At 43.0% G+C, this 254,360-nt stretch overlaps 12 protein-coding genes and 3 long non-coding RNA genes across 25 annotated transcripts; 9 read left to right on the forward strand and 6 right to left on the reverse strand.

The window, feature by feature from the left end:
• Positions 1–4,196: 4,196 nt before the first annotated feature.
• LOC127596094 (uncharacterized) lies at positions 4,197–10,492 on the forward strand. Its single transcript, XR_007961380.1, has 3 exons — positions 4,197–5,587; positions 6,912–7,133; positions 10,348–10,492. It is a non-coding gene; the product is annotated as an uncharacterized LOC127596094 (long non-coding RNA).
• Positions 10,493–19,671: 9,179 nt separating this feature from the next.
• Positions 19,672–48,109, forward strand: LOC127595937 (DNA (cytosine-5)-methyltransferase 3C-like). 4 transcript variants are annotated; one of them, XM_052057974.1, is made up of 27 exons: positions 19,672–19,990; positions 21,790–22,756; positions 23,872–23,999; positions 24,107–24,252; positions 25,633–25,804; positions 25,904–25,974; positions 26,628–26,754; positions 27,009–27,071; positions 27,625–27,677; positions 28,425–28,523; positions 29,262–29,321; positions 29,433–29,582; positions 29,669–29,776; positions 35,742–35,871; positions 35,981–36,103; positions 36,844–36,888; positions 36,977–37,056; positions 37,260–37,372; positions 37,738–37,921; positions 40,125–40,209; positions 41,125–41,270; positions 41,345–41,435; positions 43,177–43,325; positions 43,396–43,481; positions 44,628–44,697; positions 45,066–45,181; positions 45,852–48,109. In XM_052057974.1, exons 2-27 carry the CDS (start codon positions 22,290–22,292, stop codon positions 46,009–46,011), a joined length of 3,222 nt encoding a protein of 1,073 aa, XP_051913934.1. In that variant the 5' UTR covers positions 19,672–19,990; positions 21,790–22,289; the 3' UTR covers positions 46,012–48,109. The 4 variants fall into 4 exon arrangements, with proteins under 4 accessions (XP_051913934.1, XP_051913937.1, XP_051913936.1 ...); XM_052057977.1 differs by having other exon boundaries at positions 19,673–19,990; positions 22,670–22,756; XM_052057978.1 differs by lacking the exons at positions 19,672–19,990; positions 21,790–22,756 and adding an exon at positions 22,954–23,562 and having other exon boundaries at positions 23,605–23,999.
• Positions 29,869–31,817, reverse strand: LOC127596109 (uncharacterized). The gene is made up of 2 exons (XR_007961396.1): positions 31,029–31,817; positions 29,869–30,292 (listed from the first exon to the last, which is right to left on the reverse strand). It is a non-coding gene; the product is annotated as an uncharacterized LOC127596109 (long non-coding RNA).
• On the reverse strand, positions 47,246–51,127 carry LOC127596084 (uncharacterized). The gene is made up of 2 exons (XR_007961368.1): positions 50,866–51,127; positions 47,246–49,298 (listed from the first exon to the last, which is right to left on the reverse strand). It is a non-coding gene; the product is annotated as an uncharacterized LOC127596084 (long non-coding RNA).
• A 785-nt stretch (positions 51,128–51,912) lies between these two features.
• On the forward strand, positions 51,913–57,552 carry letmd1 (LETM1 domain containing 1). The gene is made up of 9 exons (XM_052058159.1): positions 51,913–52,080; positions 52,313–52,452; positions 53,382–53,497; positions 53,653–53,735; positions 53,830–54,016; positions 55,139–55,240; positions 55,564–55,716; positions 55,800–55,896; positions 56,461–57,552. The coding sequence occupies exons 1-9, from the start codon at positions 51,938–51,940 to the stop codon at positions 56,535–56,537; spliced, it is 1,098 nt and encodes a 365-aa protein (XP_051914119.1). The 5' UTR covers positions 51,913–51,937; the 3' UTR covers positions 56,538–57,552.
• cd63 (CD63 molecule) lies at positions 57,342–73,605 on the reverse strand. Its single transcript, XM_052058199.1, has 8 exons — positions 73,441–73,605; positions 72,734–72,828; positions 61,943–62,131; positions 61,768–61,842; positions 60,110–60,208; positions 59,802–59,945; positions 58,587–58,670; positions 57,342–57,686 (listed from the first exon to the last, which is right to left on the reverse strand). The coding sequence occupies exons 2-8, from the start codon at positions 72,797–72,799 to the stop codon at positions 57,621–57,623; spliced, it is 723 nt and encodes a 240-aa protein (XP_051914159.1). The 5' UTR covers positions 72,800–72,828; positions 73,441–73,605; the 3' UTR covers positions 57,342–57,620.
• Positions 73,606–76,239: 2,634 nt separating this feature from the next.
• nemp1 (nuclear envelope integral membrane protein 1) lies at positions 76,240–93,924 on the forward strand. Of its 2 annotated transcripts, XM_052058137.1 has the most exons (10): positions 76,240–76,400; positions 79,845–79,966; positions 80,725–80,941; positions 81,021–81,093; positions 81,179–81,272; positions 81,354–81,468; positions 82,526–82,751; positions 83,785–83,961; positions 84,214–84,409; positions 93,865–93,924. In XM_052058137.1, the coding sequence occupies exons 1-9, from the start codon at positions 76,292–76,294 to the stop codon at positions 84,398–84,400; spliced, it is 1,320 nt and encodes a 439-aa protein (XP_051914097.1). In that variant the 5' UTR covers positions 76,240–76,291; the 3' UTR covers positions 84,401–84,409; positions 93,865–93,924. The 2 variants fall into 2 exon arrangements, with proteins under 2 accessions (XP_051914097.1, XP_051914096.1); XM_052058136.1 differs by lacking the exon at positions 93,865–93,924 and having other exon boundaries at positions 84,214–85,149.
• On the reverse strand, positions 84,615–97,076 carry ormdl2 (ORMDL sphingolipid biosynthesis regulator 2). The gene is made up of 4 exons (XM_052058236.1): positions 96,971–97,076; positions 95,516–95,689; positions 92,951–93,102; positions 84,615–86,324 (listed from the first exon to the last, which is right to left on the reverse strand). Exons 2-4 carry the CDS (start codon positions 95,687–95,689, stop codon positions 86,189–86,191), a joined length of 462 nt encoding a protein of 153 aa, XP_051914196.1. The 5' UTR covers positions 96,971–97,076; the 3' UTR covers positions 84,615–86,188.
• A 3,033-nt stretch (positions 97,077–100,109) lies between these two features.
• hnf4a (hepatocyte nuclear factor 4, alpha) lies at positions 100,110–135,621 on the forward strand. 2 transcript variants are annotated; one of them, XM_052058134.1, is made up of 10 exons: positions 100,110–100,577; positions 124,596–124,770; positions 124,848–124,942; positions 126,699–126,805; positions 126,916–127,071; positions 128,631–128,718; positions 128,837–128,989; positions 131,155–131,391; positions 132,338–132,460; positions 134,762–135,621. In XM_052058134.1, exons 1-10 carry the CDS (start codon positions 100,529–100,531, stop codon positions 134,902–134,904), a joined length of 1,326 nt encoding a protein of 441 aa, XP_051914094.1. In that variant the 5' UTR covers positions 100,110–100,528; the 3' UTR covers positions 134,905–135,621. The 2 variants fall into 2 exon arrangements, with proteins under 2 accessions (XP_051914094.1, XP_051914093.1); XM_052058133.1 differs by lacking the exon at positions 100,110–100,577 and adding an exon at positions 122,634–122,805.
• A 1,398-nt stretch (positions 135,622–137,019) lies between these two features.
• ttpal (tocopherol (alpha) transfer protein-like) lies at positions 137,020–143,659 on the forward strand. Of its 2 annotated transcripts, none has more exons than XM_052058170.1 (7): positions 137,020–137,127; positions 137,231–137,332; positions 137,450–137,658; positions 137,998–138,241; positions 138,806–138,999; positions 139,450–139,560; positions 142,407–143,659. In XM_052058170.1, exons 3-7 carry the CDS (start codon positions 137,467–137,469, stop codon positions 142,683–142,685), a joined length of 1,020 nt encoding a protein of 339 aa, XP_051914130.1. In that variant the 5' UTR covers positions 137,020–137,127; positions 137,231–137,332; positions 137,450–137,466; the 3' UTR covers positions 142,686–143,659. The 2 variants fall into 2 exon arrangements, with proteins under 2 accessions (XP_051914130.1, XP_051914129.1); XM_052058169.1 differs by having other exon boundaries at positions 137,231–137,313.
• Positions 143,660–147,911: 4,252 nt separating this feature from the next.
• Positions 147,912–185,749, forward strand: pkig (protein kinase (cAMP-dependent, catalytic) inhibitor gamma). Its single transcript, XM_052058245.1, has 3 exons — positions 147,912–148,355; positions 183,073–183,254; positions 185,201–185,749. Exons 2-3 carry the CDS (start codon positions 183,101–183,103, stop codon positions 185,278–185,280), a joined length of 234 nt encoding a protein of 77 aa, XP_051914205.1. The 5' UTR covers positions 147,912–148,355; positions 183,073–183,100; the 3' UTR covers positions 185,281–185,749.
• A 452-nt stretch (positions 185,750–186,201) lies between these two features.
• ada (adenosine deaminase) lies at positions 186,202–202,731 on the reverse strand. The gene is made up of 11 exons (XM_052058160.1): positions 202,582–202,731; positions 200,632–200,693; positions 200,046–200,168; positions 197,213–197,356; positions 197,001–197,116; positions 194,715–194,839; positions 192,379–192,450; positions 189,031–189,132; positions 188,466–188,533; positions 188,248–188,377; positions 186,202–186,972 (listed from the first exon to the last, which is right to left on the reverse strand). Exons 1-11 carry the CDS (start codon positions 202,624–202,626, stop codon positions 186,868–186,870), a joined length of 1,092 nt encoding a protein of 363 aa, XP_051914120.1. The 5' UTR covers positions 202,627–202,731; the 3' UTR covers positions 186,202–186,867.
• A 3-nt stretch (positions 202,732–202,734) lies between these two features.
• On the forward strand, positions 202,735–225,708 carry ccn5 (cellular communication network factor 5). 4 transcript variants are annotated; one of them, XM_052058167.1, is made up of 7 exons: positions 202,857–202,918; positions 214,724–214,807; positions 215,426–215,939; positions 218,439–218,655; positions 220,315–220,563; positions 222,849–223,066; positions 223,749–225,708. In XM_052058167.1, the coding sequence occupies exons 3-7, from the start codon at positions 215,874–215,876 to the stop codon at positions 224,037–224,039; spliced, it is 1,041 nt and encodes a 346-aa protein (XP_051914127.1). In that variant the 5' UTR covers positions 202,857–202,918; positions 214,724–214,807; positions 215,426–215,873; the 3' UTR covers positions 224,040–225,708. The 4 variants fall into 4 exon arrangements, with proteins under 4 accessions (XP_051914125.1, XP_051914127.1, XP_051914126.1 ...); XM_052058166.1 differs by lacking the exon at positions 202,857–202,918 and having other exon boundaries at positions 214,227–214,807; XM_052058165.1 differs by lacking the exons at positions 214,724–214,807; positions 215,426–215,939 and having other exon boundaries at positions 202,735–202,863.
• Positions 225,709–227,010: 1,302 nt separating this feature from the next.
• LOC127595969 (UDP-glucuronosyltransferase 2A2-like) lies at positions 227,011–232,986 on the reverse strand. Of its 2 annotated transcripts, none has more exons than XM_052058067.1 (2): positions 232,968–232,986; positions 227,011–229,725 (listed from the first exon to the last, which is right to left on the reverse strand). In XM_052058067.1, the coding sequence occupies exon 2, from the start codon at positions 229,721–229,723 to the stop codon at positions 228,125–228,127; it is 1,599 nt and encodes a 532-aa protein (XP_051914027.1). In that variant the 5' UTR covers positions 229,724–229,725; positions 232,968–232,986; the 3' UTR covers positions 227,011–228,124. The 2 variants fall into 2 exon arrangements, with proteins under 2 accessions (XP_051914027.1, XP_051914026.1); XM_052058066.1 differs by lacking the exon at positions 232,968–232,986 and adding an exon at positions 231,824–232,196.
• A 9,248-nt stretch (positions 232,987–242,234) lies between these two features.
• Positions 242,235–253,971, forward strand: LOC127596002 (6-phosphofructo-2-kinase/fructose-2,6-bisphosphatase-like). The gene is made up of 14 exons (XM_052058132.1): positions 242,235–242,418; positions 246,569–246,694; positions 246,774–246,870; positions 246,944–247,010; positions 248,347–248,421; positions 248,610–248,666; positions 248,864–248,985; positions 249,054–249,261; positions 249,639–249,785; positions 250,405–250,509; positions 251,107–251,236; positions 251,312–251,374; positions 251,442–251,506; positions 253,079–253,971. Exons 1-14 carry the CDS (start codon positions 242,361–242,363, stop codon positions 253,136–253,138), a joined length of 1,380 nt encoding a protein of 459 aa, XP_051914092.1. The 5' UTR covers positions 242,235–242,360; the 3' UTR covers positions 253,139–253,971.
• Positions 253,972–254,360: the final 389 nt, after the last annotated feature.

Below are 254,360 nucleotides of genomic sequence, written 5' to 3' on the forward strand. Positions count from 1 at the left end.
TGGGAAAAGCTCTGTCGGAGGTGGGAGTTGAAACTCCTGACAGGGGATTCCGCCAGACGCTCCCAACAAACCCTCACTATACGCTTGGGTCTGCCAGGACGGACCGGCATCTTCCCCCACCATCGGAGCCTACTCACCACCAGGTGGTGATCAGTTGACAGCTCCGCTCCTCTCTTCACCCGAGTGTCCAGAACATGCGGCCGCAAATCCGATGATACAACTACAAAGTCGATCATCGAACTACGGCCTAGGGTGTCCTGGTGCCAAGTGCACATATGGACACCCTTATGCTTTAACAAGGTGTTCGTTATGGACAATCCGTGACGAGCACAGAAGTCCAATAACAAAACACCACTCGGGTTCTGATCGGGGGGGCCGTTCCTCCCAATCACGCCCCTCCAGGTATCACTGTCATTCCCCACGTGAGCATTGAAGTCCCCCAGCAGAACAAGGGAGTCCCCAGCAGGAGTACTCTCCAGCACACCCTCCAAGGACTCCAAAAAGGGTGGGTATGCTGAGCTGCTGTTTGGTGCATATGCACAAACAACAGTCAGGACCCGTCCAGCCACCCGAAGGCGGAGGGAGGCGACCCTCTCGTCTACCGGTGTGAACCCCAATGTACAGGCACTGAGCCGGGGGGCAATGAGTATGCCCACACCTGCTCTGCGCCTCTCACCGTGAGCAACTCCAGAGTGGAAGAGAGTCCAACCCCTCTCGAGAGAACTGGCACCAGAACCCAGGCTGTGTGTGGAGGCAAGTCCGACTATATCCAGTCGGAAATTCTCTGCCTCACACACCAGCTCGGGCTCCTTCCCTGCCAGAGAGGTGACATTCCATGTCCCAAGAGCTAGCTTCTGCAGCCGAGGATCGGACCGCCAGGGTCCCCGCCTTTGGCTGCCGCCCAGCTCACATTGCACCCGACCCATTTGGCCCCTCTCATTGGCGGTGAGCCCATGGGAAGGGGGACCCACGTTGCCTCTTCGGGCTGTGCCCGGCCGGGCCCCATGGGTGTAGGCCCGGCCACCAGGCGCCTGCCAACGAGCCCCACCTCCAGGCCTGGCTCCAGAAGGGGGCCCCGGTGACCCGCGTCCGGGCAAGGGAAACCTAGATCCATTTATTGTATTCATCATTGGGGTCTTTGAGCCGTGCTTTGTCTGGCCCCTCACCTCGAACCTGTTTGCCATGGGTGACCCTGCCAGGGGCATAAAGCCCCAGACAACTTAGCTTCTAGGATCATTGGGACACACAAACCCCTCCACCACGGTAAGGTGACGACTCACGGAGGGCCCCAGAAAATCCAATTCATTTTATTCTGCTTTGGACATTGAAACTGGAAAATATGACTTGCATTCAATAAGTAAAGAATTCCAATTCCAAGAAACCAAGAAACGATTAAATTCCATATTAGAGTTTGGAATTATGTTGCTTTAAAAACAAATGTAAATTTTTAAGTCAGTTTAAATATACTGTGTGTGCGGTTGTGTTTGTGAACATATATATAATTTTATTTGCTGTAATTATTTTAGGAGTATGTGACATTGGTGATCCTCGTTACTCAAATACTGTATGTAGATGTTGCTCAAAATTTATCATGCTCTCCTTCACATCAGACCTCAAAGTTCACAAAGGCTGTGGGAACTTTGATAATTGACTTAATCATTGGCCAAGAAGAGGAGCGGCTGTTACCTGCTCCAAAACGAAGTTTTTGCAGCACCCCTCCCCCCAGACATGAGTTTGTTTACATTTCATTTAGCAGAGCTGCGCAGAAGCCAGCCACAACGCTTTGCAAGAAAAAAATGAGTTAGGTACTGTATTGCAGAAGTGTCCCCAGCATATCCAATTTATTTCATTCAGCTTTGGACATTGAAACTGGAAAATATGACTTGCATTCAATAAGTAAATAATTGTTTCATCTAAATTCCATATTAGAGTTTGGAATTATGTTGCTTTAAAAACAATTGTAAAATTGTAAGTCAGTTTAAATATACTGTCTGTGCGCGGAGTATGTGACATTGGTGAGCCTAGTTACTCAAATACTGTATGTAGATGTTGCTCAAAATTTATCATGCTCGCCTTCACAGCAGACCTCAAAGTTCAAAAAGGCTATGGCAATTTTGATAATTGACTTAGTCATTGGCCATGAAGAGGAGCGGCTGTTACCTGCTCCAAAACGAAGTTTTTGCTGCACCCCTCCCCCCAGACATGAGTTTGTTTACATTTCAATTAGCAGAGCTGCGCAGAAGCCAGCCACAACGCTTTGCAAGAAAAAATGAATTAGGTACTGTATTGCAGAAGTGTCCCCAGCATATCCAATTTGTTTCATTCTGCTTTGGACATTTCAACTGGATCATTATGATTTGCATCCAATAAGTAACAACAGTAAGTATTCTTTAGTAAGAAATCATGTTTGCGTTGCTCAATCAGTCTTGATAACAGAATTTCCTTATGTGGGACATGACTACGGTACACGTCCTTTATGAACATGCAAGTGTGTTAACAAAATACATGTGTAAGAACACAAGCAGTAAAATGCAAAAATATATGCTCCAACAACACAAATAACACAAAAACGGCAGTATACAGTACAGGTATATGAACAAAATACATTATAACAAGAGTAGTCACAAAATGAGGGCTCTTTGCTCCAAAATGAGACCTATAACAGCTGGTGGCTTTTCTTTCCAATCACTCACTATCTCGAACTTGACCTCCCCTCGATCACCACCCAAGACAGCGTTGCTCAGCTGATGTTGTGCAACAAATGTCTGAAGGCATCCACGGGACCCTTCAAAGTCCTCCATGCCCATAGCGCGATGGAACTCGCCTTCTCTCTGATTAGCGCTCCAGTTAGCGCAAATTGTTTTCAAATCTCTAAATGACCTTTTCAAATCTCTAAATTACCTCGTGCCACCTTACCTCGCTGACCTCATCTGGTCTGCGGACCAGACATTATTAGAAGGACCAAGAACTAAACTGAGGCTCCGAGGGGATGGAGCCTTTTCTGTTGCTGGTCCCTCTCTCTGGAATGACCTCCCACTGAACATTCGGCAAGCCTCCTCGCTGCCCATCTTCAAAACGCGCCTCAAAACTCACTTGTATTCTTTGGCATTTGACTCACCATGACTTAGATTTGTTCTTGGTTTTGCTGTTCGGTGCTTTCTACCGTATTTATTACAGACTGCGTTACTGTTTGTTGTATATGTTAAATTGCTCCATGTAAAGCACTTTGTATGCAGCGATGGCTGTTTGAAAGTGCTCTATAAATAATGTTGAGTTGAGTTAGCATGATAGCAGGTCAAGCATTCCAGGAAACGTTCATTTACTCTACAGTCCGTCGAGCCACAAGTAACTTGCTTTGAGCATCTAATCGGATGCATTCCATGTTCCCTTCCACAGTCATTACCATTCCTTTGTTTGGATGCAACGATCGACAGAACGTAAATGTAAATGAATGGAATAGAAAGTCGTTCACGATTCCAGTAAACTCATGCTAATAGAGAGATTCTGCTGTTTTTGTGCCAAAGAGAGTAAAAAGTGGTGCAGACAGTTATTCCGCGGTATCGAACGGGACTTGCTTGAGTTTGCTCTAATTCGAGCTTCGGTATGGCTTCCAGGTTCCAGGTATCGGAACGTTCGTCCGTTGTTATGAATCGATCACTAATGTAATATCCATCCATCCATATTCCACCGCTTATCCAAGGTCGGGTAACAGGGGCAGCAGCTTTAGCAGGGAAGCCCAGACTTCCCTCTCCCCAGCCACTTCTCCTAGCTCTTCCCGGGGATTCTGAAACGTTCCCAGGCCAGCTGAGTGACACAGTCTCTCCAGCGTGTCTTGGGTTGTCCCCGGGGCCTCCTGCCGGTGGGACATGCCCGGAACACCTTTAAAACTCATTTCGGCCGCTTGTATCTGGGATCTCATTCTTTCGGTCACGACTCATTGCTCATGACAGTAGATGAGGGTTGGAACGTAGATCAACCGGTAAATTGAGAGCTTCGCCCTTTGGCTCAGCTCCTTCTTCACCACGACTGACCGATACAAAGCGCGCAGAGCAAGCAGCAGCCGCTTCACCGCTGCGCCTGTCGATCTCTCATTCCCTCCTGCCCTCACTTGCAAACAAGACCCCAAAATACTTAAACTCCTCCACTTGGGACAAGATCTCCTCCCCGACCCGGAGAGAGAACTCCACCCTTTTCCAACTGATTTTCATCCCAACCACTTCATACTCAGCTGCGAAACGCTCAAGTGAGAGTTGAAGGGCCCTGCTTGAAAGAGCCAACAGTCCCACATCATCTGCAATAAGCAGAGATGTAATACTGAGGCCACCAAAATGGACCCCCATCAACACTTACACTGCGCCTAGAAATTGCCAATGTCCGTAATGTTTATGAACAGAATCGATGACAAAGGGCAGCCTTGGCGGAGTCCAACCCTCACTGGAAACGATTCTGACTTACTGCCGGTAATGTGAACCAAATTCTGACATCTGTGGTGGAGGGACCAAAGTGCCCGCATCAGGGGACTCGGTACCTCATACTCCTGAAGCAATCATATAATGTAATATCGTACTCAAATGTGTAATGCATAGATTTTTATTCTGGGTGAGGGAATTTTCGTTTGACAGAAGTCAATAGATGGCAATACTTACTGTAATTATGTTTCATTGAACAATTATAATATTTAAGTCTGGTTTAAAAAATATGAACAGGTATATACATTTGTGTTATTACAGTTGCTGAAACATATAGATGTTGCTTGAAATTTATCATGCTCCCCTCAAAACAGACCGCAGAGTAAAATAAAAGTTAAAGGCTGAGCAATTTTAGTTTATCGTTGGCCATGAAGGGGGGAGGGGCTGTTCCCAGCTCCAAACCCTCGCAGTTGCACTGTTTGAACCTAGTTTATTCAGCTCCCCTCCCCCACACTAGTTTGAGCACGTGATCAACTAGGAGCGCGGTTCATACAGCAGCAACAAAGCTTTGCAAGAAGAGTTGAGTGTTGCAGTCGTGTCCCCAGAAAATCTAATTCGTTTTTTTCTGCTTTGGACATCGAAACTGTATAATACGAATTGCATCCAATAAGTAAATAATAATGATGTTTCATCACAATTCCATATTAGCATTTGGGAATAATGTTGCTTTCAGAACAATTACAATATTTTAAGTCGTTTTTAAAATATGTGTGTGTGTGTATATACTGTATATATATACAGTATGTATATACACACACATGTATATATGCTGTGCTCATTTTAGGAGTACATGACATTGGTGTAAACAAGAGTTCATAAAATATGTTGATATTGCTTGACATTTACTATGCCCCACTTCAAAACGGACCTCAGAGGAAAAGTGAAGGAGTTTTGGTTATGAAGGGGCGGGGCTGTTTTCACACCCCAAAACGTCACAGTTACGTTGCAGGAAACGAGTTTCTACAGCTACCCTCCCCCACATCACACTCGCTGACCATCAATTAGGAAACGCGCGCTTTGCTACCTGCACAAAAGGAAGGCGTTGAGAAGAGTGAGCGTACGAGTCAGCATCATCGAGAAAACCCCAGAAAGTGACAAATACTTCAGAATTAAAGCAGGTAAGACACTCAAGTTTTGAATATTTTCTTACAAGTTAGTTATTCTAAGTAATTCGGGCAGGCTCAAAGGTTCGTGTTATATCAGCATTAGAGTGAAACCAACTATATGAATAACTCTACTATGCTGTACCTAAGGAGTTGTCACCAAGATTCCTCTCAAACAATAAACTTTCAATAGGCCGTCAGACACACAATACAGCGCCACAGAATAGGCCGTTGGTGTGGTAAAATGAAGTTTTAACACCCCCCCCCCCCCCCCCCGCCGCCGTCGTCTTGCCGTCGTCGTCGTCGCCATTTTAGTTGAGCAGAAAATTAGTTGCAAATGACCCAGCGTCTTTCGCCGCCGCCGCCATCTTAGTTGAGCAGAGAATTAGTTGCAAATGGAACCAGTGTCTTTCCATATACAGAAAGTAACTGCAAAAAGACGATGTAAAATACCAAGCAATTTACAGATAAAGTGGGTTGAACGAAATATTATACTGTGAACCATTATCAACACAAAAGTTAAAATTAAATAATAAATGAATAAAAAACAATAATAAAGGTTAAATGTGTGGATCACCAAAACCTATGCATTTTGGGCTGAAAACCCCCCCACTTATATGAGGAGAGATGCATATTTTCTATGTTTGTTAAGCTTTCTACTATTTTATGGGGACATTTTGATGATTTTTTTTGTGGCAACATACATTGTCACTGTCATCAACCTTTGCGATTTGTAACCACACTCGCTCATCGTTTATTGATCCCAAATATCCTTATTGGCAAAGCCGAATTAGTGGTGATTGAAACTTTGACTTTTCAAACGTCAAACCAGTTATTGGCCCAGGCTTATAAAAACACACTAGTGATGCATTCTCAGCATGAATCTTAACCTTATCATACTCATATCAACTTAGTGATTAGACGTTAATCGGCAAATTAGTGGATGAATGTTGATGTTGATTTTCTGAAATATCGATTGCTGGTATTGGCAGCCTCCACGATAACCTTAAAATAATGCCAGTATCAGCCTGATACCATTATTTGGTTTCGGCACTTACCCATCTTTGCCAAGCACTGGAAATGAGTGATATAGACATTTTTAAAAATTATAAGTCGACTTTTAATTGATTACCCGGTCAGTTTCAAATGCTGTATTTGCCCATATTAAACAAAATAAGTTATTTCTATAAGGTATTTCTGTTTTGCCATGTTAATGTGTTCGATTAATATTTTATCCCACAGAACTATCTTGTCATGTAAGCCTGAATTATCAGTACTATTCTCTAACATCATTAATTGCAATGGTATTTTCTGATCTTTTTTTTTTTTTAAATAACAGATGGACAATCCCACTGAAGATGGTGATTATTCTGACTCAAGTCTTTTTGGATCAGATGAGGAATACAAACCAACTAAGACATCCTCTGAGTCGAGTGATGACGAGGAGATATTCCATCCAAAGGTAGAAAAATTGTTCTTATGATACATCCAGTGAAGACTCTACAAGTCATCAGACATATGAAGCAGAGGAGCACAGTCATGTCTGCAATTCGTAAAGAAGGTAACCCATTAACCTATGTAAAAACAAAAGATGAGCAAAGAAGATCCTTCTTTAACCATAAAAGCATTTACAAAAAGGGAAGGCAAACGAGTTTGGCACAGAAGTCATTATTGCTTCTACTGTGGCCAATCAAATTTAAAGATGGCAAGGCAATTGGAAAGGAAACATAAGGCATCACAAAATAAATTCTGTGGGGGGGTTTGTGAACACATAAAGGAACAAATTACACAATCAACTCTTGAGACGGTGCAGTCTCCTACAAAAGGAAAGATGACAGAAGTACAAACGAGCACGAAAGCAACACATTCTACCCGTATGTAATCAACTCTTTTCACGCGTAGCAAGTCTACTCCTGTAGCGTTCACACGTCCCATTTTATATCGGTGCTGCCCCGCATACTAGCATTTACTCCAGAGTAAATGTTTAAACCACCTCCTGAGCAGGGTTACATTTGCTCCGTTTTAAGCTGTTTTCAGGGGCTACACTGGTGTAACTTTGTACGTGGCAACGCTCGACATGGGGGCAGTCGGCTTTTGGGGTGGGGGGGGGGCAGAACGGATGAATGGACATGTCAAGAGTTCCATAATTTGTTCCGGTCAGTTGTCACGCAGTATGAGGAACATATATAAATTATATTTAATCCTTGTGTATTTTTAGCCGTTATAAATCAAATGTTTCTTGGGGGAAATAATGCGGCGTAAATTCACTCTAGCACCTAAAGCACTATGAAATGACATACAACAAAAATTTCTACTGTACAATATTACACGATCGATTACAGCATTGTTTTGGGTATTTTTGTATTTAGATTCATGTTCTTACCATTTCATTTATCAAATGCATTGCCCACACTGGACAATGTAATCTATCAATATAAAAGATGTTTTTCGAAACCCCTGCTATTCGCGTTCAATAGAGACCAGGCTCGTTCACTGGCTGCCACTGGAATGCACTTGAAGGGGGAAGATAATTTATGGATGATAGCTATTTTGAATCAGGAATCAGTATTTTATTTCTGCCAAATATTTGCATTGGTCTAACAAAATTTAATTATGTCGGTTGGTTCACACTGACTAGCATGAAATCATACAAGATGTTCTTGTAACATACCTTTCAAATGTTATATGTTGCCCAGTAAATCTTCTCTATTCTTAATGGAAGCACGAACTTGTATTTAATACATAATACAATGATTTGCATGTCATGTTCAACCTCTATTTACCGTATTTTCACGACTATTCGACGCATCGTACTAATGGCCGCAGTCTCATTAATGCGTGACATTTCTGTATTTTACACATACACAGGACGCATCGTACGAATAGCCGCAGTTTTACAGTGGTAAAACATACACCAGCTTAAACATACGGCATGCATGCGCGCACTCTAACACGTTAGCTTGAAGCATACGGTAGCATGCCAAGACATACAGATAAGATAAAAACAAGTTTTTAAAAAGGCAACGAAAGCAGAACTGAGTTCGGGTGTATTTTATTTAGCCATCGTACAATGTTCTCACGTTTTCGATCAATCATCACCCAGAAATCCATCAAAGTCCTCATCCTCTGTATCAGAAGCAGAGGACTGCACATCTCAGTTGTCATTGAATGCATCACATGCTAGTGTGAGTTGCTACGCATTGCCGAGCGGAAAGAAGGAGTAGCAACAGCAAAGTCAACATTTCTCTCGTGTGAAGCTTTCCCACATTTGAAAGTAAAGAACAGAGCGAAACATGGTGGCAGCGCGTGTGTGTGTAGAAAGAATTGAACAATTGTGCAAGTACCGTAATCCATCAAAAACGCCGCGTTCCCTCTCGTTGTTGCGTATTGTGGCGTAACTCGCCCAGCGCTGCCTCTCACTCTTTGTAAAGTTGTGTTTGCCATCGATCATTGTTCCCATGCTGTTCGCAACTTTACTTTGAACGTCCGGTTGATGCCAATGTCCAGCGGTTGGAGTTCTTTAGTCAAGCCTCCGGGAATAACGGCAAGCTCAGAGTTCATTTGCTTGACTTGATTTTTCACCGCTGCTGTGAGATGGTCACGCATGCCAAAAGCATAACCGGTGGCTTTAAGTTTTAACTGAGCTTCGTAGGCATGTCTCTTTGTCGAATTTATTTTCAGGGGTTCTTAGAAACCAAAACCGGAGTTGTTTTGCAACAATGCACATTGCCACACGCTATACAAGTGTTGGTACTGGCTTGAGGCGTCCACTTACACGCCCACCCTTCACCATTGGCGGACTAGCTTGTCTGTCCTCTCTCTCCCTCTCTCTCTCTCTCTCCCTCTCCATATATGTATATATACACGCCCACCCTTCTCTGATTGGCCGACTTCTTTCACAGTCACTTCCGCCTTTTCTCTTTATAAACAGCGTGTTGGCTGTCAGTCAGATTTTGGAACTCAGTGCATATAAAGGACGCTCCGCACCATAAGGCGTCCTGTCCATTTTGGAGAAAATTTAAGACTTTTAATGGCGCCTTATAGTCGTGAAAATACGGTAATTGGCTACACTACTATGTTGGAATTGATGGCTGCAACACGTTCCAAACAAGCTGGGACAAGGTTGTTTTGGATGCAGTGCTCTCTGATAGGTCGAAGGTCATGGCCTTTGAATGTTATCTGTTTTTGGCCTTGCCGCTTACATGCACTGATTGGTCCAGATTCTCTGAACCTTTTGATATTATGGACCAAAGATGACGTAATCCCTCAATTCCTTGCAATTATACGTTGTGAAACTCTGTCCTTCAACGATTCAACTTGTGGTGACCCTCACCCAATCTTTGCTTGTGAATTCAGGATAGGTACTTTTTGACCCAATCATGGCACCCACCCATTCACAGTTAGCCTGTTCACCGGTGGGATGTGACAAACAGGGGTTTGATGAGCATTTCTCAACATTATTTTTTTTGCTAGCTGTTCCATCTTTTATGGAACGCATTACAGCCATTAAATTCTAAGTTAAATATTATTGGAAAAAATTAAATGTACCAATTTGAACATTGAATGTTGTCTTGTCTTTGTAATGCTTCACTTAAATATAGGTTGGACATGATTTGCAAATCATTGTATTCTGTTTTGATTGATGAGCATAATGTCCCAATTTCACTGGAATTGGGTGACTAAATGAATGCCTTGATAGCATATTTTTGTTCAACACTGATTTAGTAAAATGTGTCACTTTGTTCTCCTTTTCATGTGGTGGTATCGACCTTTAGCCCCAAAAAGGGAAAAGCATCTCTCCAAAAGAGGGAAGACTGAATTGGATGGTAAGCTTTGGATGAGGAACTATATCTCTTTTTTCATAATTTAACCAGTTAAAATGCATGCAACGTATTTGACAATGAGTGTCAAATCAGGGATGTCCCATTTCATTGCAGATTCGAGTCCAGGCGGGGACCCTGGCGGTCCGATCCTTGGCTGCAGAAGCTAGCTCTTGGGACATGGAATGTCACCTCTCTGGCAGGGAAGGAGCCCGAGCTGGTGTGTGAGGCAGAGAATTTCCGATTGGATATAGTCGGACTTGCCTCCACACACAGCCTGGGTTCTGGTACCAGTTCTCTCGAGAGAGGTTGGACTCTCTTCCACTCTGGAGTTGCTCACGGTGAGAGGCGCAGAGCAGGTGTGGGCATACTCATTGCCCCCCGCCTCAGTGCCTGTACATTGGGGTTCACACCGGTAGACGAGAGGGTTGCCTCCCTCCGCCTTCGGGTGGGTGGACGGGTCCTGACTGTTGTTTGTGCATATGCACCAAACAGCAGCTCAGCATACCCACCCTTTTTGGAGTCCTTGGAGGGTGTGCTGGAGAGTACTCCTGCTGGGGACTCCATTGTTCTGCTGGGGGACTTCAATGCTCACGTGGGCAATGACAGTGATACCTGGAGGTGCGTGATTGGGAGGAACGGCCCCCCCGATCAAAACCCGAGTGGTGTTTTGTTATTGGACTTCTGTGCTCGTCACGGATTGTCCATAACGAACACCTTGTTCAAACATAAGGGTGTCCATATGTGCACTTGGCACCAGGACACCCTAGGCCGCAGTTCGATGATCGACTTTGTAGTTGTATCATCGGATTTGCGGCCGCATGTTCTGGACACTCGGGTGAAGAGAGGGGCGGAGCTGTCAACTGATCACCACCTGGTGGTGAGTAGGCTCCAATGGTGGGGGAAGATGCCGGTCCGTCCTGGCAGACCCAAACGTATAGTGAGGGTTTGTTGGGAGCGTCTGGCGGAATCCCCTGTCAGAAGGAGTTTCAACTCCCACCTCCGACAGAGCTTTTCCCATGTTCCGGGGGAGACGGGGGACATTGAGTCCGAGTGGACCATGTTCCGTGCCTCTATTGTTGAGGCGGCCAATCTGAGTTGTGGCCGTAAGGTGGTTGGTGCCTGTCGTGGCGGCAATCCCCGTACTCGCTGGTGGACACCAGCAGTAAGGGATGCCGTCAAGCTGAAGAAGGAGTCCTATCGAGCCTTTATGGCCTGTGGGACCCCAGAGGCAGCTGACGGGTATCGACTGGCCAAGCGGACCGCGGCTTCGGTGGTCGCCGAGGCAAAAACCAGAGCGTGGGAAGAGTTCGGTGAGGCCATGGAAGCCGACTTCCGGACGGCTTCGAGGAAATTCTGGTCCACCATCCGACGTCTCAGGAGGGGGAAGCAGTGCACCACTAACACTGTGTACAGTGGGGATGGGGCGCTGCTGACTTCGACTCGGGACGTTGTGAACCGGTGGACAGAGTACTTCGAAGACCTCCTCAACTCCACCAACACGCCTTCCTTGGAGGAAGCAGAGCCTGGGGACTCTGAGGTGGGCTCTCCTATCTCTGTGGTTGAAGTCACCGATGTGGTTAAAAAGCTCCTCGGTGGCAAGGCCCCAGGGGTGGATGAGATCCGCCCGGAGTTCCTCAAGGCTCTGGATGTTGTGGGGCTGTCCTGGTTGACACGCCTCTGCAACATCGCGTGGTCAACAGGGAGAGTGCCTCTGGATTGGCAGACCGGGGTGGTAGTCCCTCTTTTTAAAAAGGGGGACCGGAGGGTGTGTTCCAACTACAGAGGGATCACACTCCTCAGCCTCCCTGGTAAGGTCTATTCAGGGGTGCTGGAGAGGAGGGTCCGTCAGGAAGTCGAGCCTCCAATTGAGGAGGAGCAGTGTGGTTTTCGTCCCGGCCGTGGAACAGTGGATCAGCTCTACACCCTTAGCAGGGTCCTTGAGGGTATGTGGGAATTCGCCCAACCAGTCTACATGTGTTTTGTGGACTTGGAGAAGGCGTTTGACCGTGTCCCTCGGGGAGTTCTGTGGGGGGTGCTTCGTGGGTATGGGGTACCGAACCCCCTGATACGGGCTGTTCGGTCACTATACCACCGATGTCAGAGTTTGGTTCGCATTGCCAGCAGTAAGTCGGAATCGTTTCCAGTGGGGGTAGGACTCAGCCAAGGCTGCCCTTTGTCGCAGATTCTGTTCATAACCTTTATGGACAGAATTTCTAGGCGCAGCCGAAGCGTTGAGGGGGTCAGTTTTGGGGGCCTCAGTATTACATCCCTGCTTTTTGCAGATGATGTGGTGCTGTTGGCTCCTTCAAACGGGGCTCTCCAACTCTCACTGGAGCGTTTCGCAGCCGAGTGTGAAGCGGTTGGGATGGAAATCAGCACCTCCAAATCTGAAACCATGGTCCTCGGTCGGAAAAGGGTGGAGTGCCCCCTCCGGGTCGGGGAGGAGATCTTACCCCAAGTGGAGGAGTTCAAGTATCTTGGGGTCTTGTTCACGAGTGGGGGTAGGAGGGAGCGGGAGATCGACAGGCGGATCGGTGCAGCGTCTGCTGTGATGCGGACGTTGTATCGGTCTGTCGTGGTGAAGAAGGAGCTGAGCCAAAGGGCGAAGCTCTCAATTTACCGGTCGATCTACGTCCCAACCCTCACCTATGGCCACGAGCTATGGGTCGTGACCGAAAGAACGAGATCCCGGAGACAAGCGGCTGAAATGAGTTTTCTCCGCAGGGTGTCCGGGCTCTCCCTTAGAGATAAGGTGAGAAGCTCAGTCATCCGGGAGGGGCTCAGAGTCGAGCCGCTTCTCCTCCACATCGAGAGGAGCCAGATGAGGTGGCTTGGGCATCTGATTCGGATGCCTCCTGAGCGCCTCCCCGGTGAGGTGTACCGGTCATATCCCACCGGGAGGAGACCCAGGACACGCTGGAGAGACTATGTCACCCAGCTTGCCTGGGAACGACTCGGGATCCCCCGGGGAGAGCTGGAAGAAGTAGCTAGGGAGAGGGAAGTCTGGGCTTCCCTGCTAAAGCTGTTGCCCCCGCGACCCGGCCCCGGATAAGCGGTAGATGATGGATGGATGGAAAAAACCTTACACCCAAAGAGCAGGCAAAATCTAAATTGGAGAAAAAGACAAGTACTTTTATTTTTTTTACGTATAAAATCCACATTGTAAAGCTATCACAAGGTGGTCTTTGTGAGTATCATTAAATTGCAATTGTCATCATATTTAGGGTCTCCCAGAGCAAATTTGAGGAGACCATGGAATGAAGAAGAAAAGGCTGCTGTGGAAAAACACCTGGGGAGACTTATAAAAGGGTGTCAAGCAAGAACAATGCACTGACTGCAAAATGAAAGAGCCGCAGGCCTTGGGTCAAAGAACCTGTAAAGACGTAAAGAACTTCAAGAAAAGATCTGCTTCTCGAGTTCTTCATTTTTAAATTTAAATTTTCTTGCTGGAGTATTTTTTTTTCAATTCTTTTCTACTCTTCCTGAGCAGTGTTGTTAAAAATGTTCTACTTGAGGTGAGATTTAATGTTGACATGTACTTATAAAGTTTTACAATATATTTGATTTAGTTCCGTAAATTAATTGGCCAAAGCATGGGTCACTTTTATTGTAGTAGTAATTGTACAGCAATCAATCGGTTCAAGTTGTGATTGATATATAATGTATAAATGAGGAACTCTGCTTATCTTAAGTTGAAACTATCAAATTATTCATAAAACAGACTACTCACACTTTTTAAAATTAAAATACAAAATGTCTGCTGTGTAATTGCAGGTTAATAAGAGAGGAAAAACTCTGAAGGCCATACCAAAAGTTGATTTGTATGCTTAACTGCAACAAAACCAAAAAAGATAAGATATTTTAACCAAAGTCACAACAGGAGTGAGGACTTTGAATGTGCCCATTCAGAGTCCTCACTCCTGCTATGATTTCAGTTTCAAGTCTACTTTTTATTGCTCTGTTTTTTAAAGAAGTTGAAGTGGGGAAAGTAGTTGGGGTGACATCTAGTGTACAAATCTAAGACTAGTTCCTCTCTAAACCTATCAGAAAGGGTGGTCCTCACTCCCTATCTGGAGTTACCCGGACCTCACAAATATAGTCTTACAGGAATGCGTGTGTGCGTGTGTGTGTGTGTGCGCGCGCGTGTGTGTGTGTGTGTGTGTGTGTGTGTGTGCGCGTGTGTGTGTGTGTGTGTGTGTGTGTGTGTGTGTGTGTGTGTGTGTGTGTGCGGTAATGGGTAGATAGCGGGAGGTTGGTTGTTCGAAAAGTAGATCTTCGGTCCAAAAGGTTTGGGGACCCCTGATGTAATGTATCTTGTAAATATATAACTATGTGTATATGTAACACAGTTTCTTTTGTTTTTTTTATATAATTATTCATTTGGATGGGGCGGCACGGTGTTCAACTGTATCCCGCCTACTGTCCGAAGACAGATGGGATAGTCTCCAGCACCCCCAAGACCCTCGTGAGGATAAAGCGGATCAGAAAATGGCCGGATGGATGAATGGATGGATACTCATTTGTATGCCCTGTGTTTGTATTTTATTTGATTTTGCTTTGTTTGAAAACTCTGTTATCTGCAGCCAGGTCACCTTTGCGAATGAGAATCAGTTCTTAGTTGTTGTACGTGGTTAAAAAGAGGTTAAAAGAGTCCATTAAAAATAGTTTCGTCCGTCGTTCATCGTTTTTCCAATGTGACCCTACAGATTCGGAAACTCAGGCGCTTCGTATTCCATTTAAATCATGTGCAAATGCATTTTTACTGCCCTCTGTTGGTGAAAGTTATCCAATGTATTTTTACAGTCGTGCCTCAATGCAGCGTTTCCCAATTTGGGTGATCTCATCTAAACGGACAGCATGAATTTAAAAATGGCAAAGGCAGTAGTGTGCACGTAGATTCTACTTCCTACCCACATCAAAAATGCAAAAAGTCACAGAAGGCGTTGAAGCTGCCCTGCACAGAGCCTCTAATTCCCAAGGTGCAAGTGAATTCCAAGCCGAGTATTTTTTTCCTACAACCCTGTCTTCTCTTCTGACCCTTCAAAGGGGCCCAGACAAAGCCAGCATGAACAAGGAATGTGCGCGCGCGTGTGAAACTCCTACTTGTTTAACTGCTGATCAGGTCTTGCCTTATCTTTACCACCATCTGGCGAACAACTGATAGCCAACAAGAAGCGTCAAAATTGAGTGGCTCTCAAACGAGGGTGACCAGCCGTTGCGTTTCTTATGGGGCAATATAACTTTCTGCCCTTGTTCACAACGCATAATACCGCAACTTTTTTTCTCTAATAAAATATGAATTTGTAATCCTAACAATAACCTTTTTGAGACTTGGAAAATTGGCCAATGTTTTATTCCTAACACATTTAAAGGGATACATGTGGTAGTTAGGATTGATTGCCAATCTCTCTTTTTCGTTAATGGATGCTACAGCTTCTATAACTGCTTCAGACAACAAAGTGTATGCAGGAAAGTGGTTAAGAGTGCACGATTGTCTGTGGCTCATGTGTTATTTTGTATTATTTTGTCTTTTTTTTTTTTGTTAACTTTTCTTTGATGGCGGCGCGGCCACCTGCAGCGGCTCCTCTTGTTTTGTGTTGAGAGGGAAGAAATTTCATCTGTGTTGTATGTTTCACATACAGTATATTTGACAATAAAGTTTAATCCAATCCAATTGGCATTTGAATTATGAAGGGCTCCTGAGAAAAACGTCTCCCTCGTAAGGGTTCCCTCTACCTGGGAAGACTGAAACCTCTGCCTGAAATGTTTGACTTGGATACAATCATTAGCCAACATGATTAATGGTCCACTGAATTAGAGATGCATTTGCGTCTCCTTGATTAGGTCATGATACGGTCATGGTCTATGCATAGGTTATTTTTCTACAGGTCTAGCAAATCTGTATTTGGCATGTAACCACTACTTTTATATCCTAACAAAGGTTATTCAGGACTTTCGTTGATAAAAAGGTTTGCAAACCAATTGTTTCAAAGTGAAATTGGGCAAACTTCCATAGCTCATGAGGCCCCCTTGTTTCACGATGCCAATAAAGGGCATAGGGCTGTCGACACGTTACTTTGCTTGAAGACAACAAAATGAATCCAAATTTTTCAAAGTATACAGAATAAGTACCATGAATAGTGGAGTCCGTCCATCCATTTTCTAATCCGTTTATCCACACGAGGGTCGCGGGCGTGCTGCGACCTATCCCAGCTGTCTTCGGGCAGTAGGCGGAGGACACCCTGAAAAGGTTGCCAGCCAATCGCATGGCACACAGAGACAAACAACCATCTGCGCTGACACTCACACCTAGAGACAATTTAGAGTGTTCCTTTAACCTGGCATGCATTTTTTTGAAAACCTACGCATGCACGGGGAGAACGTGACCCTGCGGCTCTGCACTGTTGGGCAGACGTGCTAATCAGTCGAACAGCATGCTGCCGAGTGGAGTCCACTGTATTGCAATGTTTAGATAAGCAGGATAAATAGTTTCTAGTTAGTGACAAGTAAAGCTGTTCCATTCATCTCCGATGTCTTCAATGACACATTTCCGGTCTGGAGTGCAGCCATTTTCACTCATTGACCAATTAGAGGTTTGACAGGTGCAGTAGACTCCTGTGCAATGCAAGAGATAGAACCAAAGTGGGCCGCTACATTCCTACATCATAACTCCCGATCTATAAACGTCATTGCGCACCCTCTGCTAACCTGTAGACTTCCTGGTGCAAGCCACATCTGATTTTCCTCAACAAACACAGAATATTTTTAGGCCAAAACAAGCCATCTCAGGCAGTTGAAAGAGGCTCACTAAAGACTCATGAACACTCCTCGTTTCCCAAACACTCCACTGCTCCCATTCTTCTGTCCTGATGTGCCGCAACGTGCCACTGTGACCACACAGACAGAGGCGGTCCTGACTAAAAATGCGCCCCGGGCAAACCATTCCTTCTCTTGGCCCCCCTTGTCTATGCTCTGAGGCGGTTGCGTTGCATGAAGCTGGAACAACAAGAAGGTCCTCCACAAAGTCACTAACATCCATGGCCTTGGCAACTACAACATGGAGACTCGTCATAAGATACAGTATTTAGTGAGATTTCTAAATGAGGGATTTCTAATCGTGAAAATGGGTCTCTCCTTAAGACGTTCTATAACTCGGTGGTGGCCTCGGCCATTATGGCATTGTCTGCTGGTCAGGCAGCATCTCGGCCCGGGACAGAAAGAGACTGGAGCGACTGGTCAGGAAGGCCAGTTCTGTCCTGGGTTGCTCCCTTGACACTCTGGAGGAGGTGGGCAACAGAAGGATGCTAACTAAGCTAAAAGCTATGATGGCCAGTCCCTCCCACCCCCTCCAGCCCGCCCTGACAGCACTTGGTAGCTCCTTCAGCCAGAGACTGTTACACCCGCGCTGCAAGAAGGAGAGATACCGACGCTCGTTCCTACCGTCTGCTGTCAGGCTGATGAATAAAAAATAACAATCATAATAATAATAATAATTAAATGATGTGAAGGAAAATTGTAAATAGTACTGCGATTTATCCATTTGTGTTCATATTGTGTTTGTTGTTTTTTTTTTCTCGGCGGCCCAGTAGTCCAGTGGTTAGCACGTCGGCTTCACAGTGCAGAGGTACCGGGTTCGATTCCAGCTCCGGCCTCCCTGTGTGGAGTTTGCATGTTCTCCCCGGGCCTGCGTGGGTTTTCTCCGGGTGCTCCGGTTTCCTCCCACATTCCAAAAACATGCGTGGCAGGCTAATTGAACACTCTAAATTGTCCCTAGGTGGGAGTGTGAGCGCGGATGGTTGTTCGTCTCTGTGTGCCCTGTGATTGGCTGGCAACCGATTCAGGGTGTCCCCCGCCTACTGCCCGGAGACAGCTGGGATAGGCTCCAGCACCCCCCGCGACCCTCGTGAGGATCAAGCGGTACGGAAGATGAATGATGAATGTTTTTTTTTCTCTTTCTCCTTTCTTCTTTCTACATACATTCTTGCTGATGGAGGCTGTAAATTTCCCCAGTGTGGGACGAATAAAGGATATCTTATCTTATCTTATCTTATCTTATCTTATCTTATCTTATCTTATGGCATTGTCATTCGTATACATTCACAGCATTTATAGTTGACAAAAGTTTTAAAAAAGGTAAAGACGCACTCACTCACGCACGCACACACACACACACACACACAGAGGCTTGGGGAGTAACGGAACACATGTACCCGCGTTACTATTCAGAATGCAAAAAAAAATGTAATTGGATTCCATTGCAGCTACAGTAAAAAAAAAAAAGCATAATCACGTTACAGGTACATTTATTAAAAATGGGGATTATTTCGCAGGATCACGTGCATCACGTGTTTACGTGTTTATTTGAGCACTCAGAGCAACAAATGGATAAATAGTCACAATTGTGTGGCTCACAGGGGCGCAGTGTTGGCCTGAGCAAAAGGGTGTAAACGTACAGTCAGGGAGGCAGGGGGAACTGGCTATGTCGTGTCCTCCACACGCAGAGGAAAGGAGGAAATGATGACCGCTATTTGGAACGTACTCATCGAAGGAACGATTTATCATCTTTTTCAAAGAAAAGTTTGAGCTAAGAGAGCTGCTACGATGGGGCTCGGCTGCTCGCCTGCTGCACCAATTAAGTTTCACCTTGCGTTGCAAATCACCCACAGATTTACTATGTTGAAACCGTATTAACGTTAAAAATGGCTAAACATGGGACGGTGAATAAAAATTGTACGAATTCTAATTATGGGTACGTCACGAATCGTCGTTAGCTGTGCGTGTACTCACACGCAGCTCACTGTGGGGAGTGAGGTGACTGGGAAGATACTGCTGCAAATGTTGCCTGGACTGGATGGACACACCAAAAATCCGAATTCGTTGATCGTACCAACATAAGCGGACACCTTCTGATTGGTTTTTAACTTAATATGACGTATTTCTGTTTTAATGCCTAAAATTGCAGCGCCCGTTTCTTTGAATTAACACGTTGGGAAGAAATTAATATATTTTGACGATTTTTTTTAAAGATTCATAACTTTGGGTTGCATTCATGACGGGGGTGGTCACAAGCTTAAGAAGTCACACATGAATGGGAGCTATTTGTTTTTTTCATTGAGTACGTCTCACCTTCTTATTATCACATTCATGAAGTTGAAGAATAGCAAATCAGTGCTGTTCTCGACGGAAAATCGAGTCGGGCCAGTTCCAGGTGGAAACAAGACCGATACGCCCAAAATGTTGTCTCGAGACAGGTCTGGTGCGTTACAACACTTCTATCACAGCACTTGCCCTAACAACATCTATCTGACAATGATGGTCTCGTGAAATGTACAGTATATGCACACAAAATTCCTCCAGAGGACACACTTGTGGGTTAGTTTCGACACTGCCGACCTAGCTAAAAAAGAAAAGAGCCAGTCGGTTCCCTTGTCCTGCGTTTTTTTTTATAATTTTGTTTTTGTTCTTCCTCTGCGGGGCTGTATCGCTCAGCGAGGACGTCCCACCGGTGAGCCCTAAGAACTTCCGGCTGGGACTCGTCGGCGAGTGTTAGGGTACAGAGCCACATTGAACCCGGAGAAAGGGGACTAAGGCAACGGTAAGTCTCGCGCCATGATTTCAAGCGACACTTTGATCCAAGCAAGCATTGATGGTGCCTCGCTTCCATTGTCCTGCTTTTTGAGTTCCACGCGAAGCGCATCGAACTGATCGCTTCCATAACAAAGACCGACCAGCGGTACAAAAACACAAGACAACGTTTGCATTTCGATAACAACTCGGAGCGAAATGTACTTTGAATTTCAGAAACGAAATCGAAATTTGCATTGTCCTTTTCATTGTGTTCCGTTCCTGCAAGTCTGTGTAATAACGAGTGCATGCACGTGTAGTTGTGGCCGCTGGTCTTGCGGACTTTGTTTGGCGACCAGTCATTTTATCACTCAACTTCAAGCAAGTAGAGAGAGCCACAAAATAGAACCATTGCACCGTTCGCTTGTACACTTTTTTACAAGGCGCTTTCAACTTCGACTCAAGTTAGTCTTTAGTTCCCTCATTTTCTCTTTCTGATTTTTGGATGGGGTCACCGGCGTTATTACGAATCCCACTTGTGATGTAGGCAGGGTGGCACGAGATGCACGTTGCTAATATGGACATGTTTGTACAGAATCAAAATAATCAAGCTAGTTTGGGTTACCGTTTGGGTAAGGGGGTTTCGATTGGATTCACAATAACGCTGCAACGCTCAAATCGGATTTTTCTTTTCGCGCCAGGAAGCAATTGGTCGTAACTTGGCGAAATGCAACAGCCAATCATATGCAGCGGCATGTGTCCTGCAGCCAATCACACACGTAGAACGCGTAGTGCCTGGAAAAGCAGTGGGATTCATAATAACACTGCACGGAGGTGTGTGTGTGGGGGGGGGGGGGTCAAAACGTATTAAACCTCGCGATACTATGCATTTTTAGTGTGCTGGCACGGTACCATGGTAGGTCAGTGCGTCCGCCATATTCGATGTGGCAGATCTGCTCGTAAATTCACGCAAGTCTGAACTGCAGAAAGAGAAATTCCAACAAAGTGCAAAAGATTCATGCCCTTCGTTCACCCATCCCTCCAGTCCCACAAGAACACACTAACACTCGTGTGGGAAAAAAGATCAGGTATAAGTAGAAATACAGTTTAATCACCTTTACTTACGTTTAAGTTAAAAAAAAACAAATACTGTCACTGATTTATAATATCAGTTTTTATAGTTATAGTTTACACACTATATATATATATATATATATATATATATATATATATATATACGATCACACACACACACACACATATATATATACGCACACACACATATATATATACATACACACACACACACACTTTTTAGAACTTTTCATAATAATAAAATCACTTTACACATAAAATACACACAACATAAAACAATTCCTTTATAATACGGACATGGATGGAAAATATTGTGCTTCTCAGAATTCACGCTGTATTTTAATGTCAGTTGACTTCCTCTCTCTGTATTTGTTTTTTTTTTTTTTTACATTGTGTCATCATTCATGGAGGTTGAAAATAAGTGATAATGAAAGACATTACAGATGTCTTCTTTAATGGATGGGTTAGAATTAAAAAGGTTTTAGTTGGTGTCTCTATTCAGTTGTTAGCCAATATTCAATTAATTTTCCTTTCATCAAAATTTAAGGACACAAAAAAATGTAAGCTTTGAGGTCAATAAAGATTCCTTCTAATAATCATGATCCCCCTCCCCCCCCCCCACAATCATCCAGCCCTATTCTCCATATCACCCTTTTGGGGGTTTCCTATATTGTAAGTGAAAAGGCTCATGCAAAGTTGTCAGTTTTTTTCTCTTTCTCTCTCATTACCATACAGACAGCCTGACAAACAATAGAGGATTTGGAATTATACGGCACCCAGTCGCACCCGTCACACATGCCCGCGCCTAAAGGCAAGGTCAACTTCATGATGAGCACTGTATTTTTGGGACTACAAATCACTCCAGTCGAAAAATGCATCTTGAAGAAGAAAACATAAGTCGTACTGGACTCTAAATCACATTTTTGAGGGAAATTTATTTCCCAAAAACAAGAGACGAAGAACAGTGGAGCTTGGACTGAGACCCAAAATCAATTAATTCAATGATTTTGGGGGGGCAGTGGGGTGAGGATTCAAAGGAAATTTTGATCGCATTTTTTAATAGACAGTTCTTATCATAATTCGAGTCAACCACCGATCTGTGCGCAGCCAAAATTAAAATATATAATTTCACATGCTCATAAATGTTAACTACAAGAATCTCCTACTCCTGTACCACTGAAAGTTAATTTACAGTAAAGATTGCCGGAAAGACAACGGAGAAAGATTGAACACAAATGGGGGCCCAAAGACAATCATATCCTGCAGAATTCAAGCTGCAAGTTGTGAAATACGCAGCCAAAAACGGTAATCGAGCAACAGGAAGAAAGTTTGGAGTGAGTGAGACTAGTGTGAGGTCATGGCGAAAAGCGAAGGTTACTCTTCTTGCAATGAAGAAAACGCAGAAAGCTAACCGCGGGCAAAAAGCAAGATGGCCACAGCTGGAGGAACGAGTGCATAGATGGGCGCTTGAACTACGTGCTGCCGGGAAACGCTTGTCAACCACTAAGTTACGTCTCCAAGCCCTGGTAGTTGCCAAGGAGATGAATTTTAGTGACTTTGCGGGAGGACCTTCTTGGTGTTTCCGCTTCATGCAACGCAAACGCCTCTTTATCAGAGAACAGAAACCGGTGGGCCAAAACCAGCCAACAGACCTCCAAGGCAAGGCCGACAGTTCCCGTGAGATCGGCACAACCATGAAGAAGTAAGCAAACTACATGAGTATGTGGCAAAAGAGCATCATCCACTCTCTAAGTCAAGTCAGAAAAATCCTTTACAAGAATATGTTCAATGCACCTCCACTAGTCCTAACTCATTTTACACATACTGTTTAACACTTGTACTTTTTGCTGGAGCACCATGGGCCCTTGAGGAATGAAATGTCAACACTTTTACGGTATGGCTGACACGCATTAGGTTTGACCTGCAAAATGGCGCTTATTCATGAGATTACACGTACCTGTGACGTCAGTGAATACTATCTATAGTGAAGATAATTGATGAATGAAATGCATTGAGGCATAAAAAAAGAAAATAAATGTTATGAAAGCCATATTTTTTCTGCCAAACATCGGCCTAAAAAAACAAGATCGGTCAGGCCCTAGTATAAAGATGGTATTCTGATTCATCTTGTATTTTTGGAAGACGAGTTAAGCAGCAAAATTCACCTGTTTTTCTCTGTCTCTGGGGGCAGCCATTTTGCCACTTGCTGTTGACTGAACGTGACCTCACAGTTGCTCAGGGTTCAAGTAACAACCGTCACGACTTACCTCTTTTTTGAGTTGGGTCATGTGATGTTTTGAAGCTGAGCTCTGACACTCAGTGATGTCAATTTCAGTCGTCAGCAAGTGGCAAAATGGCCGCCTCCTGGAATGGATAAAACGGATGGATTTTTCTACTTAATTCATATTCCACAAACAATATCTTAATCAGGATACTGTCTTTTGTCTAGTGGGGGTGCATAAAACATATGGTAAAGAACATTTTTCGCCATACTTCCATTTGTTTATTGTTGTCATCAATAAAGATGATTCTGATTCTGATTTGAAGTAGAAGTACAGTTACTAGTTTAAAAAAAGCAGTAAAAAAGACACTGGTAAAAGTAGTTGTGCTAATTCAACTCCCATACTAAAGTAAAAAAAACGGAATATACAATATCTGTTTAGTAGATGTGCTGATTGAACTCCCATACTCAAGTAAAAAACAAAACAAAACAGAATATACAATATCTGTTTAGGTGCGACGAAATAGGGGCTGGGAATGAAACTTCTCAACATCTTTGTTCATTTAGTTGTCATCTTTTCCCTTCCTGACAATCAGCAAGATGAGAAAGCAAGTGATCGTGAGCCCAGACTCGATCCCAGATGAGGCGGATGGGTTAAATTCGCTGATGTGGCTCAATACTCTTCTGAAGACCAAATTCCAGGAGATGCAGCACATTTCTTCAGGTTCGTATCATTTCAGCAGATCAAAATGGCCGCTTTGGACCGCCTTTCCAAAAACGCTTTCATGGTGGACTCACATTGCTGACATTTGTATTACATTTATATTACAGGCGCTTGTCACTGCCAGATCATGGATTGCGTCATCCCAGGTTCCATAGACATGAGCAAGGTGAAGTTTGATGCACAGGCTGAGTATGACTGCAAGCACAACTTCAGTCTCCTTCAAGAAGCCTTCACCAAGAACCACATCACAAGGGTACGGTGTTTGTTTACTTCGTTAAAGATGAGTTGAGGTAACTTGAGTTGAAGAGTTCATACTTGAGGAATTGTTTAGCTGGCCCTTTTTTGGGGGAATTTTGACCAGCTTCACATATTTGTAGCTATTTGTATTATTATTTTTAATTCATTTTTTCCCAGGATTTCTTTTCTCCCCATTTCACCCCGTGCTTTTCGGGGAAATATGCAAAGACAGTTTATCACAGTTTTTTGAAAATTTGCGGTGCGGCGCCTGTGTGTGTGTGTGTGTGGGGGGGGGGGGGGGGTTTGCTGAATTTAAAAAAATCCCCAAATGTAATTCGGTGGCTGTCACTTCCACACGGATTTCCACGGCGGGCATTTGCGGGCGAGGCGGGTCTCTCTCTCCCCCCTGCAAATAGCAAAGATCGACTGCAATGCTTTTACAATAGCTGTTTTCTCTCAACACCCCCTTAATCTCAATGAAGCATTATCCCTGTTCATTATTATAAGAGAAATAATAATCAAGGAAATTTGTTATTATGTGTAAAACTAAAAAACAGGGTTGTCCCAATCATGTGATGTCCATCTGATAGGCACAGTGTGAAAAAGAATGGCTGTTGAAAGTTGTTCCAAATTCGTTCCAAATCTGTTTACCTGATTTGAACCATTGCTGCTTTAAATCTATATCAAAAGGCATCGAGTTGTGATACCTTGTATGTTGTTGCACCTGTTCCTCTATTTTTTGACACTATTTGTACCATTTGTTTTGTGTTATCTCTTGCTTTTTCTCTCTCGTACTTTGAAATTAAATTTGGGATGTCCCAATCCATGTGATTGGAAATCCAAACACATGACTTTCACCCGATCTGGCATCGGGCGAAAAAAATCAGTTTCAATCATTTTATGAACCTATGAAGGCCATAAAGCGACAAAATAGTTCACGTGTGACGTGTAAAAGAAAACACATGCGGACCACCCGAACCCCCAGCATGGCCAAATTCCCCAAAATGGTCAACCATACAAAACTGCGCACCAAAACGAAGATACTTCTGTTTTTACACCAAACACACCTGCGCTCTATGTCCTACGACTCTGACTCAGGTGCCCAAAAAAATGTAATTGGGGCATTTGAAACATATTCATATTGTTTTAAATGTGTGTTTAAAGACCGTACATTTGAAATGATAGAAATGCCATAAAAAATTCCAGAGTGTATTAAAATAGACTATTTCTACGTTTCTGCTTTCCTTGATTATTGGTGCCACTCTGGAGCGTAACCCCACCCGTGATTGTCGGGGGGGATGGATTCCACTTTTTAAGATCGGTGTGCCGATTGTGATATTTCACCTGAGGATGCCAGTCCAAGAGCTAAAACGTGTCACATTTTCTTTTCCTTTAGAGCATTCCATCCGATGAACTCATAAGAGGGGATATTAAAATCAACTTAGAGTTCCTGTTATGGTTTAAAGCCTTCTACACAGCCAACGTGACGGATGAAGAATACGATGCCGTCAACGCTCGGAACAACCGTGACATCAGCCTGTATATGCCATCCAAGCACCGTACAAAAAGTAATTTCATTCTTCGCCATCCTCTGTGACAGTAACACGAGGTTGTGGCTTATACTTTTGATCACAGCATGAAATGGAATCGCATTTTCAATTCCCTAGACAGCACAAGACTGGACTCTGCTGATCTGGACTGTGAACTCAAGAAAGCCGAGCCACTCGACAACATAAAGGTGTCCTTTAAGTTGATTCAGAAACACTCTTAGTATTTATTTTGGCGATGCTCAACAAGGACACTAAAGAAGACTTTTTTGCCATGACATTCCTTGTATGGAAACCCTAAATGACATGGAAGAAGACAAAAAAAACTTTGCATTCCCTCACAACCATTTCATTGCCAGGGAATGCAAAGTATTTTGGCTAATTTTAAATTAAAGAATGGCCCTAACTGATTGTCAAAATAGTGATCAACTAATAATCAGTTGTTAATGAATCAACTAATTGTTGCACCTCGATGACAAACACGAGAGAAGCTTGGTTAGACTGCTTGTGTTTCACACATCACATATCAAGCAGAGCTCGCAGACAGTAAAACATCCGTCGTCAATTTTTACTCCTTCGTCATGTTGTTCACGATGAAAGCAAAATTAATCTACACTAGAGATTCAAACCAAGCCGGCGTCTCATCAAATTTTCACATGCATGCACGGCGTCATTGCAAAACTATTGTCAAACTACAATACGGTACGCTCTGCGTGGGACAACTACAGCTGGGGATGGGATTTAAAGACACGTGATACTATGCATAATAAACACTATACTACTGCATAATATGCATCACTTGATTCTTTTCTGTGCATTTTGAAATGAATCCTCTTATTTCCAGGTTGAGACCCCGGGAATTGCAGATGACGAATCTCTGTTTGACAGTGAATGCTCAATAGAGAGCAACGGTGAACGCATGTCAGACAGTCCCGATAAGCAAAAAATCCCACAAGGTAACACAGTCACTGGTAAGTTAAAAAAAACTGCAGTGGCATTATTGTCTTTGAACCCTTTGAAATGGTTTCATTTGAAATGTTTTTGGAGACACGGCGATGCCACCCTTGAATTTATTCATTTTGTATTGAATCTAATTGACTATATGGTCCAACTTTTTAAAAAATGTATAAAAGTAGTTTGTAAATCAAACAAAAATGGTGGCATGCAATGATTTTGGATCTATGCTTATTGAAGTACCATCATATCTATTCCATTTTATTTTCAGAACAAAATGAGGTCTATATGAGATATTTAAAGCCATGTCACGTCGCCCTTACAAAGTTAAAAGGTAAGAAGCACAAGTACGGTCTAGTAAGTATATTTTTGCCGAGTAAAATCTCCATGTACAGATATTTGCAAAAGTCACACGAGACCAGGGGTCTCAAACTCATTTTTGTTGCGGCCCACATGATAGGTACTGTTTCCCTTGGAGGGGGGTTATGACTAAAACTATATAAAGAAGTCACGAATAATGTTTTATTCTATTGTATACTATTGTAATGATGGGTTTGGTCACAAGACAATGCTTACAATATGTCACCGATTTATTACATATGGAAATTTGAGATTTTGGTACAGATTTTAGCAAGCATCATTGAAGTTTTCATCTTTGATTTGCTTTCGCGGGCCACTTAAAATGATGTGGCGGGCCACATCTGGCGCCCGGGCCTTGGGTTTGACACCTGTGCACTAGACACTACAAATATTTGTCTGCAAAGGATCTGAAAGCCAAGCCAGTGACAGCAAGCTGTAAAACTGGTGCAGGTGTACTTTGAGGAGACTAAAAGCGAATATAGTGCCATGAACACAATGATAGTGTCTGTTTTGCTTTACTTCCTTAGACCTGAACATACATGACAGCCCTCTTGGAGAGAACGGCGATTCTGGCAAAAGGGTACATTTCCTTTTCTTTTCTTCAAATACCACTTACGCGACCGTCCTCCTTTGTGTCAACTGTGTGTGATGGCTGAAATGGATGAATGTCATTTTGTGAACATTAAATGTCATTTGGCACCCGCTGGTTAGGGACTGCTACTCAGACATCACTTTCCAACCTGGGTGCTGTGGGAGATTATTAGGGGAACTTCGGCATTTGTCGGAAAATTATGAATAACAAGCTTAACTTTGCTCACCAATCAGTTTTTTTTTTTGGGGGGGGGGTAATGTTTTTGTCTGGATTTACATATTGAAAACCTGCTCCAAAAATGCCTCCAACTGTGAGTCATACAGTACAACTTGATGATTTCCCGATATATATCTTGGACCCTTGGGTTTGGTTTGTACTTGTGGAAGCCCTTCTCCGATTGGCTGACATACTTCCCACCAATATGGCTTCCCCAAGTAAACATGTCAAAATATTTCAACCGGTTTCACTTGCCCTAAAAACTCAACTTACCGGTCAATGGCATAAATGGAATAGAATCGCTTTTTATTCCCCATCTTTTTATTTATTTCTTTTTTTTTAAAGGTGGGACTTTTGAGCTTTTTGAAGAGTTCGTTCCATCTCAGAAGATGGTGGCCGCTAGTCATGTTGCTCCTGCTATCAAATAGCGTGCCAAACATGCTTAGGCTGTATGCATATGCAATACTGTATTGCCTGATTTCCGACCACAAACTTAGGGTGTAATTGGTTATCCCTCAGGGGGCCACGAGGGGAGGTCTTGACTGGCATTGCAGTTTACGCCAGAAGCCACAAGCGCGCACAGTGTTTCAGGCTGAGGGCGACGTCGCTTCCAGACTTGTAAGTGCAGTGATGGGCACTGTGATTGTTGCGTTACTGCCACTGTCGCAAATGTACGATTGCAACTCAAAGGAATCCGACACTTTTGAATATGTCACCGCAAATGGAAACCATGCAACACTACGGCAGATATCGGCGGCATTGGCCAGTGAAAAATTGCAGATGAACAACAAAAGTACTTCTCAGTCATTTCAGACTTGCAACTCACCTTCAACAAACATGTAAAAAAATAAATAAATAAAAAGCCAGGAACACCAAAAAAAAAACATCTGATATGGCAAAAAAACATCTCCACTGTTTGAGCTTCGCCCACCTGGAATCTTGTTTCACAAACAATTACGAAAGCCCTTTAAACAGTTCTATTACAGAGCCATCAAGGTTTACGATAAAAGAGCTTTACCACATCACCAGTGGAAAGTGGACTTTAATCATGCAACAGAGCTTACTGTTTTTTTTAAATGGTACTATTTACACACACCCAATTTCTTTTTTTTCTATTTGTTCACTTGTGCACTTGGAGTTTTGCATCTTGCAGTGTCATGAATATACCACCAGTGGGCTCACAACCAATCTGTAACTAATGATATGCGAGGAAGTTTCATACTGGTCTGATGAAAATATGTTTCCCTTTTTTAAAAAAACAAACAAATACAAATTCAGGTTAGCGATGCACACATTTGGGACCTAGTTTAAGGTCAACTTATGATATGCTGATTTTTTTTCTCCTCTAACTTTCAGGCGGAAAAGACGTCACCCAGGCATAAAGCGCACAAAGGGCGACGGAAAGCCAATTACCAGGTCAGTCTAAAAGTTCAAAAGACAGTTGGACTTAGCACTGAAAATATCTTGAGCCCCGTTGAGATCAAATGTAAAACATTTGATTCCCACCCCCCCCCCCCCAACCCCCAGGATGGGAAAGGTTTTTTGATTGGCGAGCTCGTATGGGGGAAAGTGGAGGGCTTCGCTTGGTGGCCCGGCTTGGTGATTCCTTGGAAAACCAAATTTTCACCACAAGGTTTGCGGCGGGTCGAATGGTTTGGAGATGGAACCTTCTCCAAGGTTTGACTGCTGCCGTGCTATTTTAATTATATTCACGTGCTGCAGAAGTGAATCTCAAGTCTACACAAACGGACTTTCTTTCACAGATCCACACGGAAGCTTTGATGCCTTTTCGGGATTTCACCGAATGTTTCTGCAAAAATTCATTTGCCAGCGTGGCCACCTACAAGGTCGCCATCTTCCAGGTCATCGAGGTGAGAGAGTAAAATCAACCTGCTGTCTGTCACGTTCTGGAATAATCCGGAAAAGGGTGTATCCCAAAAATGTAGACAAGGATAAAAATCTCTTGACAAAAAAAGGTTTATTTACAACAAAGGTCACAAGACTGACAAAGTACAAATGTGATCGCTGCCCAGCAGGACCAGAAAACCCCTGGATAACAAAATGCGCATGCACAAGGCAAGGGGTAAAAACGAACTATGTAAATTGCTTGTCAAAAGGACATGTAAATCCAATAACGAATGAAACACAAAACAGACCGTGCTCGAAAAAAGAAAGTAAATAGTACAATAACAATAACTAACAAAGACTGGGGCAAGAACGGAAAACAAGATTGGCGAGAAAATTGCACTTGGTACGTAGAACAAGAGCAAGGCGAATAATCTGACAGCAGCATGAGCGCAAAGCAGTCCTTGATTAGTCCAGGAGGCTGGTTACAAAATGCAAGAAAGCTGCATCGCTGATGGCAACGTCCTCCGCTCCAACTGGAGCTGTAAACCAAAACACACAAACAGATCAAGACATGACAGTCCCCTCAATGGACGCCCCCCCCCCCCCTACCCCCCCAGCGGACCACCTGGTTTCGACGGCATGCTGAGTGTAAGTCCCAAAGGAGGGAATCCAGGAGTAGGGACCCCACACACCCTCTGGCCCAAAACCTTCCCAATTGAGCAGATAGTGCATACCCCTGCCCCGGTGCCTGGAGTCTAAAATCTCCTTCACTCTGTATACCGGGTCACCGTCGATAAGGCGTGGACGGGCGGATGGAGGAGCAAGTGGACATGATTCAGCTTGTTTCAGCAGGGAGATGTGGAACACAGGATGGATCTTAAAGGTAGGTGGTAGACAGGATCGCATGGAAACGGGGTTGATGACAGCCTCCACCTAGAAAGGTCCAATGTATAATGGCCCTAATTAATGTGAAGACCCCACCAGATGTAGATCCCGGTTGGTAGGTGACTCGGTGCCAGACGTCGTCTCTGATCGCCGATTGCGGACTGAGCTGCTCTGGTCTCCCTCCACACTATGTGAGAGAGAAGGTCCATCCGACCTTCTATATATGTTAGTTGCTCCATGGACAGCACTTTGTATGCAGCAATGTCTGTTTGAAAGTGCTCTATAAATACAGTTGAGTTGAGAGTTGAGTTGACCCTACTGAGACGGGAACAGAGGCGGTTGATAGCCATAATCTGACATGAACAATGACGAGATGAGGGCATCACCCACCCATGGCAGATGGGCAGCCCACAACGTCGGTTGCTCCATGTAGACACAGCGAAGGCCAGCCTCCAGGTCCTGATTAGCCCTATCTGTCCCTCCATTGATTGGCGGATGGTAGTTGCTCCCATGGCTCTACAAAATTTTCTCCAGATTTGTGAGCCGAACTCTTGACCCCAGTCGGAGACGGAATCGACCGGGATTCCATGGATGAGGAAGACATGCTTGATCAATAGTTGGGCGGTCTCCAACGATGACAGGAGCTTGGTTGGTGGAATGCAGTGCGCATCGATCCACCACAGTGACAATGACAGACTTTCCATGAGACGTGGACAGAGCAGTTATCAAACAGAGTGATATGTGAGACCATGTGTAAGACGGTACCGGGAGTGGTCGAAGCAGACCTGCAGGAGGCTGACGAGATGTCTTGCCACAAGCGCAGGCTGAGCAGGCCCCAATGAAGTCTGTGAAATCCTTCCTAGGCACGGGCCACCAAAACTGCGGCGCAATCAGTGTGCAAGTCCGGTTGATCCCAAGATGACGAGTGAGTTTGGAGAGAGTGTGCGTGTGTTATTTTCACAAATTCCTGACCAATATAAAGTGTTGAAAATGCTTTGTTCGACTCGACGACACAATGTGAATGACTCAAATGTGCCGGTTTGATTGTTTACTGATGTTTTGGTGACGCAAGGATTATGCCCAATGCCTGCAATATACTGTGAGCAAAGGGGCCTGCATTTTATTGTTCTTACGTACTTTTTGCATCATGTTAAATTCCCTCCATCCATTCTTAACCGCTTACCCCCACAAGTGTTGTGGGTACCTGACACCCAAATTCAATAATATAATTAATATACAACTTTTGTTCAATCTATGTAAAGGGGTTAGGTGTTAAAAGTGAGGACAATTTGTATTAATACATTCGGCAAAGAACGTGAAGTAGAGTGGACCGCATCATAAAATCAAATACTATTTTTAAACTAAACAAATAAATAAACAAACTTCGTTTTCAATTAGTCACAAACACGATATGTTAATTTGTGACTTCATGACCCAGCGCGTTCCTTTGGCTGTACTAGTCAAAAGGAGCGAAAGCAGAAAAAAGAATGCAGCGAGTCCAGTCTTTGTCCGACTTCGTTCGACCCCCCCTTTGCACAGGGTCTCTTGCACCCCCCTCCCTAGCCACCCACTCTTCCGGCAGCCTTTTCCCCTCACTTCCGCCGAAGGGCCACTGAGAAAAACACCTTGAGTAGGTTCGAATTGAGAACATCATCGCAAATTTGTCCCTTTCCAAAGAAGCGCGATTCGAACATCGAGAGAGTCTGGATGGTTGCGTTCACGTGCCTCGTGGAGCGGATCGCCGGGGAGCCTCAACCACTTCTGCGCTCTCAAGGCCGGTCAAAGAAGGGAGACAAAGCCACCGATCGCTGCGATTTTCAATGAAAGTTGATCGAAAATATATTTCCATGTGTTCGACTAATTTGAATTGACACGTCTTCGCCGACTGTAATAGTAAGGCGAACTCACGCGCTGATTTTTCCGATCGTTTTACGTGTCGTTAACGATTTAAAAACGGGTAAAGTCTCCGTCCCGTGTCGTCCGCATGGAGGAAAGCAGGAGAAAGAAGTCGTTTACAACTCGTGCCTTCATATCATCTGTTTCTGTCCCCGCTACTCGAGATTGAGCATGACGGGTTTAAAATTTCCCAATTCGCGTGAACTTTACTGATTCCTGATTGGTTGCAGTGACATTGGCCAAAAGAAAATGGACAAACTAATCAGTCTCGTCAATGATTATCTTTGAATAAATCGATTTTTAAACACTTTCGTCGGACAAAACTAATTCGACAAACCAAACCGCAACTGTACATCATTACCTCATAAAATAATTTTCATGATGTTGGTCAAATACGATTTAGTACGACAAAACTAATTGGACAAAGCAAACAATGTAAAACTAATATTTTAAAAAGCAGAATTAAATGTGTTTTAGTGGGGCAAAGCGAATTGCAAAGACTAAACAGAAACACTTAATTACGATCCTGAATTATTTAGTTCATTTTAGTGGGGGGGAACTAAGTGGACATACTAAAAAGTCTTGTCAATTATTACCTTTTATTACATGACAATGTACAACACTTGTACTGTATGTCAAAGATAATTTAGTGGGACAAAACTAATTAGTCAAACCAAACAGTAAAGATAAATATTTTACAATAAACAGAACTTAGTACTGTTTAGTGCACGGGTGCCCATTAGGTAAATCCTGATCTACCGGTAGATCTAAGACGGGTCCCAAGTAGATCCGAGGAGTGTCGAGAAGAAAAAAAACAAACAACCATTTGTGTGTCTTTGTACATGTTAGTAATATATTTTTTTGTGTTAATATACACTGTACACTAATCAGTCTCATTTTCACTAAAAAAATATTTAAAAAATGAAATAAAGCAGGTAAATCTTAAATTTGTGTGTGCGTGCGCGCGCCGGTAAGGGCAGATCCCGTGAGGTTAGTTGATCAAAAAGTAGATCTTCGATCCAAAAAGTTTGGGCACCCCTGGTTTAGTGGGACATAAGTAATTGGACATAGCAAACGGTGAATTATTATCCTTTGCGCACAAAAGTCAGTATGTCTGCCAAAGCGAATTTAGTGCCCAAAAGGGGCTCGTACTCTGTGATTTGGGAATGGTTTGGTTTCGAGCCAGATGACAGTGCTCAAACCCTCGTGCTCTGCAAAGTGTGCAGGGGGAATGTTAAAACGTGCAGGGGCAACACGACAAACTTGTTTAACCATTTGAGAAGGATGCACCCCAAAGAGCACGCCAAGAGTATATCCATGCGGGCCAAATTCACCGAGCACGAATTGCGCAGATCCAGACAGGAAGGGTCAGTGAAGATGGAGCGCAACAAGAAGACAAAGTCTGGGCGAAGCAGTTCAGACACCAAGGAGGTGATTGAAGCTGCACCATTGTTTGGCAAACATACATTCTTCAGTCCTCCTCCTACTCTTCTTTATCTCCTGCCATCCTTTTCACTTCTCTGTATGGTTTTCCTCTCCCAAGAGTTCCCAATAGTATAGTTAGTTCTTCCTCTTCCCTCTCTCTCTTTTTGTGTTCCTCCAGTGACATAAACTTTCCCCTTAATACCCGCGACTAAAATGGCATCAAGTGCCACACTTGAAAATCTATATAGGTGATTGTACGGTATTAATATCTTGAATGTTCACATATAGCCTGTGATATAATGACAATACATGTTTTGCCTCTAGTTTGCACACACTTTTTTATAAAGTAGAGTAGCTTGCTTTTAACAAATTTATCTACTGCCGTTATTTTGTGTGCAACATTTCCTCAGTTATTCCTCCCTCAAAATTCACCAGGGTTATACTCTGCATGACTGTCCGTGTTTTATGTTATGTGTTGTGTTTATTATTTTACTTTATGTTAACTGTTTTGTTAAGCGCTTTGTTACAGCTGCCGCTGTTGTGAAAGCGCGACATAAATCAGCATGTATTGTATTGTATGTTGTTTTCTCTGAACATGTTGCCTTTTCCTTGTTGTATGTAAAGACATGGCATTCAGTGGAGCTCCGAATACTTGCAGTTTGGCACCTTGCGATTAACCTATTCACTGTTTTCCTATAATATACTGTTAACCTATTCACCCAATGTATTTAAAATATTTAAAAATATGATTTTTAGGAGGGGCGGCCCGGTAGTCCAGTGGTTAGCACGTCGGCTTCACAGTGCAGAGGTTCGATTCCAGCTCCGGCCTCCCTGTGTGGAGTTTGCATGTTCTCCCCGGGCCTGCGTGGGTTTTCTCCGGGTGCTCCGGTTTCCTCCCACATTCCAAAAACATGCGTGGCAGGCTGATTGAGCACTCTAAATTGTCCCTAGGTGTGAGTGTGAGCGTGGATGGTTGTTCGTCTCTGTGTACCCTGTGATTGGCTGGCAACCAATTCAGGGTGTCCCCCGCCTACTGCCCGAAGACAGCTGGGATAGGCTCCAGCACCCCCCGCGACCCTAGTGAGGATCAAGCGGTCCGGAAGATGAATGAATGAATGAATGAATTTTTAGGAGGGTGGGGGGTGGCAGCCCTTGTTTTCTGTGAAAAATGATTAATGGCAGTACAGTGATCCCTCGCTATTTCGCGGTTCATTTATCGCGGCTCCAGTGCTTCGCGGATTTTTTCAAACATATTCATACTTTCAAGTCCGCAAAAGGTCTGTGAGAAGCAGCGAAAGTCAGCAAAACAGCGAGTCACATAGAGCAACATACAGTACTACATGTATATGTTTACTGTATTTTGTTCTTGATAAACTAACCTAACTTATACTTATGTTTAAATCTATTAGTATTCAGCATTAAGTCATGTTAATTACTTAAAAATGTACTTATAAATACATGTATATCATTAGATTTGGCCTTATAAATATTATGTACATGTACCTATATGGGGGGGGTCGCTACTTCGTGGATTTTCGTTTATCGCGGGTGGCTTTTGTCCCCATTAACCGTGATAAACGAGGGATTACTGTATATCTCCGCTAATTCAAGAATTTGGGGGGGGGGGGGGAGATGCCTCCCTTTTCTCTATTTGCGGGCAAATGTCCCCCATCCTCCCGCACTAAATAAACTAAGAGAACATACCTTTTGTCCAGACTGCTGTCTGTAAAATGCTTGTTACATCAGATTGAGTGCATGCTAATCCCCAAGTATAACCTGCAGCTGGCAAGTGAACGTTGTGAAAAGTCCTTTGAAGAGGCAAAAGACGATAAAGAAAAAGAACTTAATCTGATGGTGGACTGGGCAATGAAAGGATTTCTGCCATCAGGACCGCAGGGATTCGCACCGTCTGGTAAGTGTGCACGCCACCAGGTCACCAGATTGGGCACCTTTCTATTCCATACAATTGTTTCTTAAAGACACTTCTGACAAACATTTCCCCCCTGTCTTCTTTCCTTTAGTTGATCAAGATGCTGTCCAAATGTCCAATTCAGACTCTGCTCATTCTGACTACCAGCCGCCTGTGAAAAGGAAACATGCTTTTAAGAGTCGAGCAAGCACCTCCAACTACATTTTCACAAGAGGTGCGTCCACCTATTCATCCTCAGTCAGCGTCAAGTTATCACTTTGGTTCTCTTGTGATTGGCTGTCAAGCAGGAGCCTATCTCAGCTAACCTTAGGAGACATGAGTAGGGTACACCCTAGACTGGTCATCAGTCAATGGCAGGGCAAACACGGACAAACAACCATGCACACACACCTACGCACGGTCAAAGAGTTGCGGGATGTAATTTATTGACTGCTGTGAAAATTTCTATTTGTCATCAGGAATCCATGTGATTCCTGCCACCATCTAATATATTCCTCAAGTATGTTTTTCAACGGGGATGCACGGAAGAGAGTCTCCCCCAGCTGTAGATGATGATGTTGCATCACATCGTGTTCGACATGAACACATCTTTTAAATAGAAGACAAAGATTAGACAGAGAATTTTGCAAACGCTAACACGCAGGGAGTTAGACAAGTTTAGGCACCTCACACTTGAACAGATATGGTATGGTATAAATACAAAAAGTGTTGACGTAAGTAGAAGAATGGGTGTGTCGCGATATTGAGAAAAGATGACGCAGAGCCACTGAACCACGGTGACGCAATTCTATGGCCACTCTAAATCTAAAGCTGGTCGACAACCATACGTAGATGAACACAAAGAGGCTCGATTCGGTACACTGAGAAAAATAGCTGTAATGATGAAAAGTAGTTGTGAAAAAAACTGCAACTGTTATTACATTTGACTGATTTGCTGTGACATTTCACTTCCAGACACTTTAATTGAGAGGCTGAAGGACAAAGGCACAAAAATCAAAGGTCAGTCCTGCTTGAGCATCATGATTTCTGTCTTATACTGTCTCTTCTTGTTTCATGCCAAATTCTAAGGACAGGCTTGTTGTTTCAGATTGTTGTTTGGCTTGCGGGTCGGCTGACATCGTCGTGCAGCACCCATTGTTTGAAGGCGGTCTTTGTTTCAAATGCAAGGTAAGACAGAGTGTAACGTGTGCCTCGACCCGTTCCGGTGCAGTTGGCAAAGCCTCTGCCTTGAACATCAGGTTTCACAACCTTTATTGAACAAACTCCCCCCACCCCCAAAAAAAAATCCCAGCACACCATCAAAAAAAAAAAACCAAAGTTACTAAAAGTATGCATACTGAAAAAATGCTGATCACGCTCACTTTCCGCAGGAGAACTTCATCGAAACACTGTATCGCTACGATGAAGACGGCTACCAATCGTACTGCACCGTGTGCTGCGGGGGGACGGAGGTCATTCTTTGTGGCAACGCCAGCTGCTGCAGGTAAACGGAGCTCAAGGCACCGGCATTTACATTTTTAAGTAGCGTTTCTCTTGCCAGGAACACCCGGTGCATTCCTTTCTAATAACCACATTTTTTTTTCTTCCAATGAGCCGTCAAACCTCTTCTTTTTTTCCCCCACATTCCACATTTGCTAATATTGGCTCTAATTTTATTATAAAATCGAGTAATAAGTAAACTAAAGTTATTTATTCAAGGTACCTGAAGCAACACAGAGGAAAGCGCATCAAGTAACACAAGAGTTGTATTCGCTGTAATTTTTCAACGAGCGGAAAGCCGCTCTTCGAGCTTCCCCTTGGCTCACTGGTGTCAAAAGCTCCATTTGCGTTGTGTGGTGTCCATGGCAGATGTTTCTGTAAGGACTGTGTGGAGATCCTGGTGGGACGGGGAACCTTTCGCGTGCTGAAAGATGTCGACCCCTGGAGCTGCTACATTTGCCAGCCGGCCCAGTGTGAGGGAAACCTCAAACTAAGGCCCGACTGGAGCGTGAGGGTCCAAGACCTCTTTGCCAACAACAGTGCCATGGAGTTTGTGAGTATACTGTGTCGCACTTTGTTTCCCAGTTACACAAAAATTGCATGAGTCCGGATTTCTAGTCTGTCCACGGTGGGAGGTACCTGTCAACAGGATTTCCTGGAGACAAGTAAGACCTTCAATCATTTTGAATTGAACCACACAAAATGTCCACATGATAGACAGTCATGCATAATGTTGTGGTGTGATTTCCTCAAAGTTTTTTACGTCAAGAACAAAACAGATTTTTTTCTCTTTAATAAAACGAGTGGGTGTATTATACATGAAATAATGAAAATTTGTCACATTGGATAGACATTTCCTGGCATGTCTTGATAAGGTATACATTCATTCCAATATGATATGTAATGCCTAACTTTACAAATGGATAAATGTGAACATCATTTTCTCTGCTCACAAAAGAATAATGAGGGCCTCGTGAGTGTGATTTGGCGAGGAAGAAGGAAATGGCCATAAATCAAAACAAACATGCTTTTCCCTATGTGGTGTTTTCTATAAAAGTGAGTTCCCCAGATGGCAAGAAGTCGTTTGCAGTCTTTTTTCGCCACATCCGCATTTTACAGCGGGTTTTTGGACGTCCCGCGTGATCCTGGGAGAGGACTTGGTGTGTCATTTTGCAATTTCTGAGAGGTGTAGATACAGAAAAATATTCATTCAGTACGTGCAATTTGATTTCTTAAGTCAATGAAAAAAATCGGAATCAACTCTGGAATATTGTTTACCATTTTTATTTCTATCCATTTTCCGATCCGCTTATCCTCACAAGGGTCGCGGGGGGTGCTGGAGCCTATGCCCGCCGTCTTCGGGCAGTAGGCGGGGGACACCCTAAACCAGTTGCCAGACAATCGCAGGGCACACAGATAAACAACCATCTGCGCTCACAATCATACCTAGGGACAATTTAGAGTGTTAAATCAGCCTGCAATGCATGTTTTTGGAATGTGGGAGGAAACCAGAGAAAACCCACGCAAGCACAGGGAGAACATGCAAATTCCACACAGGAAGGCCGGAGCCGGGATCCAACACACGACCTCTGCACTGTGAGGTTGATGCGCTAACCACTGGACAACCGGGCCGCCCATTTACGATTTCTAAAAACATACTGTTCCATGTATGGACAAGTAGCAGTTTCATAAAACAACATAATTAAATGCTTTAAATAAATATATAAAAAGGAACAGAATTCATCTAAGCATGCTTGATGAATGACAATGACAATCGTCTCAGTTTCTCACATGGCAGTTTGGGAAAATTAATTGCCCACTCTTGATTCAATGACTTTACTTGTTTGTCAATCACAAGAAGGACACTGGTATCAAACACGGCCCACGTCTGGCCCGTCACATCATTTTATGTGGCTCACAAAAGCAAATCATTTGCAGCAACCTCTATAATGCTTGCGAAAATCAAACATTTAAATTTGTTCTATGTAATATATCTCGGTAATGTTAACATATTGAAAGGCTTTATCTTTTTCACCAAACTACTTTTCACAATAACTTAAAGAATACCGTAGTTGAATGAACTATTATCCTTGACTTGTGATTTCAAAACCTTTCAAACCACGCCCAGCTGAATTATGCACCCTGCTGGAGCAAATGAGTGATTTAGTACACACTTTTTTAGATTTTGAGTAAATCACACCTTTAGAGTATATATAATATTCATTGTGTAGTTTGCTACTGAATAGCACCGTTCATTGTTTGCAGTTGTGGAACATCCCGATATAGTTCTGTCTGTCACGGAAATCTTTGTTTTATAAATATATACTGTATATATTTTTTTGCTTTTGCTTTGTTTTTACTGTACACGAGACTCGTTGCAATGCCCTTGCATGTGGGAAAGAAGAGCCGTTTCTTGAATGCCAGGAGAACAGTAAAGTACACAAACACAATGAGTGCCAGCGCAGAAGCTGGTGTCAACCACCGCTCAGGCCCAGACAATCACATAACCTCGCCGACACCGCACGCCACCGACCTAGACTGCGCCCCTGAAAGGCACATGCATGTACACAGACTTGACAGCACGACACAAACAATATTATTTTAAAACAATATAATTTTCTCTACATTTTATGCCTGCATTTTTTAATGTTAGAAATGTTTACAGTGTCTTTTGGAAAGTTTAAGATGAAATGTGTTGTTTTTTTTATTGTTGTTTTTTTTTTTTCACCTCCATTGACCAACTTGTTTGTTCCCAGGAGCCTCACAGAGTTTACCCGGCCATCTCCGCAGACAGACGCAAGCCTCTGAAGGTTCTGTCGCTCTTTGACGGCATTGCCACAGGTCAGTTAAGATCAAATCAGGAGCACGCTGTTCAGGCATCCTTGGGCTGCATTCACATTTCGTGCCTCATAATTCACAATAGTGTTTTAACTTTTTTATATACTGTATTCCCTTACATTGACTTTCAACCACAACACTGGTTCAAAAACAAAAAGGTGAACCGGATCAGATTAATTGCATTTCCGTTCATTTCAGTGCGAAACATTCATGCACTTATGAACGTTTGAAGGTACACACAGGCTCACGGAACCAATTCAATTCATAATTTGAGGTGCCTTTTTATGTATGTACGTACATACTGTAATGTTTTGTGTTTTTTTGTTTTTGTACAGTGTCCTTGGGTGTCTTGAAAGGCGCTTAAATGTATTATTATTATTACGTAGTACTACCATAATTTCCGCACTATAAGGCGCTTCGTAGTATCAGGTGCACCTTCAATGAATGGCCTACTTTAAAACGGTTTTCATATACAGAGCACACCGCATTATAAGGCGTTTAGAATAGAAGCTACAATAGTGGCTGCGGTTGCATTACACAGCCACTAGATGGAGCTACTCTAAAGGAATACAATGCAATACAGCTTTACTTATACAGAGATTTCACAACCACTGCAGCTGCAACAAAGCGCTTTACAGAGCATTTAAAATACTGTATCCAAGAAATCTGAATTTTGATCCATATAAAAGGTGCATCGGATTACACGGCGCACAGGCGGCTCTTTAGAAAATGGAGTGCTTCTAGGTGCGCCTCATCGTGTGGAAAATATGGTACTTCATGCCTCAAGCTCACTTATTTGTTTTGCACATTTTGAGTAAAGATATGAGACACTTAAAGATATGAGATGGCGAGATGACCTATAAAGTCAAAAATGCGTGTCTATTTTCAGTCAGCAGCTCTTTTTTTCCATCCTGACAGGATATTTGGTGCTCAAAGACCTCGGCTTGAAGGTGGAACGATACATCGCCTCAGAGATTTGTGAGGATTCCATCGCTGTCGGGATGATCAAGCACGCGGGCAAGATCGAATATGTCAAGGATGTCCGCACCATCACGAGGAAACATGTGCGTCCAATGCATGAAAACAACATTATTCAGGGTTTGGATGAACCAATAAGCAGGAAGTGGTTGTGTTACAGCTGGCTGAATGGGGCCCATTTGACCTGCTGATTGGAGGAAGTCCGTGCAACGACCTCTCTATGGTCAATCCCCTGCGAAAAGGATTGTTTGGTAAGCCCGATTCTGACTGTTGCGCCCGGGACCGTTGAATTTTATGTTGATGTACAGTGAAACTCCTCTACAACAAAATCATGCTTTCAGCAAGAAATTTTTCACAACAAGGGGTTTTTCACTGTAGCAAATTTGATCTCAGATATAAACAAACACACACACACAATCGTATGTGTACTCTTTATTTTTATTTCAATACTTCATAGGTATGAGCACACACTTATTTGACACTTCATATTGTCAGTGTAGGAAGAAAAAAGGGAAGGAAATTGCATTACATTCACTTTCACTTACATCAATTTCTTGGATAATGTCTTTTATTTTGCTTGCTCCGTCTTTCATGTTGATCACTTTTACCCCCTCTTCCAGCATCAGAGCTCTTCTTGTCTTAGCTGCTTGACATCCAAAGGTCCGTTTTGTAGCCATTTTAGCAATGCAACGTCCATGCTTGTCTAAATCTAACAATAACAAATACTTCTTGGACCCGGTGGCCTTTCTTTCCACCATCTCACCGTCTCTGACTCGACCTCCCCTCGATCGCCACCCAAGACAGTGTTGCTCAGCTGATGTCATGCAATGAACTTTTAAGCCAGCCACGGAACGCTTCGTAGTCCTTGATGGCCATAGTTAGCTCTCGAAGGCTAAAAACCTTACGCTAACTGGAGCGCTTCTCTCTCATTAGCGCTCCGGTTAGCGTAAGGGTTTTAGCATGATAACAAGTAAAGCATTTTCCTTGAAAATACGAGGAAGCGTTCGTTTATTTGAATGTCCGTCGAGCCATAAGCAATTTACTCTGAGCAGCTAATTGGATGCATTCCACTCTATCTTCTACGGATCTAGATTCAGTATGTACACACATATACAGTGAGGTCCCTCTTGGCCAATCGGAGGCCAGGATGATGCTCAGTAAGCCAATGGCAGAGCAGCTATGAGTATGTTGCGTTCAGGAAACTCGCAGCTGTGCGCGAAATAAACATTGTTCACTATGTAAACCAGTGTGGTGGTTGCTGTTGCCGTTTCCCAACGAAGTAGTAGAGGTCGCTGTTGGATTAGACTTCGTTGTAGTGAATGTCTTCGCGAGGCTGGAGCAGAGAAAATGATTTCGTATAACGCAACGGGGGGGTTTTCATCATATGGGGAGCAGTAGAATGGGAACGGTGTTAATGCATGAAGATTTTTCACATTAGGGGGTATTTTCGCCCATGTAGGTTTCGTTCTAGAGGAGTTTCACTGCATCACTTCAACTTAATTCCTTGACACCAATTGCTACTTTCCCATTAATTTGGGGCTTTGGTGACATCTTGTGGCATTTTAGAATGTTCAAGAAAGAGCACAGATAAATGGGTCCTCGACCCATATGGAATTTTTTTGAGGCTGCTGCTGATTCCGATCCAATCTAGTTCTGAGAACTTATTCATCTACCGATTACGAATAAAATATGTATTGAATTAAATGACTTAGGCGGCACCATGGGGGAATGGTTTGCACGTCCGCCTCACAGTGCAGAGATCCGGTGTTGATTTCATCGTATTTTTTATTTATTTATTAAATTGGTGATGATCCGAACGGGCCAACGTCAGTAAATTTCGGGTGACCCGACTCATTCACGCCGGAGTTCCCCGGTACCATCGGGCTACTGTTAGCCCACAACATTGAAAACGTGAATAGTGACGGGGGAACACATGGGGGCTTCACTACTTGAGAAAATAAGCTCATTGGAGGTTGAATGTTGATCCAACAGAGGGCACCGGAAGGCTGTTCTTTGAATTCTACCGCATTTTGACGCTGCTGAAGCCAAAGGAGGGTGACGACCGTCCGTTCTTCTGGCTCTTTGAGAACGTGGTGTTCATGTCCACCAGAGACAAGACGGACATCTGTCGTTTCCTGGAGGTAATCGGATGTGATTGCTGCCGCTGGGGACCACTCTGTGCTAACTTGTCCCATTGTTGTCGTCGTTCAGTGCAATCCAATCATCATTGATGCTGTGACTGTTAGCCCTGCACATCGAGCTCGCTACTTCTGGGGAAACCTGCCAGGCATGAACAGGTATGAAAAGTCAGATTCCTTCTGCTTCGGCGCTTGAGCTTTGCTGGGGCACGTTGTTTTTTACCCACTAAACAAGATTTTTTTGTTCAAATATATTTCGAGTAAGTTTAAAAAGTATTATCATGCAAGCTACAGACACAGCCCACCGCTATCCATGTTTCTTGTTTTTTGGTATTATGCCTCACTCTATTATGGCCACAAAGTGAGTACAAGTACAGTACTTAAAGACAAGGCTAGAAATGGAATAATATGGAAAGTTATCGACCTGTTACGTTGGCCAGTATCTTGACGAACGTACTGGAGAGAATCCTGTTAGCTAAGTTGAAAACGTTTGCTCTTACAACCAATTCGGCTTCAAAATAAGTACCGGATGCTGACCTTTCTATCCATGCTCTCCAAACGATTTTTTCAAAGAACACAAATCTCAATTTGTCTCTATTTTTATGCTTTATTAATGCAACTAAGGTTTCTGATAGAATGAACCATGATAAACTATTTCCAAAATGGCTATGTGGCGGCGTTCCTGAATTTTTAGTAAGAATTCTTGTGTTTAGTTCAACTGTATCTGATGTGTTGTTAATGCCCCTTTTTATGTGAGTAATACAATAAAACAAGGAGGAACGCTGTCTTTTATTTTGGTTAATGCCTCTATGGTTGATCTATCAATTCAACTGAATGGGTCTAATACAGGTTTTCTTGTGGGCAATATGTTAGTAAATAATCTAACGTATGCTGAGGACCTATATTACACCACTTAAAATGCTCAGTTGTGATCCAACTTAAACAAGTTGATTAAACGGGCGTTTAAAATTTGTTTTATAAGGTTCATATTTTTGTCTCCATTTCTTTTGTTCCACTCGCCTCGTGTCCACTTCCTTTTAATCCATGATACACAGAAACGTTTCATTCAAACTCGCGTAATTCGAACAGTCCTGATACAACAGCACGTCCTTGTGTCCAAGCAACAGACACATCATTAAATAAGTCAAAGCAGTCGAAGCTGATGTACGGCTCGCATCTCGAAAGTTCCAAAGTCGGTCGGGTCTCTCGTATGTCAAAGCGCCACCTTAAAATTGTGCGGTAGCCAGAGCATCCATTTTGCAATATTGACAAAATAAACAGAGGTGGTTTTGTTTTACTCTTCAGGCCGCTGACGGCCTCTCTGGATCAAAAATTGAATCTTCAGGATTGTTTGGAAGTCGGCCGTGTGGCAAAGGTAAGAGCAGCTTTCACACCGCAACGGCAAATAACTGATGCTGAACAATTCATCCAATTCAAATGCACATCACACTGAAGTCGAATGACGTTTTCAAATCGCAAATCTAGATTTTTTTTAAAAGAACACCATCTGTATATACTATTTATACTGTATTTGTGCAATGAATTTATTGTACATCAGAAAGGCGAATCCTTAAGTCCAGTTTACATTTCCATCTCATTATTTGAAGAAACATGAAAAGTTGAAGTGATAACACCACAGGTTTCTTTGCATTATTTAGTATTATTCACTTCGGTTATTTGTCCAAATCATTCAGCCCTTGTGCACACGCCTTGCTAATTGCACAAATTGGTGTTTTTGTGCAGCTGGACAAGGTGCGAACCATCACAACAAAATCCAATTCCATGATTCAGGGGAAGTTGGGACTTCCTGTCATCATGAACGGCAAAGAAGACTACCTGTGGTGTACCGAAATGGAACAGTAAGCATTTATCTTCTGTGCATGTGACACAAGACACAAAAGATAATGGAAAAATAATGAAGAAAAAAAGTCCATGTGTGCTGGTAAGCGGGGGTACATTGCAGATTGAAATACATTTGGTCAGTGCATGCTCAGAGCAAAATATTTCTTTGAAAAACCTCATCCAGTTCTCCCTGAGCCTGTGTGGGTTTTATCCGGGTACTCCGGTTTCCTCCCACATTCCAAAAACAGGACAGGCTGATTGAACACTCTAAATTGTCCCTAGGTGTGAGTGTGAGTGCGAATGGTTGTTCGTCTATGTGTGCCCTGCGATTGGCTGGCAACCGATTCAGGGTGTCCCCCGCCTACTGCCCGAAGACAGCTGGGATAGGCTCCAGCACCCCCCGCGACCCTAGTGAGGATCAAGCGGCTCGGAAGATGAATGAATGAATGCAACCAATATTTGAATGCCAAAGGTGCAGAAAAATATCTAGCCAGACAATAGCACAATCCATACAGGAAAATACTCTCTATCCTTTGCAAAGAAACAACTAATAGGATTCACATTGCGGTTTCCTGACTCAGTTAAGTGTGTGGCGATCCACACACACCACGTAGAGCACAATGTGGGAATGGACCATTTTAACATATCCCAAATAACACTGTGGCCTATTGATGTGTGTGTGTGTAGGATTTTTGGTTTTCCCAAACACTACACGGACGTGAACAACATGGGCCGCATGCAGCGCCAGAGAGTCCTGGGGCGCTCCTGGAGCGTCGCCGTCATCCGCCACCTGATGGCGCCGCTCAAGGATTATTTTGAATGTGAATCGCACCAGTCAGGTCTGTAGGGCTGCCCGCACATGCAGAAATCCACGCACTGGCGCCAGGCCTCTTCCTGAAACACCAAATGGTTGCCGCTGCAGGTTGTATCCTCCCATATTGCAAAAACATGCGTGTAAACGGGCCTTGTGTGAGAATGTGAATGTGAATGAGTTTTTAGAAATGTGTCTTGCGATTGGCTGGCCACCAGTCCAGGGCGTACCCTGCCTCTCGCAACTGAGGAAAGAAAATAAATTCACGGGCTGATTTTTTTAAACCTTGTTTTTAATGTCATGATTTTTTAAAACATATAAATGTTTCGTTGATTAAAGGGAAGTATGTGTATTTTAAAAAAAGAACACACACACAAAAAATCATTTTTGTCATATTTGTGAAAACTACCATTTTAGCCTGCCTGTGGTACATGCTAAAAATGATCTCTGTGCTTGCGTGTGTGGTGATTGTAGATGGGGATTATAAAAAAATAAGAATAATCTGCCATCTCTGGCTCAAATTTGTGCCTATAATTTGATTGGCAAAAAAAACACCACTTCAGAGGAAAACAACCAATCAGAAACAGAATGTGTGGCTGATGACCTGTGACTCATTTTCAGGTGTGTGCCTGTGATGAGTGCGCACAACTGGAGATTGACACCTCATAAGTCACGCCTTTTGTTTCACGCTGGCTGTTTCCTTCCTCAGACGCAGTGTTTTGTTTTGTTTTGTTTTTGTTCAGTTGTGCCTTGACACATGAGTGCCTTGACTTTCAATTTTTTCAAGATACGAGCGTTCCATTGACTGATTTTTATTTTTTTTCTTGAGAGCAAAATTCACACTTTCCCCCGGGTTGCTAAACTGGGATTTTGATGTGGTGGACTACAACAGTACCACTGAAAATCATTTTTGTAGTGACTAGGGAATTACGACAATTGTGCTAATATCTCAAGACCAAAAGTAACACAGTCCCTGTGTTCACACTCAGTCACTCATTCCCAATTCACAAATCAGGACTAAAGGATTTTCAGTGGCGCTATCGAGGTTCACTGTATAAAAAGCCTTGTGGAGTGATTTGGGAAAGATCAGAATTTTGCTCACATCTTAGGACCAAAAAAATGGGCAAATGTGGGGGGAAAATTAAGTCAAGCTGCTTGTATCTGGAAAAACCACAGTGTCGTGATTTGGAAATGAGTGAATGATTCCCAACACAGTTACTGAAGTACACTACTGTTAAGTGGATTTTTTTATTGGGTTTTATTTTGGAGGTGGGGGGGGGGGGGTTGAATGAGTAAACACATTAAACTTTTTTTTTTTCCGGGAAGGGCTTGAATGGGTTGATTGTAAGTATTTCCATTCTTTTCAATGGGGAAAGATGATCTGAGATACAAGCATGACCATGGATCAAATTTAACACAAAATGAGTTTTCCACTTCATGCAGAAATGTTAAATCATTATCGTTAACAAATATGAAAAAGTGATTTTTTTTGTGGTTGTTCAATTTCAAATTCCCATTTATATGGTGCTACAATCTACTGTATTATGTCAGCAACAGCACAGCTGGCCTGCATCCTCATCAGCAAGTATTTTTAGGCTGCCTCAAAAGGGGATTTCTGAGAAAATATACTGTATCTTTATTTGTCATATTAAGGTATCGTGTTGAACGTCCCTTTTTTGTCTCAACAAAACAGGACTTGCTTCCTGACACAGGCCACTGTTCTCTACCTCAGTTCTTCCATTACTCTTATTTTTACAGTTTTTATGAATGTCATAAATAGAAGAAATGTCGCTTTGTTTTTTTTTTTTTTTCCAGACAAACTGCCGTTAGCCAACATGGATGTTGTATTAGTCATTGTGAGCGTGATGATGATAATGATGATGATGAAAATGCAATATACTGGTGCTAGATTTTTTTGAGTGCAAATCCACTTATTAAGTTTCTTTTAATCTTGATGTTTGTGATGTATGTGTTGATTTGACATATTTTTCAATGTATGAATTATCCCACTGTCAGAAAGTCCGTCTAGTGTGCCTCCACGTTACTGGATTGATCGTTGCTTTATTTGAAGCATTCCACTGTGACTGGAAGTTTACAAAATGTTGCTGCCTTCATAAAGAAGAACTTACTGTGACACATTTATTGTCCTGTTGTGCATCAATACGAGCCTCGTAGTTACAAACGGGATTTATTCATTCATTTTACCTCGAGCGCTATTCTAACAGTTCCAGACTTTGTCATCTTTTGATCTGTGCAGATGGTTAAGCTGAGCCCACATAAATGAAATTTGTGTAACAACAACAATCCCATCACATGAAGAGTAGTTTTTTAAATGCACCAATCCCTTTCAATCGCCTATAAGCTCAGCACAACCGCAACCCTTGTAAAGATGAGCAGTTCGCATCATGGATGGATGGATATTCAAATGTACCTTTGTTCATCGATTTATGCCAGCAATTTAGAGTATTATAACAAGCGGAACAATTCATTGCTCTTCCACTGGATGGGAGAAGAAACAACGAATGTGCATAATGTTTTGACTATTGGCATCACACAACAGAAAACGTGTTTGACTGAACATTTCACATTTCATTTCAAACTAAGCAAGCCAATTCATTAGCAGAGGGAGAAGAGACATTTCCGATCCATTGTGGTTTCTTGGTGCGCCGCGGGATTCTCCTCTAATGCAAAATATGTCCTGGCTCACCAAGGGCTTGGGAAACTCTTCCACTGAGCTGATCAATGAAAAAGATGTTGAGTCCATGCTTGGGTGTAGTTCATAAGATGATGATCCAAAAAAAAGGGTGGGCAACTAATGCAACAGGCCAGGGCCAAAGCATTTGCTGTCCCATTCCAACGAAGACGTCAAATCTTGTTCATTTTTGCAAGATCAGAATTTTAGCTCCTGTTCCTCTTCTCAAAATGAAGCCCTGTCCAACTTAAACCCATTCAAATTCAGAACAATCGGTTATATGCTTTTTCACATTTATGAAACAAGGGCTTCTAATAAAAACGAAAAGGTGACTTCTTGGGTGACTTGTTACCTGGGCACTGACGCCACTTCCCAGGGTTTGCGTATTCTTTCCATTTGTGATGGAGTCGCATTCTGATTGCTTGCCTGTATGTCCACTTTTGTAACTCCGGGCACGTCCTTGCCCTCCTGCACGAGTTGCATCACCTCAGCGAAGGAAAGCGACTTGACTTGTGACGCCTCAGACTTCTCGGTCGTCTGTCCTTCAGAATCGCCGCATGATGGAGGCACCACTCTGGAAGCAGAGTTGGACCACGCTTTGTAACTGATGGAGTCCATGGGCTCCACAAACCTGGGACAAAATACAAGAAAGTCATGACAGGAAGATATTTCATTTCTTTGACTTACGGAGTCTAATGGCAATGTGCACCCAAAGGCACTGCTTTAAACGGAAAACTAGTTGTATCCCTCTGCGGTGTAAGGCCAAAGGTTTTGTTGTGTCGTTTAAAAATACATACATCTGGAAAGTAAAATATAATTAACCAATCAAAAGTGCTGATATAATTTTGACTCCATAATTGTTACATCCCTGCATATCAGCAGCAGTTCCGAAATCAGAATCATCACTTGTAGGTCAACAAGTGGTTTTTTTTCCATGTAGACTTTCACAGGTGAGGCAAGGGCGACATAAGCAAAATGTATACGACTTTGAAGCATACGTCTCCTGTCCAAAATGTGCAGGAATTACCCGTCTCCTTATCTGAAATCAACGGTCTCAAACTTGGGCCTTAAACTGGACAGTGATTTCAAACTCGATCGGCAAATTGGTGCCGTTGTTAAATCGAGCTTCTTTCACCTTAGACAGCTGGCCAAAATAAAACCTCTCCTCTCACATGAACACTTTGAGACAGTAATTCATGCCTTTGTCACATCCCGGCTGGATTACTGCAATGCCCTGTACTTTGGAGTCAGCCAGTCCTCCATTAAGCGCCTTCAGTTGGTCCAGAATGCCGCTGCTCGCCTCTTGACTGGTACTCGTAAGAGGGAGCATATAACTCCTACTCTGGCATCCCTTCACTGGCTCCCCATTCATTTTAGAGTTATTTTCAAGATCCTCCTCTTTGTTTTCAAATCTCTGAATAATCTCGCGCCACCTTACCTCTCTGAGCTCATCCGCCCCTACACACCTGCCTGCCGCCTCAGGTCTGTGGACCAGTCTTTGTTAGAAGTACCAAGAACTAAACTGAGGCTCAGAGGGGATCGAACCTTTTCTGTTGCTGGTCCCTCTCTCTGGAATGACCTCCCACTGAACATTCGGCAAGCCTCCTCGCTGCCCATCTTTAAAGCCCTCCTCAAAACTCACTTGTATTCTTTGGCGTTCGACTCAGCATGACTTAGATTTGCTCTCGATTTCACTGCTTAGTGCTTTCTACCGCCTTTATTACCGATTCGTCTTACTGTTTATTGTGCATGTTAAATCGCTCCATGTACAGCACTTTGTATGCAGCGATGGCTGTTTGAAAGTGCTCTATAAATACTGTTGACTTGACTTTTCCAACATAGACGTGAACCAAGCCGAAAGCAATGTTCAGCAGCCTGACTGCCTTTCATTGGTCTTACTTGACATACGCAAACAATGTCCAAGTAATTCTCCTCAAATTTGTTTCTGAGTGGGATTTAAAATACTAAAGCTACAAAAACAAGATAGCAACACTGACTGGTTTTACAAATTAAATTAGCTCCTGTGGCTAAATATTAAATTTATTGCAATTTGTACCTTTCTGTTGAATAGGTCATGATTTTATAGATTAAAAAGTTGCAACAAATAATATATTCTTCTTCGGGTGCACAGGTAGTTGTGTTGAATTGGCTTTATTATGACTGGCGGCCCAGTCGTGTGGATATGTAGCGCTTCCCACCTGTTATAAAAGAAGAGTTTTGCATCGAGTATGTTCGTTTCTTTCCTAGAGACGCCAGAGTGTAATGTGTGCAAGCCTTGTTGGAACCTTCTATCAGCTTCAAAATCATACGAGTCGAACCTCAAGAAAACGGACTCCATCGCGATGTTTTTGGGGAAAATTTGAATTTCAATGTATACGGAACTAGCGCTGCGACACAAGTTGTACGGCAATTCTGCTTGGACAAATTATAAGCGATTGTTAGGGGAACGCAGCAACAAAAACAGAAGAAACAAAACACAATTTATGTTTTAATACATTTTTATATTTATTTTCAAACAAATAAGACTTATTCATAATATAAATTCCCTCGCAGTGCAAATTAGGAGCGGCATTTGGTTTAATACGACTGCCGTAATATGATGCCCAGCCACTTCACACATGCGCAGTACGTCTTGGAGCACCCCCTTGTACGGCCGGTCTATTCGGACAATTTAGAGCAGTGGTTCTTAACCTGGTGGTTCGATCGAACCCTGGGCGTTCGGTGAATCGGTCTCAGGGGTTCGACGGAACCTCTGCCATGGAGGTTAAGATACACCCGACTCAACATGTCAATTAGTTATGACACGGTTGCTTGGCCATCAGTGGCTGGTTCATTCTGTGCACAATTAAAAAAAAAACCCTTACACTTATGTCTTACTCAAGTTTTTTTCTGGTTTTAATAAATGGGTTTTTTATATCTTGAATTTGTAAGAAAAATCATATTGTTATTTTTCATTAATGAAGGATTCGGTGAATGTGCATATGAACTAGTTGGGTTCGGTACCTCTAACAAGGTTAAGAAACATGAGCTGTAGAGTGACACTGTCGAGTTTGTGACCTTTATACCTGTTTAGCTCATACAGTAAATGCACTCGTGTCGATTTACAGGATATACAGTGTAATGTGTTTGATTGTTTGGTAAAAGCATTCAATCATAATAATTAAAAAACACGTTCAAAATTAGAGTGATTCGGCAATACAGGCGGGATAATACACGAGAAGCACACATCTTTTGTGGGTGTTGTTTACGTGCATTTTCGCCATTACGGTAATGACGCGGAAGTTGTGTCGTTCAGACATGGCGCTGTCCTGTTCGAGGCTCACCAACAATTTGTCTTTGATTCGACTGTGGAGTGTCAGAACAAACCAAATTGCCAATGGACTGTACGGACAGTGTGTGTGTCACCAGTCCAGGTTAGTTCCAAAATATTGAACGTTGATGGATGTTGTCCTTGCTTGACGAGTTTTTTGTTTCGTAGTCTATTGACACTTCCGACCTGCCGAGTTTGACAGCTTACAGCAATTCATCACTGAACGCTTAATTATATTTGAATGTATTTTTCTATAGTATTGTGCATGCCTTATTTTTCAAGCTTTTTGCACTACGAATGACTTATTGTTCCCCCTCTTGAATTGCAATGTGTAGACATTACTCGACTTCCGAGGTCCGACGAGGGATTGGTCGCTATGTGACGTCCAGGCTGCAGTGGGTCAACAGCAAATACGAAGGCTTCCTCAAAAGACGATTTCCACGCTTTTATCTGCTCTACCATACTTTTGTGGAAGGTGAGGTTAAAATGGTGGGAGAAAGTCACTTACCTGTATGTGTAAGTCATTTATTTAGGAAGTCTCAAGACTTACCTCAGGTGCAAAATGCAAACAATCAGGGAGTCGTCCTCATTCTTGCTCAAACCACATTATCCACTTTTCACCCATTATCTGTACTTAGGTAACGCATATAAATTGTTTTGTTATGTGGATCCACACCCATATTCTCGATTAAATGCTTATCCAGCATGTAATTTAGTTCATGTTTGAGCAGCTCTGACTGTGTGACGATGACGTAGCTTAGCTACACTTGTGGTTTTTCTTGTGATGGATGATATTTGGCTTAGTAGTTAATTGGTTAATTACTATGCTTTGCTTTGTAAACATTGCACATTGTAATTTTCTCCATTTTTATTTGATCAGAAACATAATCCTTGAATCCTAATCCTGCTCTTGGGCAGAACTCTAAAACCTCAAATTGATAGTATTGCTCAGTGCCCACATGGGTCATTGACTGTTATTTTAAAAACATATTATTCAATTTAAAGTGTTGAAAATAGATTGAGAACTTTAACAGTGAAAGATTTTAATATCTCACCAAAAAAGTCATTTAAAAAATAATGAAATAAAATAATGGTGTTGGAGATGTGAGAATTCCTGCTGTCCATGTCTGCATCTTTGCTGGATTGCAAATTCCTCACACACCCACCGCCCCCATTTTTTTTAAAGGTAAATTCAAGACTCTAAATTGTCTGTCGGTGTGAATGTGGTTGTTTGTTTGTCTATATATGTCCTGTGATTGGTTAGCAACCAGTTAAGGGTGTACCCCATCTCACCTACAAGTCAGCTGGGATAGGCTAATGCCGTAATCAAAATGGGTGCACATCAAGTCGATGATATGACAATTGGGTTATTTTACCCCAATTCGATGTCCCCGCCCCATGTAGGTTTCAAGCTTCTTTACCGAGATGCCAAAGACGTCAGCAGAATCAAAAGAAAGATGCTTAGCGATGGAGTCAAGTTCCAAGATTTGTCCTACAGGGAAATGGAGAAACTCAGACAGGTGAGTCGGTTAAAGCTTCTCAAACTTTTTAAGTACCACCTAAACAAAAACGACAACAAAAAACTCAGTGCCACCATCATGACCACCATTCAAACTGAAGACGTTGCAGCATTATGATGTCTTTGCTATTGTGTGTGCGCGTGTGTGTGGCTCAGTTTCGCCGAGACATGCTGAAAGGCATCCCACTGGTGTTGATTTCCATCCCTCCCTTTGCCAACTACCTGGTTTTCATCTTGATGTGAGTCCCGCTCCCAGTGACAGAAGGCCCTACAAATATTTGTCGGATTGAACAATTGTATCCCCGTCACCCCTCCACCCCACCCCAAAACCAGGTACTTTTTCCCCCGCCAGGTGCTTATCCCACATTTCTGGACTCCGAGGCAGCAGGTGGAGTTTCGCCAGTTGTACCATTCAATTCGGGCGCGACAGCACCGGCTGGTCCTGCTTGGCCTGCAGCATGCCGGCGGCCAGGTGAAAGATTCTCAGCTGCGGAGTCGCCTCGACAGCCTGTGCTCTCAGGTACCGGTCTTGCACTTTGGGAGAGGAGATGCACAACCCCCCAATTTCTTCACAGCCACATTCGGTTTTCTTTCTTTTTGCCTTACAATTCTGCACACAACACCCCATAACTTGAAGGAGCTTGAGAGGTGAGCGAAAGCGGTCAGGTCATGTGCCAAGCGTCTGGGATTACATTTAAAAAGATGAGACTTGAGACAAAGTTCAGTAATGTCTTAAGATAAGATATTCTTTATTCGTCCCACACTGGGGAAATTTACAGCCTCCAGCAGCAAGAATGTATGTAGAAAGAAGAAAGAGAAAAAAACAACAAACATCTTTCAATTAAATGCAATATGAACACAAAATGGATAAATCGCAGTACTATTTACAATTTTCCTTCACATCATTTAATTATTATTATTATTATGATTGTTATTTTTTATTCATCAGCCTGACAGCAGTCGGTAGGAACGAGCGTCGGTATCTCTCCTTCTTGCAGCGCGGGTGTAACAGTCTCTGGCTGAAGGAGCTACCAAGTGCTGTCAGGGCGGGCTGGAGGGGGTGGGAGGGACTGGCCATCATAGCTTTTAGCTTAGTTAGCATCCTTCTGTTGCCCACCTCCTTGACATAAAAGTGGCCTAACTTGCGTTTTTTTTTTTCTTTTTTCATATATCAGCCATCACTTGGCCAATTGAAAATGTTTTTTGTTTTGACCTATGAGAATTTGAGAATCAAGCGTTGCAACAGCTAACTTCACAACAAACAGCAGTTTGGCAGTTTCATGGCACTCCCAGTTTAAAGGGATACTTTACTATTTTTTTTCCATTTTCAGCAGTAAAAAAAAGTCAAACAATTTGATAACTTCATTATTTTGCCTGTGCAACTAACACCTTTCAAAACACATTTTACCACTTGCTGTAAGCTAAAAATGTCATGACAAGTACTCGGGGCTCAGCTTGCGAACTTCACATGAACCGCGATTGGTTGTTACCTGACACTCGAACCTCTACTGTTGTCAGATAAACTGAAACATTAAATTGTTTTGGCTGATGACGGCCCTCAATGGTGACGCGCCTGACAGACAACATCAAGTCAAAAAGCAAAAACAACACACTATTGTTTTGTTTTTTAATTAAATTTCAGGTGCAAAATGGAGCAAACCCCAAAGTGTCTGAAGTCCTTGCAGTGCGAATCCTATTTTCGGGGACTCCGCTGGGCATGCGCAAGCTGAGTGTAGGTCAAATGGTCAGTAAAGGTTTAGTTATTTCTTGCTCATAAATATTGTAATGATATTGCTTTAAAAAAAAGCTAATATTGCCTTAAAAAAGACATTTCAGGCACAAAGTTGGACAACAATTTCATTGAGAGTACATTGCTTTCAATTTTGTACACTTTTTGTCAGTGGCTGGCAGTGCAATTGGGACATGGGCCTTCGTGGGTACTTAAGTGACCTAATCTGCCTTTTAATATCGGCATCACAAACGAATGTACAAAAATGCAATACGATGTAGGGCTCCTCTAGTGCAATAACATGATTGCCTGTGACTTACAAAAAAAAAACTTTCAAGAGAAACATAAGCCCCCTGCTCTTCTTGACGCCTCGCCTCCCCGGCTTCCTAATCGGCCGGCGGCTGACCAGTCACGCCTTAGAGCTGCTCCAGCTGGACCGAGCCCTCAGCAAGCTGGGCCCACACCAGCTCAGCGACTCGGAAGTCAGACAGGTGCAACCCTTGACATCGGGCCAGGCGACGTGTGCCGTGTTCGAAGGGCAGCTACTCACAGTCGGCCTTTCTTTCGCTGTCAGGCCTGCTACGTGAGGGGGCTCAACTCGGATCGTCTCGCCATCAACCAGTGCCGAGTGTGGTTGTACCAGTGGCTTCAGATCTCCTCCTCCCTCAAAGGTAACTTAACGTTAACAACCAGGATAATTTTTCTTTTCTTTTTTTTGTGCACAGGACAAAGCCAAGTCTAATCAAAATATTGCTTTGGTATCTTTTGTGGCATCTTGGTGTGATCAGACAACTACCATACTTTCATCTCTTACATTGCCTTTCAAAATAGTTGACAGATTTTTTTTAAACGCATTTAATGAGTCTGTACATACTTTCTTTCACAACTCAAGCTAAACTTAGCTCCTCTACAACATACAAGGCTTGTCACATCGTAAAGATCCTATAGTATCGCCTCAACATGCTTCAGGGTGTCCCCCGCCTACTGCCCGGAGACGGCTGGGATGGGCTCCAGCGCCCCCCGCGACCCTAGTGAGGATCAAGCGGTACGGAAGATGAATGAATGAATGAATGAATGTTGTACTTTTCTAAAATGACACAAGATGGTGCCAAAAGATAGGGGAGAAAAAAAACCTCAGGTGACTATTCAACCATGAACGTATCTTAACCATTTCCAAAATGGCTGACCATTCGTAAGCCATTTCAAGTTTGTTTTGTTGTTTTTTTGCTCCCCAGACTCTGACCTGTCACTCCTCTTGCACTGCCTCGTGTTCCTCTCTGCCAGTGACCCGAATGGTATTCGCCACCCCTAACGGGAGCCCCTGCAGTCCCTCCCTACTGTTTTGGTGCACACCACTTGAGAGCATCAGTTTTTTTCTGATGAGGAAAATATTTCAAAATATGGGTTTCTTTGAGAGAGTTTCAGATTTATATATGAAAAATAGTCTACAATTGCAGAGTTCGCATAAATGCTTCCACATAGTATTAAGAATCTGCCGGTGTGTGATAGGTGTTTACGCTGCTGGCTGTGCGGAGTGCAGTTTACACGTTTCACGTGCTAAAACTCGCCTCATCGCTGGAAACACATCACTGCTTTTGCTTCATCAAAATTAAGGGGAAATGTCATCCATTTAAGGTGGATCACATTGTTTAGACACATTCCATTTGCATATATCAGTATGTGCAAAGATCCTGCATTTTCGTCCCGTTTTACCTCAGTGAGTGCACTCCTGTTATTTTTGTCGTTTTATTTAACATTTCTACTGAATGCAAGGGGAAGGCATCAAAATGTAATTTGGAAAAAAAACCTGTTGCTCAAAAGCAGACCGGGCTTTAAAAAATACTTGCATGGTTGTGGTAAAAAGGTAACTGATGTTTGGCCTGCAGTGAAGCCGACTGATGAGTATTGGCACTTTACATAAGTTTACTTAATGTTAAAAATAGAATCTCAATATAATTTAATGACTCGTGCCTTTTGCAATGACTTCCTGATTATATTTCAAATGTTGTATGCAATTGTTTGGGTTTTTTTTGTTGGACATTTGCTCTTGTTCAATGATGTGTTGCCGTGCCATATTGAGATGAACGTGTCCCAAAAAATACAATTGTAAAACCAATTTGGATAGAAAGGTTCTTTAATAAAAACAAACTGGGAACCAACAAGCCTTAAAAACAAAATATCACAAATTCTAATGCAACAGCAAAGATATTCAAGATCCTCAACTATCAAGAAGAAGTGGACAGTGTCGTCTCAAAGGAAGAAATGGATGTTGCACGCCTACGAGTGTATCAAACCACAACCACTTGTGATCAGTGAAAGATTGTTCTTGGCACTGCAAAAAGTGAGGCGCCCGCCAAGTGAGTGGTCTTCCACGTGAACGCCGACGGCGAGCGATTCACATGACTTCGTAGCCGCTCCGTATGCCTCGCATCAACACGCAGGCAAACACGACGCCCATGACCTACAAGGCGGGAGAACGAGGAGAAAATGCAAAGTCAAGTCGAGTTAAGAATCAATGTTTGCATCTGGATGGTGTGATGGGCCCGTGTGAGAAACTTTCTATAGCTTGCGGGAGTCCACATAGTTTTTCTTCTAAGGGACACGAACAGAAAAATGAAAGGACGCAAGGGCTGCAGAGCATACATCACCTTTACATTTAATAACATGCTTAAACCTAATGAGTTTTCGTAAAGATACCGTGAGCAATTCTAACTTCTTTGCCCTAGGGAATAGATTCCAATTTCAGCATTGGGTGCTGTCATACTGGTCACTGGAGACCTTAATCATGTTCTCTTTCACATTTACGAACAACTTCACACAACACGTTCAGCTGCGCAGCCAGAGGGAATCAAACGCCAGACCTCATCGGTGCCAAATGCTGCAGTGTTATATTTGAAGTGGAAAAGAATATTCATTTATTTCTGGATGGTATTTTAATTATTACTATTTCAATTATTGTGGTTTATGTTCAGCCTTATGTAGAGTACTTTGCTACAGATGTGCTTGTTAAAGTGCTCTAGAAATAGTTATTTATGGTATGTGTGGGAAAACTGAGCATTTCTCATTTTCTGCCAATAATTTCTCTGAATGAGAATATTTGTATTTGAGTTATATTGTCAGTAATTTTGAGAAGGGGGGGGGGGGGGGGTGCCGGGGGAAGCAGATTTTACTCAAACATACCTCCAATAGAAAAACCATAGAAACCGATCAGTTTGCAGTGGTCCCCAGAGCTGTATTACAGCTTTACGCATTTTTTGGGAGTAGTTTGTAGTAATCAGGGCTGTGTCAATTGTTCATTTTGATATATGACGTGGACCGCAAATGGCTCTTGGGACATTGTTCACACACAGTGGATGCGTACCTCGATAAACGCCAGAACAAGAGCGGCGATGATCACCCACAGGATATTTTTCTTCAGTAACTCCTCAAGCGCAGTGCGACAACCCTTGAGGGATAACAGGGAGGAAAGTTAGGCGCTATTCTATTTTTCTGCATTTGCTTGTTCACAAATGGCTTCATTGGCAAGACGTTTCAAATGGAAAATCGTCAGAAAATGTATTTACAACTTGCATGCGAGTTCCTCTATACCAGCGACTTATAGTGACAGCCAAAACAATTCGCTGTTCTTACGCTTGATGGCAGAAGGTACAATAAGGCTCAGTGTTCAACTTTAAGAGGCCCACATTTGTAGTTTGTAGGCCAAGTGGGTCGCACAGGTCTGCGCACTTGTGTGACTTTTCTCCGGTTACCTCCACTATGAGGTGTGCAACACGCTGCTGCCGACACAGCCTGCAGTGTAGTCAACGAAAAGTCAACAAAGACGAGGACATGAAACACATGCGCGCCTGCAACAATGTCAACTGGTGAGTTGTCAGACGTTCGGCCGGTTGCCGAGTCAAACCTACTTTACTTACCAGCTGTCTACTCAGTAGTCTTCCCTGACCTTTATTCTTATTTATTGGACCAAAAAAAGTACTATTCAATGTTTTTTTTTAATGTGAGGAAGCGAGAGTACCTGGAAAAAAAGCCACACAAGGACAAAATTGGGCACACCGGTGCAAGCCACCAACCGTGGGCACACAGCCGAAGACTTTCAAAAACTTCAAAAAGTGTTTCATGCACTACTTAATTGCCATGAATTTGTTTTTAGGCTTTTATCATTAATGAAGAAAACATGACTAAAGCTACAGTATGATTTTCAATTCATGTGGTTTTTGGTGGACTATTACACAATTTCCAAACCTGTAGAGGCAAGGCATTTTACAAAAAAAAAAATCCTCATGGATCAGCACAAAACAATACACTATTTTGCAAAAGGTCTATACAGTATTCTCATCTCAGTTATGCAGATATGTTTGAGGCTGAACTTGCTGGAATATATTGTCTGCTTTAATGTTGGCATCGTCATACAAATATTGATATATAGAGGTAGGAAGCAAAAGTTGTTGGGGAGAAAAACAAAGCCCAAAAAGATTTAAAAATTGCCTTTTATGACAGGAGATGTTTTTTATTTTTTTTTTAATTTCAAAGGCATCGTACCCAGCATCTTAAAAGTCATACTTAATTGGACTTTTACCTCTTGGTGCACTTTGGCAGAGTCGGTCATGGCCCCGATGCCGCAATTGGCAGACACGTTGACACAGCACGAGTCGGGCACCGAGATCCCGTCGGGCCGGAAGTTTCGCCAGTCGGAGGAGCCGTTCATGCCACAGCATTTCAACTGGAAACACAAAGGAGACCCGTCGGTGACCGATGTCGACTTAGGATAACACGGGACGCGAATGCAAACAACGCGGCCTGGAAGCGGTGGCGACGCCCCAGGATGCGGCGCCGCTGCGCCAGGGTGTAGTCAATATGTAGTTTTAAGTCAATAATGCCACTCACGTCCTCCTGGAGAGCGTCCACGCTGGCTTTGAATTCAGCCGAGCTGTTGCTGTACCTGGTGATCATGTCCGCCAGACTGTCCTGGACCACGTCAGACACCTTGGCGGGAGACAAAACGGACGTTTAAAAAGGCCAGGCTGTGTTATGCAATCAAATCCCTGTATCATTCATTCTTTCCATTGGCAAGCCCAAATCTATTTGGCCAATTTTTAGCGTATGCCTATCCCAGCTGACGTTGAGTGAGAAACGTGGAATGGGCGGCAGCCAAGGCACTGAAAAACAAGCAACTTGAAGTACGGTACCCAAGTAAAGCAGGACTTCACAACTGGTGGGTCCTGGACAGGTGGTGAAAAATAAATTAATAATAATAATAATAATAATACATTCCTAGCTGTCCTCAGTTTCCGATGGTGCAGAAGCGTTTTCCATACAAATATTTACTGTAATTTAGTTTTGCGCTCGCATAGGTTCGTTAAAGATTCAGGCATTATGTGTTCCAAGTTGCTTTCAATTTGGAAAAACAAAATATTGTTGCTTTCTTCTTTGAATTTCATTTCCTAAAAAAAGAAGACAGCCAATTGATGTTGCATTTTCCTGAAAGGAATAGATCAGGGTCGATGTGTATCGCGATAGATACGTGACAGCAATCAATCGAAAATAGAATCGATAAAATGTTCCATCGAAAAAAAATCTGAGCGCAAACCTTGACCGCGGTATTGGGCGTGTTGTAAGCCAAAAACGAAGAAGCAGATAAAGCCACGAAGAAGCCGCCGCTAAACCTACAACGAAGTGTGTGTGCGGCATACCCGACCGGATGATACCGTGCCCACCGAGCCCGTTAAACATCTCCGGATGGAGCCGTGGTGTGCAGGTAAAGGAGTTCCCCGTCTTTGATGTGCGAGCACCAATGTTAGCCGTGTGCGACAAATCCAAATCACGCAAATACAATATGTATGGACTATTTATGGCAAACATGAGTACGCTAAAAAGACAAAGTCGACCTAAGACGCTCGGTCAAATGGTCATGCCTGCATTGCTTTTAGTGTATTACATCACTACACTCGTACAGTCTCAACATTGAATGAAGGTTCATGTAATAAGCAACAAAACTGCTTTGGGGTTGCATCGAGAGTTAAAAAAAACATCAATACATATCAATGTCGACTAATATGAAATAGTTATACCTTGATATACTGTATTTTTCAGTCTTATTGCTCAGTCCTAGGTCAAGGGCAAGCTGATCATTTTTGCACATGCACTTGTCATGTGCATGATCGAATGTTTCTCAATCAAGTACCGGTACTCTGAAAGGAACTTTGAACATGTTAACGTCTAGTTATGTTGAAAAATGTTATAGCAAATGCTTTCAAAGCCTATTTTTCAACAACAGATGTTATTTATTGTTCCGAACTTTTGCGACAATGCGAAAATGCGGGTGGTCGGCTCACAACGGTAGAAAACCGATGATTTAGAGTCTGCGATTGGCTGGCAATCAGTCCAGAGTGTACCTCGACTTTCATACGAAGTTCCCTGGGATAGACCCATGAGAGTGGTGTACAAAACAGACCAATAGAAAATAAGAAAACTTTACATTCTGGAACGCAGAAAGAACCCATCGGGTGCAGAGATTGAACAAAAGCAATGTTTTGGTGGCTCACTTTGTTTCTGTAGATGTAACCGGCGATCGCTGCCGCAATCTGAACGAGGATGATCAATGAGAGAAGGATGGAAAACTATGGAGAGAGAAATAAAAACACATGCAAAAAAACAGTGAAACACCACTAGAGTGTTTTTGTCGTTTGGCGAAATGTAAAATATAGGGCAAATAGTTACCATAGTGACCATGCAGTAGTTCTCTTTCCAGGCGCCGCAGCAGCCGAAGAAGGAGATGAAGAAAATGACCACCCCGACGGCAATGATGACGATGGGTGCTCCTGACGCCGACGCGTCATTGATCATGACGGTTTGATGCAAGGACACCTGAACCAGGACTCCCACCACAATCAAGGCCAGGCCGCATAACTGCAAAGGGCAGCACAAGTTTTCAGGACAAAAATGCAGGCTTACTTTGATCCAAGCCCACCCTACTCCTCACTTCCATCCATACGGAGCCCTCGGCATGACCTGGCCGCAATATAACAACATGCGCACAGAATACCAATTTAATTTCTGGCCACAAAATAGGGATAACGCCCACCCCGAATAATTTGTGGTCACAAAGTAGCTCTCGCTCCCAAGTGAACCGGTAAGCAAGCAAATGAACCACACTTCCTGAAGCAGTAAGGTACAGGCAGAGTTTAAAATTAAATAATGGACAGAGATAGTGTGATAGAAATGTATTTGGGGCGGGAAATGTCCAACAAAGACATTCTAAAAAGCCTTAGGTTGCAAGGAATCTTAATTATTGAAAGGCGTTTCAACAAAGGGAGTCTGGTTTTTAATTTCGAGCAAAAGGTGCGCTCCGTACATTTGCCATTTTGATAGAATTTCACAGTGGCCGAGTTACACAGAAGAACACTTTGCTTATACATTTGTCGGTCGGGCCTGATGAGTCAGCAAAAGGACACCAGACAGATGGAAGGAAGTTGCAATACTCTGCGGTTGCCGTTTCTCCAAACTTGCACGTTCACGGTCATTCATTTATGCGTCACTGTGCGACTCATTTAATCTTTCGCAAACATCGTGACGGTAAACCGTCGGATCAAGTGGGAGAGCTTGACCCGGCAAGTCAAGTTGAGATGACAAGTCCATCTGTGCAATGCTTCACCCTTTCAGGGACAGCGGTGACGACCGTAAATGGCTTATCATGTTCTCTGCTTGCGGGGTGCATGGAAGGGTGAAATCAAACAATGAGAAGCACAGTCACAAACCTTTTCAGTCTTTTCAGATCTGCGGCCCCCTTATTTTGCCCCGGAAACGATTCAAAAGACAACTCAACACGAACACGAATGTATTTGCATTTTCCGTGAATAATACAGCATTTTTTGCCCCCCCCCCCCAAGAAGGACTCAATGAGTCTCTCACATAGAATATAGGTTTATAGTACTAGTCGCAGCAAAAAAGGTATACTTTCATTCCAACATGATATTTAATGTCTACTGTTTTTTAACTGCTTGTTGTAAGGTGTACTTGAGTTCTTAGAAAGGCGCCCACAAATAAAATGTATTATTCTTACTAATATTACTGTTACAAATTTATGTAATATATAATAAAAAGTTGTCTCCCGTTTCTGTTGTGGCCGCAGCAGACCAGCTCAAGGAGCTTAGTTGACTGATAAATCCTTATTACCGACCCTTAATGATGTTTTCCTCAGCACTGAACTAATGACACAAAGTTATTTCCAATAGTACCGGTCCGTAAGGTCGTGGGTCAGTTAGCCATATTAGCCCCCTAGCAGTGGCGACAGCCATTTGCAGGCTTATGTGCACATGAGGGCATATTGTTAGCTATTTGCAAATTGTAGTGTACTGGTTGTTTCTCAATTTTTTTCCCATCCTGTGAAAGTTTTGCCTAACTTACTTTCATTTCATTTTGCAAGTGATAGGAAAAATGATGCTGAAGAAAATTGTCTGGACACTAACCAGTCAATTTCAATGACGACGTAAGGATGTGGTGTCAATTTCAAATAAGACCGCAATCCGAGTCATGCCACGGCATTAAAAATGCATCAGCGTTACATCCTCGGCGACACAACCTATTTTAATACAGAGTGCTTTCAATGCAACACCAACATTCTGTGTTTAACACTTCCACAAAACTATTAACAGAGGCTGATTTGCAGCGAATACGCACGAGAGGACCGCCATATCATCTGCAATGCCTTCATGTGTTATTTCCCCATTTGTGTTCAAATGTCCGGTACTTTTAAGATTGTAAAACCATGACTATCGATAGTAAGCAATCGCATTTCAAAGGACTGTTTCATCATGTTAGGATTAAGCTCGTGGGCCACCCTGAAGGAAACATTATTTTACAGTATATATACACAGGTGTACAACATGTCATTCTAAATGGTTTGCCGTTTAGTTTTAGAGTAAACTTGAACTAGGAGTGGCCAAAAACAGGTTGAGGCCTTGTTTTCTTTAATGAGTTTTTTTTTTTTACCGTTTTCCAAACTACTGCTTATGGTCAAGTGAGTTGAAATGAGTTCACTGGCTCACATCTCAAGTTTGGCAGTCAAACGCAAGTAAATTGGTTAAATGACAGCTTGTATCATGAAAAACCAATCAGGACGCCGTTTCACTTTGGGATATTTGAAGTGGGAACGATACAGTGCTACCACAAGCAATAAATTGAGCACTCTTCAAGTCAAACAGCCAAATGGACCTACCCCCCACAATTAATGCACACTCGTTTTATCTCACTTCCGTTTTTTCCCTTTCACCATAATGTGGTCACCCTTGGGAAAAACTAACATTACACAATATTTACTTTGTTCATGTCTGTCATACCGGTCCGCTCAGTTCTCTTGGGCCAGCAGTTCTGTAAAATGATTCTTTTTCCGCTTTTATTTTTTTTATAATTCCATCAAATACCACATGACTAACTCATTTCTATTTACACATTTTATTTAAAAAAAGCACAATGAAAATTAAAATAAAATAATTATGACACACTATATTACGTGTGGAATTATGTAAATGCATGAAAAAAGATCCCACAAAAACCACCTGACTTGAGCAATTGTCATGTTCCGTATTCGGCAGCAGGTGGCACGCATTCATTTCTGCCGGCCGCACACCTGCTGCCTATTTGTCGGTGCTGCCTATTTGTCAGTGATTACACCTGCTATATCTAGGCGCTCCGGCGGTCGACTCATTGCCGGAGTATTTCATGCCGTGCCACTGCTGTTGCCCATATTCGCAAGTTATTGTTCGCTTGCGGTTGGTTACATTTTCTTCTTCTCATGGGGATTAGCTAACCGCCTAGGTTTATTAATGATTGCTTATTCGTATTTCCTTGCCGTTTTCTGTTGTTGAGTTTCCTTATTTTCCTGGTTCTCGTTTTTACCAGCGCTTTCTGTTATTTAATAGACGGTGTTTTTTTGTTACAATAAATATTGTTTAGACGAAGTCCTTGGCAATGTCTGCTATTTCGGGGATCCACCTATTTTAGTTTTCTCTGTTACGTACGAAGCAGTTCCCTTTTCCTGCTTAACCTCACAGTGTATTATGTTGTGGCCTATAAACAATGGGTGTGGTGGCCGGCTCCCAGCGAACGCTTCATTCAACATGAGATGGCGGCCAAACCCAAATGCAGGACTGCTGCTGATTAGATGGTTATCTCGACGTCGCAGCTTCGACGTTCCGGCAAAATATGCCTAGGAAGTGGTCCTTGGTACAGGGAAAAAGAAAAACGAGAGAGGAAAGGGGGACGGCTAACCAAGAGACCTGGGCTAAGTAAGGTAACTGATCACAGGGTCCTATACTGCAAGTCAGAGGAGTGCAATTAATTTTTCGCACAGGCCATGCGACTCAGTTGAGTTAAATATAAATGTACAATGTCTTTTTATAAAACTGAAAATTATGTTGGTTTAACTCATTCACTCCCAAAGACATATTTATGTCTTTTCAGACTTCACACATTCAACCCCATGTACTTCGGTTTTCTTTTTTCCTAGCTTTTTTTTTCTCCAAGACTGAAATACTTTTTTTTTTTAAACGGGTCTGGAAATGGCTGGTACTGAGTGAGTTTTAATAAGCTGCCATTATGTAGGCGAGGGAACCTTTGTGTAATTACTGTATTAGCGGAATTAGACAAAAACTTGGGGAAGAAAAAAAAAAGAACAACTTTTATTTTGTAATCTTAAAATAACACATCACGAAAAACCTTGCCCATATGTGCCATAAGTCTAAGTTCATTCATGAGGGAATCGGGGGGTGGACAATAAATAAAAACAAAACAAGAACAACCTTTGGTGCTCATTTGAAAACCATTCCAAGTTGGTTTAAGTGCATCCCTCATTATATTGCCGGTACATATTTATTATATCATGAGAACCTGATGTACTCGAGAGAAGAAAAAAAAAAAGAGTCTCAAAAATTAATCTAGAAAAGTTTACTTGCATCTGATTTGCAAATATTTTTGGAGAAATGTGTCTTAGTAATCAGTCAGTGGTTGCTTGAGCAAATCATTTTTACACCTCTAATTTGATTGAGTCATTGTATTCGTTTATAATTTGCGAGGAACAATCTCATTACAGTAATTTTATGACACACCCACGTGACGTAAGCATTCGTGGCAGGCCGAAGTCTTCCAAACAGCCCAAAGGAAAACAAGTGTCACAAACTTGAACACTCATACTGGCCAAACGCGTGTTAAACGGTCTCAAGCACTCTTCAAATGGCTTTGTGAGTCAGTTGGGATATCCTTCAGCTTCTTTTCAAGCCTTGATGGAAAGTCATAGCCTTTAACTGTCAGAAAAAGTGGTCAACTTTCAGCCATTCAAGACTATGGCGACCAATAAAATCTGGGAAACCCAGACAGCCGTTAATGGCTGTGATGAAATATACAGTAAGGACATTAAGAAAACAAATGACACTGCAAGTCATTTTACCAGTCGTATTTCAGAGGCCTTGTCTCGGTGTGCTGTTCCTTTTTGTTGAGTACTCGCTAGCAGTGTAAATATTTGACCCCGAGTCAAATAGGTAGCTAATGGCTGCTGTCGGAAAACAAAGGAGCCCACAGACCAGGCAAACATGCGAAACAGGACATCAAGCCCACAGAACAATTGTAGCGTGAATAAAATAAGGATGAGGCGTTTACTCAGTTGCAACATTTATATTAATCATTTCAGTCTCGGACATGACCGATTATGTAAAAGGTTGTCGCAACAAAATATCCACTTCATTAAGTATCTAAGACTTGTTTTTAAAACACAATTTAAAACAGTTCCCAGGTGTCCTCATATGTCCTGAACATGCTTTTGCAGAACTATGACGATGATCAAGAATTACAAGATTTCCTTTGTGGAGGCAGGACTTGGGAGTAAGTCACATGAGAGTCATGAATGTAACGCAGGACGCAGATTTCAGCAACTTCTTTTCATGAGCGGCCGACCGTCCTCAACTACCGGTAGTTTCAATCCAATGTAACATTTTAAAAAGCATGTGAACGGCGTTGCAGATATAACGGCCATTTGAAAAAGCCGTGTGAGTTTTCACAACAAAAGTATGTCAAGCTGCACAAATAGAGGACAAAGTTAATCCCTCATATATCAGTTCAAGACCAACCTTGCATTAAATGATATCCACCATACATTCATTTTATTATTTGTATACACACTTGAAAGCCTTACGCAAAATACCAATATTATCTACACGTGACTTGCAGGTATTTTTGTAGATTTTGTCCACATTCTACACTGTAGTATCTGTGATGTTGAATGTGTGTCACTTTCAAAAATCTGCGATTGTTAATGTTGAACTGACTGGCTATTGATAGGCTATACCTTAGCCCCTCTGGTGTTCAGTGACTACGTCAGTTGAGATCACTTGCAGATCGTATAAGAATGCACTTGTGTTTATTTTATTTTGTTACCGTTTGAAAATGCACAAGCAGCGACTGAATGTATACAAGCAGTCCTTGAGCCTAACACATGCGGTGGGATGATGCTCCGTTTTAACTCGAACCGGTAGGCTACGTATATTAAATTAGCAAACGATGTTTACATTACCACAGACGTGCAGTTATGTAAGATTGTTATGTTTGAGTGTGAAATTGTCCCAAACCTTAGCCATTGTCTTTTATTCACTCTTTCCTCTTGACTGGCTCCCATTTATTGATTGGTGAGTCTGCACCAGAAGTCCAGGGTGAAAAATAATCACCTCAAAATACCCAATAATTTGCGATGGATTTCTCCAACAGAATTAATAAAATATCTAAGTACGACGATGTAAAAAAAAAAAAAAAATCTGGAATGCGGTGATCCGGCAAAATGTTCACAATATTCACCTGTATTCATAATTTGGCTACAAAGCAAAGCATTGAGAGTCTCTGCCTCCAAAATGTACCAGTCGAAGTCAGTGAAGGGAGCAAACACCCGCAGAACTATCCACCTTCTCTCCTTTGCTCCCTTTGTATCATTACAATAAAACTAAAGTTGCCAGGATAAACCGCTTCTTATGGTTTAATAAAAATGCTTCCATCTTCTATATATATATTGCGCGTCGTCCCGCACGCGGTCTGTCCTTCCGTCTGTCCCTTTTCAAAACGTACCTACTTCACCGCGCTGCTGCGCGCCGCCACTGCGCCGCCACTGCGCCTCTCAGGCAGTGGCTCACTACGATCGTGCGGGCATCTTAGCGAAAAAATGTTGTCTACCCACAAGCATTGCAATAAAATTGTTAGTTATTTAGTAGAGCTAAACATCTCTTTATTTTCGCGATAAGCAATGAAGATGAACAAAAAGTTGAACCAAGCAACAACACTTTTGTGGGCCGAAGGCCCACCTTACCAGCCTTCCGAAGGAACTAGCTGATGAGCCGCCCTGAGGGCGGCGAACCACCACCTTACCAACCTTCCGCAGGAACTAGCGGATGAGCCGCCCGGAGGGCGGCGAACCAGCTAGTACAATATAATGTATGTGCAGCCTGAAAAGACTACGCAGGTTCACCATGTCGTTGCAGGGAATCCATGAATCAAAAATAGCTCAATGTGAGCTTATGAGTCAACAATTTCTGCCTCATCCATGGGTCCCCAATTTGGTGCCTGTGGGCACAAAAAAGCCCCCCCCCCCCCCCCCCCCCCACGGACCTCTTGAGTAGCCCGCTGGCCTGTTCTAAAAATAGTTTAGCAGTGATGGGGCAATGTGATTTTCTAGGAATATTGTAAAAGTGACCATTGGAAAATGTAAGCACTGGCAAAGATTTATAGAAATCAAATGTATTCATCTGTTTCTTAATTATTGGGATAGATGAAGTTACCGGTAGTTGTCGTGCCTCTTTCCTAAATGCTAACTTGCACGTTGCCGTTCCATTTCTTCCGATGCCAAAAGCAGAATCCTTCAAATCATACTTGTAGTTTAATAGGGAGATTTACATACAACAGAAAAAAAAAACATTTTCTTTCAAAAACAAAAATGGTAAGTAAACCAAATAGACTGCAGTTAAAGTCAAACCCAAGTGAAGTCTTCCCTCAATTTTAGACAAGCGTGTCAAGTCCGAAAATTGTCAACTTAATTCTGACTCGAGTCAAGTCGTGCTATTCGGGTTCCCCAACTCTCGTCATCACGAGCCTGTGAATTGCCCTCTCAATTTGTTGGCAACAAAGTGAATGTGGCGCAAGCAGCAGACATATCACCCAACATAAAAGTAGCAACTTCCACTGCGTCAACAATTTCAGAGTAAACAATGACTGTTGCAGACACTCAATTGTGTACCCAACACACTTGAGACGCAGCTATTTGTAGCCAAGAAATTAAAGTGATATTTCCAGGATATACTACATGTTCCCTTTAAACAAGCGTGTACGAATGTCATTCAAGGAAATGTTGGGAAAAAATGTTTTAAGCCAGGGGTGCCCATTACGTCGGTCCTGATCGGCCGGTAGATCTTGGACAGGGAAAAAAACAAAACAACAACAACAACATTTGTGTGTCTTTGTACATGTTAGTAATATATTTTTTAAATATATATAATATATTGTGTTTTTAGCGTGCGTGCATGCATGCCGTATGTTTAAGCTGGCGTATGTTTTACCACTTTAAAACTGCGGCCAATGATACAGTGCGTTTTGTCTATGTGTAAAATACAGAAATAGCACCCATTAATAAGACTGCGCCCAACCATACGGTGCGCCGAATGGTCATGAAAATACGGTATATCAAATTGTGCCATTTATTACGGGAAATTTCTTCTGTTGCATGATGTGTATTTATTCTTGGAATATGTCAATGTTTTGATCTAAGGGAAAATATTGAACTTTTTCCTGAATATTTGCCTTGTTTGCTGACAAAATGTAATTTTTTTTCATCTAAATATTGAATTATTATTATGATTTTTTAAAAATACCTCTTCGTTTTCATAGCAATAACAGTGTACATACAACTGTGTGTAATTTTGTTCTGGGAGAACAGTTTTTTTTTTTCCTCGACTGGTTTCTCAAGAAAATGATCTAGAGGGAATCTAATCATAATGCTACCTTTAATCAGACCACATTTTATTCCTGTCATCTTATGATTCATTGTCCCGAAAATATACATTTTGTTTACTGGAAAAAAACGTAACAGTACCGCTTTTTAACTAGGAAATATGCCTTTATTGTCAAAAATATCTCCCTAAATAAGCGACAAAATATAATGACTTTTTCTCCCCACACAGAGGACATTTCTTATTTTACTAATACTGAAAATCTTTTTTTACTAGAAAAAAAATCTATTTATTCTTGTATTACGACTTTTTACGTACCACTTTATTCTCAATTTGCAAACTGTTTATCCCTGAGAAAAAAAGACATCCTGAGAAGATTATCAAACTGCTTTGTTCTGGGGGGGATGCATAACTTTATTTTTGAAACGTTATTATTGAACCTCTTAAAAAACCTTTTTAAAAAGTGGCATTTCTCATTTTTTCCCTTAAAAATATACAACTTAAATTGTAATATTACTTTCTTTTTTGAGGCAAACTATGACTGAAATGCCCTCTGAGCTTAGGAAGTACAGTGCACTCCGCTTAATAGAACACCATTGGGCCGAAGCGCTTCTGTTCTACTAAGCGGGGTTTCTATTAACCGGAGACACTTTATTAGGTACACCTTCAGACACGTCGACGACCAAGTTATGCACGCAGAAAACCCCCTGCTGACGAGTTAGAAGAGATATTTCGACTGTGGACGTCCATATCTTTAATCAAACAACAACTTTAATCAACTTCAGTCAAACATCTCAAATCACGAGAAAAATGTCGTTACTTTTGTCTGGAAACAGGAGTCCGTAATTTTGCGGTTGACTTCCCTCTCAATGCGCTGGATAAGAGGGAAGTCCTGGAAACCGCGGGCGTACCTTCTGAGAATCCGGCAATGCATCGTATCGTCTGAGTATGTCCTTCTTATCCGCAGGTGATAGTCTCTTGAATGACGTTGAAGCCATTGTGACGTGCGTGTGTCTATGTGTGGAGTGACGCGTGCTACCTGTTACTGTATACGGCTAGAACTACCGCGTTTTCTCGCGATAGTGGTACAGTATCGCGATAGCTACACTTCGTCTCTCTCTCGTCTCTTGAATGAAGTTGAAGCCATTGTGACGTGCGTGTGTCTATGTGTGGAGTGACGCGTGCTACCTGTTACTGTATACGGCTAGAACTACCGCGTTTTCTCGCGATAGTGGTACAGTATTGCGATAGCTACACTTCGAAAACCACTAGTTTACAATGTTCATTGCTTACGGCCTGTTCTATTAAGCGGAGATCTGTTCTACTAAGCGGAGTATCTTTATAGTAAATTGCATTAGGCAAATCTGTTCCAGAGCCTTTTGCTCTATTAAGCGGATTACTCTATTAACCGATGTTCTATTAAGCGGAGTGCACTGTACCACTTCACATGTTATGCAATTCAAGATTTTTTTTTCAGAACTTCATGAGGCAAACGAACTAGCTGTGTAAAGAATAGAATCCGCTTTTCATTGACAGCTTCCTTTTTTCCTGTCATACTACAACTGACCTTAAAAGCATTTCCATGTCGCTGGCGGAGAAAGAAAAAAAAGTCACATGGCGCCATTACACACTTGACAATCTGGTCATAAGATTCACATTCCATCATCAGCACTTGCTGTAAAGCGCTTAACACACACACGCATTTTCAGATAAACCGACTGTGTTATTTATGCGCCTGGACTCTGTTTCTTTTAAGTCAAACTTTTTGAACAGCTGGTCAGTCACGCGGTACATTCATGGTGATTTCATTTTATACAAAAGTACAGAGGCTCTTCTGAGTCACAAGACTAAAATAACATGGAGTGGTGATTCATTTTGCTGCCTGTTTGTTCTCTGTATGCTTTCCTATGCGTTTTTTTTACATGTTTTTCAAAAAAAAGTCATGATATTAAAAAGATTTGTATTGTATTGTATTTGTTTCCTCTTAATTTTTGTGCTACTTCCTGCTCTCTTGCAGTCACCACAATGATCAACGGTTTTTCACATGAACCCTCCTGTTTCCTTTTGATAAACACTATACAGCTACAGAAAAAAATAAAAATTAAAATTAAAAAAACCCAATCTCTGGTTTGGGAGACACGCCTACTCTACAACTGAGCCGAGCCGCTGGTTTCAGGCTGGTGTTCGGCGGGATCCTTGTACCACCAAAATCATTATTTTTCAGGAGACCCCGAAACAGTATGTTTGTTTCATCATCAAAGAGAGCAAGCCATTTTAAACAGTTTCGATTTACAAAATTGTGTCTGGTTTCCGTGCCAGCAATATCATATTTGTACACATAAATTATACAGCTGTATTTGACAATTGTCCAAAGACCCCAGCCATAAAGTTTGCTTGTTTGTTTGTTGTTTCGATTCCGATCATCTGTCATTTACCTTTCCGACCTGATTTCCAATCAAGTGGTCGGAAATCGGAACAACTCAAATTGTCCTGTTACATTCCCGATCTGTAAATTACTTGGAAACAGTAGACTCACCCAGAAGATGAAGTTGAAGAAGAAGAGCAAGAACTTTACGCATTTCATTCCCCCCTCGAGAGTCATGGTTGAAGCGGATCAGCTTCCTGGATCAACTAAGAGGGCGAAATAAAACACATTTCTTTCTTTTTTTTTTCTTCCCCTCCCAACGACAGTAAGAGTGTGGGAGTAGCAGCTGCTTCTCAAGCAAGAACATCTGAGTGATTTCCCCAAACGTGCTAACAATAAAAAAACAGTTTGGAGGAAGAGCGACAGATCAATTTCTAAGAGTACTCCCGTTAACAAAAGTTCAAAAGTTACTAAAAATAGCTCAACTTTGAATTTCGTAAGCCCTGACATTCAAGTAAAGGACCCGAGCAGAACCTCTCCCCTCTGGGGATGAATTCAGCCTCTGCTTCGTTCCGTTAACTGGCAATAAACACCGCCGCCAGCGACAACGACAAAAGCCAGCTTTGTCCGGTGGCGAAATCACATCGAATGAAGCCAATTACTAGCCTTATTGAATTTGTTCTAGAGTTGTCTAGTCAATTTGTAGCCGACGTGTGGACGGAGCGAGTCATCCATGTTTAGCAACAGCTTGGAAGGTTTTTAAGCAAATTGGGAGGATCATTAAGGCGTTGCGCTTTAGTAAAAAAAAAAAAAAAAAAGGAGAAATACAGTATACGTTTGACGAGAATCCTTCGCAAGGGGGATTTTTTATGGCCTACCTTTTAGAGCTGAATAAATTCCGTTGACGGAGAACAAGCAGTGAAGAGCGCTGAAGTTTAGGAAAAGTTGCGTTTGTCCTTGCTCTTTGCTAGTCCCGCCCCAAGTGACGAAGAAGAAGCGGATGACGATGACGGCTGCCCTTAGCCTCCAACTCCAATACAGATTGACCTAAACTCACGTGACACATTCAGTGACTCCTTGTCAAATCAACAATCACTCAATGTAACGTTCAAGAGACTTTGCTCTTTTCGCAATGTTAACAAGTCAACTCCTACCAAACTGTGACTCGATTGTGTGGATGGAAAGTCATTGTAATAAACCACGCTATCAGTAGTAATCCACTTGGCTCATGAGGTCTCCGATTCACTGATGAAAGGAGATTTTGAATTGCTCATCTATTATCGATTACCACTTCAAACAATAAAGTGGAAAGAAAATGTGTGGGGTGGTGGAGGAGGGATGTTGGTTTGTGATGATTTTATTCAGATTAATGTTTTATGTCATGTTTTCTGTAAAGCGCTTTGTTACAGCTGCAGCTGTCACGAACCCGCTAGATAAAGTTGTGAGTTGAGAGTCGAGTTAATTTAATAATGTCTGTTCCAATAGCTTTGCTAACTTAAAAAGTGGGTGTCTTCAAACAAAAGGTGCTTTCTCCTGAGTTATTTTACACATCTAGATGTAAAGACCATGACATAAAGCTGGATTTCTGATGGGGGGTTTTCTCACATTCATCTTCTGACCCCCAGAGGTTTTCAGGATACTGTACTGCAAAAACAAAGAAATGGACCTTTTTGTTCTGATAGTTCTGGAGGGGACTGGTGACCAATTGGATGAATTGACGTTTTTAGATGTCACTTTGGACCCCTAAATTAAGTTTGATCAACATTTGAAGTGCATATGCAAAACTGTCAAAATTACTTTCAACTCAGCAGTAACTTAGAACTCAGAGTGCGGAAAATACTTCCAAGAACTCTTCTATTCTACAGACACACATTCCTTTGAGGAAGTAGAGTCTGAGGACGCCGAGTTGGGTTCCTCTCTCTCTGGTGTTGAAGTCACCATGGTGAAAAGCTTCTTTTTGACAAGGCTGCAGGGGTAGATGAGATCCGCCGAGAGTTCCTAAAGTCTCTGATGTTACGGGGCTGTCTTGGTTGACACGTCCCTACAATATTGCATGGACATCAGGGACTGTGCCTCGGGATTAGCAGAGCGGTGAGGTCGTTCCTCTTTTTGTGTTCCAACTAAAAGTCATCATCGCAGTTCTCAGCCTTGCTTGGTAAGGTCTTCAAGGCTGGTGGATAGGAGGGTCTATTGGGAAGTCGAATCTCTGTTTCCGGAGGAGCAGTAATGACTTGCTCTAGAACCTCAGCGGGGTCCTTGAGGTTCCATGGGAGTTTACCCAACCAACCTACAAGGTGTTCGGTCATTTTCATCTGGAAGTTCTGTCGAGGTGGGGAGGGGGCAGGGTGGTTAATTCGGAAGTATGGGCATACCGAACCCCTGATATGGGCTGTTCAGTACCTGTACCCCCAATGTCAGAGTTTGGTCCGCTAAGTTGGATTTGTTTCTAGTGAGGGTTGGACTGCGCCAAGGCTATACCTTGTCACCAATTCTGTGTATAATGAACATCTCAGTTCCCCAAAATCAGATTTTTCTGGCTATTTCTTGATGGGTCAGGCAATACAGGGCTAAACCACATTTATAACACATTCTTGTGTTTTTGCTGGTTTACATTGTTGTAGCAGAATAAACAAACAAGGCTTGCTGTGAGACACCTGTTCTACCACTAATGTTTATTCACGATGATTTTTCTTTCTACATACATTCTTGCTGCTGGAGGCTGTAAATTTCCCCATTGTGGGACAAATAAAGGATATCTTATCTTATCTTATCTTATCTTATCTTATCTTATCTTATGACAGATTGTTAGCTGGAACCTCAACTCCCAGCGAAGTGTTTCATTAATTCAAGCATGATGAGCAACATCTTTAAATTGTTGACTAATAACTTCTGAGAAATAGTCTCGTGACATAGAAACCTCAACCTTTTTGCACAATTATTTGAATGATGATTGGTAAACATTCCTATTTTTTTACTTGTCCTGTTTTAAATTAAATCAACATGAAATAAAAAAAACTACAAAAGATTGTTTATGGGGTTAAAAAAATTCTGTACTTTTCTTTGAAAAGCAAAAGCCCCGGTACCACTGAAAGGTGTCCCTGCTTGCAAACAAACAAACAAACAAAAAAAACCCCAGCAGAAACCCGCATGGTTTTGTTGTGTTTTGGTGCAAGATCAGTATCAAAAGCACAAGAAAACAGCCAAGATTCCAACAGCTGAACCTTCAGTCACTGGGTAACCCACTCTATAAACTCAGCCTCAACTGCCTAACAGGGCCAGCATGTTGCTGGGGCCTTGGCAGGAGCTGATGAAACAAAGCTGGTAACCAGCTGTTTGCTGTTGTGCCTCACTTGGTAAGAGTGGGTTGTCCAGTGGATGAAGATTTCTGTGTTTGAAACACACACACACACACACACACGCACACACGCACACGCACACGCACACACGCACACACACGCACACGCACACACAGACACACAAAATGTCCTCCAACTCTGGAATAACCCTTTTAGACTACGCACTAGAACTGAAGGGATTTAAAATTCTTTGTTTTAAACACAACAGTAACCATCTAAACCACGTGATTCAATATGCTACAATGATCAATAAAGTTTTATAAAAAACTACAACAACAAAAGCTCAGCCAGTGTGATTGGCTGTTTTTCCTATGACGCAAGGAATCCAACGAGGAAAGGGCGGGACCGAAGACAGTGAACTGGTGCTATCATCATGGCGGGATGCACGAACGAACGAAACCGAATATTCACAATAGGAGCTCAATCCTTAGTTTTAACGGTGCTGTTGTCTTGTTTAGCTGTAACCTCGTCACAGGCTACAGGTAATATGTGATTTAACGACGTAATTAGACGCACACACACACGCGTATGTCTCACATAGAGCAATGCGGCACGAGACTGTCGTTGTTTAGCCTCTCAAATTAGCTTGTGCTTGATCATGGACACCACACAAAATATACAGGTTCATTACATTGAGATCTGATGTTTTATGAAACAACACACGACTAGACCTGTGTTTTTATATGATTGATCGATAACTTACTTTTATTGATCCACGAAAATTCTGTAGTATGGAACATTCAATTGTTGAATGAAAATATTTTTCTAATCGAGCCCATTGATAGATTTCTCCCTCACAGTGGGTCCGTGTGTAGCATTCCACAGATTAATTGATTGACACAAAACAGGCATAATGAGACGGATCTTTTAAATACGATTCAAGTAGTATAAGTACAGTACTGATTTCCTGTTATATTAGAGCTGTCAAACGATTAAAATATTTAATCTAATTAAAAATGCAACTGTCATAATTAATTCAAATGAACAAAATAATTAATCGTGATTACTCACACATTTTTATCGTTTATGAATTTCCTTTTACATTTTTTGTCCTATTTTGTCCCCATTTTAATGCTCTCATCAACATGGAATCATGAATCAGTTTTCTATGTGCCAAATGCAAATATTTACTGAAATAACAATTTTGATTTTCCACTTTGAACAATTTTTCACTTGGTGCAGTTATTCACACATAATCTCTCACAATATTACTGTCCATCAATAACGGTGAAAAAAATATTTTGTCACACAACAGCTGCTCTAACAGCTTTTTTTATGAAATCAAAACAGAGCAATATAACATTATAAAGTGCACATCTAAGGTACACTAGTACTCAGCCTATAGTGGATTTAAACCATGGTTGCATACTTCGTTTTTCTCAAGTTTGCTTTCAACACAGCAGTCTGTTTATGTATGTTTGTTGAAGAATAACGAGACACCGGACACCAGTGTTCATTATGTGCCGCTGTATTCGAAACTGCCGGCCGTACAAACAAGCACACGCACTTCCCCCGTGCTGCAGGGGCAAACCATTCTGGAAGGTTTGGGGGGTTCACTCCCCCTAACACAGTCAGGCTATGTTGATTGTGTTGGTCCTTCTTGCACGGAAGTCTCTCTACGGTTTTGTGTAGACCTCATTTCGAATGACTACACTTGGTTCGATGACAACACTGGAGACGTTTTACTTTCGCTAGGTCGCTACCACCGTAGCGCACCGTCGCTGTCAGACGAACACAGAGAAGCTCCACCCGCTCTATTTATATGGACACAGCGTCAGTGCCATACATCGTATACCTGTATGATACAGAGAGAGAGAGAAGAACAGATAACTTTGGTCTTGTCAGTGGAGCAATATGGCAACTATTTAAAAGTAAACTTTCCATTCATAAACTCTAAGTATCTCTTTTCGGTGTCTCGCGCTGCCGTGGCTGTCAAAACAGACATGGGCGTGGACTTCTGCAGCACGCTTGTTGTTTTGTTTCTGGTGTATTTATAGAGCAACGTAACATCCGCTTGTGACGTGTGCCGCGTTAATCTCGCGAGTAAATTTTTAATCCCGTTAAAATTCATTTAAATTAATGCCAATAAAAACATGCTAAACTGACAGCTCTAATATATATATTTATATATATGAGATTACTCTTTAAAAACAGTGAAAACACACCAATTTCTGGCCATCGTCTCACTATAAAGTCATCAGGGGTCCCTGTGTGGAGTTTGCATGTTTCCCCCGTGCCCCGCTCACGTGCTCCGTGGGTTTTCTCTGGGTACTCCGGTTTCCTCTCGCATTCCAAAAACATGGCAGGCTGATTGAACACTCCGAATTGTCCCTAGGTGTGAGTATGAGTGTGGATGCTTGTTCGTCTCTGTGTGCCCTGTGATTGGCTGGCAACCAGTTCAGGGGGTACCTCGCCACGAGGTACCCCCTGCCCGAAGACAGCTCGGATAGGCTACAGCAGGATAAAGCGGAACAGAAAATGGATGGATGGATACATTCAAAGTTAAATGAAATCATTTAGCACACAAAGCATACTCAAGATGTAACTATTAATTGATTAATCAACAACGAATTACAGTATGTAATTAATTGATCATTAGTTTTGATAATCGATTGACTCAGTTAAATTAAAAAAGTGTCCAAATCTTTGGAGTTTCTGCCTCAGAATAGTAAATTATATATATATATATATATATATATATATATATAATAGTATTCTGTGCTTTCTGGAATGACCTCCCACTGAACATTCAGCAAGCCTCCTCGCTGCCCATCTTCAAAACCCGCCTCAAGACTCACTTGTATTCTTTGGCATTTGACTCCGCATGACTTAGATTTGTTCTTGGTTTTGCTATTCGGTGCTTTCTACCGTCTTTACTACCGATTTGCTGTACTGTTGCACTTTGTATGCAACGATGGCTGTTTGAAAATGCTCTACAAACACAGTTGAGTTGAGTTCTGTAATCCTCGTATACCGGTAAGAAGATTTACTCTCGTGTTGAATCAAATAAAACATTTGCAAACATTTGATTTTCTTTTTTTCTGACACATTACGCAGCAAATCAGTAGCTTAATATTAATTAATTTACGTTTGTGCATTTTTTGCACTCTCAATATATAATCTGTTTTTTTAAATAAACGGATGGAAATCAAAACTTTAAAAAATCTGATTCACCAATTATTTGACAAAATAATCAGATCAATTTTAAAAATAATCATTAGTTGCAGTCCTACAATATACAGAGAGAAAATCCATTTGTAGTTGAGAGTTAACAAACAACATAAATTATACAATATAATACAATTGTGGAAATACAATATAGTAAGAATTCAATATAGCATAATAAAGAGAGACATTTGAAGGTATTATCATTCATGAAATTAGCACTGGAAGCGACAGACAATTTGGGCTATCATGCTGGTTGAAGCAGCATTACAAATAAATATGGCTGCTGTTATGTTTGGTGGTGTGTTTGGCCAGGGATGAGGGACTAAAATGTGTGTGTGAATTAATTTGCATGTCATTTGGCAAAATCCCAGATAAATGAAGTGTATCATTTAGAGTATTATATGGCTTTGAAATAATATATTCTTCGTCAATGTTTTTGATAGCCGTTTGTCAACTGCAAAGTTTGGGAATATTGTCTGCGTATTGTGTGTTTACTCGGTCAATGTGAAAATGTCAAAGCCCTGTATAGATTAGGAAAACTGTTGTATTCATCCCTATTGATGTAGCGATTAAAAAAAATAACGCGAGTCGAGTAGTTCGACCACTATTCAGGTTGTACCATGAAGTGCGTAGCTTGTTGAGTGGCCGCTGCCGAGAGCCAGCCAACGGTGGACAATCCAGTATTGACTTTCATGCTTTCACAATGTACTGTTGATGTCCTTTTATGGGAAATGAATGTTTGTGCTCTTGTAATCCAGTTAACAAGCCTCCAATCATCGATCTCAAGGATGGAGAGAAGTACGAACTATCGGCCTCCAACCTGTTCTGCTACACTAACTCCATCGTACCCAACTGGAGGCAAACGTGGACGACAATTCAGGTTGGTTATATGAGCAATATGAAATTGATTGTCAAATGATCATTGTTTTAACATAAGGGCCATAATGATTGGGATTTTTTTTAGGATGATATTCTGCAGAGAAAAAAAACTGAAAACCGATTAGAGGGCCAATTCATGAAAAAAAGTCTATTGACTAAAATAGCTTCTTAACACTTAGAACCAAAAAGATTTGAAATACAGGCAGAAGATTTGACTGTTTTACAATACTTTGTTTGTTTAGTATTTACTTTTTCATCAGAGGAATTTTCAAATCCAAAAATGTGCACCAACCATGCTAAGCGATGCTTTATACAACTCTAGGCAACTCTATACAGCACATTTCACAACAGCTGCAGCTGTAACAAATAACAATACAGCAACAGAAGAATGTGAAAACAGTTAGTTTAAATACAAATTAGTGAGACTAACACATGTACAGGAAACATCAGAGAACAATAGAATAGTGTCCGTCTCACGATGGGTCAGAAGCCAAAGGATAAAGATGTGTCTTCAAAGGAATTTAAAAACTGGACAGGGAGAGGGCTTACCTAACATTTCCCTAAAAAGGACCGGCAACGGAAAAGGCTCGCTCCTCTCTGAGGATCCGCTTAACCCTCGGAACCTCCACTAAGGTCAGGTCTGCAGACCTGAGGCACATCGGTTGGGCCCTGTACCTCTGAAAACGACTCGTTTGTATTTCACAAAAGGCAATTGAACACCTTTCATCCAAGTCACTTGGCACCCTCATGATTTGCCAGGTCCGAATTTGGAGTTCAAAGGTGTTTATATTGGAGATGGTGCAAAGTGAGGAGGACCTGCAGCAGCTGGAACGCTTCAGCGTGTGGAACTGGCTGCACAGTTTGCTGCGCGAAGGCCAAAACGAAACCACCATCAACATCGACCTGTTGAGGAAGAAGACGTGTTTCAAAATCAAGCCCAGCGATAATACCAAATACACGGTCAAGCCAATCCGCAGTACGTCACGATAATGTCCATGTTTTATGTCGGAAGGTGAATTATATTGCGCCAACTTGATGATTGCATTGTCTTTCAGAGTTAGACATCTACCTGTTTTTGGTTGTCCTCCTCGGAGTCACTTTATTTGTTTTTGCTGACTCCCTGAGCAGGTAATTTGATTTCCGCAAGCGAGTATGGTATTGATGTTTCAGAGGCAGTTCTATTTTGTCCCTAACTTGTTTATTTTTACAATAGGAGTCAAGTTTTTTTCTATTCAGCTGGCACAGGCATAGGAATGATCGCCTCCCTGGCTGTTCTCTTTTTTATCCTGGCTCGTCTTTTGCCAAGGGTAGCATTGTGCGGCCTTCTAAAAGAGCAGTAAGTAAGCACGTCGCTCTAAAAAACGCATCTACCCCTTATGTTTCCACAGAAAAGCCCTTTTTACATACTGATTGTCGGCGGCTGGTCCTTCTCTGTGTACGCCATTCAGCTTGTCTGCAGGAACCTGAACGTCATCCTTCGAGAACATTGGCCTGTGGCTTTAGGTACATGCAAATCGGTCAGGTAATGCAGTCAACGCCCCTTCATCGTGAGGCGTACCCACCCACAATAAGTGAACATCTATGGAAAGTATGAGGAGACCAACGCAAAAAGATCAGTTCCTCTGATTTTGCAATTTATAGGCAGACAGTATACTTTCTGGGAAAATCTTATCGTCTGGAAACAAAATAATCGCGACAGGCCTGTGCACGTATTACAGTAATCCCTCGTTTATCGCGGGGTTATGTTCCAAAAAGAACCCGTGATAAGTGAAATCCGTGAAGTAGTCATCTATGTTTTTAACAATTATTACGTATACAATACATTGCTGTATTGAATGAAACCAAAGATTAAACTTTTTTTTCCAGGCCCAAGCATTTAAAAATAAAACAAAAATATAAACGTTTTTTTTTTTTTTTTTACAAACAACTGACAGGTTTTAGAAATGCTGTGCAGAATGATTTGTCGACATTGTGGGTTTTGTCATGGAGAACATTTGGCAAGCTGTACAGCTGTACATGAGGCGTGGAGACTGTTCACATCAGTCTACAGTCCCTTAGCCAATGAGGATGCAGAACACAATGCACTGTTTAAAAAAAACAAAACCCAAATGCACGAATAAAATCTGTAAAACAGCAGAGCCGTGAAAGATGACGTCTTATAGTGAGGGATTACTGTAGTGACAAAAAGAATCAGATCGGTATTGGATCAGTATCGACCGATGCTCCAGTACTGGTTTCACTACCGTGTGGAAGAACATGGAACACATGGAAGAACACTTTAAGTAAAATTACGGTTAGGGGTTGCAACGTGTTGGAAAATGTCCAATATATTTAATTTCTGATTAATTTCCATGGGAATTTCAGATATAGGTAAAATTAAGATGTGGGGTTTAATTAGTACTATGTTAAAATTTGTATAACATACATAATATTTAAGATAGTTCCACAAACATATTTTAGTCCACTATTATGAAAACCGTAAGCAAACCGAATTGTCCTACTTTTAGTTGGTTTTGTAGAGCTGTGCAACTCGGGCTTATCTTTTTTTTCCACCCTGCAGGGTATATGTGTGTAGTTGGCTTTGTTAGTTTTGCTGTGTGTTACCGCTATGGCCCTCTGGTGGACGATAAAAGCATCAACATCCTCTCGTGGTCGCTGCAGTTGATGGGCCTGCTTCTCATTTACATGGGAATTCAAATTCAGCAAGTTTCCTTTGCCATCATTGTGGCAGCCGTTTTTGCCAAGAATCTGGAGTACCCCATCATGATGGCTGTCATCGCAATAAGGTGAGCGCTACCACAAGATGCTGCATGAAATCAGGACAAGTGAGGTCACAAAATATGGTTAAAATCATAAAAGTGGTGAAATAATAGTTTGTATTTATGAAACAGCAGCAGTGAATGGTAACATTTTCATGCCAAATGCAATATTACAAGTTTGAGCAGATTTTCAGATGTTTGGGAAGGTTATTTCTCTCCCATAGTTGAGAAGTACAGAAATACAATGCTACTACACTCTTAAATTGTGCTTTTGGAAACACTCGATAGGCTGACACCGGATAACCCCAGGGTGCAGAAATCTCAAAAGAATCTGAAGATATTTCGGTCCGAGGTCATATCAAGCTTTTTAGACTCACAGATTTTAAAGTCTGTTCTTTGACTCATAGCAAGCCAGTTTGGAGATTTTAGGTTGACTGGTACCAGTAAAAACTGGAGTGGCGACATTCTAATTCAGATGCAGCTGTTGGATGGATGTTCTTTTATCTGTTCGGACCTTTATACACTGTTACAATCTACTGAAAAGGAACAATAGTTTAACTGTGTCATGTTTGGACAGATGATCTTTGATTTTAAAGCTGTTTTCCAAGAGCTAAAGAGCAGACTTAGTCACAGTTTTTAAAGTACAGGTCCTTGCCAATAATCTCACCAAAAAATTTCAACTGACTTGTAGCTGTCAATGACACACCCAGTTGTGCATGGACCTTTTACCCTTCAGGTTGAGGGTAGAAAACAATTACTTGTCCTTTGTGCACTGAGCTGGATCACTAATTGATATGATCGCTGCATTCAACCACAGAGTAAGGCGACATGGTGACTCAGATGTAGATCTGTGTGTTGTCTGCATACAGTAAGCATGATAAGACGTCATGCTTTATGATCTGAGCTAGTGGCAGCATGTTCCTTGTTGAGTAGAAGCAGCCCTAGAGTCGACCCTTGGGGTACTCCGCATGCGATCGTCCATTTATTCACACTCACTTAACACACTGCATCACAGTACTCATGATCTTCCAAATGAAGATTACCTGTTGTTGTTGTCCAGAAAAATCCGCCATTATGTTCACTGGAAGCCGGAGAAGCGCCGCCTCTTGACCGAAGAGGAGTATCGCAAGGAAGGAGAGGAGGAGACGCTGCGAGCGCTGGATGAGTTGCGCAAGTACTGCAACAGCAGGGAGTGCAGCCCGTGGAAAGCTGTCAGCAGGCTACAGTCACCCAAGAGGTGCTTGCTTTTATTTGATTGTGTGTGTGTGTGTGTATACACACATATATATATATATATATATATATATATACACCGGTATATATATTACATTTTTACACCCCCTAGCCAAAAATAACAAAGGAAAGTAACATTTTAAAAATGTAACTGGATTAACATGGAACTGTGTTTTTTGTCCAAACTATGCATAAAAGGCATCCCCGTCTCCAAGCGGTGCTATTTACAGGTGGATGTGATCTGTCCAATGTCCAGGTTTGCCGATTTCATAGAGGGCTCCTCCCACCTGATGGCGAACGAGGTGTCCGTGCACGCGCAGGAATACGGCTGGAAGGACTTTTTTGACACGGATGACGAGGAAGATTCATCCAGCCTGTGCCAAAACCAGACCGAGCCAGAGCAGACGCCGTTTGGAAACTACGACGGCTCTCTGGCGCTCTAACGCTGGGGCCTGTGAGCAAAGTCCTTGAGTATCACCAGCTACACAAGGTCACGTTTGTGCGCAATGAAGTTGACTGACAAAGGGCGATTGGTTGCCAGATGCGAATGTACAAAAGAACACACGGTTTGGTGAATTTACTGTCGTGGGGTCTTTGCTACAATCGGCTGCCACGAAACCCTAGAGAAGCGCCAAAAGCCTCAGGCCACTGCTACGATTATTTTTTTGCTATACCACATTGCGCATGAAAACTAGAAGGTCAATAAGTATAGTGCAGCCCCCCACCGAGGATGAACGATCAGTAAATGTGAAAATTCCGAGAGGTTTGTCATTTGGTTGTTTGCTAGCTCGCAGGCTAATTTCTTGTCAATGGACAATGCTGAACAGACGGAAGCCACCAGTATTAGTCTGGTAGTTGGGCACTTTCAGTGGCTCAGCTTAAAAAAAAAAAAAAAAACAATAATAATGCACCCTAATCCTAACTGTAAAGGATGTCATAAAATGCAGTTAGTTAACCGATCACGCAGGCCTCCTTGACCAAGTTTCATGTTTTCATTTGTGTGAACCTACTGAGTCCCATTCATGTTTTACAAGTCATATTGATTACTGTGAAAAAGGCTCATCAGAACAATGCCCAACACATTTGGGACTGTACTCTCTAGGAAATACTTTTAATGTTTATACAAAAAATAGTTGGATCTTTGGAATGCTTAGTCTTACTGTCACTTGTGAAATAAAACAGGTCAATCTTTTCTAAGTGTGATTTTATCTGGGTGAACGTTTGCTCAGCCTGGACGGATCAACAGTCTCCAAGAAGTCTCCAATAACAGCAGATCAAAGTCACTTAGTTTGTCACAAGACACTTTTTGGCAAAGACCTCTGAAGACTTGAACTGTATGCAGATGAAGGCCTTTAATTTGCCAACTGTCAAAAACACTTTTTAAAGGGGACCTAAATGCAAAAATTGGGCTTGCATTGCGAGCATCACAGGACCAAACGTAGACATCAACTCAGTTGTTACCTGAACACTTAAGCCTACTACTCTATTGTGTTCATGTCGACTCTTGTGTCACGTTTAAGAACCACGACTCTTAGATAAAGACATGAAATCCCAGCTTGAAAGCACTGTATTATCATATATTTCTTCTTTGCCAAAAGTGGAAAGGGTCAAAAAAAGACAAGATTGTTGTGGAATAGCTTTATAATAACTATCAAATGGAGAAGCAATTGTGTATATCTAATAATACTGAAATGAGGTTATGGTTACTCTACATTGTTCATGCAGTTATAACTCTGGGGGTTCAGTAATTCAATTTTCATTTTAGGCAAAGCAAATATTTATTACCTTAAATGTAAAATGCAAACCAGAATCGCTCACAAATACACGCACATGAAAAGGTGGAATCTCACAATGAATAGAAACAATTCACGTTAACAGCCTAAAGTTAACAGACTTGTGGCCAGTCCTGATACAGACATGAAGTCATTATTTTGGTTTTAGACAAGGGAACCCCCCCACCCAAAAAAAAGGGAAAAGAGTGGTCCAATAACTGATACTCCTCAAATAATGGGAAAAGCTGTTGCAGGTTAAGTGTTGCTTTGTCCACAGCAAGAGCAAATCATGTCTTGAATAAAAGCCCACTGATAATAGTGCACAATATTTGCAACATGCATACAGTACAAAGAGTTTCCAGACGTAAGAGGAAATAATGCAAGACCCCCCCCCCCCCCGCCCCCCCAAAAATTGTGAAATTCCAGTGTTTGCATTCGTCACATTCCAGCGTTCATTTGTCAGTATTTGTTGATTCCAAATATTCGCACTCCGTGGAACTGTGGCAACTTTGGCAAAAGGACACTAAGAAGGGAGCATGTGTTGATCAAGAAATGCGTCGCGTCGTACTTTGTGTAGAAACTGGCCAAAATGTACCTGCCGAGAAAAGAAACTACATCATATCGAGCAGTGATCACTGAGCAAAATTGTAACCAACACATACAAGTTCATACAGGCAACCCTCATTTAATGCTGGGAAGACATTCCAACCAACAACAGATGAAAATCTGCAACATGAAGAAAAAAACTACCACACGTTAAATTAATTCAAAGTTCTGTATGTTTATGATTTATCATCATATTAATGTATGAATGGTCTTTTTTAATTAAAAAAATCCCATAAATGTGTGTGTGTGTGTGTATATATATATATTCAAGCGGCTGGATAGCTCAGTTGGTAAGGCATCGGTTTGGCATACGGGAGACGGTGGTTCGAATCCCGCTTGGGGCAAAAATGAGCACATAACACCATCCAGTGTGGGTCCTTGGGCAAGATCCTTCACGCTAATGCCTACCTCATACAATGATGAGAGACAATAAAACGAATGACATGCCGGCTCAGACGTCGCCCGGCCAAACAAGGTCTGCGTCAGGTGCTGGGGAACCAGAGCACCCTGATGAAAAATGGGCTACTGGAACAAAGCGGAGATGGGCGAGATGCGATAACATGGCTCTGTTGGAATGCTACTACTCAAGCAACCCTAGTCAGAGGGGTTACGTGCAGAGAATGTGGGCTAAATGGTTACTTCGAAACCCACAGTCACGGTTGACCGCGAAACAACTAGTAGCTCAGTGTTCCAACATCCACAAACGGCAACTGCTGTCACAACTTGAGATTGATGAGGCACAACGCAGGTTCCATGGTGAAGGGCCCCAGGCTGCCAGATCAGAGGAGGAGGTCATACAAGAGATTGGGAGGCAAGCCCCAATGAATGAAATGCTGAGCGAGGCAGCAACTGACCTGAAAGCTAAGATCATGGCGAGAATGAAAGCTGGGCAACCTAGAAACCCATTACAACGGCTATGTGAAGTACCATCTGAAAGTCTCATAGAAAGTGTGAATGCAGCACTGAGGGCGATCCCTACCGTAACGATCACAGAAACCAATGAGCTGATATACGCTTCAGCATCAGTGATCCTGGAGACTCTATAAGAGCAACCATGAGATACGTTACCCACCATGGAAAAGACGGTTGGCGGCGAAGATCAAGGCGGCCCGGAAAGATGTGAGTCAATTGACGGAGGCCCAGAGAGGTGTGATGAAAAGGCCGATACCCGAGAGGACCATCCAGATGACCATACCTGAAGCACTCAAAACTGCCAAACAAAGGCTCCAAGCCTTGTCCAGTCGCCTAAAGCGGTACACGAAAGAGAATGAGGCCAGACGAATAAACTGGCTGTTCACAACACAACCTGCGAAAGTGTACGCTCAGTGGCAGGGTCCTAACAACAGAGCTGACCCACCAAGACTGGAAACTGAAAGGTACTGGAAAGGCATATGGGAGAAGGAGGTTGCACATAACAGCAGTGCACAATGGCTGGTGACCCTGAGAGAGGAACACAGCAACCTCCCTGAACAGAACCCGGTTACCATAACAGTGGCAGACATACAGGAAAGAGTCTCAGATATGAAGAACTGGACAGCATCAGGCCCGGACATGGTCCACACTTACTGGCTAAAGAAACTCACAGCACTCCATGAGCGCCTAGCAGTACAAATGAACCAGCTGCTGAGGGATGGGACTCACCCAGAATGGCTAACCGAAGGGCGAACGATCCTGATCATGAAGGATCCCTTGAAGGGTGCAGCCCCATCCAACTATCGGCCAATAACCTGTCTCTCCACAACATGGAAGCTCATGTCAGGCATCATTGCGGCTAAGATAAGTGGGCACATGGATCAATACATGAACGAAGCACAGAGGGGCATTGGTAGAGATACCAGAGGAGCCAAACATCAGCTCCTGGTTGACAGAACAGTCGCACAAGACTGCAGGTCCCGACGTACCAACCTGTGCACAGCTTGGATTGATTACAAGAAAGCCTATGACTCGATGCCACATACATGGATCACTGAATGCTTGGAGTTGTATAAGGTGAACAGGACCCTAAGAGCCTTCGTTGAGGATGTGGAAAACCACACTTGAAGCCAATGGCAAGCCACTTACCCAAGTGTCCATCAAATGTGGCATATACCAAGGTGATGCACTCTCCCCACTGCTGTTCTGCATAGGACTGAACCCCCTAAGCCAAGTAATCACCAAGACAGGCTATGGATACCGCCTCAGAAATGGAGCTTGTAGCAACCACAAATGCCCTCTGAGAACTCTGACATTTGAATTTCGCGCCGCGAGACTGATCAGCCAATCGGCGGCCCCCGCTGCCGCTCCCTACCAACCAATCACAGCCCCCGGGTGGGCTGGACGTTTGTTTACACTAACGTCCGCTTTGCTGGTATATAAATGATCGTACGTGTGCTGAATAAAAACAGTGTACCACCGCTCTTCGAGTACTTCACTTCACTTCGCCGGGCCGTCGCTCCTTACAACTGGTGACCCTTCGCCGTTCTCAACACGCAACCTTCGAGACTCAAGATGTCGACAACTCCACCCCCGCAGACGCCGTCCGACAACAACCTCGCAATCCACGCCGTCTCGGTGAAACTGCCGCCTTTCAGCACTCAGGAACCCGTTTCCTGGTTTCGCCGGGCCGAAGTACAATTCCGCCTCCGGAAAGTCACAGATCCGAGAACAAAAGCGGACTACGTCTTAGAAGCCGTCCCCGACGGCGTTTTCCAGCACGTTTCGGCATGGTTGGACCAACAAGACGACAAAATCACGTACGACTCGTTGAAAGATCACCTGCTGAAAGAGTATACTCTTACCGTCAGCGCCCGCGCCAAACGACTGCTCGCCATGCCCAGTCAGGATCTAGGCGACCGCACAGCTCTCAGTTTGTGGAACGAGATGCAGTCACTAGCCCGACTACCCGGCGCCGATCCGTCTACTGGCCAGCCTCGCAAAGTCGACCTCATGCGCGAGCTATGGCTACAGTCCATCCCGTCCTCAGTTCGCGCCGCCCTCCACGACGCCAATACACTGTCAATGTCCGCGCTAGTCGCCAAAGCCGATGACCTGATTACCGCAGCCAGAGCCGCCGAGAAATCGACGCCGGTCGCCGCCGCCTGCAGCGCACTAGCCCCGCCCATTGTGGACGCAGACATCAATGCCGTGCGCCACCGTCCAGGCCCACCGCATGATCGCCGTCAAGCTCCGCCCCAGAACCAGTGGTCCCGCGGCTACATGCTACCGTCTGGTATTTGCAGCTACCATGACAAGTTCGGCAGAGACGCGAGAAACTGCCTCCCGAACTGCAAGTTCTCAAAAAACGCCACGGCCACCCGCCGACCTTAACGCCGGCGGCGTGGCGCCCTCATCACAGTTACGTTTGCACGATCGCCAACCCGAACCAGGGGTTCTACGTCACCGATGCCATCTCCAATCGCGAATTCCTGGTCGACACCGGAGCATGCCGCTCCATCTACCCCGCCACAGACCAAAACCGACGTCACAACCAGCCATGCCAAGTCAAACTCGTGGCCGCCAATGGTACGCCCATCGCCACGTATGGATGCCGCCGCATCCACATCAAGATCGCCAACCGCCGATACGCCTGGGTACTTCTCGGAATGCGGACGACTCCGAAAGAAGGTCTCGGTGTCTCCTCAGCCGAGATGGAATTCGGTGAAACCATCGCCGTTCCTGGGGAGTTCTTCCCGTCCAGCCAAGACGCCGCCGACTCCACGGCCTATCTCGCCGATCTCCGACGCACCGTCGGAAAGTACCGACCCGTACTCCAGACCTACCAAGACCAGCGCAGCAGACGAGTACCGAAGTCGCTGTTAACCTGTACTCACGTTTTCGTAAGGAACGACGCCCACCGCCCGCCTCTAACTCGACCATACCGCGGCCCGTACGCCGTGGAGCAACGTAACGACAAGGCCTACCGCCTCAACATCCATGGTCGACAGGATTGGGTCTCAATCGACCGCCTGAAACCGGCCTACCACGACGACGACGAACCCGCGCCGCTGACCATCACTCGAGCCGGACGCGCCGTCAGCCCGCCCGACCGCCTGCACGCCCAACCATGAACTTTCATCACTATCCTAATTCGGACTCAGCCTGCCAAGGACTTTCTAACAGGGCAGTATTTGTAGCAACCACAAATGCCCTCTGAGAACTCTGACATTTGAATTTCGCGCCGCGAGACTGATCAGCCAATCGGCGGCCCCCGCTGCCGCTCCCTACCAACCAATCACAGCCCCCGGGTGGGCTGGACGTTTGTTTACACTAACGTCCGCTTTGCTGGTATATAAATGATCGTACGTGTGCTGAATAAAAACAGTGTACCACCGCTCTTCGAGTACTTCACTTCACTTCGCCGGGCCGTCGCTCCTTACAAGCTACAATCAGTCACCTCCTCTACATGGATGACATAAAGCTGTATGCTAAGAGCGAAAGGGACATAGATTCCCTGATCCACACAACCAGGATCTACAGCAGCGACATCGGGATGTCATTCGGGCTTGAGAAATGTAGTCGGATGGTGACTAAGAGAGGAAGGGTAGTCCGCACTGAAGGGGTCTCACTCCCTGAAGGAACAATAACAGACATTGAGGACAGCTACAAGTACCTTGGTATACCACAAGCCAATGGCAACCTCGAACTGGCAACAAGGAAAGCGGCTACGGCCAAATACCTCCAGCGAGTGAGGCAAGTCCTAAGAAGCCAGCTCAATGGCAAGAATAAGACCCGGGCAATAAACAGCTATGCCCTGCCAGTGATCAGATACCCTGCAGGAATAATAAGGTGGCCAAAGGAAGAGATTCAGACCACGGACGTTAAGACCCGAAAGCTCCTAACCATGCATGGAGGGTTCCATCCCAAATCCAGCACCCTGAGACTGTACGCAAGCCGAAAGGAAGGAGGCCGGGGACTAGTGAGTGTGAGAGCCACTGTCCAGGATGAAACATCCAAGCTCCATGAATACATCAAGGAGAAGGCTCAAACGGATGACGTACTCAGAGAATGTCTCAGACAATGGGGAACAGAAGATGAGGCGCTGGAAGAGGGACCATCATGGGAGGACAAGCCCCTACATGGGATGTACCACCGGACCATAACTGAAGTGGCTGATCTAAAGAAGTCCTATCAGTGGCTAGAGAGGGATGGCCTGAAGGACAGCACAGAGGCACTCATCCTGGCTGCTCAGGAGCAGGCCCTGAGCACCAGAGCCATCAAGGCCCAGATATACCACACCAGACAAGACCCAAGGTGTAGGTTGTGCAAAGAGGCACCTGAGACGATCCAACACATAACTGCAGGGTGTAAGATGCTGGCAGGGAAAGCCTACATGGAACGCCATAACCAGGTGGCTGGCATAGTCTACCGAAACATCTGTGTGGAGTACGGACTGGAAACCCCAAGGTCAAAATGGGAAACACCTCCGAAGGTGGTGGAGAATGACAGAGCGAAGATCCTGTGGGACTTCCAGATCCAGACTGACAAGATGGTAATGGCGAACCAACCAGATATCGTGATCATAGATAAAGGGCAGAGGAAAGCCGTTGTAGTGGATGTAGCGGTCCCAAGTGATGGAAACATCAGGAAGAAGGAACATGAGAAACTGGAGAAATACCAAGGGCTCAGAGAGGAGCTGGAGAGAGCCTGTAAGGTAAAGGTGACAGTCGTGCCTGTGGTGGTCGGAGCACTCGGGGCAGTGACCCCCAAACTAGATGAGTGGCTGCAACAGATCCCGGGAACAACATCGGACATCTAACAGCAAGGATACTGCGCAGAACCCTCAAGCTTCCTGGCTTCTGGTAGAGGACCCGAGCTGAATGAGGGACGGACACCACCCAAGTGGTGAGACGAGGATTTTTTTTTTTTATTCACTTTGATTCTCTTCTCTTTCATCTCAAACCGCTTCAAACATCAAAGCGTGTGATGGAAAAGTGGTTAGGACTGCACAACTGTCCGTGTTTTGTGTTACATGTTTATTATTTTACTATATGTTAACTGTTTTGTTAATAATAATAATAATGCATTTTATTTAAAAGCGCCTTTCATGCCACCCAAGGACACTGTACAAACAATAAGAAAATACAATGTAAAAATTTGTAAACGAGATGTTATATATTGTTAAGCGCTTTGTTACAGCTGCCGCTGTTGTGAAAGCGCTATATAAATCAGCATGTATTGTGTATATATATATATTTATACATTTTTTTAACAGGCACATTTTTTTCCCTTCATAGTCCTTTTTAAAAACACTTTATATGACCTTCTTCCTTTGTGAAATGACTCATTGGTCCACGGCAAATTTTTGATGCTCATTTTGCCCTCGTGGTTCATAAAAAAGAATCTCAAAGCTTTAATTAAAAAATGTAGAATTTGTTAACCAGTGTCATCTTAAGACTCTTTCTTGCAAAAGTAAAACCTTATTCTTGTAAAATTATGACTTTTTATCTCGAGAAAATATGGACACTTTAGTACAGCAAAATGAGATAAGATAAGAAAAACTTTGTCTCACAATGGAGAAATTTCCAATATTATAAATATTCCCAAAATACAAATCCTCCCCCCTCATAATTTATGATCGCTATATTCCGTCTTTTTCCAAAACGGGCCTTTGTGAGAAAGTGAGCGGTGCATACTTACAGCACAATGGGTGAGATGGTGAGGAATTTGCGCGAGGCGGTGAACTGGATGCCGTAGTCCATCTGTTCCCAGTGCGTGAGTAGGCGGGCTTTGCCCTGATCAGGTGTCTCGAAGGGCGTTCCCTTCACCGTGTGCAGGAACAGGTACATCGCCTGCGTTTGGTGCCCCCCCCACCCCCGCCCAAAAAAGAAAAGAAAAATACAAATAGTCGCTCACTAACTTGACATTGATACCTTTTCTATCTTTTGGGATATCACAGATACGACCAACCAAATGTCTGTAAAAGGCAGCATGTATAATACGTCTTAAAATTAACCAAGGTTTGAAATGATCAATAATTTCAAATCTTTTGTCATGGTGAGTTGCACAAGTGAAGGATAGGCAACCTCAGGAAAATAACGAGTTCCTGCAAGCACATACCTCAAGTCAAAAGTGCCAACGTGAGAAATTGTCTGCTTTCGTAGATATAGAAGAATCTACACACCAGTGTTCAAATGGCAGGTTTTTGTGATGTAATAAAACATAAGCCCAAGATAAATCATTTCAAAGTTGATCTACTTGGCTTGTCCTTAGTCCTTAGGTCTTGCCCCCCCCCCCCTCCCCCAACAGAAGCCTGAAAGTTTTTTGCTCAGACTGCTTTTTGGAACGTTCAGTACTTTCTCTCTATATTGTCGGAATTCTCAGTTCGATTTTTATTGGACTAGGGCTGCAACTCGCGATTATTTTAAGAAGCGATTGTTTCAATTGTTTTGTCGGTAATCAATCAATCCGTACACGCGCAGGAATACGACTGGAAGGACTTTTTCGACACGGACAATGAGGAAGATTCATCCAGCCTGTGCCAAAACCAGAGCGAGCCAGAGCAGACGCCGTTTGGAATCTACAACAGCTCTCTGGCGCTCTAACGCTGGCACCTGTGAGCCAAGTCCTTGAGTATCACCAGCCACACAAGGTCACGTTTGTGCGCAATAAGTAATCATTTTGTTGGTAACCAATGAATCACATTTTGTTGTATATTCCATCTCTTTATTAAAAAACAGGATATTATTTCAAATTGTCACAGAAGAAAATTATGATTTGTATCATTTACGAGTTTGGTCCATAACATCTGTGACGTCGGCAAAAATTTTGATTAGACTTTTCCAAAGAAAAATGCAGGTGTTGCTCATGGTACAAATGTCTTATTGTGAAAAAAACAAAACAATAAATGAACCATAAAATCTTCCAAACACATGTTCTCCTTCTGGTGAATTATGATTTGTATTATATTGCACGGATGTCTTTTTTTTTTCTCTTTCTCCTTTCTTCTTTCTACATACATTCTTGCTGCTGGAGGCTGTAAATTTCCCCAGTGTGGGACAAATAAAGGATATCTTATCTTATCTTATGACAACAAACTGTATACAGTAATCCCTCGTTTATTGTGGGGGTTACGTTCCAAAAAGAACCCGCGATAAGTGAAATCCGTGAAGTAGGATTTATTTATTTTTATTTTTTTTAAATGTGAGGGAAGACATTTAAAATTCGACACTAAAGTTGTACAGTACTTGATACTTGATAGTCAGCTTTATTTTTTTTGTTATTATACAATACTGAACTATGTATACAATGCAGAGGTGATTGCTCTCAGACTGCAAGGGAAGCTCAGCTTTCCCCAAAATGTCAAAAAGTAAGTGATCAAATATATGTGTGTACATGTCATTGACTAAATATGCGCTACAACGCGCTCAACTTTTGTTCCGAATCAGCTTCTTATTACTGGTTACGACGCGACTCTCTTCTCATTCATTCCCGCAGCTTCACTGTGCTTTAAACTGTGCAGACGCTGGGCGTCTGGAGAGTTCAGTGTAGGTTGTCTAAATGCATTGAAACGATAAATGCTGGTTTTGTCCTGCCCATTGGACGCTCAGCGTCTCTGGGAGTCTATGGACAGTGGGCGTTTATAGGCCGGCCCGGAAACTCAGCTTTTCTGCATTATGATTGGATGAGCTGCCTGAGGCTAAATCTCTTTTTGATTGAAAGTGAAATGAGCAAATCACCAATTTTATGGTGAAGGCATCATTTTCATTTTTTTGTGAAAAGGAACGAAGAGTAGAATTCACATCTAAATAAACGGACACATTTTATGCTGTAGGCCGAAAGCTTGCTTCCCCTCCATGACAGACCAGCTTCCGCCACCGATACAATGAAACCAAAGGCCAAAAAAAAAAGGTAAATTTGGCAAGCTGTACAGAGACGAGGTGCGGAGACTGTTCACGTTGGTCAGCCCATTCGCCAATCAGGATGCAGAACACAATTCACTGTATTTAAAAAAATAATACATTTTAAAGCACTAAAAAAATCTGTGAAACAGCGAAGCAGCGGAAGGTGACCTCGCGTTATAGCGAGGGATTACTGTATTCATATGCTTATCTTAATTTGTGCTATACTGTTAAATGGCTTTTTCTTTTTTTTGTGTGTTTGTTTAATATCTTCACATGTGGACAGATAAAGAATCTTTTAAGCTTTGCAAAATCTTCATGTGTGTACTCATGGCAAGTAAGATTGTAAGAGGGTAAATCTGACCAGGTTGTGTACGACGTTGGTGAGCGTCCAGACGAGCGGCACGCTGAAGAAGGGAATGCTGAGCAGGACCACATGCAGCACGACAGTCAGCAGCAGGTAAGCCAGCCAGATGCCGCGACTGTTCATCACCTGCGTGTTGGGGTTGACCTCGCTGTGAGCCACGCCCACGTTCATCTGGGACAACAAACCACAGCAACAATGAGAGAAGATGTGGCTGTTCTCAACATGACTGTACTGCAATCAACACATTGTATGGAGATCAAATATTTCATTCAAAGGAGGGCAAAGTGTGGATCTCTCTTTCAACACAGCTGTCATATATATTGTACTAATTCAGATGTGGGTTTATTTTTTTTTTACCCTCTTAAACTGGTCATTGAAAGGTTATTCAGAATTGATCTAATTCATTGTTTAATTGATTTAATATAAATAATAAAATATCAATATTACTATAATGAACAACTTTCATAGGCATTTCATATTTTACTTCTGAATTCAATCATCATTTTGTTTTAAAAATAAAAAAACAGTAAGATTAAAAAGTACGTACAGCTTCTAAAAAGATAAAAATGCTTTTATTTGGTGATCCGTTATAGTTAATAAGACCATTAAAATATACTAAAATTAACACATGTTGGCGCTCTCTCTCTTTCTCCCCTTCTCTCTCGATATAGATAGATACATAAAAATAGATAGAAAACCTTTTTCTGTATACTGTTTCTAGATTAAATTAAATAAAAGATTAATGTATTTAACAGAAAAAATTGTGCATGAGTAAAATATACAATATCGCATAATTTTAGGTTTTGTACTACATTACTGGTTAGTGTATTAAAAATGTTTTCGACTATTTCATTCAAATAAAACACTTTTCGACACATTTTAACAAGTCTTTAAATCTCATCGCCAAATGATCACTCCGTTTTCAAATCTTAACCTAGTCCTTGAGCACAAACGTTTTCCCCAAAAATTCTTATTAATTTCAAATAATGGATATTTGAACCTGTACACTTATTTATTCTACGTACAGGGAGAGTCACGAAGTATCACTTTAACAGGATAGCGTTGTCTTTCATAAACTGGCATTCGACTCCGCCCGTCAGAGCATTGTAGGTAAGTAAAAAATGCACTCTCTATGTGAAGGACCCAAATACAGTACAAGAATTAAAAAATATCAACTAAAACATGGATTAGGCAAAGGGGTTAAGTGTGTTATGGCATGAGTGAGACGTGAATGTAAGGACAAAATAAACTACTCTTTCTCGTTCTAAATACGTTACAGATTATTCGCCTGCTAGCTGGTTTGCTAACGTTATGGACTGGCGGCTCAAAAGTGTCAAAGTGATATGATTGCTGAGTAGCAGTGATGGCGAGCGGATAAGCCAGCAGGATAAAACGCATGCAAATCATATAAAGCGTGAGCAACTCTTGCAGATTTGTTGTGTTTTAAACTACCTTCACGAGTTGTCGTTGATGACCAGGAAATAACTCGTTCGCGTTAGATCCGCCCCTAAGGGCTGTCCCTTAAATGTCTGTCAAACGCCTCATTCCCACCCCAAATGGAACCAAATTCTTTTTCTTTTGTTTGTTTGTTTGTTTGTTTGTTTGTTTGTTTTTATTATCTCCTTTATTTTCACATTATACATAAGCATTGTCCTATCAAGCATTATCTTGTTCAGTTCAGGAAAAAATACTTATGTTGTTTGTTGTTCATTTGGGGACAGAGTCCCGCCATCATTCCTTTCATGGCCACTAGATAGCGCCAATTACAATTTCAGCCCCGTCCTCTGGTCCTTACTCATTTAGCATTGACATTATTTTACTGGTCGCGCGGGAAGGGATCCAAACCGATTTTGAGGTAAATTTATGTAAGATTTCGATACTACGATGTAACCATCATTTTTTAAGCATAAGTATACACAACCCAGTTTTAAATATCAATACAAGTCTATTGTAGGGTGATCAATTAGTTTTAACCAAAAATACCGAATAATATTTTGGCAAGATGTAAAACAGTAAAAGTGTGACTTTGAGGGGAAGATGCCCCCATGCCCCCCAATATGGGGTCAATTGGGTGAGTTAGAGAAAGATCGATTGACAACAGCAGTGGTGTAGATCCAAGTACAAAGATGTGAGTGTCACTCGCTGTTTGTGAAGAGTATATTTTCGTTCAGCTCATTGCGGCTCTCTGTTCATCCCTCTGAGACTTTCTCTGCCATAAACTGGAGCCTGATGACGTTTTTATGGCCAAAAATATTGGATAAGACTAAAGCTATACAAAGGTAGTGATCTTCTGGATATGTGAATCTTGGTGTTAAAGAAGTGCATCAGTCACTCCAGTTCACATCGTTCTAGGAATAAGGGAATCATGGGATTACTTGCACTGAAAATGACTTATTTATTTACCATTGGAGTTTTCCAGCAACCCATACCTTAACAACAGGACAGGATTAACTGGGTTAATCAAGGCCAAAACAGTGAGCAAAACATTTCTCTGTGGGAAAGTAAACATATTTCAATATTAATGAAACCAAAACCCATTCCTCGCGAACAAGAGAAAATATTGAAACACAAATGGAAGTTGACTTCTCTGTCATCCACAAAGCACAAGGGTTTCAAACATAAAACAATTTGTCTTACTGTTTATTGTGCATGTTAAATTGCTCCATGTACCGCACTTTGTATGCAGCGATGGCTGTTTGAAAGTGCTCTATAAATACTGTTGACTTGACTTGACAAACAGAGAGGAAGAGAAAGTCCCCTCCTTGGTACATCTGCTCTTCAAGGCGTTGAGCCTTCGATGTCACCAATCAGGGGAGCCTATATCCGTCCACCAATCAGCCCTCGTTCATGTCAATTTATGTCATTATAAAAAGTTTTACGTTCATGGGATGTATGAACTGTGGACAGACCATTAACATAAAAACAAAACCAAAATTTGAATGGACATTCGTGTTTTTAACAGGATAACATCTGGGCAACTAAGCCAACTAAAACACTTGTCTTTGCACATTCATCGTAAGATATAAATTCCAGATAGGAACAAATAAATAAGATGAATGCCATCAATTTTACCTTTATTGCTTTCACAAAATGTACTTTTTTTTCGCAACCAGCACCCATTCTGTGGACAGGGGCATAGTCAGAATTTTTTTCAGTGGGGCAGCCACGGTGACACAACACCTCAGTTACGGCTGGCCAGGTGTGGCTGTGCATTCGTGCGTGTGTCATTCTTTATTATTTCATCCACAGTCAGGGATTCATGAAATAAAATTTACATATCCAGAACAATCCCCATCACACTTCTAATCAAGCAGGAACAACGCTAAATAAAAAGAAACCTTTTGCTCAGCTACATTTACTAGCTCAGGACTGTCAAACTAATTTTGTTGAAGGCTATAAATCAGCATGTATTGTATAGTATTGTACTTTGTAGAACTCTGCGGCTTCCCTTAAAGGGGCTGTTACGATGGTGAGACCAAGAAAATGTTTAATTGTGTTATGGTATTATTACAAATACATAACAAATTGATGGATTACGAGTTGTGAAATCAGAATTCAAGGATAAAAGTTTGGTAAATTAAAGTTCAAGTAAGAACAATTCTTACAAAACCTCAATGTAATTATTCATCACTCGTGAAAATTTGAAATTGTTGGACATATTTTCGCAAGGATCATTGACAAACAAATTTGCTTTGGCTGGCTACGAAAAATAATATACCGTCAACCAAGTAATTTTAGGCCCTTTCACACTGCATTTTTCGATATCACTGTTCAATATAAATGGCACTGACATGGAATGGAATGGCAAAGTCATCCGGAAAAAATAAAATAAAAGATACATTCTTTATGGCAAATGATTTTGCAGACCCCCCCCCCCCCCCACTCCATGTTACAGCTTCCAGACTCCAATTTGACTAACACAGGCCTAAACAGTAATTTATAAATACATTTAAAAAATCTGATTTAGGGTGCAAGGCAGATTACAACTTGAACTGGTCACCAGTCGGTTGCAGGGCTCATAGAGAGACGAACCATTCACACCCACATCCACAGAGTCACTGAGTGAGAAACGATCCCACACTGTCTGCACACAAGTAAGGTGAATGTACCACTACACCATCAGCAACTCCCGGGCAAAATAATTGCAATTATCTGTAATGCAGTTTGGACTAGGCACAAGTGACAGAATGCTGTCTGTCTTTCTGGCTCGTCACAATTACATTACAGATATCTTAAATGACTGTGACAGGCTGGCAACCAGTTCAGTGTGTCCCCTGCCTTCTGCCCGAAGACAGCTGGGATAGGCTCCAGCACCCCCAGCGACCCTTGTGAGGATAAAGCGGATCAGAAAATGGATGGATGGACATTTTGAATGAAGTCAGACTACTCAAGATATAATTACAACTAGTCAGAAAGACCTTACTGATATCTACAATGTTGATTCTGGATAGTCAATCTTAGCTTGCTTAACAACCCTTTCACTCTTCCACTGTGTAAACACTCTCTCTCAATGAACCTTTCATTGTTAACAGCATAATTAATCACTTTTAACATACTTGGAATACAACAACAACACAACAGACCAAAATAAAACCAGACAACAATTTTAATTATGATTTGTTTATTTTTTCACTGATACTGTGACAGTGAGTTTAAAGCGACTTGAGCAACTATGTTATTCGGCTACCATTTTGTGATGTTGTGCAGTGAAGGGAAAGAACGGCAAGCACATCATAACTTGATGTCTATTTGAGTTTCTATCATCATGTTGCCATAGTTACAGCCGCTATATAGATCGGTGTCCATACGAGCCTGGTTACTGTTTAACCTCCCCACCCACATTTGCCCAGATTAGGAAAATCAATAAGATAACAGCGGCCACACCGGCCTTACCTTCCACCAACACCCTTCTCACACGGCCGCCTACCCGCCGCCAAACTTTCACATTTCACGCCTCAAGCTGGCAGGAAAGCGAGAATTGAACACAAGGACGCCTTGGAGGAGGAGGACATGGTCAACGTAAACAAGCAAGTGGGCTCCAGTGTGGAACGGCCATTTGGTGAGTGCACGCTTCAATTCAGCCAATTCAGCGGATTGCGCGCAAAGTCCACTCCCTTGTTTTTCTTTGACTTTTTGGTGCTCAGGCCCGTTTTGTCTGGCTTTTTCACACGCTGCTTATCGGGGAGGTGTGTCACAGATATGGAGCTTGTTAACAAGGCCCAGGAAGCTGCACCCCCCCCCCCCCCCCCCCCCGCCACACCGGCCAATGGCCGCCAATATTGGATATTGGATGTCCTTTGGGAGGATGATCGTGATTATCTTTTGTTGTGTACATTTGATTTTGTTGCGGACAGAGGCAGCATTTTTTTGATGAAGTTTACAGACAATTAGATTATTAAACATCCAAATACAAAAAGAGATGCCTGCTGATTTGGCAGAAAGATCATTTCCATCTGTGCACCAGAATTTAAAATGAACGCATTTAAAGCCCCAAATTGGGGTGAACATCAAGTCAAACAAACTCACAAAATATTCTGAAATATGTGTCACAATGAATGTAATAACATAACAAAATGCATTAAGTCATAAGATGTACAAAATGTAATTCTGACTTAAAGTGACAATGTGTCCTGCATGAGAAATAGCTCGATTACCTAATGATCACAGCGAAAAAAAATACACTTTGCTTGTGTGCTTTTTCTTCTTTTTTTCAGATTAGCCTCATTAGCAGAATTTATTAGGATGGCACGAGAAAAAAAATCCATTCACCACATATCATTGTTGTAGCCAACAACATCAAACAATTCTCTTGAATAAGGCAATTTAATGGGGGATAGCTTGCTTTTCCGATGCTGTTGTTGTTGCTCCCTGGTTGATTTTTGTCCATGTTGCTGCTGTCCTCGTTTGTTCATGTAATAAGACCCCCAAATTTCACTCAATCACGATCAATCAAGATCCCAACCGAGAATGTTTTTACATCTTTCAATTAAGGTCATTTTTAAATCATGTCATCATCCACTGGGGTTGAAAAAAACAATGGACCAATTTTGACGGATTAAGTAGAAGAAAATCAACTTTTCAAAGGTAAAGTGTAAAAGTAAAAAGAAGAAAGTAAAAAAAAAAAAAAGAAAGCGCAGCAACCTACTAAAAGACGTTTGAGCCAAAGTGTGGCTTTGGCTTAAATGTTCATTCATTGAATCATTTGCATATAACGCAGGATGCAAATGAAGTTGATCCAAAATGCTGGGCAGATGTAAGATGGATGAAAAAATAAACATACTGTCGTCATGTGAAGAAATCGTCTGTCTCCAACAGATGCGACTGAATGCAATTCAGGGTGCCATTGGGTGCGCGAGCAAATGTTGGAAAAGATCCAATTTCATTTCATTGTTCTGAAGATTCTAATTTATATTCTCTCTCCTTGCATAAATGTCAAGACAAAAATGCATATCAAGAGACATAAGCACGACATAAGGGCTTCATAGCAACCACTCGAATTGCCGACAAACTCTGCGTCAACAAGTGAATAAGTGATCCCAACTCCTCATGAAACCCTTTACCGTACACTCTTTTACACTCACAACAATCGTAAGGACATGCATTGTTTTGACACACTCGCAAATTCATCCGTATCTTAAAAATAGCATCTTCTATTTTGCTGACTGCAATTATGCAAAATTTCATGGAAAAGACATGAAGCAAAAGGAGGAAAACATCTCTTCCTAGATAAATACAGTATATCCATGTATTCATCCATTTTCTTATCTGTTTATCCTCACAAGGGTCGCGGGGCGTGCTGGAGACCATCCCAGCTGTCTTTGGGGAGGAGGCGGGGCACATGCTGAACTCGTTCCCAGCCAATCACAGGACACATAGACAAACAACCATCCGCACTCCCACTCCCACGAGAGACAATTTACAGTCTTCCATTAACCTGCCACGCTTGTATTGGAATAAGGGAGGAAACCGGAGTGCCCATAGAAAACCCAGGCAGGCACGGGGAGAACATGCAAACTCCACACAGGGAGGCCAGAGCCAGAATCAAAAATATATATTTTAAAGATATTTTGGCATGAAAAATATTAAACCTATTGCTTTACAATTGTTCTTAAAAAAATACCTTCAGAAAAACAAGGATTTCCCTGTCAATAATTCAAATAGGGAACCCAGCGACATTTGTAACATGTTGGACATGTGTGTCTCTAACTTTGAGCTCTTTTGACCTTGTGTGTTGAAACTGCTTTGCAAACTAGCTTCAAGTGTCTACTAATAAATGGCATGCAAAATGCCTGTGCAAACCAAACAGAAAATGCATGACGTTGTGTCAAATACAAGGGGTGTAATGTTACAATTGACCTTCTGGTCTTGGTCAAATATAACATGTGGGGAGAAATGTAATAATCTGAAATAAATGTCATGATAATATTGAGAGTTCAAAATGTTTGAACAAAATTGCTGTGGTCCTGCTGAGTATAGATGACTTAAAATTCACTAATATATGAATCTTGATAAAAATAAAATGGTACAAAAGGTGCCACTGTTTCATAGCTGCAACAAACTTTTTTGGGTGTTCGTGGTGGTGGTGGTGGTGGGGGGGGGGTCAATCTTATTTGCCGGTTTCCCCTCTCATAATTCTACGGAGCCCCTAAGAGGACATGGAAGGAAAAAAAAAACCTTTGCAACATCTCGCAAAGTAATGCGAGATCTTGCAATGAAAGATTGCGAGATCTCGCAAAGTTATGCGAGATCTCGCAAAGAAAGATTGCGAGATCTTTCATTGCGAGATCTCGCATTACTTTGCGAGATCTCGCAAAGTTTTTTTTTTCCTTCCATGTCCCCTTAGGGGCTCCGTAGAATTCATCTGCTGCTCTACTTCCAGTGTCAGCTTGACAGGTGTGTCAGTTACTCCTACTTGTTTCGTCTTCCTTTTGGATAAAGGGAGTTTCTGTAGTTTGACTTTTGGTATGGGTCGAAAAACTGTTGAGCAACAATTCAGCCAAGTCAGTGTTTTATCAGTAGAGATGGTGGCTTTTTGAGTGGCTTGGTTTATAGCTGGAGCAGAAGTTTGGTCAGTGGTCATAGCAGAAGCTTCGTCTGAAGCTGGTAAAGCTGGACCTGAATGATCAGTTACTTGTTTAAGTGCAAACTCATGTTCCTTGAATGTGGCTGGATTGTGTGGTCAGTTGTTTTTTCCAATCAAATTTGTACTGATGCATTCATGTCAAATTTAGCATGCTGTATAAAACTGTATAATTTTATAGTTATTACAACTTAGCCCAGGCAAGTTTGTTTCAACTGTCCCTTGGCACATTAGCAATACGCTAGTTTGGCTTCGAGCTAACAGTTAAAATGTTTCCCTAATTTAAATGACTCATCCTCTGTATGGGTTGAAAATAAACACGAAACATAATACTGTATCATCATAGCTTTCGTTTTTAGTCTTACTTCAATATGACAATGTTAGTAACTCTTCTGTAGGAAACTCATCTTAAACAAAATATTTTTTCAAAGCTTTTCAATGATGGGTGGAATGGTAGAGCAGTTGTTTCTCAACCCAGAGGTAGTCGGTGATTCACTCCCTGGCCATGCGACCATGTCAAAGTGTCCTTGAGCAAGATGCTGAATCCCCAGTTGCTCCTGACAGCAGTAGTATCACAAGGATAACAATTTATTAATTTGGTTTTCTTTCTTATTTTTTATTTTTTTTTGAGAGAGAGAGAAAATTACTTGAGCTGGCTGAAGGAGAACGGCAGCGTTTGGTACTTGTGTTCCACGTGGGCTGAATTGCTCAACGGTCCCAAACGATCATGCCGTGCCAAATGTCAACACGACAACAGCCGCTCAGCAGCCTCGATGGCCCCATGAATGTTTTCCCACCCGACGGCTCCTCCAGCCGTGCCAATATTTAGGAAGCTACCACTAGCATCTCCTTGTGACAGCTACTGCACATCAGCACGACAGTGACAAATCATTGATGGTTTAAAAAAAATAGAATAATAGATAAAAAATAAAAACAGATACAAGGTGCATATTTTGGTCTTGCAACATCGGAGTTGTGTGTGTGTGTGTGTGTGCGTGCGTGCGCGTGGGGTGTGTGTGCGTGCGTGCATGTGGTGACCTATTCCTGTCTTCTCTGACGTGATAAAAAACAGAATAAAAAAATGAAGCAAATAAACCCTAATCTACATGTATATTTATGTCTTTAATATACTGTATAATTAACAGTATATGTGAGTATAATATAACTTCCACAACACATATTTTCAAGAGGGAAAGTATAAATAAAAAAACTGCGATAATGTGGTTGCCCACGCGTGCACACCTGTTTTTAACTCGGGATGTGGGAGTCAGCACCAGTGGCAGCTCGTCAGTAGAGGGAGCTATGGCGCCGCCATAATCCTTGTTTTAGTCACATTGAAAGGGAAAAAAATTAAATCATGAAAAAAAAGAATAAAAGTACCTCAAATATCTTTCTATATGAATAGGATACATAGTATACATTTATTGATTCCTTTATCTCGCATCTCAAATGATCATGTACTTCCAGTATATAGGGTGTTGAATTCTACCGCACCCAGCCAATAATGTTCAAACCGAGTTATGGCTAACTCACTCACTGTCTTGAACGTGTTTTCAAGGTTTTTTTTAAAAAATACATTTTTAACACAAGCAACGAAGCAATCTATGTAGACAGACAAAATCATAATACTCAAAGTCAGTTATATAATCTTCATCCTCTGTGAAAAATGACTAATTTCACCGAGGTCGACTGAATCATTTAAAGTAGCTGTGAAACTCTTCTGTCCATGTGGCTGTGTGGGCAGACCAAAAGGAGCAGTTTAATGAATTAAATTGATGCACAAACTGATTATTTTTTCCATTCTATGGCGTGATGTTGTTATGATGTGCCTTTATACAGCACACTACAATACAGTAGACATCCCATACTCGAAGTTCGGCACCTGCAGATATATTTATTTTATTTTATTAATATTTTGGAATTTTCAATAGAAAACACGTATTCGCAGCATATCCCATCTTATTCAATATTTTTTAAAGATTAAAAAAAATATTATTTTTAATGTGTCAATTATTCAAGGGTTTTCACTATTTGCAGGCCGGCCACGCCTCCGATTTTTAACTGACTTCTTTTAGTGTTGCAATACAAACATCCTACATTTACCTTTGCTATTCAGTACATGCAAATCATGTACATTGGTAAAAGTTAAGGAATTTTCTGATGATATTTGGAAACCAAATGGTTTCTCCTGATCCAAATTTAACAAAGCAGCCACAATTAGTCCCACGCATGAACGTGAGCTCTCCAAGCATTTGTACAGTCCCGCGAAAGAGGATTAGAAAGTACAATAATCTCATGTTTTGCACAAATTGCATCCAGCCGAGGAGCTCCTCCTCTCAAGTGCGAGTGAAGCAAACGTGTGACCCATCTCTCTTGTGCTCGGCCCGTCCGAGGGGAAGCCTTCATCGGGCCCGCTCATTTTATACTAATAATGCAGGCGTCCAATCAAATCTTGCTGTGACAGGTATTAGAGGATTATCATCGAGCACCTCGTGGCCCAGACAAATAACCACGTCCAGTCTCAGGCTGGGGTCCGGTCTCAGCTCATGGGCCTTTGCCCCACGGGCCGGCTGAGCGTCGGGATGTTCGGCCATGTTGGGACGCCGCGCTTCTCTGTCTCAGGTAAAAGGCAAGCAACGGGTGATGGTGGTGTTCCGGGGGATGTTCGCAGGGGCCTCCGGGTTACAACATTAGAACACAACCAGCTGCTGTTTGTGCTTCTGGAAGCTCGGCCGCGTGGAGGGCAACGCTGCTGCAGTAGAAGGCGTAGAATAATGGAAAAGCAGGATCGAAAGAAACATTGTTGCAAATTTAAAAAATCAATTTCTACTAAAATGAGTTGATCATGTTGCCCCCGATGAAACTTGTGGCTCGGTAACGTTTAGCCACACGGTGACAGCAGAGTCTTCATTATCAGTACTATTTCTCACAGTTTGCACACAATATCGACTGCAGTGATGTTGCTGATTCGGACCACCACTGAAATGTGCTCAAACCCTTTACTAAAGTACAAATATGCCTTGTGAGAAAAAAAAGACCGTGGTCAAAGTATATGTGCTGATTTCAACTCTTTAACTAAAAGAAGTTCAGACTTAAAATGTAGCTCTTGTAAAAGTAAGATTACTGATTCAACTCCTTTATTTCAGTAAAAGTAAAAAAAAAGTCCAGACTGAAATAAACTAAAGTAAAAAGTAAACTCTAAAAATGTACTGATGTACAAAAGGAAACATGAACATTTAATTTGTGCTAAATATACAATGGGGCGGCCCGGTGACCTAGTGGTTAGCGCGTCGACCTCACAGTGCAAAGGTACCGGGTTCAATTCCAGCTCCGGCCTTCCTGTGTGGAGTTTGCATGTTCTCCCCGGCCTGTGGGTTTTTTCTCCTGGCACTCCGGTTTCCTCCCACATTCCAAAAACATGCATTGCAGGTCTGATTGAACACTCCAAATTGTCCCGAGGTGTGAGTGTGAGTGTGAGCGCAAATGGTGTGTTCTGTGATTGGCTGGCAACTGGTTCAGGGTGTCCCCTGCCTACTGCCCAAAGTCAGCTGGGATAGGCTCTAGCAAGCCCTGCAAACCTTGTCAGGATAAAGCGGTTGCGAAAATGGATGGATAGATGGATGGATGGGTGGATGGATAACTATAATTTAAAAGAAAATATCCATGAAACGTTTCCTGGAAAGTACTAACACTTGTACTTGAACCAGGGATGTTTAAAGGCAAGGGCTAATGGGGCGGGGGCCCCGGGCATCCATCAGAAGGGGGGCATCCACAGACCCTCCACGATGACTATAAGTTCTCGTCAGGAACACACAGCAGGAACACCTCGCTGAGTGGCGGGTTGCAAAGAACTGAAAGCAGTCATGAGTTGAATTTGCAGCATTCGGAGATTGTACAGTATTTGCGGAAATCAAAAGCGATTAAATCCAAAACATCTTTCCATAATAATCTGGGATGAAGTGTAGACACTCCTGAAACGCTCAAACGCACATACACTACCAACAAGCACTCATGTTTACTACTGAAACACCACTGATACACCCAACCAAAATTCTGTCTCATGCATCACTGAAAGCCTTTCTCACGCACACACACACAAACACACAAACACACAAAACTACCGCAATAGTCTCATTCACACGACTAAAACGTGTTTTTTTTCCTCAGGAGTGCATTCAGTATATTACGAGCCTAGTTCAGTGTCAAATGTTACAAGAGTTCATGAGTGTGTAAATTTTAGTAGTGTGGAAGGATTGTTCCAGGAGTCAGTGAGAGGTTTTCAGTTGATCTGTACTTTAGAAGTGAGCATGAGAGTTTCAGGAATGCGTGTGAGAGTTTGACCAGCGTGTGAGAGACTTTCAGTCATTGGTGTGTCTGTGTTTCAGCTCTGTGGCTGAAAGTGTTTTAGTCGTGTGCATGAGAGGTAATCCTGAATGATGTCTCTCATTATATGCGACATCTTCAACCTCTCCCTGACTGTTTGAAGAAAAGGTGAGCTTGATTTGCTTACCCAACTGTCCAGGAATGACATTCATACAAATGACTAGTCATGTAGACGTTCTACCGAATTCATGGCCACAGATCAGCATTTTGTGTGCATGTTGTGTATAATGTGGCCACAGCATGAGTTTCCGTGTCACGCCTGGAGCCCCGCAGGTTAGCGTAAGTGACTTTTGTGTCCTTTTGGAGCACGTGGCGGTGGAAGCCGTCTGCGGATCGACGGTCCGAAGAATCTCTGCGGGTTCGCCCTGAGACGAGCCGCTGACACAAGAGGACGTGAATCCTCAGCAAAACAGTTAATGATTGAGGGACCTTATCGCACGCTGTGATTGATTTACGTCTTGCGTGGCTCTCCGTGTTTATTGATGCAATTGTTGACTTATTTGTTGCACGGAGGAGACTTTTTGACGTGATGTGACATGCAGGCATTTTGACAAAGATATGCTAAAGAGCCACCGCCAGGATGAAATGTTACATGTCAGGAGCGAGCCCCCCCCACCCCAAAAACAGCAACAATGTTTCTTCCCAACTACACACCTCCGTCATTTTTTTTATCGGAGCTTTTTATCGTCTTGTAATATGGACAGCTAAATAGGCCCTTGTGGTTTATGATTAGCCTGAAACCAAATAGATGTCATGAGTAAGAACAATCTGAGCACTCCTCTCAGGTTTGATTTCATGACAAGGTATATTCATAGTTCTCCTTAAAAGTCAAATGACAAGAGGAGATGGGTTATAATGACTATGATAAGACTTCTTCTTGAGGATGCAGCGCAGACGAACCAACTCTCCACATTGTCTGCCAGCAGTCCTCTGAACAGATCATTGTGGACAGAAAATTCAAATTTGCCTGCGCATAATAATTGTTTTAATAAAAAGTTTTTCCATTTATTGTTTTGTCAATTCATCAATGAATCAGATTTTTTAAAAAACGCATAAATTAATGAAAATTCAGTTCCTAGTTTGGTCTGTAACACGAGTAAATAGGCAAAAATGTCAAGCATTGTTTTCCAAATTAAAAGCAGATGTTTGAATGCAGAATGAAACAAAAAAAAAATTGAATTTCATGGAACGTGAATCAGAGAAAATTTACTGTTGAGGGGCTGAAATTACAAGGATTTGGACAAATTTAAATGGTCTTTGAACAATTAATCAAATATCAACATTTTTAAAATTAATTTGATAATAAGATAGTTGTCGATTAATCGTTGCATCTCTGAGCGTGTCAATCTCAAAACCCGGGGGACCAGGTACATCTTTTTTTTCTCGATATGGATTTCGCTGACACATTTACAGTAAACCCCGCGATATCGCAGTTCAGTTTTCGCATTCCATATCTTTCGCAGTTGTATGTTTATTTATTTGTTTATTTATGTAATCAGACAAGGTAATTGTAGGTAAAAATAGAAAAGAAAGTTCAGAAGTGCAAAAAACAAATTGTACTATATGATGTACACAACATGAAACATAATATCAAACAACAACAAAACAACAACGTTTTTTAAAGACCTTTAAGAGATTTCTGGTACCGTAAATTTACAACAACAAAAAAAAAGCTTGCCTAGGATGTATTTGAAGAGGGTATTTCTTTTTTTCACTTATTTGGGGGTCGCTGAAACGTAACAGACGCATATGTTATAAATTCGAGATTATTAAAAAAAAAAATTACCCAAAAACATATTGAACAAAATGATGACAGACCTACAATAAGCATTTCCCATGAGATACAGGAGTTGATGTATCACATAAAAAAATCATTAAAAATATTGAAAAACATTTTTTGAACAGGTGAAACCATAGGTGATAGACTGTGTGGGCGAGGCGCATTGTATATACTGTATTTCAGATTACTAAGTGAAATTGTTTTTTAAAATTCAAATTGACAGTTGACTGTCTGCTCCACATTCAAGAAAACGATGAGAGAACACAGAAGCAGAAGACTTTTGGTTTGCATTTTTAGTTTGCTGCAGGTGGAAAATTTAAGTTTGGCTTTTATTTCATCAACACGAGAATGACTCAAATAGATGCTTTATATTTTATTGGACATAAGTCTCAATCAAGCAAGTTTTTTTTCCAGAGAATTTGTTTTCTTCTTTTTTTGTGTGTTTTCCGTAGCAGTCGATTTCACTATTGCAAAAACCTGTTTTTTGTTTTCTTTTACTTTAAAGCACACAGGTAAAAATGGGTGTCATATGAATTTTTACCCTCACTTTAGATGTCAAAATGCCTTTATGGCTTCTTGTGTTTTTTTATTTTTGTTTTTTTCTGTGGGAGATGTTCCGAATGGCTCCGAGTACTTAAAGTGTCCGCCCCAAGCCGCAACGACAATCTGGTGTGCCATGGGAATGAGATTCACACCCAACTTTAGGTGGGCAGCGAGTGTGAAATGTAGTTTTAAGCATTTTTGAGTACTTAAGACACTTAATACTTAATTAACTTAAGTTCTTATTCCAGTTTGTTGTGGTATTGAAGGTCAGACAATACAAAATAGCACTCCCAAATGAATCGAAAAATTCAACCTAATATGCACCATTTGCAAAAATAATTGCGATTGAGCGGCTCGGAAATCTGATTATTTTTTTTCCACTCTCCCCCGGTCAGCCAGTGTGGCTTGCATAAGCGTTGTTATTTGCAGATAGTTATCTGTTGACACTGTCGCTGCCCCGACACTCCATGCACTCACCTATCTGCTCCATCTACTGCATGACAGCAGAGCAGTGGCCTCCTTTCTGCTGTAGCCAGCACATTGTCTTCTCTCCTCTCGCTTTGGTCTTATCAACGCTCACAAACAAACGGCTCCTGTGCCGCCAGCAGAAGAAAATAAGTCCCAGGTTCCCCGTACTTCCTTTTCCCGGCTGTGGGCTCCTGCTATTTTGGCTGCTCACGTGTGGCCGTCTTGCCTGCTGCCTTTGAGATGGGACGTGTGGGAATGAAAAGTGGTCATTGATGAAAAGCTACAAATAGGCAGCGCTTGCAACTGGAGTTTGCTCACTGGTCGGAGATTCCTATTTAGAATAGATAGACAGGACTTTGTTCACAAACTGGAGTTTGAAGTCTGAAAGGGGAGACTCACGCATGTGTTACATCAGGCCTCGGCGATCCTTTGACTTTTGGCCCCCGGGGCGCGGGTTTGGGTGACTAATTATAAGACAGCACTTCGTGGCCCGTCGCTCTTCAACATGGCAGCCTCCCACTGCCGTCATACGGCAAAGTCAAAACTCACTTGTATTCTTTGGCGTTGGAGTCAGCATGACTTAGATTTGTTCTTGATTTTACTGCTTGGTGCTTTCTACTGCCTTTATTACCGATTCGTCGTACTGTTTATTGTGTATGTTAAATCGCTCCATGTACAGCACTTTGTATGCAGCGATGTCTGTTTGAAAGTGCTCTATAAATACTGTTGACTTGACTTGACAAAGTACACGACACACACACTGCTCATTAGCACTCGTTTAGTTCTCAGCACGGGACTCGTGTCCAAAGCCTAGCCAGTCCACCTAAAAGGTAAAAGGTTTGGATGGCCTCGCTTCAAATGTTATCGGAAAGGTAAAATTGGAAAAAAAAAAAGATGTATTTTATGTAGTCCACCGATATTAATTATCGCATTGCAGATTTTCACGAACTGCGAGTGGTTCTCGAACACATTTCTTGTAGAATTGACACTCAACTGATCCGATCACGTGATTGGCTTGGTCTGAAAAAGATCGGATGGATTTGTTTATTTTCAGAATTTCTAAAGCTCACAAATTGACCCCCCAAAAATCTAACAGCAATAGCTTTGTTTTAGTTCCACAAAGTGCGGCATGGGCGGGTGGTCTTTATCAGAACTGTCAGGAACCATGCCACACAAGCAAGCTGTCTATCATCTGCATTTGGCAGTACAGCACTTCGTGGGTGCGTTTTTCCCCGCAAAATAACCTGTGTACCTCTTGAAAGGGATACTAGACTTAACATGGTCAATCTTGTCTTAAAAAATTGACATTTTTGTTGTAATGAATTTGACAATATGATGATTTTTTGGTGTGTCTGTGTTTAAAAGGATTTATAATCATTTTCTGGGCGCTGTCATATTATCGAAAACATGACCAGATAACTCGGATAGAGACATTGTGTGTGTGTGAAGCAAACACAATTAGTGTTGAGCTTGCCTCCAGTGTCGATCATGATAGGTTTGAAGTCCGCATCGTTTGAAGGCAACATGAGTGACCGTAACATGCCAGCAACACGCCGTGAGGCCCAACTTCAAAATAAAGGCCTAACCAATAATAACACATGACCACCAATGCTTATAAGGCTATTATTCTGAAATGGATCCTTATGGCCCATTAACGTGTTGCCGTAATGCACACTATGAACAAACGTTGGCACTGCGTCTGTCTTGGCGGCCGTCTTTTCATTTTAAATTAGTGAGCTAATAAAATAAATAAATAAATAAATGTGTTGTGTGCTGCATAACTGTTAATGTGGCCTTCATTTCGTTCTTGCATCTTTTGAAACATGCATCCGCCACTGTCAACAAATGCCAGAAATATGTTGCTGCTACTACTGTGTTGAAAATGATAATCAGACCATCAAAATGACACACTTGAAATGTCATTTCCATGCTTAGCAGCCAGTATGGACCAATTGTTTGAAAATGTTGCCCTGCATAACCAGGATTAGAGTGTACTGGCATTAGAGGTGTACTGGCATTTTTCAGTTGCTTTTAACAGCAAAACTAATTAACTACTAGTAAGCGAGCCATACGTGTTCATTAAGATAGTGTCCCCTTATGAAAAAGGAAAAATGAGCTGAGTTGTGGGTACAGTTTGCTGACACAAGCTGAAAGATACTGCAAACTAAGCCTCATATCTACGAGTCATTTTCGAATTGTTGGTGTCATGTGAAAAACACGTACAGGTATGTCCAATTGACATTTGTACGTTAATGGCGTGTCCATTTTTGGCACATCCCGTTAGTGTGAGTATTCACTCTTTGAGGACTCACCAATGCTGAGTCGTGATACCTCTACTAATTTTGATAAATTCAGACTCAGGTTCAGAAAACTTTAGTTATCCCCATGGGGCAATGAGAGTTGTGCCAGAGCGGCTTATTGGAGAGACAGTCAGAGCAAAGGAAATAAGAAGGCTTAACACTTGAGGTCATGAGGTCGTGGTTCCAGCAAAAAAACAGTATTGCACAGTAAGGACACAGTAAAGACAGTATTGCACAGTGAAAACAGTATTACACGTCAAAAGTATATGAAAGTAAATGAAATTTAATTGAACGCAATGAAAAAACGCGGCGGACCAGTGGTTAGCGCGTCGACCTCACAGTGCAGAGGTCGTGGGTGTCACGTTACGCACGAAGCAGGGAAAAGGAACTGCTTCGTACGTAACACAGAAAGTGAAAGTGAGCGGATCCCCGAAAATAGCAGGCACCGACAAGGACTCTGTCAAAACAATAGTATTTATTATAAACAAAAATCCCGCCTAATAAATAACAGAAAACGCTGGGCAAAACGAGCACCAGGAAATAAAGAACGCGACAACAGAAAACGCTTGCAAAAAACGGCAAGGAACGTATGGTGATACAAATGCTAGTTCATGCACGAATATATAAAGATCCCCTTGGGACGATGAAAATGTAACTAACGCGAATGGTACCGAACAATAATTTTAGTGTTATGAGCAACAGCAGTGGCACGGCATGTAAATACTCCGGCAATGGGTCAAACGCCGGAGCGCCTAGATATCGCAGGTGTAATCAGTGGGAAATAAGCAGCAGCTGTGTAGCCGGCAGAAGAGAATGCGTGCCACCTGCTGCCGAATACGGAACTTGACAGTACCCCCCCCTCAACGGACGCCTCCCGGCGGCCCACCCGGTTTGGACGGGTGAGAAGCGTGGAAGTCCCGAATCAGGGACGGGTCAAAGATCCAGGAGCGGGGGACCCATTGTCGATCCTCCGGTCCATAGCCCTCCCAGTCGACCAGATACTGGAACCCCTTACCCCTGCGCCGAGAGTCCAGGATGGCCCGCACGGTGTACACGTGGTCCCCGTCGACGACCCGCGGAGGAGGAGGCGGGGTGGGAGACGGAGCCAAGGGACTGGTCGCCACCGGCTTGATCAGCGAGACGTGGAACACGGGGTGAATCTTCATGGTGGCCGGCAGCCGGAGCTTGACCGCGACGGGGCTGACGATGGACTCGACCTTGAATGGTCCGGCGAATCGGGGCCCCAATTTCGCAGACGTGCCGGCCAGGCGAAGGTCCCTCGTCGCCAGCCACACCTCCTGTCCCACCACGTAGGTAGGTGGCGGGCGCCGACGACGATCCGCGATCTACCGGTTCCGGGTCGCCGTGCGGGATAGTGCAGCCCGGGCCTCCTTCCATACGCGATGAGCCCGTTTGAGGTGGAACTGCACCGACGGAACCTCCACCTGACCCTCCTGGGACGGGAACAGTGGTGGTTGATACCCGTAGGCCGTCATGAAAGGGGACCGCCCCGTAGCTGAAGAGACGAGGGTGTTGTGAGCGTACTCCACCCAAGTTAAATGGTCAGCCCAGGACGAAGGACGGTGGAGACACACGCAACGGAGGGCCGCACCCAGATCCTGGTTAGCGCGCTCCGCCTGCCCATTGGACTGCGGGTGGTATCCCGATGTCAAACTCGCCGTGGCCCCCAGTGACCGGCAGAACCGCTTCCACACTTCAGATACAATGTCCTGAGTGATGCCATGGAGGCGGAAGACATGCCTGACGAGGAGGTCGGCGGTCTCCAACGGCAACGGCAATTTGGACAGAGGGATGAAGTGGGCCGATTTGGAGAAACAGTCCACAATGGTGAGAATGACGGACCGCCCACGGGATGGGGGAAGTCCCGTGACAAAGTCCAGGGAGATGTGGGACCAAGGACGAGGAGGAATGGGTAGCGGTTGGAGCAATCCAGCCGGAGGCCGATGCGAGGTCTTGCCGCAGGTGCAGGTGGAGCAGGCGTTGATGTACTCCATGACATCCTTCCGTAGCTCCGGCCACCAGAACCGCTGGGAGATGAGGTGCACAGTCCGGTTCACCCCGGGATGGCAGGCCACTTTAGACGCGTGCCCCCACTGCAACACCTACGAGCGTAGTGGGGGAGGTACAAACAGCTTCCCAGCGGGACAAGCGGCCGGGATATGGACCCCATCTTGGACCTCCTGAACCCTCCGCTCGATCTCCCACCTCAGTGCCCCCAGGATGCGATGATCTGAAAGGATGGTACCTGGTGTGGGGTCCCTTTCTGCAGGATCGTGGAGGCGGGAGAGGGCGTCAGGCTTTGTGTTCTTGGATCCGGGACGATAGGTGAGGGTGAAATTGAATCGCGTCAGCAGAAGCGCCCACCGGGCCTTTCGCGAATTCAGTCTTTTCGCGGACCGAATGTATTCCAAGTTCTTGTGATCCGTGAAAACAGTGAAGGGCTCTTTAGTCCCCTCGAGCCAGTGTCTCCACTCCTGTAGTGCCGCCACCACAGCTAGCAGTTCACGATTTCCCACGTCGTAATTCGCCTCGGCGGCACTGAAACGACAAGAGAAAAAGGCGCAGGGGTGCAGCTTCTGGTCAACCGGAGAACGTTGAGACAAAAGTGCCCCCACTCCTGAATCCGAGGCGTCCACCTCTACTATAAAAGGTTGGTCTGGATCAGGATGCTGCAGTACCGGTGGGTTAGTGAAGGCTCTTTTCAAGTGCGTGAATGCTGTGTCCACAGCCGAGTCCCATGTAAACGGGAGCTTAACGGAAGTCAGCCGGGTTAACGGTAGAGCCTGTTGGCTATAATTACGAATAAAACGTCTGTAGAAGTTGGCAAACCCCAAGAAGCGTTGCAGCTCCTTACGGTTGGTGGGTGTAGGCCACTCCACCACCGCCTTGGTCTTAACGGGGTCAGCTCTCAGTTTACCCTGCTCAATGATAAATCCCAGGAACGAGATGGTTTGTACATGGAAATCACACTTCTCTGCCTTGATGAAGAGCCTGTTTTCTAATAACTGTTGTAAAACGAGTCTGACGTGCTCTTTGTGCTCCTGTACTGACCGGGAGAAAATCAAAATATCATCGAGATAGACGAAACAAAAAACGTTCAGCATGTCCCTCAAGACGTCATTCACCAGACTCTGGAATACAGCGGGGGCGTTAGTCAGACCGAAAGGCATGACCAAGTATTCTAAATGGCCTAAGGGGGTTTTAAAAGCCGTCTTCCACTCATCCCCTTCTCGAACGCGAACCAGATGGTACGCGCTAAGCAAGTCTAATTTTGAAAAAATTGTGGCCGATTGTAGTGGAGCGAAAGCGGAATCTAACAACGGCAGGGGGTATTTATTCTTTATCGTAATGTCATTTAGCCCCCGATAATCCACGCACGGCCGTAACGACTTGTCCTTCTTCTCTACAAAGAAGAACCCGGCAACGGTGATCGTGATGGTCTGATGAGACCTGCAGCGAGCGAGCTATTGATGTAATCCCTCAATGCCTCTTGTTCAGGTCGAGACACGTGATACAATCGAGAGCTCGGCAGCGGGGCGCCCACCTGCAGGTCTACGGTGCAGTCGTACGGACGGTGCGGAGGCAGAGATCGGGCGCGATCCTTATTAAAAACCTGTTTTAAGTCACGATAGTAACTAGGCACCCCGTCAAGGCAGATATCTTCATGGGCATTGTTACCGACACGCGTGTGTGTTCCCCTACAGCAGACCATAGTTCTATGGCCGGGCGGTTCCATGATATGATTGGGTTGTGAGTTTTGAGCCAGGGTAAACCGAGAATAACCGGAGCGGCTCGGGAATGCATTAAATAGAACCGTCTGTACTCTATGTGATTCCCCGACAACCTGAGATTAAGCGGTTCTGTGATCCGTGTTACCACCGCTAGAAGGCGTCCGTCGAGATCGTGAACACGTCTCTTTTCGGCTAGTTCCTCGCTCAAACAGCCTATCTCTGAGGCAATGTCGGTGTCCAGGAAACAGTCATCGGCACCGGAGTCTATCAGGGCTCAGATCTGACGCGTACGGGACGCCCCGTAGGTCTCACCCTCGAGTTCAAGTCTCCTGGTGCGTCCTGGTCGAGAGTCGACTCTACGAGGCTCTCGTGACTCAGCGCGAGGTCGTGACTCACAGTACTCGACGGTCGCAGGTGGTTGAGGTCCCGACGGGCAGGGAGCGGCCCGAAGTCTCGGTTGGTCACTGTTGCAATCAGCCTGGTCCTCGATTCGGTACCGTCTCTCCTCTGGTCGGGAATTGCCGCCCCCCAGCTTCATCGACTCCTCCCTGGCGGCTGCCCTCCGGTCGCTAGGGTGCTCCCCGGAACCAGCAGTCCGAGTTGTCTCAGGGAATGCACCGAGATCCGCTGTGTGCCGGCAAGGAAACCAGCCACTTCCGCGCTCCCGGTCTCTCTCTCTCAGGCGGTTGTCCAAGAGCAGAGAGAGATCAATCAACTCCTCCAGGTCGGTCGTGTTGTCGCGGGTGGCCAGATCATCTTTCAGCGTTGTGTTGAGCCCGCGACGAAACAAGCCACACAGCGCTCGATCTCCGTAGCCACTCTGGGCGGCCAGAATGCGAAACTCGATCGAGTAGTCCGCCACGGATTGTCTCCCTTGGCGGAGCTCCAGGAGCCGACCCTCAGCCTCTCTTCCCCGCACAGGATGGTGGAACACCCGACGAAACGCCGCCACAAAGTCAGGGAAGGAAGATCGAAGCTTAGGTTTTGCTTCGCGCACTGCCATTGCCCATGACGCCGCCCGACCAGTCAATAAGCTCATGACGTAGGCGACCTTCGCGTCATCACTGACGTAAACGGACGGCTTCTGGTCAAAAACGAGCGAGCACTGGTGGAGGAAGTACCCGCACTGACCATACACGCCTCCATAGCGTGTATGGTCAGTGCTCTAAATTGTTGCTAGGTGTGAGTGTGAGCGTGGATGGCTGTTCGTCTCTGTGTGCCCTGCGATTGGCCGGCAACCGGTTCAGGGTGTCCCCCGCCTACTGCCCGATGACGGCTGGGATGGGGTCCAGCTCCCCCCCCATGACCCTTGTGAAGATAAAGCAGATCGGAAAATGGATGGATGGATGGACAATAGCAAAACAAATTGTGAACAAAGACTTTTCTTTCTGACGTGGAGGGTGATTCGCCGATGTGTCAAACTGCTGCAGAACAGGGTCAACTCCTGCTAAGAAGGATTTATGCGATGGCAGATATGTTTTTGCCTTAAGTATCGGTGGCTGATATCAGTAGCCTTCCTTTGATAGGTGGCATCAGATACTAAATCCGAAAATTTAATTAGTATCTTCAGAAAACGTGTTGTTAAACATGAAACATTAAAAAGCGCAAAAATATGACTCTAGAATATTACTTTTCAAATGACAACAACTAATTTAAATACTCATATCTGTAAAATTGACAGATTTTCAAAATGGGCTCAGGGCTCTGTATATGGGCAGATCCCTCCACCTTGCATTGCCGTGTGCGTGCCACCTTGCACGTGGGTGATTGGACAATGACGTCTTGGGAGATTTTCAGGCTATCTGAAAACTCGGAACAGTTTGTCAGTTCATGATTAAGAAAGCTATAACCATGCAGATTACATTTTATAGTCCTCTACAGTATATGACTCTTTCTTGAAGAGTTCACAGAAAACTTAGATGGGAGCAGTGATAGAAACCTTTTAATGGCAGGCAAGATAAGATTTACTCAGGTGGTGACTCATGTACAGAAAGCTGATTTGGCCTCCACCTAGCCCGCCCCACCCCCTGCTTTGAAATAATCAACGCACTTCTTGAGCAAATAAGAGCATTGCAGAAGAGCAGATCGAACATGTTGTAAGAGGAGATGACCTCTGTACACACGCAAAAACAGTTTGGCCGTGTTTTTGTGCGAAGGAATCTATTGACTCAAACTTCCACCACAATCCAGAATATGCTGCTGGTCAAACCTCCAATTGGGCCACCTTCAAAACTAAAATTTCTCATTCGGATGAGTCATATTTGCATTGACAAGCTTTGTCATCATGACATTTTGATTAACTGTATTAAACACAAACAAACAAACAAACATAGAATGAGCATTCCAGACCTCTAAAATTATCCGTAACAAATGCGTCCATTAAAAAAAATAAAATATCAAAGCAATGGAATAGAAAGCTATTCTCCTGCTTTTCTCACTCATGTTTCATTTCTTCTATTTAAGTGGAGATTTTAGTGCCAATAATGCCCTTTGAAATGCCAACTTGGAGAACCCCTCACAGTTTCGGCCAGTACAAGCTTACTGGTGGATTTTTTAATTTTTTTTTTTTTACAGAACCGCTCAACCCAATCACAGAAAAGCTTGCACAAGTCTCTGGTGAAATCAAAGGGTCAAAGAGATATGTTGAGAAATAACCACTTTATACTGTTTTACTTTCACTTGAAGGTGTTTTTTTTACCACATCTTTTGAAAATACAACATGAAAAAGTTACATGCATATTTTTTTTTTCAAACACACAAAAAACTGCAACCCTTGAGATTAGATTTTCTAAATTCTCGGCGCAATGTACTCCAGTTGTAACTTCACAGGTGAGCTCAGGCTAACGGATCTGGGTAGGCGGGCAGCGCTGTTGTGGGAGTGGTCACATTCGACTTCCATCATGGCCAAAGACACACCTGGTATTCCCTTTATATGTGGGGTGCGAGTTATGCACTTGACTCTCAACATGGTGGAAGCAAATCAGTGCCGTGAAGTGGGCACTTGGAGACTCCGTCCCACTCCTAATAATTTGTTTGCCCTCTACCCGATAGCTCATCCAAAATAGATTTCAATCGAATTGTCACAGGTGCCTCACCAAGACAGTCCTTCTGCTACGCCTACATGCCCAGCTTGGCGGAGACCCACACGTGCAATTAGTCTTGTGCTGGCCTGAAAATAAGGATCTGCTGGCATTTACGCCACAAGTATGGTATGACTAATGGGGATCAAAATGTGATTTCATATTCTTAAATTCTGGCGTGCACTCAGTCCGCAGTTGAGTTGCTTTTTTAAAAAAATCCTTTACGATTGCTTCTTGCTGTAACATTCAAGTGTCCCCAACTACCGGAGACAAAGTCCCTGTATGTTTTTACATGGACAAGAAAGACGAGTCTGATTTTCGTGTTGTTCCGGCATGCGTTTATTTTAGCTTAGCATTTGTTTTGCTCTATTTTCCCCTACGTGCTGTCTGCTGTCTGCTGCTCATGACATTCTGTTCTTCACGGAACAGCTCATGGAGGTTGAATGAATACATACATAAATAATAAATAAACCATTCAAAGAGGCAAAAACGAATTCTGTTGAAGGTTTATTTTGTCATGCTTTTTTTGTGGTAAATCTCCAAATCACAGCAAAGCGGCGGGATGTTGGAACTTCAAGATAACGCGGTAATCCTTTATTTATTATTTTTTAAATTTAGGGTGGAGATTCACATGAGTTAATCAATTCCATGAGCGTTGTGGCATTCTGTAGGACTTAATCACCTCAGTTTGTGATTGGATTAACAGGTTGCAGAGGTGGTGGGGTGGGGGGTGTGGTGTTAGGTTTGTCAAAATCCACTCATTGAGCACATCATCTCACAGTGACTGTTTACTGTTTAGGGTTATGGGCTCAAGAAAAATACTTTTACGAGGTCTCAATGCAATGGAGTGCACAGTTAAAAAGTTCAAGCCTACCTGGAGGTTTACTGCTTGCTGAACTCCAGATCGTTGACCTGCTGCTGTGTACTGGCACTTTCTCTTCAAATACAACACCGCTGTTTGCTGTGTCACATGCGCCACGAGGCCACAGTGTACCAAAAAAAAAAATAAAAAAATTAAAAAACAGGCTTAATTCTCTCACATCAGTAGATTGACGGGACATCAAAGTAATTCATTACAGGAACCACAGGGCAAACATATGGCAATGAAAATGTATTTTCATTAGGATCCGAGGATATTGAATTAAAGGTTCGCTTCCTATATCCACGTCATACGGAAAAATCAAAATGCCGTTTCGGCAGTAACAAACGACACTATTTAGAAAATATATAAAATAGAAGATATGTACACAAAGACAAAGTTAGCTCTGTCACACTGAAGCACTTTTGTATTCCATAACTGATATATATATACAGGTATATTAGCATGTTGTTACCTTGCAAGAGGAAAACTTTGCCAAGTGTTCTCCAGTTAATGAATGACTAGCAGGAGATTGATTGTTTATGCATATGTTGACAGCAAGGCTGTTAGAAAGCCCCCTGGTCCCCCATATCTAATCATAATGATGACCATCATAAAAAACTAATATACTTTTGCAGGTCTTTTCTCAGCGTGTCACAAACACATTTTGGACAACGGAATACAAAATGAAAACTGTTTTAATAACTTTTTGGTATTCTCGCACAAATGGGTTCCACATTTCCTTGGAAGAAGTGCAAGATGTATTCGTTTGCTCAATGCGTGTCTGACAAATCGATTGGCTTTGAATTTCTTTTCAGTAAGTAAAAATATTATGGATTGATCTTGCTCTTACATTGCACAGTGATATGTAAATTAATCCGGTCCAAAACAGTTTCTCTTCCAGAAATTGTCTGTTTTGGTTGTTTGTTTTGTGTCCAGGTTGAATTTGTGAAATTTTGTTCTGCAGTGGTGAATAGAACAAACTACAATAGGATGTGAGTTTAATGCCACAGTCAGTTGCAGAAGAATGAAAAGCAATTTTGCAGCTAAACTGCATATTCAAGCACACCAAAGGATATGGTAGCAGCTTGAGTATCACTTGAGTTACCACAATTTCAACAATACTGTTTGTGTTTTTCACAAAGCTGAGGCGATTCCAGTTTAAATTTGAAATTTGGAAACAACTTGACTACAACCACCAGTAAATGATACTTGCAAAGAATGATGAACTCACTGGTCTTGATTGACTGAGACAGGCGTTCTTGGCTTGAGTTACTCATTTAAACTTTTTTTCTGGAGGGGGGGAGTGAAGGGGGGTTGTTTTGTGCTGACCAATAACAATCCTCTTGTGCATCATTTCATCAACAACAAAGTCTTAGGGTGTTTCATTATGCGGGCATTAGTTCCGATTTAGCAGCAAAGTAGCTGTGGAATATGTTGGACTGGTGTAACCGCCCCTCAGTCCCCCTTTGGTTGCTGCACGTGCATGCGCGCATGTGACACAAGCATGGGGCCAGGTTATAAAAATGATGTACAAAGCCAGTCACCCCTCACGGGGGAATTGTTGAACCATTGCTGATGACAAGAGGATGGAAGATATCAAAGTTGTGCTATCTCCTCAGAAAGAGAGAGAGCGAGAAAACAGAGCTTCACCATTGAAGAGCTTAGTTAACCATCAACCAGCGACAGGCACCCCGCCTCTTGGCTGGTTCGCGGCACGAGGGAAGGAGGCCAGCTCATGTCAGTCTCCTGTCAGGTCCCCATCAAGTTTGGGAGCTACCCCACGTCTGGGTGGAGCTAGTCAAGCCAAAAGAGGTAGGGGGTGGCTGGAGGTGTCAGGGGAGGGGGGTGAGAAGAAGAAGGAGCAGGGTGGTGTGGGGGGGGGGGGCACATTAGCTTTTGGGACGAGTCTTTCCATCACACCGTCAGGTAGTGGTCAATCGCTTTGGCAGACATGGACATGGCAGACTACAGCGAGGCCCTGGACCCAGCGTACACCACGCTGGAGTTTGAGAACATGCATGTACTGGCCATGGGCGCAGGTGAGCGGAACTTTTGCAACTTTTGACGAGATCCTCGATGGTCATCTGCCTGAATTTAGAGGCTACACAGATGCTGTTGGCTTAATTTCACCAACTTGAGTGAGTTAGAGCAGTGTGGCCGTTCCTGTTAAATGCTCAATTACATAAGTCCACAATCATTACTTTTTTACCTCACCGCCACCCCCTTGCTTTTGATATCTTAAATGCTTCCATCTTATTTAAACGTGCACTCCCCCATAACTCCTGACTGCGATCCTGACTGTGAAGAAGCTGGAAATCTTTTCCCAGGAGTTCTTTTTCATGCCAGGACTGCTCGCAAGCTCCATTCAATAGACGTGTCACGGTATACTGTGATTGAGCCACTCGGGAGATTGCAAGAAGACTGTCGCCACTGATCAGATTGAACCCAACCTACATTCATGATGCTCTGTATACCTGCAGTGGGAAATAACCAAGTACAAATACCTCATTACAGTAGATATTTATCAGCTATCTGTACGTCACTTTAGTGTATATTTCCGAGAACTTTTTACTTTGACCCTCAACTTTTGAAAACACATATGTCAACATGGCCACGACTGAAACCCAACATAACAAAAAGACATGAATACTGAGCCGTAGCATCAAGCACGGTTACAATCTTGATTGATTGAGGTCTTCGGGCCCCCTTAGGTGGAACATGGAAGTAACAACATGGAGGAGCATTTATCAAGATGGCAACAAATTCAGTAAAGCAGGATATTCCCCGTCTGCTTGAAGAGAACTTTTTGATGTCTGCTACTAGAACGATTCATTGCAAATGCGTATATGTCATGTGCTAGCTTAAAAAGCACCAGCTTCTAGTGTTCACACTTTGTCCCTCCGATCTGAAAAAACTACGTACAAGAATTGTTTTAATCGTTATTAAGCTTGCATTTTTGTTAGTTAATTCACAAATGTGAGGAAGTGTTGAAGCAAAGCTTCTAGCTCTTAACTGACAATATGCAGCATTTAATGTGTTTTTTTTCCCCACAAATATCTGTAGTTTTACTGAAGTAGAGTGTGAGTGGCGTGGCGAGATATCAAAAGTAGTCTTCACTGCTTCACTTTCGCTTCAAATTTCTTTAAATGGAAACAGTATCTGTACTTCGACTTAATTACAGAGTGTGAATACTTTTGCCGCCTCTGCTGTTGACTCACAGACTCTTGTCGTGTGAGCTATTCAAGGAGGGGAAACGATCACCGGGGTTTCTCCTGATCAGATTTATGAGCACCGTCTTTGCTGATGTCATTCACACTGAGGCTTGCAAAATTCCAACAATTTTCTAAGTAGAAAAGTTCATGGGAATTACGGTGCAATAATGGGAACAAAGGAGGAATTTTGAAAAATTGAAGTTTGAAACACTAATAGGTACTGTAATTGAATGCACTTGAAAGACTATTTGAGCAAAAGCCTGACTAAGGCACGCACTCAAGTGGGGGAAAATTATGGAGCAATGAAGGTCCTGTAATGCCCTCGTACTGTATGTGGGTGAGAACAGCTGTCTATTTTGCAAGGATGTCTGCTTATGACCACCCGATGTACACTGCACTCATGAAATTTCACCTGAACTTCCAGGTCATTCACGCACCATTCCAAAGTTTCCAATTTGGAATATGTCCAAAACGCCCCTCCTTGATTTCCTTTGGCGAGTTATGGGAAACATTTGGGAAACAGACTGGAAACCGTTCAGGCCTTTGCAAGCCTCTTCGTACCTCCTGCTATGAAGCCAATCTGTGTGAACTTGAGCGTGGTCCCGTGTTTTCCTCAGATTCCTCGCCGGCTGAGAACACCAACATGAGCGCCACGGGCCACCTGACGGCGGGCAGCTTGTGCGCCATCTGTGGGGACAGAGCCACGGGCAAGCACTACGGTGCGTCCAGCTGCGACGGCTGCAAAGGCTTCTTTCGACGCAGTGTCCGCAAAAACCACATGTACTCATGCAGGTGAGACTCCAAGAGGGAAGAATACATGTTGGGTGTCTTTCGTGACTGAATGACAACCCAAAACGTATCGTGTGCAGGTTCAACAGACAATGTATCGTGGACAAAGACAAGAGAAATCAATGCAGATACTGCAGACTGAAGAAATGCTTCAGGGCTGGCATGAAGAAAGAAGGTACGAGAGTCAAGACCGAATGTCAACGTACGCTTCCCTCACTCAAGTGACAGCACTCGGCTCGGGTGTGTCGCAACACGCAAAGAGGAGTTGTTTGTTAATGATCACTTCGAGGGTGATGAAGTCTCTTAGCGGCTTATGCTGAGCAAACACCTATGAGCAATAATAGCCATATACTGATAAACATGATAGCCTTGGAAGTCTTATTTTTCTTTGGAAACGACTCAGTGGGCCTCTCTTTGAGGGTCAGAAAGTTTGAGTTTTACTGTCTTTGTGGCAGTGGGGACTTAATACCGCCGTGAACTGATCGCAATTACAGCAATCATCAATGTTATTGAAAAACAAACAAAAACCCCCAAACAAAAGCAAGAAAACTGTGCACTTACATCATCACAGGGCGTTCATAATTATTCATTCATTCATTCATTCATTCATCTTCCGAGCCGCTTGATCCTCACTAGGGTCGCGGGGGGTGCTGGAGCCTATCCCAGCTGTCTTCGGGCAGTAGGCGGGGGACACCCTGAATCGGTTGCCAGCCAATCGCAGGGCACACATAGACGAACAACCATCCACGCTCACACTCACACCTAGGGACAATTTAGAGTGTTCAATCAGCCTGCCACGCATGTCTTTGGAATGTGGGAGGAAACCGGAGCACCCAGAGAAAACCCACGGACGCCCGGGGAGAACATGCAAACTCCACACAGGGAGGCTGCAGCTGGAATCGAACCCGGCACCTCTGCACTGTGAAGCCGACGTGCTAACCACTGGGCTACCGGGCCGCCCGTTCATAATTAATATTTATCAAAAATATGATCAAAACACTAAACAATTACATAAAATACATCACACCCACCAGATGTGATGATCATGCTTGCGGGGCAAATTTAACTTCTAAACGGTTAAACAAACGGTTGAGGTTACTTGGGCCAGCCTGACTGATTCAGATTAAACATGGCTGAAATATGACTGCACAAAAATTGAGTGTGAGCGCAGATGGTTGTTCATCTCCGTGTGCCCTGTGATTGGCTGGCAACCGGTTCAGGGTGTCCACCACCGACTGCCAGAAGACAACTGGGATAGGATTCAGCTCCCCCCGCGACCCTTGTGAGGGAGAATAATCCTCACAAGGGTCATCGGTTTCGCCTATCCCAGCTGACTACACCCTAGACTGGTTGACAGTCAGTTGCAGGGCATTGATGATTGAGGGGAAAAAAAGATTTATTTTCATCCATCCATCCAATTTCTGAACCGCTTTATCCTCACAACGGTCGCGGGGGGTGCTGGAGCTGATACCTGCTGTCTACGGGCAGTCGGCAGGGTTGCTAGCCGGTTGCCAGCCAATCACAGGGCACACAGAGACGAACCACCATCCACCCTCCATCATCATTACATTACATTCTGTAATGTAAGTGTACCGTTGTGTGGTGGTACCACCCAATGACGGCTGTGACTCAATGTGCAAAGTATCGAGCAAAGCGAATTTGATCAGTGGTAGAATACAATACTATAACAGTTGTGCAATTGGTGCAGAAAATCATTGCACCATTTTAAAGTGACCAGTAGCAGTATTTGTGGTTCAACAAGTGTGCAATTGTGCAGATGTCCTTGAGCGCTTTAAAGTGTCTGGTGCTGTGGAATATAGATCCGTTGTAAACGTAGATCAGTACGTCTTATGGCGTTTTGGCCAGCAGAGAAGGCCTAACTGTTTTATGGCACCTTTCAGCACGTATGTGATGCAGATGAATGTGTGTAGCTGTGCAGAACGAAAGAGACCGAATCAGCACCAGAAGATCCAGCTACGAAGACAGCAGTTTACCCTCCATCAATGCACTCATTCAAGCAGACGTGCTGTCAAGACAGGTACAGGCCTTCTTCTACAAGCCCCTCCGCCCCCACCCCCACCACCACCACCACCACCATCAATAACCATGAATGTCCTATAACGTGCTGACTTGACCCGACCCGTTTAGATCAGCTCCCCTGCGCCTATCCTGAACGGCGACATCCGCACCAAAAAGATCGCCACCATCACGGATGTTTGCGAGTCCATGAAACAGCAGCTGCTGGTGCTGGTGGAGTGGGCCAAGTACATCCCGGCCTTTTGTGACCTGCCCCTGGATGACCAGGTAAGACTCAGACACAGTGTACATAGTTGTATAGACACTCTGGTCACTCATCAACCAGCCTACTGCAGGGACAACATCCATCTACAAGACACACGTCCACCCAAATAAGTTCTCTCCAAACATGCGCTGAAAGAAATCAGGCTAAATGATTAAAACCTGCAATGAGGAGGTGGAGGGGTTTCTCATCATCCGTAAGCACACACGCTCCATGCAGAGTGGTTAATGTATTTGAATCCTCAGTTACAATATGATGAGCTGGTTTGAAAGTTATATCCCTCCTTGGGGAAAAAGTTCGGAATCATTAACAGTGTGATCACCAGCTCTTGGTCACTCATTTGCTGATGTTGTATTTGGAAGGGATTCGTTTTCCTCGCAGCCTCCAACGGACAGATCTACAGACCGCCAAAAATAGCATGGGAAATTTTGTATTTGATTAATTGTAGCCACAATATGTACACAACATGCATACAGAATACTAATTTGTGGCCCCAAACTCGGTATAATGTGTCGACAAAATATAAATGAATGATATCGTTATTCCAGGGCTGCTGCCTAATGCCTGGATCAGACTAATATACAAATTTGGGCTCGTGTCATCAAATCTCGTTCTGAACATTATCACCTTATGTTCCGATCATTGGGCTAATCTTGTCAAATCAAGGTGAGGGGGAAAAGGAAAAACATGTCAACACTACGGGATGTCACCGCTGCTATAGTGGCAACAACAACCATGTTGACAACGCTGACCTGGACAATCGTTTGCGACAGCAAATTGTGCCCAAAATGGGGCTACAATGTTGTACCCTGATAACAAATCAAAAACACTGTCTCTCGAAACGGTGCTTAGGAAAGGCAAGTCTCCTAACCTTTATGGTACATTTCCTTAACCTTTGAGGAAATGGTCAGCAAGTCCTGACATGATGTTTCGATTTGAACATGGGAAAAGGTTCACTGTTAAAAAAACGGATTTTTCCTAACTGACGTCATTACGTGATGGCCAGTATTCCTGAAAGAAGTCTCCAAGTGCTGAACTGTGGTAAACTTCGGTGTTGGCCTGTCGCTTTTAATATTGCTGCCATAAAGGATGATGGGTAACAGCCTTTCATGAAGGTTGGTTAGGAATAATCTATGCCTAAGGTGGCTTAAATGTTGCATCGCGGCACCTTTCTGAAGCATTATTAGAATTCAAACCACCTTTCCACCAAGTACTTCCTGTTCATCTTGCGTGTATATTAAATGAACGTTCCCACACAAAAAACGGAATCCGAAGACATGTAGAGGACATTGCATATTGTAGTTTATAGATATGCGACATTTGCCTACCCTGACATCCAATTTATTAACGGGAATAATACTGAGCCAAAAAATTTGTAATTTATGCAACTATCATACTTACCTAATTTCTGTCCACAACTAGCATTTCGTGCACACGTTTTATCTAGATTTCATCCGCAATTGCATTTCATTCTTTTCCCCTATGTCATGTCTGGGGCTCCATATAAAACAATATATCTATATTATTTTTTAAACATTAATTCAAAATAACATCATTATTTCAGGTGGCATTGCTTCGAGCTCATGCCGGAGAACATTTGTTGCTCGGTGCTGCAAAGAGGTCTATGCTCTACAAAGATATCCTCCTATTAGGTAAAACCAGCACCTCAATGACATACATTTTCTCTGTTATGCTTCTTGTTAGAGTCCAGTGGAAATGATCTTGACTCTTACGGTTGCGGTGGTCATGGTAAGTGTTGGTGTGTTGCAGGAAATGATCACATCATTCCCAGGAACTGTCCAGAGCTGGAGGTGGGCCGGGTTGCTGTGAGGATCCTGGATGAGCTGGTGCTTCCCTTCCAGGAGCTTCAAATAGATGATAACGAATATGCCTGCTTAAAGGCCATTGTTTTCTTTGATCCAGGTACTATTGAGCTTTGCAGTTATTCATGTTTGTAAACACTCGTCGCTACGGTACTTCAAGCGTCAGAAAGCGAGAGAAGCATCATGGCAAGTGTGATTGCATTTAAACGTCCATTTCCGTGTCAAAAGAGCAATAGGCAGGGGACTAGAAAAGTCAGTTAATTAACCAATCCTTCAGTGATCATTTCATGAATTAATTAATTCATTCATTCATTCATTTTCCGAACCGCTTAATCCTCACTAGGGTCGCGGGGGGTGCTGGAGCCTATCCCAGCCGTCTTCGGGCAGTAGGCGGGGGACACCCTGAACCGGTTGCCAGCCAATCGCAGGGCACACAGAGACGAACAACCATGTACACTCACGCCTAGGGACAATTTAGCGTGTTCAATCAGCCTGCCATGCATGTTTTTGGAATGTGGGAGGAAACCGGAGTACCCGGAGAAAACCTACGCAGGCCCGGGGAGAACATGTAAACTCCACACAGGGAGGCCGGAGCTGGAATTGAACCCGGTACCTTTGCACTGTGAAGTCTACGTGACCGGGCCGTCCAGAGTAGACATTAGGGGTGTTCACACGGCACACATTTGCTCTGGCGCTGCACTGATGTAGTTTGTTGCGATATATTTTGCACCACAGCAAATTGTGTGGAGCATTCACGCGTACAAAGCCGCTGAGCGTGCACACGTGACGGCACAGCGTCGGTGCAGCCCCACTTGCGTTAACACGGCAGTTTCTGCAGCAGAGCAAAACGACAGAAAACAAATGAGCTGTCGTGTTAGTTCTTTTTTAAAACGTATACACAACTCAAACGACTACTGGACAGGCACGTCCTTCTCCTTCTCGGTCTCCGTGCCTTCTGCTCGAGAGTGACCGCCCCCGAAAACGTAAATCAACGATGACTTCAATGACACTCAGAAAAGCAAACACTAATGCGCCAAACAGAAAATCAAGAGAGAAAATCACAAAATAAATTCTATGAGGTGCGGGGGGTTGTGAACAAACGACAAAGGAACAAACTACACTAACAACTCAGAGACAGTCCAGTCTCCTACAAAAGGAAGGATGTTACCAGCCAAGCCTTGTGTCGTTATTAAACAAACACATGACGGAAGTCCAACAGATCGCTAAAGCAACACATTTTCGCTGTACGTACACTTCACAAGCATTTGCTCTGGAGCAAATTTAACCCAGTTGCGTTCACACGTGCAAATTTACATCGGTGCTGCTTCGCAAACGAGTATTTGCTCCGGAGCAAATTTTAAAACCACCTCCTGAGGTGGATAAAATTTGGTCTGGTGTAAGCCTTTTTCCGGGGCTACGCCGGAGCTAATTGGCACATGTGAACGCTCTACTGGGGTAGCCCTGGACCAAATCTTGCCGTGTGAACACCCCTATTGTTGCAACAAGCAGGGATTGAACGCTCAACCTCTGGTGTGGCACTCCATCACTCTACCACTGAGCCAAAGCACCACATCCTTCAGTGATCATGTTCAGAATTTCAGAGGTTTGTTTATAAATGCATGACACAAGTTTGAAAATGCAGGTAATTGCTGAAACTGGGCCAAGTCAAAGAACTATGCTGTACAGTATTGTGGAGATTTAGTCTTACACCATTTCAGTTTCCTTGATTTTCTTGAGAATGGCCAAAACGGCGCCCAGTTCGTGGCCCACGCCACGAGAAACAACAGCCCAGCCAGCTTTCCACTCCACAGCTACCTTCCCACACAGGAATTTGAGCCCCTTCCTTCACATCAGCGGGTATCCAGCGCAATTAGGAGCTGCAGTTAGCTAGCTAGCTATGCATACGCCCCGAAAACGCACCTTCCCCGCAGATAGACTGCTGGCATTTTAGAGTGCCTCGTTGTCGGCTGCGAGTGGATGCATGTCACCCATAAAAAGGCATAAGACTTGAAGTACAATGTTTTTGAGGCGTGTTTTGTTCATATCAGACTGATGAGTGTGATGTCCTTCTCTTCCAAACGTCAGTCTGATAGTTATGGGTCCGATAGCGTGCATCCTTTCATGGAAGGCTTTCAATGCTTGAACTTTTGCCATCTGACAGAAATATGTGGTCACATTTTGAAAAAGTATACAACTGTGCCAATAAGAAGACTGTTTAGTTGTGACAAATTCCCTGGTAAATACATGGCTTGTGTTTGCCCACAGATGCAAAAGGTCTGAGTGACCCTGGAAAGATCAAACGGATGCGATACCAAGTCCAGGTCAGCTTGGAGGACTACATCAACGACCGGCAATATGACTCCCGCGGACGTTTCGGGGAGCTGCTACTCTTGCTGCCGACCCTGCAGAGCATCACCTGGCAGATGATTGAACAAATCCAGTTCGTCAAACTGTTTGGCATGGCCAAGATTGACAATCTTCTCCAGGAGATGCTTCTCGGAGGTGAGTTAATAGTGGTTGAAGTGGACTTTACTCTGATCTGGTCGAATGGATCGAAATCAGTCAATATTTTGCATTCCATACAAAATCGGTGATTGACTCTAATGCCATAATTCATGCTATCTATCTTTGACGTCAATGATCGCCTCAGTGAAATAAGACGTTTTCGCAGACAAACTCATTCATGCGGGGGTGGGGGGGTTGTGGTGCATGTGAACTTAAAACCTAATCTATTTTTAGCCTTGTCTTGTATCATCAGAGCGGAATAGCATTCGTGTAGATTTTCTTTTTGACAGGTTAAAAGTCTGAAAAACATTGTATTTAAATAACAAGAACTAGTTACAATCTGTGTGTTATTTATATAAATTTAACATCTCTTTAATTAAAATAGCTTTCTTCACTCAGCGTAAGTTACATGAACCTCCAGTCAGGCACATTCAGGCAGTCTGCAGGCAGACGTGTTTGAACAAACACGGAAATAGCTGCATTGTTGACAGATGCACAAAACCTTCACTTAGCCAGAATACGAGATACACGGGGCTCCTCTTTCGTGAGTCAGATGTTTGGTCTCGTCTGACCAGAAAATGGCCTCTCGGTGTAACGGCCATGTAAAATCCACTTCACTGTGGACAGTAATACTTGTTAGTAAAACTTGGTACTGTACTTTATAGTTTGCGCCGGAACATCCAAACCAATTGGTTTTCATTTCACAGTTTGGGTTTCCTCGACTTGTGTAAATCTACAATTCTCCTTATTAGATCTTCACTGAGTTGCTCGGACACATTTAAATTACGTTCCTGGCAGTCATGGCAGCCTTTTTTCAAGCCACCGTGGACAGAACAGGCTGCTAATACTGAACGTTGTGTTCTACTATTCATTCAGTTGACATGTTTAGGAGCATTCTATCGCAATTGGTGCCATTTATGATGTGTGCGCTTTTGTCTTCCAGGCTCTGCCAATGAAGCGCCTCATGCACCTCATTCACTTCATCCACACTTGGTTCAAGAGCACCTCAGCAGCAACGTAATAGTGGCCAGCAACATGCCGACGCCCATCCATAATGGACAAATTTGTATGTACCCCAAAAACTAACTCACTAAATAAAGAATAACAATGGCAACAAGATTTCCTCAAAATTACAGTGTTTGAAAATGGCAAATTTAGTTGGATGGACCCCTTCTGCCTCAGCACAATGCAGCAAGAATTTTAAAAAAAAATAGATGATGGGTCTGGAGAAATTTCAGGGGTTTTTTTGGGGGGGGGGGAGTCAAAAAAGTTGCAGTTTTTGAGAATGTTTTTTGTATGATGTAGTCAATAGAAAATAGATTTTTTTTAAAAAGGCCTTTGATTGAAACAATCTACAACTTGATTTTTCCTCAACATATATTTTTGAAATTTTTTTGTCCATTGCTACTAAGGGAGGCCCTTCTCCAAAGCTTCTGTGAAAAATATCTCCCATTAAGCCCTTACGGGCAGAAGTTTCTTGGTGTCTCCAAGCTGATGGGTCAAAATTACGATGATGTTTCAAACGATGCTACTCACATAATTTGACACAAACAGCACAAATTGAATAATTATTTGAGAGGAGATGAGTGTGGACAGTAGAAGATGTGTACGTTGGTCATCAATTGTTTTTTGTTTTTTTTCTGTTCCATGCCAAATCACTGTCAAAAGACAATTTTAACCAAGCAGATTTTGATTTTAATGAAACTTAGTGTATTGTTGATAGTGATTAGAAAACACTAAATCCGCCCCGCCGAATTTGGAAATTTTCTGCAAAAAAGGACCTGGCTGCCTTTCTTAGAACCCTGATATCTCAGGAACTTGTGGCCCAATCGTCACAAAACAGATATTTGTGCAAAGGGAGTTCAACAAGTATTCCAAATATGCATTTAGAAGATTGGTGCATATTTAACGACTTGACCTTTTGACCTATAATCTGACCCTGAAATTGACCTTGTGGATCGTGTGACCTAAACAACATTTTCATCTCACACGTTCTCTAAATCATAAACAAGTTTCAGAAATTGATTTTGTTTTGTTTATTAAAAATAAGGAGTCAAATTATCCATATCCTCAGACTTTAAATGAATATTCAACTTTCAATGAATATTCAATTAATATCTTGTCACATGAGGAGCAGAATTTAGACCCAGAAGAAGATAGGACACGGAAGTAGAAAAGTAAAAGTCTTTATATACAAAAACACAAAGTAACAACAGAAAGTCGGGCTGGATGCATAACACAAAAATATTCAGTAACGGAGCAGCATTGGATGCAGAGGTATGGAAGAAAGCTTGCCGGGTCCATATGCGGGGTTGCTGCTGGCTAGCTTGCACCCTCCTCAGTAGCTTGCACGCTTCCTTTCCGCTGTCTGTCTCTCGCAGGGTATTTTGATGCAAACGTTGCATGGCGCGCGTCAAAGCTTTATATTCGACCGTTTCGTCAATGGTATTTTGTCATTGGAAATCAGACACACCGCAGAACCTGTTCTCTCCACAAAGGCGAATCCGTCGGTCCATTCATCTTGAGGTCGACCATAGTCCTAATCTTTTTTTCTTCTCGCCACCTTATTCGTTTAGGATTAGCTTTGAGCTAATGACCGAGCGGGCTGATTCAAAAGGGGGCGTTGATCTGTTTCCGCAGCAACGGCCAACGTAGGCTAGTATTATCCAATCAAAATTGCTCCTGGAGCCAACTGCAGCCCTTAACAGGAAATGAGTAGTAAAAAAATCAATGGATGGATTAAACAAGCAAGAATATTTTGTTTTATCTGCGAGCCAGATGCAATCATCAAAAGAGCCACATATGGCTTGCGAGCCATTGGTTCCTGACCCCTGCTGTAGAGACATTTCAAGTGTTCACTCGGGGGGTGTTTTTGTTTTTTGAAAATTCCACAAGGATGTCAGTCAGTTGTTACATTGCGAATTTGAGCAAATAAGATAGTTTGACGGTTCTCTGACAGCTGGATTTCGATTGACCTAAATGTGCTGCAGTTGAATGCTGCATTTCAAGTTTTTCCCTCCCAACTCCCTCTGCAGCCTTGTCATGTTTTTAGCTAAAAGGGCTTGCGGGAATAATCCTTTAAATTCTTCATGCAAACTAATCTGGCTTACTTTGTCAAAGAAAACTTCTGTTATTCTTTCTTAACATGTTTAATGCGCTGAGAAATTTCACAAAAGTGCTTGTTCTTGATCTGAAAATAGCATTGTCTTGAGACATGTTCTACCGCATAGAGAGCAATTATATAAAATAATACATTCGAAATATATATTATAAATTGTATAATACTGTTCATAATTTTATGCTGTGGGTCCTCTCTTCCTCGTTCTCTTTCTAACTGGCTCCTGTTGCTTTGTGTTCTGCTCTGCAGCCACTCCGGACACCCCGATACCGTCTCCGCCGACAGCGTCCAGCTCAGAACATTACAAAATAGCTCAAGGAGTCATAGCCACTGTCCCCAAGCAGCCAACCTCCATCCCTCAGTCGACCATTACCAAGCAAGAGGCCATCTAATGACCCTTATTTGAATGGTTGGGTCTATTTTTTTCTTCTACTTTTCCAAATAAACAGCTTTGAAGCTGTCCAGTTGACAGAAACATAAAGTAGTGAAATGCCTTGAAAGTAATGATTCTATTTTGAGTCTACAACTTAAACAACAGTTTAATACCAGAAAAAAAGAATACAGTTGTTGGGTATGGTTGGCATTTCAAACTTTGTTTAGTTGTGTAAATACTTCCTCAATGACCAATGTGGCTTTCTTTTTGTATGTCCCCAGTGTGTGGCGGAAAAGCTCAAGGTCGACATGGCAATGGGACCATGTCAGTATTTTATGAATGTTACAGGACTTTGCATTCTGTTTTGTGTTTTGTGTTTTTATATTTCAAGTTCTCCTGTGATTTAAAAAAAATCTTTGTCACAAAGGCATTTCATCCAACCTAAAAAAAACCTACGAGATTGCTTATCTCACTGGCCAGACGAAAACGTGTTTGATTTACTGCAATGAAATGGTGTGTTCAAAACTACTCATTGATAAGTAGGCACCCTGATTAGGTTTTCCAGTTTTATTATAAGTGTGTATATTTTTGTGTCACACCCGACCCGCTCATGTAATGTTTGAAACGATAATAAAGCTAAGTGTGCCTTGTAACCTGTGCTGCCTTAAAAGCAAGCAAATATTTGCCATACAATGTGAAGATGAACGAATAAATCAACGTCTATTTTTACATTGCACACGTTTGCAGTTGTATATACTTAAAACACAAGTGTTTACGATACAAACTGAATGAAGAAATTAAGGACAGACCTTGAATAAGATTTTTTTAAGCATGGTGCAATGTGGCAGGGCTATAGGGTCACTGATAACATATTGATTTGGACTGATAAACAGCCATAAAATTCATTGGACAAATGTAAAAATGAAGAGATGGAGGAGTGGGGTCTCTCCCACACACATTTGAGTGATTTAGTTGGCAACTCGGCATGTTCACTCTGGTCCAATATTACTACCACCCCAATAAAGAATATTGAAAATGCAAATAAATTGCCCAAGCATAAATCTTTTAGCCCTAATAAAGATAATTTCATTTATTGGTATGCATCCAGTGCAGTTGGCTGAAACCAGCCAAGTGTGGACCCCACCTCTCGCCCATGGCGGCTGGAATAGGCTCCAGCTCACCCATGACTTTAATGAGAATGAGTACTTGAAAATGAATGAATTGAAGAATAATACACAATAATTTATACACCATTCAGTTTGCAATTAGTCCAAAGTCCAAATCATATAGCGCAGCCGTCAGCAACCTTTTTTGAAAGTGAATGTGACTTCTTGCCTAGTGAGCGATACAAAGGGCTACCAGGTTAATTTACACTTCAATAACATTTTCTCCCCCTCAGCCTTGGATAAAGGACAAGGGTTTGCTTACTAGTGAAATTTTGCCACCCTGAGGAATCGGTGAATAATCATGGTGAAAGGTCTAGTCTTTCGTGAAAGTGCGGTGTATTTTTTTTATTATTATTATTTTTTGCTCTTGTAAATGTAAACACGACTGAGTATAATTGTACCTGAACTCATCATCAACTGCTGTCTGTGATGACTGTCTTGTAAGATTGTCCTCCATACATTTTCTGTGCCACTTTTCCTCATTAAGATGGCAGTTGTGCTGGAGCCTGTCCCGGATGATTCTTGGTGACAATGGCAGTACAGTATTCAGTACAACCGGGACTGGTCACCAGACAATCACAGGGCACATACAAATTAAAAAAAATAAAAAAAACATTGACTTCGGGACTGCTGACAGTTACTTCTCAAGTTTCAAAATACCTTTCAAAATGGTGGTATAGGTTTGTGGCTGCCACTTTAACTGTACGTCGTCATGGAAAAAAATATTAGGTTTTATGTTCATTTTAAATGTTAAGGTACGACAGAAGGTATACTTGTATGGACGAATATAATCACAACTTGAAAAGAAACCTTGATGGTCGATGCGTGTGTTTGGAGGGGATTCGTAGATCAAAATGTTGATCTTTATTGCAACGGAGAGGGTGTTTTTGTATCACTGGCGCTTACAAAAAGTCTGCGTCAAATGCAGTAAAAAAAAACATCGCTTCCGTCTCATGTGATTTCCATTAGCCAATGTGAGCTCTTTATTTTCTACCCGGAAATGATAAACTGTGTAGCCGACATCCCGGGTGTAATTACAGTTAGTCTTGCGATCGTTATAGCGAATAACATTGAAGGTGAGTATTTCGATTCACGGATTACCAAACGAATCGCAATTTAAATCACAAAGTTCATTCGTTTTGTCTGACATGAGTTTTGTTGCATTGTCTTTATTTTCAGGGTCATGTTAAATCAAATTAGCCATGCAGTCGGTGACGAATGATGCTTTCAACCTGCACCGACCCGTTCGACTTTGAATAAACGTGAGCACGATCTTATGTGGTCTGTTTTTATTTGTTAATTTTTATTTATTTATTTATTTATTTATTTATTTATTTATTTTTACAAGAAGTGTTTGGAAAGTACTTTGTGACCGTGTGGTGCTTCCCAATTTCACAGCTTCATCCAGTCAGTCCATGGCTGAGTCTGCCGCTCCACGGTGCAGTCCAGTCAGCCCGTTAGAACACAGCTGGTTTCCGAGCCCCCCACCACCAATTTACACCTGCACCCTGAGCCCCGAGCTGGTGGCCAAGGCACGGGAAGAGCTTCAGGAAAAACCGGAATGGCGTCTACGGGATGTACAAGCCCTTCGAGATATGATACTAAAGGTATTTTCTGCCTGTATTCAGTCCAGTTTTCAATTTTTTAAAATATATCCGGCACTGCTGTATTGAATTTGCCTGTTTGCCGGTGTACGCGGAGAAGACCGTACTTTTTGTGGTTTTCTGTGGTTCTCCACCTTCATCATGTGTCTCGCAAACATGCATTCTAGCTTTATTGAAGATGAGAAATTGTCCTTAGGTATGTGTGGTGACAACTTCTGGTATATTTTCACAATTTGCTGCATGTCAAACGAATCATGGTAGAAATGCGAATGTGTATAGTGTTTACAATCACACCCAGTTTTTTATTGAGTTGCATTTTTTTTGTCTGTATGGAATGTGCAGGAGCAGCCCAATCTGAGGACAAGGCTGGATGACTCATTCCTCTTGCGCTTCCTGCGGGCCAGGAAGTTTGACTATGACCGAGCCTTACAGCTCTTGCTCAATTACCATGCTGGACGGAAGGCTTGGCCAGAGGTCTTCCATGACCTGAAGCCGTCTTCAGTGAAACATGTGCTGGACTTGGGCTTTCTCACAGTCCTGCCTCGACCGGACCCGAACGGAAGGTACATCCTCTGTCTTCGGCCAGGTTGGTATCTGCCCTAAGGCGGCCCGCTTTAACTGCTTTGAAAACGTAAACAGGATCTATTAGCACAAATATATTCATTCATCTTTGTCAACCACCATTAAGGAGGTCATGGGGATTTAAACATCCTGTACTTTCACTGGCCACACAACATGAGGGGATGTTTGGCCTTTGCAAAGATAATGATCATCACTATACTATTTCATTATTAGAAACCCTTCTGTGCAGTGTCCACAGCCTGCATATTGTAAATACAATAATGAGCACAATTTATGATCTCTGGCTCCAGTTAAAATAATACAATGGCGTTTTAAGTGTATGTGAAATCTGTACAATTGACCTATAACATTTCAAGAATAGAGAGAATTGTTGTGACTGGAGTGGAACCTCGGTTTTCCTGATTAACCTGTTCCAAAAAGTCTGACCACCAAATTGGATGAAAACAATGTTTCCCATTGAAAATCATGTAACTTCATATATACAAATGTTCTTCAGATATTAACAGATATTATATAAAATACATTTAAAAGAGAGTTTAGACTATTTGTGTTGCGTCTCGTCGTATAGGAAAATGGAAAGCAAACGATTACCCGTTTGTTGACAATGTGAGGGCCATGTATCTGACGCTGGAGAAGCTGATCCAGCCAGAGGAGACGCAGGTCAATGGTATCGTTATCTTGGCCGATTATACCGGCGTTGGTATGTCTCAGGCTTCCAATCCGGGTCCTTTTCTCGCCAAAAAGGTTGTGAGCATTCTACAGGTAATTTTTTTTCCTCTAAAAATACATACCAATACATCATGGTTGAAAATGTCAACGTAAGACTTTTGTTTTTCATGAGCGGATCTCAAAAATGACAACCTGTGCAATAATCATACTGTCCAATCAGAATCACCGATACGCCCCACAGGTGAGGTGAATGGATTATCTCGGCAAAGGAGAAGTGCTCACTAACATAGATTCGGACAGATTTGTGAACAATGTCTAAGAGAAATACAGATTTTGTGAACATGGGGTAACGTCTTTGATTTTTGAGGCCAGCTCATGGAAAATGGGAGTAGAAAAACAAAAGCGCTGCATTTTCCTTTTTGTTCAGTGTTAATCAAGGAATTAGTCACCTTTTTGTTCTATAACAGCATTGGCTACTTATATTTGCACACAAATCTGTATCGGCTGTGTTTGTCTGAAAAGTGTTTCTTTTGTCATTTACAGGACGGCTTCCCAATCCAAATCAAGGCTGTCAACATTATTAACGAGCCTCGGATTTTCAAAGGCATCTTTGCTGTTATCAAGCCATTCCTGAAGGAGAAGATGGCAGAGAGGGTAGCTAGTCTCTTTCAAATCTCTCACTCCTAGCAGACATTATAGGTTGGAACAAAGGACTATTTGGAAATTGCAAGCTATAGTTTCTTTAAAAAACAACAGCAAAAAACATGACACATTAAGTCAAGTCAAGTCAAGTCAACAGTATTTATAGAGCACTTTCAAACAGCCATCGCTGCATACAAAGTGCTGTACATGGAGCGATTTAACATATACAATAAACAGTAAGACGAATCAGTAATAAGTAATAAGTAATAAGGCGGTAGAAAGCACCAAGCAGTAAAACCAATAGCAAATCTAAGTCATGCTGAGTCAAACGCCAAAGAATACAAGTGAGTTTTGAGGAGGGCTTTAAAGATGGGCAGCGAGGAGGCTTGCCGAATGTTCAGTGGGAGGTCATTCCAGAGAGATGGACCAGCAACAGAAAAGGCTCGATCCCCTCTGAGCCTCAGTTTAGTTCTTGGTACGTCTAGCAAAGACTGGTCCACAGACCTGAGGCGCCGGGCAGGGGTGTAGGGGCGGATGAGCTCAGAGAGGTAAGGTGGCGCGAGATTATTCAGAGATTTGAAAACAAAGAGGAGGATCTTAAAAATAATTCTAAAATGAATGGGGAGCCAGTGAAGGGATGCCAAAGTAGGAGTTATATGCTCCCTCTTACGAGTACCAGTCAAGAGGCGAGCAGCGGCATTCTGTACCAGCTGAAGGCGCTTGATGGAGGACTGGCTGACTCCAAAGTACAGGGCGTTGCAGTAATCGAGCCGGGATGTGACAAAGGCATGAATTACTGTCTCAAAGTGTTCATGTGAGAGGAAAGGTTTTATTTTGGCCAGCTGTCTAAGGTGAAAGAAGCTGGATTTAACAACGGCACCAATTTGCCGATCGAGTTTGAAATCACTGTCCAGTTTAAGTCCCAAGTTTGAGACCGTTGATTTCAGATAAGGAGATAGGGGGACCAAGTCTACAGGATGGAATGTACAAGGTCCACTGGGGCCAAACAATATCACCTCTGTCTTATTTTCGTTGAACTTCAAGAAATTTTGTGCCATCCAGGTTTTGATTTCTTCCAGACAGGATAGGAGTGGCCTTAATGAGAAGGTGTCTTTCTTGCTCAGTGGGACATAGATCTGGCAGTCATCTGCATAGCAGTGGAAAGGAATACCATGTTTCCTTAAGATGGAACCCAATGGGAGCAGATACAGCGAGAACAGCAGAGGCCCCAGAATTGAGCCCTGTGGAACACCACATGACAGGGAAGCAGTGCGTGATTCAGAGCAGCCAAGGCTGACACAAAAGGTCCTGTCAGCTAGATAGGACCTAAACCAATCAAGAGCACTCCCGCCAATGCCCACCAAGTGCTGCAAACGAGTCAGCAGAATACTGTGATCCACTGTATCAAATGCTGCAGTTAAGTCCAATAAAACCAGACACACGTGGTCTCCAGAGTCATTTGCCAGGAGGATGTCATTAGAAACGCGTAACAGGGCTGACTCCGTGCTATGCATCGTCTTGAAACCTGACTGGAAGACCTCCAAGATGTTATGTTCATCCAAGAAAAGTTTCAACTGCATGTGCACCACTTTTTCCAGAATTTTGGAAATGAAAGGCAGTTTGGAAATGGGTCTGTAACTTGACAGCTCATCTGGATCAAGACCAAGTTTCTTGATCAAGGGTTGGACCACAGCATGTTTAAACTGTTGGGGAACTACACCAGAAGAAAGGCTGCTGTTGATGATATCCAAGACCGATGCACCAACACTCGGGAGAACCTCCTGAAAGAAGCGTGGGGGGAAGAGAGTCGCAAGGGGAGCCAGATGGCTTCGTCTGGCGAACTACATCCTCCAAAAGCGCCAAGGACACAGTATCAAAAGAATTTAGGACAGCTGAACATGGAACATGGACAGAGGGGTCAGATGCGGTATTTGGGACCGGAATCCTAGCTGTAGAGACCTTATCAATAAAGAACTGAAGGAATCTGTTGCACATCTCGGCTGAAGAATCCGAGCAAGTAGGCAGAGGGGGTTTGAGTACAGAATCTATCGCCACACTCATAAACCATATAAACATAAACAGTTCTCAGCCCGTCTCAAGTCTCATACTTCCACAATGTAGCTGATAAAAAAAAAAAAAGAAGATTAAAAAAGTAGTGTAAAGGATTCATTCAAGCGTTGTCCCATCAGCTCCCTTACATTGCCATCATTACCACTGTGCTTTGTGAACTCATCAGGTATACCACAGCAAATTATTAAAGGTTACCTAATTGGTCCGAAAATCATTTGTTTTCAACAAATAGTGTATTTTTGTCGGTCTCACTGTCTTTGTGATATGACAGCCAAAGCAATGAAATGTTCTTCCACGAGATGGTAAAAGTCATAATGAACTTCTATGTAATTTCAATACTGTACACTGTACATCCATCCTGTTCTTCACTGACCCATATTATTATATTGAGAGGTGATTAGTTAATCTTTGAAATACAACATCTAAAGACACAAGATGTACTGTAATTGAACACATATTTCTAGCAAAAAAAAAAAGAGCATATAACATGTATACCAGGGGTGCCCAATATGTCGATGTCAATTGAACAAAGGTAGCCTGTACACAGACAGTCATGTGCACTCAAGAGTGCCTTCCTTGCAAGCTACGGAGATATCATTTGATGTAGAAAGTAAAGTTTAGGTATAAAAATGTGTGAAGGATGCTGGACCAAGTAAAAAGAGAAAAATGTCCCATTTCCATACGGAATGCGAGGAGGAGTATTTTTCTACAATGTAATTTTCAAAGTGCGTTTGCGCCGCTCCAATTGTTTGTGATGACGAAGTGGTGTTCTCTGTTTATTTGTACAGTACTTGCTTCACAGCTCAGACCTGCGCTCCCTCCACCGGAACATTCCGTTCTCGGTCCTGCCCGAGGAATACGGCGGCACGGCCGCACATCTGGACATGCGTGCGTGGTCGAGATTGCTGCTGGACTCTGAGGAGGACTTCATAGTGGAGTTTTGCCAGCCCGATCCACTGGAGGGCGCTGTGCCGCCTGAGTCAGCGCCGTTCCAAGGTGGCGATGCTGGCTGCGAGCACGAAGATGCCTTTAGGGGTCTGCGCTCGCAACTTTATTCGTGTTACTGATGAACACTGGACATTCTCCCTTATGGCGAGACACCGATTAGTCGGGCAATTTGCTAATATGACAGATTGTTTTTCTACTAACCATCCAGTTTGTGTATCTTCGCTAGGGTTACAGGTGAGCTATACTCTATCAAGCTGATTTGGGCGTCACGAGCACTATTTGGAGTCAGACAGTGTTGTGTAGTTGCACTCGGCGTATTTGGTCCATCACCAGCTGCAGGCGGCGTGTGGACATGAGTGTGGCAAAAATGCTTTCAGGATTTGTCTTATCTAATTGCATTTTTTTTTTCCTGAATGTTTTTCCAAGTCATAGCATAAACAGTTCTCAGCCCGTCTCAAGTCTCATACTTCCACAATGTAGCTGATAAAAAAAAAAAGAAGATTAAAAAAGTAGTGTAAAGGATTCATTCAAGCGTTGTCCCATCAGCTCCCTTAGAATATTGTTTCATCATAAAATACGAGCAGAACAGTTCAATTTAAAAATGACCAAAGTGTTTCCAAGCAATGAATGAAGTTGTTGGAAACACGTTGGTGTCAAATCTAAACTGTTCTTATATTGCCTTTAAGCAATCGCAGCACACAGTTCTACAAACCAAAGCTATATTCATGTGAACTGTCTTCAAAAGGATTTTGTGTAGTGTAGGGCTCCCCAACCACCAGCCCGTGGGCCATTTGATACCGGGCTATACATAGAGCGAGAGTGAGCGCAAGCATATATGTTACGTTGACCCGTATGCCTTTTTAATTTTTTTACGCCCAAGGCCCTTAGTGATCAAATGGGCATATGCGGCGATTGAACATTCAGTTGTGTCTTGCCAAATGTTGTGAAGGAACAGTGCCATAATGCTGCATCTGCTTTTCCCAATGCTTTCTTATTGTTTACAGTGCAATTGCGTGGCTTTTATATTTTATGCATGTCTGATGCCGTCAATGATTGCATAGCAGAAAATAGCAGTAAAGTCAAATTCGAATGATGAAGCGTTCTTGTGTTTTTTTTTTCTTACTACAAAGGTGTGAAGAGGATACGAGTTGCCCAGACTGGTCTCACGATTCACAATTCCAAGACAGTCGAACACATATTGTAACGGCAGATGTCGGTGTAAAGTAGAAGAAAGCTGACACTACAGTATACAATGGCGCCTTGAAATGCAACTTGAATTTGTTCCGTGACCACACCCAAATTATAATCATCTTTCCCCAGTGTTATGAATAGAGATGCCAATAATTTATTCCTTCCTTGCCCCAAAAACATTTGTAATATGTATTTTAATTAGGAAAAACTCATGTAATTTATAAAAACATTCAATCAATTTGTCAGCCATTATGCTGCACCGCTTGCTGTGTGTATGCCTTGGCTACATGCGGCCAGTATATTATTGACATACCAATGCAATGTACGGTATACTTTATTTATTCCACATTTGCTAAACACTGTCACTCCTCAGCAATGAAATAGTTCTTCACAGGTGATAACAAATGTGTGCCTGTGAGTCTTGTTATATTGTTGTTGGACTGTTATGTTTAAATATCCATTGTTGGGTGACAGTGTTGTTGTCCACCTCCACAAAGATGCTATTTGTTGACCCCCTCGTGAATTTCATTTCCCAATTATGTGTTAGCATTAAGCAATGTGGTTGTTTAAAACACACAAAGCCTAAATATTTTTGTTTTGCATTTGGTTTAAGAGTCAACTTCGACTGGGCGTTGCAGTAAACACATTGAAGCTTTATTTTTTTAAGAAGCTTAATTTTTTTTAAGAATTGCTCACAAGCTACTTAACTGAGTTCCCTTCTACCAAGCAGAGCTCACATCTCAAATTTTGGAAAGAAGTAATATATATATGCTGTCTCCCAGCAGTTAATTTGATGTGGGTCTCAAGATATCAAGGGAAGAACATTATGGGGAGGGGGGGGGGGGATCCATGAGCAAACGTGTATTATTTCCACAAGTATGTGTCCTTGGGCCGAACTTAAGGCAAAAACATTATGTGTGTATATTCCATGTTCCCAGACTAGTATGAAAAATATATTCTTATTTATATTGTATTTGTGTACTGTATTACGAATTAAGCCGACACCAGGGGGCCCTTGGACTTGCATTGCAAGCATCATGGCTCAGCTGTTTTCTGAGTTTGGTAAGAAGATGCTCGCGGACACTTATTTTATGTTAGCTGTTCTGTAAAGCGCTGTATTTCAGAAATAATATCTCCAGTGTTCTATTGCATGTACTGTACGTCAATTTCAGTCGACAGCAGGGGGTGTTATTTGACAAAATGACAGCTCCCTAAAAGGAAAACACGGGTGGATTCATCTTTCATTCATTCATCTTCCGAGCCGCTTGATCCTCACTAGGGTCGCGGGGGGTGCTGGAGCCTATCCCAGCTGTCTGCGGGCAGTAGGCGGGGGACACCCTGAATCGGTTGCCAGCCAATCACAGGGCACACAGAGACGAACAACCATCCACGCTCACACTCACACCTAGGGACAATTTAGAGTGTTCAATCAGCCTGCCACGCATGTTTTTGGAATGTGGGAGGAAACCGGAGCACCCGGAGAAAACCCACGCAGGCCCTGGGAGAACATGCAAACTCCACACAGGATTCATCTTCTTAAATGTTATTCCACAAACATGCTATCAATCAGAATGACGTGTTTAGACCAATTTGGGCTCATAGTTGATATTCTTGCAAAGAAATATTTGCTTTGAGCTCCAATTTAACATCAGCTGCTGTCCATCCTTCAACTAAACTCTTCTGATTGCTAATGTAACAAGTGCGTCATGAATGGATGAAGCGTGCTCGTCAGTACAGGCAGCGTAAATGTGCGGGTGAAAAAATACAGTGGGCATTTGAGCCTGCACGTTACTTTTGGTTGGTTGCCACAGAAACATTATCGGTTCTTTCATGCGCCTTCTTTGTGACCTCGGTAGTACTGTATAGGTTTGACTGCATTTTATCTCCGCACGTTCCACTCTTTCATGGTTCCGCGATGTCTTTTTTTCCGGTGGCCAGTTGTCTCGACTCTGTTTAAAATGTCACCACAAAAGATTCAGGTTGATTTCCTCTGGAAGGCGGTTTTCATTTGGAACGAATGAATGAGTGAATGAATGAAGCGTGATGTAATTTCACAGTGTGTGCTTTACTTGATATGAAACAAAAGCCTCGTGTTTTGATGTTGGGAGAGATGAAGGCGTTTAGATACGAGTTTTCTGGAAGCGACAGGAATGCAATCTTTGCTGTCCTTTGCTTCGTGATGATACTACAAGGTGAACGCAACATATTAAATTCACTTTAAAGAATTTGTCTGCAATAAGTCCCTCGTTTATCATGAGGGTTACCATGCACAACTTCCTTTGACAGACGAAAATGAGCACATAGTGACCATATATTTATTTGAAATTCATGAAATATTTATATTTCAGTAAAATACTAATTCAAAATATCCATGTGAGGAGCAGGTATTACTTTTGTCTGCTTGGGGTCACCCCCCTCACGTTTCACACCGTAGTATATGAGACTTGGAATGTGTTTGCCGTTAAAAAGCAGTGCCTGGCCTGGTGAGTAACTTGGGGGTCAATGAACAAGAGCGTAGGGTTGGCTGGCAGCTCACTGGGTAACATTTAGCCCGTCTGCATTTTGAATATCTATGGTCGTCAGTTGTGGCATATGAATGTAATTGCTTTCTGTTTATTTTGTTTGTATTTTTTCCTTCAATGAAGCATACAGCTTGTGAGCTATACAGTCCAATAAGATTAGCATTTGAGCTGACAAAATCAAAGAACAGGCCCACTAGCTTGATGGTAGTGTTGAAGAATGGCACCAGTGTGAAGCTGTTTGCTCTCAAACGCCCCGAAAGGAGAAGGCAGGATCCTGTCTGCCTCACCTTGCACTTTATCTTTGATTTTATGTGACTCAGCCTCCCCTGAGTGCACTTCCCTGAAGCTGACCAAACATGAGCTGATGAAGCTTACTCAGATGAGAGGCCAAATGATTTCAAAGACAACCACAACATTCCAGTTACGAGAAGTCTTTCAAAAGCACATTTGAATGGTATAAGCGGTATCGACAACAGACTAATTATTTTGCAGACCCCCAATGGCTCAATAAGCCCAAATCCTCTTGGCTGGAATGCAAAGTTTTTCTGGTCAGTGTCCTTGGGTGTCTAGACAGGCTCTATATAAATGGTATTTATTATTATTCCAAAAGGAAAACAGATCTGCTGTGAGAGAAACTCAAGGTAAGACGCTAATTTGTTCATTTCTTTATAAGTGCGTCTATTGCGAGGTTTATTGCTGTGATCTTTTCACAAGTTGAAGTGCACAAAGAGATGTCCACATAAATTTTGGTGCAGATTGATTGCAGTTTTTAGATGTTATAAGCAATGCAAGTTAAGCATTGAGAACGTACTAATTGTCTCCAGTTCCTTTGCTGATGTCACACCGAAGCATGGGAATATGAATCGATTTTGCGGATGAAGAAGGAGAATTCCAGGTGCAATCGATTGTCTACAGATTGCTCAATAATGTATTGATGATATGGAAAATGAATCCCAATGTCATTTTCTTGAGCAAAAATACATAAAGAGTTTGTTACTGAAAAATGGACCATCTTGACAACAGAGTACCTTTAAGTTATGTTGTGAGCTAAAACAAAATTGCCATTGCATAGTTGTTTGATTTCATTATGCATATGAAATAATTCCCCTTGTGGCCCATTTATTGTTTTGTCTAGGTATTGGATTGGATTGGATTGCATAAGCTTTATTGTCAAATGCACTGTATGTGTAACTACAATGTGTAATGTGTAAATGTATTGGCAGGTGCATGGGTGCTGACCATCGCTCTATCTGTCACATTTGGACTGCAAACATCATTGCCATTGCCTTGTGTGTGATTGCCACGATATATATACTAAAACTATTTTGTCAAATAATCGTTGGACACATTCAGTTCAAACTACCTTGCGCAGTGCTGTGTATCATAGCTGTTTTTGTTGAAAAAACGTGAACCTCCTTTTTAAGTCGCTGAAGTTGTGACAATTTATTATTTTCTCAGTCCGGTAGAACAAAAATCCAGACGCCGTGCATTCTTGCATGGGCCCCTCAGTGTTCCCACGGACCCCAATTTGAGAACCTCTTTCTTACTTCGCCAATTTCCCCACTAGGAATATGAACGATACCTGAGAAGGAACCCTCATTAAGTGGGCGTCTGCCCGCTGGTTTGATGCGCCACCACAATCAATTGTGAAGGAACGCGTGACACACAGGGTAAACTCCTGTAACACACCCATTAAAAAAAAAAATCGATGAGCTTGTGATGTTTGAGTGCAGAGCGGGGTAAACTCCAGCCCACGGAAAAGTGGAGTTGGAGTCGAAGCTTCCACTGTGGTTGTCTCTCACTTGCTTTCGACTCGACTAACTCCATTTTGGAACAACAGCTGTCGGAAGAAGACAAGAAGACACAAGCAGCTTTTCACAAGCTCCCGTTGGCCTGCCGAACGCTGTTTGCTCATCTTTAACGCCACCGTGCAGCTTCGGCTTCGGCCCATTTTGTCGTGTTTTTTTTGTTCCCTTTCCCCTTTTTTTGCTTACGACTGACAGGAAACTTAAACAGGAATCCATGGTGTTAAATGTCCATTGTAACAAGTGGATAAGAGGAAGCGAGCGGATCAAGGTTAGTGACGCTATCGCTTGTTTGTCGCGTCCAGAACGTGATTCGATATTTATTTTGGCTGTGAAATTGAAAATGATTTTCAAATGTGTCATTTGGAGGTGAATTTGCGAAACGCGCAGTATAGTCACGAAGCGGCGACGAGCAGACAATACGAAATGCACACCGTCTCTCCCATTTATCGTCTTTGTCCTCACATGTCCCACCTTCGCCTGCTCATGTCACAATGTTAAATAACGACATTATAATTGTTAACTTCTGCTCACATTGTCTACTTGCATTGTGGTCATCATGCTAGCTGCCTGTTAGCCCCTGGGTGGATACGAGTTCGCGCAAATCTTCTCCACACAAAAACACAGAATCTTTTCATTTTGTTGTTGTTGCCTTGGTGGCATTGTACGCATCATCGTGCCCGCTGAATGTATTGGGGTGTGGGGGAATGAACTACCCGCTGGGCCACTATTACAGAAGCTAGCCGTAAAGGGAGCTTTTGGGAATCACCCACCAGGGACCCCCGCTTTGCTCGAGTGTTGCTGGGCAAATGCCAGCATCGCCTGTTTCTCTGTCGTCGTTGATTTTGTTCCCCAAACCGTTGCCCAGTGAGGAAACATCACTCTAGTGCACTAAAATAAAATGAGAAGATGGGTGATCACAAGATAACCCGTGGACCCCTGAAGCGACGCGTTATGTCTTCCCTTGGATAAGATTTTGCTGTTGACACTTTGGCAAGCCTTGGCTTGGGGAAACTGTTGCATATCGGAAGTGATTTTATTTCAAGGCAAGTTCCCTGCCTGGCAAATTTGTAAGCAAGACCAAATTATGATAATGCAGCTAATAAGGTGACATCAAGGACATCACGTAGTAATATGTTGCTTGAATACTTGGAATCTATATAGAAAGGTGATTGGTTTCATTTTGTTTTTCATTCAGCAAACTGTTGCTTCATGCGTCCCACATTGCAAGCTCTTCACAACATTCCCTCTTTTGAAACCGACGATGCAAACTCGTCTGTCCTCCTGAACGATGGCTACGGGAAAAAGAACCGGAAAGAACAGTCAAATCAATATAGCTAGTGAAAAACGGTTGTCAAATAAATAAATAAACAAATAGTGTAGTGTGTTCACCTTGAACATTACCACGTATGGTCTCTTTCCCGGCTTACTGTACCGAACAAAAGACAAGGCTTTCTGAGAAAAAAATATGTTTGTCAGAGAGTAGTAATGAATTTCATTCAAATGTTTATACAAATCCAAGCAAATTTAGTGAAAATGCACAAAACGAACCTGCAACTTATGCCCGTTTCCATTTGTTATTATTTTGGGAACAGTGAGAAGGAGAAGGAACTGCGTCATGACGTGACGTCATATGATAGGGTCTCTGCCACATGACAGAGGCTGACTGTCAACAAAAGTGATGAGGGGCAGATTGCTGATCGAGCTTTCGTAGTTTGGCAGATCTGTGTTCACAATTGTGTCAGCGTTCGAGGTGTCATAAAAGGAAACGACAAAGAAGATGGATTATGTTCACATTCACTGCTCTGGGCAAAGAGAATACTGATGTTGATTATTTTATAACCACAGTGTTTCAGACTGATTTAGTTTTGCAGATAATTTCCTAAAATAATTCTTACTTCATTAGTACAATAATTTGCTTTATAGGGTCATTTCTTTATAAGTGCATTTCTTTATAAGTGCGTCTATTGCGAGGTTTATTGCTGTGATCTTTTCACAAGTTGAAGTGCACAAAGAGATGTCCACATAAATTTTGGTGCAGATTGATTGCAGTTTTTAGATGTTATAAGCAATGCAAGTTAAGCATTGAGAACATCCTGAAGACGTCATCCTGAAGGCATTCTTTTCAATGCCTGCATAAAGTCAACTGTCAAGCCGCGGAATCAGGATTGTTTTCCTCAAATTCCTGCGGGATCTATCTGTTGCTGCCCATCCCTAGCTGGGTTTCCACTACCCTCAGAAATGCGCAAAATGCAGACTCTGCAATAGCAAACCGCTAATGGAAAGACAGACATTTCGAAAGACCTTTTAAATATCGCCAACAAGTTTTTACATGCTCATGGGGTGGTTTTTGAGATGTGTAAAATATGGAAGTGCATCGATAAAATAAGGAAGTCATATGACTAGCATTCCTCTCATCTTAATAATACACATGGGCTGAATGTCTCCTCACTCCTCATTCACTCTGTAGTCCCATAGTATATGTAGCACTATATAATACAGAAGTTCCCTCATTCGTTTTGGTGATTCGGACAGCCAGCTCACTACTTTCTCCTTGTCGCTTATCAGCACTGTATTGTCGTGGCGCACCGGCACATTAACATATCCGATTATTCTTTGTGAAACAAAAAAATATGTAGTTCAAACTGTATTTTAATTCCTTTGTTGTACATATTTTTAATTAAGTAATAAATACTCTTTAAAAGAAACACCTACAAATAGCGTTTATACTTTAACGAAATTTTATTTATTTTGCCCAAAACTAATGGAAACTCAGCTACTGAAACCCATTTCATGCTTTGCCTGAGAGCTTGTGGACCTCAACTATTGGGGGTGGATAGGGATCAAGCCCTGCTACGAGTAGTGAAAAACATATGTGATTCTGATTAAAATCTGATGAATTGTGCAGCCCTATGACATGCTATTATTTGTATAACCTTAGAACACGTTTTGTCATCAGAATGCCTGTGGCTGTGTGATTACCACTCAGCGCAGGTACGGAACGGAGGTCTCATATTTCATGGATGTATTTTACGCACAATGATGTTAGGTCAGGTCACAATGTAACGAGTTGAAGTTCATGGTCAGGTCTCAGCAGAAGTGGACGCTTTTTATGAGTGATGCAAATGTATTCCACTTGGCGTCATCCTGAAGACGAGCCTTACTTCAGAGGTGCTGCTCCTCAGTCTATGATGTCTCAACAGTCAATACCTGACATCACATGCTGTATTCTAGAATAAGCTGCACTATTAATCGAATCTTTTGTCATTTACGCTAAAATGATAATTAATTTATTTGAAAGTTTCCTGTTGCACAGAAATCTGTATACCGATTGTTTGTTGAAAAGTGTTGCAATAAATATAGATGTTTTGCTTAGCGTGGTGAAACATTGTGAATAATTGTGATTACATTGTTGATTAAAGTTACCATGATCATCATTTTGGTCATAAATGTGCAGCCCTATTTCAAATTAGAGTCCTGTTTTTGGAAGGGCCTCATTCGTCCGTAGACTTCTCAGAGGTGGCGACGGCATGGCCACTGTCAGCGTTCCATCGGAGGTAGTACAACTTTTGGAAGCGACAGGACCGCTCTGCCTATGGCCTATTTTTCAATAACTCCGTCTGTGTAATCATGGCGTTAATGGCCCCGTATTTTGCAGACGGGGATTTGTCGGTTCAATGGCTCTGACCTCCAACTGCATTCTTTGCCCTGCGCACTGAGGACTTAAGCTCTTCTGTTTTTAGCAGCCGGACTTCCCCATGAAGAGAAGATCAGAGCCCGAAACTGCTCGAGCTGTCCGATTACACAAGTCACCAACATACTCGGCTTGGAACTCCCACGCTCATTTTCTATTATTCAAGAGAAATGTGTGCCCTTCACACAAGCTTCAGGACATCATATGCGAGATTCACTCAAGGCTGTCTTCGATCGCACCGCTACGGAGAAATGCGTAGGATGAGAGCCACGTGTCTTTTTAATGGGAAGAAACTCCCAGCAAACACGTTTGAAATCCATGTTGCATTTTGTGGAAAACCATTGTAGTTTTGCAGGAACAGAGTCATACTTTTTCGGGTTGAAAATGAAAGTTGTGCCCATCTCCTTCTCTGGTTGTTGCAAAAGTCTAATTTTGATGAAACCGAGAGGTCTTTTCGCTGAGGACTACAGAAATTGGAGATTTACTCTTGGGAGTCTGAAATTCAGGGGCATTATGACAATTTTATGTTGAAGTCTCTAAACAATTCATTGATTATCAAAATTGTTGCCAATTAATTTGAGAATTGATTAGTTATTGATGAATAAATTCATTGTTGCACCATTAAGCATTGTGACTGTGGTAAAGACGAGTTGTTCTAGCCCGAGCCTCACCCTACAACAAAACTATTTAGAATGTTAGTGTATACTGTATATACACAGATGTTTTTCAATGGAAAACATTACAGTATCTGGGTGACCCCCAAAGTTTTGAAAAGGTGGACATGCTATTTTTTTCTTTTTGGTTTAGGGGATTGTCCGATTATATCCACTGAATTGGTATTGAGTTCGATACAGGCCAAAATGAGTGGAACAGTATCAGATTTTTTTTTTGTTGGGGTGGGGGAATTAGATCCAGTCCAAACACATCCATAAACCCAAACTACAGTATATACCGGTAATTTATCCTCAACTTCACTTTGTGCGACATGCTAGCAGCACGGACTAGTTGGCATCTATGTTTTCATCATACTGGAACTCCAAGTGTCTAAAAATCAGGGGAAATATAGTCCTACCAGCCTATTGCTGCTGGCAGACCAACCCAAGCTGAGCGTTTCTGGCTATATGTTTCCAGTGTTACAATATGGGACAAGCGCGAGGTAAACGACACTGCCAGCTTCCAATAGCTGACGTCACCAAGCAAAAATGCTTGGAGAATGCTTCGTTCATTGTCTTGGTTCCAGCTGATAAACAGCCAACCAACATAGCACTTAGCATTAGCCAAATTAGTAACACAATGACCGGTCACCAGATTGACAAGAGCCTTCTTGTTTTTGTGCGTGTTGAGTTGACACTTACGCACATGAACACGAACGGTGGAACGGCTATTGAAAGCCGTTTAAACGGCTTGGTTTGCATGTGTCCCACTGGTTCTTCATAGGCACACACACACAACTCATTTATTAGTAACCCGTAGCAGTCTGTAGTGGCACTAATAATACCTATGCAGGATTAATCCCAGCTGCGCTTCAGCTAACAGCTATCGTCTATGGCATAGGTGTCAAACTCAGGTCCTGGAGGGCCACTGTCCTGCATGTTTTCCCAAGTCTCCCTGTTGCAACACACCTGATTCAAATGAACAGGTCCAATGTCAGGCTTCTGCAGAGCTTGCTGATGATCTGATCATTTGAATCAGGTGTGTTGCAACAGGGAGACTTGGAAAACATGCAGGATGGTGGCACTCCAGGACCGGAGTTTGACACCTATGGTCTATGGTGTGTTCTGCGAACATTTGTTAAAACCGCCAGGACCGTAAAGAGATTGGTGACCGGCCACAGGTACCTATTTCGAGTGCTAAAATTGAGGGGCAGGCCAATGTGCAGTCTATTTCTCCCATGCTGGTGTATTGAGCGACCTTCCAGCTTGCTTGAAATTGTTATACGTTTATACAAACAAGTCCACTATTCTATGTGCATCATCCATCCAGCCATCCATTTTCTGATCCGCTTTATTCTCACAAGTGTCACGGGGCGTGCTGGAGCCTATCCCAGTTGTCTTTGGGCAGTAGACAGGGGAAACCCTGAACCTCTTGCCAGCCAATCGCAGGGCACACGTAGACAAAGAACCATCCGCGCTCACACTCACACCTAGGGTCAATTTAGAGTGTTCCATTAACCTGCCATGCATGTTTTTGGAATGTGGCAGGAAACCGGAGTACCTGCAGAAAACCCACGCCACCACAGTGAGAACATGCAAACTCCACACAGAAAAGCCGAAGACGGAATCGAACCTTGCTGTGTGCATTATATAAGATAACCGGCAAACAAAATTATAAAGAATGACCAATTACAGTAATAATCTTGTCTGCTCTCAATTCAGTCCCAAATATGCTGACTCAGTGTGAAATTTGGGATTGTTTATTGAATGCAAAGCTACTATGCAGTATTTGCAGTGTGAAGGAGATGACAAAGATGGCAAAGAAAGGACACATTTTTTACTCTGCCGCGACAGATAGCACACCAGGATGTGTTTGTATGTGTTGTCTTCATATTTGTTGAATTGCTTTTTTTAAAACAAAGCGTGAGGTTCGTTTTTCAATACATTTTTTAATCTAAAATATTTTATTGTTCAATGTGAATGTTCAGTATCTTTAAGAAGTGAAAGATAATTGCACTTAAAAAGAATATACTTCAATCACTATAGCATTGGCCTAAAAAAAAACAACTACCCTCCCCCTTCCTCCCAAATACCAATACTGTTGTTAATTATGATAGTTTCTAAGAATATATATCGTCCAGAATTTTATTACTATCATTATTATTTTTAAATCGCGACAGGCCTTCACATATTATTAACAATTTATAGAGTGACCAAAAGAATCGGATTGATATATATGATCAGTATCGACCAGTCCTCGTGGCTGGAGTATCGGTTTCAGTATCGAGCCATTCCTAATTTGGTGTGGCCTTCAAACTTGCAATACCATGCTTGAAAATCACGTCGCATCGAACAAGTCAATCTGACGAAGTGGCCGGTTAGCCGAGATGTGAATGGATGATGGCTCCTCACATGGCATCATCCCAACTCTGCTCTGAATTTTTTACCCCAGCTTAGAGCGAGTGTTATAAAACCGAAGTCACACAGGACATTTTGCATCTCATGAAATCAATAGGGTACATTGCACATCAATGGATGTTTGATACATTTGCCCGTACAGAAGCGCAAATTAAAGATGTGGCATTCCTATGAGGACTTAAAGCAATTGAATCGCGAGGCAGCAGCTAAGCTGATCGGGTAGGTCATCAGCTAACGGTATTTGCAGGTCGAGCCACTCGCTCGCTTGCTTCTCTTGTGCACGTGTCCTTGGGCAAGACACTCAACACCAAATTGATCCCAATTCTTATTCCAGCACGCGTGCCACGACACTTGGAGTGAGTGCGAGAAAGACAATGAGACAAATGAAACGTGCCATAACCGTCATCACAATTTCGTGTTTTTTTTCTTGCAAATCGATACCGTTGGTCAGTTCCCATGTCGGTCTGTTATTTTTTTAGATTGATTTATTCATTTCTACCAAGTATTGACAAATCTAAAGTGTTCTAAAGTGAAAACACCTCAACAATAATGCAGTGTTATTGGGTTGCCAAACATGCATTTTTTTTGTTTTCCTGAAAAGCTGAAACTTCTGGAGATGCAAGGATTCTGCTCAACCTCCACTAATATGTTCCTGACCATTCTTCATTTTTATGACTTTATATGGACATTTCACCTTGATGTCACATGTACTTCCGGGTGAAAAGTGATCTCTGATTGCGCAGCTAGTAAACAAATCCTTACATGCTACAGTATATGGCCAAGATGGAGTCATGGAGCAAACCGGTAAATGGCTCCAATAATGATTTTAGCCTTTGTAGTCTGAATGTGTGAAGGGTCAGTGGACAAGATGATGTTGCGTGAGGTAAATTGCTCAGGAGGGAGATGGAACACTGGCTGTAATTTGGATTTCAACAAATAAATTCACTCAGAAATAGATGTTGTAGAAATTCAGATATACTTAAAACAAGCATTGATGCACTGGGTAAGGAATAGACCTTTCTTTTGCTTGGATAAATGGCACAAAGATGCTCTTTTCACACAGAGGTTGATCGTGCGCTAACATTGTTCTAAATGTTTCACTGATAGTTAAAGTAGTTGTCAATTATTTGATAATTGATTGGTGATAAATCCATTAATTCTTGTTTTGCCTCCAACACACATACTACAATATACGTAAGGTATTTTCTACTCTTATTGCTTGCCCATTATTTCTGTGGTAGTACGCTTGCAATGTATTTCATTTTCACATTGATTCATCATCCCGAATAATATCCCAGAAGGGAAAATTCAGTCGGATTGACAGACTGGATAGTTGTCTGTTGATTGGGCTGAACATTGGCACATATGTAACAGGTCAGGTCAGCACTAAAATTCACTCCCACGAAAAGCTCAGTCATGATTTAATTAAGTCTTTTATGACTTCATTCATTAAATCTTAATGATGCACATATCAGTCAGAATACGTCATTGAAGGAAGGAGGCAAGCATTGCAATATTGTTTCCTGGCATGCTTAGTCACATTTTGTTGTCTCCTGGTGTCTGAAAACGGTGAGCAATCCTCACGAAAATTCTTATGCACACCTCTACTCATGTCTACTTCAAACTGTGAAAATATAAACACGATCGGCACAATATTTAGGGTTTTATTGACATTAAATGTGAGCTCCTATGAAGAAAGCACATGGATAGATGAAGAGATTTGAGAAATTCGGAGCATCGGAGCTACAGCAAGGGGGCTGACCCTACAGTCGAGTTTAGTCGCATAGAGTGCGTTATTCTCAGATGCGCAGTGGCGGGCGTACCCCCTAGAGGTGTACTTGGGGAGAGTACGGTAAGTAAAGTTAATTTAAAACCCTTGTAGATTGAAATGTACAATTTTAACAATCTACGAACAGACTCTTGGACCGCCTTCTATTTGTATCTTTGAAAACAGATCCGGCATGAGAGAAACTGCATTTAAGATGCTCATTTCCTCATTCTCTCATAAGTGAGCCATGGAGAGGCTAATCGTGATATTTTCAGAAATTGAACTGGGCATCCATTTTGGTGTCGATTTCTGGACATTATTAGCGATGTAGGCACGATGATTTTAAATAGACAAATTGCATGCGGTTTTTCCGCCGACTCCCACCAAGACATAGGAGGAAAGAGAGGGGCCTGGCTATCGTTCTGAGCAGAAAGGGGTGGTTTGAGAGTTCATTATTTAGCTCATTACTGATTCCTCCAAAACAGATTGGTCAAATAGAAATGCAAGCTCATATCATTTTTCTGATCAAAAACTACTCAGAGTATTGAAGTGAAATATGGCCAGTCCTCGCTGGACTGTTCTTTTATTGTATAGCAGCCGCTCATCACGAATGAGTGCTTCTTACTTAAAGATTCATTTTAATCTAAGCATGGGGCAGGAAATACCCTGTTGATTCTGTTCATTAATTAGGTCAGTGAAAAAACTATAAATGAAGCAAATAGACAGGTTGTCCTTTTCCATGAGTGGATTTGTCATCGCCAAGAAATCTAAGGGCACAACTGGAACAGGTTTCGGTGAGCTTGTGCATCTCTTTTTCAGTGTTATGGCAGCCAAGTCAATGCAGATTGCTGTTCTCTCTTTCGAAAAGAAATAAGCACACATTTAACAGACAGGGTCTCAGAGCTGAATAAACACAGCTTTCCATCTATTTGTTGAAAAGGTTTTTAATCAAAGCGTATTATGTTAATGGATTTTAACCATGGGAACCGATTTGGAAATCAAGTGTCCTTTTTTTTTTGTCCTTGCTAGTTTAGTCCATAAAACTGAGATGAGACAGGGGGCCTACAAGAAAAAATAAATGTGTAAGATTTATTGTGAAGGGATTGAGATTGATTTAATGTAATATTTATTTTCAATCATGTGATGTGAATAAAGCGCTAAAATCAGTTGGATGGAAAAATGCTGAAGGCTATGAGGAAGAATTCAGTGTGACAGGGAGTAATTGGCTTGTGATCTGCTTTGTGCTTTGTATTCATTCACCTTGAGAATTTTCAGGTTTGGTCTGCTTTAAACTGTGTCATTGCTTCCCTCAAAAAGGACTTTATTGCAACTCTCAGAGGAATAGTGACGAGATTTATTGATTCAAGACGGCTCACAGGTTTTACACAGTCAACTGTTGACTTTGTAAATGCCTGCTAATTTAAGTGATACTAAATACGTTTCCTTTACCCACCCCCCTTCCCCCCAGATGTAATGTTTCATTTGTGATCAATAAGAAAGAGTTGAACGTTCGCACAAATTTTCTTCTTTACTTCTTTTCTTCATAACATTAACATGTTATGTTAATGTTACTGGTAACATGCTCCGCATCAGCGCCACAGCCACAAGCCAGCGCCCCTTTCCTGCCCTCTTTTATTCTTCCAGCTGTCATTGTAAATTAAAAATTGTTCAGCCTGCAGCCAGGGGTGTTCCTTCTTTTACACCCTGTAAAGTGCTCGATCTATTTCCCAAGCCTCTCGCCAATAATTTGGAACACAGTACACACAAATGCACTATTTTGAACATCAACACAGAAGACTGCAGTGCACACTGCACACAACCATCTTTTAGTTTTTGTAATGATCATTGGCAAGATTGATTTTCATTTTTTATTTTTAAGACGGCCCCTGTCTAATGGGCTGACGTCAGGACAACATAGTGCAGCAAACACAAGAATGCAGTTTGTACGCCTTTATGCGCAGACCAAATCCTTCACGGTGATGTTCTCATGATGTGCTGTTTTTGATTTTATTTTAAGAATATGCCGCGGGCCCAAAAACAACACCAACAGCTGCAGCATGAAAAATGTCACCCGGGCCGAACTTTGGACATCCCTGATATACGGCGCCAGCCGTTTATTCTGGTTTCAGTTTGTTTAACATGATGAATGACATCTTTATTATCTCACTATGAGAAAAGTGTTGCAGCCCCTCCTCTGTTTTTCCCCTTTTAATTGGGCAAATCCAATCACATGCTGCTCCTATCTTCCACGACAAGAGGCAGCAAAGTGTGATCATGAAATGACTTGATGCGGCATAACAAACGGCGGAGGTTGGACTAATCGAGTTTCCACCTTGATGCCTTTTGTGCCGCCATTTTTTATTGTGTTAGTCCAGAGAATAAACCTGCAAGCCAGATTTTCAGTCAAATGGTGAAGATGATTGTGCAAATAGCAAACAGATGAAGGCAAACACAGCTAGCATGGATAGACATGTATCCGTTCTTACCTTTCTGTCATTTTCCTGCCATGGTCTCTCTCTTTCTATCTCTTTACAGTATTTTTATGTGTGTGTGTGTGTGTGTGTGTGTGTGTGTGTGTGTGTGTGTGTGTATATATATATATATATACACAAATACACAGTTGTCTATTCCCTGTCCGTCCCTCATTCTCCTCACACTCATCAAATTATCCTTCCTTTTCTTCTTCCTAATCAGGCCAAGGCACCCTGCTCGGCCACGTGTGTGCGTGCATGAGTGTGTGCACATGTGTGTGTGCGAATGCAGAACCTGGGAGAAGGATTGGGCATAAACAACACGGGCAAACAAGCCACCTGCTTCCTGCTGAGCTTTCTTGTTATTTAATGTGTGGATGGAAATAGAACCGGGCAACCTTGCAGTAGAAGTAAAGTGGATAGGGCGGCGAGCTAGTAGAAAATCCCACAACATCACTTTGTAAATAGACCATTATTATAAGAATGTACAGTTGAGATCAGAAGTTTACATTGTGAATGCCATGCCATTGATTTGATGGTTTGTTCTGATCTGAGCCTGTTCAGTTGCAAGGGTGGAATGATTGTGCAATGACTTTTATAAACAAGAAGTTTCAATGACAGGGTGAAAATTAAACAGAGCCTCATAAGGAATATATCCACACTGTCACCCCAATCTCGTAAAAAGTGGTGGTAAATGTGCTATACCTTAACTGGACATACTAAGAACAGTAAAGAAGTCAAACTCAATGAAGTTTGAAGATTTGAAAATGAAACTCATTGTGACCAAACGGTATTTCCAAATAACTTGTAAATGTTCTTACAAGTCACACACTGCTTGATTTCATCAACAACTTGGAATTCAGAAGTGCATCGATTGATCGAATCGGAATCATCTTTCTTGAACAGGTCTGTTCATCACAGAGGAACTATTTTCAGGTAGTTGGAGTATGTCTCGTATCGCAAAAAATGGTACTGTAGCAAAATATACATCTAGGTCATGATCACACATAAGAGACAATCATTATGAAATAAAATTTGCCCATTGTTCATACTTGACTGACCAACAAGTATGCAAATGATACATTGTGATGGAGCTACAAAAATGATGGCAGTAATAATTAAGGGTGGAGTAAACCGCTGGCTGTGGAGAGAACCAGCCGTTGTTTGGGTTTTTTTTGATATTCATTCATCAAATAGTTTTTCATCTGTGGAAACATTTGTTGTCAGAACACCCCTGTGAAGAATAGTGAAAATCAAATATTGTAGCAGCCTGCCAAAAATAGTCATTCATACTGTCAGAGGGCAAACCCAGAGCTACAGAACGTTGTGACATCGTCAATAGAAAATCCGCATGTCATTGAATATGGCTTTGTTCACCTAGCAGAAAGTGACAAGAATTTGAAGGCTTTCTCTCGGTAAATTGACACCAGTGACTGCTGGCCACCACTCTCAACCGCTGACGTAATCAAAGCCTTCTGTACTGTTATCGCTACGTGTTGGATACTATAGGTATGTTAACGCAGGTCAACAGCAAGCCAAACTCATTTATTCATGAGCCAGGAAACTGAGCGTCTTGCTCTTTTATTACGGTCTTCTTGACGGCGTACAGTGAACAACTGTGACATCGACTCAATGAATTGCAGAGTGAAACTGAAATGAACCGATTTAAAACATGCATTAATATTGTGTACACAAATACAACACAAATCGTCAGGTGTTTAACAAGGACATAAATACAGCTCAAAATGTGACAAACAACGATAAACAATGCATTTTCGCAGCACCTTCGCATGCTAATTAGCTTGTTAGCACCGATTTAGCATTGTCGCTACGTCGTTAGCAACACTCTAAACTAGCGAATTTCCAATAACAATCTCTGAAACACATTTCTAAATAATGATAAACACGAGCAGACTTACAGCCATTGCTTTCAAAGGTGAAACGAAAGGAATATAACTCAGCAGGACCAGTTGCAACGATCACGGTCACGCTTTCTGTAATGAGTCGTCTGTTGAAACATGACGTCTGCTACCCACAATGCACCGCGATAACTAAATGAATATTCTAAACGGAATTACTATTAATGAAATGACCCAAAACTTTTACTGTGGGCAGAACACTCCCCGTCTGGCATTACTAATGCCACTACAACTATTTAACAGTTTCTTCAATTTCTAGAAGCATGACAACATCCGAGACGGGACGTAAGAATGTTTTTGAGACGCCTTGAGATGATGTTCTCACTTCGACCTTTCTGACCCTTCCGTCGTCGCTTGGAAATGTGGCTGTGATGACGGCCATTGTCCATTCATTTCTGGGTGCTTGATTTTGTTTCAACAGCACAATGTCACCTGGCCGGATATTCCGACGTGCTGTATGCCACTTGCGCCTTGATTGGAGGGTGTTTAGGTATTCGCTTCTCCAGCGACTCCAAAATTCGTTTGCAAGCGCTTGCACTTGTCTCCACTGCCCTTTGAGCAAGTCTTTTCCACAGAAGTCTCCTGGTGGAGGAGGAACGTGTCTCTTTTGGGTTAAGATCATTGCAGGACATAGCAGGAATGGTGAGGAGGGGTCAGTTGAGATAGGAACTAAGGGCCTTGCATTGATTATAGATGACACCTCCGCCATTAGGGTACAAAGCACGTCATGTGTCCGATGGGCGTGTTTGTTTTGTAGGAGCATGGAGTCCAATATTCTGCGAGTGACTCCAATCATTCTCTCCCAGACGCCCCCCATGTGGGAAGCATGCGGAGGGTTGAACTCCCAAGTGCAACCGTTGGCATGAAGATAGTTAATGACGTTGGGAGGATTCTTGTTCGGTTGTGCCATGCCCAGCTCTACACTTGCTGCGATGAAGTTGGTGCCCCTGTCGGATCGCATTTGCTTGGCTGGACCACGTATTGCAAAGAATCTGCGTATTGCGTTTACACAACTGCAAGAATCCATTGATTCTATAACTTCAATGTGGACACCTCTTGTGGTCATGCATGTAAAAAGTATTGCCCACCTTTAGCTCTGCGCCGCTCCACCTCGTGTGCGCCGAGTGACCACTGACCATGGGCCGAATACATCTAATCCAACATACGAAAATGGAGGACATGTTTCAAGTCTCTCGTGTGGGAGATCTGCCATCTTCTGAGTCTCAAGTTTTCCCCTGAGTTTTCTGCATGTTACGCAACGGTGAATCATAGATGAGACCAGTCTTTTGCAACCTATGATCCAGAGTCCAGCGTGTCGAATTGTACTTTCTGTGAAATGCCTTCCTTGGTGCATGACTTTAGCATGGTAGTGTCGGATGAGCAGAGTAGTCACGTGATGCTTGTTTGGAAGAACGATTGGGATTCTTTTGTGCTATGTTCAATGAAGCATGCCTGAGACGACCACCGACTTTAATGAGTTTGTCGCTCATGCAGGGATCGAGAGCTGCAATAGAACTTGAGCTGTGGACAGTTTGATTCGCTGGGAGAGCAGCATATTCATCAGGGAAAGTACTGTACTTGGACGGACTGTTGGATGAGGCGACTGGCAATTTCCATCTCCTCTGGAGTGCGTGGCATATTACACTGATGCCACCCTTTACATGAGTGACTTGACGAGTTACTCGATGAGTGGGAACGAGCTTGGTGAATTAGGAATGCAATGGCACGTACCAGTGAGTTCCAGTTTGAGAAGCGTTTGAAGCGTTCTGACGAGAGTCCATTTTTCTGAATATGTGCAGCGAACGTTGCTACTTGTCTGATTTCGTCGTCAACTTCAGGGTCAATTAAATCAAACGTTTGGTACATTTCAGGTTCGGGTAGTTTGTAAAGGAAGTCTGGTCCCTTAAACCACATTGTGTCCATGAGTTGTGATGCAGGTATTGACCTGGTGGCAATATCGGCTGCGTTTTGTTCTGACGGAACGTAGTGCCATTTTTGAGGAGATGTGGACTGACGTATACGATGAACGCGGTTGTGTACGTAGACAAAGAAGCGTTTTGAATCATTGCCAATGTACCCAAGAACTACTTTGCTGTCACAGTAGAATTTGATAGAATTTGGTTTGTGATCAAGTTCGTGGAGGATGAGTTCTGACATCTCAACTGCCAGAACTGCTCCGCAAAGTTCGAGGCGAGGTATTGTGGGCTCTGGTTGTGGAGACAGTTTTGCCTTTCCAAGTACGAAGCCGACTTCACATTGTCCTTCTGCATTTACTGTTCTCAAGTATGCGACCGCTGCAATAGCCCAGCTTGAGGCGTCGCAGAAAATGCACAGTTCAGTGTAAGCGGACTTGGAAAGAGAAGTTCGAACGTAACAGCGCGATACTTTGAGACTGCTTAGGTCTTGGAGGGACATTTTCCATGTCTCCCATGTGTCCATTCTATCCTCAGAGAGCGGAGCATCCCAATCTTGGACTCCATTTGAAAGTTGGCGTAAGAGAAGTCTGCCTTGAATTGTTACTGGTGATGCTGGTCCCAATGGGTCGAAGATGCTGTTGATCGTGGAAAGAATCCCACGGCGTGTGTAGGGTTGGTCGTTGATGGCTACCTTAACGTGAAGGAGTCGGTGCTTATGTCCCAGCACAACCCGAGACTTCTCTGAGTTGGTAGCGTGTCATCGCAGAGGCTCAAATCTTTGATATTGGTGGCCAGGTCTTCTGGCCTGAAGGCTTGCATAACTGAAACACTGTTTGAGGCGATTTTGTGGAGCTTGAGATTGGACTCGGCCAAGGACGCACATGTGCGCTCAAGCAAATCTATGGCCGCAGACTCGGTGGGGAGTGAAATCAACCCATCATCTACATAGAAGTGCCTCTCCACAAAGTGTCTTGTGTCCGCTCCGAACTTTGGCTCGCTCTTCTGAATGGCTCTGTGCAGACAATAAATAGCTACCGCTGGTGACGGACTATTTCCAAAAACGTGCACCCGCATACGGTACTCCTCCACTTCTTTTGACAAATCATTATCTTTGTGCCACAAGAACCTCAGGTAGTCTCTGTGATCTGATCTGACAAGGAAGCCGTAAAACATTTGCTGGATATCAGCAGTGATTGCAATGAGCTCTTTTCTAAACCGAATCAGCACACCAAGAAGGCTATTGTTGAGATCTGGGCCCGTAAGCAGAACCGAATTGAGTGAAACACCAAATTGTTTGGCACTTGAATCGAAGACGGCCCGTATCTGTCCGGGCTTCTGTGGATGATAAACTCCAAAAATGGGCAGGTACCAACATTCAGTGTTGTCCCTGATGGGTGGCGCAGTCTCTGCATGACGATTCTCGAACAGTTTATCCATAAACTCTGAGAATTGTTCTTTCATTTGAGGGTTTTTTATAAGGCTGCGTCGAAGCGAGTTAAGTCTAGACAATGCTTGGTCCCTGTTGTTTGGGAGTGGCAAACGAGGGGACTTGAAGGGTAATGGAGCGACCCAGTTATTATTTTTGTCCTGGTGCACCTCTTTCGCCATTATCTTTAAGAAGGTCTCATCCTTGAAAGACATGGCACACTGGTTATCGTTCTCTGCGCACTCAAAAACGTCGTTTCCGAGGATTTCGGCTACTGCATCGGATTTTGAGCTGCGGTTAGAGAAACCATTCTTGTGCTCCCCGCCGTAGCATGGTTTTTCTTTGATGGTGATGCTGTTGGGACAAGGAGTGAGGAGAGATGGGCGACCGTTTGAGAGCATGTGAGTTTTGTAAACGCTGATGGTTGACTTGTGAGCATTCAGACACACTTCTCCCACGATTACCCAGCCTAGATCCAGGCGCTGGGCAAAGGGAGCATTGTGGGGTCCGTTGACCTGCTGCCGTGCTTTGTGGACTTGTATAATGTCTCTGCCCAGTAAAACTGCAATTTGAGCATCAGGATCGTACTTTGGAATGAGAGGAGCAAGGTGTTTTAAGTGGGCGTGGGCGAGCGCGATTTCGGGCGTAGGTATCTCACCTGTATTGAAAACTATCTCATCGCATTCGATAAGAGGTGAGAGGGCTAGACGTGGACCTCCACCGACTGGCTCAATTTGAAACCCTGTTGCTTTTCTGCCAAGCATTTCGGTCAGACCAGCGCACGTTCTCATCTGGTAAGTCAGGGGGCTACTCTTGATCCCGAACAGCTTGAAGAATTCGGGACGAGCCAGCGAGCTATTGCTCTGATCGTCAAGGATTACATACATCTTAACGGATCGTTCTGGCTGGTCTTTTGGGAAAACACGAACGAGACATACCTTCGAGCAAGAGCGCGGCGGACTGCCTTTACCACAGATCTCAGTGCACCGTGACGTTACCTGTGGTGGCGTGTTGTCTTGGAGCTGAGGCTTTGGTTCCGGCGCGTTTTCCGGCTGAAGTTGTTGACTTGACTCAGGATGCATGATGGAGCAGTGTTTTTCGCTGTGACACTCCTCGCAGTTTAATTTCATGTTGCAGTCCTTTATTTGATGAAGGGGAGAACAGCAGCGGAAACATCTTCTGTATTCCTTGAGTATGTTCCTCCTTTCTTGTAGTGGTTTGGTCCGGAATGCTCTACATTTAGCCAGAGGATGTGATTTCTTATGAACGGGGCAGTAGCGTGTTAAATCATCCTCCTCTGTATTATCTAGAGTGGCTGTGTCAACCTCTGTTTTGTTTACTGTAAGAGGTGTTTTGTATATAGGTTGTTTGTATGGTGGTCTCTCACCTTTGGGGAAGGGTTGACTGCTGCAGATGGCAAAACTTGGATCGTTTCTTGCTTTAGCCTCATCTTGGACAAACTTGACAAAATATGCGAAGTGAGGGAACGACACGTCATATAGTTGTTTGTATTTTGAGCCTGTGTGAAGCCATCTTTCTTGGAGACTTAGAGGCAACTTTTCAACTATGGGCTTAACACCACGGGGTGTGTCGAGGTAAGCAAGGCCAGGGAGATAAGTCTCATCTTTAGCAACTTGTAGCTCCAAGAGCAGATCTCCGAGCTCCCTGAGTTTTACGTCGTCTCTGTTTGTAAGGCGAGGGAGGTTGTCCAATTTAAAGAGGGTGTTTTCCACTACTTCTGGTGTAGCGTAACACTCTTGGAGCCTGTCCCAGGACACCTGGAGGGCTGCTTGTGGGTTAGAGGTATATACAGCTCTGATTCTCTTCACGTGTTCTGAGGACTCTTTACCGAGCCACTTGACTAGGAGATCTAACTCCTGACTGCATGTGAGGCCAACATTTCCGATTGCATTTATGAATGACGACTGCCATGCTCTAAAGTTTTCTGGGGTGTCGTCAAACTGAAATAGCCCCGTTGTGATTAACTCTCTGCGTGCAAGGAACTTATCAAAGTCTGTCATGGGTGGATCATTATTGGGGGAAGCGTGGTAGCTATGCTTCACATAGTCTCTTGGTATGTCAGGTGTTTCATCCTTTACAGAAGTTTTCTTGCGTACCGGAGGAGAGCGGTGTTGTTCGGGTGTCCTTGAGGTGAACGATTGTGTCCTTGCCGGTTGAACTGACTTCAGCTGGGTCTGGTGTTGCACGTACAACATAGTTTGTTCTCTTACTGCTTGTAGTGGGACTGCACTCTTGACGCTTTCAGCTTTGCCGTGTTCGATCGCTACAGCTGCTTCTAGGACTTCTGCTTTCGCTGTAGCGGCTGCCACTTCCTTCTCCATCTCCAGCAGATCTAGATCTGCCTCTAATGTTGCTTTTTCCAATTCCAGTTTGGCTTGTTGTTTCTTGATTTCCAATTGTTTTTTTCTGTATGAAGCTTTAGCATTTGTAGCTTCTGCAGAGGCTCTTGCCAAGATGGCTGCTTCTAGTACACTGGACTTTGAGGACAATATGGATGAGTGTTTGGATGATGCCTTCGATGATGCTTTGGCTTCGGAGTAAGCCATTTCTTCTTGGGCGTTGTCCATCGCTGCGTTGTGGTTCTTTCTTGCACCAACTGCTGATATGGCTTTTCACTGTACTGTTATCGCTACGTGTTGGATACTATAGGTATGTTAACGCAGGTCAACAGCAAGCCAAACTCATTTATTCATGAGCCAGGAAACTGAGCGTCTTGCTCCTTTATTACGGTCTTCTTGACGGCGTACAGTGAACAACTGTGACATCGACTCAATGAATTGCAGAGTGAAACTGAAATGAACCGATTTAAAACGTGCATTAATATTGTGTACACAAATACAACACAAATCGTCAGGTGTTTAACAAGGACATAAATACAGCTCAAAATGTGACAAACAACGATAAACAATGCATTTTCGCAGCACCTTCGCATGCTAATTAGCTTGTTAGCATCGATTTAGCATTGTCGCTACGTCGTTAGCAACATTCTAAACTAGCAAATTTCCAATAACAATCTCTGAAACACATTTCTAAATAATGATAAACACGAGCAGACTTACAGCCATTGCTTTCGAAGGTGAAACGAAAGGAATATAACTCAGGAGGACCAGTTGCAACGATCACGGTCACGCTTTCCGTAATGAGTCGTCTGTTGAAACATGACGTCTGCTACCCACAATGCACCGCGATAACTAAATGAATATTCTAAACGGAATTACTATTAATGAAATGACCCAAAACTTTTACTGTGGGCAGAACACCTTCCATCTAGACCAGCAAAGAGATGGCGCAAGAATGGCACACATTAAAACAACTGATGGTTATTTTGGCTGTAGTGTGACAGACATAACTTGAGGCCGAGTTAAGGACCTGTTTGGCGCTGACACATACATACAGTGCAGACTAATACAAACCAGGGGATTCCCAGAAGCCAGAGAGGCCTTGCAGGGATGGAGTAAACATAGGAAGGAAGATTTTGACCATAAAAGCACACGCGGCTCGGATTTCCTTTGGCTCCATCCATAGGCATCATATTTTCCTCCCTTGTGTTCATCATAAATATACGATAGCTGATCACGAGCTTGACCTTCCCTTTGGGATTGTCACCACATACACTCATGTTTCCAACTGTCAATGTTTGTGGCTGTTTTTATGCAACCACTCCCATTTGTCTGGGCTCGGCAGCAGCAATGGGGATCTCCGGTGTCTGGGTGGTGAATGCTGAATGTCACACTCACTGTGAATTTTCAATTTTCTTCCCACGGTGAAATATCTTCAGTCGTGTTAAAAACAAACACTGATCCAATGAATTAATGTCAACAAACACAAGAAAAAGTGATGGCTTCGGAGATGGCTTTCGCTGTCGACACTGTTGCAGCAACTCATCTGTGAAAACCCCCCCACATAATTTAGTTGGAGCATCATGTTTGTATTGATTCGGAAATCTATTTGGGTAAGTTGTGTAAAATATCAATAAAACCAATATTTATTTATTTTTTTTGTAATGTGTCATTCTGTTCATAAAACTCACTTTTTCTTATTCTACTTTTCAATATAATCAGTGGTCCGTTATCGGTAGGTACAGACCAGTAAATTGCCTTATCTATGTATTCTCACCCTGTCTATCAGAATATGCACTTAAAAATAGTACTGTTGTACTACTTTGAGAGATATTAACCCTTTAAAAGTGTTTTTTTTTTAAATGACGCAATACTGTATTAATGTTTTTTGTTGGTGAGGTTTCAACTGACATCATATTTGAGAACTCTACAATGTATTTTGTTGGCACGAAGGCCTTTGCTTGGGGTATAGCAGCGCTCCAGATATGGCTACGGGCCAAAATTTCCATCGCGGAACCCTTTCTTTGGTTCACTCGTTAGCCATCTGGGCACATGATGCTGAAATGAGCTCTTTACCACATCAAAAGTCACGTTTCATCAACAGAAATATCACCCGTCACTAAACTACGGCGCGGCGTATGCTCGTGAAAATACGGTACGTTGTACATATTCTCTCATTTCAACCATACTGAGCAAAACCTCCAGCAAGTGTAGTGCGAGTCGTCGTGTTCTTTCTGTTTGGCAAATGTATTTGCACTTGATCTCTTGTTGTGAACTAAAGGTGATCATGGGTTCGAGCCTGTCAGGTTCATCAATTTGACAGGAATAAAACACAAAGAGGAGACGGGAGACTCATTTCTGGTACGAGGAGAAGCGTTAGGTTTCAATTCTCTCCACGTCACCCTCACGATCTCCCCCCCTCACCAATCAGATCAATTTTGTATTTTGCGGTAGCCTTCTAAAGTAGCAGCCTTTCGTTTCATGCTTCAATTCACTCAAGACATTTCCACAGGAGCTGATACTAATGGCTTCGGTCAGGCTTTTTACCGTCTGTTCCTAAGCTGTCCATTACACCTTCCTACGGGTGAGCTCAGTATGCTCATTTAGGAATGCAGTATAGCCTGGCTGGAATTACGGTAAGTATTTCATACCTCTAGGAGGTTAAAAAAAGAAATATTATTAGTTCTGTTGTATTTTTACTAGAGCTGTAAAACGATTAAAATATTTAATCTAATTAAAAATGCAACTGTCATAATTAACTCAAATGGACTAAAAAATTAATCGTGATTACGCACACATTTTTTATCGTTTCTGAATTTCCTTTTACATTTTTTGTCCTATTTTCCCCCATTTAATGCTCTCATCAACATGGAATCATGAATCAGTTTTCTATGTGCCAAATGCAAATATTTACTGAAGTAACAATTTCGATTTTCAATTTTACATGAACATTTTTCACTTGGAGCAGTTATTCACACATAATCTCTCACACAATATTACTATCCATCAACAACAGTGAAAACAATGTTTTGTCACACAACAGCTGCTTTAACAGCTTTTTTAATAAAATCAAAACAGAGCAATATAACATTATAAAGTGCACATCTAAGGTAAACTAGTACTCGGCCTATAGTAGATTTAAACCATGGTTGCATACTTGGTTTTTCTCAAGTTTACTTTGAACATAGCAGTCTGTTTCTGTATGTTTGTTGAAGAATAACGAGACACCGGACACCAGCGTTCATTATGTGCTGCTGTGTTCCAAACTGCCCGCCGTACAAAAAAACGCACGCACTTCCCTCGTGCTGCTGGGGCAAACCATTCTGAACGGTGTGGGTGGGGGCGGGGGGGGGGGGTCACTCCCCCTAACACAGTCAGGCTATGTTGATTGTGTTGGTCCTTCTTGTGCGGAAGTCTCTCTACAGTTTTTGTGTAGACCTCATTTCGAATGACTACACTTGGTTCGATGACAACACTGGAGACGTTTTATTTTCGCTAGGTCGCTACCACTGTCAGACAAACACAGAGAAGCTCCACCCGCTCTTTTTACATGGACGCAGAACACTGTAACCTTCCACACAAAATAGTTCCAAACACGTGAAATCGCGTCGGTGGCATACATTGTATACCTGTATGATACAGAGAGAGAGAGAAGAACAGATAACTTTGGTCTTGTCAGTGGAGCAATCGGGCAACTTTTTAAAAGTAAACTTTCCATTCATAAACTCTTTAAGTATCCGTTTTCGGTGTCTCATGCTGCCGTGGCTGGCAAAACAGACATGGGCGTGGACTTCTGCAGCGCGCTTGTTGTTTTGTTCTGGTGTATTTATAGATCAACGTAACATCCGCTTGTGACGTGAGCCGCGTTAATCTCGCGAGAAAAATTTTAATCCCGTTAAAATTCATTTCAATTAATGCCAATAAAAACGCGCTAAACTGACAGCTCTAATTTTTACACATCCAAATGACAAGATGCAGCATGAATTTGAGCGAGATTGATGGTAAACTCCTTTTTGAATTCCAGATTTGTGTGGCTGTCTTGCGGAAACGGCTCCTGTCACTCGCTTCCCAGGTTAGCCGTTTGTTAATTTCCACCTCAGCAAGGGATGTCAGGCCGTTACAGTCATCCACGACTGAGAAGGATCGAGTGCAAATATATGGAGCTCGACTGAATGGGAAGGACTTTAAATTATTTATCAGAGGAAGACCAGCATGTAGGAATCATTCCAAAAAGGAAATACAACTCTCTTGTGTTTGAACTAGGCTTGTTATCAGTCAAGCAGCTGCTGACATCATGTGAATAGCCAGTGCCCGCATCACATTTAAGTGTGGTTTAAGGAATGACTGCTACACAGCAAGTAGTATGATTAATTTGTCGTTGCTTAGGACTTAAGGGAAATTCTCAGGGCATTGAATCAATCCCGAAAGACGTTTCACCTCTCATCCAAGTAGACTTTATGGGCTCATGCAACAAAGCTAGTTCGTACAACACTTATAGCCCGGGTTAAAGGCACACTCCAAACCACGAATGCTGTCATTTGATAGGTGAGACACATTCTAAGACAACCAGTCATAAAAGTCCAGTTACGATTGATACAATGCTCTAACAATTTAATGGTCTGAATGAATGAGAATATTTCCAGGCATGCATCTCAGAAATGTGAATGTGATCAAGAATGCTGTTCTCCTCCCAGGGTTTCTACGAGTATCGTTTGTCAGTTTGTTGCATTTGTTTACATTATTGCTCTTGTAGGAGCTGAAGGCGTAGTGCTTTATGTGGGCTGGTCTGCAGCAGTACGGAGGACCAGCACTTCTCAATTTTAGCCTGTAGCGTACAGGGACTTTTTACGGCCCACACTACCCTCTCTTGTTCTATTTCTCTCTTGCACTTTGTGATACTCATATGACTCCAGGGATTTGGGCACTTAAAAAAAAAGATATTTTTATGTTGCCTCTTGTGACAGTTTTTTGTTGTGTGCGCTGTCATTTAGGCATGTCTGGAGGTTGCAAAATGCAAACATCCGTAACCTGCTGACAACAGAAAGTCGAGCCTCAAAATAAAAGTTAAACTAATACTGTAATACATTGTTGCCAATGCAATAGTTTTATGAGGCTTTTATTTTGAAGTTGGGCCAATGTGATGGTGTGACATCTAACTTGACATTTCGGCTTGCATTATTTTTATTGCCGTTACATTTTTGCAATACCATCAACACAATGCTAACCCAAAATTTGTTTTCAGCCTGCAGTTCGCCACTAGCTGCTAGCAACAAATGCTCAGATGGCTACAGCAAGAAGTCCCGGTGCTGTTGCTTTGCTTTTTCTTTTGTTCTTTTTCAGTTATGTGGACAAGGTTAGTTTGTAATTCACTATCCTTGTTTTTTTATGAACAGATTTGTTCCATGAGGGTTTTTTTATTTTTTTGTTTTAATATGTTGCACCACTAACTGGTACACATGATTGATCTTCTATTATTAGATAGCAGAAAGTATGCATTTAATGCATATCCACTTTCTGTGACATTTTTGTTTGTTTGGTGTGTCATGAGATTTTTTTAATTGTGCTGTACTGATGAGTTGAGATGTCATGAATACCATGTTGCTTTCCAGGCAGCAAAGAGGGCATGGGCTGCCTGGAAGAGCGAGTGAGGAGTTCAGTCTGTTTGTCTGTCTGTCTGTCTGTCTTGCACTGCCCACTGGTGGTCAAGGAGGAACACGAGAAGGATTTTCAAGGATTTGATCTGACAAAACCGGTTTAATTCCATCCATCCATTTTCTGATCCGCTTATCCTCACAAGGGTCGCAAGGGGAGCTGATGCCTATCCCAGCCATCTTTGGGCAGTTGGCGGGGGACACCCCGAACCGGTTGCCAGCCAATCGCAGGGCACACAGAGACAAACAACCATCTGCACTGACACTCACACCTAGAGACAATTTAGTGTTCACTCAGCCTGCCGTGCATGTTTTGGGAGGAAACCTGAGTACCCAGAGAAAACCCATGCAGGAAAACATGCAAACTCCACACAGCGAGGCCGGATCTGGAATTGAACCCGGTACCTGGCGCGCTAACCACTGGACCACCGGGCTGTCGCAGTTTAATTCCTTTTCGTTTAATATATAAAAACATAGAGTAATGACAAAGTACAATGCTGTTATGGAGTGTTAATTTTTCTCATATGAATACACATTAAAACAGTTTTGAGGGCAGGGTCCAGGAATGAATTAATGGCACTTCTTGGAAAGATGTTGAAAACATTTAGTCGTACAACCCGGTTATTTTGGCACCCTAATGATTTTCACATTGCTAAAACAAAATTGTGTGTAATTTTCTCTGTGACGCATTGCAGTGTCGTTCTCCAGGATATTGAACTGCTTCCGATGTTTTCATTGTTCTCCCGTGATTCTTCCTTGTAGTTAGGCAACCTTTCTGAAAATTCGAAGCGGCCTTCGAGCACTGGCATCATTTCCGCTCAAAGGAGTCTCAACATTGCTTTCTGAATTTCTGGAAATGAAAAAAAGCTAATACAGGCTATTGGTAGCTTGTTTAGAAGCTTGCACATTGTCTCCTTTGCGACCGATTGTTGTAAACAAGCAGGAATCCAAAACGACTACAAAGCGTTTTGTGGTCATTTTGCTTTTCATTTTCAGCATTACAGCAGAAGAGTTGGTTGAAAGGCAGCAGTAAGTTGGATGATTAAGGAATGAATTCAGGAAAGTCACTTTGTGCGTGTGTTCCTTCGAGTAAACTAAACCTCATTAAATGTGATGTGAATTAGGCAGAGCCAGTGAGATCATCGTACAGTAAGTCTCGCACTTCAATGGCTCCTGTCAAAGTGACCAGGCCACCACCTGTCCTTCAACACATTCTCTGTTTTGATCCGTGTAGACCAGGGGTCTCCAACGTGATTTGCTAGTAGAAATTATGATTTTAAAAATGCAAACACGGGCAGTATTATAGATTCTCTATCTATCTATCTATCTATCTATCTATCTATCTATCTATCTATCTATCTATCTATCTATCTATCTATCTATCTATCTATCTATCTATCTATCTATCTATCTATCTATCTATCTATCTATCTATCTATCTATCTATCTATCTATCTATCTATCTATCTATCTATCTATCTATCTATCTATCTATCTATCTATCTATCTCATATTCTAATATTATTAAATGTAATTTGTACAAATGTTATTTCAGACTTGTATCAATTTGGTAGCCCTTCAGACAATCAGGACACATGAAGTAGCTCTCACTCTCAAAAAGGTTGGTGATCCCTGGTGTAGACATTTTTGGTAGCGTGGTGCTTTGAGATAAAAGGTTAATTCGCTCAGTGACATAGCACTCAAAACACTCTTACCATAAATCATCCTTCCGACTTTGAAATTAACTGAGGTTTCTGTTACAAATGTATCTGATTGTGTAATTTGTGAGAGAAAGTTTCACAGATTATCATGTAATCGAGCGGTGCAACGGTTAAGCAATTAATCTAATTAATCACTTATCAATTAAGTCAGCCAATATTTTTAATAACTGATTACGGGTAATCATTTAATTTAAGACTGACCAAATCCTTGGAATTGCAGCCTCGCAAAAGTAAATGTTCTCAGATTCGTAATTCCCCACGAAAGCAGTCTGATAATCTTTGGGTTGTACCAAAATTTTAAAAAATTGCAAATGTATGCTTTTATTTTAGAAAACAAAAATCAAGATTTTACACACAGTAATATGTTCTAATTAAGCAGCAAAATACTACTGATTTTATCCATCACAGGGCCCTGCCCTTTTGCCCTGTGTTGCCACTTGGTGTCGACTGAAAATGACATCACAGTGCCTATGGGCTCCGGTAACGACCGCCACGGCCCATCTCTTTTCTCCATTTGGTCATAGGATGTTCGCAAGATGAGCCCTTAGGCACCGTGATGTCATTTTCCGTCGACAGTGAGTAGCAAAATGGCCACCCCACTGAGGTGGATAAAAATTGGTGAATATTGCTGCTGGGTTTATATTCCACAAACCCAGTATTAATCAGAGTACCGTGTATAGGGGGTAATGAAAACGTTTGACTCGACTTCAATGCAAACCTGCTCATGATCTCATGGTAGCGTTTAATCCACATGAGCACGCCAGGTGACTAATTGCTCAAACAAATGGCAATTAGGCAGTGACTGTGCCAGTTGAGTAGAAAAGATAACCAGGAGCAGAGAGTGGTGAAACGCTGCATATTTGTGTTGGCAGTCAGAGCTGTTCCCGTAAATGAAACAAAGTCGAAGCAGAACAAACGACTTTGTCATGTCAGAATGAAGTGACAGTCATACTTCAGATAGGAAGTGCCATTCATCATCTGTTGATCGGAAGTGAAACTCGTGTGTCTGAGTCTCCACGTGGAGTTTTGTCAGTCGGCTCCCCCTGCTGTGAACAAGCTTGTCCTTGCCATCTGTGAAGCTAACGCTAGCATTAGCAGCTGCTGCGCTGCAGGGCTGTCAATATGATCATTTGTGGGCTGAGAAGTTGAAAATGGAGAAATGCCGCGAAAACGCCGCCGAGTGAGAAACACCCCCGTCCCTGCTGAGTGAGGGCTGATTAAACCATTGCACTGTAATTCAACCGTACAAGCTACCGTGTTAAGTCTAAATGGATACCATCTGGGTTTACCAGAGATGTGTTCCTCGAGCCGGTCCTTGGCCTCGAGGACCGGCTCGAGGACCGAGGGGCGGTCCTTGGTCCTTGGCCGTGGCCTCGGGAGTCAAGTCCTTGGCCTTGGCCTTGGATTGCCGGTCCTCTGACACAATGAGGGATTAGAGCCTCGAATCCCTTACATAAGGACCGCAAAAATCACTAAGGAATCGAATAAATTCCATCGAAGGATATCCATATTGATGGATTAACTCTGTCGCTTTAAGAGGGTAGGTCTGCCACTGACAGGTGACAGTTAGCGCAACGTGTAAAGCAGGCGTGTCCAAAGTCCGGCCCGCGGGCCAAATCTGGCCCGCGGTCGAATTTCATCCGGCCCCTCGGCCCCTGTCATAAAATCAGTGCCGTCTGGCCCGCAGGTTGGGCGCAATGGAACACGTGTTGCATTGACTGAGGTCTCGTAGACTGGTGAGTGATGTTTCATAGAGTACTGCTTCCCTCTAGTGGCTAAACGAGTAATAGCATTCACTAAATGAGTAATAGCATTTTGACACTAGAGGGCATCACTCACGAGTTAACAAGACATCACTCCGCGTTTATATTGACTGATATGTCATATTTCAAATGATCCTTGCAGTTGTAGATATGTGTATTGCTTGTTCATTTCCCTGTTGTTCTAGTCAAAGGTTTTGTGACTATTGAAAAGTCATGGTGATACATTTTATGTTTTAAATCAATCAATTTGCACTCAGGAGACTTCTGTTTAAGAAAAAGTCAAGTGAATAAGCAGTTGCATGTGATATACCCGTTTCAAATGAACCAAAAGAAATTCTTAAGATTGTTGAAATTAAAATAAAAATGGAAATGTGAAACGGACTGGCTTACTAAAATTTGCTGAACAATATTGTTGTTCAATGTAAAGAATGTCAGCCAAGGTCGGCCCCCCGACATTTTACCACATAAAATCTGGCCCCCTTGGCAAAAAGTTTGGACACCCCTGGTGTAAAGAGTGGCATCACAGTTAGTTTCAATCACGGTTTCTTGCGTTCTCGATCGGCAGTTTAAATAGCGTGTAAGCCTTTCTGTAACAGTGGTGTCTTTTATTTAGTTATTTTTGGACAGTCGTCATGTTTGTGCGGTCGCACTAGAATGTTTGTTTGAACCAAGTAATTTGCGTGACAGCTGGAGTCAATAATGTCGGCACCTCACTTCCGGGTTTGGCCGTTGGGATTTGGAGTCCTTTTGCTCGATTCCAGTTATGTTTGCTGAATGCTTTCTCATGTTGGGAATAATGAATATTGATAATACATAGTTTAAAATCATGGTCGATTTAATTATTTATTATTATTATTGTGAAGTTGGAAGGTATTAATTAATGTAGTATTAGTGGTAGTGGTAATAATAGTAGTACTCAGAGAATGGTTAGAGATTCAGCCATCTCGTTACCTCTGCGTCCCGCGTTCTAGACGCATACTTTTCCCACGGGACGCACAGTTCAAAACAATGTGCGTTTTTGGGACGCAAGGAAATTTCTCAGGCAAAACAAACAAACAAACAAACAAACAAAAAAACTACGGCAATCCTGAGGATTTCACAGTAACAATCGTTACCGGTAGCTTGTCGTTTCCGTGGCGTCATTTTCACGGTACCGAAAAATAGTTTAATTATAAAAGTCACCGCACTTGAATTGGCTTGTGTGGTCCACGCGATTTGACTGCGCCTGTATGTGTGTTTGTGATGTGATGTGGTGTGTGAGTGTGTTTCTTCTAATTTACTTTAGTTTTGTTTTATTTTCAGTGTTGGGAGGTGGTGGTTGGGGGGGGGGGGGACAACAACAGATGACGTTATGTGCACATGCGGGTTGTTATTTTAGTCCGCAAACTGAGGAATCGTGCGGATGAAAGTTTGAGATGGCGGCGAAAAAAACTCACCAAGGTCTACTAATTATGATATTTAAGAAATGGGAATGCTTGTCTGATTTTTCGTATGAATCGTCCAAAGGGCGTATCACTAAACTCACCTGTGACGTATGCACAGAACGTGAGAGCAAAATACGACGCGAGGCACGATTACGAGGCAAATTGGTCATTAGATTTGTAGGCTCATCGCTGTGAAAAATATTATGAAACAGTATTGGTTATTCTATAATTTACTGATTGTAGCATGGTAACTTCATGAATAAAACATTCGTCACAAGGTGTAGTAATGTTAATGTTAACTGTTGGTAGCATTCATGATGACGTGTGTTAAATTCTTTCGTCAAATTAATCGTAGATTACACATGCATCGTCTTGGGAAGAGGATGTCAAGCCACATCAATACGTACCTGTATTAATGATTACCAGTCAATTAATCTTTGCAGTGTGAGATTGGAAAAAATACTCAGATGATGCCACATGAGTACACCATTTTTAGGATTTGGAATAAACCTGGAGTACACAGCTACTGATGTAATGTTCATTGTTAATGCATCGTTTTCAAACATTGACCCTTGAAACATTATACTTTTGAGTTTCGGAATTCTTGATTATCAATATCAGTCAAAATAGAAAAATGGGTTCCCATGATGAACGTTTACGGAACCCAACATTTGTAATCGTGGTTTCCCATTGGGTAATCCGACGGAACCGAAAAACGGTTACCATGAATTTCGGAAATCCTCAGGCCTGCTCCTGAATTATTTAAGTTTTTGCAGCATTTGTTTATCTTTGTGTGTATATGTTGTTGTTTGTGTTATTATCATATGTAATTGAATAAGTAGACTTTTTCAGAATTCGAAATTTGGGACTCTCTCAATGCATAATGGGACTCATACCTTTCTGAATAGCTAGTCCCTGGGACTCGCTGCCGGTAAACTGTAAAATTATCACTGAGAGATAACCACTTTTGCTGCAGTCAGTGATTGACTTATATACAAAGTCATTTCTCAACTTGTGCTCCGTGCCACGTCATGCCTGTTGAGTGTTGATTTACTTCATATTAAGAAACTACTGCACTAAAACATTAATTCTTAAATGTATACCATATGATTTTATTTTATTTTTCTCAGTATAAATAACACGTTCCCTGACTGTTCTACTCTTTGAATAAAAACACTTCATTCAAGCGTTAGGGAGTGCAAGGGGTTATGATGGAGGGGTATTGCAAATCATGAAGACCTGCCAAGTGGTATGATAGCATTGTTTTATACATGTCCTCGGCTAGGCCTCAGTTTCAAAATCAGTCCTTGGTCCTTGGCCTTGGCCTCGGAAAATTTCTCAAGTCCTTGGCCTTGCCTCAGAAAATTTTCCAAGTCCTTGGCCTTGGCCTCGGAGTCAAGTCCTTGGCCTTGGCCTCGGATTGCCGGTCCTTGGACACAACACTGGGGCTTACTGTATAATATAGTACAGGTGTGTCAAAAGGACAGCCCGTGCAATTTTAACATGCATGCAGCGCACCATAAATGTTTATTTGTGGAAGACGCTACACCGCAAAACAGAACACAATATTGAAGCATTACATACAATGCACAAAAAATTATTGCGAATTATCAGCTTGGCAGGATATTGCGATCATACTCATGTTTTTTTTTCTTTAGTCTAAAATTCAAATTTAAAACAAATCAATCGACGTTCAAAAGACACAAGAATTTGCTTCCAGCAAATATTCCAAAAGTGTTCATTGCAAGAGAAGGAATGTACACGCTGAAGGGGGAAAAATGAATGAAGAAAAAAGTATTTACATTCCAAAAACATGCATGGCAGGCTGGTTGAACACTCTAAATTGCCCCTCGGTGTGATTGAGGGCACGAATGGTTCTATATCTATGCCTGCCCTGCGATTGCATGGCAACCAATTTAGGGTGTACTTCGCTTACTGTCCGAAGCCAGCTGGGATAGGCCCCAGGACATCCGCAACCCCGTGAGGATAAGCGCATTAGAAAATGAATGAATGAACAAACGTATTCCCATTTGCGTGTTACAAGATGTGGTGTAAATCTACGGAACTAATAAATCAAAGCTTGTGCAATTCAAAAAGCTTTGTGAAAATCACGTTCTGCATACAGTATGTATATGCAGAGGAGGAAATTCAACGAAGTAGCATGTTGGCATGCTTCTTTTCACTCTTAGTCCTATTTCTTCATTAATATAATTTGTTTGACTTTCAACGTAAAGATGTAGCAACTTTGCCAAAGCCCGTGCAACTCTACGCTCTTAAATAGATTCAACTAGTCAGTGTGCCATGAGTGCCATAGATGAGGAAGGCCAAGTCACGTATCTAATTGTGTGGATCAAGGAGGCTGAAACCAACAGATAGATGAGGAAATAATAATAATAATAATAAATGCTCTTGCGACGCGGAGGCCCAGTCTCATTCGCAGTGCTTAGAGCCGATCAGCTTCACCAGGGCCCGCCAATGACCACGGTCATGGGCCAGGTCTGCTGCATCCTCCAGGGTAAAGTCATCTGGTGTGGGGTCTGCCGCATGGCCTTTTCCAGCCGGCTGTCGCTGGATCAAATGAGAAGATGGCACGAGTTGGGTGTTCCGGGGGTAATCGGAGTAGATGTCCAAGCCAACGGATGCGCCTCTGAGCGGCCAGTCGGGATGCAGGGGGCTGAAGAGTATGTTTTCGGAGGTCTGAGTTGGAAACATGGAGGTGCCAGCTGATGTTCAAGATGGTTCTGAGTGACCTGCTGTCAAAACCGTCGATCCTCTTGGCCAGGGTCTTGTTTAAAGGCCAGGATTCTGCACCATACAGGAGGATGGGAAGAACTGCTGAGTTATAAATGCGCATCTTGGTCTTTTGGGACACTGAGTGGTGGCGCCAAAGGGGGCGCCACAGTGACTGCATTGCCGCGGCCGCGAGGGCGCGTCTGCGGTCAATCTCTGGCTTGAGATCGCCGCTGCTAGTAATAGTGGAGCCCAGATAGATGATGGAATTGACGAATTACACTTCGTCTGTGCCAAAGAACAGGGGCAGGGTTGGGGTCCGTCACCGATATACATAAGTTTGATTTTCTGCCAGCTTACTTGGAGGCCCAGCTTTGCTGCTTCTGTTTGGTATATGGAGAGAGCACTGCTGAGGTGTTGGAGGGAGTTGCTGAACAGGGTGGTGTCATCAGCGTATTCAAGGTCGGTCAGGTGGAAGTTGCCGAACGACACGCCTGAGACTTGCTTCCGGACTCGGATCATAAGGTGGTCAATTGCACAGTTAAATAGGTCAGGAGCAGCCACACAGCCCTGTCTGACCCCGCTGTCAATGGGGAACCACTCTGAGTCCTTCCCATTCACACGAACACAGCTCTCTGACGACGAGGTCAGAGCAGCAATAAAATCACCAAAAAAATCACAAGGCCCCTGGAATCTGTGCCATCACTGCAGAGCTGCTCAAGGAAGGTGGTGACTCCATGGCCCAGTGGCTCACCCACATCGTTAACAATGTGTGTGTGGCAGAACAGCCCCCACAGACTGGACCCGAGGCATCATCCTGCCATTCTGGAAGCGGAAAGGCGATAAGCAACTCTGCAACAAATACAGAGGCATCTCACTGCTCTCCATACCCGCAAAACTGTTCGCCCGGATCCTTATCACCCGCGCCCTTCCCGCCATTCGAAGCCATCGCTGCCCCCAACAAGCTGGCTTCATGCCCACTATAGATCACATCTCCGCAGTTAGACTCATTGTTGTTTCGGAAGGACCAACATCTCTTTATAGCCTTCATAGATCTCAAAGCTGCCTTTGATACAGTTTGACCACCTCTCCCTTCTGACTCAGATGAGGAAAGATACATTGTTTTTAGTCAATGACCTTTGGACCAATGTGGCACACCTGATGATGTTTCAGGCACAGTGGTTGGGTTCGATCGAACCCCAGGGGTTCGACGGAGCCTCTGCCATGGAGGGTAAGACACATGCGACTCAACATGTTAATTAGTTATGACACGCCCGCTTGTCCATCACTGGCTGCAGATGATCACATGAAATGGGTTGTCCAATCAGTGCAGTGGGAAATTTAGTTCGCTTAGTAGTCAACGTGTGACTGTAGTGATAATAGGTCGCACAATTAAAAATAAAAAATTCGGTACCTGTCACCACTGGACTAACCTAAGAGAAGATCCCACCCAACACGAGCCCTCCAAACTCAAAAGACAGCCTGAAGGTTTTTCATACGGGTGACCACTCGACTGAATTATTGTTGTACATGCCTTCCATATAGCGCAGGTTTTGTTTTGTCAATGCCTTTTCCATTTTCATATTCGTAAAAACCAAAAATGCTTCCACAAACGCGAGCACAAAACACCTCATCGGTACCTGATTTGTTATTTTGGGTGTTCGTTTGGCATGTGTGACTTTCCCTTTCGTTCTGCGAGCCGCAAGTGGTGAACTCCGTTTGTGTTTTTGAACATTAATGAATCGTTATCAAATTGTCACGTGTCGCATCAGGCTGAGTTGATGTATCGGGACGTCCCGAGTACTTTGGCTGTAAAATGCGACTTTCCCCAGACAGAGCGGCCTTCTTGTGCGTGAACTCTGCTGCCTTGACACTGGCAGCTTCCTTTTTGGCACAGTCGAGCTGAGAAAGAAAACAACCGCGCCGATGGTTTCGTGTTACAAAGGGAATGTGAGCGAATGCGTCTGGGAATGGACTGACCCGGGTCAGTGTTGCAACCACGTCTGCCAGCTCATTTTTTAATTCCCTCCCCCGCGCCGCCAAATCCTTCCCCCTGAATCTCCATAATGGTCATCGCCCATTCATCACCGCTCATCTGTCGAGTCACGCTTGTTGCAGTGACCCATAGCGAAGCGGTCAGGGGTCACGCCTCCCTTTCACACCATGGGGCGAGGGTCTCGAGATGTGTCGGCACTTATCTACGGGGAATTGCTCCCGCTGCTGCTCCCTCGCAACTCCAAAAGCGACAGACGGAAAGGAAGCTTTACGACGGAGATGAGATGAGAACAACGTTTCTGTTCTCTTCTCTGGTTTGTTCTCATCTCTGTCGTGTGGTAGCGCTTGACAGGAGCCTGACCTCCTTGAATACAGAGTGAGCGGAGGAAAGGGAAATGGCTCGGATTGTTCGGGGGGAGGCGCTTGTGGGCCCGCTTGGGCCTTTGAATGGTTTCAATGTCTTTTGACTTGGACTCGCCAAATTGATCAGGGTGGCTCACAAATCCAGAGTGGTTGGATTGTGCATGCAGAAGCCCTTGGACATGTGGAGCAGACTTTGGAGATTTAATTTGCACACGTCGGCAACGCAGTACTGCCATTGCCATGCGGAAATAGAAAATACCGGTTTTGGAGCAGTCGTGGGACAGTGAACGTTACAAACAAACTTGACATTTGTGTTTTCATAAAGTGTGACAAGCTGAGACAAATCCTTACGGCTACGCAAACAAAAAGCGGAGCAAGAAAAAGGCCGACTTCAGTTGCCTGTTGTCGCGCACATTTCCACATTTTAAGTAAAGACTGTCTGCCAACAGCTGATCACAGAAATTTCTCACGATCACTGATCGTGATGATAAAATCATCAGCTCTATACCAGGAAGTGCCCCCCTGGCACCCATCATTTGAAAACATGATTGAAATATCTATTGATCACCGAGATCCTTGTGAAAGAAGAGCAATCACGTCCAGCTTTTTTCATGCCATGCCAAATAGCTATCAAGCAGAAATCCTTGATGTTCCGTCAGGCAATCGCCATCTTTTTGAATGCTGTCCTTCCCCCCCCAACCCCCCGCCTGCTGCAGGTGTAATGAGAGCGCTTGTCATGGACAGATGATGGACGTGGAGACGTCGTACTCGGACTTCATCAACTGTGATCGTACCGGCCGCAGGAACGCGGTGCCCGACATCGCGGGTGAGGCCAAAGCGGAGGCCAGCACCAGTGACGTCGCCAAAGACTTGGCGGAGATGGACTTAAAGGATGCAGGTCAGCGGTGCCGCCTCTCGACCTGATCTACGACGCGCATTATTTGCTTGCTTCCGCCAAAACTTTTCTACAGGTGTGAGAATGAGTGGATTAATAGATTTAGCAATATTAAATTAATAACTATTTCGATAACGTTAGTCAACAGCAAATTGCAGATTTTATACCATGTCTTGTAATTTATCGCTGTGACGTTTCACAAAAATAATTCCATCAGATGTTGAACCTCCCTCTTAATTCAGAAATTGTACTATTTTACATTGTAAACACACTATGAACATGATTATTATTTCCTATTGTGCAAGAGGAAAAACAAACAAATGCAGACACGGAATCAGCACCCCCAACCCCCCAAAAAAATTCTGTGCACTTTAAGCACTGTCAATTTGTAATAATGTCCTGTTTTTGAATCAAGGGGTGGGAATTCAAAAATACTATTTTCATGAATCGATGATTAAAAAAAAAAGTCTTAGCTGCAGCTCTAAATGATACATTTACATCATTATTTAGATTTGGCCTTGGATAGGACACATTTCATTCACGTTTTATTTGCGGCCTCGACTTAACACGCCTCAGACACGAGGAACGTCTTGGAGGATAATCTCAACCCGAAGATTGGTGGGCATTGGACATAAGTGATTGAGAAGGGGTCATAGTGGGGTACCAGCCCATTGACTTTGCGTGTACCTGTCAGCTTTTTTTCAAATCTGAAAATGACTCGTGTTTCATTGGGAGTACCGTATTTTTCAGTTTTCCTTGACTGTTGCCTGGGTAAGCAAAATGTTTCCACCAGTGCGGGTGCACAGACTGTTGCATGACTCCAGCCGTGTTTAAAAATAAATAGAAAAGGCAAATGGTTTTCAGCTGAAAATGATTTCATCAGCACCGATTTTGAGAGCAACCTTCCCTGATAAAATGGTGATTTTTTTTTTTCCAGCTCTAAAATAATCACACTGCCTTCAGTTGAAGGCAATCGCCCCATCTATCTTATCTGAAAATGCAAAGCTGCCAAGGCTGTGTGAAAACGTGATCCCTCTAAATCATTCCACTCTTCAGTTTGGGTGGCAGGAAATCTCCCATTTGGATTTCCAAATGTCATCTTGTCTCCAGAGGAAGTTGTATTTCCTTGCGCAGCTTGTCATTATTGTTTCCCCGTAAAACCCGCCGAGCAAATCTTTTTCCTGCAGCACTGAATGCCACACTCGACACCGGCAGGGGTGTCAAACTCGTTTTCATCACTGGCCACATTGCAGTTACGGTTTCCCTCAGGTGGCCGTTGATGAGGGAGAGCACAAACCGTTGGCCACAGAGCACAATTGCCTCATTGGTATTTCAATGTTTTTGGAACAAACAAGAAAAAAAGCCCCGTTTTTAGAACACACTTTTTGTTTTTAATGATATCGTAACAAGAACTTCAACCAGATGGGAGAACAAGTCCGCGAAAGGAATAAGACCCAATGAAAAATACCAAAGTCTCTCCTAAAAATCGTGGGGGTTTTTTTTCTTCTCATTTTCCAAAAATATTGGAATCGAACTAAGGCACTTTATGGTATGTGACCATTGACATGGATCATATGCTCGGGGCGCAACGATATGGTTCGGTATGATGCTTGCTTTGGAGCTCACGGTGTCACATTGAGAGTAAAATTCCAATTCCAAACTAGCTGCTTTTCGCTGCCGTCAAGCGGAATCCTCCTACCTCCCAAATCAGCATTTTTTGAGTGGAGTCAGAGATCCATCTAGTGGACAGATGATGCACAAACATCATTCCGAGTGACTCCAACACTGAAGAGCATTTTTACTGTTTTAAGAGAGAGAATCAATCGGCGAAATTCGGACCCATCAGGATTATTTTGAACAGGGCTAATTTTCTGAATCTGTCGGGCCCTACGAGACGGCTGGTCCGCATGTCGCGCGCGACTGAATTCTGTCCCATTTCCCTCCGTCAGGGGAGCCCGAGGCATCTCCAGCCCCCGAGGCTGAGGGCTCCACCAGTCAAGATGCCCAGGGAGCTGGAGGACCGTCCTAAGCGGGAGGCGGCGGTACAGAGCGGACGGAGATGGAGACGCCGTCGCACGCAGACGGTTTGTTTAAAGCTTAGTCGGCACTAATTGGATCAGATGTTAAGACGGCAACCGCTGGGAAGTCCGACTGCCGTTTGAGACATTTCTCTTCTGCATCGGACTCCGTTTAGTCCCTTCATATTCCCTGTGGGACGGGGAGGCAGAGAGACGTTGGATTGATGTGAAAACATTTGAACAGTCTAAACTATTTCCAGCCCAATGATGGAGGGGGGAATTCATAACCGCGTGTCATTTTCTTTCTATATGTGTGCGTGTGTGTTTGTAACGCTCTTGACCTGTTTCCTTATCCAGTGTTGAACCCCCCCCCCCCCAAATAGTCTCCATTCAACCATCATGTATGCACCCTGTATTTATTGTTCAGTGATAACTTTGTGATAGCGATTTCCTTTGTGTAATAAAAAAATATGAATCCAGCGTTCCGTTGCTGTTTGTGTTTTTATCCTTCCATGGGAGCCAATTAGCAGGTTTGCGCTGATCGGGGCAGATAAGAGCACCTCTGCCATAAAATCATTCGCTCTGTAGGAAGGGTCTAGCCACTAAGCTGTGGCAAAATTCAAGTTGTGTTTATTGTTGATTTTTTTTTTCCAAACAAGTCAAAAAAGTGTTCAGGTGACATTGGCATTGACCCTTCTAATTAAATATGTACACCATAATCAGTTGAGCGGTAATTGTGAAAACTCAATGGATAGCACTTGAAGTGACACAAAACTGAATTTTTTCTCGTTCCTAAACACGAGTAAAATGCGGTGATGAATGCTCGTGAAGATGACAACAGAAATTGATCTTCAGAGCTATGGCAGCTGTTAATTGTCTTTGGGCATTCACCTCCTCCCCGCAAATATTGACAAACGACATAACACACAACGGAGGCTGCACACATTAAACAGCTTTACTGTGGTTAAGGGTGAGTTTGGTTGGATTTTAAAGGTGGCGATCATAAATGGCAGTGCTTTCTATGATCAGAACGGATGTTTATAAATAATCAAACACCACAAGAAGTTGTGCTTTGTTAAAAGCGAAGAGTAAGTGGACCTCGCCACCTACGCCATCTCGTGTTCAACGGGAAGATTTTTGCTTTTGTACTTTTACGACCTGATAAATAAAAAAAATCCTGCTAAGGCTATTTGGTCCGGATCCCTTCAACTCCTCTTTCACAGTGAATGGTTTGTCCCACATCACACCACGATCCACGCAGCAGTTGTCACCGCAAGGTGGCGTTTATGTGAAGACATATGGAATGGCCCAGTGTTTCTGTACAACGTCGAGAGCTGAGCAATCGCATGCATCCCTGACAGGTTTCACGATGTAAATGCAACGATGCGTGCATGCATAGTTTTCAAATCCCGCATAACAACACATCTGCACCATTTTGCAAGCAGCAGTATCCGAAAATCCCGCAGAGCCTCTCTGTAAACTGAGGTAAAAGAACATGGTACAGGCTTGAGGTGGTTGCAGTGATGTGAAGAGGATTAAGACATTCTCATGTGTCCGAGGTAGAGGTCAAGGTTCGGGAGCAGCTGGCAGGTGAGGCTTCAGAAGGCCGTGCTCCGGATCATGCCGTAAGCCTTGTAAAGTTTGCCCAGTAGCTCGTTCTTCTCAGGCTCAGGTAAGAAACAAGACGCCGCGGAACAGATGTTCTGGAAAACAACACGGCCGGAGAGCACAATGTGTAGTTTCACATGCAAACCGTCTTCAGTTCAGCACGGAAAAGATGTGGCAAAAGTACTCACACCCTGTACTTTATATACAGATGTGTAGAAGAAAACTTTTTTTTGGAGTGGGGGCGTTTTAAATTTTAATCGGCGCATATAGGCGACATCATGGTCGACGGGTTAGCACGTCCGCCACACAGTGCAGAGGTGCAGTGTTCGATTCTGGCTCTGGCCTCGCTTTGTAGAGTTTGCATGTTCTCCCTGTGCAAGTGTGGGTTTTTCTCCGGGTACTCTGGTTTCCTCCCACATTCCAAAAAATGCGTGGCTGGTTAATGAATCACTCTAAATTGTCCCTAGGTGTGAGTGTGAGCATGGATGGTTGTTCATGGATGTGCGCCTTGCGATTGGCAGGCAACCGGTTCCGGATGTCCCCCGCCTACTGCCCGAAGACAGCTTGTGAGGATAAGCGGATTAGAAAATGGATGGATGAACACAGACAATAATTGCATAATTGCTGAAGTCACATGTCAATGTTTTGGGAAAAAAAGAATAAACACAATTTTTACAACGCACATGGGTATTTTAACATTACCAAGCCAATAATTGATCAACGGGACAAGGCGTTGTATCGGTCTGTCGTGGTGAAGAAGGAGCTGAGCCAAAAGGCGAAGCTCTCAATTTACCGGTCGATCTACGTCCCAACCCTCACCTATGGTCACGAGCTATGGGTCGTGACCGAAAGAACGAGATCCCGGATACAAGCGGCCGAAATGAGTTTTCTCCGCAGGGTGTCCGGGCTCTCCCTTAGAGATAAGGTGAGAAGCTCGGTCATCCGGGAGGGGCTCAGAGTCGAGCCGCTTCTCCTCCACATCGAGAGGAGCCAGATGCTTGGGCATCTGTTTCGGATGCCTCCTGAGCGCCTCCCCGGTGAGGTGTTCCGGTCATGTCCCACCGGGAGGAGACCCAGAGGAAGACCCAGGACACGCTGGAGAGACTATGTCACCCAGCTTGCCTGGGAACGACTCGGGATCCCCCGGGGAGAGCTGGAAGAAGTGGCTAGGGAGAGGGAAGTCTGGGCTTCCCTGCTAAAGCTGTTGCCCCCGCGACCCTGCCCCGGATAAGCGGTAGATGATGGATGGATGGATGGATGGGACAAGGCTTCAAACAGCAAAAGACTTAATGTGTCATCAGCAGAGTGCATCAGAGTCACTGAAAAGCATAGAAGTGGAAATGTATCGTCAAAAGGGCAAATGTCCTCACCAGTCTCTTAAACTCCTCCTGGGGGAAGCCCATATGTTCGTGTGCCACCCAGTAGTCCAGCTGCAGAGTGGAGCCGAAAATCAGAGGGTCGTCCGTATTCAGGGAGTAATTGGCTTTGTCCTTCCTGAACCTGCACAGCGCATCGGCAAAATGAGCAAATGCACGCACAAGCATTTTGGTGCTTGTCGGCCGTGGCGGCAAATGAAAGGCAAGCTCACGTGACCACAGGATGTTTGGTGAAATCGGCGTTGCAGGCACCAGTCAGCTTGCTGGAGATGGGACACACCTTGATGGATGAGGGACCATTAGGGATGCAATTCATCATTAACACTTCCACATAGCATTGAAACATTTTTTCTCAAACAATTGTGAAATGTTCTCAAATGCAATACAGTACCTTTTTTTACCCCACTCATAAGCACAAGTGAAAGTGCCACTTTGATCATAAGACTGACTGTCCTGCCCCACGGCCCTCTTATTTGTTTGCATAAGTGTTTTTATTTTTCGCTTGCCTTCTTGTTGTGGGTTAGATCAGAGGATGTCGCCAATATTTGTCCACTGTGGTTTGTCAAACCGTTTAAGACCTTTTGTGATTAAAGGATCAGGGATGCTACATCGGGAGCAGTAGTAGGACTTAAACTTAATCAAATGAGCATTACACATTAATTGGGAATGCCATTCACCTCACATAGACGACAAAGGTTCACCCCCCCCCCCACACACACACACACAAAGCTCTTCAAACACCAATACCTTCAGTTAGCATTTTGTACCCGTGCTCACCTCAAAGTGCATGTTTTGAGCCAGTAGTTTCTTGTAAAGCACTCGGTCCTCCAGGGTCCTGTAACCGTGCCCCACGCGTTCGGCCTTCAGCACCTCCACTGCCTGGAAGGACAATTTTGAGTCTTCATTTAACTCAACATGCATGTTTTTGAAATTTGGGAGAAAAACGGAGTACCCAGAGAAATCCCGCTCAAGCACATTACATCTTTGCTTTTCTCAAAGTATTGCCCCTGCTCGCTTAATACTCACTCATGATGGGAAATGACAAACACATCCTAACATCCTGGCCTTCCTGTGTGGAGTTTGCATGTTCTCACTGAGCCCGTGTGGGTTTTCTCCGGGTACTCCCGTTTCCTTCCACATTCCAAAACCATGTGTGGCAGGTTAATGGGACACTCTGAATAGTTCCTCGGTGTGAGCGTGAGTATGGATGGTTGTTTGTCTATATATGCCCTGCGATTGTCTGGCAACCAGTTCAGGGTGTACCCCGCCTACTGTCCAAAGACAGCCGGGATAGGCTCCAGCACGCCCGCAACCCTTGTGAAGACTAGCGGATTACAAAATGGATGGATGTTTCATACTGTCCCCAGTAGATAATTAGGGAACACCAAAAGGAGCAGCACAATGAATGAATGAATTGAATTGAAGCATGACATCATGATGCACAGAGTGATTAATTATTCACATTCTGTTTAATTATGTTACTTCTCTTTGCTTTTACGAAGAATATCACAGAGTGCTTCTTCCCAATCAAAACTGCATTACATAAACATTTGATTTCTCATTTTTCTTTCAGGGAGGCCGGAACAAATTCATGACCCTTAAATTCATGTCACTGAAGAAAGACAATTTGAGATGTGAATGTTTCGAGTTCCACGGCGCAAATAAAACTTGTGTCGCAAGGCACCACTGTATCGCCATTCAACAGCATAAAAGCTCTGTGTTCAAAAAGGCCACTTCATGGCAGCCCATTAATATGTTGGACACTGTAAATTTGACAGAAAAGTGTGATAACAATGTATTTCAAGCTCAGACAAGTTTTTGCTGAGGATTATTCATCGTTATATCCTCTCCAATCTTGCATTGTATGCTTGCAGAAAGCAAAGACGGCAGGCTCATTACATATTGCAGAGCTTTGAGCGTGATGATTGACGTTGTCAGATGATACATTTGGTAGTTTTGAAAAAAAAAAGCAAGGATTTGTTTTCTGTAAACACATTGAGGGATAAGTACACGAACACTGTATACACAATATTTTCATTCGTTGCTCTTCCCTTCTCTCATTATATTGTGTGCTCAAATGTGTATATTTACCTTTAAAAGTGTGTTTCAGGCCCTGTAAGTTTCCCCAGCGTGGGACAAATAAAGGATATCTTATCTTATCTTAAAAAATAAGTGTCGTCAATGCTTGCCAAACAAGCCGAGGGAGTGCTTAATTATCGTACCGTATTTTCCGCACTATAAGGCGCTTCGGAGTATAAGGCGCACCCTTCAATAAATGGCCGATTTTAAAACTGCTTTCATATATAGGGCACACCGCTTTCGAAGGCGCATAGAATAGATGCTACAATAGTGGCAGAGGTTACATTATGCATCCACTAGATGGAGCTACGCTTAAGGGAATACAATTCAGCTTTATTTACATAGCGCTTTCACAACCACTGCAGCTATACCAAAGTGCTTTACAGAACATATAAAATACAACATCCAAGAAATCAGAATAGTGATCCATGTATAAGGTGCACTCTCAGCTTTTGAGAAAATTGAATGCTTTTATGTGCACCTTGCAGTGCAGAACATAGGGTATTCTATCGCAGATCTCACTGATCGCAGGTGTGGTCGGGAAAGTAACCCGAAAATAAGGCACCGTTCCTACGTAGATGCAATTCAAAGTACTTCACAGAAAAGAAAGGACATCTGTCCACTCATTTTCAACACCGCATACCCTGAACAGGGTTGCGGGAGATTGCTGGAGCTTATCCCCGCTGACTTGCGGCGGAAGGGAGACTTCACCCTGAACTGGTCAGTCGCAGGCCACATGTCGAGACAAACGACCATTCACCCCCACATCCACACCGTCACTGAGTGGGAATAAACAACATATAAAACTATAATTCAATAAAAACAGAATAGAACACTAAAGTCATCGTGAAGTAAACTATTGAGTGCAATCATGAATGAATACAAAGGAAGCAGCAAACAAAGGACCTAAATAAAAGACTTACGGCAGCTACACTGCAACAGAAGCAGAAGAGGCCCAGGAAAACTTTCAAGTCCCAGTTTTCCCATGTTTTCAACTGGGACTTGAAAGTTGCTAAAGTCGGTGAGAATTTAGGATAATGAGGGAGCTGGTTCCATTTGTGTGAAGCATTGGAGCTAAAACCAGTTCCACCCTCTTTAGGTCTGACACGAGACTTATCCCTTCCAAGGGATCTCTGTGTTCCACTGGTTTTATATCATTCAAGGAGTTCAGACATGTATTTTTAGGAAGGCCAGACAAAAGGACTGTTCCAGTAGTCCGGCCTACTCTAGATGAAGGCATGAGTGAATTTCTCTAGGTCTTGTTGGGACATGACATCTTGGAATCTTGCATTTTGTTTAAGATGATACAAAGCTGATTTAGTTATGGCTTTAGTGTAACTGTAAAGGTCTAGGACAATTATAACACAGAGATGTCAAACTTATGCACCTAGAATCGAGCTGGACGGTGACCACCTTCCTTTCGTTTTTGTTGCCCAAAACAACAAGTTCAGTCTTTCCTTTATTTCAATGAAGAAAATGTGATTGCATCCGGCAGTTTACCTGCTCTCTGTACTGACAAAGTAAATTTAAGGGACCCTAGTCACTTGGTGATAGAGCTATGAAAATCTCTTGTTTTATGTTGCAAGGGAAGAAATTTCATCTGTGCGGTATGCACATTGGACAATAAAGTTGTATCCAATCCAATCTGACAGGCAACATTAGTGTTGAGAATGACCTGACCCAGTGGAAGCATGTACGGATTAAATAAAAATGGTCCAAGAATCAAATAGAACCCTGGGGGACTCCGCATGGCATGGTGACCTGCTCAGATGAATGATGTGCAATAGAAACAACCCCCGCCTAGAAGATATGATCGGAACCACCTGAGAACAGTACTTGAAAGTCCCACCCATTTTTCTCTGTCAAGAATTTGGCGGTCGGGTGTCAAAGGCAGGAAATCAAGTGGCACCAGAATACAAAGTTTTTTTCCATTTTGCTTCAATTTTTCCTGCATACTGTTGAGCTCTGTGTGTTCAACTTAAAGTGTGGAACGTTCTTCCACCTGTGTCAGGAATTTGTCACTGTTGTGACCGTCCAATGGCGTACCTCCTTAACCACACAGGCCGCGCCCACCTCACCCGCATGAACTGTCCGGTGGATCCCGCAGCGCACTGCTTCCTGTCAAGGTAATACAGCGGACAACATATCAGCAAACAATACTCAGGTCACATAACACTGCTAAGCCTTGTTGGTCCGTACTTTTTTTTCCAAAGTTTAAAACCGTTTCCAGGTGTCTTTATAAATGGTCTTTTCTCAAAATTAGCATAGGACACATAGAATTTCAGGGTCATACCTCGGTTTTTCAAGTCAAGTCAAGTCAAGTCAACAGTATTTATAGAGCACTTTCAAACAGCCATCGCTGCATACAAAGTGCTGTACATGGAGCGATTTAACATATACAATAAACAGTAAGACGAATCAGTAATAAGTAATAAGTAATAAGGCGGTAGAAAGCACCAAGCAGTAAAATCAAGAGCAAATCTAAGTCATGCTGAGTCAAACGCCAAAGAATACAAGTGAGTTTTGAGGAGGGCTTTAAAGATGGGCAGCGAGGAGGCTTGCCGAATGTTCAGTGGGAGGTCATTCCAGAGAGATGGACCAGCAACAGAAAAGGCTTGATCCCCTCTGAGCCTCAGTTTAGTTCTTGGTACGTCTAGCAAAGACTGGTCCACAGACCTGAGGCGCCGGGCAGGGGTGTAGGGGCGTATGAGCTCAGAGAGGTAAGGTGGCGCGAGATTATTCAGAGATTTGAAAACAAAGAGGAGGATCTTAAAAATAATTCTAAAATGAATGGGGAGCCAGTGAAGGGATGCCAAAGTAGGAGTTATATGCTCCCTCTTACGAGTACCAGTCAAGAGGCGAGCGGCGGCATTCTGTACCAGCTGAAGGCGCTTGATGGAGGACTGGCTGACTCCAAAGTACAGGGCGTTGCAGTAATCGAGCCGGGATGTGACAAAGGCATGAATTACTGTCTCAAAGTGTTCATGTGAGAGGAAAGGTTTTATTTTGGCCAGCTGTCTAAGGTGAAAGAAGCTGGATTTAACAATGGCACCAATTTGCCGATCGAGTTTGAAATCACTGTCCAGTTTAAGTCCCAAGTTTGAGACCGTTGATTTCAGATAAGGAGATAGGGGGCCCAAGTCTACAGGATGGAATGTACAAGGTTCACTGGGGCCAAACAATATCACCTCTGTCTTCTTTTCGTTGAACTTCAAGAAATTTTGTGCCATCCAGGTTTTTGACCATAATCTGTTACAGAAGGCTATTCGAAAAGCGATTTGTTCGAAATCTGAAACAATTTTATTAGCCCCTGATTAGGAGCTAATAAACTATGCAGAAGAAAAAAACAGTCAGATTTGCGTATATCACAACAAACACGTCTGCTCAGATTGAACGTTACACGAGGAAGCGTCACTTCCTCGTATAAGGAAGCAGAGAGGATTCGAGTGGCGTATTCGGGTTTGCTCAGTTTGGTCGAAAACCGGTTTTCGGTCATAATCCGAGGCGTAAAAATCTCAAATTTTCTGGTCGAAATCCGATTTGGTCGATAATACAGACGTTTGACTGGATTTAACGCCATCTTGTAACACTTTTGTTGGAATGACTTGGAATGTTTTGTGGGCCATCGCTGTGAAGTACGGCTTTTGTTACCATCACAAAACGTGTACGCCGCGTGACTTTTTTTCTGGTGTGGCAGCAGTTCACTTCTATAATTGTAAGCTACTGTAAGGTTAAACATACTTTTATATGATAGGAACATTAAGAGATATCTAAATAATGACTATACTCCATGTAAACTTTTTTTTTAAAGCTGCACCAAATGTTTAAAAACAAAACATATAACTCCAACAAACACCTTAACCCAAGATTAAATCGGATTCAAGCACCGGTCCGAATGACAGGGCTGTAGTCAAGTCCACCATTTTTGAGACAGGGAGGAGACTGGGCGAAACAAACAGCGCTGAGCATTGAAATGCGGCTCCAAACTGAAAGCCAATGAATGAACAACGAGGTCAGTTGAGTTGAGAGAACATGAATGCGTTTCTGCAGCAGGGTTTGCTGTCCTCGATTCTCTTGCGATAACCAATCAGATGGCTACTCTGATCATCTGAAAAACGTCCAAGTTTCTTATGAAGAAGGACGCCAATTTTCAGGAATAAGAACAGATCTGAACTCAGTCAAGTCGATAACAATATTCTGCAAGCCCAATGGCAGAGTCTGAGACAAGTCCGAGTCAAAAGCTAAGGAGTGAGAGTCAGGTCGGAGACAACCCCAAAAAAAAGCGTGTCGAGTCCGGACTTTGACTCTACAGCCCTGTGCCAAATGACGGCCTCTCTGTGAAAGCGGCCCGCGGAGTGGCGTTCGTTCCGGGTACTGCTTACCTCATAGGCTCTCCTGTGTCCCGGGTAGGCCTCGCAATTGAGCGACTCATCACCAGCCAGGTCGATGGCCACCACACCCTCGTGGCGATATTTTTTACACAGCTCCACCACCTCTGCCGACCAGCCTGCACAAGTCAAAAGGGGCGCACTTTACGCTCCAGCCAGGCTCACTCTTGTGCTATAAACACGACCGTTGATTTATTGAGCCATTTCATATCATGATAGTATGTGTATAAGTACCGGTACAATACTGAAACAGAGCGCAACATTACGGCTCGGCATAAAACAATATAAGGTGATTCCAGAATTGGAAGATTATTTAGCCATCATCATATTTGAAAAATGAATCACTCGCTTTTTAAAAACTTGTCATTGTTTATAAAAAACAATTGGATAAATCAAAACATGCTGTAATTTGATCCTCCCCCATCCTACCCCATCAGCAGCGCACTTTTTATGAGATTTTATATGTGGCACCCAAATATTCCCCTATTTTGTTTTCCACCCTTTTTGTTTATTTATTTATATTGAACATTTTTGTGTGGGTAAGAGGGGGCAATCCTCTTTTCTCATAAAAAAACATGTAGGAGGATTAGCAGCATTTTATTTATAATAATAATACATTTTATTTCAAGAGTTGCTCCTTTTTTTTTCTTTTCCAATTCTAATGTCCAACTGGACATCGATTAGATGTGTAATTTGCTCTTCAAAGGTCGGTCAGGAATTTACCCCCGATGAATAGTCCACTTTATTGGCAAGCAAAACATTTTTTGATTTTTGTTGAAGTGTATCTGCTGTTTCTGTATTTTGCGCTTGCATTACTTGACATTTCACAGAAAATGTTCAACAACTCTGGAATGACCGTTACACTGCACGAAGCCACAGGACCTTGTGCAGTGCGATGACCTTTCGAATGACAAAATAAGACATCCCCCGAGTTGAAAATAAAAAGACAGAAACGAAACAGGAAATTGCAGCTGCAGGAAACTTAAAAAAAAAAAGAAAAGAGAGAGTTCACAAGGACTGGTGCGCATGTTTGTCTAACAGTCATTATGAGTGTCCCCAAAAATAAAATGACATTTCTGTTCGGTCATGACATCGTCATCTTCACCCCACAGAAATGAGTAATGGGCAATCATGGGAAGTAATTTCGTAGATTTCATTGTCGATTTTTTGAAGCTATCTATACTTGAGGGTTTTTATGATGATGTTGAAACTTTACTCATTACATTTAGTAACAGATATGCATACTTTTTATCCCTTAATTTGTAAAGATAGGCTTGACAGATTTTTATTAACCTTAGCAGATAATTGATTGAGATCTTGGGAGTGTTGGAAAAGGGTGGAACAAATGAGAGAGCAGAGACATGGAACAATGTGAGCCGGGAAGCTTTAGCAAATACAAAATAGTGTATTTCTAATACTGCATATGAAATAGAACTGCATAAGTATATGTACAGGGGTGCCCATTACGTCGATCCTGATCTACTGATAGATCCAAGACAGGTCCCAAGTAGATCCGAGGAGGGCGTTCTTTTATCATAATTCTCATTCAGAGTTTTTTTCGTGTACAATTCACAGAGTGCACGAGCAAAGAATAGGAATCTAGGAGGGCCCAGGGAAGCACTTTAAAACGGTACGTGTGAGCTACGATAGTTAACAGGCTGCAAAAGTACGTCGCATGCCTCAGTTTCAGGCTGTTTCTCATCATGGCGTGCATGTGTCTGTGTGTGTGTGTGTGTGTGTGTGTGTGTGTGTGCGCGTGCCGGTAAGGGTAGATCCCGGGAGGTTAGTTGATCGAAAAGTAGATCTTCGGTCCAAAAAGTTTGGGCACCCCTGATGTACACTATATAATTGACAGTAAAAATTAATTTCTAATTTTTGTACTCTTTAACTTCGGATATACAGTACATGCAAAATGTCAAAACGTTTAAATGTGCATATTTTCTTTATCTTCTGTTTATTCAAATCTACATACTGATTTAAAAAAAAAAAACATTTACATTGTCTTGATAACAGTGCCCACCATTTTAGGTCTTGTCACTCGTGAGAATGTGATGCATGTTCAGCAACTCCTGGCTGCCTAACATTCTACGAAAAGCATGAACTTATTTAAAGTAATTTCGTAGAGGATATTTTTTACACGGCAAGTATCTGTACTTGGACATTTGCCATCTCTGCTAGTGGGTTTGTGAAATTTGAGCTGTGCAACCCTCCTGCGTGTTATCTGAATGGCTTTGGAGAAGCTATCTTACAAGGCAGTTTGGAGCGTGAGCAGTTCATTACTTGGCATGTGGCGCATGCAGCATAGAATGGACCTGACTTTGACATGGAAGGCCCTCTCCCCCTGCCTGAGGCCATCGTTGACCAGTCGGACCACCTCGTCGGGACTCAGGTCACCCCTGAATGCGAGGAAAGAAGTAAATAACACTGAAATCATCTTGATGACTTGACCGACGTGCGGGGATGTTGTTGAAGGAAGTAAGGCCGTAACGTACTCTGCCTGGTTCCATGGAATGGGATCCACGTCGCAGTTGGCCAGAAAGTGTGGACTGTATCTGACCTCCACGTAAATCACGCCTTCCTTTGCTTTGTCCTCCACAAATTCATAAGCGATCCTCTTTATTGCGTCTCGGTCCCCACTAGGGGGTGGGAAAAAAGAAAACAAAGTTGAACAATTTTGGCCTCGGGTGCTCCTGTTAAACGTTATCGGCATGGCTCAACCGAAACGATAGGCTACTGCTGATGCCTCATCTGAACCAGAGAAGCTCTCCAAATCCGTGTCACTTGTTCTCCCTCTTCTTTGAGTTTCTTTTCACTTTTCAGCTTCCGCGTGCTCCCTGGAGCCTGTTGCTTCTACACGTGCCAGTGCCATAGATGTCTTGTTGTTTCAATGCCCAAATGAGTGCAATGGTGCAAAAGAAATGGTCAAAAAACACCTGGTGATTCTTTTGCGGTGTGTCATCATAGAGGCGCATGACAACATCTCTAGCCAACCCACTGAGCACACAACGGCCAGCCACACCCTAATACACATCAAATCCGTGCATGTATCAAGAGCTCCCTGCTCGAAACCCGCACTTTCATATCGCAGGGTTTGGGTTTCTTTGGGAAGTACTGCTTGAGAGTCTAATTCCCCTTGAATGGAATGATATGACGCATCAATTGATTGGAATTCTTCAGGATTCACTGCTGCAAGGAAGTTTTTTGGTTTTTTTTTTTTAGTGTGTGTCCAACACTCGCCGAGCGTCAACAATTAGTGTCCTCACTTCACTTGAGTGCCGTTCAAAGGAAAGGTGATGGAGCACAATGGTAAACGGGTCCCAAATTCAAAATGAGTCAATATTTGCAAAAAGATCAAATGTCTCCATTTTCTTTACATGTAACACAAGGTCCCAACTTCATTGGAATTGGGGGGTGAACTTTTGGTGAGACTTTTAATTGATGGTGTGCAAAGAGATGAGTCTCATGTTGAATTCGTTTGGCTTGGCTCAGTCCAAATTGGGAAAGCGGATGCTTATTTGAGGTGGATGGATGGCTTTACAGAAAGTCGGGCGTACTTCTTGTTTATTTACAAGGAGAACTGCAGCTCACATGCACTTTTTAATCTCTCACTTTGGGCTGCGGCGGTGTCACATGATGGAAGCCAAGCAAAGCAGTTTCCAGCATTTGCGCTGAAACCCAGCTGTTGTCTCACTGAGCCACCTAAACATTACAGATGGCATTTGCATGCGCTATACGTAGCTGGGGTGTTCCATATATTGTCAAGAGCACACTGAGCTCCCATTGAACCGAGGGGCTCGCCATTGTTACAGCTTTTCACAGCCGTGAGACGGTACCATAGGGAAAAGGGCTTTGGTTGTCGTGGTGATGGAATTACGAATGAGTTGCGCTGCCCCGTTTGAGATGAAGCCCTTTCCCCATACGTCGTAAATCTGGGACACGTGTGCGATAATCAGCCCGCGTGAGTGAACTTTCACCCTCCTTGGAGAGGTGGCTCTTGAACGCCGAGAAATCACCATCATTAATCATGATTAGACTTGCAGAGGGCTGCAAACATTCGAGGGAATCAATGAATTATTAATGATAAGATGAAAATACTCATTATCAAAATGAAACAGTGTAACTTATACAACGTTCTCATCGCTCATCTCAAGGTTACTTAAAAACTAAACGTAAAACAATTACGCTTTGTGGATTAAAAATAATCCATACAGCCTCAGTAACCTCAACACTAACATACAATGGGAAAGCCCAAAGGCATTGGGCTAATAATTTGCATCTACGAGGCAGTGTTGTTACCCTTTAGAGCAGCGAATAACTGAACACAAATGCTGTAGCAACAGACAATAACAACACTCACAGGAATAGGTTATTTATCCACTGTGAAGAACGGCTAATATTAGTGCCGTACTGAGTACCGAGAGAAGAGCTTTTCTTTTTACACTGCCCAAAGGTGGCCAAGGTGCACAGACCAGATGAACAAAGTCTGACAAAAAGTATTGTATATGATTTAAACTTACATCACAAGGTACTACTGTATAAACATTTGACTTTTCATTACACATTATCTATGCAAAACAGAGAGCGCTCCTTCCCCATCCGAGAGGGCACTGCCTTAACAGCTGTTTTTTTTCTCCCCTTCATTTGATCTGCAACGTATCTGAAGCTCACTCGTAAGTCAGATTTCGGCTCACCAAAAAAACTAAACAAAAAAAAAAATCCACTTATGCACCGCTCAGAACATGGAAAATGTGTAAGTCTGGTTGTTTCAAGTCAGGGTGATGCTGAAACAGATTTTACCAAACCAGGGGCGGAGCCAGAAATTTCTGTCGGGTGGCCGACAGAAATTTTGGAGCATAAAAATTTGACAGGATGACGCACTGACTAACAATAAGGGGTGGCCATAAAATGCCATTAAGCAGACACACACGCGCATGCTCTGAACCTCAAAACTCAGTTTGTGAATTCTACCTCCGAAGCCAACACAGCGCACATAGCCGAGAAGTCCTTGTTTATCATAGCATCCGCAGTCATGGTTTCCTGAAATAAAATGCACCCATTTTCCAACCTTGCCACCATTCTTATCAGAGAAGCATGTGCAAATCAGAGTAAAAAGCAAAGTTTTGCGGATCTTAAAGGATGTGCTTCATTAATTTTAAAGGTGTGGCTTCATTGTTAGTCATTAATTAGCTTAGCCAGTGGAGTAGCTTGCCCCCTGCCCCAACAATGTACTGTATTTCCAAGTGCTCATTGTTTTGTTTTGGCAATTCGTGCTTTCCTGCTATTTCTTTTGATTCTAATTTCGGCGAGAGGAATGCGGGCACTCACGCGATGACATGCATGTACTCAGCAAATTTGCCCAGGAACTCGGTGAGCGTGGTCGGCTTCCGGAGAACGATGAGCCCCCTCAGCTCCTCCACTGTGTCGGCCGGCAGAGGGATGCCGCGTCTCCTGCGAGGACAAATAAAAACGAACACTTTGCAAGTGTTTTGAAGTGAACACCGATGCTGCACAACCAAAAACTTACAAAGATGAGTCACGGATAAAGAGGTGAATGCAACATTGCACTAATGTGATTTCACAGACTTTGAATATTATTTCTTCAATTCTATCTGTTGCGTTTATGTATATCATGCATGATCAGATGGCATTAAAAATTCATAGAAAATTGGCGACGGGAGCAATCTCATTAATCGTGACATACATTGGGTGAGCATGCCATCATTTTCTAATGTTCCATTGAGATTACAATGAATAGGATGCCTTTTATTGACACTGTACGCATGAGCAATGGACACCTTCTCCAGTGCAGGCACGTGTGTAAACTATAATGAAAAAATAAAGACAATAATAATACAAATAATCCATCCATTATCTGAGTCCAACAATGAATTTAGGGCTTGAAGGGACTTACCTAGCAACATCAAGAATAGTTTGCAGTCGGATGGCCCCATCGAGGTGCACGTGGAGCTCAACCTGCGGGTGAGCGGCCGGGTTTACTCGTGCGAAATATTCCGTGACACAATTAGGTGAAAAGACAAGTGGAGAATTTGAGGAGTGGTGCGTCTCTGTACTTTTTTTATTTTTAGCCACTATGGAATTGATTTAATATGCATGACATAGGAATTTTGGCCATGAAGTATACAACACGCACACGGCAATACCAATTGGTGCCCACAAAATAGGCATAACATGGATACCAAAAATTTTTCCTAATTTTGGGGTTTGATATTATTCTCATGATTAACTTGGATGTCTGTGGAAGCAAACGGAGCCCAGCTTTCAATTCAATTGTATTTACAGAGCACTTCCGAACAGTCATCGCTGCATACATAGTGCTGTACATGGAGCAATTTAACATGTTAAATAAACAGTATAACAAATCGGTAAAAAAGACGGTAGAAAGTATCGAACATAAAACCAAGAACTAATCTAAGTCATGCTGAGTCGAATGCCAAAGAATACGAGTGAGTTTTGAGGAGGTCATTTCAACACACGCCGTCCTCTACCATCCAGTTGCAAGAGAAGGTGCGTTTCATTCGTTTACCAAACAGTCCAGGAATGATCCATTTTCCATTCCGATCCACTTTATCCTCACAAGGGTCGCGGGGGTGCTGGAGCCTATCCCAGCTGTCTACGGGCAGTAGGCGGGTGACACCCTAGCCAGCCAATGGCAGGGCACACAGAGACGAAAAACCATCCACGCTCACACTCACACCTATTTGGAGTGTTCAATCAGCCTGCCATGCATGTTTTTGGAATGTGGGAGGAAACCGGAGTACCCGGAGACAACCCACTCAGGCACGCAAAGAACATGCAAACTCCACACAGGGAGGCCAGAGCCGGAATCGAACCCTGCACTGAGGTCGACGCGCTAACCACTGGCCCACTGGGCCGCCCTCTAGGAATTATATTCATCATATTTCAGTTGAGTTCTGTGGGCACACTATGCTTACGGGGCCTTCGACTTCACATTTTGTGCACATGTTATTTCATGACCGCAACAAACTGCTTTTGCCACGCACGATTGGAGCTTCATGGAGATTCTCCACGAGAAAGTCAGAGACATGTTCATTTAATGATACTGTACGCAGAGACCTTCCCATCCAGCACTTGGCCTCATTGGCCTCATGTGTAGCCCTGTTCCTGATATTTCAGATCACATACGGCCACATTAAAAGCATGCTTGTGCTCCAGCTTGACAGCCATGAGCTCATCCTATAATAGGATGACAGCATGATGCATGGACGCTGACCCGACGGCTCAGCTAATTCGCATTTAACAAGGTTATATCTGCCAGCCACACCGCTTTGTCATTTTACACCTAGACAGTCTCACTCGCTCACTCTCTGTCATTTTCTGTTTTGCCTTATCACCTGTTAATTCTTTTTCAATTCATCGGAAAATCTAGATTTTAAAAAATTTGATTAATGTACTGTACATCCTCTTTGTTAAAAAAAAAAAAGCCCAAAGAACAAAACTTGAAGTTGACAGTGCTTAACGCTTGATGATTAAGAACCAATTACTGGATTGGTCTGTAACATCTGTCGGAAAATCGGCAAAATAGCTGATAATTGTTTTCCAAAAACAGGTGTTTGCAAATATCTCATTTTTGAAGATCTTGTAGACCGTAAATATAAAAGCATTTCGGTGGTGACCGAGCTTGCCTGTGCCGCTTGTTTAAAAATAATAAGTAAGTAAATAAATAAGTAATTTTTAACCCACTTGAGACTTAATCCATAAAATAGATACAAAGAGCCTATTTCCCTTTCCCGCATCATTCTTCTCACGTCGTGCGTAAACCGTGCGTCAAATTCACGTCCCCTTCCATGCTCGAACGTCAAGAGGGCGCGACTGGACGTACCTTGGGCTTAGAGAAGACATCCTGACGGTTATTTTGTTCAGACATGTTGGAGTATGACGCGGGGCTGCCTGCGGAGAGGACGGTCACGACACGCGACGCAACACATGAATATAAGCGCTGGCGCGTGCAAGTACAACACGCGGACACGCAGGACACGCCTTTGTGACGGTGCTGCACGCCACGCTGCTGTGACTATTCAACATGACGCCACACCTACTTCCGGGGGGCGAAATTGCACTGGTCAGCAAAGCCCAAGGCAGAACCATTGAGGAACCAGGCAAAGTAAGTCAATTAGGGTTTTTAGCCTTCAAAAAGAAGACACTACTTGCTTCCAGGGGTGAGTAAAATTGACATTTCAACAGAAAAGTTGATTTATGAAAAAAAAACAGGATAGAAATTCAGACTTAAAACTATATCATCTTCTAACTACACTGAGTTAATCTGAAAATTTCCATCAGTGGCACAGGACTAATATGGTAAATTGATTTTTTTGTGATTTTTTTTTGGGGGGGGGTATTTGTAAATTTGGATGGCAAGAGACACTTATGCATGCTTGCATATCATCCCATCCACAGTCAGGCTTTCATGAAATAAAATTCACACATATGCAGAACAATGCCTATTGCACACATAATCAAGCAGGAACCTAAGTAGAATGCAATGTTTTGCTGAGTTTCATTTGCGAGACCAGGGGTGCCCAACCTTTTTTGACCAAAGATCTACTTTACGATCAACCAACCTCCCATGATCGACCCGTTATGGCACACACATGCCATGATGAGCAACAGCTTTAGCGGCCCCTGAGATGAATGAAACAGAAAAATAAAGTAGGCACAATAGTTTGTGGTGAAAAAGAAATCGCTGCCTACGTTCGTCGAGACTTGACACAGGGGCATGGGATACACTTTTGCAGCATGTTCATTAACGTAGCTCACGTATGCCATTTTAAAATTCACTCCAGATTCCCATTCTTTGCCAGTGCCCTCCGTGAATTGTACATAAAACAAACTCTGAATGAAAATAATAAAACCAATAAAAGATATAGCACAACAGCTCTGATGGCAAGCTACAATTGCAGACTGCTGACCGAAGTTGATAGCGGTCACGTGACACCGTAGGTTAAAGTTGACCTCCTTTTTTATTTTGTTTTATTTCTTAAAACTTGTGAAATTGAGATTGATTGAGAATGTGTACCGTAACACAACTTTATGTAACAATAATAACACTCACACAGGCGCACAAATATTTTGCGTAGTTTTTTTGTTTGTGTAAGCTTATGTTATATTATTAATTATCATTTTATGTTTGAGCATCACATTATTTCATGTTAAGCATCCCTAAACTATATTTTGTAGTTTAATAATTGCTTAGACATTTTTTATGTTGATAGGTTCTGATTGGCTGTTAAAGTAAGAGAAGCAGGAAGTGATTTTAGTTACGGAGGTGTGTTCTCTGACGTGCTGCAGTGCAGACGTTTATTTTTTCTTTTTCTCCTTTTATTAAACTGCATTGAATGATTCCAATTCCATCTCTCTATCTGTCATTCGCAAAGAAGAGGCATCCACTGAAAAACAACGAACCCCTCAACTTACATTTGTTTGTTTGTTTTTTACCTCTACACCCCTCGCGATCGACTTGGGACCAATCCGCGAGTTACCAGTCGGTCGCGATCGATGTATTGGGCACTGCTGTACGAGACAATGCCATTTCCTTTGCCGTGGCTTTGCTTTTGTGTTCTACGTCATATTCTACTTCTGTTTCATGCGCCGATTCACAAGCTACCAGCCCAATCAGAGTGATCAGTTGTCAGCGACGGCCAACGCCATTTTGCATACTGTGATCAATGGCTCATTCATTCACATCATATCTAGAAAGCACAATTAAACAAAAATATCTTTACTCTTCACAATTCAAGATGTTGTTTCTTTGTTGGTTTTTGAATGTGTTGGGCAAGATTGCTATAAATGTGCGTTTCATTTCATAAAACCATGATTGTGAATGTGATGAAAAACAATGACTTCGGTACCATGTCATTTGCTCAAATTGGCATCAACTGTGAAAATGTAATGTAATGTCCTCTACTCAAGATAAAATCATTTAGAGCAGTGGTCCTCAACTAGAAATGCTGGAGGTCCACTTTTTTTTTATTAAGACCAAGGTCCGGTCCCGTGCATGGCGGTCATAGGGAGGAGGGCTATATGCCCATTTAGTATGGGCATATATAAAATAACAATTATTCACTCGGCCAGTACGCAGCAAATAATGAGAGGTATTTTGTTGAGGCACAGGAACTCTTTTATTTTGTTAAGTTGTGCCTGCTAAGAAGATACATCAACATATCCATTTCCTTTAACAAACAAATCAATCCCTCATTTCCTTTTGTAAACGAGTGGCAAGAACTCAGTCTTTAAAAGAGCTGTGCTCTGTCACATAGTGGCGTTTAATATTTTGACTCTTGACCAGAGCTACCGTCTTTAGGCATATTAGACACAGCGGCTTGGTGCTGGACAGAGGTAGAATGAAAGCATAGTTGTCAGTCGATTCTTCATTGAAACGCCGATTTTTACTGTCCACCTTTCTCTTTGAAGCAATTTTAGAGGACGCCATTGTGACGTTTATTTACCTGTTCTGCTGTTAAACAGCTGCAAAGACCCCCTGGTAGATGGGAGCAAAACTGCACACAATCGAAACCTTCGTCTTAATTGTGTGTGCGGCTCTCCTGGACTGAAGCTGAGCACACTGTGGCGTTGCGCATGCGTCTTTTTCCGGCCACAATGAACTATTTTGAATGCGTGTGTATTGGGATAGACGCGTGCTGACGCTTATGTATAGTCACACCTTAAATTCAGAGGAGCCAATCAGCGCCTCGTATATGCTGACGCATATGTATGGACACACCTTCAGTTCAGAGGAGCCAATCAGCGCATCGTTATCGCCGACATGCCCTGCTCAACCAGGGTCTCCAGTCAGTCAAACATTATACACACAAAGTCGCGCTGCCGCGGTCCTCTGCATTGCATCTGTTAGTGCACGCAAAGAATACAACGGATAATTTTAACAAGCGATCGCGGTAATGCGCAGATTATAGTCCACAAATATAAAATGTATAACTTAAAAATCACTTTATAAATTATTATTTTATACAATTTGCCGAGGGTCCGGACAGAGGAGGTCCGGACAGAGGAGGTCCGGACAGAGGAGGTCGGCGGTCCGGTCGTGGATCGCGGTCCGGTCGTGGATCGCGGTCCGCCAGTTGAGGAAGAGGGATTTAGAGTATGCATTCAGATGTGGCCAGTGGGGTGGCTAGGGAGTGCTGACCACGTAGTTCCACCTCTGCATGACAGAAATAGAAGTATTTCCTGAAGAGTGGTCATTTACAAGGATTTTGCCCCACAGTTTATAGATTGTGGAGGCAATGGCTTGGTCATGGCTTGGGCTTGCACATTACTCCTGTAATGGCCTCACTGGTCTTTATTGATGATGTAACTCATGATGGCAGCAGAATGAAATCGGAAGTCTACAAAACCATTTTGCCTTGCATATACATTGAACTCTGCGCAAGCATAGTGCAGTGTGAGGACATTCATGAGATACACTCGAAGAAGGACTCTTAACAAGTCATAAATCCCTTATCAGTACCGAGATGTGTGGTTGTAAAAATGTCCACGTCAGCGGTAAACATAGTTAGTCGTAAGCCTCCGGTGCGTCACTGTTTGCCTTGCACAATCAGAGATTTATCTGAATATCAGCCTGCATTGCTTTGTTCAGCCATTCTGGACATATTTACAGAGCCTCAGACCCAGCGAAAAAAATAATAATTGTGACCACAATGTGGATATAACATGTGTGCAAAATGTGAATTTGTGGCCACATTTGGCTAACTTACTCCAGCCCCCCTCAAATGCCACCCCGAATTGTTGTTTTTCATATGTTCTTAATGTGTGTTCTTAAACACTCTAAATTGTCTCTGTGTCCCCTGCGATTGGCTGGCAACTGATTCAGGGTGTCCCCCGCCTACTGCCCGAAGACGGCTGAGATAGGCTCCAGCACGCCCCGCGACCCTAGTGAGGATCAAGCGGTTTGGAAAATGGATGGATGGATAGAATTATCCTTCATAAGCTAAAGTTAGACTGCTTTTCAGTGGGCCTTCTTCTGGTGTGTACAGCTTGGCCACCAGGGGGCACCATAATACAGCCATTCGGATATCCATGCGTCTGGTCACAACTCCAAGCAGCAGCCAAGCAATGGCTCTCATCTCGAAAAACTCCTAAATTGGGTTAATTGTACTTGTATCATGCGTGTGAATTTTGTGTTATTTGTTATTATTTACTATGTTCATTCTGTGGGCTACAATTTTCCCAACTTCCGCTCCAATTTATGTGTTGTGTACATATTTATATGTCTTGTGTGAAGTTATTTTCCATTTGATTTGGGAAAATAAAATCACTCACAATTTGACAAATGTTCAGCTCCTGAAAGCCCCCTAACGGGTATTTCCGTTTGCTTTTGCCCAGAAATGGTGCTAGTCTACTCGAATGCTTTCATTTCCGGTAACTTTTATTATACAACGGACATTGTATTATGGAGATTTCGTGGGTTTTTTTCTGCCGATATTTTGACATATAAAATGCTTTGGGATGTTATACGGATTTTTTGCTCTTTATAAGGATTTTTTTTTTTTGGTAGTTTATACAGGTTGGCGCTCCGAAAAGTTGACAGGTATGGGTTACGTCGCGACTCCCTTCTCATTCACTCTCGCAGCTTCGCTGTGCTTCAAAGGTGGATGCTGAGCTTCAGCTGAGCGTCAGCTGAGCGTCAGCTGAGCGTCTACTGCCCAGACGCTGAGTGTCTCGAGAGTTCAGAGTAGGTTGTCTCAATGCGTTGAACGGCGACAAGTCATTGGATACAAGCTGGTTTTGTCCCGCCCACGGACGCTCGATGTCTCTGTGACTGGATGGCAGTGGGCGGGTACCAGACGCTTAGCTTTTCTGCATCAAATTGGATGATCTATCTGATCCAGTTTGATTGACATCACAATGAGCCAATCACCGATCTTTTGATGTAGGCATCCGTGGGAACATCTTTCAATTTTCTCTCTGTTCTAAATTGAAATGGAGACCTCTAATCAGTTTAGCAACACTCTTTGTTGAAAACGACTAGCGACTAATTAGTCTTTTATTTCTGGTGGGTTTTGTTGTAGTTGTAAGACACTAGTTAAGTCCCTGGAAAAGGTGACCTGTTGGTATGACAGGGTCACAGATAATTTTTTTGAAAAGGAACAGAGTATAATTCACGTATAAATAAACGGACACATTTTATGATATCGGCCAAAATTGAGCTCCCCCTCCTTGACAGACCAGCATCCGCCACTGCTTCATATGCATGGGGATTTCCCAGTTCTGTTGCACGCACACACACACAAAAGTCCGTCTTGTTCTTTTTTTTTTTTCCATGTATACAGAAGCATCTAAAAAATGACAGTTCCGTGGAAAACTTGATTTCAGAAGGTTAGTTCATATGAAACTCTGTTCACAGATTCAATACACACAGTGCAATATTTCATCATTTATTTTTAGAATGTTGATGATTATAGCCTACATATAACAAAACACCAAAAGTTACGATTTCAAGTAATTAGAATATTACTTATTAAACAGTCAAAATTATTTTTTATTTTGAAATTCTAATAAGAATTGACATTCTGAAAAGACATTTTCCTTTTGTGTTTGTTGAATCTATATAAGACGAGATGCACTTTTTGTAGCAGTCCTTGTGTCACTCAAGACGTCTTTAGCTTTAAAGCAATTAGGGGAGGAGCCCCACGTTATTACAATACACAGAGAGATACATCTTTTTTGCATTCCCACAATAGCTGACACCAAAGTAGACGCTGTTATTTCAGAGATGCGTCTGAATTGGTCAGTGGCGGATCAATGCATATCTTTACTCCTCTTATAAATGCATGAAGACAAGAGGTTTCATGAGTAATATCGGACCACTTGTGCACTTGAATCCGCAGACTTTGAAGGGCAACTCATTTCAAGAAGCTTTCTTTAGCGTTGTGCAAGTAATGTCTTTTCGAGGGCCATAACCATTTGCTCAGTGGGAGGGTGATCGTCTCATTGCCCACAAGTCGTGGGGTCCATGCCTGGCTCCTGCGAGCATGTCAATGTTTCCTTGAGTGAGACACTGACCACCGAGTTGCTCCTGATGCTGTCATCAGTAAGTGGATGAGGTGTCAGTGTGGAAGTGTTTTGAGCACCTTGTCAGTGGAAAAGCGTTATACAAGTGAAAGCCCATTTCTTAATGAGTTCTAACAACTAAGCTGTGGCAGAATTGAAGTCATTAGCACTGTTCAAGCTGAAGAAATGTGTTTTTCTGATGCCATTTTCTCTGGACTGCCATGAAATGAGTCTATTTGTCTTTTGATTGGCTTTACTATGCATGCCTAAAATTCGAAATCATCAATAACTATTTGAAACCAGGACTTCAAGCGTGGCTCTCTCAGCGCGGGAAACAATCACACGTATTGCACCAAAGCAGAATCAAAAATGGTAAAATTAGAAAAATGTGATTTGTACAAGTGTTATTAATAGAATTACAGTACATAAAAACGGCGTAAGCAGAAGATACAGTCTGAGTAATGTTGTGGTGAGGATATCGTATGAATGGAGGCCATCTGCTGCCCTCGCCGTCTCTCCGCACGGCCATGACCTCGAGGTCCTTGACCCACGTGTACATCAGGAAGTTGATGTTCTCCTCGACGTTGCTGCAGCAGCCTGGTGGAATTTTCACAATGTCCAGCTGGAATGACTGGAACTTCACGTACCATTTTTTTGGAGAGGAGGAAACAAAACTCGTGAACAAGACCCCAAGATATGTATCGGTCTGTCGTGGTGAAGAAGGAGCTGAGCCAAAAGGCGAAGCTCTCAATTTACCGGTCGATATACGTCCCAACCCTCACCTATGGTCACGAGCTATGGGTCGTGACCGAAAGAACGAGATCCCGGATACAAGCGGCTGAAATGAGTTTTCTTCGCAGGGTGTCCGGGCTCTCCCTTAGAGATAAGGTGAGAAGCTCAGTCATCCGGGAGGGGCTCAGAGTCGAGCCGCTTCTCCTCCACATCGAGAGGAGCCAGATGAGGTGGCTTGGGCATCTGATTCGGATGCCTCCTGAGCGCCTCCCTGGTGAGGTGTTCCGGTCATGTCCCACCGGGAGGAGACCCAGAGGAAGACCCAGGACACGCTGGAGAGACTATGTCACCCAGCTGGCCTGGGAACGCCTCGGGATCCCCCGGGGAGAGCTAGAAGAAGTGGCTAGGGAGAGGGAAGTCTGGGCTTCCCTGCTAAAGCTGTTGCCCCCGCGACCCGGCCCCGGATAAGCGGTAGATGATGGATGGATGGATGGAAACAAAACAAAAACATTCAGCCAAGTTTGTCATCATCAACTTTGGATTTTTGTTTTTCAACTGTTAGACTAGACGCAATGCATTCCTGTTTTTTTTCTTAAAGCAAATAGTTACAAAAAGTATTTATTAATTTTTATTTCCATCGAATTTCATCCCCACAAAATCACCCTGTCTAAAAAATGAGTTAAAAAAAAAAAACTAAAGCACTCTACACATTATTGTCTGCAGCTGCCACCAGTAACGTTATTCCTGCACAAAAACATTCAACTGGAATTACGTACACGGAAACCTTTCCGACGTTTCTTACGGAAGCGTGCCTTGTTTTCCAGCTGTTTGAGCACTTATCTCTTCATACTTTTCCACTTTGAGACTTTATGACTACATAACTAAACAAAGAAAGAAATGTTCCACACATCTTTTTCCCCAGTTACAAAAATGTTTTGTATTTTGTTGGAAACTAACACATAGGAATCCGTGACATTAAAGTTGAAATGATTTTGCCCTTAAAAGGCCTGCACGGACAGTGAATGTTGTTTCAAATGACGAAAGAAATCATTTGAATTTCACACTCCCACAAGGAATTTTGTCTCAAAGGTCTCCAGGAAGTTGCTTTGACTTTCTGCTTGGTTTGTGCCCTGACCATGCACTATCACCTCTGGACCTTGCATATACAAGTGTGCACCGCTCCAAATCATGTCCAGTCAGCTACATTCCGCACAAGTGGGGCTTCACTTAAGATGTAGAGAGTGGAAACAGGATCAACACCTGAGCTATATTTTTAGATTCACGGCAACGGCCAATAATACAGTATGTGATTTCTTTGCTCTCTATTCTTCACTATAATATATTAACAATCACCATTTGAAGAAAGCATGACAGTCTCTTCATTTTTTCCATGCCTGCATTTTTTTTTCAAGTCACCGCTTGCTGTGCACTTGTTACTAGGCAGAAACTGTGGAGCACAAATGCTTATTCATCAGCCAATTAATTTGTATTGATAAAATTCTCAGTTTGATCACTCATTCTGTTTGAAGTGTAAAAGGGAGGGAAAAAAGCAGTCTGCTTGAAGTGGTGGCCCACTGATGTCCATTCAAGCCAGGAGCTGCCATGCTACTGTGGGACAACGTCAGCATGAAGAGTTTCACCTGGATTTCTAGTGCCTTTCAGACAGAGCTCCTTTCTCTACATTTTTGTTTAATGAGGGACTTAAAATGTCCTCATGCGGTCATTCCATGCGTCTAGTCACTGGTCCCTGCCCTTCCAGAGAGGATGTTGATCAGAGGAAAAAAAAAGAAATTGTTGTTGTAAGAGGAAAGAATTTGACATGGTGGGTGTTGGAAGAATGGAGGCAGACGGATTTGGAGAGTCCAGTCAATGACCTCGAGCAGTCTCTGCTTGTTGATGCAGCGATGACCATCCTCTCTTCAAACCTTTCTGGAATCGTGAGTCAATGCGACATCATAAATGGAATTCATGTACATGTCAAACGGGGGAGAAAAAGAACGGCTGCGGGACCGTTCTTTTGGCCACAATAATCATCAACCTCCTCCCTCCTAAAAAAACAAAAAACAATTCTTCCATCGGAGCATCGCAATGTAAAACCCTGTTTCCCCAACTTTTGGAGCTGCCACAATTTTTTTACAATTACAACAAAACATCACCACACGCCACCTCATAAAAATGTGACAAAAAGTGGATATAGCCAGAGATGGGGGAACTCAAGTAAGATGACTTGACTTGAGTCAGACTCAACAATTGCTGTGTTGAGGACTTGTGACTTGCCAAAAGACTGGAAAGACTCGACTTTGACTTGGTATCCAAGAGACACAACTCAATTTTGACTTGAACTGAAGTACTTGACAAGTCTTCTTGTTTATAGTTGCAAATCTCCATTTCAACACAATCTGCCCTTTTTAGGAAGGAAAAAAAGACAGGTTTCTTTTTTTTTAATGTTGTTTAATTTGCACCAAACTGGTTACCCAGTCAGCGTTTTTATGCACTTCCTATTGTGAAGTGGCTACCTCAAAACTCGGGAGCAGCTCCAAAAATCAACTTGAATTCACTGGTTATCTTTGCAATCAAGCTGACAGAAATAGGATGGCAAAAGGCATGGTCTGCCACTCACAGAATGAAGACACAACGGCGTCTAACGACATTCCTCATTTTAAAACGCACAACAAGTGATAAGCTAACGTCACAGTTTACCATCACTCAAACATGATAGGTAGCCTGCTAGAAAATGGCAGCACAACATCGTGTCAAATAGAGCATTTGTTTCTATTCATTTGCAAGCCTTTGAGTGTTGCATCGCCATTCAAAGGACTTGATTGACCTCACGACCTTTTTTAACTGACATTTTGCACATTCAAACTATGGCAATCAAAAAGAGTTCACCATTCATACAATCAGCTTTTGCCACCCAGAAGAACGTGTGACCTCATGGTGAAAAGTTCTTTCCAGTGGTGCCTTGATATAGAAGTTTGATTTGTCCCGTGACCACGCTTGCATCCCAAATCATCTTTCCCCATTGAAATGAGTAGAAATGCAATTAATCTGTTCTAGACCCTACAAAAACACCAGCATTCTTTTTTTAAACGTGTTTTTAATTTTTCGCAAGACATTGCATTGTATGGTATCATAGTGTGTAAAAGCATACTTACAACATTTGCTCTGCACATTACCTGCAAACGCGGAAAATTGTGAGCGTAAAACACAACTGTACTGAATGAATTGTCCATCTGTTGGGTCTATTGCATTGTGCCACCATTTGATGTTGTCCTTCAACTACAAGAATACCAATGTGAAATGACAGTAGTCGGACGTTGTGATGTTTGATGTTGCCATCTAGTGGTGGTGGTCTGAAGTCCAATCGTATACTGAATTTGTCTTTATATCTCAAGACCAAAAAAAAACTGCCAAGGGATGGCTTGTATCTCAGGTACCAAAGTATATCTTTCGGGACATTTTTTTGTGGCAGAGTGCTGTGAGATTTTTTTTTTCTTGTGTAAAATATGTGGCTTTGGCTCAATGAAGTCCAGGAAAGACTGGTCAATATTGGCAAACGTAATGACCAGAAAGCTGCAGAACTTATTACAGTAAATGCTGTAAAAGTTGTCCAGGTGGGCTGACATAACAAAAGGAGCATTTTTGAAAAATGCTGTCATGGAAGGCTGTGGGTTGGGACCTGTGCCTGGTCTGGAGGATCCCTGCGTGAAAGCACCAGCGAGTGCCAAAACGTCAGGCAGCCCTCATGGTCTCAGAGACGCTCGGCGTCCGCCCCTTGTGTCCTCCGCTGTCCGTTAAATGCGTCTGTTTGCGTTGAGTCACAAAGTCCCAAATCAGTTATGGCTTCTTGGCACCACTCGGAAACCACAAACTGACCAACCGGAATACTGGGAGCCTTCAAATGTTGGAGGTGCACAAAATGTACTTTTCAGAGTCAACAGGGTGGAATGTTACTTGCAAAGGTTCAACGGGCACCAAACCACCAAATCCAAACACACAAAGTATTTATTTTCACCTCCAAAGGCAGATTTTGCCAAGTGTTGATTTTTCTGTTGTCGTTTGTGTTCTTACTTTGTCTCCTCTCAAAGCCCTGACTTAGGTGTTTATGCTGTTGGCTTTTGAGAATGCTTTTGTGCTTTCCATTCCTCCAACAGTAAAAATATGGCACAGCAATCGATTGGCACAATAAGATGACACGTTGTCCTTTGTCGTTGCTTTTAGGTCCCATTTTTTTTTCTCGTTCTCTTTCCACCAACATGCAGTATGTCCTGGAAGTTGTTTTTTCTTTCTGTTACGGTCTATTTCTGTCGACTTTTGCGTTCTCTGTCTACCCCTTTTGAAACCAAGCAGTGGTGACATTTACAATTGAATGTGTGCAGTCACTTGTCGATCATGAAGGTGGAAGGAAAGAAAAAGAACAGTTTTTCAAGAATTCACCACTGGAAGCCTGCGGTAACGCTACACTCACCTGGAGCCCACACACACACGTACGCACACATACTCTTGATGCTTCTCACTCAGTCCGTCTGGTTCTGTTTATTAGTCGTGTCGTCACTGCCCACCCAGAAAACCTTGTTATTTTGACTTGACTGCATTTGTGAACATTGTACATATTGTGTACATTCAAGCGATGACATCATCCTGACATCAATACTGTGGGTGGTCAAGGTGATTTCTTTTTTAAATAGACCTTTATAGAGTGTTGAGGAATTGTAAATGGGTTCACAGTTTTTTGCCAAATGACCTACTTGCTTGAATGTACCTCTGCTATCTAATGTTCATTCATTGTATTATCCCACCATTATCCAAACTGCATTTCATCATGAGGGTCGCAGGCCTGCTGGGGCCTATCCCAGCCGTCTTCGGGCAGACGACTGGGTACTCTCTGAAATGGTTGCCAGCCAATTGCAGGGCACACATAGACAAACAATCATTCACACTTAGAATCACATTGAACGACAATTTAGAGTGAACAATTAACATACCATGCACGTTTTTGGAATGTGGGAGGAAATTGGAGTACAGCAATTGGAAAACAAACAAAGGCACGGGGTGAAGATGGAAACGCCACATGGGATGGCCGGGGCCGGATTCGAACCCACGGTCTGCGCACTGTGATGTGGACATGCTAAACGGTCGACTAGCGTGCCACTCTTCATTGTATTAGTTGTTATTAAATACAATTCTATTTTTTAATACCTTCAATCTATTTGTCTTTGCAAGGACAGATTTTTGACATTCACTGATGATGTCGCGGTGCACTTCCCTGACTTGTATGCGGCCAGCGCGGGATCAGTTCCGACTCAGTGATGGTATGCTTGTGGGTGTGAATGTTTGTTTGTTTTTTTTTTTGCTCTGACTTGCAAGTGCAAACTTGAGACATGAGCACTGTATGTTGGCAGCGACTCAACTCACTTCACAACAAGCAGCAGTTTTGGCAGACTTTTCGAAAAAAAAAAAAAAAGGCCCCAAACTGTTTGTTGCTCTCAGCTGAAGGTTATTGTCAAGCTAAACATAAAATAGAGAGATGAAAAGTTCTATATTTAAAACAACCACACAGCTTGCGCTACCTGAATGCGAACAAAATGGTAAACTCCATAGGCACATGGGCTACTACAAATGTGGAAAGATAATATAAGAATACTCACTCATACGCACGTGTGTGTGTGTGTGTGTGTATATGTGTGTATGTATATACTGTATATGTAACTGCATATTACTTATCCTCTGCAAAGAACAACTAATATTACTGCTGTACTGAGAAGCAAAGAGAGGGGCTGAGTCTCCAGTACACGTATGTCTTGCCACTGCTCCCAGGTGGCAAGAGCGCATACACCAGAATGAGCAGCATTTGAAGGAACTTGATTATTTTAAATCATGCAATTATGTGATCATTCTGTTTTTATCAAGTATATATTTTCTCCCGAGAGGCAAGATGATGCTGATGGCCTGCAGCCTCATCGTGGAAAGCAGATGAAAGACACAGATCCAATCTCGTTTACGTCTGGCTCATTTGAAGAATGGAGTAGTGGAAAAAGTGTGTGCGACTGGCTGGTGTAAAAACATCCACATAATGAATTCCCCCGCCAATTAGACCGGAATCGTCATCGTACCCGTGTCTCCCCTCATTTCATAAGCTGGAAGATCACACAGCTGGAAAGAGAGGGAGGGAACTTGGGTGGAAGTGGAAAGAGGCAGCGAGGAGGAGGAATGCGAAACATTTGTGATGGTGCTCCAGTGGCTGTTTACACAGTAGTCATCGCGGCGGCATGACATCAGAGTGCAGACTTTATAAATGTCAGCAGCTGGCCAGAGGGGCGAGACAGACAAAGCCCGGAGACATTCGCAGACCCGAGACGAACGTAGACTTTTGCCCTCATGGACCGATCGCTGTGTGACTGTGTGACAGCTTTGACCCTGCTGCTGCTCGCTGTGGCCTCGCAGGTGAGCCTCAAATATGGTTGTTGTGGACGAAATGACACTGATGTATTCAAAGGGAAATTTCAACTTGCCATTAACAGCATGTCTGCTACTATTTATTTCCCTCTCTGTTTCCTGAATTCATTTCATTGTATTTTTTGCTTTAAAAAAGTCATTTTTAGCCAAGCTGCCAAGAGGGGAGAGGAACAATGCTGATGAAGCCTAGCAGCTCTTCTAACATCTGGCTGTATTTTCCGGTGTTTGCTTCATGACGACCACTGACATTCCGCACTGGCCGTCTTGCAGCCTCACCGAAACCAATGTAGAACAAATTACGCTATTTACCGCAACGATGGGCGTAGCTCATTTGTAAGAATCAAACGAAACCTATTTTTCAGTTTCTTAAGCAGAGAGGAGTAATACAATAATTCCAATGTACACGTAAACAACAATAAAACAAAAATAATTTCCGGCTCAGCGTTTTTGCAATGACCCCTTATGGCTCTGTTATGTTGTTGTAAAGAAACATTTCAGACTAGAGGGCGCCAAAAGTTACTAGTGCATTTTGTATAGTCATTCAGAGGCTTCAACTTATGAATGAATGAGGATGTATGTGCTCCGTTCGACCTGTGTGTGTGTGTTTTTTTTTTTCCTTTGGGGGCCAGTGGGTGGTTGTTGTTTAGACAAACCGGTCGTAATCATGTATTTGAATAAAAGGAATAGTTTATTTAGTGATTAAGTTCTTTCCAAGCTGTTTTTTTATATTGGGAATGATTTGATGTTCACTAAGTGTCATTTTGTGATAGAATGTGTGTCTTGTGTGTCTAGTTGCATGGTCCCAAATAACAAAAAGGCACTTTGCACCAGAATGTTGTGATGCAGAGTGCAGATGTCACCTCATGGGGCAAGCATCATAAAGGGAGCTCCCAGGATAAAACGAGTCTTTCAGGTTTATTGTATGTTCCAGAATAGCCCCACAACAGACGAAATGCGCAAAGCAGCAAGCAAAATATTTAATTTATTATGTACAGTATATACTGTATATTTCGAAGCTTCACGCATAGACAGTAAGGCCAACATATATGCATGCTAGGTGCCGGTCTTAATTTTGTCTACTTGGGGTCACCATCCTCGTATTCTACACTGTAGTATCTGTGAAGTTGAATGTATGCATGCTTTTAAAAGGTCCCCTGGGATTTCGAGTGATGTCAGTGAATATGAATGTGGAGTTGGCTGGCTATGAAATGGTGGTGTCAGCTGAGGCCATCACCAAGTCGTCTGATAATTTGCTTGTTTTTACTGAATTTTGTTACCATTTCTTCGAAAAGGGAATTACCGGTAAAAGTGCATCTGTGGCTGCTCCTCACATAGTGAATGCATAACACAACTATCGAATGCTTTGCCCTCTCTGTTCTTCTTCTGTGACATCTATGGACAGTTGGCCAAACAGCTTCATGGTACATTAGTGCCATCAACTGATATTATCCTTCCACTGCAAGGAAGGCAATGTGAGTTGATGTGATGTTTGCTGCCACCCTCTAGAGCAGGGGTGTCCAAACTTTTTGCCAAGGGGGCCAGATTTTATGTGGTAAAATGTCGGGGGGCCGACCTTGGCTGACATTCTTTACATTGAACAACAATATTGTTCAACAAATTTTAGTAAGCCAGTCTGTTTCACATTTCCATTTTTATTTTAATTTCAACAATCTTAAGAATTTCTTTTGGTTCATTTGAAACAGGTATATCACATGCAACTGCTTATTCACTTGACTTTTTCTTAAACAGAAGTCTCCTGAGTGCAAATTGATTGATTTGAAACATAAAATGTATCACCATGACTTTTCAATAGTCACAAAACCTTTGACTCGAACAACAGGGAAATGAACAAGCAATACACATATCCACAACTGCAAGGATCATTTGAAATATGCCATATCAGTCAATATAAACACGGAGTGATGTCTTGTTAACTCGTGAGTGATGCCATCTAGTCTCTAAATGCTATTACTCATTTAGCCACTAGAGGGAAGCAGTACTCTATGAAACATCACTCACCAGTCTACGAGACCTCAGTCAATGCAACACGTGTTCCATTGCGCCCAACCTGCGGGCCAGACGGCACTGATTTTATGACAGGGGCCGAGGGCCGGATGAAATTCGACCGCGGGCCGGATTTGGCCCGCCGGCCGGACTTTGGACACGCCTGCTCTAGAGGCGGGAGTCTGAAGTCTGAATTTCACTCATATTTCAAGACCAAAAAATTGATCAAGTTATGGCTCGTATCTCAAAAATGCCATCAGTAGAGGCACTCAAGGCACCACTGTACTTAAGTAAAGACACTTGAGAAATCAAATTCACTACAATAACAAAGTATTTGTATTTCTTTAATTCCCACCGCAAATATATGCATAAGTGTTGTGGTTTGTCTCCCGAACATGAAGCGGTGGAGACAGTTTGATGTTTTCTTCCGTCTTTCTCTATGGTATTTTGATCAGAAGCCTTTGTGTCTTTTTGTTCTTGCAGGTGTTGTGTCAGTTGTGTGACGGGCCGTGCATCTGCCCCCAGTCTGCTCCTCAGTGCCCCCCTGGAGTTCCCCTAGTGGCGGACGGCTGCCGGTGCTGTATGGTGTGTGCGCGGCAGCAGGGCCAACCGTGCACTGAGAAGTTCCTGTGCGACGGCCAGCAGGGGCTGACGTGCGACTACAGCGCCAGTTTGCCTGGTGGCCCCGGGGAGTGCGTCGGTGAGTAGCTCCTTTAACAATACATTTTGGGGTCCAACGGTTTGTCACTGGGTTTTATTTTTTTGGGATGGGACAGGAGTGAAAATCCACTCGTGTTTCATCCTCTAATGCCAACCGGTCTGGAAAAAAAAAAAAATTAGGGTTGGTAAAAATATCGTTTAACCGATGCGTCACAATAATCCAACCCCCGTATGCAATACAATTAAGCAACTCCTCTGAAACGTTTCCGCTCCTGGCCAATGGAGGTTCCTTCCTATTTTTTTCACACCAATACACTAATGTACTCCAGTGTATGTGTGACTTTAAACTTAATTACACACAACGATGTTTACATTCGCTTTTATTATGTTTTATCATGTTTTCATATGAATATTTTACGATTGTGCTTCCTTTATTAAAAAACAATTATGCTGTTTTTGGGAGGCCAGAATGGAATAAAGACCTTTTCATTTAATTCATAATTCTAATTGGGAACATTGTTTTGACATAAGAATAAAGTACATTGTGAGAATTTGTCACCACATGAATTAAACATGGAAATCATTGCACTGAAATTCAGATCCATTTATGTAATAAAAATAGGGTGAGGCCATTATAAATTTGACTGATTTCACATATATGTGAAGTCACTTGAGGACACGCTTGAAGGCACACTTTAGTTCCATTTGGACTTAAAGATTTTCACGACATTGATCCCCTGCCAACGTCTTGCACTTGACGCTTGATGTTTGTATCCCTGCAAATATAGTGTATTCCAATATTGTGTGGTCTTTTCAGTTTCATTCTTAGTCATTTGTCGATGATATTTGAAGGAGACATTAAATCCCCTGAATTAAAGTTGGGCTACTGTTCATTTATGCTCACCCTTCCAGGGAGTACACATAACGGGATCAGTACACTGTCTGTACAATATTTGGGTGTTACACATTGTGCTTTCTCTCTCAACATATTATATTACATGTGTTTATATGTGTTTAAAGAGCTTAATTAAAAATGACGTACTGTAAAGTGTTCTTCGATATTGCAGATTTTCACTGACTACATTTACGTGCAATCATTATTAGAGTTAAGGTCAACATTTTGGTTTCTAAAATATTGGCGATAACCTTATTACATGCGTGGGCAGACAGAGTTACTGCTGAGCACATGGTATTTGTGATCAATTAGAATATCCCGATCTAAACAGGCGATATGCCGATGATGTCATGATGCAACTTCTTTTCCGCTTGTTACCTTCTACTTTCAAGAAAACATGATATTCATATCACACACCGATAAAGCAGTCTGTTTCCTCCTCACTCGAAAAGTGTGGGTCTGCGCTGCGTTTCAGTTTGTTTACCTCGGCTTGTTTATTCCCGGCAGGTTGTACGCGCAGACTAAAATGCACACCTATGCGTCTCTGTATTCACACTGTGTCATTTTTGCTGTCGAGGCAGAAAATAATGTGAAACCTAAACCCCGCAATGGAGGCGGGACAAAAGTGTTTACGGTCAGACTCTGCATATAAGTGCCTGCAAAGGTTAATTGCACCTTCTGCCATCTAGTGAACGAGCATTTAATTGTTCTGTCCTTAAATGCTATGTCAATGGTAGAGACAGATGAACAAAGACACATTATTTGTTGGAAATAAATAACCTTGAAGCCAATTGTGCCTTTTAGCTCAGGAAGACCTGACCTGCAAAGTCAATGGCATCAGCTACCACGACGGCCAATCCTTTCAGCCCACGTGTGACGTCCACTGCCACTGCAGAGGCGGCGGCGTCAGCTGCGTGCCCGCGTGTCCCCTGAATTTCCGCCTCCCCACTGCCGATTGTCCTCATCCGCAACATGTTCGGCTACCGGGGAAATGCTGCAAGGAGTGGCTGTGTGAAAACCTGGACAACTCTGTGCTTCAAGACGCCATCTCAGGTAAACGCATTCCAGTCAACGCCATTCTTGAATTTGATTATTTGAGGATTTTGGGTTTTTTTTTGTTTTGGAGCCTACTGTTATTTGCTGAAAAATCTCCCCGCACATCACCAAAAACATCCCACAAATTAGCCCTGCATGCACAAATGATGATTTTGTCCCCATTATTTGCACATTTCCAAAGCAGTAACATTATTGCTTTCGGTGTATTTGGTGGCTTCTTGGTGCTGAAGTGAGTTGAGGAGCTTCATTCTACTTAGTTTTTCCAGTTCCATTCTATCGCCAGCCAAAATGTAATTACCACATCATTTGAGTAAAATGAAAAAAAACTTTGAGTCACAGTTGCCTGTGAACTTTCCAAGCATTAATTGAACAGTGTGGGCCAACAATAAGCAAACACAAAAATGAACACTCAAAGAGTCTGCTGTAGGCCAAACTTCATGGCCGGAGGCTCTTTATCAGTTTCACTTTGTCATTCATTTGAGGATTGCTAATAATGTATGTTAATGTAATGTCATGTGTCTTCATGTATCTTGTGTTCATCTATCTATGCTAGCATTGTATCGCGATAAGCAGAACAATTCAATGCTTTTCCACGAGATGGCAGAACCTGTTGCCATTCACCCAACAGAATAGTAGCAAAGCATTCAACCGTCAATATCATGATTTCAGTTGACTTTTTGGGACATATTTGTTTGTTGTTGTGCCACGGGATTTTTCGAATATATAGTAAAATGAATGATTCAGTTCATTCAAGGTCCAAAAACACTGCAATCGTGGAGACTGTTAAGAATTAGACATAATGTTGCCACATATTGGACCAAATTGAGATTATTCATCCTCAACTCAGAGCAGAAAAGAGGGAGGTGTAATTTGTGACCTCAACTTCCAAGCGCTCATCAAGCTCAATTACCCGTACATCACTCTGGTGACTCAGATTCAATACTCTGTGGCTTGGTGTTTACTTCTCCACGGATGCAGTCATGCAGTCACCCTGGAAGATTTGTCTTTGTGTTTTCACTTCAATCAGTAGTTCCTTTAAAACTAACATGCACAAGCCATAATATGAAGCAGATATTCAAGAACAAAAATGTTCTCTTGCTTGTAGTCCCTTGAACGTAGTCAGACACCGTTTGGCGTTTCAAATGTTTTTGTAATGGCTTCATTTCCCTTCTCTGTGGCGCTGTCTCTCTTTCTCACTCACAGAAGAGTAACATCCACTCGTGTGTCATTTTACACAGCTGCTTGTTGCTAGGAAGTGCTATTAAAAGAACTGTTTGCGCCTTTCTCCCCAATGAAATGTGGCTTGGCTTTGGCCTGACGCAGCCAGTTAAAAACTCGCAGACATGACCAGGCACGGTGTCGCCATATGGACGAACAATCATGGAGCCACCGGGGAGGACTTTGCTAATATTTGGCCAGAAATGACGAAAACATGTACCACAGGAAATATTAAGGGGGAGTGAGTTTCATGGAATACCTTCACGTGCTGGAAAATGAGCTAATCTCTGCTCCATGTGCAGTGTTACATAGGTGAAAGTCTCCCACCTGTTTGTTAAATAGGAGGTTTTGCTCCAATGCCACAAGAATTTGGAGTTTGGCAACATTTTGGGGGTTGTAGTTTGAAATGTCACTTTCTCTCTCTGTTTCCCAACCTTCATCAGCTGCAGCGGTTGTGGAAGCTCTATAAAAATAAAGCTGTATTGTATTGAATTCCCTTTAGCAGTTGCGTTATGGATGGATGGATGCATAACGCAACTGCAGCCACTTTTGTAGCTTCCATCCTATGCACCTTGTAATGCAGCGTGCCCTGTATATGAAAACAGTTTTAAAATAGGCCATTCATTGACGGTTCGCCTTATAGTGTGGAAAATACGTATTATTATGTTGTGGGAAGGGCAACTTGTGTATGAGCGTTCAATGAAAGATTTGGATATACACGATTAAAATGTGTTGAAAGAATCAATATCATTAGATTATTTTTGAGGAAGAGAGGTGACATATAGGTCTGTTTTCCACATTTTAATCATGCCACTGGAGCACTACCTTTTGAGAAGGGGACCCTTACAAATCTGTTCCAAAGGGTATAGGGATAAGGGGTGGGCAATATTACACAAAATGATTCATATTACCTTACCGCACTTGATCAGTTCGAACTTGTACCTGGGGCTTCCTGGTGCCCATGGGCACCATTTTGGTGGCCAATAATTAGCAAGGATCAAATCTCCAACATTATTTCACTTCCCTTGTGTTTTTGTATCTTTTGTCTCTGATTTTCGTGCCAGCCATGAGAGCAGACGCTCCGCAACCACCGCCCCCGTTGCCGGTCGCCTCTGTCTGCACAGAGCGCAGCACCCAGTGGAGCGCCTGTTCCCAGAGCTGCGGGGCCGGCATCTCCACGCGAGTGTCCAACCGCAATCCGGCCTGCAAGCTGCAAATGGAGACTCGCCTTTGTAAAGTGCGACCCTGCCACGCGCATCTCCCCATACCAAGTGGACACATGGTGAGTTTGAAGGATGAACTCATCCATCGATCCATTTTCTAATCCGCTTATCCTCACAAGTGTCATGGAGCCTATCCCAGCTGTCTTTCGACAGTAGGCGAGGTACACTCCTGAACTGGTTGCCTGTGGCACACATTGACGAACAACCATCCGCGCTCAACATTCACACCTTGGGACAATTTAGAGCGTTTCATCAACCTGCCATGCATGTTTTTGGAAAGTGGTAGGAAACCGGAGTACCGGGAGAAAACCCACGCAGGCACGGGGAGAACATGCAAACACCACACAGGCAGGCCGAACCCGTAATTGAACCCTGCATCTCTGCACTGTGAGCTAGACATGCTAACCACTCGATAACAATCCACACTGTGCCAAAAACCCCACACCCCAAAAAAAAAAAATGTACACCTACAGAAGGAGACAGGTGTATGTCCATTGTACAATGTACATTTTGAGGCATGTTTACTAATGTATCTTGTGAGATGATTAACAAAAAAGTTTAATGTGAACACATAGAGGGATCAATACATTGTACAATAATCTGCCTTCTTGGCCAGATTACCCTTGAAAGGGAGACCTAGGTCTCTCGGGTTTTTATTTTCTGGTTCAATTAAGATTTTGATTTGAGATGGCTTCCATGCTAGACTGATTGATTGCGGTCTGTCCTTTTGTGACATTTCAGCAACGGGAGCAGCAGGGCCGGTGCACGGTCAGCTACATGTCACCCGAGCCCGTTCGGCTGGTCCATCACGGCTGCAGCAGCACGCGCATCTTCCGGCTGCGATACTGCGGCGGTTGCAACGACTCTCGCTGCTGCACGCCGTTCCACACCTCCACCGCCGACGTGACTTTTCGCTGCCCCGCCGGCACGCTGCGACAGCGAGCGGTCATGGTGATCCACTCGTGCGTCTGTCACAGCAAGTGCCCCTACTCGCCCTTCACCAACCCGGCTCTTTGGGGGTACAGACCCTGACTGGTTGCTATGGTAACACCGATCTTCAAACTGCTGGGCTAATCTGTTGTTAGTCCTGGAAAGAGACAATGTCAATTTTGTAGAAAAATGAAATGAAAAAAAATGAACAGATGCATTTGTGTGCCCTGCGAAGCCACAGCACACAGCAGGTGTTTGATCTATGAATAGAGCAATGCGTTTCATGTTGCAATTTCAATTGATATTTAAAGAGAACAAGCCTAAAAAGTCTGTTTCGCGGTCAATTCTCCTTAAAGACATTTTTCGATCTAGAACTATAAAATAACAGCCGTCTCCCAATGTGCGGACCTTGAGAGAGAACCTCTAGGAATGTATATCTTCTACCATTTAGTGGAAGAGTGTTTTATTGTTTTGCCTGTTGCTGGCATAGATAGATAAGCAAAGGTACATTATCTGCTGTAAATAAATTATTTGAAGTGAAATTATATCATTTGCCGTGGCAAACCTGATGATCTCCTCGCGCGCTGGGAATCACTGGCACATAGTGTCAAAGAGTGTCTTCACCAGGTTGTGACATTGAGACAGAGACTGGAAGAGTCACAGAAAGGCATTAGAACAAGATGTCTGATCAGACCCCAATTACAAAACAACAAGCTGGGGGAAAAAAGTACTGAAACACTGAACAGTTCAGCATGTGCAGTCCATTTTTTATTTTTATGTTGCTGTTCACTTGTGAAGGTTTAAGTGCATTTTAGGTTCATTGGGAAATTACACCCATTAAGGTCCAGGTTTCTTTGTGCTCATGTAAGGAATGAATACTCATGACCTTTCAATAAATAGTTTGAGGATATTGGTGTGAATTGGGACGGAAGCTGGAAAAAAAATGATTTTAATAAATTAACTGTACAAGCGGAAATGGATAGAAGAGGAGCAATTTGTTGGTTCACTGAGTTAATATGAGCAATGTAGTGATTCTCCTCCAAAAATAAAATATTCTCGTCGACATAAGATTATTGTTAGAACAGTGACCTTTACGTGGTAGTTTTGGAAATGTTTGCCTGGTCCAGATAAACCAGCACACACCTTGCAACTTTATTCTCATAAGTTATGACTGTGTTCTTCTCATATATCAATTTTTTTTTTATCTTTTCAGTTTGGCTTCTCACACTAAAACGTTGTCATATAACATGAGAGATGAGATGCATGTTTGTATATTCCGCAGATAGACATTGACCATTTCCTTCTGTTCCTAACACTGTACCTACGATGTTGCACTTCTTATATTTCAGTGTAAACAGTCTTGGATATTGTGTATATTTCCTGATTACGGTGAAGATTTTCATTTTTCGATGTTCAGTGCCGTGCATTTCTAATAAGACGTGCCCACCCCAAATTTGACAGCACAGTTACATTTGTTGTAATGATATGACATTATACTGTATTCACCCGTCAACTCCTTCATTCCTGTGACAACCCCTCAGGTTTGACATTTCTGTGGCCAACACACAGTTTCCACATGTGTATCGTGGGAAAAAATAAACATGACGTGGATATAGTCATTTCTTTTCTCTTAGCCTTCAGGGAAAGATGGCCTAATTTTTCCATCCCTTATCATTGGTTACATCCCCAATTTCTCACCACCAGTGTGAGACGGTCAATCTAAAAAACGGATTTCAAAACAAGATTTTGAAATAAAATGGTCACTAAAATCTACTCCTGCATTTTTTTTTTTTGTAGTACACACAGGTACTTGAAAGGCTCCTCCTCTTGTAGCCTCTGTGGACCGCATAAAGCGTGGGGGGGCTGGGTGTGGGTTATTTGGACAGGCTTAATGGCTGTGTACAAATTCATAGGTCGCTTCCACCAAACGCTTCCAGGGCACACTTCGACATCGGTGCTCACACTCACACCTAGGGACAATTTAGAGCAGTTGTCCCCAAACCTTTTCCTGTGAGGGCCACATAACTTTTCACTTCTCTGATGGGGCGGTAGGGGTCAGTTTGTAACAGCAAAAGTGTGACTGCTAGAGTACCTAGTCGTAAAAATGTAGTTTCCCAGAAACCCACACAAAATCAAATAACCTTTTTTGATACACTCATATTGTCTTTAATATTGACATATTAAAGACGTCTTTCTTCTCGGGACACACCACCTCCGCGACAGCATTCATGCATTTCTTGACAAACTCTCCTTATCGCTGCTTGCTATCAGTTGAGCAAACCGAAAGCTAGCCCGACCAGATGGCAGGTTCACCTGTGCTTGGCGTACATATGTATTTTGCTGAGCTAACGTTCCTCTTTTTAGCGTTGACAGTTTGTCTGCTCTCATTTGCCCATGCAAAAAATCGTACTTGTTGTCGTGACGGGATTCGTAGTGTCTCCGCAGATTGTATTCTTTGAATATCGCCACCGACAGATGAGACAATCTTTTCTTTGCATTGAAAAAAAAATTGTTTCTCCATTTTGGGTTAAATTCCCTGTATTCTGAATAATTTTTTTCTCTTACCTCACCTTTTCGCCATGATTACGTTCTCTTTGAGAGGGACGGGTTTAGGATTTTTTTTTCTGGGGTTGCCAGATAATGGCACAGACCGCAGAAGGATGGAACAAATGTCACGTTGTTAACACGTTGTAAACACGATGTTATATGTGTTTATGAAATTGTTACGAGCTAATAGTTAATCATGAAAATAGTACATAACTAAGGAATATTTTATTGCAAAAGCCGAATGTTATGATAAAATACAAATATTCATAGATGAAAAATAAATCAAAAGACTTGAAGATATTGTTCAGGATATTGTTCACCAAATTTGGAGGCGGGCCGGATACGGCCCGCGGGCTGTAGTTTGGTGACCACTGATTTAGAGTTTCCATTAACCTGCCACACATGTTTTTGGAATGTGGCAGGAAACCAAAGCAGTCTGAGAAAAATGCTCAGAAAAAAAGTAAAAAACAAAAGACATCAAGGACCTTCACAATCACAGAGGCTGGACCATAGAACTTATCAAAAGTGTTTTCCAACTTTTATTGACCCAAGTACACATTTTAGATCAGCAAAATGTCACAGCAACCCACCAAACAAAAATATCATGTCAGGAGAGTGAAATCAAAATGATTTAATTTCAATTCACTCACAAATTGATTCGGTATAAAACTGAGCCTGTTTAACTGAACACAAAAGCTGATATTTTCAAAGGCAAATACAATTTATTCTGTTGTGTGAATGGCAGCAGTTTTATTGCACTTTCAGCCATTTAAAGGAAAAGCATTTTATTGTATTGCCTGTCCCTGCACGTAGCTGATATAAACACCCACCCCCCACCCATTTTCCGAACCGCTTAATCCTCACAAGGGTCGCAGGGGGTGCTGGAGCCTATCCCAGCCGTCTTCGGGCAGTAGGCGGGGGACACCCTGAATCAGTTGCCAGCCAGTCGCAGGGCACACAGAGACGAACAATCATCCACGCTCACATTCACACCTAGGGACAATTTAGAGCGTCCAATCAGCCTGCCATGCATGTTTTTGGAATGTGGGAGGAAACCGGAGCACCCGGAGAAAACCCACCTAGGCCCGGGGAGAACATGCAAACTCCACACAGGGAGGCCGGAGCTGGAATCGAACCCGGTACCTCTGCACTGTGAAGCCAACGCGCTAACCACTGGACTACCGGGCCGCCCTGATATAAACATTGATTCATTATTTGCATTAAAAAAAACTACTTTTCAGCTCAATTAAGTCAAACTAGATAATTTCCCACATCACCCGCGTTGATCTCACAGAACAAGAGAGTGCCATGATTCCTGAACTGGGAATTAATCACACTGCTTCTTAAAACCAATCAGATTTCAAATTTGCCTCACAGAGATCTGGTCCACAGCAACACCTATTTTGCTGTCCTATGACTGGTTAGTTGACGCAAAACTTGTTAGCTGTTAGGTTCAACTAGCAAAAAGTGTTTGTCGCGTTCTGCACACCTTAATACATAAGCATTAATTATTATCTAATGTCTTTCCTGTCTCTAGTAGGTAGTATGACTTTTATTTCAATGTTTTAGGTTTTTACTCTTCTCAAAAGCCCTCAATTGAATGTGACAAGTGCCAAACTGCTTTGCAGGAGCTTCCGGATCTATTCTCTCTTAGATTTAAAGGTGCTATTTTTGGCTCCTACTAGATGCTTACAAAGACATCCACAGAAACCGCAAGTTGATGCAACGACTACAAAACAGAAAAATGCAAGGACTGCAATTACATCCAAACAATGATAGGCATACCACGGCAACTTATACGACTCTGTGCGCAGATGTGCCGCACCTCTATGCCTCATGACGTACTCTATCCAGAAGACGGCAGCGTCAATGGGCTTCAAGGGCTTGTCGCGATGAATTTGGGAAAGTTTGATCATGTTCTGCTTGTAAGGTTTCTGGGGATCGAGAATGTTCATCAGCGAAGCGGTGAACGATTCCACGTCGAGCGTCGCCACATCTACAGTCTCGGCGCAGCCACGAGCCTTCATTCGCACCATGTTGTCATGCTGGTCGAAGATGAGCGGAATCCCCAAAATCGGGACGCTGTGGTAGATGGCCTCGTATATGCTGTTAGTGCCCCCGTGGGTTACAAAAACTTTGGTCTTGTGATGGCCAAGTATGTCGTTCTGAGGCAACCAGTCCACCAGTAGGGTGTTGTTGCCCAGAGTGGCGGGTCTCTTCCCGATATGTCGCCACACGACTTTCTGAGAGAGGCTGGCAAAAGCAGAGGCGATGATCTCGGATAACTCAGGGCCGAGGTCCCCCAGCAAAGTTCCTAAAGTCATAACCACCACTCCGTGTTCTCCAGAACTCTGCACAAAGTTCTCCAGATCCGCCGGCAGAGGCTTGGAGGGCTTCCCCTGAAACCCTCCAATGTAGACCACATTGGGCATGGTGGGACGAGGCAGCTCAAAGGTAAAGTCTACCCTCATCAGCCAGATATCGGCTCCCTGCATGAGAGACATGGCGCTGACGTCACCTCCGAAATAGCGCTCACACACGGCCTGGTAAGGCGGATTGGACACATAGTGGTACATGTAAAGCAGAACGCCGTGATAGATGATGTTGTTGATTCTTTGGTAGAAGTCCATTTTGTCCGAGTAATGGGAGAACAGGGTGGGAACGTACGATAGAGGGGACGGCGCAATGGCAAAGTGTGCCTCTCCATTGAAAAGCCAGCGCACGTTAAAGACCATGGGGAGGTCCAGATAGTGAGCAACCAGCACCCCACCTGGAAAGGCCGGGTCTGTCAAACAAAGATCGTATCCGCTTTCTTTCAGTTCTTTGACAAGTGTTTGATTTTCAAATATGCTAACCACCATGTTGGCCACAGTCACCTGGTTCTCCCCAATAAGGCTGAAAAGGTTCTTGTAAAACTCCACAAAAGCCCACAAGGAGCCTCTGCGCCGCCGGATCTCGATGGACCTCTTCAGGAAGGACGTCATGTAGTTTTGGCTCTCAATGTTCTGCCAGTGCTCCAGCATGATGGTGATAGAAGTGTAGTAGGGAGACTTCTCAGATACGTACCAGCTGGTGGATGTTCGCAGCACTGTGATCTCGTGGCCTTGAGAGTGAAGCTCCTCCACCAGAAGTTTCATGTTGAGCCAGTGGCTTCCGTCGCAAGGATAGACCAGAATTTTCCCACCCCAGCAAGAGGTGAAACACACCAGCAGGAATGCCAGGCTTGGGTATGGTGCCATTGCTGAAGAGGATACACACACACACACACACACACACACACACACACGCACACACATTTAATAACAATACATGGTTGCGTCACTCATGAGTTTGCTAGTAGTTTTTGTCTTTTTTTTTCATCTTCAGTGATTATACAGCCCTGACTTAGAGGGAAGACTTGATAAGCCTCAGGGAGTCTACTCTAGAACAGGGTTGCCCAACATTTTTCGACCAAAGATCTACTTTACGATCAACAAACTTCCCGCAATTGACCCGTTACCGCACACACGCATACCCTGATGAACAATAGCCACAATGGCCCCTAAGATGAACGAAACAGAAAAATAAAGTAGACACAAGAGTTTGTGGGTTTGTAAAAGGCACATCAGTGCCGACCTGACGCGGAGGAATGGGACACACTTTTGCAGCATGTTAACGATCGTAGCTCACATGTAGTGTACTCCAGATTCCCATTCCTTGCAAGTGCCCTTGGTGAATTGTTGGGTTGGTTTGGTTTGTTTTGTTGATTGAACATAAAACATATACAGTAATAATTTGACACAAAATAAGGTAAATAAAATAGTAAAAAAGAAAGAAATCAGTCTTCATTCAACACAGTTATTATGTTCAAGGGAGTAGGAAGAAGTAAAAAACTTATCTAGTCCTACCCCGTTAAGTGTTTATATCTAATAAATCATTTTTATATCAATCAGAAAAGAAAGAAAGTAAGAAGAAAGAAGTCTCCATTAAGGCTCATACTTTACCCTTAACCGTGATATTTTTACAACTTTTGGCTTGTATCGGGATTATATACATCCACACCCTGGCACTCTTGTGTCAATTTTCTCTTGTATTCATAATGGATATTTCAATACCTTTCTCTATTTATCAACTTAGTTCTGATTTATCATTACCTTTAATGTTTAGAATTTATCATTTTAACTCTGATTGATGTAGGTTGTTTGTAATATTTTTTTGAATTTGTTTTTAAACTCAGCAAGCAATTGACTTATTTTCAGGTCCGTTTCGAAATTATTCCACAGATTAACACCTTTGATAGATGCACTTCTTTGCTTGATGTTTGTTCTTGTTTTGAGTTTTTTGAATAAGTTGGTACCTCTTAAATCATAGCTGCTTTCTCGAATTTCGAAAACCTTCAGAATGTTTTGGCAGAGCAGGTTATTGTGTGCTTTGTACATTATTAATTGGGCGATTTTAAAGTCAACCAGGTCATAAAATGTCATCGTATTTAATTTGATAAACAGTGGATTTGCGGGTTCCGCATCTTTTGATCTATTAGTACCGGTAATTCGAATTGCTTTTTTTTGTTGTAGTTTTAGAAATTGTACATGAAACAAACTCTGAATGAGAATAATAATAATAAAAGATATAGCGCAGCAGCTCTGCTTGCAAGCTGCAATTCCATACTGCTGACCGCTAACAACTTTCGAGATGCAGCTCACGATCGGTTTCTCTGTTTTAGCTATTTATAAGTGCATTTTTGGTAAAAATGAACTTTTGGGTTTATTCCACAAACTCCTTGGCAACAGAAGTCCCAAATTCCAAAAAGCAATACATAGTTCATTAAAAGCATTAAGTTGAAGGAAAAGATATTTCTGTCAATTATGTTCCCAGTTTCCCAGAGCAAGCAAACAAGTATATTTAGACAATCACTCTTGAGAAATGAGAACCCTCTCTTAATTCGTAAGGCCTGTTTGTCACGTCTACTTAATGCATCCATCCGTGCATTTTCTGATTTGCTTTATCCTCATAAAGGGTCATGGCTGGAGCCTATCCCAGCTGTCTTCGGGCAGTAGGTGGGAGACACCTTGAACTGGGTGACAGGGTACACAGACAAATAACTATTCATACTTAGGTACAATTTACCAGTAGAGTGTTAACCTGCCACGAATGTTTTCGGAATGTGGGAGGAAATCAGAGTAGCCGGAGAAAAGCCACGCAGGCACGGGGAGAACATTCAAACTCAACACAGGAAGGCCGGAGCCGTAATCAAACCTAACCAGTCGACCACTCGGCTGCCCCCTACGTAATGCATTCAAACAAAATCACAAAGGACGTAAAACCGGTGCTCACTGATGATAAAAGTATTGCCTGCCTACCAATGACGAAAAAAATCCAACAGACTGGCAGCGAAGCAGATTCTCTCCTCACGTCTTTCATCCAGAGAGAGAGAAGATTTCTGTGTCTTCCGTTATTATGTACCACTTGTGCTGAAATTGTGTTCCAAGTCAATGTGTAACTGCTCCAATGTCCTGCTTGTCTGTCCCAACCCTTCCAGAAAGCGCCGGTTTAGATTTTCTGCATGAAGTCCTCACTAACTAAACCACACATGGCTGTCATTATCTTCAACGCTCATCTGGATCCCGTGAAAGGACTTTGAATTCAATTGTTGCACTGATATCTTCCAAGTTATTGTTTGAAATTCTTCAACTCACATGGGGAACATTTGAGTTGTTAGTTTTTGAAGGGTTTAAAGGCAAACAGAGCTTATCTTCACTGCTTGTACTGTAGTTCCAGATAAACACTGAGATACAAAGGGCGACCTATGGAGGAGCAAAAGACATGTCGAGCTATTAGACATACGAGAGCAGATATGGGCAATTGGCAGCTTGCAGGCAATGTTCTGTGCATTTAATGCATTGGCATTTTCGTCATCCATCTGGTTAGGAGGTGCGCGGTTCCTATTTGACCCCTCCAGTTGCGCTGATGAAAAATTGTGGATCCTCCATCAATGAATTAGTTTTATTGTTCATTTAATATGTTAGTTTGCTCCATGTACAGCACTTTGTATGCAGCGATGGCTGTTCAAAAGTACCCTATAAATACAATTGAGTTGAGTTGAGACAGTGGCACTGCAGAAATAACAGGAAGCACTGCCCAAGGTGACAACCAAGATGTTGAGGTTTTTATTAGGAGTAGCCGGGTTGACCGAATTAGAAATTAAGTCAGCAAAGGGACAGCCAAGCGAGCAGACTATGTGACTACTGTTTATAGACACACTCTCTCACACACACACATATATATATATATATATATATATATATATATATATATATATATATATATATATATATATATATATATATATATATATATATATATATATATATATATATATATATATATATATATATATATATATATATATATATATATATAAAGATAAAAGGATTAAAAACAAAAAGCACATTTGTTTTCCTAATGCTGTCCATTGAAATCACAAATTATGTAATTGGCGACTACTAACGATGAAACAAATCCAACATTTTGGCAGTGAAGCAGAATCTCACCTGAGGTCTTGTCGTCCAAGAGAGAAGTCTCCCGTGTCAAGTTTTATCACGGAACCCTTGTGCTGGCGTTTTGCTCCAAATGAAAGTAAATGGAAAACAGCTCCCAGTTCCTGCTTGTTTGTCTAAATTCCTCCCCTGGATTTCAAGCACAAATTCCTTTCCTCCAAAACATCTGGAAATCATTGTTGAATGTGGTGTATACTAGGCACAACACAATACTATTTCCCCCCAAATTATTGCACTGATCTCTTTCTAGTCATTGCATGGAACTCAATTGGTCAACATTCGCATAAATACATACATCTTTACTTATATCGCGATTTCACAACAGCTGCAGCTCTAACACAGCGCTTTCATTTAACAGAAAATAACACTAATACAACACATCCCATAATATAAAACATGACAAAAATACAAAAACTAATCTTGTTACGACTCGGATAAACCGAGTTTGGGGGGATCCAAAAACGTAGACAAAAACACGGTCTCCGAAGGGAAAAAGACAATTTAATGTCTCAATCGCACCGAAAATAAGGCGAGAACATAAAGCGCTGGTGCACAACAAGGACCAGGAGGTAAATCCAAACAAGTAACAAAAAGTGCTTGCATAAAAGAGCAAGGAAGAAAAATAAAGACCGCAAAATATGAACAAAAACAATGTAACACCTGTACACGCACAAAAAGTCAGATCATCAAAACAAAACAGTACTTACTCAAAACTGGGTACCGAGAACTATAACGCGAAATCACGACGAGGTCAAAAGCCAATAAGTCAAAGAACAGTGAAGATAGCAATGCCATAGACAATACTCCCACAACAGGTGAATGGTGGAGGAGTCCTTAAATGCTGAGACTGAAGATACAGATTGGCAGCAGGTGTGCCAGATAGTCCGCTCATGCCACCTGCTGGCCAGACCGCAAAACCGAAACGTGACAGTACCCCCCCCCCCCCCCCCCCCACTACGGACGCCTCCTGGCGGGCCACCCGGCTATGACGGGTGCGCTGCGTGGAAAGACCGGAGCAGGGACGGGTCTAAGATCCAGGAGCGGGGGATCCACTGCCGATCCTCCGGGCCGTAGCCCTCCCAGTCGACCAAATACTGGAACCCCTTACCCCTGCGCCGAGAGTCCAAAATCTCTTGCACGCTGTACACCGGGTCACCGTCGACGACTCATGGAGGAGGAGGAGACATGGGCGGAGGAGCCAGGGGACTGGTGGCCACTGGCTTCAACAGGGAAACATGGAAGACGGGGTGGACCTTCATGGTGGGCGGCAGTCGGAGCTTGACGGAGACGGGGCTAAGGACCGAATCCACCACGAACAGTCCAGTGAATCGAGGCCCCAACTTGCAAGATGTACCGGCTAGTCGCAGATCCTTGGTCGCCAGCCACACTTTCTGCCCCACCTGTTAGCTGGGTGCTGGGCGTCGGCGGCGGTCAGCGAACTGCCGGTTCCGCTGATCAGTGCGTGACAGCGCTGCTCTGGTCTCCCTCCAGATGCGATGGGCCCGTCGCAGATGAAGCTGTATGGATGGGAGTTCCACCTGACCCTCCTGGGAAGGAAACAGAGGAGGTTGGTAACCATAAGCCGCCATGAAAGGACACCGACCGGTAGCTGATGAGACGAGGGTGTTATGGGCGTACTCCACCCAAGGCAGGTGAGCCGGCCATGAGGAGGGGCGATGGAGGCAAACGCAGCGCAGAGCTGCCTCCAAGTCCTGGTTCACGTGCTCAGTTTTGCCATTGGACTGTGGGTGGTAACCAGAAGACAGACTCGCCGTGGCCGCCATGGCCTGACAGAAACGTTTCCATACCCTGGAGACGAATTGAGGACCCCGGTCCGACACAATGTCCACCGGAATCCCATGAAGACGGAAGACGTGTCTCACGAGAATTCGGCGGTTTCCTAGGCAGAGGGCAGCTTGGACAACACAACGAAATGGACAGATTCAGAGAAGCGATCAACTATGGTGAGTATGACTCGCACTTCTCTGCTTTTACGAATAAGCGGTTTTCTAATAGTCGCTGCAAAACTAGCCTGACATGGTGCTGATGTTCGGTAAGATTCCGGGAAAAAAATCAATGTATCATCCAAATACACAAAACAAAATAGGTTCAGAAAATCCCTTAAGGCATCATTAATGAGGCACTGAAAAACCGCGGGTGCATTGGTTAGTCCAAATGGCATGACTAAATATTCGAAGTGCCCTAAAGGCGTCTTGAATGCGGTCTTCCATTCATCCCTCCCGAATTCGAACCAGATGGTAAGCGCTTCGTAAATCGAGTTTGGCGAATATGGTGGTAGATTGGAGGGGGGCGAACGCCGAATCTAACAACGGGAGTGGATACTTATTCTTGATTGTGATGTCGTTAAGGCCCCGATAATCAACACACGGGCGTAATGACTTGTCCTTCTTTTCAATGAAGAAGAACCCGGCCCCCAGTGGAGATTTAGACGGCCGAATGAGGCCAGCCGAGAGTGAGCTATCGATATATTCCCTCAGAGCCTCTTGTTCCGGCTGTGAGACCTGATATAATCGGGACGTCGGGAGTGGGGCATTGTCTATTAGGTCAACTGCGCAGTCATATGGCCGGTGAGGCGGCAAGGACTGGGCACGGTCTTTACTAAATACTTGGCGCATGTCATGGTAAATACTCGGCACATTATCCAAACAAATGACTTCGGGTGGCGCGCTATGGGTCGGCCCTCTATTTTCTGCCGCCAAACGCAAACTGGTCACGCAGCCACGGCAACCCCAAAACTAACGGCATGGATCGAGACCGCATGATATAGAACCTTCGGTACTCGATGTGATTGCCCGATAATTTTAGTTTTACCGGCCCGGTGATTTCTTTTACTTCCGCCAAGAGTCACCCGTCAAGATCGTGAACCCGCTTTGTTTCTCTTAGGACCTCAACTGGGCAACCCAGTTCCTTAGCTAAGTTGGGGTCTAAAAAACAATTGTCCGCCCCAGAGTGCACCAAGGCCCGAATAGTAATGACCCGTAAAGGACCATAGAGAGTACCGTCCAACTCGAGTCTTTGCGGATGTCCCGGACGGGACTCCCCCCGTCTCGACTCACGCGACGCAATACCGGGCACAAACTCACAGTTTTCGGGGCGCCCGGACGGGCGGGCCGGTGTCATGGAACAGTTGGCAACACGGTGTCCAGGTTGACCGCATTAGAAGCAGGCCCGATCCCGAATCTGACGCTCTCTCTCCGCTGGTCCCAGGCGTCCGCCTCCCAGCTACTTAGGCTCCTCCTCTGCGTCGGCTGGGTCGGAAGACGAATGACGCTCGGGTCCGGGTGGTCGCCAGGACTCGTGTTCAGCCGGGTGACGACCTGCACGTCGGGGTGGAAAATGGGTAGTTCCTTGTTGGTCCATGCGTTCCCTCTCACGCTCCCGCATGCGGTTGTCCACGACGAGGGCGAGATCGATGAGCTCCTCCAAGTTGGTGCTATCATCGCGGGTTGCCAGTTCGTCCTTTAACGCAACACTTAACCTGCGGCGAAACAAACCACACAGGGCGCGGTCCCCGTAACCGCTACGGGCGGCCAAAATGCGAAAAGAGATGGCGTATTCGGCAACGGATTGTCATCCTTGCCGAATAGCTAATAGCCGACCTTCGGCCTCCCTTCCCATAACCGGATGTTGAAACACGCGACGAAACTCGGCGACAAACTCTGGGAAGACCAAAGCCCAGGTTGAGCATTGCTGATCTCTACTGCCCAAGACGCCGCCTGACCAGTCAACAGGCTCATAATGAACGCCACCTTTGTGCTATCTTTCTCGTACGTAGCAGGTTGCTGGTCGAATATAAGAGAGCACTGGTGTAAGAACTGTTTGCAGAGTGCCTGCTCCCCCCCGTAACGAGGGGGCTGGGGGAGATTGGGCTCTCGCCCTACGATCGGGGAAGAGGGTGTCCCGGTAGTAACCGCAGGGACCCTTGGGGGTGGCGTTTCTCGGGGGCTCGTGTGTTCCATTTGTGAACACAACATTTCCAGCCGCTGGGGTAAGACGGCGACTGTTTCCCGGAGCTCCGTGAGCTCCTGTCTTTGCTGGCCCACTAGTTGCCCTTGGCTGGTCAAGGCGGTCATGATCTTGTTAATGTCTACAGGATCCATCTGGTGGGAGTATTCTGTTACAACTCGGATAAACCGAGTTTGGGGGGGGATCCAAAAACGTAGACAAAAACAAGGTTTCCGAAGGGAAAAAGACAATCTAATGTCTCAATCGCACCGAAAATAAGGCGAGAACATAAAGCGCTGGTCCACAATAAGGACCAGGAGGTAAATCCAAACGAGTAACAAAAAGTGCTTGCACAAAAGAGCAAGGAAGAAAAATAAAGACCGCAAAATATGAACGAAAAACAATGTAACACCTGTACACGCACAAAAAGCCAGATCATCAAAACCAAACAGTACTTACTCAAAACTGGGTACCGAGAACTATAACGCGAAATCACTACGAGGTCAAAAGCCAATAAGTCAAACAGTGAAGATAGCAATGCCATAGACAATACTCCCACAACAGGTGAATGGTGGAGGAGTCGTTGAATGCTGAGACGGAAGATACAGATTGGCAGCAGGCGTGCCAGATAGTCCGCTCATGCCACCTGTTGGCCAGACCGCAAAACCGAAACGTGACAAATCTTGTTCAAACTAGACTAGTCAAATTCAAACTAATCTTGTTTGAATTTTAGATGAAAGAGGGGAGAATCAAAGTCTCACAGCGATCACAACGTGCATGACGTCACACGCGTCCGCTATAAGCAAAGTTTGAAAGTAAAGAAGAAGCTGTAGCTGTAGATTGGTTTAGTTCTTCTGTCCTCCCCAGATCCACTTCAATTCCACTCAGTTACACATCTGTGCTCTGCAACGACAAAGATGTCTTCATACCTGCACTATCATCAAATGTGAGAAATCTTTAGAAGATATGATCACTCTATGTAAGGCAACACCAACTTCAAATAAATTCAAAATGGCGGACTTCCTGTTAAATTTTGCATTGGACTCCAAGAGACTTTTTTGTCTGCTTTGTTAAATAACCTTTGCCGGTCCGGTCCCATGCACAGCGGTCATGGGGAGCAGGGCTATATGCCAATTTAGTATGGTCAAGCCAAGCTTATACAAATCAACACTACTCACAACCAACCAATAATGGGGTGCATGAAAATAACAATTATTCACTCTGCCAGTACACAGCAAATAATGAGAGGTATTGTGTTGAGGCAGAGGAACTCTTTTATTTTGTTAAGTTGTGCCTGCTTAATAATACAAATAGCCAACATTTTACTTATTTTATACAATTTGAGGTCGGCGGTCCGGTCGTGGATCGCGGTCCGCCAGTTGAGGAAGGCGGCTCTAAATTGTTCCTAGGTGTGATTGTGAGCACAAATGGTTGTTCGTCTCTGTGTGCCCTGTGATTGGCTGGCACGCGGTTGAGGGTGTCCCCCGCCTACTGTCCGAAGACGGCTGGGATAGGCTCCAGCAACCCCCCTTGTAAGGATAAGTGGATCGGAAAATGGATGGATGGATGGAGGACATTGTTTCCCAAAATGCCATTTTGGTATGCGCATGCAGAAGTCAACACCTTGTGTCATTATGGGAAACAGTGCTGAATCGGAAAAATGCATTGCAGAAATAAAAATGAAAAACAATAAATTAATATATGTATGTTTACTGACTTAAGTTTTGAACCTATGGATATAATTTAGGCCTCCTGATATTATGATCCTGATAGTATGAATTACTTAGTTTGAATGTAGAAGAGTTTCACCTCCCCCGCTCCACCAGCATAGCATGACACTTAACTTTGACTTGATGTTCATTTTCCATGTAAGAGCAATCCTGACAAATATTTGCACAGTAGTTAGCGGTTATACTTCTCTGCTGGCCTAAACAGAAGCGGTGAACTAAATTGTGATGGTGATGGAGGTGTAGTGGGGCTGTTTCTCAAACATGTACCAGCTGGGGGAGATTCACAGCACTGTGATTTCAGGGCCGTGAGAGTGAAGCGCTTCCACCACACTTTTCATGTTTATCCAGTGGCTTTATTCGGAGCGTTACGCCAGAATTATACCCGCCCCAACATGTGGCCGAACACACCAGCAGTAATTCCAGTCTTTGGTGTCGTGCCATTGCTGAAATGGACACGCACACACAAACATACTGGGACGAATGGCGGCTGCAGGACGTGTAGCGCCGGAACAGGGGCAGGTGGCAGCCGCAGGATATGACCTGCTGGAACAGGAGCAAATGGCGGCCACAGGATGTGGACCACCAAAACAGGAACGGATGGCAGCTGCAGAACTTGCCCAGTCAGAACAAAAATGGGTGGTGGCCGCAGGCCCTACGCCAGGGATCCCCAACCTTTTTTGCCCCACGGACCGGTTTATGTCAGGCAATATTTTCAGGGACCGGCATTTAAGGTGTGGCGGAAATAATACGACAAAATAATATGGTATGAGCTGCATGAAAACGGTGGTTTTTTTCGAAATATAATAATAAACACAAGTAGCATCTAATCTGGCCGCAACACTCTGATCGTGATGGTCATGTTTAATGCATTCAAAATACGATGCAATGCAAATTCAAAGTGCATGAAAATGACAACTCACCACAGCCCCGAGCTTGATTTTCTGCAACCAGACGGTCCCATCTCGTGGTAATAGGAGACAAGGATACCGCAAGTGTGTGTTTTATGTTCAGTCAACTTCGTAATTTTGTTTTAGTCGCCATTGCAGCAGAAAACCCCGCCTCTCCCGGGGTGCATGTCTGAAATAGCAACAGTGTTATTGTGGCGATCTCAGAATATTCAGCCAAAACTTTAATCCAGTTGGCTCGAACGTACTTTTAAGGTCGCCGTCATTTGCGATCTCCAGCAGTATTTTTACTAATTTTTTTACTCATTGTGTTTTAAGCGTAATCGGTCCCGTGATGCAGAAGCGTGGTTTGACGCATGTCAAGCGTGACACAGATGGATGTAACAGAGAATCCCGTAATTTTGCAAAATAAAGCATCTTTCGTATTCCAAAATAAATAAAATGGAATTAAGGCAAGTTCTTTCTGTGCGGCTCGGTATCAAATGCCCTGCGGACCGGTACCGGTCCGCGGACCGGCGGTTGGGGACCACTGCCCTACGTGTGGCAGGCACAGGACCTGAGAGCAGTGTGCTCTCAGTCCGAGCGGGAATACTTGGAACAAGTAGGTCATCCCATCGTCTGCAATTTACAACATGGCACAGCATCGAATTGCAAACAATAATGCTAGGCTAATAACGTTAGACGAAATAGCTTACCGTTCTTCCAGTCCCGATGGGTCTCATCTCAACCCCATGTCCGGCCTATAGGGCACAACATTTTCCGCATCATCAGCATCTGGCTCATACATGTATGGTCCAATAAGAAAACATTCAAAATATGAATGCATTGATGAAATTTTCTATAACGGTTTGCAGCTAACAATGAACTAACAATGCTGTAGAAGGCTGCAAATATATTGTGCGGAGTGGGCAACAATGCAACAGAAATATAGATACTTTAGCAATGACAATGTAGGACACGCACCCACTATGAATTGAAAACAAGAACGCTAGGCTAATAACCACAGCCTATGTAGCTTACCATTCTGGTTGTTTGGGCACAACATTTTCCGAATCCTGAGCATCTCGTTCTTACATGTATGGTCCAAAATAAATATTGTCAACAACCTCCTCTTCCTCCAACTCTTGAAATACCTGGATCCCCTCAGAGAAGTTTGAAAAATCACTTTGTGAATCAATTTCTGACTGGCTTTGTGCACTTTCCACATTGAGCTGTGCCATTGTTGCTCTTGAATTGACGTCACACTTTTGGATTTGTCTCTCGCCAAGAGTTTCACTTTGGAAAAATTATTACTTCTGTCAAAATTCTAAAAGAAAAAGATGGGTTTTTTTCATGTTTTAATTTCTTTTGTCGAATTACTTTACTGGTGAAATACAAATATTTCACTTGGGGTTTTTTGAAATTACTTCACAGGTTGCCTTTGAAAAGTTCAGTTACTTGTCTATAATTCACTGAGTTCTTTGTGTCCTGAATACATTAAAGAAATGCGAATGCAATATGAACCCAGCTAATGAATTGGCCGTTGTGCATATTAACTATGTCAGAGTTTTCATAATGTCTTTTTTTTTATCAACTTACCTGTTGAAATGTCAATTATAGTCACTGTTTCACCACCCTCTGAAGAAATTAATCTCCCATATCATCTTTTTAACTGACACATCCATCTATTCATCCATTTTCCGAACCGCTTTATTCTCACTAGGGTCGCGGGGGGTGCCGGAGCCTATCCCAGCTGTCTTCAGGCAGTAGGCGGGGGACACCCTGAATTGGTTGCCAGCCAATCGCAGGGCACACAGAGACGAACAACCATCCACGCCCACACTCATACCTAGGGACAATTGAGAGTGCTCAATCAGCCTGCCATGCATGTTTTTTTTGGTATGTGGGAGGAAACCGGAGGGCCTGGAGAAAACCCACGCAGGCCCAGGGAGAACATGCAAACACCACACAGGCAGGCCGAACCCGTAATCGGACCCTGCAAACTTAACACAGGGAGGCCCGAGCTGGAATTGAACCCGGTACCTGAGCACTGTGAAGCCACCGTGCTAACCACTGGACTACCGGGTCGCTAACTGACACATCACATATCCAAATACACTGGTAGAGAAGATGCTTAAAATAATCACAGCATTTTCTCTCACAGGGTTTTCTCTGTTTTGGTCGAATGACATACAAAGCATATGACTTTATTGACTAGTTGTGGCTAGATTTTTTTTCCACCGAGAAGTACGTATGTCTGACATGAATGATCATAAACAGGTCTGTGGGCAGAAATAGAGGGCCCTAAAATCTAATTTGGCCAACGATTGACATTATAAAAAAAAAACCCAAACAAACGAACGAACAAACAAAACAATTAAAATTGATGGAGCTCTCGCTATCTTATCTAAATACAGTATACATAAAAACACTTCTCACTTTCTTATGGCCTTTGCCCGAGCTAGGACTCACCCTCTGCATTCTGTGTGTGTGTGTGTGTGTGTGTGTGTGTGTGTGTGTGTGTGTGTGTGTGTGTGTGTGTGTGTGTGGTGTATTACGAACTTCAGCCCTGGCAAACATTAAAGGACATCCACCACTGTGCTGGTATCATATGTCCATGTGTCATGAAAACCGGGCTGTGGCGGGTGGGGGAGTGGGGTTTGCCGGCAAATAACTTGGGCACGAGGGGCTTGATGTCTTTAAAAAGAGCATCACTTCTTCTGTCCCAGGCTGCGTGAGCTCATCTGGCGGACGTACGCAATGGAGCTTCCCCAGCTAGAACACACGGTGAGACGCAGAAGGTGTGACAGCAGCACAGGTGAGCTGCCGAGAGCCCCGCCCCATTTGTGGTTGTGTTGTATGATTAGCATTGGGTGCCATTCGTGGAATCGTGAGTCGCACAGTTCTGAGGTTGAGGGTGAGAGATTCCAAATCTGGCCTCTGTGACATTCCTGCATGGTGTTTCCCCAGATACTCTGGTTTCCTCAAACATTCCAAACACATGAACGTCAGCTTCATTGAAGACTTTAAATTGGCAATAACAAGCCTTCCGGACTTCTCAGCCACACTCAGGTAACATCAGTTTCAGAAATGCTGTCAAAGGTCAGATTCTCCAAAATAAAGTCACGCAATATAATAATAGTTTCGCCACTTGGTCAAATGTTACTTTGCCGTCACACTCAAAAAAGTGCAAAATAGTCTGAATGTGAATGCTCAATAAGCCATCACAGGACCAAGCAAAGTGTGGTGAAACTGTTGTGATAGTGCTTTGCTTTATTTTGAAGGCCCAACTTTGGACAGGATGTTATGCCTGTGTTTCCACAAGTGTCAGAGTGTTGCCAACCTGGAGGCTTGTTATTGCTTCGACTTGGCTAAGGGGTACTTCATATATGTAAAAAGCTAATGTTGTGTGAAATAATTCATTTGATCATCTCATTATTTTTCACGTACATGTAATCATTGAAGAAATATTTTAAAATGTGCTTTTTTGTGAAAGTGAAACTGATAAGATACTTAGAGTGCAGTATACACTCAGACAAAAATATCTAATATTAATACGGACACAGACACACAATCTCCTTCCCCCCATCCCATTTCCCCCTAGAACCTCAGCTGGCGACTTGGGACCAGTCCGTGGATCGCGATCGACTGGTTGGCCACCCCTTTTGTATATACTTTTTGTGACATCTTTTGTGTCGTGGTGGGAAATAGTGAAGTACTTTCGTTGCATGTACTTAATTTGAGTCGTCATATTCATAGAGAAGGCAATCATGGATTCACATACTGTATTCACAAATTTTGTGGGCAACCACTGCCCTCCTATTTACAGAACCTCAATGATGAGATGACTTTAAAAAAGCTATAAATAAACAGCGGTTAAAAGTCATCCGTTTTTGAGATATTTCATTGATTGAGATCCTGGGACCAGTCTTAAAAGGGGGTGGGGCCGGGCGTAAGTCAATTGAGATAGTTCGGGCGATCAGTATTTCAGTGTATAGAATTTTCGTGACATTTTCTTTGGTGTTGTGCAATAAGATGTTTCTATTGAGATATGCGTCTTGGCTTGGCAAAGTTTGAGAAAAATTGCAGTGGAGAACAGAAGGCACCAGAGAGAAGGAAGGCTTTTGGATGCCACCGTAAACACATTGATTTGTTTCATGCTGAATGTGTGTTGCGTCTTCGTCATCCTGCATCCCTCACATACTGTCGGGGATCCAGACAGTGTTGGTGCCATGCCAGCCAGACTAGACCGAGCTGAGTCTCATTAGGCTCTGTCAGTGACACGGTCTTTTCAACATTTTGCTCATGCGGCATAATCCATTGATAATCGAACAGCCTGGAGGCCGACAAGCTCCCCCGCCCGGCCCCGATACACACACATACATACACACACACACACACACGAGCCATCCGGGTACGTTGGCGGCACAAACGTCTGCAGGCTGCCTTATAAATGACCGACGTGTATTCATGTTAATCACCTTGCGCAACAGCAGAATCACGACTGGGTAAGCTTTTTTTCATCTTGGAGATTTGTCAATTTAAGGAGGACTTAGCAATTTAAGAAACAAACAAATAAGCAAACAAAAAAAACACTTTTTGTTCAATCAGTCATTGTGAGTTGACAGAAGTATGTGATGGATGTGATCTATTCTATGGTGAAGGGCCTCTAATTTGGTATACAAGACACCAGCACGCCAGAAAAACAACCAATCAGAGAGAGTAGGCGTTACTTACGGGGTGTCAATCAACTGCCGTGCACTCATTGCAGGCACACCATCGCCACCTCGCAAAATCCATCCATTTTTTGATCCACTTATCCTCACAAAGGTCACGGGCAGGCTGGAACTCATCCAAGCTGTCTTCGGACAGTAGTTGGGTTCCACCCTGAACTGGTTGCCAGCCAATCACCTCGCAAAATCAATAACATTTCGTGTTACATGTTACCCGCTTAACGTACAGGTCAGCCTGAAGCTGCCAAAGCACTGGCTAAAAGTAAAGGAGTAACTGCTGCCAAGGAACTAGGAAGCATGTTCCAAATCTGAGTAGGGACTTTTTAAAAAGTCAACTAAGGATGTATCTTTTTAGCTTAAATTGGATTTTGTCCTTTCATTCATTCATTCATTTAATTTACTTTGAAACTGTTCGAGCAAATTCTTGACCTTAACTTCATACTCTTGTGTCCCTTTTGTAAACTGGTCTGTTAGCTGTAACTGACTTAATCTTTTCATTGTTTACCGGTGATTTTCTAAATGTATATTTTTTACTCTGGCATTCATTTGAATTGGCACGAGCTGATATTTCTCGTTTGGTTTCTTTGTTTGACCTTTTCATCTTAATTTTCCTTTCTTGTATTTTATGGCAACCGCAATGGCGAGTTTGTGTATGCGTGCGTATGTGTGTGTGGCTAACATTTGTTCTGCTTTGTTCCTGTTGATTTATTATTTATTTGTATGTGTAGACGGGTCTTTTTGCTGCCATTTCCCATGCAAGAAAAGTGCTATGTAAATAAAAGTTAAGTGATTGATGTTGAGTTCATCTCAAATGAGAGACGAACATCTTTGTAGATGTGGATGTCCTCCATGAGGAGGAGTTAGGTTTATCCTGGGTTGTGAGTGGAATCGATTACCACATGTGTTTTAAATGTGGGAGTACCTGGAGAATACCCACGCAAGTCCAGCAAACACAAGAAAACATGCAAACTCTACACGGGAAGGCAGGAGTGAAGGCTGGAACCCTCCAGTGGACTCCAGTATGTATGCTCAAGAGTGCAAGAATGTAGGTAGAAAGAAGAAAGAAGAAAAAAAACAACAACCACCATTCAATTAAGTGCAATATAAGCACAAAATGGATAAATCGCAGTTCTATTTATAATTGTCTTTCACATCATTTAATTATTATTATTATTATTATTGTTATTTTTATTCAGCAGCCTGACAGCAGTCGGTAGGAACGAGCGTCGGTATCTCTACTTCTTGCAGCGCGGGTGTAACAGTCTCTTGCTGAAGGAGCTACCAAGTGCTGTCAGGGCGGGCTGGAGGGGGTGGCCCCCTCGGTGGCCCTGTGAAAAGAACTGTTTTGCCAGCCGAAAAGGCACCAGCTTCTGCAACTCAAAATGTGTCCTTCTAATCTGTAAAAAGCTGTAGGTAACAAGTTAAATGGCATATTTTGAATAATTTAACAGTTTTTTGTTTGTCAATGTACATAGCAGGGGTGCCCATTAGGTAGATCCTGATCTACCGGTAGATCTAAGACAGGTCCCAAACAACCATTTGTGTGTCTTTGTACATGTTAGTAATATATTTTTTGTGTTAATATACACTGCACCCTAATCATCTTATAAGTTTCATTTTCACTAATTTTTAAAAAAATAAAATAAAGCAGGTAAATCTTAAATTTACGGTGGTGCGTGCTTACGTCACTGGAAGTTGTTAGCGCTCAGCAGTTTGCAATTGCAGCTTTTGATCAGAGCTGTTGCGCTAAATCTTTTATCGTTATGATTCTCATTCAGAGTTCGCTTCTTGTACAATTCACTGAGGGCACGAGCAAAGAATAGGAATCTAGGAGGGCCCAGGGAAGCACTTTAAAACGGTACGTGTGAGCTACGATAGTTAACAGGCTGAAACTGTTAGTGTGGCCCCTTCTGGGCTTCCATATAAGGCAAAGGAAGACACAGACACCTCATGGGGGTTGACCGCAATAGTATATATGAAGAGATCAAAATTCAAAGTGCACGGCAAATTTCAGAATTCATTTGAATTGGCACGAGCTTGTACTCAATAAATTTGGCCTTTTCCAAACAAGGTAAACCATGTCACAGAATTGTTCCTGATTGCTGTCCATATCTGAGAATCGTCCAGAAGAGACCCCGGAGGAGTGTACCCAATACGAAAATACCAATTATACGTCATTTATCCTGCATCGTGCTTGAGGGGGCTCAAATTGTGCCTTTGTGTCTCTGTGTCTAGCATCAGTGCCGCAGCTCTGCAACTCTCCTACACTCATCGTCATGGTGGGCCTGCCAGCCAGAGGGAAGACTTACATCTCCAAGAAGCTCACCCGCTACCTCAACTGGATCGGGGTTCCCACAAAAAGTTGGTTTTTCAGCCTGAAACAAAACAGCTCAGCGTGAACTAGGCTGCGCCTTTGCTTATTGCTGTTGATTCCCACCAGCGTTCAACGTGGGCCAGTACCGCCGCCAGGCCGTCAAAACCTACGAGAACTTTGAATTCTTTAAACCGGACAACGAGGAGGCCATGAGGATCCGCAAGTACGTACGGACTGACAGCTCAAAGCGATTTGATGATGCGTTGAAGAAGTCACAGACGTGCCTTGCTTTGCAGGGCGTGTGCGGCGGCTGCCCTCAGCGATGTCACTACCTACTTCACAAGTGACCAAGGTCACGTCGCGGTGAGTCGGACCAACGTTCAAATTCTCACACGCTCGATTGAGGTGCACTCATGCACACACACTGCTGAAACACTCCAATTCCCACCAATGAAAATCTCTGAAAGACATCAACTCAACTGAAACATTCTCACATCCAACCTCTCTCAAACACATTGAAAAAAATCTCGGACTCTACTGAAATGCGCTAATTCATGACAATGCAGTAAGTAAATTTATTCCGGGCAAAATGTCCTCACTTTGTCAAAATGTCCTCACTCTGCTGGTTAAAAACTCATGCCGGTCCTCACAATGTCATAAGTACAAGAACACACACACACACACACACACTCACACAGATACACATACAACTGAAATGCTCCTTTCACACACACTACAGATTTTTCCCCTCCTTAGTGTATGTCCACGACTGAAATGGTCTAACAGCAGCAAAACAAAAATGTTTGCACACTTTTAAAACACTCATTCACGCAACTGAAATGCTCTGATATACGCTTGTAAAATGTGGATATCAGAAAATTATACGAGCACAAATTACTATAGAGCGTTTTTCATCCTGATGTTTGAGGGGATTTTGGTTGTGTGGGCGTACGTGAGGTAATCCTCATTCATGTCCCTTAATGGCCTTTCATATCTATTTGTGGTAGTGAGTTACAAGCGTCTCTCCTTCAATTTATAGAATTGTCCTTCCATCCAGTTTCCAAACCACTTATCTTCACAAGGGTCGCGGCAGCCCCTGCAGCCTCTCTCAGCTGTCTTCCTGCAGTAGGCAGGGGACACCCTGAAGTGGTTGTCAGCCAATGATACAGGAAACAGATATACAGTATACAAAGGACCATTTGCACTCACAATTACACTTGGAGACAATTGAAAGTGTTCCATTAGCCTGCCATGTGTGTTTTTGGAATGTGGGAGGAAACTGGCAGTACCCGCAGAAAACCCACACAGGCACGGGGAAAACATGCAAACTCCACACAGGGAGGCCAGAGCCTGGAATTGAGCCCTGCATCTTTGCACTGTGAGGCGGACTTGCTAACTAGTCTGGAGGAAGAACCAATCACATGCTACTTAGTGAGAAGTGCAGATGAATAAAAGGCGGCTAAAAGCAGAAGTGTACTTAATCTTGTACTTTTGTACTTAATCTGCTGTTTTAAGTGGGGGACCTGCAAGATTACATTTTACGAATGGATATTGTTTGACAATGCTTCGAGGCACAATAAAGAATCTTCATTTTCATCTTTATTTTTATAGGTGTGTTTCCATTCGTTTTCACTATTATCACTGGTATGGAAAACAAGTGGCGAGCTCAAAGCCTTGATAGCAAATGTGCCTCACGCAGGTTTTTGATGCCACCAACACCACAAGGGAGAGAAGGGCAAACATCCTCAGCTTTGCCAAGGAGAGAGGCTACAAGGCAAGTGCAATTGGAATGATAAAAAGGATCCAGCGCCGTTCTCTGCTCTATCATGTGTGTGTGTGTGTGTGTGTGTGTGTGTGTGTGTGTGTGTGTGTGTGTGTGTGTGTGTGTGTGTGTGTACACGCGCTCGCGCGTGCGTGCATGCATTTTCCAACACGTTGTCTTTTAAAAGTGTTTGTGTCCAGGTTTTCTTTGTGGAGTCTATCTGTGACGACCCAGAAATAATTGGAGAGAATGTTAAGGTCAGAAGCCCTCATCACTTGTCCGCTATTCACAAAAGAGCAGATCCCGCGGTCTCATACTCAGAATCTTTTGGTTCATCTTGTTAGGTGGTTGAGGAAAAAAAAATGAACACCAAGCGAAAATATATGGTGCTTCTTTGGGAAGCAGACCAAAATAGTGCCCTCTATTAAGTATCTGAAACGCACGTTCTTCGCAGCAAGTGAAATTTGGGAGTCCAGATTACGTGAATCGCAGCATGGAGGAAGCCATGGAAGACTTTGTGCAGCGCATTGAGTGTTACAAGTCCAGCTACATGCCGATAGACGACGAAAAAGACAGGTGCTGAGTCAGGATAGAGAATGTTCTCGCACAAATTTGCGTCTCTCAAGTTTGTTTTCATTGAACAGAAAGCTCTCCTACATCAAAATCTATGAAGTGGGTAAAAGATACCTGGTCAATCTGGTCCAGGACCATATCCAGAGCAGGATCGTCTACTATCTAATGAACATCCACGTTGCACCGAGGTCCATCTACCTGAGCCGCCATGGGGAAAGCCAACTCAATCTTCTTGGTCGCATCGGCGGAGATTCTTCTTTGTCTGTCAGAGGATATGAAGTGAGTGTCGCGCACCGAAACACCTGACGGGTGGAAGACGACTCGTGCCTGGTTCAGACGATGAGATTTTAGCCCCATTCTTGGCCCCATTTACTGTCGTGAACGATTTTCCAGATCTGACCAAGCATATTTTGTCAAAAATGACAACACTCCTTTTCTCCCCATTTTTGAGAAAATGCATCTTGATTTTATTTTTTTAAATCTGCATTTTTCAAAGTAATTTGGGGCCGTTCTTTTTTTTTTCTCTCAACGCAAGTCATTGGCCACCAATTATCTGCGATTTCTAGGTTTTCACACCTAATCCCTATTCCCGGCAGAGTGCCTTGAAACAACTTCTATCAGATATAAAGTTGACAAGCTCAATTCCTGGTCTACAGTATGCTGCTGCTTTGAAGACTTTCATCCAGAGTCAGAAAATTAAGGACCTGAAGGTGTGGACCAGCCACATGAAGAGAACCATCCAAACTGCACACACGCTGGGCGTCCAGTATGAGCAGTGGAAAGCTCTCAATGAAATTGATGCAGTAAGTTTCATTCTGATTCAATGAGGCAAGTGAGTGAAATCAAAGTGTAGTCCTAAGTGCTTCCACCTTTCGTGCAGATATAACTTGTCAGTGTAACCTTCACTTTCTTTAAAACAAACGATACTTCTGATACTGGGTAAAGTCATTGCAATATCTTGAAAGTACTGCGGTTTGCGTCAAATCCAGTCTATGAGTCTCAGGACACTATAGTTGAACAAAATTACAGGTTTACTCAGGTTCATCTGTCTATACTCGCTTCAGTAAGGAGATTGACAGTCGCAGACTCTGTCATACAGGAAATAAGATTTCCAACCCACATTCACCAACTTAAGAAAAGAAAAATGACTCTCTGTACCGCACAGCATCATTCGCTTATCATAAATAACTCCAGTATAACCACCGCAATCAATAATCATCTCCAAAATAGGTCTAAATAATAACCGTGGCATCAATAACACGTTTGAAATCTTATCAGCCTTTGGTGTCAGTTGGTGGTTTCTAAATTTTGGGTCCAAGACTAAAAACTAATCACAGTCTCAGGAGGAAACGGTATCTCTTTTTTCAGTGTGCAACATTTCCTCAGTTGAATTGTCTATTTTTCGTTTCCTGCTGCCCTGAGGGTGTGTGCGAGGAGTTCACTTATGAGGAGATTCAGGAGCATTACCCCGAAGAGTTTGCATTGAGGGACCAGGACAAGTTTCGTTATCGTTATCCAAAGGGCGAGGTAAGTCATCGACCTCTGAGGACTTCAGAAATCTGCGCAAGTGCCACATGTGGAAATACGTTCATTTTACTTGGAAATGGGCAAATGCAATTTGGTTGAATAAGTGACGACTCCTGCCATGACTGTGTAGTTGTAGACCTTTTCAGACAGGTGCTTGACTATTTCCAGGTAACGTGAAAACTAAGACAAAAATGGACACGAGATCAGTTCCAAGATCAGGGCTAAGGGAAGCATACAACTAGTTTTTTTATTCTAATACAATACAAATCACCTTGTTCTGCTTGCCAAGGGAGCTAATTGAAATTTCCAGATGATTTCAGAAATTACAGGATGTATGTTCGTTATGTCCTGAAGCTCTTCTTTCCCAAATCCCCCACCCCCCACCACCCCTCAAGTAAAAAGCAATGTGTTCATCATGTGTTCTTTTATGACAAGTTTTTGATTTCCTGAGTTCAACCAAATATTTTTCAGGTAAAGAGATGTTCTCTTACGTGCCTCACGGCAGTTTCTGCTTTGGACCTTTCAGCTCAGTTGTAGGTGACATTGCCTCGAAAGAGTAGAGAAAAGTTCTCTGACATGAAGTTCTCTATGTGGCAGTCCTATGAAGACCTGGTGCATCGCCTGGAGCCTGTCATCATGGAGCTGGAGAGGCAGGAGAATGTTCTGGTCATCTGCCACCAAGCAGTCATGCGCTGCCTCTTGGCCTACTTCTTGGACAAGCCCGCAGGTACAAGAGTCATCTCGTTCTCTCGTGGTCATATTCCTTCATAATCAGTCAGCCTCCTTTTGCTTCTCTCTCAAGACCAGCTGCCCTATCTTAAATGCCCCCTCCACACGGTGCTCAAACTCACACCAATAGCCTACGGTGAGTGTTCGCCATTGGACAGTGCGGTCCCTCGGTCTTGATGCCCCGTTGTTCTTCTCGGTTGCAGGGTGCAAAGTCGAGTCATTTTACCTCAACATCGAGGCTGTCAACACGCATAGAGACAAGCCTATGGTAAGAACAAACAGCTGTCAGATGAGACACCGTGTCCAAGAAATAGTTCATGCTGGTGTCTTTCTTTCTTTGGATGTGTTTTATGTGAATATCCGTGTTCATCACGTGTGTGTTCCTTGCTCGTTTTGATTGTTTGTCTCTCTGTGACCGCTTATCAGAGGCTTTGTTTCTTTTCGCTTTTAGATTTCTCTTTGACTTGATTGAGTTCAGTGATTACTGTGAGCATGAATTCAAGTTTCTACATTTGTTGAAAATAGCCACCAGACATGGCCACCTGTATAATTCTGTATAATCAATATACTGTAAGTACCGTATATGTATATAAAAAGTTTCAAAGGCAATAGCACCCGGTTTTAATTGTAAAATTCGGTGCAATTCTGTTATATTTTTGTAGCAAGAGAAGTTGTCACGGGGCACGTCAAGCATTCCTCATATTAAAAGACCAACTGAAGTCAACATGAGAGAGAGAGAGAGAGAGAGAGAGAGAAAAAGAGTATGAACAGGTTAAATATTTAGGATCAGAGGACCGGAGAGTGTGAGTGTGAGAGAGGGAGAGAGTGTGAACTCGTTAAATTTTTGCTCATGGTTCAGATTGGAGGTAATCGTAACCAACGACAGAACACAGCATGGGGTTTTTTTTTTCACTTTCGTCCCAATTTAAACCGAGCCTCGTCCTATCTAGTGCTAAGCTGGTTTGTTTCTCAAGTTTGCAAACTCCCTTTGGTTTATTGCTTTGAGAGGCCAACAGCATGAAGCTATTGATACACTGCCTAGTTGGGCTTTATTGACTGATTGCTTAAGCGTTGAATTTATTGCTCATGAGCCTGCCCAAGATACCCATACACTTGCAACTCCTTCTGGGTATCCGCTGACCGCAGTACGTCCTCAGCTTTCACGCATGTGGACTCCCCACATGGACACACCACATAGTGGGGGACATGAGCGCCATCCAAACATTCCTCTCTGATGACACGATGCGATGACTGCTTCTAACTCAAATGGGAAAATGATGATTCACCGTTCGTTTTCAACAGCCAATTCAAAATGCAGTGATTCGTGCACAGTCCGATTTAACATATACCCAACAAAGAAGTCCTGGATCGCACCCGGTTTCATCTGCCACCCCTGGTGACAATCAGACTAGTTGAGGATATATAAGGAACAAGAACTGCAGGGTGCTTGGTTTCCTTGTCGTTACTTGCTTGGATTTCCTCAGCCAAGTCTCTCAACGGCTCTTTTAGTGTCATTGTGTGTGTTTGTTTGTCTGCATGACTGCATTACACAATACTGCCTCATGGTACACAAGAAGGAGCGGCACACAGACTTGGATTGCAGCATTTACTCTTGATGCACTAAGTGTTAAATTATTTACATTGTAGTTTTGTCATGACTCTTTTTCATTACATACAAGATGATAGATTGTTATTTTTTTCCCCATTGATAAACAAAAGCATTTCCTTTTTTATTTAGGGGACGAGGAGGCATTCCATTCACTTTTATTTTTGTTTTCAATGGCAAATTCCGCCCTTATGTGTCCTTGTTGAAATCACAGTTCATATGTTGATGTTGTAGAATGTGGACATCAACAGGAACCCAGAAGAAGCCCTGCAGACAGCTCCTGATCACATTTGAACAACGTGCCGTGCAAATGGCAAAGACGGGATACGGCTGGCATCTCAGACCTCCTTGTGGAATCCACACAGCAGTTGCCTTGGCCTTCAAGCCTCCCGCGGCGAGCTGCTTGAAGCGCTCGACATCGAAGAGCAGCAGCTGGAAGGTTGATTACGTGACTGCATTTTCTACATGACGTGAAAGCATGTCGTTTGAAGGGCAAACGCTATCTGGCAGGGATGACTTCCTGTGTGACTCTCAAGATATATCCAAAGCCAGTTTGACACCTATTTCAAAAGAGGCTTAAGAAATGTAGCATTTAGCACGAAGTTCACCAAGAAGGACATTGACAAAATAAAAATAGCAACTACAAAACAAACTGACCATTCCAAAAATATGCAACCAAAACTATTCGAAGTGTGTGAAAATATGCTGGTCATGGTACTTTTACCCTCCTCTGATACGCTTGGAGCCATGGCATGCCATGCATTGAGTGCAATAACATCACTTCTGATGATTGCTGACCACCACCAGCACAAAAGAAACGCAGTAAACCGTGACTGTCGGTGATTCCATCTCATCTGAAAGAATCACCGCTGAGCCAAACATGTTTTGTACCAGCCATCCCATAGTGGTTTCTCATGACCTTGTGTGACTGAGCCGAAGCTTTGCATGTTTGCCAGTAAAAAGGAAACCACCACCTATTTTTGTTTGCCTAGGGAACCTATCCTCATTATTTGCACAAACTTTCCAACACTGTTAAATAGACATTTATTGTTTTAGTAGACCCGCAAAAGGAAATCATGTCTGTCAGCTGTCATCTTCCTGGTCCTTTGCTAAAATCTGTACCAAAATAGTCAAATGTTCATGTCACGTGTATTAATAAATAACGTCGAGATTTTGCATCATTTTTTTTTGTTACTGGACCCTTTTCCCAGTAACTTGAACAATAATACAATACAATACATGCTGATTTATATAGCGCTTTCACAACAGCGGCAGCTGTAACAAAGCGCTTAACAAAAACAGCGGCAGCTGTAACAAAGCGCTTAACAAAACAGTTAACATAAAGTAAAATGGAACAAAGTAACTGCTATGCTTGATTTCTGATTTCAAAACTAGTAATCTATCAATTTGTTGTGTATTAAGTACGAATACGATGAGAAGTTTGGTTTCAACCTCAGATGGGAGCCACAACTACAAAGGGGCCTGCGACAAAAAAAAAAAAAGTTTAACGTCCCTC

This window comes from Hippocampus zosterae, chromosome 2 (assembly GCF_025434085.1).
Source record: "Hippocampus zosterae strain Florida chromosome 2, ASM2543408v3, whole genome shotgun sequence".
Taxonomy (NCBI): Eukaryota; Metazoa; Chordata; class Actinopteri; order Syngnathiformes; family Syngnathidae; genus Hippocampus; species Hippocampus zosterae.

Bases quoted from the DNA above. Each gene is read 5' to 3' on its own strand.
- LOC127595937 (XM_052057974.1), top strand. From the start codon at position 22,290: ATGGGGGCCCAAAGACAATCATATCCTGCAGAATTCAAGCTGCAAGTT. The intron at 27,072-27,624 runs GTAAGAAGCACA...TTACTTCCTTAG, and splicing joins CGCCCTTACAAAGTTAAAAG to ACCTGAACATACATGACAGC. The intron at 29,583-29,668 runs GTTTGACTGCTG...TTTCTTTCACAG, and splicing joins GAGATGGAACCTTCTCCAAG to ATCCACACGGAAGCTTTGAT.
- letmd1 (XM_052058159.1), top strand. From the start codon at position 51,938: ATGACGCGGAAGTTGTGTCGTTCAGACATGGCGCTGTCCTGTTCGAGG. The intron at 53,736-53,829 runs GTGAGTCCCGCT...CCCCAAAACCAG, and splicing joins TACCTGGTTTTCATCTTGAT to GTACTTTTTCCCCCGCCAGG. The intron at 55,241-55,563 runs GTCAGTAAAGGT...AAAACTTTCAAG, and splicing joins AGCTGAGTGTAGGTCAAATG to AGAAACATAAGCCCCCTGCT.
- cd63 (XM_052058199.1), bottom strand. From the start codon at position 72,799: ATGACTCTCGAGGGGGGAATGAAATGCGTAAAGTTCTTGCTCTTCTTC. The intron at 62,132-72,733 runs GTGAGTCTACTG...TGCCCTTTGCAG, and splicing joins TCTTCAACTTCATCTTCTGG to TTATGCGGCCTGGCCTTGAT. The intron at 60,209-61,767 runs GTGAGCCACCAA...TCTCCCGCCAAG, and splicing joins GTTACATCTACAGAAACAAA to GTGTCTGACGTGGTCCAGGA.
- nemp1 (XM_052058137.1), top strand. From the start codon at position 76,292: ATGGCGGGATGCACGAACGAACGAAACCGAATATTCACAATAGGAGCT. The intron at 81,469-82,525 runs GTACATGCAAAT...TCCACCCTGCAG, and splicing joins ACATTGGCCTGTGGCTTTAG to GGTATATGTGTGTAGTTGGC. The intron at 83,962-84,213 runs GTGCTTGCTTTT...TCCAATGTCCAG, and splicing joins AGGCTACAGTCACCCAAGAG to GTTTGCCGATTTCATAGAGG.
- ormdl2 (XM_052058236.1), bottom strand. From the start codon at position 95,689: ATGAACGTGGGCGTGGCTCACAGCGAGGTCAACCCCAACACGCAGGTG. The intron at 93,103-95,515 runs GTCAGATTTACC...CACCAAACGCAG, and splicing joins CCAACGTCGTACACAACCTG to GCGATGTACCTGTTCCTGCA. The intron at 86,325-92,950 runs GTAAGTATGCAC...TTTTCTCGGCAG, and splicing joins ACCATCTCACCCATTGTGCT to GTACATTTTGGCCAGTTTCT.
- hnf4a (XM_052058133.1), top strand. From the start codon at position 122,718: ATGGACATGGCAGACTACAGCGAGGCCCTGGACCCAGCGTACACCACG. The intron at 124,943-126,698 runs GTACGAGAGTCA...GAATGTGTGTAG, and splicing joins GGCTGGCATGAAGAAAGAAG to CTGTGCAGAACGAAAGAGAC. The intron at 128,990-131,154 runs GTACTATTGAGC...GTTTGCCCACAG, and splicing joins CATTGTTTTCTTTGATCCAG to ATGCAAAAGGTCTGAGTGAC.
- ttpal (XM_052058170.1), top strand. From the start codon at position 137,467: ATGGCTGAGTCTGCCGCTCCACGGTGCAGTCCAGTCAGCCCGTTAGAA. The intron at 138,242-138,805 runs GTTGGTATCTGC...CTCGTCGTATAG, and splicing joins CATCCTCTGTCTTCGGCCAG to GAAAATGGAAAGCAAACGAT. The intron at 139,561-142,406 runs GTAGCTAGTCTC...TTATTTGTACAG, and splicing joins AGGAGAAGATGGCAGAGAGG to TACTTGCTTCACAGCTCAGA.
- pkig (XM_052058245.1), top strand. From the start codon at position 183,101: ATGATGGACGTGGAGACGTCGTACTCGGACTTCATCAACTGTGATCGT. The intron at 183,255-185,200 runs GTCAGCGGTGCC...TCCCTCCGTCAG, and splicing joins GATGGACTTAAAGGATGCAG to GGGAGCCCGAGGCATCTCCA.
- ada (XM_052058160.1), bottom strand. From the start codon at position 202,626: ATGTCTGAACAAAATAACCGTCAGGATGTCTTCTCTAAGCCCAAG. The intron at 194,840-197,000 runs GTAATGAACTGC...TGACTTGTGCAG, and splicing joins CTGCATGCGCCACATGCCAA to GCTGGTCGGCAGAGGTGGTG. The intron at 188,378-188,465 runs GTGAGCTTGCCT...TGCGCTGTGCAG, and splicing joins ACCAAACATCCTGTGGTCAC to GTTCAGGAAGGACAAAGCCA.
- ccn5 (XM_052058165.1), top strand. From the start codon at position 202,783: ATGACGCCACACCTACTTCCGGGGGGCGAAATTGCACTGGTCAGCAAA. The intron at 218,656-220,314 runs GTGAGTAGCTCC...TGTGCCTTTTAG, and splicing joins TGGCCCCGGGGAGTGCGTCG to CTCAGGAAGACCTGACCTGC. The intron at 223,067-223,748 runs GTGAGTTTGAAG...GTGACATTTCAG, and splicing joins CCATACCAAGTGGACACATG to CAACGGGAGCAGCAGGGCCG.
- LOC127595969 (XM_052058066.1), bottom strand. From the start codon at position 231,884: ATGAAAGACGTGAGGAGAGAATCTGCTTCGCTGCCAGTCTGTTGGATT. The intron at 229,726-231,823 runs GTAGGCAGGCAA...TATCCTCTTCAG, and splicing joins TTGGATTTTTTTCGTCATTG to CAATGGCACCATACCCAAGC.
- LOC127596002 (XM_052058132.1), top strand. From the start codon at position 242,361: ATGGAGCTTCCCCAGCTAGAACACACGGTGAGACGCAGAAGGTGTGAC. The intron at 242,419-246,568 runs GTGAGCTGCCGA...CTCTGTGTCTAG, and splicing joins AAGGTGTGACAGCAGCACAG to CATCAGTGCCGCAGCTCTGC. The intron at 251,507-253,078 runs GTAAGAACAAAC...TTGATGTTGTAG, and splicing joins CGCATAGAGACAAGCCTATG to AATGTGGACATCAACAGGAA.